This window comes from Heterodontus francisci, chromosome 18 (genome assembly GCF_036365525.1).
Source record: "Heterodontus francisci isolate sHetFra1 chromosome 18, sHetFra1.hap1, whole genome shotgun sequence".
Taxonomy (NCBI): Eukaryota; Metazoa; Chordata; class Chondrichthyes; order Heterodontiformes; family Heterodontidae; genus Heterodontus; species Heterodontus francisci.
Genome location: NC_090388.1, coordinates 9,544,477 through 9,832,834, shown reverse-complemented (window position 1 = coordinate 9,832,834; position 288,358 = coordinate 9,544,477). Strand labels below are relative to the sequence as shown.

Here is a 288,358-nt window from a genome sequence, read left to right as displayed (position 1 = left end):
GCTGTCCTTATGATACAAGAAAGGTCATTGAGGGAGCAGCTGAAGATGGTTGGACCTAGGATACTGCCCTGAAGAACTCTGGTAGCGATGTCTTTGAGGCTGAGATGATTGACCTCCAACAACCACAACCATTTTCCTTTGTGCTAGGTATGACTCTAACCAGTGGAGAAGTTTCTGCCCTGATTCCCATTGACTTCAGTATTACTATGGTTCCTTGATGCCACATTGTCAAATGCTACCTTTATGTCAAAAGTAGTCACTCTCTCCTCATCTCTAGAATTCAGCTAGTCAGTCTGACCTCGATGGTAGGCAAATTATTCGAATCAATTCTGAGAGGATAAACTATCTTAGAAAAAGACTGATTAATCAGGGATGGTCTCAGCATGGATTTGTTGCGGGAAGGTCATGTCTTACTAACTTAATTGAATTTTGTGAGGAAGTAACAAGGAGGATTGATGAGGGTAGTGCAGTGGATGTGGTCTACATGGATTTTAGTAAGGCATTTGACAAGGTCCTACATGGCAGACTGGTCAGAAAAGTAAAAGTTCATGGGATGCAGGGGAATGTGGCAAGTTGGATCCAAAACTGGCTCAGTGACTGGAAACAAAGGGTAATGGTCGACAGATGTATTGGGTCCCTTGCTGTTTGTGTTTTTTATTTATGTTTTGGACTTAAACGTGGGAGGCATGATTGAGAAATTTGCAGATGACACAAAAATTGGCTGTGTAGTTGATAATGAAGAGGATAGCTGTGGACTCCAGAAAGATATCAATGGTTTGGTTGAGTGGGCGGAAAAGTGGCAAATGGAATTCAATCCGGAGAAGTGTGAGGTAATGCATTTGGGGAGGGCAAACAAACAAAGCGAGGGAATACACAATAAATGGGAGAACATTGTGAGGGATAGAGGAAGTGAGAGACCTTTGAGTGCATGTCCACAGGTCCCTGAAAGTGGCAGGACGGGTAGATAGAGTGGTGAAGAAGGCATATGGAATGCTTTCCTTTTATTGGCCGAGGTACAGAATACAAAAGCAGCGATGTAATGCTGGAACTGTATAAAATGTTGGTTAGGCCATAGCTGGAGTTCTGGGTACAGTTCTAGTCACATTACACGAAGAACATAATTACTCTGGAGAGAGTACAAAGGAGATTTACAAGATTGTTGCCAGGGCTTGAAAATTGCAGCTATGAGGAGAGATTGTACAGGCTGGGGGTGACTTAATTGAGGTGTACAAAATTGAGGGGCCTAGATAAAATAGACAGGAAGGACGGGTTTCTCCTAGTGGAGAGGTCAATTACCGGGGGCACCAATTTAAGGTGATTGGTAGGATTGGAGGGGACACGAGGAAAAACTTTTTTTACCCAGAGGATGGTGGGTGTCTGGAATTCACTGCCTGGAAAGGTGCTGGAGGCAGAAACCCTCAACTCATTTAGCAGGTACCTGGACCTGCACCTGAAGTGCTGTAACCTGCAAGGTTACAGATCAGGTGCTGGAAGGTGGGATTAGAATGAGCTGCTAGTTTTTTCAGCTGGCGCAGACATGATGGGTTGAATGGCTTCTTTCTGTGCTGTAACCTTTCTATTGTAGTACAGGAAGGTGGAGTTGAGGTAGAGGTTAAGCCATGACTTTATTGAATGGCAGAGCCAGCTCGAAGGCCTGAATGTCTAACTCTAGCTCCTATTTCTTATGTTCTTATGTGATGTAAATCTGGAATGCTGCATTTTGGTGAACCTTCTTGTCTTGGACAGTTTCAAACTTTTGGAACCATATACTTCTGGACATGTTATGTTCCACCCATGTTCTGTTCATTGTTTGAGAGGAAAGTACATGCACCGTTCAGGTTTTTCTGTAGTTGAAATGGTTTTTGCCTGAGTTTTTCCAGTAATTTGGGCTTCCCTAGGGATTTCCTGCTCAGTTAGTTCACTCATTATTTCATGCTATCCACTCTTGATCTAATATAAATAGAATCAACTACCTTCAGATCAGTAGCTCCAGACCTCCCCACCTCAAAGACTAAATCGGTTTACTCTCCTACATGCTGTTTAGTTAAATTTTTTTGTTATTTCAGTGCAAGAACAGGTTAAGGATGGGGAATCGACTCAATTCCAAAACTGTGATTGATACATTTTTATTAGGTATTAAGGGATACAGACTGAGGTGAGTAGATGAAGTTGAGACACAGCTCAGCTGTGATATAATTGAATGGTGGAACAAGTTTTAGGAGCTGAATGGCCTCCTCCTGGTTCCTATAAGTCTAACCAACTGATACCACCTATTTTATTTGATGTGATCATCACATTCCAGTCCTCCTCACCCAGTGCACATCACATGCCTGTAGTCAACAACTCTCATTGCTGCCAGACCTGGCTCCTGTCAAGAAGTAGGGTACAGTAGACTGACCCCCTCAGCCTTTAACAGAATTGCTATATGCTATTGAAAGCAGTCTCGCTATTAATTGGGCCAACTGAGATAGTTCATATAATTAAAAAACAGCAGTAGCTAAGAAAACTAATTGGGAATTCTTTGAATAAACCTGGATAGAGCCTGGTAGAAATTAATTTTCAGATAATTAACTTGTTTTTTTAATGAGGTAACAGATGAAGGTAATATAGTTGATGTGGATTTCCAAAAGGTGTGTGATAAAGTGCCACATAAACTTCCCAGCAGAGTTGAAGCCCATGGAATAAAATGGAAAGTGGCAGCATTGATATAAAGGTGGCTGAGGGACAGGAAACAGCAGTGGTGAACGGTTGCTTTTCAGACTGGAGAAAGGTATACAGTTTAAAAAAAAATTTATTCATGGGATGTAGGCGTCACTGGCCGGGCCAGCAATTATTGCCCATCCCTAATTGCCCTTGAGAAGGTGGTGGTGAGCTGCCTTCTTGAACTACTGCAGTCCATGTGGGGTAGGTACACCCACAGTGCTGTTAAGAAGGGAGTTCCAGGATTTTGACCCAGCGACAGTGAGGGAACGGCGATATAGTTCCAAGTCAGGATGGTGTGTGACTTGGAGGGGAACTTGCAGGTGGTGGTGTTCCCATGTATTTGCTGCCCTTGACCTTCTAGTTGCTAGAGGTCGCGGGTTTGGAAGGTGCTGTCTAATGAGCCTTGGTGCATTGCTGCAGTTCATCTTGTAGATGGTACACACTGCTGCCACTGTGCGTCGGTGGTGAAGGGAGTGAATGTTTGTAGATGGGGTGCCAATCAAGCGGGCTGCTTTGTCCTGGATGGTCTCGAGCTTCTTGAGTGTTGTTGGAGCTGCACCCATCCAGGCAAGTGGAGAGTATTCCATCACACTCCTGACTTGTGCCTTGTAGATGGTGGACAGGCTTTGGGGAATCAGGAGGTGAGTTACTCACCTCAGGATTCCTAGCCTCTGACCTGCTCTTGTAGCCACGGTATTTATATGGCTACTCCAGCTCAGTTTCTGGTCAATGGTAGCCCCTAGGATGTTGATAGTGGGGAATTCAGCGATCGTAATGCCGTTGAATGTCAAGGGGAGATGGTTAGATTCTCTCTTGTTGGAGATGGTCATTGCCTGGCACTGTGTGGCGCGAATGTTACTTGCCACTTATCAGCCTAAGCCTGGATATTGTCCAGGTCTTGCTGCATTTCTACACGGACTGCTTCAGTATCTGAGGAGTCACGAATGGTGCTGAACATTGTGCAATCATCAGCGAACATCCCCACCTCTGACCTTATGATTGAACGAGGGTCATTGATGAAGCGGCTGAAGATGGTTGGGCCTATGACTCTACCCTGAGGAACTCCTGCAGTGATGTCCTGGAGCTCAGAAGATTGACCTCCAACAACCACAACCATCTTCCTTTGCGCTAGGTATGATTCCAACCAGCAGAGGGTTTTCCCCCCTGATTCCCATTGACCTCAGTTTTGCGAGGGCTCCTTGATGCCATACTCGGTCATATGCTGCCTTGAGGTCAAGGGCAGTCACTCTCACCTCACCTCTTGAGTTCAGCTGTTTTGTCCATGTTTGAACCAAGGCTGTAATGAGGTCAGGAGCTGAGTGGCCCTAGCAGAACCCAAACTGAGCGTCACTGAGCAAGTTATTGCTAAGCAAGTGCTGCTTGATGGCACTGTTGATGACACCTTTCATCACTTTACTGATGATTGAGTAGGCTGATGGGGCAGTAATTGGCTGGGTTGGACTTGTCTTGCTTTTTGTGTACAGGACATACCTGGGCAATTTTCCACATTGCAGGGTGGATGCCAGTTTTGTAGCTGTTCTGGAACGGCTTGGCTAGGGGCGCGGCAAGTTCTGGAGCACAGGTCTTCAGTACTATTGCCGGAATATTGTCAGGACCCATAGCCTTTGCAGTATCCAGTGCCTTCAGTCATTTCTTGATATCTCGTGGAGTGAATCGAATTGGCTGAAATCTGGCATCTGTGATGCTGAGGACTTCAGGAGGAGGCTGAGATGGATCATCAACTCGGCACTTCTGGCTGAAGATTGTTGTAAATGCTTCAGTCTTATCTTTCACTCTGATGTGCTGGGCTCTCCCATCAGTGAGAATGGGGATATTTGTGGAGCCACCTCCTCCAGTTAGTTGTTTAGTTGTCCACCACCATTCACGGCTGGATGTGGCAGGACTGCGGAGCTTAGATCTGATCCATTGGTTATGGGATCGCTTAGCTCTGTCTATCGCATGCTGCTTACGCAGTTTGGAATGTAGATAGTCCTGTGTTGTAGCTTCACCAGGTTGACACCTTATTTTGAGGTATGCTTGGTGCTGCTTCTGGCATTCCCTTCTGCACTCTTCATTGAACTAGGGTTGGTCTCTTGGCTTGATGGTAATGGTAGAGTGGGGGATATGCCGGGCCATGAGGTTACAGATTGTGGTTGAGTACAATTCTGCTGCTGCTGATGGCCCACAGCGCCTCATGGATGCCCAGTTTTGCATTGCTAGATCTGTTCGAAATCTATCCCATTCAGCACAGTGATAGTGCCACACATGATGGACGGTATCCTCAATGTGAAGGCGGGACTTCGTCTCCACAAGGACTGTGCGGTGGTCACTCCTACCAATACTGTCATGGACAGAAGCATCTGCGGCAGGCAGATTGGTGAGGACGAGGTCAAGTATGTTTTTCCCTCATGTTGGTTCCCCCGCCGCCTGCCACAGACCCAGTCTAGCAGCTATATCCTTTTAGGGCTCAGTCAGTAGTGGTGCTATCGAGCCACTCTTGGTGATGGACATTAAAGTCCCCCATCCAGAGTACATTTTGTGTCCTTGCCACCCTCAGTGCTTCCTCCAAGTGGAGGAGTACTGAGTCATCAGCTGAGGGAGGGCGGTAGGTGGTTACCTTGCCCATGTTTGACCTGATGCCGTGAGTCTTCATGGGATCGGGAGTCGGTGCTGAGGACTCCCAGGGCAACTCCCTCCCTACTGTATACCACTGTGCCACCACCTCCGGTGGGTCTGTCCTGCCATACAGGACATACCCGGGGATGGTGATGGCAGCATCTGTGACATTGTCTGTAAGGTATGATTCCATGAGAATGACTGTCAGGCTGTTGCTTGACTAGTCTGTGGGACAGCTTTCCCAACTTTGGCACACGCCCCCAGCTGTTAGTAAGGAGGACTTTGCAGGGTTGACAGGGCTGGGTTTGCTGTTGTCGTTTCTGGTGCCTAGGTCGATGCCAGGTGCTCCATCCGGTTTCATTCCTTTTTATTGACTTCGCAGCGGTGAGGTACAACTGAGTGGCTTGCTGGGCCATTTCAGAGGGCATGTAAGAGTTAACCACATTGCTGTGGGTCTGGAGTCACATGTAGGCCAGACCAGGTAAGGACAGCAGATTTCCTTCCCTAAAAGGACATTAGTGAACCAGATGGGTTTTTACAACAATTGACAACGGTTTCAATGCCATCATTCACGGCTGGATGTGGCAGGACTGCGGAGCTTAGATCTGATCCATTGGTTATGGGATCGCTTAGGTACCACTACACCACCGCCTACCCTAATGGGATTCCCCAAGGGTCAGGACCAAGATCACACTTTTTCTTGATATCCAATAATGACCTAGACTTGGGCGTGCATGGCACAATTTCAAAAGTTGGAAGTATTGTGAATTGTAGCAGGATAATGATAGAGTTCAAGAGGACGTATGCTGGTGGTTGGGCAGATATGTGGCAGATGAAACTTAAAGCAGAGATGTGCAAAGTGGTATATTGTGGTAGGAAGAACGAGGGGAGGCAATGTAAAAGGATACAATTCTAAAGAAGGTGCAGGAACAGAGACCTGGGGGTAGATGTGCACAAATTGTGAAGGGGGGCAGTGCAATTTCAGAAAGCGGTTAAAAAGGCATACAGGATCCTGGGCTTTATAAATAGGGGCATAGAGTACAAAAGCAAGGAAGTTATAAGCCTAAAAGTCTGGTTCAGCCTCAACTGGAGTACTGCATCCAATTGTGGGCAACACACTTTAGGAAGGATGTGAAGGCTTGAGAAAGGGTGCAAAAAAGATTTGAGAGAATACTTCCAGGGAATGAAAGACTTCAGCTACGTGGATAGATTGGAAAGCTGGACTTGTTCTCCTTAGAGAAGAACAAGAGGAGATTTGATAGAAGTGTTCAAAATCATGAGGGGTCTAGACAGCGTCGAAAAAGAGAAACTGTTCCCATTGGCAGAAGAACAAACAGTGGCATGAAGAAAAACTTCTTTTAGACAGAGAGTGGTTAGGATCTGGAATGCACTGCTTGAGATTGTAAATTGCCCCTAGTGTAGGTAGGTGGTAAGAGAATGGTGGGGATGTGGTAGGGAATATGGGATTAATGTAGGATTAGTATAAATGGGTGACTGTTGGTCGGCACAGACTCGGTGGGCCGAAGGGCCTGTTTCAGTGTTGCATCTCTAAATAAATAAATGTGGTGGAGGCAGATTCAATGGGGACTTTCAAAAGAGAATTGGATAACCACCTGAAGAGAGAATTTGCAGGGCTATGAGGAAAGGGTGGGAGAGTGGGACTAACTGAGTTGCTCTTGCAGAGAGCTGGCGCACACACAACAGGCCAAATAGCAGCCTCCTGTGCTGAAACCATTCTATGATGAACAAGAACTTTTTATTTCATATAATGTGTAGATGCAACAGTAGCCAAAGAAACTTAAAAGAAAAAGCCTAAAAAGTTGCCAGTAATAGTAGTAAACCTGAGGATTGGGAGGATTTTAGAATACAGCAAAGGAGGACGAAGAAACTGATAAAGGGAGAATAGACTGCGAATGTAAGCTAGCAAAAAATATAAAAACTGACTGGTAAAAACTTCTACAGGTACGTAAAAAAGAAACATTTGGCTGAGGCAAATGTGGGTCCATTACAGGCAGAGTCAGGAGAATTTATAATGGGGAATAGAGAAATGGCAAAGAAACTAAATGATTAATTTGTGTCTGTCTTCACTGCGGAAGATACAAGAAATCTCCCAGAATTAGAGGGAATGAGGAATTGAAGGAAATTGGTATTAGTAAGAAGGTTGTATTGAAGAAATTAATGGGGCTGAAGGTTGATAAGTCCCCAGGACCTGATAGTTTACATCCCAGTGTTGAAAGTGGTAGCTATGGAGATAGTGGATGCATTGGTGATCATCTTCCAAAATTCTCTAGATTCTGGAGCAGTTCCTACAGATTGGAAAGTCACAAATGTCACCCTACTATTTAAGAAGGGAGGGAGAGAGAAAACAGGAAATTACAGACCTTGTTAGCCTTACATCAGTCGTTAGGAAAATGCTAGAACCTATTCTAAAGGATGTGATAAATGGACACTTGGATAATAATGATCTGATTGGTCATAGTCAACATGAATGGGAAATGCTGTTCGACGAACCTGGTGGAGTTTTTTGAGGATATTACTAACAGAATTGATAAAGGGGCGTTGGTGGATGTGGTATACTTAGATTTTCAGGAGGTTGGTTAGCTGAATTAAAGATTGGTTAACAGGCAGAAAGTAGAGTGTAGAAATAAAAGGGTCATTCCCACGTTGGCAGGCTGTAACTCATGGGGTATCACAGCGATCAGGGCTTGGGTAATAAAAGCAAAATACTGCAGCTGCTGGAAATCAAATAAAAACAAGAAATGCTGGAAATACACAGCAGGTCTGGCAGCATCTGTGGACAGAGAAGGAGAGTTAATGTTTCAGGTCAGTGACCCTTAATCAGAATTGGCAAAGGTTAGAAATGTAATAACTTTTGAGCAAATAAAGTGGGGGTGGGGCAAGGGATAACAAAAGTAAAAGGTGTTGATCGGACAGGGTCACAGAATAACTGACCAGGTGGTCATGGAGCAAAGGCAAACAGTATGTTAATGGTGTGTTGAAAGACAAAGCATTAGTACAGAGAAGGTGTTAATGGACAGAAAACTGAACAGCCCTGGCCCAAAGCACAAACATGAAAATAACAGTGGGTGGGTACATGGTAAGAAAAATGAATGATAAAACAAAATAAAAAAAATAGAAAGGGGGGCCCGTCATGCTATGAAATTACTGAATTCAATGTTCAGTCCAGTCGGCTGTAGCGTGCCTAATCTTTGAGATCTGTTCCTCAAGCTTGCATTGATGTTCACTGGAACACTGCAGCAAGCCCAGGACAGAGATGTGGGCATGACAGCGGGGGTGTTGCAATGACAAGCAATCGGAAGCTCGGGGTCATGCTTTCGGACTGAGCAGAGGTGTACCCTGTCTGCGTTTGGTCTCCCCAGTGTACAGGAGACCACATTGTGAGCAGCGAATACAGTATACTAAATTGAAAGTACAAATAAATCGCTGCTTCACCTGAAAGGAGTGTTTGGGGCCTTGGAGAGGGGAGGTAAATGGGCAGGTATTATACCTACTGCGATTTGCAGGGGAAGGTGCCGTAGGAAGGGGATGAGGTGTTGGGGAAAATGGAGGCAACGATCCCTTCGGAATGCTGACAGGGAAGGAGAAGACGCATTTTGCAGTGGCATCATGCTGGAGGTGGCGGAAATGGCAGAGGATGATCCTTTGGATGTGGAGGCTGTGGGGTAGTAAGTGAGGACAAGGGGAATCCTGTCCTGGTTCTGGGAGGGAGGGGAAGGGGTGAGGGTAAAGGTGCGGGAAATGGGCTGGACACAGTTGAGGGCCCTGTCAACCACAGTGGGGAGGAGGTGGGAATCCTCCATTGAGGAAAAAGGAAGACATATCAGAAGCGCTTTCGTGGAAGGTTGCATCATCAGAGCAGATGTGTCGGAGACAGAGAAACTGGGAGAATGGAATGGAGTCCTTACAGGAGGTAGGGTGTGAAGAAGTGTAATCATGGGAGTTGGTGGGCTTATATTGAATATTAGTAGACAGCCTATCCCCAGAGATGGAGACAGAGAAGTCGAGGAAGGGAAGGGAAGTGTCGGAGATGGACCATGTAAAGGTGAGAGAAGGGTGGAAATTGGAAGCAAAGTTTATAAAGGTTTCCAGTTCAGGGCAGGAGCAGGAAACGGCACCGATACAGTCATCAATGTACCGGAAAAAAGAGTTGGGGGAGGGACCCGAGTAGGACTGGAACAAGGAATGTTTGACAGTGCTTGGGCCCCAGCTGTTCACAATCTATAATCAATGATTTGGATGTGGCGACCAAATGTAGTATTTCCAAGTTTGCGGTTTACACAAAACTAGGTAGGAATGTGTGTTGTGAGGAAGATGCAAAGCGGCTTCAAGGGGATTTGGACAGACTTAGTGAGTGGGCAAGAATGTGACAGATGGAATATAATGTGGAAAAATGTGTAGTTATCCACTTTGGTAGGAGGAACAGATGTGCAGAGCATTTCTTAAATGGTAAGAGATTAGAAAGTGTAGATGTACAAAGGGACCGTGTGTCCTTGTCAATAAGTCACTGAAAGCTAACCTGCAGGTGCATCAAACGATTAGGAAGGCTAATAGTATGTTGGCCTTTATCTCAAGAGGATTTGAGTACAGGAGTAGTGAAGTCTTACTTCAATTGTATAGAACCTTGGTTAGACCACACCTGGAGTACTGTGTGCAGGTTTAGTCCCCTTACCTTAGGATGGACATTATTGCCATAGACGGAGTGCAATGAAGGTTCACCAGATTTGTTCCCGGGGTGGTGGGACTGTCCTATGAAGAGAGATTGGGGAAACTGGGCCTGTATTCTCTAGAGTTTCAAAGAATGAGAGGTGATCTCATTGAAACCTACAGAATACTTAAAGGGATAGACAGGGTAGATGCAGCTAAGATGTTTCCCCTGGTTGGGGAGTCTAGAACCAGGGGACACAATTTCAAAATAAGCCGGAAGCCACTTAGGACAGAGATAAGGAGAAATTTCTTTACTCAGAGGGCTGAGTGTCTTTGGAATTCTCTACCCCAGAGGGCTGTGGAAGCTTAGTCATTGAGTATGTTTAAAGCAGAGATTGACAAATTTCTAAATACAAATGCCATAAGGGAATATGAGGATAGTGTGGGGAAAAGGCATTGAAGTGGATGATCAGACATGATCATATTAAATAGCGGGGCAGGCTTGATGGGCTGAATGGCCTACTCCTGCTTCTATGTTCCTAAACTTGCACCTTTCCTCGGAGGGAGCAAAAGGCATTGGCACGATGGGCTGAATGGCCTCCTGTGCTGTATCATTCTAGGATTCTATAACAAAGCTACACTACCTACATCCAGTGCATCTTTTCCCTTTTTTAGTTTCGTAATTCAGTTGTAAGTAGAACAATTTTGATGTCTTTTAAAGCATACATTGAGAAATTTGAGGATCTCTGTACTTGAAACCAGAGCACGTTTTGTTTAGAGATTCAATGCGGATATGTCCACTGCCACTTAAGTTGCAGATATAAATCGTAGAAATTACAGTACCGATGGCATCCATTCAGCCTATCGTGTCTGAGCCACTTCAGCTGAAACTAACCATTCCACTGGACTAATTTATATTTTAGTAATCACTTTATTGGTTTATATGATACAGGGTGCAAATATATATAAAGTACTGAAGGAAGCCAGATTCCCAAACCTCAATACCAATCATCATAAGCTTTAAAAGTATTGGACGTCTCACAGCTACAAGTTTTCTATCAGCACTCGTTGCAATTTCCACCACAATCAAAGCTGAACATGTGGTATTTATCTGGCAGTAAATTTCTGGTTTTAAAAAAACCTTCCCTGAAAGAGAATCATCCAAACAGAAACTGTAGTTATTATAGAAGCAGGATACTCAAAGGGAACCCATTAATCCTCAAAGAGGCAATATTTTTCACACTACAGCTATAACAAAGAAGCTGTTTTTCCTCCTTTCAATTGCATTTTGCTCTCCTTTTGGCAGAATAGAAGTTATAACAAATTTGATTTAAAACATAAACAAGTTTTTAAAAAAAAAACACTTAATTTCAGAATTTATAAATACCCCAGCTCAAACAATGGGACTAAAACTGCCCATTTCCAATTCAAGCTCTTAAAAGTTATGAAGTTTGAGCATTGTTTAAACCATTGTTTAATAGTTTGCATTAATCATGAACGCAATAAATGCTGCTGGATGCATGCACACAATGATGCATATGATTGAATTTAAGTCTTTACCACTATATACACGAGATATAGAATATATATGTATAAATACACATATTTTCAAACCTACAAGTTCTAAGACACACTATTTAATCCAATTAAATTTAAATTCCATTCTCACTGAAGTCCAGAGATAGGCTTTCCCCAGACTGGTACAATTTAGCTCACAAAGAAGCATGGATTCACACCCTATAATGCCACTGCTCAGCATGGCACTAGATTGCTGTGTGGCTCTTTCTACATTTGGTTTTTATAATTGATATTAAATCAGATCATTCCTCCAGACACCAGTTTTAAACTCTCTAGCCTGTTTTTGAAGAGTAGAACATTTTCCTGGTATCGTGACCAGCATTTATCCCTCAACAGCAGCACCAAAAACAGATTAACTGGTCATTCACGTCAGCTGTGAAACCTTGCTCTGCACAAGATGGCCATCGTGTTTACCTACGTAACGGTGACTACACTTGGGAAATAATGGATTGGTTGTGACGTGATTTGAAATATCCTGAAAGGCACTGTATAAATGCAAATTCTTAAAATTTAGATGCCAAAGATTTTGGGAATAACTTCAATATGCTGGATAATTTAAATGTACAAAATAAAGCATGTTTCTGTAGGTCTCATGTACAGCACTAATTCTGGTACAGTCACCTCGCTCTCTCTTAGTCTGTTATCAGATAGTTCATGTTCAGCTCATACTGCTTCCCGGTGCAAATCGATTCATAACTGCATTCTTTTTATTCCAACTCCAGTGCAGGTCTGGAAAATGTACTTCCTGGGCAGGACTGCTCGTGCTGTCAGTTATGGTACTAGACAATATTGGAAATTGAACGTGCTCTGGCTTTACGAATGACGGTACAAACTTGGTGCTAAGGAAAGAAATAGAAAATGTCCTCTGCAGGTAAGGCCTGCCTTCACTTCATCTTTCTCTGTGCAGCTGTCAGACAGCATTAAAGAGATGATCTAATGCATTATCTGCATTCCACACTGGAAACCTTTTTTTCTGACAAAAACGTCCTGTGAAAATAATTAAAGAAAGAGAGTTTCGTAAAGGGTTTTCAGGTACACTGCTAGACATTCTCATCGGAATCTGACGTGGAATTGTGATCACTGGTGTACTCATTAGCTACTTCCTCCAATGGACCCATCGTGCCGTCCGGTTTAACTCTCATTGGCTTAATTATCTGCTCCCTGAAAAATAAGAGTGTTACTTTCCATTAATGGTTGGGTGACCAGTGGCTTATACTTTACTGCTTATAAAAACTTTAGACTGAAATAAAAGCCAAAATATCCCCAAAACAAATTTCCATTCCAAGAGTCTCATTAGACCCACTAAACCAATTAAGGAATAAAAGCAAAGTCAAATCCTAATGAACAGGATGCAGAGCCATTGTCTCAGATAATGCCCTCCTTGTGCTACTGGCTTTAGACAACCTGCTGCCCCAGTTAACCCACCTCCCAGTATCTGCAAGCAACCTCATTATTAAATGCCTTCTTGTAAGCAAATTCATTTCAGTAAATCGAGAGATCATCCTCCAAAATACACCCTGTGTCAACTCTAGTGGTTTTTAAGTACTCGCTAGTTGATTCTGACTGGCAAGCTCTGACTCTGTCATTGTTTGGGAGAGTTTAATTATAAAATTGTCAGTCAGTTTAATCTCTTCAAAGGAACTTTTTGTACTTCACAGCTAATCCAATTACATCTATCCTGTGTTCTGTTGCCTGACCTAAAGATGATTTTCTAATCAGAAGCGTTAGCTGCACTGTGCACAAATATAACATAAAACATCTCGTAAAACTTTATGCACATTAAGTTTATGGATTAAAATATGAAAAGTTCAGACTTCACAGCCATCCAGTAATGTTCAATTTTCTGACAATTTTGAAGTGTACATGATTAACAGTCTACTGCTTATATATAAAATGCATTCCATGTACACCACATTGACAAAGATGATCCTTACCCATCGCTCCATCCTTGCAACACAAAGATCACACAACCACAGGACAGATGATGGGAAGCTATGACCAGCTCCTTCCCTCCCTTATCACAGTACCACACCGTATATCTATACATTTGGAACTTACCTTGAGATCATAGAAGGACAGTTCCACAATAAACACTGCACCCATTCCTAACACTCACTTCCCAAACCAGTCTAAAAGCTACAACCCAATCATACTTATAAGAGTGAGATCAAAACTGTATATCTGGGGAGACGAAGAGTGGCTATACAGGCAGAGGTTACAACATCAGTTAAAATGAAAATTGGATTGAAAGTGAAGACAATAAAAGGATACGGGGAAATGGGATTACAAAAGGTTTTTCTAGTTGAAGAGCTAGCACCAGTGCAGCTGTGATGGCTGAATGATGACCTTCTGTTCATCTACAATGAAAAATGCATATTGAGAAACACAGACAAGACACAATACAATGACATGTGGAAGGCCACTCAAAAAGCTATCCATCCTAACCCCGCTTTCCAGCTCTTCCTCTGTGGCCCTGTAAGTTATCGCATTTCAAGAACATAAATAGGAGCAGACCATACGGCCCATCGAGTCTACTCTGCTATTCAATATGATCATGGCTGATCTTGGGCTTTAACTCCATTTTCCCACCCATTCCCCACATCCCTTGATTCTAAGACCAAAATTCTGTCAATCCCAGCCTTAAATATATTCAACGATGGAGCATCCACTAGCCTCTGGGGTAGAGAATTCCAAAGATTCACAACCCTTTGAGTGAAGAACTGTTTCCTTATCTCAGTCCTAAATGATTGTCCCCTTAACCAGAGACTGTGCCTCTGTTTTAGATTCCCTTGGCAGTGGAAACAATATCTCAGTGTCTACTCTGTCCAGCCCTTTTCAGAATCTCGTAAGTTTCAATGAGATCGCCTCTCAATCTTCTAAACTCCAGAGAGTATAGGCCCAATTTACTCAGCCTCTCATCATTGGACTACCCTCTCATCCAAGGGACCAATCTGGTGAACCTTCGCTGTACCATCTCCAGTGGAAGTATATAGCTCATTAAATATGGAGACCAAAATTGCACACAATATTCCAGGTGTGATCTCACCAAAGCCCTGTACAATTGTAACAAGACTTTATTCTTGTACTCCAATCCCCTTGTAATAAAGATCAACATGCCATTTGCCTTCCTAATTAGGTACAGCAACAAAATCGGAACTCCGTGATGCCATTGATTCTCTAGCCAGCGGAAAAGCCCCTGGGAAGGACGGCATTACCCCTGAAATAATCAAGAGTGCCAAGCCTGCTATACTTTCAGCACTACATGAACTGATTTGCCTGTGCTGGGACGAGGGAGCAATACCACAGGACATGCACGATGCCAATATCATCACCCTCGATAAGAACAAGGGTGACCACGGTGACTGCAACAGCTACTGTGGAATCTCCCTGCTCAGCATAGTGGGGAAAGCCTTCGCTCGAGTTGCTTTAAACAGATTCCAGAAGCTGGCTGAGCGTGTCTACCCTGAGGCACAGTGTGGCTTTTGAGCAGAGAGATCCACCATTGGCATGCTGTTCTCCCTTCGCCAGCTACAGGAGAAATGCCACAAACAACAGATGCCCCTCTACATTGCTTTCATTGATCTCAGCAAAGCCTCTGACCTCGTCAACAGACGTGGCCTCTTCAGACTACTAGAAAAGATCGGATGCCCACCAAAGCTACTAAGTATCATCACCTCATTCCATGACAATATGAAAGGCACAATTCAGCATAGCGGCGCCTCATCAGACCCCTTTCCTATCCTGAGTGGTGTGAAACAGGGCTGTGTTCTCGCACCTACACTGTTTGGGATCTTCTCCCTGCTGCTCTCATGTGTTCAAGTCTTCAGAAGAAGGAATTTTCTTCTACACAAGATCTGGTGGCAGGTTGTTCAACCTTGCCCGTCTAAGAGCGAAGTCCAAAGTACGGAAAGTCCTCATCAGGGAACTCCTCTTTGCTGACGATGCTGCATTAACATCTCACACAGAAGAGTGTCTGCAAAGACTCATCGACAGGATTGCGGCTGCAACGCATTTGGCCTAACCATCAGCCTCAAGAAAACGAATATCATGGGACAGGACGTCAGAAATGCTCCATCCATCAATATCAGCAACCACGCTCTGGAAGTGGTTCAAGAGTTCACCTACCTAGGCTCAACTATCACCAGTAACCTATCTCTCGATGCAGAAATCAACAAGCACATGGGAAAGGCTTCCACTGCTATGTCCAGACTGGCCAAGAGAGTGTGGGAAAATGGCGCACTGACATGGAACACAAAAGTCCGAATGTATCAAGCCTGTGTCTTCAGTACCTTGCTCTTCAGCAGCGAGGCCTGGACAACGTACGTCAGCCAAGAGCAATGTCCCAATTCATTCCATCTTCGCTGCCTCCGGAGATTCCTTGGCATCAGGTGGCAGGACCGTATCTCCAACACAGAAGTCCTCGAAGCGGCCAACATCCCCAGCATATACACCCTACTGAGCCAGCGGCGCTAGAAATGGCTTGGCCATGTGAGCCGCATGGAAGATGGCAGGATCCCCAAAGACACATTGTACAGCGAGCTTGTCACTGGTATCAGACCCACCGGCCGTCCATGTCTCCGCTTTAAAGATGTCTGCAAACGTGACATGAAGTTCTGTGACATTGATCACAAGTCGTGGGAGTAGTTGCCAGTCATCGCCAGAGCTGGCAGACAGCCATAAAGGCGGGGCTAAAGTGTGGCGAGTCGAAGAGACTTAGCAGTTGGCAGGAAAAAAGACAGAAGTGCAAGGGGAGAGCCAACTGTGTAAGAGCCCCGACAACCAATTTTATCTGTCGCGCCTGTGGAAGAGTCTGTCACTCTAGAATTAGCCTTTATAGCCACTCCAGGCGCTGCTCCACAAACCACTGACCACTTCCAGGTGCTTACCCATTGTCTCTTGAGACAAGGAGGCCAAAGAAGAAAAAGACCTGCATCCTAACTTTGTTTCTTGTACAAGCACACCCAAGTCTCTATAAAAATCAACACTTACAAGTTTCACACCTTTTAAAAAGTATTCTGCTTTTCTATTACTACCGAAGTGAATAACCTCACTTCTCCACACTATACTCCATCTGCCATCTTGTTGCCCACTCAATTAACCTGTCTATCTCTCTTGGCAGTCTCTGTGTCCTCCTCACAGCTTGCATTTCCACCTACCTTTGCATCATCAGCAATACTCTCTGTCTCTTCGTCCAAGTCATTAATACAGATTGTAAATAGCTGATGGACCAACACTGATCTTTGCCGCACTCCACTAGTTACAGCCTGCCAACTTGAAAATGCCCCATTTATTCCCACTCTTTTCTTCCTGTTAGAGGTGTGCAAAGGAAACCCAACACGAGCCCAAATTCCAGACGTGGAAGTCCGAACCCACCCGACCCGAACCAGACATGTCGTTGGGGTCGGGTCGGGTGGCAGGCCTTTAGATCAGTACATGGGTAAAGGCCTGCTACCCGACCTGACCCCGACGGGATCCGATGGCATGTGTCGGGTTCGGTTCGGGCTTCCGGGTCTAGCATTCGGACTTGGGTCGGGTTTCCTTTGCTCACCTCTACTTCCTGTCCATTACGCAATCCTCTATCCATGCTAACATATTACCCCCAACTCCATGAGCCCTTATCTTGCCTATTAACCTTTTGTGTGGCACCTTATCAAATGGCTTTTGGCAATCCAGGTATACAACATCTACTGGTTCTCCTTTATATACCGTACTAGTTACATCCTCAAAAGCTAATAAATTTGTTAAACACAATTTCCCTTTCATAAAACCATCTTGACTTTCCCTGATTATACTATGATTTTCTAAGTGTATTAAGACTTCCTTAATAATAGATTCTAGCATTTTCCCGATGACTGATGTCAGGCTAACTGGCCTGCAGTTCCCAGTTTTTTCTCTCCCTCCTTTCTTGAATAGTGGTGCTACATTTGCTAACTTCCAATCTGCTGTGACCATTCCAGAATCCAGGGAATTTTGAAAAATCATTGCCAGTGCATCCACTATCTCTGCAGCTATCTCCTTTAGAAACCTAGCATGTAGGCCATCAGGTCCAGGGGATTTGTCAGATTTTAGTCCCTTAAGTTTCTCCAATACTTTTTCCTTTACTGATATTAATTTCCTTAATGTCCTCACTTGTTTTTAGCCCCTAGGTTACCCTCTATTTCTGGTAAGCAACTTGGGTCTTCTATTGTGAAGACAGGCACGAAATATTTGTTCAATGTCTCTGCCATTTCCTCATTCCCCATTATAATTTTAAAAAATTCTTTCATGGGATGTGGGCATCGCTGGCAAGGCCAGCATTTGTTGCCCATCCCTAATTGCCCTTGAACTGAGTGGCATCCTAGGCTATTTCAGAGGGCAGTTAAGTGTCTTTCACATTGCTGTGGGTCTGCAGTCACATGTAGGCCAGACCAGATAAGGATGGCAGACTTCCTTCCCTAAAGGACATTAGTGAACCAGATGGGTTTTTACGACAATCCATGATAGTTTCATGGCACCATTAGAGACCAGCTTTCAATTCCATATTTTTTATATTAATTGAACTTTAAATTCCACCAGCTGCCTTTGCTTCTAAGGGATCAATGTTTACTTCAGCTGCATTCTTCCTTTTTATATACTTATAAAAGTCTTACAATCTATTTTAATATTCCTAGCTAGTTTACTCTCATTATTTTTTTCCCTCATCAACTTTTTCGTGGCCCTTTGCTGGTTTCTAAAACACATCCAATCCTTAGACTTGCTATATTCTTTGTAACATTATAAGCCTCTTTTTAATCTATTATCCTTAACTTCCTGAGTAAGCCACAGATGGATCTTTCTTGCTGAGTTTTTATTTTTCCATGGGAAGTATTTTTTAAATGCAATGAGGGTTTCTGCCTCGACCACCCTTTCAGGCAGTGAGTTCCAGACCCCCACCACCTTCGGTGAAAAATTTCTCAACTCCCCTCTAATCCTTCCTCCATTTACTTTAAATTTATGCCCCCTGGTTATTGGCGCCTCTGCCAAGGGAAATAGGTCCTTCCTATCCACTGTATCTCAACCCCTATTAATTCTGTACATCTCAACTAAATCTCCCCTCAGCCTTCTCAGTTCCAAAGAAAATCCCAGCCTATCCAATCTACTCTGCACCCTCTCTCGTGCAATCATATCCTTCCTGTAATGCAGTAATTGAAACTGTACAAAGTACTCTAGCTATGGCCTAACCAGTATTGTATATAGTTGCAGCATAACCTCACTGCTCTTTTATTCTATGCCTTGGCTAATAAAGGACTTACCTACCTGTCCTGTTACTTTCAGGGATCTGTGGACATGCACTCTAAGGTCCCTATGCTCCTCTACAGTTCTCAGTATCCTACCATTTATTGTGTAATTGTTTACCCTCCCCAAATGCATTACCTCACACTTCTCCAGATTGAATTCCATTTTCTATTTTTCTGCCCACCTGACCAATCCACTGATATTTTCTTGCAGCCCACAGCTTTCTTCCTCACCGTCAATCACCCGGCCAATTTTCTGCATCATCTGCAAACTTCTTAATCACGTCCCCTACATTTAAAGTCCAAATCATTGATATATACCATGAAAAGCGAGGGACCTAGTACTGAGCCCTGTGGAAGCTCAATGTAAACACCCTCCCAGTAACAAAAACACCCATCAGTGCTTCCTGCCACTGAGCCAATTTTGGATCCATGTTCACTGTTCTTGGTTAATCCATGCCTTTCCAAGGGACAATTTATACTGTCCCTCAAAATGTTTTCCAATAATTTGCCCACCACCAAGGTTAGATTAGGCTGACTGGCCTTTAATTACTCAGTCTATCCTTTCCTCCCTTTTTAAACAATGGTACGTTAGCAGCAGTCCTCCAGCACCACACCTGTAGCCAGCGCGGATTGGAAAATGATAGTCACAGCCTCTGCTATTTCTACACTTGCTTCTCTTAGCAGCCTGGGATGCATTTCACCTGGGCCTGGTGATATATCCATTTTCAAAGATGCTTAACCCCTTAAAATTTCCTCTCACTGTTTATCCCATCCAACATTGTACATTCCTTAGCTACAATTTCTGCATCATCCCCCTCTTTTGTGAAGGCAGTCACCAAGTATTCATTAAGAATCATGCCCACATCCTCCGTCTCCACACACAAATTACCTTTTTGGTCTCTAATCAGCCCTACACATACCTTAGTTATCCTATTGCTCTTTATGTAATTAGAAAACATCTTTGTTTTCCTTGATTTTACTTGACAATATTTTCTCATGCCCTTTCTTTTCGTTCCTTATTTCCTTTTTAATTTCACCCTGCATTTTCTATATTCCTCTAGGCCTTCTGCAATATTGAGCAATCTATCTGACATTAGCTTCCCTTTTTTGCTTTATCCTACTTTGTATACTCTGACATCTGGTGAGGCGGTCTAGATTTGGGAGTTCCACCCTTTCTTCCTGGGAACATATTTGTTCTGAATCCTCTCTATCTCCTCAAATACCTCCCACTGCTCCAACACTGATTTACATTCAAGTAGCTATTTCCAGTCACTCTTGACAAATCACATCTCAGCTTAGTAAAATTGGCCTTTCCCCAGTGTAAAACTTTTATTCTTGGTTTATCTTTGTCCTTTTCCACAACCATGCTAAATCTAATTGAGTTATCACGACCACTAAAATGCCCTCCCACTGATACCCCTTCCACCTGCCCGGATTCATTCCCTAAAACTAAATCAAAACTGCCCCTTCCCTTGTTGGGCTTGCTATCTACTGGCTAAAAAAAGTTCTCCTGAAAGTATTTTAAGAATTCTGCACCCTCTATACCTTTTTACACTGATTTTATCCCAGTTGATTTGAGAGTAGTTGAAATCCCCTACTGTTACTGCCTTGTTTCTGCACTTTGCAGCAATTTGAAAATGTGACACCCTTATATTCAAGAAAGGGTGTAAGCACAGTCTTAGCAACTACAGGCTGGTTAGTTTATCAGTGGTGGGTAAGGTTTTAGAAACCATAAATCAGGGTGAAAAAACCAACAGATACTTGGAGAAGTCTGAGTTAATTAAGGATAGCCAGCACAGATTTAATTAATCTAATTGAATTTTTTGATGAATAGAGAAGGTTGATGAAGGGAATGCAGTGGATGTTGTCTATATGGATTTTAAGAAAAAGAGTTCAACAAAGTACCACATAAAAGGCTGGTTAATAAAATTGAGGCTCATGGAATAGGAAGGTCAGTGTCCAACTGGATAAAAAAAATTGGCTCAAGAACAGAAAACAGCGCATTGTGGTAAATGGTTGTTTTTCAGTCTGGAGGAACATAGACAGTGGTGTTCCCCAAGGGTCAGTGCTAGGACCACTGCATTTTTTTTGCTACATATAAATGACTTGGATCTTGGAATACAGAGTAAAATTTCAAAATTTGCTGATGATATAAAACTTGGAGGAGTTGCAAACGGTGGGGGGATATGAACCGCCTGCAACAAGACATAGATAAGCTAGCAGAATGGGCAGACAACTGACAGATGGAATTTAATAATTTAAGTGTCATATGATGCTTTCTGACAGAAGGAATAAGGTGAGGCAATATCAACTTAATGGCACACTTCTAAAGAGTGTGCAAAAACAGAGGGACCTAGGGGTGCATGTGCATTGATCTTTGAAGGTGGCAGGACATATAGAGAGTGGTTAGCAAAGCATATGGGACCGTGGGCTTCATAAATAGAGGCAGAGAGTACAAAAGCAGGTAAGTTATGCTGAACCTTTATAAATCTATGGTTGGGTCCCAAATAGAGTATCACATTCAGTTCTGGTCACTGCACTTTAGCAAAAGAGGTGTAGGTCCTTGAGAGGATGCAGAGGAGATTTACCAGAATAGTTCCGGGGATGGGGACTTTAATTACAAGGTTAGGTTGGAGAAGCTGGGGTTGTTCTCCCTGGAACAAAGGAAATTGAGGAGAGATTTGATAGAGGTGTACAAGATTATGAAAGGCTTAGATAAGTTAAGACAAGGAAAAACTGTTCCCATTAACTCATGGTACAAGGACTAGGGTACAAAGATTGAAGATTTTGGTCAAGAGATGCAGGGGGAATGAGAGGAAGAACATTTTTTACGCAGTGAGTGGTAATGGCCTGCAACTCACTGCCTGCTACGATGTTGGAAGTGGAGACAATGATTTCAAAAGGAAATTGGATTGGCACTTGAAGGGAAATGGGGATCGAGCAGTGGCGTGGGACTGACTGGATTGCTCTAAGGAGAGTGGGCATGGACCTGATAGGCCGAATGTCCTCCTATGCGTAAATGACTCTAGATATTCATTCTTCTGTCTCCCTCTGGCTGTGTGGGTTTCTATAGTACACTCCCAGCGGCGTGATTGCCCATTTTCTGTTTCTCAGTTCAACATAGCAAACCTTTCCTTCCTACATTTAGCATTTTACACTTCTCTACATTGAATTTCATCTGCCGTTGCCCTGTCCACTTATTTCATCCAATACAACTTGTATTTTCTGAGCTACCTTCTCAGATTTCACTGCCTCTTCCAGTTTTCCATCTTCGACAAGCTTTGACCATTTTGCATTGAGTCATTTGTACAAATTAGAAACAGATATCACACCTCCCCTCCACCCCCCCCCACCCCTGGTTCTGTACCCTACCCTACCCCGGTACTGTAATCCACCCACCCAACCCCCAGAGTACTCTCCACTCTGCGTTTCACTGGAATTTATTGCCCATCCCTAGCTGCTCTGAGGTGTACAATTGCAGTTAAGACTTCTTTACTCTTATACGCCAATCCCTTTGTAATAAAGATCCACATACCATTTGCTTTCCTAATTACTTGCTGTACATGTGATTTTGTGTACAGGGACTCCCAGATCCCTCCAAATACCAAAATTTCACAGTCTCTTACCATTTAAAAAATATTCTGCTTTTCTATTCTTCCCACCAAAGTGGATAACTTCACATTATATTCCATCTGCTCTGTTCTTGCCCACTCATTTCACCTGTCTAAATACTTTTGCAGCTTTGTGTCCTCTTCACAACTGACATTCCCACCGAACATTGTATTGCCAACAAATCAGGATACATTATACTCGGTCACCTCATCTAAGTCATTAACATAGATTGTAAATAGCTGAGGCCCAAGCATTGATCCTTGCAGTACCCCACTAGTCATAGCCTGCCAATGAGAAAAAGACCCAGTTATTCCTACTGTTTGTTATTTAACCAATACTCAATCCATGCTATTACCCCCAATCCCATAGCCCTCATTTTATGTAATAACTTGTTGTGCAGTACCTTATCGAATGCTTTTTGAAAATCCAAATACACTACATCCATTGGTTCCCCCTTATCCACCCAACTAGTTACATTGTCAAACACTACTTTCCTTTCATAAATCCATGCGACTCTGTCCAATCATATGATTTTCTATGATTACTTTTTGTACCTATACACTAACTTTCAGTGATTGAGCACAGGCCTCAACTGGATTTTGAAGCGTCTCCTGCTTGTACTGCTTTTTCAGGCCTTACAGCAGCCAAACTGGGATCCTTAAAAGAACTACTGGAGACGGCAGAAAAAGTCTGCAACTAAGGAGTTTTTAAACTTTGCCCGCCTCCTGATCACCTCTCCCCCCAGCTCACCTGTGGTCCTCAGCCATCCAATACTGGTCAGGCCCCAATGAGCCAAGTAAGGCGGGTTTGGGAGCCTTATAGTTGTCTGTAGCTCGCAAGGTGATGATGAGGCCCGAGGACCAATACAGGACCATTCCCGGACCTTTCCATTCTGATCGACTCATCAAGCCTGGTTTTAGGAAGCACGTGAATTTAGGCCTCGGAGTCTCAGATGCCGGTCTCAATCAGAACTGCTATTTTTAAACTATTTTCAAGGCCACTGCTTGGTAAGACTTTGAAAATGTATATAATTTTTAAAAATTAAATAGAAAACAGGATATTTAATAACATATGTAAGGAGGGAGTCTTACATGCCTTTGTTACCTCTAGATTTGACTATCCTAATGCACTCCTGGCCAACCTCCCACTTTTCCATCCTCTGTAAACTTGGTCATTTAAAACTCTGCTGCCCGTGCCCTAACGCGCACCACGTCCCATTCACCATCACCCCTGTGCTTGCTGACCTACATTGGCTCCAGGTTAAGCTGATCCCTGATTTTAAAATCGCTCTACTTTCAGCTGCCTAGATCTTAAACTCAAATTCCTTCTCTAAATCTCTCTACCTCTCTCTTACTTTAAGGCACTCTTTAAAGCCTCTTTGACCAAACTTTTGGCCACCTGTCCAAATATCTCCTTATGTGCCCCAGTGTCAAATTTTGTTTGATAACACTCATTAGGAAGTTTTACAACTGTTAAAGGCAGTATATAAATGCAAGTTGGTGCTGTTGGAGATTTGATTAACATTTATTACGTAAAGCTTGATATATCAACAGTCAGAATCATGAATCGTTACATTTTCAAAATCTGTGGGAATGTTTGTAAACTGGGCCAGTATGGGGATAGTTAGCCCATCAAGAAGGGCTTTATGGGATGTGTAATTCTGAATGTAAATGCATCAGTTTCATGTAACATAGTTGTACAAACCATATCTATAAAAAAGGAACGGTTATTCAGGAGAAAAGACACCAATATACTGAGAAGTAAGAATACACACCCTACACCCTGCACCTGACATAGCTGCCAACATCACATTCCAGCTCACTTTGTTAATTATTCACTATAAATAAAACATTGTCTTTTGAGTGGCTTTGTGGAAAGGAGGTCTCAATTAAGAAGTTGGATGCTTGGATTCCTGTCTGCGGCTACAGGTCTCCCCAGAGCCCCCTCTCACTGATGCAGGTTACATCTTCACAATGCCATTTAGCCTGATTATGACTGAGTCAGACCTTTTGTATGGCAATCTTTCTGGCCTGTTGTGTGTCTGTCAGTACCAATACCTGGAATTAATTACAACATGCATATTTTTGCTAATTTAACAAAGCAGAATCCCGCTTTCCCTGGGTCAAACACTTTGGTGAGCGTTGGAAGAGCTTGTTCATCTTTCTCTAATTGAGTGCCACATAACAGTTCTGGCCTTTTCATGAGGCATCAACTGTGAGATGGATTCTGAAGAAAGAGAAACTCAAAAGCTATACTGTCGGCCTCAATGATCTGTTAATTAAACCCGTGCTTTTAATGAGAGCGATCAACAGTAGCACAGGTTCTGCTGTATCCGCTCAGCTCTAATCTTTGTGCGACTTTCCGCCTATGCCTGGCTCAAGTAATTGGTCTGCACTAATTTACACAGATTCCAGGCTTCTGGAATAGGTTGGCAAGGAGTCATTTTATTATGATTCATTAACTTTAAAACTGAGATTGATAGATTTTTATTAGCCAAGGGTATTAAGATTTATGGGGCAAAGAAGGGATATGGAGTTAGGTCACAGATTAGCCATGATTTTATCTAAATGGCTTCCTCCTGTTCCTACCTGTTACATCAATGTGGCAAGAGATTGGAGGTCAATCGTCTCAGCTCTAGGACATCACTGTAGGAGTTTCTCAGGGTAGTGTCCTCGACCCAACCATTTTTAACTGCTAATGATCTTCTCTCCATTATAAGGTTGGAAGTGGGGATGTTCGCTGATGATTGCACAATGTTCAGCACCATTCATGACTCCTCAGACACTGAAACAGTCTGTGCCCATATTCAGCAAGACGTGAACAGCATTCAGGCCTGGGCAGATAAGTGGCAAGTAACATTCGTGCCACACAAGTGCCAGGCAATGACTATCTCCAACAAGAGAGAATCTAATCATCTCCCTTTGATGTTCAATGGCATTACCATCGCTGAATCCCCCACTATCAACATCCTGGGGCTGACCACTGACCAGAAACTTAACTGAACCAGTCACATAAATGCTGTGGCTACAACAGCAGGTCAGAGGCTGGGAATTTTGAGGCAAGTAACTCACTTCATAAAGCCTGTCCACCATCTACAAGGCACAAGTCAGGAGTGTGATGGAATATTCTCTACTTGCCTGGATGGGTGCAACTCCAACAACACTCAAGAAGCTTGACACCATCCAGGACAAAGCAGCCTGCTTGATTGGCACCCCATCCACCACCTTCAATATTCACTCCCTCCATCACCAACGCACAGTGGCAGCAGTGTGTACTATCTAAAAGATGCACTGCAGTAACTCACCAAGGCCCTTCAACAGCACCTTCCAAACCCACGACCTCTACCACTTAGAAGGACCAGGGCAGTAGACGCATAGGAACACCACCACCTGCAAGTTCCCCTCCAGGCCACACACCACCCTGACTTGGAACTATATCGCCGTTCCTTCACTGTTGCTGGATCAAAATTCTGGAACTCCCTCCCTAACAGCATTGTGGCTGTACCCGCACCAGATGGACTGCAGCAATTCAAGAAGGCAGCTCGCTACCACCTTCTCAAGGGCAATTAGGGGATGGGCAACAATTGCTGACCTGCCCACAACCCCCACATCCCGTGAAAGAATATAAGAATTACTACGTTGAAGGCGTTATATAAATGCAAGCTCTATGACTCTAAGTTGTTATGCAACACATCACCCAAGCTCTAGTAGGGGTTTCCTGCAACTGCAGGATTCACAGGCACCTTAAACTGTCCCTGCCCATACAGGAAAAGGCACTTATGACCATCAGTTCACACACGTTCTCAGAAAGCCAAACATTAAGCCAAGCATAAGGCATCACTCCCCGTATAGTACAGCTCAATTCCCGTTCCCCACCTCCACAGTCAACTGCATTGACATTGTGAAAATAAAATGCTAAAGGCAATTGTATGAATTTAAAGGAAACCTGCCACCTTTACTCATAGTATTAGACCTTAGTAAGCAGAGGAAAAACACCAAATACAAGACAGCATACACAGAGTGAAAAGTAAACAGGAGAAGAACATAGAACAGGACAAAATCTTAGTGGGAAGAAAATAAAACCTGACAAAGGTACTATCAATACTGAAAAGCAAGGAGTTATTTACTGACCAAACACTTATCTATTAATGAAAACTGTCGCTGCTTATAACAGAAGGCACTATTGACAGAAATGACCACCTTACCTGGACAGCTTGTCAAACATGTTGACGAGTTTCATTGCTTCATATTCTTTCTGCTCCTCTGTCATTCCATCCATTGGATTAGGCATCGGCTCCTCTACGTGACCAGTGATGGGGTTAATACTGCAAATTAAAAGGTGGACTGAATCGGAGTTAGCAAACTGACATTACAAGCACTTGGTTCCAAGTAACATGGAAGTTAATTTTCTTAAAATAACAGCGAGAATAATCCCAGCTACCTTTCCTCCCTCCTAATAGGTTTGGTGGGGAGTTGATGAAAAAGTCTGTCCTTATTTAGGTCTTCCTAGCTCTAACCATTATGAAAAGAGCAGTCCAGCAACTAGAGGCCACTTAGTTTAACATCAGTAGTGGGTAAGGTTCTAGAAATAAGAACCGGGAAAAAAACAACAGGCACTTGGAGAGGTTTGAGTTAATTAAGGATAGCCAGCGTGAATTTGTAAAAAGGAGATCATCACAGAATCGTTACAGCAGGCAAGCAGGCATTCGGCCATCTTGTCCGCTCCGGCTCTCTGGAAGAGCAACTCCCACAGTTCCATTCCCCTGCCTTCCCCCCATAACCCTGCGCATTCTTCCAAGTTTTCATGCTTGACTAATTGAAGTTTTTGATGAACTAACAGAGAAGGTTGATGAAGGGAACGCAATAGATATTGTCTATATGGATTTTAAGAAATCCTTTGACAAAGTACCACATAAAAGACTGCTTAACAAAAATATTGAGGCTCATGGAAGAGGAGGGTCAGTGTCCAATTGGATAAAAAAAAAATTGGCTCAAGGACAGAAAACACCAAGTCGTGGTAAATGGTTATTTTTCTAACTGGAGGATGGTAGACAGAGGTGTTCCCCAAGGATCAATGCTAGCACCACTATATCACATTTTTGCGATAAATAAATGACTTGGATCTTCCAATACAGAGTAGAATCTCAAAATTTCAATATTTGCCAATGATACCAAACTTGGAGGAGTGGCAAGCAATAAAGAGGATATAAATTGCCTGCATCAGAACATAGATAGGCTAGCATTATGGGCAGACCAGTGACAGATGGAATTTAATACAGGCAAGTGTGAGGTGATGCATTTTGGCAGAAGGGATCGGGAGAGGAAATACAGACTTAATGTCACAGTTCTAAAGAGTGTGCAGGAACAGAGGGACCTGGGGGTGCATGTGCATCAATCTTTGAAGATGGCTGAGCAAATTGAGAGAATGGTTAGTAAAGCAAAGGAGATCTTGTGCTTCATAAAGAGAGGCATTGAGTACAGAAACAGGGAAGTTAATTTGAACCTTTATAAAGCTCTGGTTAGGCCCCAACTAGAGTATTGCGTCCATTTCTGGTCACCACACTTTGGGAAGGTTGTAAGGGTCCTTGAGGGGGTGCAGAGGAGATTTACCAGAATGATTCTGGGAGTGGGGGTTTTTAGTTACTGGGGTTGTTCTCCAATGGCGCAAAGGAGATTGAGGGGAGATTTGATAGAGGTGCACACAATTATGATAGGTTTAGATAAGTTCGACAAGGAAAAACTGTTCCAATTAACTTATGGTACAAGGACTAGGGGACAGAGATTGAAGGTTTTGGGCAAGAGATGCAGCAGGGGGATGTGAGGAAGCACTTTTTTTTTTTTTAAACGTAGTGAGTGGAAATGACCTGGAACTCACTGCACACAAGGGTGGTGGCAGCGAAAACAATCAATAATGTCAGAAGGAAATTGGATGCACGCTTGAAGGAAATAAACTTGCAGGGTTATAGGGATTGAGCAGGGGAATGGGACTGACTGGATTGCTCTGCGGAGAGCCAGCATGGACTCGATGGGCCAAATAGCCTCCTTCTGTGCCATAAATGAGCCTATGACATCTTTGAGTCCTCCCTCTGGTTTTGCAACTAGCAGAGAATTGGCTCGAAGGGCACAAACTGAATTTTCAAACAATCCTGCCAAGAAAATGTGAATATTTTCACAAATAGTATTAGAACTTTTTTTTTTAAAAAGGTAGGTTTCTTCACCAAAGTATCATGAACATAGAACGCAGGAGCTTGGGAATGTACAGGAGCTTGGGAATATACAGGACCAAACATGGCCAGTTCCCGTATCTAGGAATTGTCACATCCCATGCTATCTCTCCCATCAGATCTTTCTCCAGGCACGCACCCTGCTCACAGCCTCTTTTGGCAGCCCATTCCATACAATCAGTAAACTCTGCATAAATCGAAATGATATTTTCACCTCTACTAAGTTCACTAGCCACCATTCCGCTTTATAGTGCGAAAACATACCCTTTGTACTTGCATTCGCAAACCACTAAAATAGTTTTGAGAAGATACTTACAAAGATTTGACACTTTTGTACTCTTCGGTATCTGTGTCCTCATCTTCAGAATACTGCCCGTCACCCCTCCCTCCAGCCAGCAGCCCGTGAGCAGCAAGTAGTCCTGCAGCATTACCGTAGCCAGTGTACTTTAACAAGCAATCAACTGGAAGAAAATAGCATCCATCAGCAAGTTACATACCTCCCTGGAGAAGTATTTTCCAAATAGAAGCTACCTCACTGTTTAGAATTAAGAGGGAAAATATAACATGTTTCTGTGCTGCCACTAACTTTCACAAGGAGACATTAGCAAAACATATGGAAGGGAGAGTTAATGCATATTGGATACCATTAATAACTAAGACTTTATTTGGTCATAGATTCATACAGAACAGGAGGCCATTCTGCCCATCATGCCTGTGCCGGCTCTTTGGAAAAAAAACTATCCAATTAGTCCCAGGATTCTGCTCTTTCCCCGTAGCCTTGCAAATATTTCCCTTTTCAAATATTTATCAAATTCCCTGTTGAAAGTTACTAATGAATCTGCTTCCACCGCCCTTTCAGGCAGTGCATTTTAGATCACAACTCGTTGCATTAAAAATCTCTCCTCAAAATCCCTGTTCTTTTGTCATTTCATGACATCACTAAAGTTGCAATCCCACACTCAAAGTGTCAACTTGGCTCAATTGGTAGAACTTTCACCCAGGTCAGAAAGTTGTGTGCTCAAGCCCCACAATGGACTTGCACTCAGTCTAGGCTGGGGGCGGTCTGCACTGTCAGAGGTGTAACCTTTTCAAATGATTCACTAAACCAAGGCTCCATCTAACATTCTTGGGTGGATGTAAAAGACCCTATGGCACAACTTGAAGAGCAGCAGAGCAGCTGTCAAACAGCAAAGAACAGATTATTTTGTTATCATCACATTGCTGTTTGTGGGATCTTGCTATGTGTAAATTGGCTGTCGTGTTTCCTATATTACATCAACGACTGCCTCAAATGTACTTCACTGGCTGTAAAATACTCAGAGATCTTGAGGGCACGAAAGACACTACAGAAATGCAAGTCTTTCTTTCTTTACATTTTGTGTGTAAGAACCTGTCTAGCCATTTCTAAATAACATACTGCTGTCTTTTCAAATGTTCAATGTTTCTTACAATCCTGCCATTAGTCGTCACCACAGCCAGTGAATTTTGCTTTGGTGACTCTGCAGCACTGGATAGGAGGGAGGTTTTTTTTCTGGCATCGGTGCACAAATTATCAGATTTATTAAATTCAATTAGACAACTTGACTGTGGTTGCTAGTCTAATACCACATAACCACAATACTACTGCACCCATGACTGCCTTACCATACGATCACTATCAGTTTCACCTACTACCAGCTTTTCAAACATTCAGGACATTCTACTCATTATCTCCCTCCATTGTTCAGTATCATTAAAGCACTCACATCTTGCTCCCTGTTCTGATAAAGCGCTACACTCATTATCCTTTTTTAATGTCAGCACTCCCAGAACAAGGGTATTTAAGCCAAAGCATCATCTTCACGTGAATTTTTTTTCATATAAAATAAAAACAGAAAGTGCTGGAAATACTCAGCAGGTCAGATGCAAGGTCACAGACCTGAAACATTAACTCTGTTTCTCTCTCCACAGATGCTGCCAGATCTGATTATTTCCAGGACTTTGTTTTTATTTCAGATTTCCAGCATCAGCAGTATTTTGATTTTATTTTAGAACATTTTTTCTTTATTCACTTTTAAATTCCCCCAGCTGCTGTGGTGGGATTTGAACTCATGTCTCCGGAGCACGAGCCCAGGCCTCTGGATCACTAGTCCATTAAGTAACATTACCACTATGCTACTGTCTCTCATAAACTAACATTAAAGAGCAAGCGATCCAGGGCACACAGATGAGATTGAGTCAGCATCTTAAAAAGTCATGTTAAGCTATTATAAGTTAGATTTTATATCATTTATAATTAAATAGAAAAAAGGAACTGTAAATTGGGAAGTTGATAGGTCGAAATGGTTAGAGAATTGGAATTTCTCTTTAGTACAGGTTGAGAAGCTGGGAGATGCAGGGCTGTGGGGATAGAACGAGGGAGCGGGACTAATTGGATAGCTCTTTCAAAGAGCTGGCACAGGCACAATGGACTGAATGGCCTCCTTCTGCACTATCATTCTATGATTCTGGCTAAAACCAAGGCACTACAGCACCACCTCTGGTGGGAGGGTGTGATTACAGTGTGACAATTTTACATTGTAAGTCTTCATTGAAAGCAGTTGACAGGAAGTGCGCACAGATTTTTAATACATCAATAGATAGTGACCAGATATTGCTCTCCCATTGCGCAGTTTAATAGAATTAGCAACCGACGTGTCACTAAACGACATCAAAAACGAAATGTGTTGGCCTCCTCCATTAACGATAATAAAAAAAGAGTGGGAATATGGGAGGTGGGGTTCCACTGATGCTCACCACTCTCTTTGCACAGGACAAACAGGAACTCTGCTGCAGTGTGCTTCACTCCAGTGTCGATGTGGGTCATGAGACGCACCAGCTTATTTCTAAGAGTGGTGCCGACTTCAGGACGATTCTTTACATCTTTTAAAGGAGGCAGGACCTACCAATGCAAAAATGGCACCAGTTTAGGAAATGATTTGACACAATACTAAACTAACTAAAATATGTATGGGTAATATCTGTTTAACTGCACGTCAAACAGTTTAAATTAAACCAAATGTTGAATACAACTCAAATTAATTTTTAAAAATGTATTTGCATTTATTCCAACACCTCCACATCTTAAATATCTCAAAATACTTCCCATACAAGTAGTGGAGTACCCGACTGGGCTTTGAGTACTGAAAACCTTAAAATATTAACTCACATTTAATATTTTTTGTTCCCTTTAGGTTCTATCACCTTTGCAACATTATTCTCATCTGTCGTTGTGTAAATGGCCATTAGGAGATACCCGGCAGCTGGTGTATAGAGCCTCCCTATTCTCTGCCTTGCCACCAATGTTCATGCCATTACACGATTAATCAGCTTTTTCATTTCATAGTTAGCAGCCTCAATTAACCATTTAATAGCCACACTATTATAATCTGGGCTTTATTTTCATGAGAACAATCTTTCAAAGTTAGATCAGGCACACCATGATATGAAGTTTGGTTACATTTATAGCTATACTCTTCTGACGGACTTCCGATACATGGACAGATTGATCGTTCCCCTTAGAAAAGGTTGAGAGGAGATTGATAGAAGTATTCAAAATCATGAGGGGTCTCGATAGAGTAGATAGAAACTGTTCCCATTAACAGAAGGGTCAAGAACCAGAGGACACTGATTTAAGGTGATTGGCAAAAGAACCAACAGAGACATCAGGAAAAGCTTTTTTTAACGCAGTGAGTGATTTTGATCTGGAAGGCGCTGCACGAGAATGGTGGAGGCAGATTCAATTGGGGCTTTCAAAATAGAATTGGATAAGCACCTGAAGAAAAACAAACTGCGGGGATAAGGGGAAAAAGGTGGAGGAGTGGGACTGAGTTGCTTTTGCAGAGAGCCAGCATGGACATGACAGGCTGAATGGCATCCTTCTGTACTGCAACCATTCTATGATACTCCAGATCTGATTTAAAGGCTGCATAACTATAAAACCCATATCCCTAAAATTCTATGACACGATCAAAATGCAAACACAATCTAACTTCCACCCAGAAGCAAAAGCAATCACAGATTATTGAAACACAGGCATAGCATCAAATATGTTTACATAAAGTTACAGAATGTTATCATGGAATCATACAACACAGAAAGAGGCTATTTGATCCATCATATATGTGCCGGCTCTTTGAAAGAGCCATCCAATTAGGCAATAGTACTAGAAACTGAGCCAAGTTGACACTGCAATTGAAGGACTAGGTGGGGCCCCAAAGTGATCTACAAAGGAGAATGAGGATCTTGAATTTAGTGCAATAGGAGACAAATTGAGGGTGACAGGCAGGTGAACTTGATATGGGACTAGGTGTATGTGCTGGAGTTCTGGATGAACTGGAGTATGTGCAGGGTGGAGCTGAAGAAGCCAGTGAGGAGAATGTTGGAGAACTGAAGCCTGGAGGTGACCAAGATTTCAGTGTAATGGGAGTGAGGTGAAGATGATATTTTTGTTGGTTACATAATGCAACTTTAGCTAAAGTATGACAGGAGATTTTTATACATTGTTATTCTCTACTTTTAAAATCACATTTATATTTTCAAGAAATACGCCAAACACTAGAGTTTTAAAAAAATGTCAAGCAATTTTTCCTGCAGTTAATCAAAATTCATCTAGTTAATGCTTCATAGCCTTGGTACATTACCAGAGTAAACTAATTAACCTAATCATAGACTAAACATAAAATTAAGAACTGTGTTTTTCCTGCACTGACTGTCAATGAAAGGCAGAGCTGGAGAGAAAATCGTAGTTGACCGGTCAAGAATGATGGGCCACAGATACAAAATTAAATGCCAAAGATTTAGAACAGAGTTGCTAAACAATACTAAGGAGTAGTACCCTTGCAGTAATAGCTAAATAAGCTAGTCAGCGTGGATTTAGTGCAGGGCTTGTTCTGTTTGACAAACCTCCTTGACTTTTTGAGGGTTATCACAAATGAAATAGATTGTGAAAGTTTGTAAGATGTAGTTTATTTAGCCTTCCAGAAATCCTTTGACAACGCCGCAGAATGAAAATGACTAATTAAATTGAAATCCAAGGCGATCCAGGATAGAGTACGGGACTGAACGAGAAATAGGGACACTGTGTACTTGCAGTGCTTTGTGTCTTTAATATGAATTTTCACCTCCTACTTTTCTAAAACAATAACCAGAAAATAATTACACTGTCAGTTAGCAACTAGATGGTTTTACAATATTTAATTCAAATTCTGGTATTTTGTAACAGAAAAAAAAAAGAATTAAATAATTTATTTTATGAAATTTTGAAGTCCTTACCCGTGAACGGATATATTTCCTCATATCTCTGTGTATTCTGGAACATTCCGTCAGAACGCTTAAAACTGGAGTCAATCCTTCCTTTAAATTGGACCCCTATCAAATATAAAGGTATAAATAATCAAATTAAAAATCACAACTGTGTGAAATAAAATTGCTTGATGGGAAGTTCATTTTGCTCCTCCTATTGTTTAAGACAATATTCTGGACTTGTTCAGAATGTTTTCCATCTCCCTGGGTCTCAGGACCCCACTGGAATATAAACAACCTGTATAAAACTTTAAGTGAAGGGACAGAATAAAAATATCAATAATTTTAATATCCAAGTGCTGGTCCCTAAACTTCAGTAAGTGCTACTTGAATAATCTCCAAGATAATTAAGAAATCAAGTTGTATATTTTCAGAAATAGAAATAGAAAATGCTGAACATACTCAGCAGGTCTGGCAGCATCTGTGGAGAGAGAAACTGAGTTAACGTTTCAGGTCGATGACCCTTCATCAGAATAGTTTTCAGTAAATGAGCAGCATAACTGGGAAACGTTAGTCAAATTTATGCACAACACAGATTAGATTGTGTGTAGAATTCACTCTATACAGATACTTTGCTTGCTGGAAATAATCTGGAAACAGTATTAAGGCAGCAATAACGATCATAGAATCATACAGCACAGGAGGAGGCCATTCAGCCCACTGTGTCTTTGCCAGCTCTTTGAAAGAGCTATCCAATTAGTCCCACTATCCTACTCTTTCCCTATAGCCCTACAAATGTTTCCTTTTCAAGCATTTATCTAACTCCCTTTTGAAAGTTACTACTGAATATGCTTCCACCACCCTTTCAGACAGCACATTCCAGATCATAACTCACTGCATTAAAAATCTCTAAACCCTCTTTTTTGCCATTTGATGACATCACGAAAATTGGATTAGTGCTAGACTCCCATCGGTCCTCTCACCTGTAGCAGCAGTTTCCATGTGAGCCACCGCAAGGGTTGAGGGAAAGAGAGAGAGTTAAAGTTCACAAGGGCAGGAACTGTGGCCTCAACAACCTCCTGTCTGATTTTTCTCTTTGGTTTCCAGGGACAACACAGGCTAAAAGATCAAGAGCATTTAAATGTCACCGGTTTCTGACCTTCACAGCTCAGGTTTCTCTAGCATTGTAAATGCTGTTTACCAGTTGAGTTTTTAAGAAAGGACCATTTTCTGTTTTTATTTTAGGCCAATGGCTGAATTGGTTCAGTACATTGTGGAGGGCAACAGAAGAACGGCAGAACGTTAGAGGAGGTCAATGTTCCAACAAAACCACAGTCCCATGGACATTTACCTCGATTGTGTTCGGCAGACTGTAAGTCCATTTACTTTAAGTCTGGTGAACTGTGTGACAGCTAAGAGACTGTAAGGAAATAGGATTTTAACTTTTTAAAAAAAAATTCTTTCATACGATGTGGGCGTCACTGGCAAGGCCAACATTTGTTGCCCATCCCTAACTGCCCTTGACAACTGAGAGGCTTGCTTCGCCATTTCAGATGGCAGTTAAGAGTCAACCACATTGCTGTGGGTCTGGAGTCACATGTAGGCCAGACCAGGTAAGGACAGAAGATTTCATTCCCTGAAGGACATTAGTGAACCAGATGGGTTTTTACAAAAATCGATGATAGTGCCATGAAACTATTACTGAGGCGAGCTTTCAATTACAGATTTTTTTTTTTTATTAACAACTGAATTTAAATTCCACCACCTGCTGTGGTGGGATTTGAACCAGAGTATGCAGGACACTGGCCTGGGCCTCTAGATTACTAGTTTTGTGACATTACCACTATGCTGCTGTCTCCCCCAAAACCTTTAACTAGTGGAACCAATTTTATTTAAGAAAGCATATACAACCAAAATTATACATTTGTAACATTACTGACATCCCATCATTAGCAGGACAAGATTGCCAATGCGTTGTAATCGTACAATGAAATACTAGCCGCTCTTCCATGATCTGGACTCTCCGAGGGTGAAATTATTGTTGGGCGGCAGCATTAAAAGGGCATCAGCAAATCGGCAGCGAAATGTTATGGTTCTTGTTCTGTTACTCCCAGATCATGTTATGACATTTGGGATGCACAATTCTTCCCAGCTGACATCCAGCACCAATGGAAAAGAAAATCGAACAGAGTGCAAAACGGGCTGCCGATTCGCTATTTCCTGTTGTGCCTCATTGCACAAGATAAATTTTACTCTCTGACATCCAGTAACAAGCGTAGTCTTTAGGTGAAGTGGTGTTGCAGACTAGGAGATAAATCGAGCAAAGGCACACAAGATGCAATTCTGTCACCACTGGAAAGTATGCATTGTCATTTTCATATCTTTTCCATAAATAAATTCCCACACTCTGGACACTGAGAGGTTACTTCCCTTGGCTGGGGAATCTAGAACATAGGGACTTAGCCTTAGGAGAAGGTGTCGATCATTTAAGACTGAGATAGGCAGAAATCGCTTCATTCAGAGGGCAGCTGTGAATCTTCGGAATTCTCTACCCCAGGGGGTTGTGGATGCTCCATAGTCGAGTACATTCAAGGCTGCGATAGATTTTTGATTTTTCAGGGAATCGAAGGATATGGGGAGTGGGCGGGAAAGTGGATTTGAGGCAGAAAACCAGCCATGATCATATTGAATGGTGAAGCAGGGTCGAGGGGCCGTATGGTCTATTCCTGCTGCTATTTCTTATGTTCTCATTTAGAGCGAAGCCTTCCTATGTAAACTTGTCACACTGTAATTAAATCCTCCTGCCAGTGGCGGCACTGCACTGGCATGATGGGGTTGGTTGATGTGATTACAACATCATGAGTTTATATGGGCAGTTCCTTTTACAAATGTGGATTACAGGCATTTATAATGAAAAATATTTATGGGAGTCGTGCGCAGACACAAGATTTTTATATTGCTTTTAAAAAAAAGCAGACTGCTCTCTATATTCCTAGTGAACCCTAATAAACGACTGCTGCAACTCGTGACACCAGAAAAGGAAAACATTTACAAGCCAAAAACAAGAAATTGACCCCCAGCTGAAGTGAAGACTTTTGCTTGCATTGCATCTTAGCCCAATCTGAGGAATCTCCCCTCCAGCGCCAGTGCAATATTATTCTCAACCCCACTGAACATACTTGCTTTTAAGAAAATAAAAACAAATCAGTGCCTTACCCTGTCTATTCTCTTTTCCATGAAATCCAGCAAAACTTCAACTGCATCCATCTTCTTCCCATTGTAATCAACTGTTGCACATTTGATGCCGGGGCTGAAGAGGAGATCCAGGCCTGACACTGGAATGTTGTTCAAAAGATTGATTGTGTGACTGAAGAAAGAAGATTAGAAATGAGAGTGTCTCCTTGACTTTTCTTCATTAGAAAATCAAAAACACAGCAAAAGGAAACAAACTAAAAACTCAGTTCACATATCCAGCTTATGATCTAGGAAACAATGCGAGATCTGATCCACAACTTACCACTCTCCCAATTTAAATTAGAAATGGGAATTACGAAAGCAGATCTTTTCTGCAGTACACTAACTACCCATGGTGAAAGAGTCCTCCCAAAACTCTGACCTGCACCAGTATCACTGGATATAAAGTGCTCGAGTTCTTTGAGATGTGGTAAGTTTCAATATAAACATAAATATATTGTGCAAGCCAAATGGCGCTTTTGGAGATAAAGGCAAGGCTGGCAAGCAAGGACATGGAGAATTGTTGCCAAAATCTCACCACTATAAAGCATAGACGGACACGAATCATCACTTGAATTCGATATAACTCTATCTGCAAGCTATCAGCAGCACAAAGAGATCTGCTTTCTTTCGCCATTAACTACTGTGAGAAACCAACATTCCAGTGTGCAGCATGATGGAGCCATCTTCTGAATTTCAGGAGAAGCTATTCTTTTGGGAAGATCTGGACAGATTAATGAACCATTTACACTTGTGGGGACTTGACTCTTACCTGTTATTAGTTTAGCATCTGCAACTTACCATGGAGCAAAGGTCTATCATATCTAGGGCACTTAAAGAACGTTGATTGTGAAATTTGAGCAATCAAAATAAAAACACACAAACTCACAAGGCCACACAATCATGATCGTCACCGTCTCAAAAACATTCCCAATCACACAAAAAACTGTTCTCGGGATCCATATTCCATTCTACACCCGACTGCTGTTCTCCTTAGGCCTCTATTCCATTTCCCATCAAAATGCTTTGCTCCCAAACCATGCTCTGGACGGTCCACTAGCAACACTAGTTGTACTAGTTCTGCTAGTATCACACAAGGTTATTGCACAATTATTTCCAGGCAAAATTAGAACAAGTCACATCACTTGGTTTTAGTCCAGTTTAACATGTCAGACATTATAAGCTGATGAATGCAACTGGAACTGAAGATATTACAATGCAGACAGTCTGTCATACAATTCCTTTAAAACACAAAAAGTTCCAACACTAGGTCTACAAGTGCAGACGCACAGTCAGAAACGAGGAAGAGTTATTGATTCTTAGCTAAGACCCAGCTCTCACCAACAGCTATATAATGTGTTCCAAATCCTTCAGTAGCTCTTACCAAGTGCTACCTCCACTAACCCCTGTGGGAAGAATGCATCTGATCTTCTAAATGTTTTGTTCATTTTCTGATCTTTTAAACTAGCAGAGGTTGAGGTGTCTGATCCAGAATCTGCCTCCTTGCAGTTCAAGTGTGCATATTTCACTCTTTTACACTGTGAGGTCCCCTTTCATGCAGCAATATGCAAAGGAGCTTCTCCAACACCTTTAAACTTAATTTTATGGATCACTGTGTTTCAGCTATTCTTTTCAGTAAAAGATGCCTGACTTTCTGATCTCTGTCACTCCACTGACAGTTTTATTTGCAGAAGAGGGAATGAAATTCCTTAGCTTCCACCAAGTCTGCCACCATACACAGGTCTACACAAAGCCATTTAGCATTCTTCCCCTAGGAGGTAGAAATACACACTGGTATTGAGCATATATTAGCTCTTATTGCGCCCTACAGAGCCCATTAATCATCCTTGGATGACACTCACCCCCTCAGCTCTCAGCCCCCTCCTGACCAATACACTGAATAAAGCTGTCGACACTTCCAGACACTTCTCATAACCCGTTCACAATGTGCACAGACTGACACAGATCAGTTAGCTGGGCTACATTCAACTCAGTAACAACTCACAGCTTTCAAGCATTCCAAAAGAGGGAGCTTCTGACTTGCAATTCTCCTTGGCCTTCTGCAGTTTAAACCAAGTCAAATATGGACCAGTAGCCATTTAATCGGTGTTGTGCATGTTGAATTAAGAGAGGACCCAGTTTGCTTTTACTTGTTTATTTATTGTTCCGTTATTTCCAGAATGTCTCACTTTCATAACACAGTCTTGGACACACAATTCTTCACAATAGCAATGAAAATCAAACAACTAGTGAGCAGGGTTAGAAGAGAAAAGTGAGAGCACAAGTTTAAAAATAGATCCACCTTAAATCCCTGATTGATTTCCTCCATCAATCGCACTCCTGTCTCAACTGGACCTGGATTATACAATTCTTGATATTCTCTGTTTAAAACAATCTATCTTGCAATCTGATTAAAATATTTTTAAAAATCAGATGGCAAAATATACTGAAATTAAAAAAAAAAACTTTTATTCAATTCCGCAGCTACTTTAAAATGTAAAAAAACGAGGTTAAAGGGAAAGCGTCCATCATGTAGAATACCAGAGCAGTTGAAAAAATTCATAAATTCAATAAGTGCTAGAAATAGTCAGCAGGTCTGGCAGCATCTGTGGAGAGAGAAGCAAAGTTAACGTTTCAGGTCTGTGACCTTTCATCAGAACAGGCATCTCCACTTTCCGAAATGATAAGATCTCAACCACTTGGATCAAGTCCACATTCAATGTCAAATCATCTCGCCTTATTAACAGTTTGCTGTTACGATGCAACCTGTATCCGACTAGGTCGACCAGTTCTGATGAAAGGTCACAGAACTGAAACGTTAACTTTGCTTCTCGCTCCACAGATGCTGCCAGACCTGCTGAGTATTTCCAGCACTTTTTGTTTTTATTTCAGATTTCCAGCATCTGCAGTATTTTATTTTTATTTATAAAGTCAAGGTACATCAGGAAGTATTGATTATAATTCATTAGGTTTGGCTTTCAATAGTTCTGACACTGAATGAATTAAAGTCAGAGCTTACATGAGGATACCCAGTTTCAAAACAGATACAGTGCATTGGGCAGTACTACTAGAGACTAAAAAAAAAATGAGATGGGAATGTTCAAAGAAGAAAGGGTCACAGCTGGAGAAGAAGAGAAAGGTTACACTAGAGAGGGATCATTCATGTGATGGCCAGCTTTTAGCTGCATCAATTTCAGGAGCAAGAGAAATGCGATGTGAATCTCTCCAAACATAGCAGTATTGAACCTGTGGACAGACTTGGGCATCCAGGATTTTAAAAAAAGCAAAAAAGAGTCGATAACCTGAGGACAAAAAGGTAGGTTTTCCTCTGGCTGCTGCTAATGAGGGGAAAAATGATGCATAAAAAGGCAGAAATCGGTTTTACACTCATGTCAACTAGTGTAATGACATTAGCAGCCAGACAAAATATACACACAAAGGAGAACTGGAGGTATCTGGTAGTTAGAGGTACAGCAAACAAGAGGAACATCCTATTTCTTTCAATTAATTGAAGACATTTTCTTTTCCACAGTTTTCAGACAGACAACAATGTAGTAATTTAGTCATTGACAGAACCGAGCACGGAGATTGTGCAATCTGAAGAAAGCTCATGTGACAGAGTGGATGAGGAGTGAAATTTGAGGGAACAATTTGTGGAAAGAGGACAGAGCTCCAAGAAACACCAAAATTAATGGTATAGAAACAGTCAGAGGATGAGCAACAACTACAATAATGATAAAATAATAAGAGGAAATGAGAAATAGAAGTATGTTCAAGCTTGCTCCATGAGAATGTCATGAACACAGCAATAAAGGAAGTGTTAACTTGTTTACTTTGGTCTTCGTTCTTAGACGGGCAAAGTTGAACAACCTGCCACCAGATCTTGTATGGAGGAAAATTCCTTCTTCTGAAGACTTGAAAGCATGTGAGAGCAGCAGGGAGAAGATCCCAAACAGTGTAGGTGTGAGAACACAGCCCTTTTTCACACCACTCAGGATGGGAAAGGGGTCTGATGAGGCACCGCTATGCTGAATTGTGCCTTTCATATTATCATGGAATGAGGTGATGATACTTAGTAGCTTTGGTGGACATTTGAAGTAATAGTCTGAAGAGACCACGTCTGCTTACGAGATCAAAGACTTTGGTGAGATCAATGAAAGCAACGTAGAGGGGCATCTGTTGTTCGCGGCGTTTCTCCTGTAGCTGGCGAAGGGAGAACAGCATGTCAATGGTGGATCTCTCTGCTCGAAAGCCACACTGTACCTCAGGGTAGACACACTCAGCCAGCTTCTGGAGCCGGTTTAAAGCGACTCGAGCAAAGACTTTCCCCATTATGCTGAGCAGGGAGACTCCATGGTAGTTGTTGCAGCCACCGCGGTCACCCTTGTTCTTATAGAGGGTGATAATATTGGCATCGCGCATGTCCTGTGGTACTGTTCCCTCATCCCAGCACAAGCAAAGCATTTTTGTGGAGTGCTGAAAGTATAGCAGGCTTGGCACTCTTGATTATTTCAGGGGTAATGCCGTCCTTCCCAGGGGCTTTTCCACTGGCTAGAGAATCAATGGCATCGCTGAATTCCGATTTTGTTGGCTGTTCGTCCAGCTCTTCCATGACTGGCAGAGACTGGGCTGCATTGAGGGCGGTCTCAGTGACAACATTTTCCCTGGAGTACAGTTCTAGGTCGTGCTCCACCCAGTGGTCCATTTGCTTGCGTTGGTCAGTGATTGTGTCCCCTGATTTAGATTTGAGAGGGGCGATCTTCCTGATGGTTGGCCCAAAAGCTCTCTTAATGCCACCATACATTCCTCCAAAGACCAAAGTACGGAAAGTCCTCATCAGGGAACTCCTCTCTGCTGATGATGCTGCATTAACATCCCACACTGAAGAGTGTCTGCAGAGACTCAGACTGGATTGTGGCTGCCTGCAATGAATTTGGCCTAACCATCAGCCTCAAGAAAATGATCATGGGACATAACGTCAAATGCTCCATCCATCAATATCGGCGACCACGCTCTGGAAGTGGTTCAAGAGTTCACCTACCTAGGCTCAACTATCACCAATAACCTGTCTTTCGATGCAGAAATCAACAAGCGCATGGGAAAGGCTTCCACTGCTATGTCCAGACTGGTCAAGAGTGTGTGGGAAAATGGCGCACTGACACAGAACACAAAAGTCCGAGTGTATCAAGCCTGTGTCCTCAGTACCTTGCTCGACGGCAGCGAGGCCTGGACAACGTATATCAGCCAAGAGCGACGTCTCAATTCATTCCAACTTCGCTGCTTCCGGAGAATACTTGGCATCAGGTGGCAGGACCGTATCTCCAACGCAGAAGTCTTCGAAGCGGCCAACATCCCCAGCTTATACACCCTACTGAGCCAGCGGCACTTGAAATGGCTTGGCCACGTGAAAGATGGCAGGATCCCCAAGGACACATCGTACAGCAAGCTCATCACTGGTATCAGACCCATCGGCCGTCCATGTCTCCGCTTGAAAGATGTCTGCAAATGCGACATGAAGTCCTGTGACATTGATCACAAGTCGTGGGAGTGAGTTGCCAGTGATCGCTGGAGCTGGCTGATAGCCATAAAGGCAGGGCTAAAGTGTGGCGAGTTGAAGAGACTTAGCAGCTGGCAGGAGAAAAGACAGAAGGGCACGGGGAGAGCCAACTGTGTAACAGTCACGACAACCAATTTTATCTGCAGCACCTGTGGAAGAGTCTGTCACTCTAGAATTGGCCTTTATAGCCACTCCAGGCGCTGCTTCACAAACCACTGACCACCTCCAGGCGCTTACCCATTGTCTCTCGAGACAAGGAGGCCAAAAAAGAACTTGTTTACGTGAAGTACAAGACTCTGTTCAAGGTTGTATTATCAATAACAGATGATTGATCAGCAGAGTTTTAGATTTTTTTTTAGATTTAGAGATACAGCACTGAAACAGGCCCTTCGGCCCACCGAGTCTGTGCTGACCATTAACCACCCATTTATACTAATCCTACACTAATCCCACACTAATCCCAGGCTCCAGAAGCTGGCCGAGCGCGTCTACCCTGAGGCACAGTGTGGCTTTCGTGCAGAGAGATCGACCATTGACATGCTGTTCTCCCTTCGTCAGATACAGGAGAAATGCCGTGAACAATAGATGCCCCTCTACGTTGCTTTCATTGATCTCACCAAAGCCTTTGACCTCGTCAGCAGACGTGGTCTCTTCAGACTACTGGAAAAGATCGGATGTCCACCAAAGCTACTAAGTATCATCACCTCATTCCATGACAATATGAAAGGCACAATTCAACATGGTGGCTCCTCATCAGACCCCTTTCCGATCCTGAGTGGTGTGAAACAGGGCTGTGTTCTCGCACCCACACTTTTTGGGATTTTCTTCTCCCTGCTGCTTTCACATGCGTTCAAATCCTCTGAAGAAGGAATTTTCCTCCACACAAGATCAGGGGGCAGGTTGTTCAACTTTGCCCGTCTAAGAGCGAAGTCCAAAGTACGGAAAGGCCTCATCAGAGAACTCCTCTTTGCTGACGATGCTGCTTTAACATCTCACACTGAAGAGTGCCTGCAGAGTCTCATCGACAGGTTTGCAGCTGCCTGCAATGAATTTGGCCTAACCATCAGCCTCAAGAAGACGAACATCATGGGGCAGGACGTCAGAAATGCTCCATCCATCAATATTGGCGACCACGCTCTGGAAGTGGTTCAAGAGTTCACCTACCTAGGCTCAACTATCACCAGTAACCTGTCTCTAGATGCAGAAATCAACAAGCGCATGGGTAAGGCTTCCACTGCTATGTCCAGACTGACCAAGAGAGTGTGGGAAAATGGTGCACTGACACGTAACACAAAAGTCCGAGTGTATCAGGCCTGTGTCCTCAGTACCTTGCTCTACGGCAGCGAGGCCTGGACAACGTATGCCAGCCAAGAGCGACGTCTCAATTCATTCCATCTTCGCTGCCTTCGGAGAATACTTGGCATCAGGTGGCAGGACTATATCTCCAACACAGAAGTCCTTGAAGCGGCCAACACCCCCAGCTTATACACACTACTGAGTCAGCGGCGCTTGAGATGGCTTGGCCATGTGAGCCGCATGGAAGATGGCAAGATCCCCAAAGACGCATTGTACAGCGAGCTCGCCACTGGTATCAGACCCACCAGCCGTCCATGTCTCCGCTATAAAGACGTCTGCAAACGCGACATGAAATCGTGTGACATTGATCACAAGTCGTGGGAGTCAGTTGCCAGCATTTGCCAGAGCTGGCAGGCAGCCATAAAGACAGGGCTAAATTGTGGCGAGTCGAAGAGACTTAGTAGTTGGCAGGAAAAAAGACAGAGGTGCAAGGGGAGAGCCAACTGTGCAACAGCCCCGACAAACAAATTTCTCTGCAGCACCTGTGGAAGAGCCTGTCACTCCAGAATTGGCCTTTATAGCCACTCCAGGCGCTGCTTCACAAACCACTGACCACCTCCAGGCGCGTATCCATTGTCTCTCGAGATAAGGAGGCCCAAAAGAAAAGAACACTAATCCCATATTCCTACCACATCCTCACCTGTCCCTATATTTCCCTACCACCTACCTATACTAGGGGCAATTTATAATGGCCAATTAACCTATCAACCAGCAAGTCTTTGGCATGTGGGAGGAAACCGGAGCACCCGGAGGAAACCCACACAGACACAGGGAGAACTTGCAAACTCCACACAGGCAGTACCCAGAATTGAACCCGGGTCGCTGGAGCTGTGAGGCTGCGGTGCTAACCACTGCGACACTGTGCCGCCCGAGGTATGTCTAAAAGGTGAAAAAAGAGCACCAGTGCAATACTCATGTCAAAAGCCATACTGGCAATCATGGATCAGGCCAACATCTGATGAATAATGAGGTGCACAGCAGCTTCCAGAACATTAGAAAGCTCAGTGAGAGCTCACACGTGAACATTTCCATGTTGCCGTATGGCAACGTTTGGGAGGATGGGAGCGGATGACCTTTCTCCAGATTAGAATGAACACATCTACATTTCCAAAGAGAAGGAAAGGTAGACAGAATGAGTTGTTGAAAGGATGCCAGGGGGTAAGTTTGGAGGCACACTTCTTGAGGGTTATAAGGATAATAGGACCAGAGGTTTTATTGGACTCCAAAGAGCAGAGGATTAAAGAGAACTGAGTGGAGGGTTGGCAAGGGTCCAGCAGCAGAGTGTTGCACGTGTATAATGCACTTTGCTGCTAGGTTTGCCTCTTGTATTTTGTGAATATACACGTGCTCTAGCACTCCGTGCTTGCCGACTAAAGGAGCCGCACTAGTGGCTGGTGAGCTGTTGGTGTTTGGTGCAAATACCAGTTTAAGCGCTAATGATTGGTGCCAGATTGTGACTGGATTCTCTTCACTCAGCAAAGAGAGTAGATGGCATATTACGGGAAACAGCATTTGTGGCATTCTCATTAGTAAATACCTCAAATTTTGCACTTTATTCCAACCTCCAGTGGCCCAGGGCTGATAATGAGGGACCCTTTATTATCGCATGCAAAGACCAGAAGTCTATTCCACACCTAATGTTTGCAGCACATTGCAATGTGGAGAGAAAAAAAAAAAGATACTAAAATATACATTTTCCCCCTTTGGGTGGGCCCACCTCAGTTTATTCCCCGAATTTCCTTCGCCTGCTAGGTGCCAATCTGACAAAGGGTTGACGGGTTTCTCCTAGTAGGGGGAAAATTGCAGGCAGCAGGCTTTCCATAGCCTCTGGTGCCCAACACTCTGGGCATCCCTCCATTAGTGATGCCACCCAGAGTGGCAGGAGTGGCAGCAGAATATTTTAAACGAACGGAGCTTCAACTATTGTGTTTGAGAGGCTGCTGATACCATCTATTATCCATCTCTAGTGGTGGTGGGCTGCCTTCTGATGCTGCTTTTTTATTAACAGAGCAGCTTGCTAGGCTACTTCAGAGTAAACCACATAGGCTAGATTGGGTAAGGATGATGAGCTCCCTTATTTAGAAAGGGATTAGTGACCTAGTCAAGCTTTTACAACAATGGTCATTTATTTTTCTGGCCCACAAGTTACCAGAGTTGAGTTTAATTTCATAACTTGCCTTGGTAGGATCTGACTTCATAATCTCTGGTCCAATCTCCAAACCGTGTTACCATTATCTTCTACACAAGGTACATTTATTTAATTGCAAGCCATTTTTATTGTAAGTGCATTTTTAGTACATAACTGCTGCTAATTATTTTCAGGAGGAAGAATGTTCTGTGCTGTTACTCTACAGCAGTATTCATGCTATATCTTTGTATTTAAAACCAAAAAAAAAAATCGGCAACATTTCAGATGTCTTGCCAGATTCCAAGTTACTGAAAATATATCAAGTCTGAGAGACAAACTGCCATGTCTGCGTTGTTTGCATACTTGGGTGAAATGCCCTCCCACTCTTCACCTCGGCCACCCCCCTCAGCACATAAATAAAACAAGCTCATATATCTGCACTCCAGCAGTGAGCTCCCAGCTGAGACATGCTGGAAGGGCAGGCTCTTCTAACTTGATACCACACAATCCATAGAGGCATTAACAAGCTTTGACTCAAAGGCTTACTTACTGCTGATGCATCTTGTGACTGCCTCAATTTTGTTAGTAAGATTCAAATTATGAAACTGCAGCCCTACACTTGTAGGTTCAAAAATCTTCAGTGAACAGGTAGCTTACTTACTTTGCACCTCTCAACCTATTAAATATATTACACAGTCAATTAACAACTTCAACAGATGACTGTTCAGGGCTCGGATCAAGAAGCTGCCAGATTGTCAGAAAAACCCAACTGTTTCACTAATATTCCTCAGCAAAGGGAACCTGGAACATGACTCCAATCCCACAGTACATGGTTCACTCTTGTTGAGAGTTCTACAAACAACCGTGACAGAACGTAGGCAATAAATGAGGCATTGTCAGCATCATCCACATCCTGGGAACAATTTTAAAATAAATCTTGGCCATTTAGATTTTTAAAAAATGAATGATTTGCTGATCCTCTCCACCTGGCAACAGCTGTGATTACTAAAGATTGTCAAAAGAGTTTTTTTTTATTATTTGAAAGCTTAGAATTCTGTGTTCTAAAAACTGAGAAAAACTATTTTTCTGTGAACATTGAATGCTGAAACTTGGAATTGTGGATCGAGTGGGACAAACTGCAAGACACCTGCGGCAAGCAGCTCAACAGGGAAATGACATGAAGATTTGATTGTCACATGACTTGTTAGGGTTTTAGTTTCAGCTTTGCAGTGTGAAAAGACCAGGGAGCTGGAAGCAACTAGCAGTGAGCTGAGGATGTAGTGAAGTCTGAACCATTGAACCAGAGAAGAATTATGGTACAGAAGAAAGCCACTCAGCCCATCGTGTCTGCGCCAGCCGAAAAATCTAGCCGCCCAATCCAATCCCACCATCCGTAGACTTGCAGGTTACAGCACTTCAGGTGCATGTCGAGGTACCTTTTAAATGAGTTGGGGGTTTCAGCCTCCACTATCTTTCCTGGCAGGGACTTGCTTGCAGATCAGAAGACCCAGGAAAAGAGGTGCTGCTGCTCTCTGTGGAGAAAGGCTCCTGTGCTGAGAGGAAGCCCTGCATTTTTAAAAGGTAGCAAATTCTTATTGTCACCAGGCTCTGAAAAATCTCTGCCACTGGAGTGATTCCTATTGCCTCTTATGTTTTGGGAGATCCAGAAAGCTCAAGAAAGATTATATTGCTGGATGTCTATTTCAAAACCCAAGTAGACCTGTTGCTACACCCTTTGCTGAAAGGTCTGTGTGACACCTGCTGCAGACGAATGGCCTTGAACACCTATCCATCATAAGACTGTTCATTAACCTCGCCTGGAGAGACTTTGAGTGGCATCTGGCGATTTGACTCTGGGACACGTCACTGACCCAGAAATATCCTACTAGACGTTACAACCCAGTTACTTTATTATTCCAAAGAAACAGTTGTAAAGGAGAAAAGCCTTTTTCTCCGTTTAACCGGTTTTTGAATGTAAGTGTGTATGAGGATTAGGAAGAATAAGAAATTATAAAATCTTTTCATATATAGATTTATCTCATTATTGTTTAAAACTTAGTTTATTAATAAACAGTTAGTTTTGTTGTTTAAAGAAACCTGGTATGGCAGGCTTTTTTCTGGGGGATAAATAAAGTGTTTAGTTTGGCCATTTTCCGGTCGGTGGGAAACTTTACATTTGATATACTGTGACCTGTGGAGTAGTGGGACTGAATTAACAGTGCATTACTCCTGCCTTTGCCATAACAAGAACAGTGAATTGCATATGAGTTTTAAGCCATCTGACATTTTGTATTGACTTGCTCTCAGGCAAATGTCTGAAATAATTCAGTTTCACACATGTTTCATCCCGGTTTTCACTCTATAGATGGTAAATGAGATGGGGGAAGAGGTTGTTCTAAACAGTGTACTCACCTATGAAGTTCTTCAGTTTTGTCTTCGGCCTGGGTCTTCAGTAGCAAAGAGTGGCAGAGAATAGCAGTGAGGTATCTGTATCGATGGGCATGATCCTGCCAGAGAAAATACAGCGTTACTAAAATAAACTTTCTAAACTTGAGAATAAAGCTCTGATACACCACTATTAGGATTAGGGCTATTTATTGCCAACTCATTAAGAGCAAAAACAAATATCTACTCTTTGACCACTCTTTTTTTGTGTATAGAGAGCCCTATTTTCTCTTGGTTCCTGTAGCCAGACAAAAGGCAGTGAGGGTCAACTGCTGTATGTGTGGCCCAGGAGGGCATGCACTGCAGCACTCCAGTGCTGTGTACCACTCCGACCTTCCTGCAACGATATGCTAGGCCTCCTCCTCACAAAACCAGTAAAATCGAAGCATGATGCTGGGCAGGAACAAAATGAATTGAGAGTAAAAGTTGCCTGCTGCCTATTCAGCAAGCACCAATCCACCAGATAGCTTATCTGGAGCCAATTGGGAAGAATCCTATGTCTCTGTGCCCCCAGCTGGTTCCACTCGCCAGTGACTCTGCACCCCCCAGCTGGTTCTGCTCGCCAGTGACTCTGCACCCCCCAGCTGGTTCTGCTCGCCAGTGACTCTGCACCCCCCAGCTGGTTCTGCTCGCCAGTGACTCTGCACCCCCCAGCTGGTTCTGCTCACCAGTGACTCTGCATCCCCCAGCTGGTTCCACTCCCCTGTGACTGTTTACGTGCTTGGTTACATTTCAAATGGAATTCAAGCCAGAGAAGTGTGAAGTGATGCATTTGGGGAGGTCAAACAGAGGTGTAGAGGAAGTGAATGGCCACAAATCCCTGAAGGTAGCAGGACAGGACGATATGGTGGTTAAGAAGGCATATGGAATCCTTTCCTTTATTAGCCAAAGTATAGAATATAAGAGCAGGGAGGTTATGCTCAAAGTGTATAAATCATTGGTTAGGCCACAACTTGAGTACTGTGTCCAGTTCTGGTCACCTTATTACAGAAAGGTTATAATTGCACTATAGAGGGTCCCGACACTGTTAGGGATCTTCTTCTCGCTGCTGCTCTCAGATGCGTTCAAGTCTTAAGAAGGAACTTTCCTCCACACAAGATCAGATGGCAGGTTGTTCAACCTTGCCCACCTAAGAGCGAAGACCAAAGTACGGAAGGCCTTCATCAGGGAACTCCTCTTTGCTGACGATGCTGCATTAACATCTCACACTGAAGAGTGTCTGCAGAGACTCATCGACAGGTTTGCAGCTGCCTGCAACGATTTGGCCTAACCATCAGCCTCAAGAAAACGACCATCATGGGACAGGACGCCAGAAATGCTCCATCCATCAATATCGGCGACTACACTCTGGAAGTGGTTCAAGACTTCACCTACCTAGGCTCAACTATCACCAGCAACCTGTCTCTCGATGCAAAAATCAACCAGCGCATGGGAAAGGCATCTGCTGCTATGTCCAGACTGGCCAAGAGTGTGTGCGGCGCTTGAGATGGCTTGGCCATGTGAGCTGCATGGAAGATGGCAGGATCCCTAAGGACACATTGTGCAGCGAGCTCGTCACTGGTATCAGATCCACCAGCTGTCCATGTCTCCGCTTTAAAGACGTCTGCAAATGCGACATGAAGTCCTGTGACATTGATCATAAGTCGTAGGAGTCAGTTGCCAGTAATCGCCAGAGCTGGCGGATAGCCATAAAGGCAGGGCTAAAGAGTGGTGAGTTGAAGAGACTTAGCTGTGGGCAGGAAAAAAGACAGAAGCGCAAGGGGAGAGCCAACTGTGTAACAGCCCTAACAACCAATTTTATCTGCAGAGCCTGTGGAAGAGTCTGTCACTCTAGAATTGGCCTTTATAGCCACTTCAGGCGCTACTCCACAAACCATTGACCACCTCTCGGCGCTTACCCATTGTGTCTCGAGACAAAGGAGGCCAAAGAAGAGGGTACAGAGGAGATTTTCGAGGATGTTGCTGGGACCGGAAAAATGCAGCTACGAGGAAAGATTGGATAGACTGGGGCTGATCTCCTTAGAACAGAGAATGCTGAGGGGAGATTTGATTGAAATGTATAACATTATGAGGGGCCTTACAATGTTACCTTAGCAGAGAGATCAGTGACTAGGGGACTTAGATTTATGTGATTGGTAGAAAGATTAGAGGGGAGATGAGGAAGGGTTTTTTCACCCAGAGGGTAGTGGGGGTCTGGAACTCACTGCCTGTAAGGGTAATAGAGACAGAAACTCTCAACCAATTTAAAAGGTGTCTGGAAATGCAGCTCAAGTGCTGTAACCTGCAGGACTACAGACCAAATGCTGGAAGGTGGGATAAGGTTGGATGGCTCATTTTTGGCCGGCACAAACATGATGAGCCAAGTGGCCTCTTTCTGTGCTGTAAACTTTCTGATTCCATGATTCTATTCTACATCGCCCAGTGACCTGCACAACCCGTCGTATGCTCTCATAAGTCAGCGGTCTCTTGTTACAGCAGTCTCAAAGTCGATTCCGTTTTGTTCTTTCAGCACCTTCGGTGTCATTTTATCCGTCTTTAGCACTCACTATCAAAGTGTTAGTTTGATTTTTGTTCACTGATTTTAGTGATGTGTAAATGTCCTTTCTTTGCATTTGCAGCTTTGCACTCATGTTTACTCTGTCGCCATTAGTAATTGAAGGAAAATATACCCTTGTATATTACATAACTCATACGGCAGGGTGTATACAAGCCTGACTTAATCCAGGATTCAAATAACATCCATAAGCCACAAGAGGTTTATTTTGTGTCCAATGAGATCACTTGAAGCCAATGACTAAATTGCGGGTTTATCGCTATCATCCAGAATTCTGTGTAAATTGTGGAGTGAATATCTATAAAACTGGGCATGCCTAAGAAACACTTGTCTTTTTCCACAGAATTCTTACAGTTTCACCAGAGCAGAGCGGGTGCACTTTAGGTTTTGCAAAATGTCACGAATGTGGTGTTCAGTAATGTTGAGGAAAGGAGAAATTAACATTCAGCTTAATTGGATGCAGCCCATGATTAAGTAAACTGTTTCTTGTTATATAGCCAGTAGAAATGCCATCAGGACAACACTGCAGGATTTTCAGCTCCATTTTTCTCTCACCCTCACTCACTTGCTCTCTCTCAAGCCTGCACACATCTTTTTCTTTTAAATTAAATTATTAATTCTCAGGATGTGGGCATCACTGGCATGGCTAGCATTTATTGCCCATTACTAGCAGTTTACCATCACCTTCTCACAGGCAATTAGGGATGGGCAATAAATACTGGCCTAGCCAGCGACACCCAAATCCCATGAATGAATAAGAAAAAAGGTGCCCTGATTATAGGATTTTAAATGGCTTGTCAGGTCACTTCAGAGGGTAGTTAACAGTCGATGACATTGGTGTGGGACTGGAGTCACATACAGGTCCAGACCTGGTAAGGTTCACTATATAATAAACTATAAAGGACAGGGTAGGATTGCCCTCATCTCCTGCTTCAGGACCTAATCGAATTCATAGTAAGTTACTGTGACAAATTTTATGGTTTTAAATATGTTGCTATGCCCCAGAAACCATGATTGTAAATTTACTTGTGTTCAGATCTTATTTAACAAAAAAGGAAAACAGTCAATGAAGTGCTTTCTATTCAAAATATTCTCCATTTGATACAAAGCTAGGTGGGAATGAAAGAGTCTGCAAAGAGATATAGACAGGTTAAGTGAGGGGGCATGAACTTGGCAGATGGAATATAGTGTGGGAAAATGAGAGATTATTCACAGAATATTTTTTAAATGGTGAGGAACTATTAAATGCTGGTGTTCAGAGATTTGGGTGTTTTGTACAAACACAAAGTTAACATGCAGGTACAGCAAGAAGCCAAATCTTTATGTTGGTCTTTATCGCAAGGGAGTTGGCGTACAAGAGTAAGGAAGCCTTGCTGCAATTGTGCAGAGCTTTGGCGTATTTTGTACAGTTTTGGCCTCCTTACTAAGAGAGGGTATACTTGCCTTAGAGGGGACGCAACAAAGGTTCACTAGATTGATTCCTGGGATGAGAGGTTTCCCTATGAGGAGAGGTTGAGTAGAATGGGCCTATACTCTCGGGAGTTTAGAAGAACGAGGTGATCTCATTGAAACATAAGATTCTGAGGCCTTGCCAGGGTAGATGCTGAGGGACCATTTCCCCTGGCTGGAGAGTTTAGAACTCGGGGGCATGGTCTCGGGATAAGGGGCTGTCCATTTAGGACTGAGATGAGGAGGAATTTCTTCACTTAATCTTTGGAATTTCCTAACCCAAAGAGTTGTGGATACTCAGTCATTGAGTATGTTCAAGACTGAGATTGATATATTTTTGAACTCTAAGGGAATCAAGGGACATGGGGATCGGACTGGAAAGGAGGAGCTGAGGTTGAAGATCCACAATGATCTTATTAAATGGTGCAGCAGGCTTAAGGGGCCATATGATCTATTCCTGCTCCTATTTATGTTCTCCATAGACAAGAAAATATCAATTTTATCATAAACTTGTTCAACTTTATAAAAAAAAAAATCAAGTTTTCTCGTAGATCTATCAGCCCTTCTGTTACTGGTCTATCCCGGTTTGGCCACTAGTGACAGGTATCAATTACAGAGATCTGTCTAAGGTTACAATAGCTTCAGTCAGCTTGATGCTGCTCAGGAGCTGTCCAACACAGGAAACCTGCATCACCCGAGTGGAGGTGACATGGCATAGTGTTATTTGCATTTATATATTGAAACAGCTCAAAGCATTCCACACAATGAATTACTTTTGAGTATAAGAAAAAGGTCTTGCATTTCAATAGCACTTTGTGATGTCCCAATGTGCTTCACAGCCAGGATTAATAGCATAAAACCGCAGAGTTGTCAGAGAAAGACAGAGAAAAACTACTGTGCACAAGAGCACACAAAGTTAGGCTCCCTCCTCTCAGCATTGAAATGCTCTTTGTGCTGAATCTATAAAATATGTTTCAAGGAGATTCCAGCATGTTTCCTTCTAGCTTAGCATTTAGAGAGAGGGAGCCTGTTGAAGTACGAGGGCCAATCAAGTGTTTCAGTATGCAAGGGCCCATATTCCAAAACAGACCACATTCAATTATACTATTAGCGCCATGACTGTATATCTAACTTTTTAGCAATGGCAGTTCTAAGAATGCAGGCCTTTAACTGTACATCTAATACTTAATCTCCTGACCAACAGAACCCTTGCAATATTACATAGCAATGCACAATACCCTCTCAGCTCCAATACTGAAACACTATTGTTTTTTATACCTCAACTCAAAAAGATATGTTAGAGGGTAACGTGATATAATCTCTCAAACATTTATTCCCTCATCTGAGCCATCTGTGCACAAAGCCATGAAGCATTAGATAAATATGGGCAACTTACTTCATCATTTTCCTGCTGGCTGCAGTAATAGGTGACATTAAAGAGAGCTTTCAGCACCTCCATGGCTAAATCTGCCTGCTCTTTAGGCAGGGGTGGATCCCTGCAATCTGTGGCAACCACATATTTATCTGACCACTTGATGTCCAGCGTGCTCTCTAGGATATCAGTCAACAACAGTAGCCCCTGCTGTTCGTCCTTTAGCTGAGCCCTGATGTCCAGCCGCAAGGCTGACAGCAGGAAAATGAGGCGCAAGTCAAAGAACTTAATCTCATGAGGCAGGTTTTTGTCTCTGTGCATCTTTAAGCGCTCACAGGCTCCAACAGCAAGTTTAAAGTCCATACTAAGTTGCTGTGCCTTCTCACTGTTGAACACGATGTTACACAGGCATTTTAAAGCCTCGATTCGAACACCAACATCAGAAATCTCCTGCATTGAGCTTTGCGTATAATCCAAACCAGCCAATCTGATTAGGGCCAGCATTGCTGGCCTGGTCGTCAAAGGATCCAAAACCTTTTTGTCCCTGGAGAGAATACGGATTGTTTCCAAGCTGGTGGCTTGGCAGGATGGTCCCAGGTCTTTCTGCAGCACTTTCAGTATTTCATCACATACTTTCTGTCAAGCATAAAATGACAGGCAGTTAGAAATTGTCTGCAAGGGTTAAATATTACATTTCAGAACTAACATCTAAAAAACGTCACAACTGCACTGTACAGCAAAGCAGGGAGAAAATCCACTGACATTTGACAAGCAGTTTAAAATAGCTTGCGTGGAGCATAAATACTAGCAGGGACCTGTTGGGCTGAATGGACTGTTTCTATGGTGTCGATTCTTTGCAAAAATATACAAAGAAGTAGCTTTTTTTATTCTTTCATGGAATGTGGGCGGCGCTGGCCAAGCCAGCATTTGTTGCCCATCCCTAATTGCCCTTGAAAACGGAGTGGTTTGCTAGGCCATTTCAGAGGGTAATTAAGAGTCAACCACATTGCTGTGGGTCTGGAGTCACATGTAGGCCAGAGCAGGTAAGGACAGCAGATTTTCTTCCCTAAAGGGAAGAAACCAGATGGGCATTTACTACAATAGTTTCATGGCACCATTACTGAGTGTAGCGTTCAATTCCAGATTTTTATTAATTGAATTTATTAATTGAGTTTAAATTCCACTAGCTGCTGTGGTGGGATTTGAACCAGTGTCCCCGGGGCATTAGCCTGGGCCTCTGGATTACTAGTTCAGTGACATTACCAATAGGCAATCCATTTCCCCTTCCAGCAATTTAAAATAACTTGCTTGCCTTATAACTTATGCATTCCATACTAAAAATAATGGTTTACTTCCATAAAAAGAGTTTATTTAATACTACTGTAAGCCCACTGACTTACAGCTACCATAATGACACTTCCCCCCCCAACCTGCTTCCTTTAAAGATTCTGTACTGCTCTCCAGTTTCTCTGCCTTTGTCGCATCTGCTCTGATGATGCCCTCTTCCACAGCAGTGCTTCGTATATGTCTTTCTTTTTCCTCAAATGAGAATTCCCTTCCAACATGTTTGACAGGGCCTTCGACCAGGTCTGTCCCACTGACCTCGCTTCGACTCTCATCCATACCCCTCCTTCCCAAAATCACGATAGGGTTCCCCCCTTACCGTCACCTTCCACCACACCAGCCTCCACATTCAATGGATCATCCTTCATTTCCACCACTTCCAACATGATGTTACCAAACACATCTTCCCCACCTCTCCCTTTCAGTATTCGAAAGGGACTGCTCCCTCCACGACACCCTGGTCCACTCCTCAATCATCCCCAATACCCCTTCCCACAGCACCTTCTCATGCAAGTGCAGGAGATGCAACACCTGTCCTTTTAACTCCTTTCTTCCCACCATCTAAGGCCCCAAACTCTCCTTTCCAGTGAAACAGAAATTTACTTGTACTTTTCAATTTAGTATACTATATTTGTTGCTCACGACGCGGTTTCCTCTATATTGGGGAGACAAAATACAGATTGGGTAATGCTTTGTGGAACACCTCCATTCAGTCTGCGAGCGTGACACCAAGTTTCTGGTCATCTGTCATCCTCCACTCCACTCAGACCTCTCTGCCCTTGACGTCTACAAGGTTCCAAGAAGCTCAATGGAAGCTTGAGAAACAGCACCTCGGTTATCAATTAGGCACTTTACAATCTGCTGGCATCAACATTGAGTTCAACAATTTCAGGTCATAATCTAACTTCTGCCTCCACTTTTTCAGATGGTATAATTAAGGAAGTTGTAGCAGGACATTTAGAAAATCATAATGCAATCAGGCAGAGTCAACCTTTCATGGTTTTGTGAAAGGGAAATTGAGTTTGACAAATTTATTCGAGTTCTTTGAGGATGTAACAAGCAGGGTGGATAAAGGGGAAAGCAGTAGATGTAGTGTATTTGGATTTCCAAAAGGCATTCGATAAGATGCCATGTAAAAGGTTACTACACAAGATAAGAGCTTACGATGTTGTGGGCAATATATTAGTATGGACAGAGGATTGGCTAACTAACAGGAAACAGAGTTGGGATAAATGGGGCATTTTCAGGTTGGCAAACTGTAACTAATGGAGTGCCACAGGGATTAGTGCTAGGGCTTCAACTATTTATGATCTATATTAATGACTTGGGCAAAGAGACCAAATGTTCTGATGAAGGGTCACTGACCTGAAACATTAACACTCCTTCTCTCTCCACAGATGCTGCCAGACCTGCTGAGTATTTCCAGCATTTCTTGTTTTTAGACCAAATGTATTGTAGCCAGGCAGACAGGAATTTGGAGTTAAGGGTACAATCAGATCAATCATGATATTAAATAGCAGAGCAGGTTCGAGGGGCCGAATGGCCTACTCCTGCTCCTATTTCTTATATGTTGGTAATGATTATGCTATCCCATTTAGAACTCGTCCAGCCTCATCTTTTGTTTCTTTACTTTCCCATTAACATCTCCTTTTGCTTTTTACCATCATCCCTTTTGTCATTTAATCTTTCCTGCTCTCCATCCTATCACAGACCTTCTCTTTTCTTCTTTCCTCCCTCCCCCTTTCCCTGCCTCTGTACTTGCTTAAAAACGGTTACATCTCTAACATTTTCCAGTTCTGATGAAAGGTCATTGACCTGAAATGTTAATTCTGTTTCTTTCTCCACAGATGCTGCCAGACCTGCTGAGTATTTCCACTGTTTTTATCTATTTAATAGTACACGGATGTAAACTGTGGAGCATAGCAGCAAACTGATGGGATCAATGATAGAGACCTATTTACACCAATTCAGACTGAAGATAAACAAAGATATTTGTCCAATTTACTGTTGTCTGGAAATGAAACTTGCTAGTGAGCAGACTGGATAAAGTGCTTTAAGCATTAACTTCGGGAGGAATTTGGAGAACAATCCAGTCAACAGAAATGATTATATTGGACAGCTATACTTGCATCAGGTTTAGACTCAAATTGATTTGAGTTTCGCCTCCAAAAAGGGAGTGACTCAAGTAAGTGATAAATCACTGCTATTTTCTACCAAGTACTTGTATTATCGCAGTGCCATGCTGTGGAATTAAAATATCCATACACACGGATAATCCACCTGTGCTTAATAGTTCATGCAATGACAATGCCCAAATGTGTCAGTCTGCTACGTACTCTTAGCCTCTCATCTGTTCCAGTCACAGTTCAAGGAGAACCAATGTTCTGGCCACCACACACCTGGAACAAGCACCAGCCCAGGTACAGACACCTTGTGGCAAATTTATGGTGAAGTAGTATAACTTGAAACAGTGGTGATGCACAGTAAAGGCCTGCTCAAGTCTGGAAAAAAAAAAAAAACGACAGAACCACATCGGACCCAAGCCCAACCCGTCCCCAAGTCCTTCCAATTTTTCCGGCACCCGACCCGACCCAACCACCGGAATGTTCACTTCACCTACCTTCCGATTCCGAATTGGTTTCTCACTTTTTCAGTTTGTGGAGATAAGCAACAAAAACTGTAAGTGGACTTGAAAGGTTGTTTGAAAAGATGAAGATTGGAGCCACGAGGTCAGTGATTGTTTGGTTACTAGTTAAACAGAAACCCATGGAGCTGTGCCCAGACAGGTTGTCCCACACTGTAACTGTATCTGTATTGCTTAAAATAAACACAGCAATTGCCCGAAGGCTCAGAAAACATTATCTAGACTCCTACTTTACAGGTTGAAGTACATGCTGCAAGTTTATCCAGTGAGCAGCTGAGATGCAGAGATCAAGAATGTCCTGAGTGATTACTTATTATATTTTTTATATAAATACTGTACATTTTATAATAATCGCTCAGGACCTTCCTGGTCTCTGCATCTCAGCTGTTCACTGGGTAAACTTGCAGCAAGTATTTCAACCTGTAAAGGAGGAGTCTAGGTGATGTATAATGATATTTTCTGAGCCTTCGGACAATTGCTGTGTTTATTTTAAGCAATACAGATACTGGTACAGTGTGGCACAACCTGTCTGGGCACAACTCCATGGGTTTCTGTTTAACTCGTGACCAAACAATCACTAATGTCATGGCTCCAATCCTCATCTTTTTAAAACAACCTTTCAAGTCCAATTAATACTGTGTGACCCCAACCCGGACCCTGCCCGAGCCCGAAAGCCGGACTAGGTACAGCGATCCGATCCAAGCCCAACACGTCATCGAGTCCTGTCAGATTTGGGTCGGGTAGCAGGCCTTTAATGCACAGCTAGCTGAATTGAGGCGTGATGAGATATCAGATGTGGACTGGAGGTCCAGCATATTGCTGCTTCCTTCTTTGTTTTCTCAGGATGCTATGGAGTATGCACCAACACATGGACTATGTTGAACAGTTACATGCTTTAAAAATACAGTCAGTAGTGGAAGGTGGCATAGCTAGGTGAAGTCAAACAGATATGGCTGGCATCCTTTGGTGAACACTTATAGAGTGGAGGAGGAATCTGGAGAACTCACAGCTGTGCACTATTTATACACTAGAATCAGTAAGCATGGGGAGCAAACTTCTAGATGTGACACGAGTGTAGAAGCATGGGTACAGTTGGTTCTAACTTGTGCCAGCAGTGGTTTGGTGTTAACAGGCAGCAAACTCTAGTGACTACAGGTTGTTACTGAAAGAGATGAGCCTCCAGAAACCCAAGCAAAGCAGACAAACGCCACTATCTTGGTACATCAATCAAGTCACAAAGACAGGAAGCAAATCCTGATTAATCTCTGGCAGCTTCCTAGTTGGTCCAACATCCACCTAGCAGTTCTCCTCCCCATGGCACATGGATTGAGGGCAGTGGTACCCTTCATTGTGACTGGTGGATGTTTGACTGTGCCTGTAAGTACCACAGCATAGCCATGCCAGGTGGCTGTCTCTGGTGCAACAGCTTCAGTGCTTGGGATAGCTTGTTCTGCAAGTTACGTGCCTCCTATGCCCTCAGCCCGCATCACTAAGACACAGTTGACAATGGCCACTGCATCCCTGCTGCAAAGCTGAAAACCCCTCCATATTATTCATTGCCGTAGGTGCTATGGTGATGTTTTATGACCATGCCCATTGCTCAGTTAACTAATCCCAGACTTGAATTAAGGACTCACTTTAGATTTATACCCCAGCCTCCCTTGGGCCCATTCTGCAAAATTTGTTAACAATGGCACCCAAGCAAATTATTCATTAATTTCCATGAACCAATCTTAGAATGTGAATAATCAGTACTGGTACAAAAGGACGAAACGTCTGCTATGACTTTCTCGCTCACGTCCACTTCCTCTTTAAGATCATCTCTGTGGAGCTGCCGAGGGGTCAGGAGGCGGCTGCAGTTTGCCAAGCCAAAGCAAAAGAACCCAACATGACAATGAGATTGCCGGCCATATGGTTTCCATAGGCCAATTAAATTCCAGAAAATGGACTTACAACTAACGGAGTAATCAGATCCCCAAAAGATAGGATCAGCAACAGGTAGATGGATTCCATTTGTACTTCCACCATTGGAGACCGTGACTTCAGCTGCCTGGCCGTAAGCTCTAGAATTTCCTCCCTAAACCTCTGCCTCGCTACCTCTCTTTCAAGACACTCGTTGAAACCCTACCTCTTCCTGCCCCAATACCTCCTCATAGGACTCGCTGTCAAATTTTGTTTGATAACACTCGCGAAGCACCTTGGGACATTTTACTACGCTAAAGGCACTATATGAATGCAAGTTAATGTTGATATAGATTAACAGAGGAAAGTGGAGCGCTAGAAAGATCACTGACATAGATACTGCAAATTATAAAAGTGATGAAAATCCATGGCTGCTTTCAGGAACTGTCTTTTTTAATTTAAAAGACTACATATTCCAAGACTTTGCTTGGTTGACATTTATTCTCATAGTATTTGTCCAATTTTTGCTAATTTTGCTCATCTAATTCTTAATAACCCGACACCCTCAGAATTTAGACTTGTGTGCTGAAACCCTTACTTTAGGATTATTAAGGAATACAGAGAAAAGGCAAGAGAAAATTGGAATGAACATATAGGTGTCCTGGTTAAATGATGGGCAGGCTCAATGATTTGTAACTGGGATCTGAATTCCCATTGTTGTCTACACTGCTAATCTTTGAAAGCAGCAGCTAAACCTAATGTCCAAGGCTGCATGAGGAATCAGAAATGGTGTGGTCAGTGATCACCTTCTCATTTGACTTATAAAGCAGCACAAATTCAACCAAAATAACAGGGTGCCTGGAGGTCACCGTAAAGCTAGAGCAGGGGACAAAGGGTTCTGCCCTGTCAGCCAGCACAGAGGCCCCAAGGAGATCCACTATACTGTTAGCTTGTCTTTTCGCTGCAGTATAACTTTGCCTAGCTAAACATCCTCTAAGCCACTGGTGTGCAACAAGGAAACAAAAGAAAGTACAAAGAGTTGAAATAAGATAAAGGAGAGTTTAGAATCACATTGAATGAAGTTTACATTTGTACAAGACGTGCATGTTCACAACCATTGGCAGACAATTTTTTAAAAACTCTATAAATAACACAAATGGCTAAAAGTATCTAGTCAAGTCTCCTAGCAACAAGTTCGGGGGCCTTTCTCGAGGCTGCTGCCTACATTGCTCTTACTAACCCACAGCAGTCAGAACCACCTGGAGTGTTTGAGCTAAGCCAGATTAACCCTCATTGTCTGTGCTTCATTGAGAAGATGGGGCTCTTAAATCCAAGGAGGAAAATATACACACACTCAGCCATTTCAAGTACCATATATACATACAGGACTAGAAATCTGTACTTTGGCTTGGTGCTAAAGTAGAAAGCGTCATGTACACAAGTCATGTCCTCTTAATTTCCCTCATAACACAGCAGTGAATTCCTGCTACTTATTGTCTAACAAACACAGATATTTAAGCAGCAGTTTGCCCTCCCAACCTCAGTCGACTTAAAGAAAATCAAAGACAGCTCGGAATAAATACAAAAAGAGAAATCCAAAAATCAGCAGTAGGAATTGCCATCAAAGGCGGGAGAAAAAAATTGCCACTAAAACATCATTGCGCTCAAAGAGCAGAAAAAACAGAAAATGTATTTTATCTCAAGATCCTAAGATAAATATGGACAAGAGGTTCACTTGGCCTACCTTAGTTCATCTTTCATATCTTAGCTCACCTTTCATAAAAGGCCCTACAGAGTTCTCATCATGGCACCCAACTGTTTCTTAAAAGTTTCCAGTATTTTCTACTATACTTTCCATGTGTTGGTCACTCTCTGGGTGAAGAACTGCCTGGCACAAGATCAAAATTTTCTTTTTATTAGTTTGAATCTGTGACCCTGTGGCCATGCTGTCACAGTGAAGCAATGTTTTGAATGTACCTTCTCATACAGTTTCCAACCCTATTATACCTTTCGAAAAACAGCAACTGAAAGGTGAAGGCTGAAAAGCCTAAGTTTCTCCAGTCTCTCTTCATCACCCTGTCCTTGGCTTACATTCAGGACCTCAACGCATCTCGTGCTTCAGTGACCAGGAGTGGACGCAATTATTAAATTGTAGTCTAACTAAAGCACTATAGTGGCGCAGTGGTTAGCACCACAGCCTCACAGCTCCAGTGACCCGGGTTCAATTCTGGGTACTGCCTGTGTGGAGTTTGCAAGTTCTCCCTGTGTCTGCGTGGGTTTCCTCCGGGTGCTCCGGTTTCCTCCCACATGCCAAAGACTTGCAGGTTGATAGGTTAATTGGCCATTATAAATTGCCCCTAGTATAGGTAGGTGGTAGGGAAATATAGGGACAGGTGGGAATATGGGATTAGTGTAGGATTAGTATAAATGGGTGGTTGATGGTCGGCACAGACTCGGTGGGCCGAAGGGCCTGTTTCAGTGCTGTAACTCTAAACTAAACTAAACATGACTTCCTCTGACTTGCACCCTAGTGTTCTGGCTATATGGTTACAATTCCACTTGTTCTGTTGATTGTTGCTCTGTACTAGTTGGATATATTGAGTGACAAGTCCACGAATATGTCTAGTTCTCTTCCAACTTTACCCTTAGCTATCATCATTCATGGAGAATGCACATTACCCAGGTTTTTTTGAACAATATCTATGGTACTTTACACTCATTTTACTATTGATCTAGCCTACTTACATATTTTGGTCAACTCATTCTGTCGTTCCCACATTATCGCCTCGGAATCCACTGCCTCTCCTTGTTTAGTCTTGTGTGCAAATTTGCATTGAATTTCTGAATCCAAGTCATTAACGTAAATTAGAAACTGCAGATCCAATCACATCCTTTCCTGCCTCTTAATATCTACTCAAAACAAGTACCCACTGCTTTCTACCCTTTCTCCAATTTCTTATCTATTACCGAGTTTCATCCTGAATTTCCATTGCTTTGAGCTAAAACTAGTAGCCTTCCACAAGAAACTTCATTAAATGCGTTTTGCAAGTCTAATTACAACATGCTGTACGGCTTTCTGTAGTGCGCTTGGGACATAATTTCTTCAGAAAAGTCAAGGCGGTTGGTCAACTATCCTCATCTCCTTCTCAATCCACATGGCTACCTTCATTAGATTTTCATACAGGTAACTAATTCCATTATTTTCCACTGCTGAAGACGCAAGTATGTATGGGTGCCAGTGTCTGCTTTCATAGAATTATACAGCACAAAAAGGAGGCCATTCAGCCCTGGCTCTTTGCTAGAGCTATGTGATTATTCCCACTCCCCTGCTCTGTCCCCACAGATTTGTAAATTTTTCAAAAAGAAAATTCAATAAATACTTGAATGGGAAAGTTACTATTGAATCTGCTTCCACCACCCTTTCAGACAGCACATTCCAGATCTCAACAAGTCGCTTCACATAAAGGAGTCTCCTGATCTCCTGCTGACTATCTTGCCTATCACTTTACATCTGTGTCCTCTGGTTACCAAGCCTCCTGACAGTGGAAACAGTTTCTCCCCATTTACTCATCAAAACCCTTCATAATTTTGACCACACCTCTCTTAAATCTCCCTTGACCACCTCTCTTAAAAGGAGAACAATGCAGCTTCTTGAGGGGAAAAAAAAACAAAGTGCTGGAAATATACAGCAGGTCTGGCAGCATCCACAAACATATGAATTATGAGCAGAAGTAGGCCATTCAGCCCCTTGGGCCTGCTCCACCATTCAATAAGATCATGGCTAATCTGTTTGTGCCTCGAATTCCACACTCCCATTTACCCCCGATACCCTTGCCTAACAAGAATCTATCTACCTCCGCCTTAAAAATATTCAATATCCCCAGCTCCACCACCTTCTGAGGCAGAGAGTTCCAAAGTCGCACAACCATCTGAGAAAAAGGTTCTCCTCATCGCTGTCCTAAAAGGGCGACCCCCAATTTTAAAACAGTGCCCTCTAGTTCTGGACTTAGCCACGGGAGGAAACATCCTCTCCACATCTAACTTGTCAAGACGGTTCAGGACCTTATAAACTTCAATCAAGTCTCCCCTCACTCTTCTAAACTCCAGTGAAAAGAAGCCCAGTGCGTGCAACCTTTCCTCATAAGACAACCCACTCAAACCAGGCATCAATCTACTAAACCTCCTCTGAACTGCCTCCAACGCATTCACATCCTTCCTTAAGTAAGGAGACCAAAACTGCACACAGTATTCGAGATGTGGTCTCAACAATGCCCTGTATAACTGAAGCATAACATCCTTACCTATATTTTCAATTCCCCTCATAATAGAGGATAACATTCCAATAGCCTTCTTTATTACCTGCTGTACCTGCATACTAACCTTTTGTGACTCCCGCACTAGAACACCTAGATCCCTCTGCAACTGAGTTATGCAATCGTTCTCCATTTAAGTTATACTCTGCTTTTTTATTCTTCCTGCCAAAGTGAACAACTTCACGTTTTCCCACATTATACTCCATCTGCCAGATTTTTGCCCACTCACTTGACCTATCAGTCTGCAAGCTCCTTATGTCCTCTTCACAACATACTTTCCTACCTATCTTCATGTCATCTGCAAATTTAGCTACCATGCCATTGCTCCCCTCATTTAAGTCATTGATATAAATTGTAAAAAGTTGAGGCCCCAGCATAGACCCCTGCAGGACTCCATTTATCACATCCTGCCAATCAGAAAAGGACCCATTTATGCATGACTTTCTGCCAGCCAGCCAATCCTCTATCCATGCTAATATGTTACCCACTACACCATGAACTCCTACTCTGTGGAGAGAGAAACAGAGTTAATGTTTCATGTCTGTGACCTTTCATCAGAACTAGCAACAGTTAAAAATGTATTGGACTTTGAGCAAGTGAAACGGGGGCGGGGGGGGAAGGTGGGAAGAACAAAAGGGAAGGTCTGTGAAAGGGTGGAGGGCAGAAGAGATTAAATGACAAAATGTCATGGAACAAAAGGCAAAGGGAGTAGTAATGGCCGTAGTAAAAGACAAAGCATTTATCCAGAGTGAGTGTTAATGGCAGAATAAATGAACAGCTCTGTCTGAAAGCAAAACATGAAAGACCAGCTTAAGACTGGTACATGGCAAAAAAAAACAATCAAAATGGAGTCATGGACTGAAGTTGTTGAACACAATGTTGAGTCCAGAAAGTTGTAGAGTGTTTAATTGGAAGATGAGGTGCTGCTCCTCAAGTTTGCGTTGAGCTTCACTGGAACACTGCAGCAGGCCGAGGACAGAAATGTGGGCAAGGTGGTGAATGAAAATGGCAAGCAACTAGAAGCCCGAGGTCATGCTTGCAGACTGAGCGGAGGTGTTCCGCAAGGCAGTGTTCCAGCTTCTTCAGCCTCACCGCATAACTGAAGTCCCTCATCCCTGGAACCATTCTGTAAGTCTCTTACTCTCCAAGGCCCTGACATGTCTCCTAAAACATGATGCCTAGAATTTAACTAAATATTGTAGCTGAGGCCGAACCAGTGCTTTACGCTTTCTGAAAATGGATACTATATTAGCTTGTTCCCAATCTACCAAGACTTTCACAGGGTTCATCAACACTCGCATACTGACCGTCAATGCCTCATGAATCTCCTCCTTTGTCTCCCTTATCATATCTTTGAACCTAGTTCCTTTGAAATTATATGTCTGGCTTCTTGCCCTCAGTATTTCTGACTTGATTTTTATTTATTTATTTAATTGATGTGGGTATCGCTGGCAAAGCCTGCATTTGTTGCCAATATCTAAATGCCTTTGAGAAGATTGGGGTGAGCTGCCTTCTTGAACCGCTGCAGTCAATCGGTTAGGGAGGGAGTTCCAGGATTTTGATCCAGCGACACTGAATGGCGATAGAGCTCCAAATCAGGATGGTGTATGACTTGGAGAGGAACTTGCAGATGGTGGTGTTCCGAAGCGTCTGCTGCCTTTGTCCTGCTAGGTGAAAGAAGTTACGGATTTGGAAGGTGCTGTCGAAGGAGGCATGGTGAGTTGCTCCAGTGCATCGTGTGTATGGTACACATGGCTGCCACTGCTCGTCAGTGATGGAAGGAGTGAATGTTGAAGGTAGTGGATGAGGTGTCGATCATGTGGGCTACTTTGTTCTAGATGGTGTTGAGCTTGAGTGTTGGAGCCACATTCATCCAGGCAAGCAGAGAGCATTCTATCAGGTTCCTGGCTGTGCCTAGTAGATGGTGAACAGGCTTTGAGCAGTCAGGAGGTGGGTTACTCGTCACAGAATTCCCAGCCTCTGACCTGCTCTTGTAGCAACAGTATTTACATGTTCTGTTCAGTTTCTGGTCAATGATAACCCCCAGGATGTTGTTAGTGGGGGATCAGCAACAGTAATGCTGTTGAACGTCAAGGGGAGATGGTTATTCTCTCTTACTAACATACGAATTAGGAGCAGGAGTAGGCCACTTGGCCCTTCAAGCCTGCCCCGCCATTCAATAAGTTCATGGCTGAACTGAATATTCCACATTTCCACCTACCCCCGATAAGCAAGGGGCTGGAAGATTATCAAGAATCTATCTACCTCTGCCTTAAAAATATTCAAAGACTCTGCTTTCACCACCTTTTGAGGAAGAAAATTCCAAAGACTCATGACCCTCAGAAAAAATTTCTCCTCATCTCTGTCTTAAATAGGTGACCCCTTATTTTAAACAGTGACCCTCTAGTTCTAGATTCTCCAACAAGGGGAAACATCCTTTCCACATCCACCCTGTCAAGACCCCTCAAGATCTTATATGTTTCAATCAAGTCGCCTCTTACTCTTCTAAACTCCAGCGGATACAAGCCTAGCCTGTCCAATCTTTCCTCGTAAGACAGCCCGCCCACTCCAGGTATTGGAGATGTTGGAGATCGTCATTGCCTAGCGAATGTTACTTGCCACTCATCAGCCCAAGCCTGAATGTTATCCAGGTCTTGCTGCATATGGACATGAGCTGCTTCAGTATCTGAGGAGTTGTGAATGGTGCTGAACATCATACATTCAACGACCATCCCCAGTTCTGACCTTATGATGGAGGAAAGGTCATTGATGAAGCAGCTGAAGATGGTTGGGCCGACGACACTACCCTGAGGAACTCCTGCAGTGATGTCCTGGGGCTGAGATTGATTGGCCTCCAACAACCACCATAGGAATGGCGAGATGAAAAAATACAGAATCCATCTACTTCATCTTTGACCATTGTAGTAGTTGCACAATACAATGATAATGAAGTTGTTGATGAATCACAGCAATCAATCTCTATCAACTAGTCTACACAGACCCAAGACATGAGGGAAGGAAAAGCACTTTGGAAATCAGGGGTCCAAAGTCACCTGTTCCTCCCAGGTTTTTGCATTCACATGTCTCAAATTACTGTACCATTGAAAGCAATCGATCTAATTTGTTTTAGAATGAATCCAATTCAGTCATCTCCCCAGGGAGCCTGTTCCATAGATTGACTACTCGCTCACTGAAAGAGTGTTGCCCCAAATTAGTTTTGAATTTACACTCTTCAAGCGCAGGCCATGTCCTCTGGTTCTACTGTTCTGGAAGAGGCAAAACAGCTCGTCATGGCCGACTAGTCCCTTTACAATCCTAAAAACAGCAATCATGTCAGCAACAACTACTTCTATTTCTATAGCACCTTTAATGTAATAAAATTCCCCAAAGTGCTTCACTGGAGTGCTATACAGCAACATTTGACACTGAGCCACAGGAGGAGATATTTGGGCTGATGATCATAAGTTCGGTCAAAGAGGTCGGTTATAAGGAGTGTCTTAAAGAAGGAGAGTGAAGTAGAGAGGCAGAGAGATTTAGGGAGGAAATTCTAGGGCGTAGATAGGAAGAAGCTTTTTCCCTTAGCGGAGGTATCAGTAACATAGAATCATAGAAAATCGGAGCAGTAGGCCATTCAGCCCTTCGAGCCTGTTCCTCTATTCATGATCACAGCTGATCATCCAACTCAGTAACTATTGCGTTAATTTCCTCTAACCAGCAATGCAGCTCCACCGCCTTTTGCTTTTTGTCTGGCCTTCCTAAATACTGAATACCCCAGATGTTGATTTCCCATCCCTGGTCACCTTGCAGCCATGTGTCTGTAATCCCGACTATATCATACCCGTTTACATTTATTTGCACGATTAATTCATCCACTTTATTGCGAATGCTCTGTGCGTTAAGGCACAAAGCTTGTCTTTTTAACATTATTTGGTCCCTTCCCACTATTTTTCACTCTGGCCCTTGATTTCTCTGCCTATCACTTTTCTTATTCCCCTTATTGTCTTTTGTTCTCGTCTTTGATCCCCCCCCTCCTCTGACTCCTTGCAAAGGTTCCCATTCCCCTGCGAATTAGTTTAAACCTTCCCCAACCACTCTCGCAAATACTCCCCCTCGGACATTAGTCCTGGTCCTGCCCAGGTGTAACCCGTCCAGTTTGTACTGGTCCCACCTCCCACAGAACTGGTCCCAATGTCCCAGGAATCTAAAACCCTCCCCCTCACACCATCTCTTCAGCCACGTGTTCATCCGATATATCCTGCTATTTCTACTCTGACTAGCATGTGGCACTGGTAGTAATCCTGAGATCACTACCTTTGAGGGCCTACTTTTCAACTTACTTCCTAGCTCCCTATATTCTGCTTTTAGGACTGCATCTTTTTTGTTTTACCTACGTCGTTTGTACCAATGTGTACCACGATCATTGGCTGTTCCTCCCCCTTCAGAATGTCCTGTAACCACTCTGAAACATCCTTGACACTAGCACCAGGGAGGCAACATACCATCCTGGAGTCGCTTTTCCAGCCACAGAAACACCCATCTATTCCCCTTATAACTGAATCCCCTATAATTACTGCATTCCCACACTTTTTACTCCTCCCATGTACAGCAGAGCCAACCATGGTGCAACAAATTGGGCTGTTGCTGCTTTCTCCTGAGAGGCCATTCCCATCAGTATCCAAAGCAGTATATCTGTTTTGCACGGGAATAGACACAGGAGATTCCTGCGCTGCCTGCCTTGTCCTCTTGCTCTGCCTGGGGGTCCACCTGTTCCCTACCTGCCTGTGGGGTCTGAGCCTGCGGTGTGACCACCTCTCTATATGTGCCATCCACGATACTCTCCACCTCGTGGATGCTCCACAGTGACCCCAGCTGCCGCTCCAGCTCTGAAACCCGGGCTTCCAGGGGGGCATAGATTTAAGGTAAGGGGCAGGAGGTTTAGAGGGGATTTGAGGAAAATCTTTTTCACCCAGAGGGCGGCTGGAATCTGGAACACAACTGCTGGAAAATGGGATTACAATAGATAGGCTTGATGGCCGGTGCAGACACAGTGGGCCGAAGGGCCTGTTTCTGTGCTGTATAACTATGATTCTAGAGCATAGGGCCCAAGTAGCTGAAGGCCTGGCTACTAATAGTGGAGCAATTAAAATCAGGAATGCTGGAGAGGTGAGATTTAGAGCAGCTCAGAGATCTCGGAGAGTTGTGAAGCTGGAGGAGAGTGATGTTATGGAGGTGATAATAGGAGGTCAGAGCTCATGTCGTGGTCAAATACAACATCAAGGCTGTGAACAGTCTTGTTCAGTTGCCTGGGAGAGGGATGGAGTCAGTGGCAAGGGAGCAGAGTTTGTGATGGGGATCAAAGACAATGGCTGCAATCTTCCCACTACTTAAGAGGAAATTTCTGCTCATCCACTACTGGATGCTGGACAAGTAATCTGACAATAGAGACAGCGGAGAGATCGAGAGCGATGCTCATGAGGTAGAGCTGGATGTCATCAGCGTACGTGCAGAAACTGCTGCATTTTCGGATGATGTCACTGGGGCAGCACAGCAGGATAAAATATGATGCTTTGTTGACAAGAGGATTATGGACCTTTTTTTAAGTCAGGAAAGGGGAGATTTTGATTAGAGCTGTTAAATACACATCACACAGAATTGTTGCATTTGAACTGAATAGTTTGACCACATCCTCAGATAAATCAATTGCTCTCCTTTATTTAAGGAAGGATGTGAATGCGTTGGAGGCAGTTCAGATGGGGTTCACTAGACTGATACCTGGAATGAGCAGGTTGTCTTATGAGGAATAGTTGGACAGACTGGGCTTGTATTCACTGGAGTTTAGAAGAGTGAGGGGAGACTTGATTGAAGTATAAAAGATCCTGAATGGTATTGACAAGTTGGATGTGGAAAGGATGTTTCCTCTTGTGGGCGAGTCCAGGACTAGGGGGCACAGTTTTAAAATTAGGGGTCGCCCTTTTAGGACAGAGACGAAGAGAAATTTTTTCTCTGAGGTTTGTGCAACTTTGGAACTCTGCCTCAGCAGGTGTTTGAGGCGGAGTCATTGAATAATTTTAAGGCAGAGGTAGATAGATTAGTTAGGCAAGGGAATCAAAGGTTATCAGGGATAGATGGGCGTGTGGAATTTGAGACAAATAGATCAGCCATGAGTGGCAGAGCAAGCTAAAGGGACCGAATGGCCTAATTCTGCTCCTAATTCGTATGCTCGTAAACGTTGCAACAAATGATCAAGTTAAACAGGGATATGATTTCTGTAGAGCTGGATTTTAACTCCTTAGGTACTGTGGAGATTAAGAAGTCTTTACCAAACTAAATCCTGGATATAAATATTATTTTTGTCACAATCAAAAATTTATATCATAAACCAAGGTACTTTGCCAGAGATAAAAACAGAAAATATCAAATACTCAGCAGGTCAAGCATCAATTGTACAGAAAGAGCTAAGATTTCAGGTTGATGATCTTAGATCATTAAATCTGTTTCTCTCTCCACAGACGCGCCTGACCTGCTGAGTACTTTCAGCATTTTCGGTTTTTATTTCAGCTTTTAGCATCCACAGTATCTTACTTGTGTATCCTTCACCAGAGTATTGGCATGCGACTGTAATAAGCAATGAAAACTGAGCAGTTTACTGAATCACCCAAACCCAGACAATATTAGTTTTGAGGTGCAATCTCAATTATTTATAAACATTTCATCTTTTGTTCTCGCGATGCATTTCTGTAGATCTTCAGTTTAATTGGGAATTTATGGGATGGTGCCATCCGGACAGGTTATCATGGTTTTGAGGAAGGGTTACCGACCCGAAACATTAACTCTTTCTCTCTGCACAGATGCTGCTAGACCTGCTGAGTTTTTCCAGCTTTTTCTATTTTTATTTCAGATCATTGGATTCATTTAGCGTTGCTGAAAAGATCCCCGTTTGCATAAAAACCTCCTTTAAATACTTGTCATTATCTTCAGCTCAAAAACACACAAATATTGGAATACCCCTCAACTACAGTGGCTGCAGTAAACTGTGGATTAAGGGGCAGTATCATCATGTAATGACTGGAAAAATCTTCAGTTTATCAAGAAAATATAACTTTAGTTCTAATATAAATGCTAGCACATATGCTAGGGCACAGAATGTACTCTGGGTGGGGGACTTCAATGACCGTCACCAAGAGTGGCTCGGTAGCACCACTACTGACCGAGCTGGCTGAGTCCTAAAGAACATAGTTGCTAGACTGGGTATGCGGCAGGTGGTGAGGCGAACCAAGAGGGAAAAACATACTAGTCCTTGTCCTCACCAATCTGCCTGCTGCAGATGCATCCGTCCATGACAGTATTGGTAGAAGTGACCACCGCACAGTCCTTGTGGAGACGAAGTCCCGCCTTCACATTGAGGATACCCTCCATCATGTTGTGTGGCACTACCACCATGTTAAATTGGATAGATTTCGAACAGATGTAAAACTGGGCATCCATGAGGCACTGTGGGCCATCAGCACGAATTGTACTCCACCATAATCTGTAACCTCATGGCTCGGCTAGCCCCCATTCTACCATTACCATCAAGCCGGGAGATCAACACTGGCTCAAAAAAAAAAAAAAAGAGTGCAGGAGGGCATGCCAGACGCAGCACCAGGCATACCTCAAAATGAGGCGTCAACCTGGTGAAACTACAAGCCGGGACAAACTGCGTAAGCAGCATGTGATAGACAGAGCTAAGGAATCCCACAACCAACGGATCAGATCTAAACTCTGCAGTCCTGCCACATCCAGCCGTGAATGGTGGTGGACAATTAAACAACTAACTGGAGAAGGTGGCTCCACAAATATCCACATCCTCAATGATGAGGGAGCGCAGCACATCAGTGCCAAAGATAAGGCTGAAGCATTTGCAAAAATCTTCAGCCAGAAGTGCTGAGTTGATGATCCACTCGGCCTCCTCCTGAAGTCCCCAGCATCACAGAAGCCAGACTTCAGCCAATTCGATTCACTCTGCGTGATATCAAGAAATGACTGAAGGCACCAGATACTGCAAAGGCTATGGGCCCTGTCAACATTTTTTTTTAATTTTCTGCATTCATGGGATGTGGGCATTGCTGGCAGGGCCAGCATTTATTGCCCACCCCTAATTGCCCTTGAGAAGGTGGTGGTGAGCTGCCTTCTTGAACCGCTGCAGTCCATGTGGGGTAGGTACACTCACAGTGCTGTTAGGAAGGGAGTTCCAGGATTTTGACCCAGCAACAGTGAAGGAACGGCAATATAATTCCAAGTCAGGATGGTGTGTGACTTGGAGGGGAACTTGCAGGTGGTGGTGTTCCCATGCATTTGCTGCCCTTGTGCTTCTAGTTGGTAGAGGTCGCGGATTTGGAAGGTGCTGTCTAAGGAGCCTTGGTGCGCTGCTGCAGTGCATCTTGTAGATGGTACACACTGCTGCCACTGTGCGTCGGTGGAGCAGGGAGTGAATATTTGTAGATTGGGTGCCAATCAAGCGGGCTGCTTCGTCCTGGTTGGTGTCGAGCTTCTTGAGTGTTGTTGGAGCTACACCCATCCAGGCAAGTGGAGAGCATTCCATCACACTCTTGACTTGTGCCTTGTAGATGGCGGACAGGCTTTGGGGAGTCAGGTGGTGAGTTACTCGCTGCAAGACTCTGAGCCTCTGACCTGCTCTTGTAGCCACAGTATTTATATGGCTCCTCCAATTCAATTTCTGGTCAATGGTAACTCCAGGATGTTGAGAGTAGCAATTATAATGCCATTGAATGTCAAGAGGAATTGGTTAGATTCTCTCTTGTTGGAGATGGTCATTGGCTGGCATTTGTGGTGGCGTGAATGTTACATGTCACTTATCAGCCCAAGCCTGGATATTCATAGAGACATAGAGAGATACAGCACTGAAACAGGCCCTTTGGCCCACCGAGTCTGTGCCAACCAACAACCACCCATTTATACTAATCCTACATTAATCCCATATTCCCTACCATATCCCCACCATTCCCCTACCACCTACCTACACTAGGGACAATTTACAATGGCCAACTTACCTATCAACCTGCAAGTCTTTGGCTGTGGGAGGAAACCGGAGCACACGGCGGAAACCCATGCAGTCACAGGGAGAACTTGCAAACTCCACACAGGCAGTACATAGAACTGAAATCGGGTCGCTGGAGCTGTGAGGCCACTACGCCACTGTGCCGCCCCGATATTGTCCAGGTCTTGCTGCATTTCTACATGGACTGCTTCAGTATCTGAGGAGTTGCAAATGGTGCTGAACATTGTGCAATCAGTGAACATCCCCACTTCGGACCTTATGGATTGAAGGAAGGTCATTGATGAAGCAGCTGAAGATGCTGGGACCCAGGACACTACCCTGAGGAACTCCTGCAGTGATGTCCGGGAGCTGAGATGATTGACCTTCCAAAACAACAACCATATTCCTCTGCGCTAGGCACGACTCCTACCAGCGGAGAGTTTTCCCCCGATTCCCATTGACTCCAGTTTTGCTCGGGCTCCTTGATGTCATACTCAGCCAAATGTTGCCTTGATGTCAAGGGCAGTCACTCTCACCTCGCCCCTGGAGTTCAGCTCTTTTGTCCATGTTTGAACCAAGGCTGTAATGAGGTCAGGAGCTGAGCGGCTCTGGCAGAATCCAAACTGAGCAGGTTATTGCTAAGCAAGTGCTGCTTGATAGCACTGTCGACGACACCTTCCATCACTTTACTGATGATTGAGAGCAGGCTGATGGGGCATTAATTAGCCAGGTTGGACTTGTCCTGCTTTATGTGTACAGGACATACATGGGCAATTTTCCACATTGCCGGGTAGATGCCAGTGTTGTAGCTGCACTGGAACAGCTTGGCTAGAGGGTGCGGCAAGTTCTGGAGCACAGGTCTTCAATACTATTGCCGGAATGAGGTCATAGCCTTTGCATTATCCAGTGCCTTCAGTCATTTTTTGATATCACACGGAGTGAATCGAATTGGCTGAAGACTGGCATCTGTAATGCTGGGGACTTCAGGAGGACACTGCGATGAATCATCAACTCAGCACTTCTGGCTGAAGATTGTTGAAAACGCTTCAGCATTATCTTTGGCACTGATGTGCTGGGCTCCCCCATCATTGAGGATGGGGATATTTGTGGAGCCACTTCCTCCAGTTTAGTTGTTTAATTGTCCACCACCATTTACGACTGGGTGTCGTAGGACTGCAGAGCCTATATCTGATCTGTTGGTTATGGGATCGCTTAGCTCTGTCTATCACATGCTGCTTACGCAGCTTGGCATGCCTGTATTCCCGGCTTGTAGCTTCACCAGGTTGACACCTCATTTTGAGGTATGCTTGGTGCTGTGCCTGGCATGCCCTCCTGCACTCTTTTTTTAAACTAGTGTTGGTCTCCCTGCTTAATGGTAATGGTAGAGTGGGAGATATGCCGGGCCATGAGGTTACAGATTGTGGTGGAGTACAATGTGTGCTGATGGCCAACAGTGCCTCACGGATGCCCAGTTTTGCAACTGTTCGAAATCTATCCCATTTAGCACAGTGGGAGTGCCACACAACACGATGGAGGGTATCGTCAATGTGATGGCGGGACCTCGTCTCGACAAGGACTGTGCGGTGGTCATTCCGATCAATGCTGTCATGGACAGATGGGTGTCTTGCAAAGCATTAAGGTAGATAAGTCCCCAGGGCCTGATGGGATCTACCCTAGAATACTGAGGGAGGCAAGGGAAGAAATTGCTGGGGCCTTGACAGAAATCTTTGCATCCTCATTGGCTACAGGTGAGGTCCCAGAGGACTGGAGAATAGCCAATGTTGTTTCTTTGTTTAAGAAGGGTGGTAAGGATACCCCAGGAAACTATAGGCCGGTGAGCCTTACGTCAGTGGCAGGGAAACTATTAGAGAGGATTATTCGGGACAGGATTTACTCCCATTTGGAAACAAACAAACTTATTAGCGACAGACAGCATGGTTTTGTGAAAGGGGAGGTCGTGTCTTACTAATTTGATTGAGTTTTTTGAGGAAGTGACGAAGATGATTGATGAGGGAAGGGCGGTGGATGTTGTCTATATGGACTTTAGTAAAGCCTTTGACAAGGTCCCGCGTGGCAGACTGGTGCAAAAGGTGAAGTCACACGGGATCAGAGGTGAGCTGGCAAGATGGATACAGAACTGGCTTGGTCATAGAAGACAGAGGGTAACAGTGGATGGGTGTTTTTCTGAATGGAGGGATGTGACTAGTGGTGTTCCGCAGGGATCAGTGCTGGGACCTTTGCTGTTTGTAGTATATATAAATGATTTGGAGGAAAATGTAGCTGGTCTGATTAGTTAAGTTTGCGGACGACACAAAGGTTGGTGGAGTTGCGGATAATGATGAGGATTGTCAGAGGATACAGCAGGATATAGATCGGTTGGAGACTTGGGCGGAGAAATGGCAGATGGAGTTTAATCCGGACAAATGTGAGGTAATGCATTTTGGAAGGTCTAATGCAGGTGGGAGGTATACAGTAAATGGCAGAACCCTTGGGAGTATTGACAGGCAGAGAAATCTGGGCGTACAGGTCCACAGGTCACTGAATGTGGCAACGCAGGTGGATAAGGTAGTCAAGAAGGCATACGGCATGCTTGCCTTCATCGGTCGGGGCATAGAGTATAAAAATTGGCAAGTCATGTTGCAACTGTACAGAACCTTAGTTAGGCCACACTTAGAATATTGCGTGCAATTCTGGACGTGGAGGCTTTGGAGAGGGTACAGAGGAGGTTTAGCAGGATGTTGCCTGGTCTGGAGGGCATTAGCTATGAGGAGAGGTCGGAAAAACTCGGATTGTTTTCACTGGAACGACAGAGGTGGAGGGTCGACATGATAGAGGTTTACAAAGTTATGAGCGGCATGGACAGAGTGGATACTCAGAAGCTTTTTCCCAGGGTGGAAGAGTCAGTTACTAGGGGACATAGGTTTAAGGTGCGAGGGGCAAAGTTTAGAGGGGATGTGCGAGGCAAGTTTTTTTTTTTACACAGAGGGTGGTGAGTGCCTGGAACTTGCTGCCAGGGGAGGTGGTGGAAGCAGATACGACAGCGACGTTTAAGAGACATCTTGACAAATATATGAATAGTAAGGGAATAGAGGGATATGGGCCCCTGAAGTGCAGAAGGTGTTAGTTTCGGCAGGCATCAAGATCGGCGCAGGCTTGGAGGGCCGAATGGCCTGTTTCTGTGCTGTACTGTTCTTTGTTCAGCAGGCAGATTGGTGAGGACAAGGTCAAGTATGTTTTTCCCTCTTGGTTCCCTCACCACCTGTCGTAGACCCAGTCTTTTCTTTTATTCATTCATGGGATGTGGGCATCGCTGGCCAGGCCAGCATTTATTGCCCATCCCTAATTGGCCTTGAGAAGGTGGTGGTGAGCTGCTTTCTGGAACCGCTGCAGTCCATTTGGGGTAGGTATCCCCACGGTGATGTTAGGAAGGGAGTTCCAGGATTTTGACCCAGCGACAGTGAAGGAACGGTGATATAGTTCCAAGTCAGGATGGTGTGTGACTTGGAGGGGAACTTGCAGGTGGTGATGTTCCCATGTATTTACTGCCCTTGTCCTTCTAGTTGGTAGAGGTCGCGGGTTTGGAAGGTGCTGTCTAAGGAGCCTTGGTGCATTGCTGCAGTGCATCTTGTAGATGGTACACACTGCTGCCACTGTGCGTCGGTGGAGGAGGGAGTGAATGTTTGTAGATGGGGTGCCAATCAAGCGGGCTGCTTTGTCCTGGATGGTGTCGAGCTTCTTGAGTGTTGTTGGAACTGCACCCATCCAGGCAAGTGGAGAGTATTCCATCACACACCTGACTTGTGCCTTGTAGATGGTGGACAGGCGCTGGGGAGTCAGGAGGTGAGTTATTCGCCTCAGGATTCCTAGCCTCTATCAGCTGTGTCCTGTAGGACTTGGCCAGCTCAGTCAGTCGTGGTGCTACCGAACCACTCTTAGTGATGGACATTGAAGTCCCCCACCCAGCATACATTCTGCGCCCTTGCTACCCTCAGTGCTTCCACCAAGTGGTGTTCAACATGGAGGAGTACTGATTCATCAGCTGAGGGAGGGCAGTAGGTGGTAATCAGCAGGAGGTTTGCTTGCCCATGTTTGACCTGATGCCATGAGACTTCATGGAGTCCGGAGTCAATGTTGAGGACTCCCGACTGTATACCACTGTGCCGCCACCTCTGCTGGGTCTGTCCTGCCGGTGGGACAGGGACATACCCAGGGATTATGATGGCAGTGTCAGGGACATCGTCTGTAAGGTACGATTCCGTGAGTATGTCAGGCTGTTGCTCGACTTGTCCGTGGAACAGCTCTCCCAACTTTCCCCCAGCTGTTAGTAAGGAGGAGTTTGCAGGGTTGACAAGGCTGGATTTGTCGTCGTCGTTTTCAGTGCCTAGGTCAATGCTAGGTGGTCCGTCCAGTTTCATTCTTTATTGATTTCCTAGCAGTTCGATACAATTGCTAGGCCATTTCAGAGGGCATTTAAGAGTCAACCACACTGCTGTGGGTCTGGAATCACAAGTACACCAGACCAGCTAAGGTCAGCAATTTCCTTCCCGAAAGGACATCAGTGAACCAGATGGGTTTTTACAACAATCAACAATGGTTTCATGGCCATTATTAGACTAGGTTTTAATTCCAGGTTTATTAATTGAATTGAACTGAATTCAAATTCCATGTCCTGCTGTGGGATTCGAACCCATCGTCCCAGAGCAATACCCTACGTCTCTGGGTTACTAGTCCAGTGACAATACCACTACGCCACCACCTCCCGAGATCTGCTCTCAATCATCGGTAAAGTGATGGAAGGTGGCATCGACAGTGCTATCAAGCGGCACTTGCTTAGCAATAACCTGCTTAGTGACGCTCAGTTTGGGTACCGACAGGGACACTCAGCTCCTGAACTCATTACAGCCTTGGTTCAAGCATGGACAAAAGAGCTGAACTCAAGAGGTGAGGTGAGGTGAGAGCGACTGCCCTTGACATCAAAGCAGCATTTGACCGAGTATAGCATCAATGAGCCCTAGCAAAACTGGAGGCAATGGGAATCAGGGGGAAAACTCTCCACTGGTTGGAGTTATACACCTAGCATAAAAGATGATAATTGTGGTTGTTGGAGGTCAATCATCTCAGCTCCAGGACATCACTGCAGGAGTTCCTCAGGGTAGTGCCCTAGGCCCAACCAACTTCAGCTGCTTCATCAATGACCTTCCTTCAATCATAAGGTCAGAAGTTCTCTGATGATTGCACAATGTTCAGCACCATTCATGACTCCTCAGATACTGAAGCAGTCCATGGGGAAATGCAGCAAGACCTTGACAATATCCAGGCTTGGCTGATAAGTGGCAAGTAACATTCGCACCACACAAGTGCCAGGCAATGACCACCGCCAACAAGAGAGAATCTAACCATCTCCCCTTGACATTCAATGGCATTATCATTGCTGAATTCCCCACTATCATTCTGGGGGTTACCATTGACCAGAAACTGGACTGGAGTAGCCATATAAATACCGTGGCTACAAGGGCAGGTCAGAGGCTAGGAATCCTGCTGTAATTAACTCACCTCCTGACTCCCCTAGGCCTGTCCACCATCTACAAGTCAGGAGTGTGACGGAATACTCTCCACTTGCTTGGATGGGTGCAGCTCCAACAACCCACAAGAAGCTTGACACCATCCAGGACAAAGCAGCCTGCTTGATTGGCACCCCATCTACAAACATTCACTCCCTCCACCACCAACGCACAGTGGCAGCAGTGTGTACCATTTATAAGATGCACTGCAGCAATGCACCAAGGCTCCTTCAACAGCACCTTCCAAACCCACGAGCTCTACCACTTCGAAGGACAAGGCAGCAAATGCATGGGAACACCACCACCTGCAAGTTCCCCTCCAGGTCACACACCATCCTGACCTGGAACTATATCACCGTTCCTTCACTGTCGCTGGGTCAAAATCCTGGAACGCCCTTCCTAACAGTACTGTGGGCGTGGGTTCAAGAAAGCAGCTCACCACCACCTTCTCAAGAGCAATTAGGAATGGGCAATAAATGCTGGCCTAACCAGCAATGCCCACATCCCATGAATGAATAAAGAAAAAGCAAAAAAAGCAATTACCGCTACTAAAATACTTATTTTGCAACGTCAGAAATAAACACTTGCCTCAAGTGCAAGCTTTTGCCTTTACTATTACTAGTTCATTCTAACTTAATTAAATTTTTTATTTGCTATAAAGACAGAATGTAAATATCAAAATAAAGCCAACCTGTTGCCATTGTGGATCATTAAATACCACTTCCTCAACTAAATGTCCAGACAATCTAAAAATCTGTTTCTTTGCTTTCTGCTTGACAGTGTAATAGTCTGGGTCCAACAATTAATCCTGAGTTACTTTACCTATTGGAACTTATGTAGAATTCCCACTACATCTTCTGCCTACAAAATAGCAGGAACTATCACAGGCTAAAATACAAAATGTATTTACAATTAATTTGCAGAAGGATATTGACGTGAATATGCTATACAGCACAAGTATCATTCTGCAATACACAGAATGTGCATTTAAAAAAACATTTGCGATCTCAGCTCCTTCTGGCACCCTCTTGGGTGTCAGCCTTGGTTCAGTGGGTATCGCTGTCACCCGAGTCAGAAGGTAATGAGTTGAAGCCCTACGAGACTTAAACACAAATAATCCAAGCTGACTCTCCCAGTGCAGTACTGAGGGACTGCTGTACCGTTGGAGGTGCCGTCTTTTGGATGCAATGTTAAACTGAGGCCGTCTGCCCTCTCAGGTAAAAGATCCCATGGCCCTATTCGAAGAGAAGCAGGGGAGTTACCTACAGGGTTTTGGTCAACATTTATACCTCAACCAAGATCACAATTTAACAAATTATCTGGTTATTATCACCATGCTGTTTGTGGGAGCTAGCAGTGCACAAACTGGCTGCTACGTTTCCTACATTACAACGTTGACTACACTTCAAATATACTTTACTAGCTGTGAAACCCTTTGGGGCATTCTGAGTTCATGAAAAGCACAAGTGCAGACTTGTTTGTTCTTTCTGTTGTGATAAAAAGTTTCTGGCCTCAAGTGGAATGTTTTGCTTGAAGCCAGTCGGCCAAGCTCTTCAGTTTGTAGACCCTCAAGAATCTAGGAGGAACTTCAGAGCACAGGAGGATCCACTGCTTTTTTCCTTTTGAAGACAGGATTATCAATCACAATCAAAACAATTATACTATTTTGGCATGTGACAATAGTGCAGACCCTCAAGATATTTGAGACTATAATCTCATGAAGAAACCTTGCTAGCATCCCATGGAGTTAACACACATTGCCTGAAAATCTGGCTGGCTGAACACTTCAACGTGTGCAGCCAGAGGATTGCAGGATAGGCTCACAAACCTATATCACAAAGTCCGCAGCCCAATTCACCCCTATATCAAAGGGTTAACGGCTGTAAGGAAAACAGTGCATCTATTTAGTTGTTTTGCCATTAAGACATTAATTAGGTACCGACTTCTAGTCCTGGAAAACTTAATTAACTCTTGGAAGACCAGGCTTCTTGCTTTTATACAGAAAACAGTACAAACTGCAATTTGAGCCACACCCCATTTATGAATGTAACCAGCATCTTATAAAAAGTCAATTAACAGATATAACCCATGTAATAAAGATATCTAAAGGAGTACTAAGAGTCCTACATTGCAACAGTGACTACATTTCAAAAGTACTTTATTGGCAGTAAAGCTCTTTGGGGGGTCCCAAGGTCACGAAAGGAGTCAAAGAAATTCAAGTCCGGTCCAATTCACTTAATTTGGATTGGAATATTGTGAATACCCATTTACAACAGTCAAAACTTTGACCTGAAAACCAAATCCAGCTTACAAAAAATATTGCATCATTCGAATTGGAGAGTTATTGCAAGTGATTAGTTTAGTGAGTAGAGGTTTATGATTCATAATCAGATCAATGGGACCTGTAGCAGGATTCAGAATCCATTTAGGGTCAGGGTTATACAGCACAGAAACAGGCCCTTCGGCCCATTGTGTCTGTGCCGGCCATACAGCACCCAACTATTCTAATCCCATATTCCTGCACTTGGCCCATAGTCCTGTATGCTATGGCATTTCAAGTGGTCACCTAACTCCTTCTTAAATGTTGTGACGGTTCCTGCCTCCACCACCTCTTCAGGCAGTGCGTTCCAGATTCCAACCACCCACTGGGTGAAAAAATGTTTCCTCAAATCTCCCCTAATCCTCCTGCTCCTTACCCTAAATCTATGCCCCCTGGTTCTTGACCCCTCCGCTAAGGGAAAAAGTTTCTTCCTATCCTATCAATTCCCCTCATAATTTTGTACACCGCAATCATTTCCCCCCTCAGCCTTCTCTACTCCAAGGAAAACAATCCAGACCTTTTCAGTCTCTCTTCATAGCTGAAATGCTTCAGCCCAGGCAACATCCTGGTGAATCTCCTCTGCACCCTCTCCAGTGCAATCACACCCTTCCTATAGTTTGGTGACCAGAACTCTACACAGTACTCCAGCTGTGGCCTAACTAACATTTTATATAGCTCCATCATAACCTCCCTGCTCTTATATTCTATGCTCGGCTAATAAAGGCAAGTATCCCATATGCCTTCCTAACCACCTTATCTACTCGTGCTGCTGCCTTCAGTGATCTATGGACAAGTACACCAAGGTACCTCTGACTTTCAGTACTTCCTAGGGTCCTACCATCCATTATGTATTCCCTTGCCTTGTTAGTCCTCCCAAAATGCATTACCTTACACTTTTCAGGATTAAATTCCATTTGTCACTGCTCCGCCCATCTTACCAGCCCATCTATATCTCCCTGTAATCTAAGGATTTCCTCCTCGCTATTTACACCACCAATTTTCGTGTCATCGGTGAACTTACTGATCATACCTCCTATATTCACGTCTAAATCATTAATGTATACTACAAACAGCAAGCGTCCCAGCACCCAGCACTGTGGTGCACCACTGGTCACAGGCTTCCACTCACAAAAACAGCCCTCGACCATTACCCTCTGCCTCCTGCCACTAAGCCAATTTTGGATCCAATTTGCCAAATTGCCCTGGATGCCATGGGCTCTTACCTTCTTGACCAATCTCCCATGCAGGACCTTATCGAAAGCCTTACTGAAATCCACATATACTACATCTACTGCTTTACCCTCATCGACACAACTAGTCACCGCCTCAAAAAATTCAATCAAGTTAGTTAGACATGATCGCCCCCTGACAAAGTCATGCTGACTATCCCTGATTAATCCCTGCCTCGCCAAGTGGAGATTAATCCTGTCCCTCAGAATTTTTTCCAATATTTTCCAAACCACTGATGTTAGACTCACTGACCTGTAATTACCTGGTTTATCCCTACTAACCTTCTTGAATAATGGTACCACATTCGCTGTCTTCCAGTCCTCTGGTACCTCTCCTGTGGCCAGAGAGGATTTGAAAATGTGTCAAACCCCTGCTATCTCCTCCCTTGCCTCACATAACAGCCTGGGATACATCTCATCTGGGCCTGAGGATTTATCCACTTTTAAGCCCGCTAAAACAGCTAATATTTCCTCCCTTTCAATGCTAATATGTTCAAGTATATCACAATCCCCCTCCTTGAGCTCTACACCTATATCATTGTTCTCCACAGTGAACACCGATGAAAAGTAATCATTTAAAACCTCACCTATGTCCTCCAGCTCCACACAAAGATTGCCACGTTGGTCCCTACTCTTGGGACCTACTCTTTCCCTGGGCCCTACTCTTTCCCTGGGAATCATCTTACCCTTAATATACTTATAAAGCGCCTTGGGATTTTCCTTTATCCTGCCCACCAGTGTTTTTTTATGTCCCCTCTTTGCTCTCCTAATTACTTTAAGTGCCACCCTACACTTTCTATACTCCTCTAGTACCTCCGCTGTTTGCTGCCACTGCGCTACAGATCCCACAAATCAAAAAAAACAGGTCAACTGATCCCAAACTTATTCAGTGCCGCTATAGATGATGCCAAACCCACTTGGTCTAGCTAGAATCTTAAAACTGAACAGATTGATAGGCCATATTATAATAAAAGCAAAATACTGCAGATGCTGGAAACCTGAAATAAAAACAAGAAATGCTGGAACCACTCAGCAGGTCTGGCAGCACCTGTGAAAAGAGAAGCAGAGTTAACGTTTCAGGTCAGTGACCCTTCTTCGGAACTGATAGACTGATAGGCCAAATGGCCTTTACTCACTCTGGATTTTATCCTTCATTTTTCAGTTGTTAGAATTCTTTCTTCCTCCCCATGGCCAATCGTAATTTTGGTATGATCCCTTTCTATTGAACATTGCTGAATTTCACTGCTGTCAGTTTGGCTCAGTGGGTAGCACTCGCAGCTCTGAGTCAAGAGGCTGTGGGTCCTGCTCAAGCACATGATCCAATCTGACACACACAGTGCAATACTGAGGGAGTGCTGTGCTGTCACAGATGCCGTCTTTCAAATGAGACATTACACCAAGGCCCTGTTTGCATGTTGAGACGGATGTAAAACATCCAATGGCATTATTAAAAAGCAGGAAATTCTCCCACTGTCTTGTTCAATATTCTTCTTTCAACTCACACCAAAAGAAAAAGATTACCTGGTCATTCATTTAATTTTCTGTTTCTAGGGTACTGTCCATCCCTACATTACAACAGGGATTACACATCAAAAACTGATTCATTGGCTGTAAAGCGGTTTGGGATATCCTGAGGACGTGAAACGGGCCACGTCAACATAAATCTTTCAATACTAGTATCAGTGATACTGCAAACTAAAACCAAGTAGCTTTAAAGGGCCTTTTACTGCATTAAAGACATTTGCACGTTGGTTTTATTGCAAAACAGGCACAGTAAAAACTAAGTTGAAAATGACATCAAACTTAAAAGAAAAAACATATAATTGCACAAAGACAGGTGGCAAGTCAGAAGATTGGGCAGAATATAAAAAGCAAAGAATGACTAAAATATTAATAAGGAGAGAAAAATTAGAGTACGAGAGAAAGCTCACTTGAAATATAAAAACAGTAAGTGTTTCTATAGATATTGGCCGTGTAGTTAATAGTGAGCAGGAAAGCTATAGACTCCAGAAAGATATCAATGGTTTGGTTGAGTGGGCGGAAAAGCGGCAAATGGAATTCAATCCAGAGAAGTGTGAGGTATTGCATTTGGAAAGGGCAAATAAAGCAAGGGAATGCATAATAAACGGGAGGATATTGAGAAGAGTAGAAGAAGTGAGACACCTTGGAGTGCATGTTCTGAAGGTGACAGGACAGGTGGATAGAGTGGTGAAGACAAATGGAATGCCTTCCTTTATTGACCAAGGTATGGAATTCAAAAGCAGGGATGTAATTCTGGAACTGTATAAAACGCTGGTTAGGCCACAGCTGGAGTATTGCATGCAGTTCTGGTCACCATATTACAGAAAGGACGTAATTGCTTTGTAGAGAATACAGAGGTGATTTACAAGAATGTTGCAGCTGTGAGGAAAGATTGGATAGGCTCGGGTTGTTTTCCCTGGAACTGCGGAGGCTGAGGGGTGACTTGATTGAGGTGTATAAAATTATGAGGGGCCTAGACAGAGTGGACAGGAAGGACCTGTTTCCCCTGGCAGGAGGTCAGTTACCAGGGGGCACAGAGTTAAGGTGATTAGTAGAAGGATTAGAGAGGACGTGAGGAAAAGCTTTTTCACCCAGAGGGTGGTGGGTTTCTGGAATTCACTGCCAGGAATGGTGGTGGAGACAGAGACCCTCAATTCTTTTAAAAGGTACCAGGACATGTACCTGAAGTGCTGTAACCTGAAGGGCTATGGACCAGGTGCTGGAAGGTGGGATTAGTTTGGGCAGCTAGTTTATTCGGTTGGCATGGGCACGATGGGCTGAATGGCCTCCTCTGTGCTGTACTTTTTCTATGGTTCTATATCTAAAAAAAGAAAAGAGTTAACAAAGTGAGCTTTGGGTCTATAGAAAGCAAGTCTGGGAATTAATAATGGAAAATAAAGAGATGGCAGATGAACTGAACAGGTATTTTGCATCGGTCTTCACTATAGAGGATGCAAGTAACATCCCAGAAATAGCTGTAAATCAGGAAATGGAAGGGAAGGAGGAAGTCAAGAAAACTACAATCACCAGGAAAGTGGTACAGAGTAAATTGTTGGAGCTGCGGGCTGACAAGTCCCGGGTGCTGATGGACTTCATTCTAGGGTCTTAAAAGAAGTGGCTAGAGCAACAGTTGATGCATTGGTTTCAATTTTCCAAAATTCCTAGATTCGCGGGAAGGTTCCATTGGATTCAAAAATAGCGAATGTAACTCCTTTATTCAAAAAGGGAGAGAGAGACAGAAAGCAAGGGGAGGCGGTGGCGTAGTTGTAATGTCATGGACTGGTAGCCCAGAGGCCCAGGCTAATGCTCTGGGGACGTGGGTTTGAATCCCACCATGGCAGTTGGTGAAATTTGAATTCAATTAACAAATTTTGGAATTTTAAAAAAAGCTAGTCTAGTGTGACCATGAAACCATTGCCGATTGTTGTAAACACCCATCTGGTTCACTAATGTCCTTTAGGGAAGGAAATCTGCTGCCCTTACCTCGTCTGGCCTACATGTGACTCCAGATCCACAGCAATGTGCTGGACTCTTAAAATGCCCTCTGCAATGGCCACTTAGTTCAAGGGCAATTAGGGATGGGCAATAAATGCTGGCCTAACCAATGATGCCCACATCCTATAAACAAAAAAAAACTACAGGCCAGTTAGCTTAACATCTGTCATAGGGAAAATGCTAGAAGCTGTTATTAAAGACATTACTGCAATGCACTTAGAAAAATTCAAGGTAATCAGGCAGAGTCAACTTGGTTTTGTCAAAGGGAAATCATGTTTAACCAATTTACTGGAGTTTTTTGAAGAAGTAACGTGCTGTGGGCAAAGGGGAACCAGTTGATGTACCGTACTTAGATTTCCAGAAGGCATTTGATAAGGTGCCACATCAAAGGTTACTGCAGAAAATAAAAGCTCACTGTGCACGGGATAACATATTGGTACGGATAGAAGATTGCCTAGCTAACAGGAAACAGAGAGAAGGCATGAATGTATCATTTTCTGATTGGCAAGATGGAAGAAAAATGGTGTGCAACAAGGATCAGTGCTGGGGCATCAACTTTTTACAATTTATATAAGTGACTTGGATGAAGGGACCGAAGGTATGGTTGCTAAATTTGCTGACAACACAATGTTAGGTCGGAAAGTAAGTTGTGAGGAGGACATAGGAGGCTACAAAGGGATATAGATAAGTAGGCAAAGGTCTGACAAATGAAACATAAAGTGGGGAAAACGTGAAATTGCCCATTTTGGCAGGAACAATAAAAAAGCATATTATCTACATGGTGAAAGATGGTAGAACTCGGAGATGCAGAGAGATCCGGGTGTCCTAGTGCACGAATCGCAAATCATCAGTATGCAGATGCAGCAAGTAATCAGGAAAGCTAATATAATGTTATTGTTTATCGCGAGGGGAATTGAATACAAAACATAGGCAGGTTATGCTTCAGTTATACAGGGCATTGGTGAGACCACATCTGGAGTCCTGTGTGCTGTATTGGTCTCTTTATTTAAGGAAGGACGTAAGTGCGTTGGAAGCAATTCAGAGAAGGTTTACTAGACTTATACCTGGAAAATGCAGGTAGTCTTATGAGGAAAGGTTGGACAGGCTAGGCTTGTATCTGCTGGAGTTTAGAAGAGTAAGAGGCGACTTGATTGAAACATACAAGACCCTGCGGGGTCCTGACAGGGTGGATGTGGAAAGGATGTTTCCCCTTGTGGGAGAATCTAGAACTAGGGGTCACTCATTTAAGACAGAGCTGGGCAGAAACTTTTTCTCTCAGAGGGTTGAGTGTCTTTGGAACTCTCTTCCTCAAAAGGTGGTGGAAGGAGAGTCTTTCAACATTTTTAAGGCAGAAATAGATAGATTCTTTATAAGCAAGAGGGTAGGCGGGAATGTGGAGTTGAGATTACAATCAGATCAGCCATGACCTTGCTGAATGGTGGAGCAGTCTTGAGGAGCTGAGTGGCCTACCCCTGCTTCTAATTCACGTGTTCATATGTTTGTATTTGCTAAGCTCCAAACCAAAAGGCCAGTCCTCCCTCACTTCACCCTGTCAGGGATGCCTTGATGCTCAAGCTGAAACTCAATGTATAGTACTTTGTGAAGTCGTTGCTTCAGAAACCTGGCATCACCAGCACAAGTATCTTGCAATATAAACACATCTATTCTCTCAGTCAAAATTATCTGGCATTTAAACTGCAACAAACAAAATATATAAATGTTGTAAGAACAGAGACTATCACATTTTAGATAGATATCACTAAATCCACAGATTGTACTACAGGATTAATATTCAAGAGCTCCAAGCCAATACAGCTCAGTAGTTTTACTATTAAGTGACTTTACATTTAGACCAAATTTTCTTTTTTTCAATAAAATACCTTTTATCCATTTCTTACCTTTCTCTCTTCTTCCTCATTTCGATCAAATGTAAAAGTTCGACTGTTCTGTTAAATAAGACACATGGTAAATGATTGCAATATCAGGAGCAAAGGAAAGTACACTACAAAAGGCTCCATAATCCATCTAGCCAGTTCTAAAAACATAATAACTCACAGTTAATTATAAATACCTCCCCTCAAATCTCTCTCCAATTCTGTTAAAATTTTCCCACACTGTCTGCCCTCCCCCACTTCACTGGGCAGTCCACTACAAGCTTTCATCTCCCTTGGTGTAAATCAGTTAAATTTAAATTCTCTGTGCACCTTCCCTCATCTTAGATTCAGCCCATGCCCCATAAATACATTAGAGGACAGGACGATTATAGAAAGACTTCTAATTAGAAGAGTATTAAGTTGCTGCTTGTTTTTCATTCCAAGTAGTAACAACTGAGAATAGCAGCAAAGCATCGTTATTGTACAATTACCTGCAGATTCACGTCAGAATTTCTACTCAAATATAACTTTTCTTGGAAGTGAGTGGGCAGAACGATGTACCAAAGTTAGAAATACTCTAAAGTTAACAAATTTGAGAGAAAATGAATGCATGATTACAATGGAATAAATACATTGCAAAGCTGCACCACCCCCCTCCTATCTGTTCACTAACTCCTGTTTAAACCAGAGTTCAGCTTCAAACCCCATATTGTTTCCATCTCAAACTTAACATTGCACACCTCCAGCACACTACTGCTGAAAGCCTCATCCAAACCTGTATCACCTCCACTTTCAACTTAGAAAAACCTCTAGTCTCTGCCCTTCTAAAAGCAGCCCTACACAAGAGACTTGCATCCTATCCTGGATGAAATCCCACTCCCATCATTTCCAGCTCCCAGTGCATCAAATTCAAATCCTCACCGCTGTTTACAGAACTCTTCCTAACTTCACCCACCATCGACAGCTCCTACCACCCTTGCATGTCCACTACACCCTATGACCCTCCACTCCACCTCTCCTTCTACCCTTGGCAGCAGAGTCTTCAGTTGATTTGGCCCTACACTGTGGAACGCTCACTAAATCTCACCACCTCCGTTTCCCCTTCTTCAAAACTCACACTGCACATTGTCCATTCTCACCTCTGTGAGGTACCTTGGGATGATTTAATATGTTAAAAAGGTGCTATATAAACCCAAGTTTCTATTGTTGCACAATACTTGGGAGTTGACAAAAAAGTTATGACAATTATTACTATTTCATGAATTCATCCTGTGACACATACTGCCCCTACCATCCAAATCTGATAGCTTTGCAGTTGGTTTGTACTGTTCACTGCTTTTAGAGAGGAGTAAACTCAGTAACAAACTTTGTGCACACACAAGCAACAATTTTCCATTTGGAAAACAATAATCTTTTCAAACACATTTATAAAATCACAATGGCCCAGATTTTGCTGGAATCAGGCCTGTCACAGCTTACTCAATTAGTCAGACATGTTCCTGTACCCTTCAGCTAAAAAAGATCCCACAAAGTTGAAAGAAGCATGAGCAGATAACGCACAGCGAGGGCAACGGGAAATTTAGGTGCTCGGTGAATGACAGGACCAACAGTCTATCTGTTTAAACGGTGAGATTTAAGGACTGAGACATGAGCAGAGGAGCAATGAAAATGGAAACAAAGTGACTTCGTCAAATCAAGTACAAAAAGAGAAATAAAGATTGAAAGAGAGGAGAGAGACAGAAAGGAAAGGTAAGAAAAATTTTAATCTGAAAATTTTAAAATCTGCAATAATTTACTATGTGAAGGAATGAGATATCACACTTTTAATTATTCACTTTTGGGGCAACAGATTGTTTGGCAGTCATTAACAATAAGCACGTTGTCAAAAGGGTACTGGCACTATTAATTACTAGACTTAACAGTCTCTGCTGAATTTAATGGGCAATTAATGTGCAAATACAGTAACTTTACAGCAAAAATCGCAGCGAGGCTAACAGCGAGATGCTGTTGCCAAGAAGCAAGCTGCGGTGATTTGCAATTCACCGAATATTTCTCCCTCGCAAGTTGCTGGTCGAGTTTCACACTAACAAGAGTGTGCACACATTCTTTGCGGCAAATTCGGGGCCATTAATTTATATGGCTGTAATAAACCGGAGTCATTTCTCTATATCATCTAGCAAGATAAACATACCATTACCGGGTTGTCACATGGTATGAAAGGTTAATAGGGCTGTTAAGAAGGCATATGGTGTGTTAGCTTTTATTAGTAGGGGGATCGAGTTTCGGAGCCACGAGGTCATGCTGCAGCTGTACAAAACTCTGGTGCGGCCGCACCTGGAGTATTGCGTGCAGTTCTGGTCACCGCGTTATAGGAAGGATGTGGAAGCTTTGGAAAGGGTGCAGAGGAGATTTACTAGGATGTTGCCTGGTATGGAGGGAAGGTCTTACGAGGAAAGGCTGAGGGACTTGAGGTTGTTTTCGTTAGAGAGAAGGAGGAGGAGAGGTGACTTAATAGAGACATATAAGATAATCAGAGGGTTAGATAGGGTGGATAGTGAGAGTCTTTTTCCTCGGATGGTGATGGCAAACACGAGGTGACATAGCTTTAAGTTGAGGGGTGATAGATATAGGACAGATGTCAGAGGTAGTTTCTTTACTCAGAGAGTAGTAGGGGCGTGGAACGCCCTGCCTACAGCAGTAGTAGACTCGCCAACTTTAAGGGCATTTAAGTGGTCATTGGATAGACATATGGATGAAAATGGAATAGTGTAGGTCAGATGGTTTCACAGGTCGGCGCAACATCGAGGGCCGAAGGGCCTGTACTGCGCTGTAATGTTTTATGTTCTAATGTTCTATGTAACTGGAAGCAGACTGTCCCTCACTGTGCCAGCAAAAAGAGACATCCAAAAGGAAAAAAGTAACACCCTTCTTTCTTTCTGTGTTAAAGATCATTACTAGTTTGGGGATATCTAAGCTGGGCCCTCTGGAACATTTGCAGCGCTTCAGCCTTGGCAATTCAACAAAAGCCAGGCATCTCAGCTCTTATTTGTGCTTAGTCTTGTCCCCCAGAATTCTGGGGCTCCAGAAGTTTGACAGGGGCGGGGGCCAGGAGGCCCCCCTCAAACAGCTAGAACACCAAAAACACCATCAGAATACCAAGCTGTACTGCATATTACAGGGTAGTTATTGCAGGGAAACTGGTCCATGCCCATGTTTATTCTCCACAACAACTTCCTCCCACCCTTCTTCATCTCACTATCAGCATTGCTCTTGCTCCTTTCCCCATCATGTGTTTATCGAGCTTCCCCTTCAATGCCTTGTGGTAGCGAGTTCCACATTTTAAACATGAACTGGGTTACGTGACGAGGTGGGGACAGGGGAAGCGGCGCCGGGCTTGGCGGGGAGGAAAAGTGGCGCAGCGCCGGTGGGGGGTTGGTCCCGGATTTTTGGGGGCGAGTCCCGGGTTTTGGGGCGGGTGGGGGGGGGGGGGGGAGCAATAGTCGCGGGTTTTGGGGGGGGGGGGGAAGGGCGGGAGAAAGGGAACAGTCCCGGGTTTTGGGGGGGGGCGGGGGAGAGGGAACGGTCCTGGGTTTTTTTGTGGGGGGGGGGGGGGAAGGGGAAAGGAACAGTCCTGGGTTTTGGAGGGGGGTGGGGGAGAGGGAATGGTCCCGGATACTTTTTTTTGGGGGGGGTGGAGGTGGGGGGGGGGGGGGAGAAGAGAGGGGGCAGGGAACGGTCCCGGGTTTTGGGGGGTGGGGCGGAAACGGTGCCAGGTTTTGGGGGTGGGGGGGGCGGGGGAGAAACGGACCCGGGTTTTGGGGGGGGGCGGGGGGGGGAAACAGTCCCGGGTTATGGGGGGCGGGGGGGGGAAACGGTCCCGGGTTATGGGGGGCGGGGGGGGGAAACGGTCCCGGGTTATGGGGGGCGGGGGGGGGGGAGAAACGGTCCCGGGTTATGGGGGGCGGGGGGGGGGAAACGGTCCGGGTTATGGGGGCGGGCGGGGGGGGGGGGGGAGAAAGAGAACGGTCCCGGGTTATGGGGGGCGGGGGGGGGGGTTATGGGGGGCGGGGGGGAATGGGGGGCGGGGGGGGGGGGAATGGGGGCGGGAGGGGGAATGGGGGGCGGGGGGGGAATGGGGGGGGGAATGGGGGGCGGGGGGGGGAATGGGGGGCGGGGGGGGGGGAAAACGGTCCCGGGTCATGGGGGGCGGGGGGGGGGGGGAAACGGTCCCGGGTTATGGGGGGCGCGGGGGGGAAAACGGTCCCGGGTTATGGGGGGCGCGGGGGGGAAAACGGTCCCGGGTTATGGGGGGCGCGGGGGGGAAAACGGTCCCGGGTTATGGGGGGCGCGGGGGGAAAACGGTCCCGGGTTATGGGGGGCGCGGGGGGAAAACGGTCCCGGGTTATGGGGGGCGCGGGGGGGAAAACGGTCCCGGGTTATGGGGGCGGGCGGGGGGGGGGGGGGAGAAAGAGAACGGTCCCGGGTTATGGGGGCGGGGGGGGGTTATGGGGGGCGGGGGGGAATGGGGGGCGGGGGGGGGAATGGGGGGCGGGGGGGGGAATGGGGGGGGGGGATGGGGGGGGGGATGGGGGGCGGGGGGGGGGGGATGGGGGCGGGGGGGGGAATGGGGGGCGGGGGGGGACGGTCCCGGGTTATGGGGGGCGGGGGGGGGAATGGGGGGGGGGGGAATGGGGGGCGGGGGGGGGGGAATGGGGGGGCGGGGGCGGGACGGTCCCGGGCTTTGGAGCTGGCTGGATTTCGCCACTATCCGGGGAGAGGCCGCTCTAAGCGGCTTCAGACACTGGCGCCAAGCAGAGGCCTCTGCTGGGAGGCTGGGCCGAGCCTGTCGCTTACCTGCCGGTTGTATCCCTGCAACACTTGCTCTATCCGCATCTCGGAGCCGCTCTCCAGCGCAGCCAGAGCCGCCGCGTAATGCGGATCCATCCCTGAGGCACGGGGAGAGGCCGTAACGCAGCCTAGACCTGGATTAGAGTCCGACCTGCTGTGGGGGACACTGCCCGCCCTGACCCTTCACCCCGACAATCACCCCGCCCCATCACCCTGGCAACCGGCCCGCCCCCCCGTCAACCGATCCGCCCCCCCGTCAACCGATCCGCCCCGCCACCGTCACCACGGCAACCGACACACCCCCGTCAGAGACGTTCAGGAGTAAGGGTTTGGGGCCTGTCTTTTAGGAGTTCGGGTGGTCGGATGATGGTGAAAAGTGGATGTGAGAAGGGGGCTAGTTTGGGAGACTTGAGGGTGGGGCTTATGGAAATATTGAGGGGGTGGGGGGCAGTTGGAGCTGAAGGGGGGGTTGGGGCTGGGGGTTGAGGGTGAGGGGGAAGTTGGGGGTTTCTTTAGTTTAGAGATACAGCACTGAAACAGGCCCTTCGGCCCATCGAGTCTGTGCCGGCCATCAACCACCCATTTATACTAATCCTACACTAATCCCATATTCCTACCAAACATCCCCACCTGTCCCTATATTTCCCTACCACCTACCTATAACTAGTGACAATTTATAATGGCCAATTTACCTATCAACCTGCAAGTCTTTTGGCTTGTGGGAGGAAACCGGAGCACCCGGAGAAAACCCACGCAGACACAGGGAGAACTTGCAAACTCCACACAGGCAGTACCAGAATCGAACCCGGGTCCCTGGAGCTGTGAGGCTGCGGTGCTAACCACTGCGCCGAGTTGGAGTTGAGGGTGGGGAGGGGGGATTGGGGCTGGGGGTGGGGAGGGGGGATTGGGACTGGGGGTGAGGGGGAAGTTGGGGCTGGGGGTGGGGAGGAGGGATTGGGACTGGGGGTGAGGGGGAAGTTGGGGTTGAGGGTGAGGGGGGAGTTGGGATTGAGGGTGAGGGGGAAGGTGAGGGGGGTGTTGGGGAAGTTGAGGGTGGGGTGGGGTGGGGTGGGGAGGGGGGATTGGGGCTGGGGGTGGGGAGGGGGGATTGGGACTGGGGGTGAGGGGGAAGTTGGGGTTGAGGGTGAGGGGGGAGTTGGGGTTGAGGGTGAGGGGGGAGTTGGGATTGAGGGTGAGGGGGGTGTTGGGGAAGTTGAGGGTGAGGGGGAAGTTGAGGGTGGGTTGAGGGTGAGGGGGAAGTTGGGGTTGAGGGTGAGGGGGAAGTTGGGGTTGAGGGTGAGGGGGGAGTTGGGGTTGAGGGTGAGGGGGGAGTTGGGGCTGAGGGTGAGGGGGGAGTTGGGGCTGAGGGTGAGGGGGGAGTTGGGGTTGAGGGTGAGGGGGGAGTTGGGGCTGAGGGTGAGGGGGGAGTTGGGGCTGGGGGTGAGGGGGGAGTTGGGGTTGAGGGTGAGGGGGGAAGTTGGGGCTGGGGGTGAGGGGGGAAGTTGGGGCTGGGGGTGAGGGGGGAAGTTGGGGCTGGGGGTGAGGGGGGAAGTTGGGGGTGAGGGGGGAAGTTGGGGCTGGGGGTGAGGGGGGAAGTTGGGGCTGGGGGTGAGGGGGGAAGTTGGGGCTGGGGGTGAGGGGGGAGTTGGGGTTGGGGGTGAGGGGGGAGTTGGGGTTGAGGGTGAGGGGGGAAGTTGGGGCTGGGGGTGAGGGGGGAGTTGGGGTTGAGGGTGAGGGGGAAGTTGGTGAGGGGGGAGTTGGGGAAGTTGAGGGTGAGGGGGGAATTGGGGTTGAGGGTGAGGGGGAAGTTGAGGGTAAGTTGGGGTTGAGGGTGAGGGGGGAATTGGGGTTGAGGGTGAGGGGGAAGTTGAGGGTAAGTTGGGGTTGAGGGTGAGGGGGGAGTTGGGGCTGGGGGTGAGGGGGGAGTTGGGGTTGAGGGTGAAGTTGGGGTTGAGGGTGAGGGGGGAGTTGGGGCTGGGGGTGAGGGGGGAGTTGGGGTTGAGGGTGAGGGGGAAGTTGAGGGTGAGGGGGGAGTTGGGATTGAGGGTGAGGGGGGAGTTGGGGAAGTTGAGGGTGAGGGGGGAGTTGGGGAAGTTGAGGGTGAGGGGGGAATTGGGGTCGAGGGTGAGGGGGAAGTTGAGGGTAAGTTGGGGTTGAGGGTGAGGGGGAAGTTGGGGTTGAGGGTGAGGGGGAAGTTGGGGTTGAGGGTGAGTGGGGAGTTGGGGTTGAGGGTGAGGGGGGAGTTGAGGGTGAGGGGGGAGTTGGGGTTGAGGGTGAGGGGGAAGTTGGGGTTGAGCGTGGGGACGTGTTGGGGTTGAGGGGGGAGTTGGGGTTGAGGGTGAGGGGGAAGTTGGGGTTGAGCGTGGGGACGTGTTGGGGTTGAGGGGGGAGTTGGGGCTGAGGGTGGGGAGGAGGAGCCGAGGGTGTGGGGGGAGTTGGGGTTGTGTGTCGGGGGAGTTGGGGTTGAGGGTGGGGGGAGTTGGGGGTGGGGAGGGGGGAGTTGGGGTTGAGGGTGGGGAGGGGGGAGTTGGGGTTGAGGGGGGGTTGGGGGTGAGGGGGGAGTTGGGGTTGAGGGTGAGGGGGGAGGTGAGGGGGGAGGGGGGGGTTGAGTCTGGGAGGGGGGTTGAGGGGGGAGGGGGGGTTGAGTCTGGGAGGGGGGTTGAGGCTGGGAGGGGGGAGTTGGGGTTGAGGGAGGGGGGTTGAGGCTGGGAGGGGGGAGTTGGGGTTGAGGGTGGGGGGGAGTTGGGGTTGAGGGTGGGGGGTGGAGTGGGGTTGAGTGTGGGGGGGCATTGAGGTTGAGGGTGGGGGGGAGTTGGGTTGAGGGGAGAGTTGGGGCTGGGGGTTGAGGGGGGGTTGGGGTAGGAGTTGGGGTTGAGGGGGGTTGGGGCTGTGGTTTGGGGGAGAAATTGCGGTTGAGGGTGAGGGGGCAGTTGGGGTTGAGGGTGAGGGGGCAGTTGTGGTTGAGGGTGAGGGGGAGGGTGAGGGGGAAGTTGGGGTTGAGGGTGAGGGGGAAGTTGGGGTTGAGGGTGAGGGGGGAGTTGGGGTTGAGGGTCAGGGGGGAGTTGGGGTTGAGCGTGGGGACGTGTTGGGGTTGAAGGGGGAGTTGGGGCTGAGGGTGGGGAGGAGGAGCTGAGGGTGTGGGGGGAGTTGGGGTTGTGTGTGGGGGGAGTTGGGGTTGTGTGTGGGGGAGTTGGGGTTGAGGGTGAGGGGTGAGGTGGGAGTTGGGGTTGAGGGTGGAGTTGGGGTTGAGGGTGGAGGGGGGGTTGAGGGTGGGGGGTTAGTTGGGGCTGAGGGGGGAGTTGGGGTTGAGGGTGGGGGGGGTGTTGGGGTTGAGGGGGTTGGGGCTGGGGGTGAGGGGGGAAGTTGAGGGTGAGGGGGGAGGGGGAGTTGGGGTTGAGGGTGGGGGGGAGTTTGGGTTGAGGGTGGGGAGGGGGGAGTTTGGGTTGAGGGTGGGGAGGGGGGAGTTGGGGTTGAGGGTGGGGGGGGAGTTGGGTTGAGGGTGGAGAGGGGGGAGTTGGGGTTGAGGCTGGGGGGGAGTTGGGTTGAGGGTTGGGAGGAGTGAGGGGGTGAAGTTGAGGGTGAGGGGGGAAGTTGAGGGTGAGGGGGGAGTTGGAGTGGAGGGTGAGGGGGGAGTTGGGGTTGGGGTTGAGGGGGGAGGGGGGAGTTGGGTTGAGGGTTGGGAGGGTGAGGGGGGGAGTTGGGTTGAGGGTTGGGAGGGTGAGGGGGGAAGTTGAGGGTGAGGGGGTGAAGTTGAGGGTGAGGGGGGAGTTGGAGTTGAGAGTGAGGGGGGAGTTGGGGTTGAGGTTTGTAATGGGACAGAAGGGGGAGGTTGATGGTTCGCAAAAACAGCGGAAGGTTAATAACAACGTTAACCCAGCTGGAGGAATTGATTCTGTGAGGGATGGGAATGGGGGGAATGGCATAGCAAAAATGGAATGGCATGCGATGGGGATGGCATGGGGTGGGGGGGGGGGGGTGGAGGTGGATGAGTTGGTGGAATTGGTTAAATGTGACAAAATAGCAGGGACAATTATTTGATACAACTTATTATTTGAAACCTTTTCTTTGTGCCAAACATAGTCACTAGTTTTAGCGGCACAGTGGTTTTCCCTGTGACCATGTGGGTTTTCGCCGGGTGCTCCGGTTTCCTCCCACAGCCAAAGACTTGCAGGTGATTGGTAAATTGGCTGTTGTAAATTGCCCCTAGTGTATTTAGGTGGTAGGGAATATGGGATTACTGTCGGGTTGGTCTAAATGGGTGGTTGTTGGTCGGCACAGACTCAGTGGGCCAAAGGACTGTTTCAGTGCTGTATCTCTAAATAAAATAAATAAATAAAAATAGCTGTCAGGTGAATTAAATGAATGCTTGATTCTATAGACAAAGAAGGTGATAATCTATATTACACACTTAGAGGAGCAGTTATAATGTTGCTGTGAAATTTGAATCCAGTCAACGACTTTGTCATGGAACAAGATTGGTATTTAGGAAAGGGCACAGAAACATTAACTCTGCTTCTCTCTTCACAGATGCTGCCAAACTGGCTGTGTATTTCCAGCAATTTCTGTTTTTATTTCAGATTTCCAGCATCTGTGAATATTTTGCTTTTATTTTGGTATTTAGAAAGTTGTTTTCTTTGATAGATGCTGTAATTATAAAGGGCAGAATTAATGGAAATAAAGTGTTTATTCCTCAAATAATATTAAGCCCATTAGATGTAAACCTGCATTTTCAACTCGAGAAAACAGTTCCCAATTAGACTTTAATATTCTGACTATAAACAAGTCACAAGACTCTTGACAAAATTTGTATTGATATTTGTATGCCTGTTTTATACGTGGACAGTTTGATGTAGCTTTTTCCAAATTGAGAAGTTTTAATTCTGTTAAAGTCTTTGCTGAAAGAATAGGTAGAAATCCTGTATTTAAAGAAGTACTGTTGTAATAAAGATACGAATTTGAATGTTTTGCAGGTCTCTGCTAGTTACGTAGAATCTACAGTACACAAACCAGCCATTCAGCCCAGCTGGTCCAGCCCAGTGTTTATACTTCACACTGTATTTACCTCTTCCCATCCTGCCCCCGCATCCCTCCACTCCCTTCTCCCTTATGTATCTGCTGTCCGTGAATGGCTTTGGCAGGTTTACAAGAGGTTGGATAAGGTACTGTATATTTCTTTCTCTGTATGATTCCAGCATTTTGAATTTTTAAAAGATAAAAGTGCATTATTTCAAAATAACTATTAGGCACAATTCTTCAGACATTGCAGAGGCTGGTTTAAATCACAGTATATTTAGTGTGTTGCTGTAGAACATTACAGTATACAAACCCTCGACTTCATCTGGGACTAGTTGATACTGTACCCGGGCATAAAGTGAACAACCTGCTTGCATACAATACTCACCCAAAGGTTAATCTCATTCTGGGGCAACACTTCTATTCCACATCAAAAGATTACAACAGGACCTTCAGACTTGACCCCAATAGGACTGGAACCCTTGTAGTTACAGTCCTGAATTACCAAGTCAAAGACAAGATCGTTTGGGCAACTGGAGTAAAAGGTTCATGACAAACATATCATGTGCAGACTTAGCAGCCAACCTTGGAAATAGCCTGCATGCTCACCTCCGAGTCAGAAGGTCATGGGATCAAGACCCACTCCAGGACTTGAGCACATAGGCTGGCACTTCAGTACTGAAAGTGCGTTACATTGTTGGAAGTGCCCCTCTTCAGTTGAGATGTTAAACTGAGGCCCCATCTGCCTGTTCAGGTGAACACTAAAGATCCCATGGCACTGTTCGAAAGAAAAATGGGAGTCCTCACAATGTTTTGACCACCTCAACTATCACCACCATAAATAGATTTACTGGTCATTTGTTTCTGGGATCTTGCTGCATTCAAAATAGCTTGAGTATTTGCCCACATCACAGTAACTGCAATTCAACATAATTCACTGTCTATGACACCCTTTGGTTTGTTGCAAACATGTGATAAGTCACAATGTATAAGCAAGTCTTTTTCTATTACTGCTTGGTGACTTTGTGGCATTAACTATAGGTTGTATTTTCCTATCAAATTCCATTTACAAAGTGAAAAGGCACCATAGCATGTTCCCCTTTCACCCTTCCATGGTTTGAATAAAATTGTTTTAAATTCATTCATGGGATATGAGCGTCACTGGCAAGGCCAGCATTTATTGCCCATCCCTGATTGCCCTTGAACTGAGTGGCTTGCTAGGCCATTTCAGAGGGCATGTTAAGAGTCAACCACATTGCCGTGGGTCTGGAGTTACATGTAGGCCAGACCAGGTAAGGATGGCAGATTTCCTTCCCTAAAGGACATGAGTGAACCAGATGGGTTTTTACAACAATCAACAATGGTTTCAAGGTCACCATTAGACTAGCTTTTTAATTCAAGATTTATTAATTTAATTCAAATTTCACCTTCTGCCGTGGTGGGATTTGAACCCATGTCCCTCAGAGCATTAGCCTGGGCCTCAAATGCACTAAAAAGCAATTTTTTTGGTTCTAGCTGACTCCAGCTATTCCTCCGAGTGTCTTCAGTTTCTGTCCTGCATACTGAACAGCAATTCAATTTCAAACTCACCTCAGTGTTTACTTAACCGCAATTTGACTTTGTGAAGCCAAATAGACACCACTTCACCTTAGAAGTAGAATAATAGACTGTATAATCCTCTGTCCTTATAAAATAACATAACATCCAACTTAGTGTGGGGAGCACCACGGTAAAAAGCTACCACTGGCAAGAGGGTGTAATTACAGCGTGACAAGTTTACATAGGCAGTTTGCGTTGTAAATGTGGATGTAAGAAATTATAATGCAAATCTGAAAATAAGCACCTGTAATTTGAAAATGGGGACTGAATTACATTTGGACATGCTGATCCAGTTACCTTTCTGTCCTTTGTCCACCACATCATCCACTGCTTTCCCTACAGACCAATCTTAAGCTTGACTCCCCAGGAGCAATGCCATGGGAGGTTGATATATATTATATATTGTATAACTTTTGTGCAGAGAGATCGACCGTTGACATGCTGTTCTCCCTTCGTCAGATACAGGAGAAATGCCGCGAACAACAGATGCCCCTCTACATTGCTTTCATTGATCTCACAAAAGCCTTTGACCTCGTCAGCAGACGTGGTCTCTTCAGACTACTAGAAAAGATTGGATGTCCACCAAAGCTACTAAGTATCATCACCTCATTCCATGACAATATGAAAGGCACAATTCAACATGGCGGCTCCTCATCAGACCCCTTTCCTATCCTGAGTGGCGTGAAACAGGGCTGTGTTCTCGCACCCACACTTTTTGGGATTTTCTTCTCCCTGCTGCTTTCACATGCGTTCAAGTTTTCTGAAGAAGGAATTTTCCTCCACACAAGATCAGGGGGCAGGTTGTTCAAACTTGCCCGTCCAAGAGCGAAGTCCAAAGTACGGAAAGTCCTCATCAGGGAACTCCTCTTTGCTGACGATGCTGCTTTAACATCTCACACTTAAGAGTGCCTGCAGAGTCTCATCGACAGGTTTGCGTCTGCCTGCAATGAATTTGGCCTAACCATCAGCCTCAAGAAAACGAACATCATGGGACAGGACGTCAGAAATGCTCCATCCATCAATATTGGCGACCACGCTCTGGAAGTGGTCCAAGAGTTCACCTACCTAGGCTCAACTATCACCAGTAACCTGTCTCTAGATGCAGAAATCAACAAGCGCATGGGAAAGGCTTCCACTGCTATGTCCAGACTGGCCAAGAGAGTGTGGGAAAATGGCGCACTGACACGGAACACAAAAGTCCGAGTGTATCAAGCCTGTGTCCTCAGTACCTTGCTCTATGGCAGTGAGGCCTGGACAACGTATGTCAGCCAAGAGCGACGTCTCAATTCATTCCATCTTCGTTGCCTCCGGAGAATACTTGGCATCAGGTGGCAGGACCGTATCTCCAACACAGAAGTCCTTGAGGCGGCCAACATCCCCAGCTTATACACACTACTGAGTCAGCGGCGCTTGAGATGGCTTGGCCATGTGAGCTGCATGGAAGATGGCAGGATTCCCAAAGACACATTGTACAGCGAGCTCGCCACTGGTATCAGACCCACCGGCCGTCCATGTCTCCGCTTTAAAGATGTCTGCAAATGCAACATGAAGTCCTGTGACATTGATCACAAGTCCTGGGAGTCAGTTGCCAGCATTCGCCAGAGCTGGCGGGCAGCCATAAAGGCGGGGCTAAAGTGTGGCAAATCGAAGAGACTTAGCAGTTGGCAGGAAAAAAGACAAAAGCGCAAGGAGAGAGCCAATTGTGTAACAGCCCCGACAAACAAATTTTTCTGCAGCACCTGTGGAAGAGCCTGTCACTCTAGAATTGGCCTTTATAGCCACTCCAGGCGCTGCTCCACACACCACTGACTACCTCCAGGCGCTTACCCATTGTCTCTAGAGATAAGGAGGCCAAAGAAGAAGAAGAAATAACTATATATATCTTATGAAGCTAAATAAACATGAGAGAGGAAGGAATAGAAGAGTAACCTGACAGGGTTAGAAGAGAATTGGGAGGAAGCTCGTATGGAGCATAAACACCGCCACAGACCAGTTGGGTGGACTGGCCTGTTTCTGTGCTGCACTTTCGATGTAATTCTATAAGTAATTATACGGATCTGAGTGCTGGGGAATGGAAAAGTTGATGAGAAAATTAGACTAACATGAGAGTTAAGTTGGTTGAGAGGAATACTAGGAGTATCCAGGATGCAGAGAATCAAAAATGACATCATGAGAACATGGCTTGGACAAGAAACAACACTTATACACTTCATACTTAGAGCCCTGTACACAGAATAAGAGGCTGATAGAGAGCAAGGAAGTGACCTGTCACAGAAAGGGCACAGATGACTGAATTGACCAGGTTAATTCAGAACCAATTGATATATCAACTATTTTTAAGGCTATGGATATAATTAAGTAAAGATTGGATTCATACATAGGTTTTTTTAGAGGGCACTTCGGTTAAGTAAACACTGTGTGAATTGACCCGACTTGATCTCATCCACACCTAGCTACTGTCGCAGATGAATCTATTCATGAGGGTATTGGTAAGGAATAACCACCACACAGACCTGGTGGAGATGAAGTCCCATCACACTGACGTCACTCTTCATTATGCTGTATGGTATTGCCATATGCTAAATGGGATAGATTCAGAACAGATCTAGCAACTCAAAACTGGACATCCATGAGACAATGTGGGTTCAAGCTCCACTCCGGGACTTAAGCACGTGATCCAGGTTGACATTTCAGTGCAGCATTAAGGGAGTGCTGGATTGTTGGAGGTGACAATCTCTATCACGAGGGAAAAGGTGCTGGACAAACTGATGGAACTAAAGGTAGACAACTCGCCGATCCTTGTGGCACCTCACTAGTTACGGCTTTCCAACCTGAAAAAGACACATTGATCCCGACTCTCTGCCTTCTGTGTGTTAGCCAATCTTCAATCCATGCCAACATTACCCCCAATACCCTGAGCTCCTATTTTGTGCAATAAACTTTTATGTGGCACCTTATCAAACGCCTTCTAAAAATCCAAATACACTACATCTACTGGTTCCCCTTTATCCACTCTGCTTGTTATATTCTCAAAGAACTCTAACAAATTTGTCAAACATGATTTCCCTTTCATAAAACCATGTTGACTCTGTTTGATTACATTATGTTCTTCTAAATGTCCTATTTCTTTCTTAATAATGGACTCTAGCATTTTCCCAATGACTGATGTTAAGCTAACTGGTCTATAGTTTCCTGCTTTCTGTCTCCCTCCTTTCTTGAATAGGGGCGTCAAATTAGCGGTTTTCCAATCCGCTGGTACCCTACCAGAATCCAGTGAATTTTGCTATATTATGACCAATGCCTCCACTATCTCTGCAGCCACTTCTTTTAAAACCCTTGGATGCAGGCCATCAGGTCCTGGCGAGTTGTCTACCTTTAGTTCCATCAGTTTGTCCAGCACCTTTTCCCTCGTGATAGAGATTGTTACAAGTTCATCCCTCCCATTTACACCTTGCTCATCTGTTATTGTTGGGTCCCAAACTCACTTTAGCACCTCTACCCTCACCCCTTCCCCTCCCTCCCAGAACCGTGACAGGGTTCCCCTTGTCCTCACTTTTCATCCCACCAGCCTCCATATCCAAAGGATCATCCTCCGCCATTTTCGCCACCTCCAGCGTGATGCCACTACCAGTCGCATCTTCCCCTCCCTTCCCCTGTCAGCATTCCGAAGGGATCGTTCCCTCCGCGACACCCTGGTCCACTCCTCCATTACCCCCACCACCTCGTCCCCGTCCCAGGGCACCTTCCCTTGCAATCGCAGGAGGTGTAATACCTGCCCATTTACCTCCTCTCTCCTCACTATCCCAGGCCCCAAACACTCCTTTCAGGTGAAGCAGCGATTTACTTGTACTTCTTTCAATGTAGTATACTGTATTCGCTGCTCAGTGTGGTCTCCTCTACATTGGGGAGACCAAGCGCAGACTGGGTGACCGCTTTGCGGAACATCTCCGCTCAGTCCGCAAGCAGGACCCTGAGCTTCCGGTTGCTTGCCATTTCAACACTCCCCCCTGCTCTCATGCTCACATCTCTGTCCTGGGATTGCTGCAGTGTTCCAGTGAACATCAACGCAAGCTCGAGGAACAGCATCTCATCTACCGATTAGGCACACTACAGCCTGCCGGACTGAACATTGAGTTCAATAATTTCAGAGCATGACAGCCCCCCACTTTACTTTCATTTTTAGTCATTTTTAGTTATTTTTTCTTCCTTTTTTTTTTTTGCATTCCTTTTTACATTTTTTGCATTTATTTCATTTCATCTTAGTTTGTTCAGTTTGCTTACCCACTGTTTTTTTCAGGTTGTTTTTCTTCAGGTTTGCACTTGCTGATGTTCTATATTCAGTATATTCACACCTAATCTGTACTTATGCTTTGTCTTTCAAAACACCATTAACATATTGTTTGCCTTTGCTCTGTGACCTTTTGGTCAGCTATGTGGCCTGGTCCAATCTGCACCTTCTCCTTTGTTATCTCTTGCCCAACCCCCACCTCACTTGTTTATAATCTGTGACTTTTCTAATATTTGTCAGTTCCGAAGAAGGGTCACTGACCCGAAACGTTAACTCTGCTTCTCTTTCCACAGATGCTGCCAGACCTGCTGAGTGAATCCAGCATTTCTTGTTTTTGTTTCAGATTTCCAGCATCCGCAGTATTTTGCTTTTATTTTAGTGTTTAATTCACTGCCACTCCTCTTCCAGGAATGCCTACCTTGAAGAAGTTCTGCTCTTCTCTCCGACGGGATTTTCGTTTGTCTCTTTTACCTTGTTCACCTTCATTGCTTTCTATTTCCCTCCTGGTGTTTGATAAGGTATCTACCAAAACTCGTTTTCACAGCCACATCTCCTTCCTCAGTGACTGTCTCCGGCTCCGACTGATTCCACGTGGATTCCAACTGCAGTTTCACCCATCATGCTTTGAAACCACCCAGGATCACAGGTATCTCCGAGAAATACAACGTTCCTCGGACTGCTACTCTCGCCGCATCCTGAGATCTACACTCAGTGCTATGCGCCGCCATATGCACACACTGGACCTCTCTCTCCAGCAGCACCGTCTCACCTTATCTCAAATCTGTTCTACTCCGCAGTTTCATCTCATCTTACGTCTCATCCGACGCATTAACAAAAAACTTTTTTTCTTCCTTTCAGGTGTTAAGGAACGCAAGCTCCAGTAGCTGATGGGGACTAATGCCCCTCCAGATCCTCCTTCCGCTTCACTTCCCTCTGACCCCACCCCTTCTGATCTGACCCCTTGCCGTGTATTCACTATACCCTCTGACCTCCCCCTCTCTGATGCTGAGCGTTCTGTACTCAGCAAAGGACTCAGTTTTATCCCCTTACGCCCCCACCTCAATGAATTTCGCGCTCGGCATGACGTTGAGCTCTTCTTCCGTCGCCTCCGCCTCCGGGCTCACTTCTTTGACCAGGAGTCCTCCCCCCGACCAGCAGACCCATTCACCCGCCTCCAGCATTCTCCCTCTACCTGGACCCCTCACCCTGGCCTCTTACCCGCTCTTGATCTCTTCATTGAAAACTGTCGGCGAGACATTGGTCGTCTCAATTTCTCTGCCCCCCTCACTCACTCTAACCTGTCCCCCTCTGAACTTGAGGCATTCCGTTCTCTCAGGTCTAACCCCGACATGGTCATCAAACCTGCAGACAAGGGTGGTGCTGTTGTTGTATGGCGTACCGACCTCTACCTTGCAGAAGCTCAACGCCAACTCACAGACACCTCTTCCTACCTCCCTCTGGACCATGACCCCACCACCGAACATCAAGCCACCGTCCAAAGGACTGTCACTGACCTCATCTCCTCTGGAGATCTTCCCTCTACAGCTTCCAACCTCATAGTCCCGCAACCCCGGACAGCCCGCTTCTATCTCCTTCCCAAAATCCACAAACGGGACTGTCCCGGCAGACCCATTGTGTCAGCCTGCTCCTGCCCAACTGAACTTATTTCTTCCTATCTAGACTCTATCTTTTCTCCGCTGGTGCAGTCTCTTCCCACCTACATCCGTGACTCTTCTGACGCCCTACGTCATTTTGACAATTTCCAGTTTCCTGGTCCCAACCGCCTCCTCTTCACTATGGACGTCCAATCGCTCTACACCTCCATCCCCCACCAGGATGGTTTGAGGGCTCTCCGCTTCTTCCTGGAACAGAGGCCCAACCAGTCCCCATCCACCACCACCCTCCTCCGCCTGGCTGAACTTGTTCTCACATTGAACAACTTCTCCTTCAACTCCACGCACTTCCTTCAAGTAAAAGGTGTCGCTATGGGTACCCGCATGGGTCCTAGTTATGCCTGTCTTTTTGTGGGATATGTCGAGCATTCTTTGTTCCAGTCCTACTCAGGCCCCCTCCCCCAACTCTTTTTCCGGTACATTGATGACTGTATCGGTGCCGTTTCCTGCTCCCGCCCCGAACTCGAAAACTTTATCAACTTTGCTTCCAATTTCCACCCTTCTCTCACCTTTACATGGTCCATCTCTGACACTTCCCTTCCCTTCCTCGACTTCTCTGTCTCCATCTCTGGGGATAGGTTGTCTACCAATATCCATTATAAGCCCACTGACTCCCACAGCTACCTCGACTACACTTCTTCACACCCTACCTCCTGTAAGGACTCCATTCCATTCTCCCAGTTTCTCCGTCTCCGACGCATCTGCTCTGATGATGCTACCTTCCATGACGGTGCTTCTGATATGACCTTTTTCCTCAACCGAGGATTTCCCCCCACTGTGGTTGACAGGGCCCTCAACCGTGTCCGACCCATTCCCCGCACCTCTACCCTCACCCCTTCCCCTCCCTCCCAGAACCGTGACAGGGTTCCCCTTGTCCTCACTTTTCATCCCACCAGCCTCCATATCCAAAGGATCATCCTCCGCCATTTTCGCCACCTCCAGCGTGATGCCACTACCAGTCGCATCTTCCCCTCCCTTCCCCTGTCAGCATTCCGAAGGGATCGTTCCCTCCGCGACACCCTGGTCCACTCCTCCATTATCCCCACCACCTCGTCCCCGTCCCAGGGCACCTTCCCTTGCAATCGCAGGAGGTGTAATACCTGCCCATTTACCTCCTCTCTCCTCACTATCCCAGGCCCCAAACACTCCTTTCAGGTGAAGCAGCGATTTACTTGTACTTCTTTCAATGTAGTATACTGTATTCGCTGCTCACAGTGTGGTCTCCTCTACATTGGGGAGACCAAGCGCAGACTGGGTGACCGCTTTGCGGAACATCTCCGCTCAGTCCGCAAGCAGGACCCTGAGCTTCCGGTTGCTTGCCATTTCAACACTCCCCCCTGCTCTCATGCTCACATCTCTGTCCTGGGATTGCTGCAGTGTTCCAGTGAACATCAACGCAAGCTCGAGGAACAGCATCTCATCTACCGATTAGGCACACTACAGCCTGCCGGACTGAACATTGAGTTCAATAATTTCAGAGCATGACAGCCCCCCACTTTACTTTCATTTTTAGTCATTTTTAGTTATTTTTTCTTCCTTTTTTTTTTTGCATTCCTTTTTACATTTTTTGCATTTATTTCATTTCATCTTAGTTTGTTCAGTTTGCTTACCCACTGTTTTTTTCAGGTTGTTTTTCTTCAGGTTTGCACTTGCTGATGTTCTATATTCAGTATATTCACACCTAATCTGTACTAATGCTTTGTCTTTCAAAACACCATTAACATATTGTTTGCCTTTGCTCTGTGACCTTTTGGTCAGCTATGTGGCCTGGTCCAATCTGCACCTTCTCCTTTGTTATCTCTTGCCCAACCCCCACCTCACTTGTTTATAATCTGTGACTTTTCTAATATTTGTCAGTTCCGAAGAAGGGTCACTGACCCGAAACGTTAACTCTGCTTCTCTTTCCACAGATGCTGCCAGACCTGCTGAGTGAATCCAGCATTTCTTGTTTTTGTTTCACTTTAGCTACTCTCTCCTTTTTATATACCCGTAGAAGCTCTTACTGTTTGTTTTTATATTTCTTGCCAATTTACTCTCATAATCAATTTTCTCCCTCTTTATTAGTTTTTTAGTCATCCACTGCTGGTTTCTAAAAAATTCCCAATCCTCTGGCCTACCACTAGCTTTTGCTGATTTGTACGCCTTTGTTTTTGATTTGATACTCTCCTTAACTTCCTTTGTTATCCACGGGTGGTTCATCGTTCTCATTGAGTCCTTCCTTCTGACTGGAATAAATGTTTGCTGAGTGTTATGAATTTTTTTTTTTATTCATTCATGGGATGTGGGCATCACTGGCTATGCCAGCATTTATTGCCATCCCTAATTGCCCTCGAGAAGGTGGTGGTGAGCTGCCTTCTTGAACTGCTGCAGTCCATGTGAGGTCGGTACACCCACAGTGCTGTTAGGAAGGGACTTCCAGGATTTTGACCCAGCGACAGTGAAGGAACGGCGATATAGTTCCAAGTCAGGATGGTGTGTGACTTGGACAGGAACTTGCAGGTCGTGATGTTCCCATGCATCTGCTGCTCTTGTCCTTCAAGGTGGTAGAGGTCGTGGGTTTGGAAGGTGCTGTCTAAGGGGCCTTAGTGCGTTGTTGCAGTGCATCTTGTAGATGGTACACACTGCTGCCACTGTGCATCGGTGGTGGAGTGCGTAAATGTTTGTGGATGGTGTGCCAATCAAGTGGGCTGCTTTGTCCTGGATGGTGTCGAACTTCTTGAGTGTTGTTGGAGCTGCACCCATCCAGACAAGTGGAGAGTATTCCATCACACTCCTGACTTGTGCCTTGTAGATGGTGGACAGGCTTTGGGGAGTCAGGAGGTGAGTTACTCGCCGCAGGATTCCTAGCCTCTGACCTGCTCTTGTAGCCACAGTATTTATATGGCTACTCCCGTTCAGTTTCTGGTCAATGGTAACCCCTAGGATGTTGATAGTGGGGGATTCAGCGATGGTAATGTCATTGAATGTCTTAATGGCTTAAAAGTCTGCCACTGCTCCTCTACTGACTTTCCCTGTAGTTTATTTTCCCAGCCCGCTTTAGACAACTCTTTCTTCATACCTCTGTAATTGCCCTTGTTTAAGTTGAAGACATAAGTTTGAGACCCCAGTTGCTCACCCACAAACTGAATTTGAAATTCTACCATGTTACGATCGCTTCCCCCTAGAGGATCCTGAACTACGAGATCTCTTATTAATCCTACCTCATTACACATTACCAAAATTTAAAATAGCCTGTTCCCGGGTAGGTTCCGCAACATATTGTTCTAAGAAACAATCCCTAATGCACTCTACAAATTCGTCTTCCATGCTACCCTTGCCAAATTGATTTATCCAGTCTATATGCAGATTAAAATCACCCATGATAATTGCAGTGCCTTCTTACACGCCTCCATTATTTCCTGATTAATATTTTGTCCTACAGAGAGGCAACTCCTCGGGGGCCTATAGACCACTCCCACCCGTGATTTCTTTCCCTTGCTATTCCTTATTTCCACCCAAACTGATTCTACATCACGATCTATTACACCTATATCATTACTCACAACTACATTGATCCCTTCCTTTAATAACAAAGCCACCCCACCTCCTTTTCCTTTCTGCCTATTCTTCCGGAATGTCGTATATCCTTGAACATTGAGTTTCCAGTCCTGGTCATCCACGTCTCAGTGATAGCTATCAAATCATATTCATTTATTTCTATCCGTGCCGTCAGCTCATCTATCTTGTTACAAACGCTACGTGCATTCAGATAAAGAGCCTTAAGCTTTGACTTTTTACCATTTTTACCTACTCTTGTTCTAATTTCTGCTATACTCTTATTCTTGTATTCTCTGTCCCTTCCTGTCACACTCTTATTAATGTATGCCCCTTCACGACCCTGCACCTTTGTTCTCTCGTTACTTATCGACTTTCTAAACTTCCTTTCAATTGAACCCTCCCCCCCCACTATTTAGTTTAAAGCCTTATCTGCAACCCTAGTTATATGATTCACCAGGACACTTGTCCCAGCATGGTTCAAGTGAAGCCCATCCCAACGGAACAGCTCTCTCTTTCCCCAGTACTGCTGCCAGTGTCCCATGAACCGGAAGCCATTTCTCCCACACCAATCTTTGAGTCACGCATTTACCTCTCTAATCTTATTTACCCAATGCCAATTAGCACATGGCTCAGGTAGTAATCTGGAGATTATTACCTTCGTGGTTCTGCTTTTTAATTTAGCCCCGAGTTGCTCATAGTCCCTCAGCAGAACCTCTTTCCTAGTCCTACTTGGTACCTACGTGGACCACAACAACTGGATCCTTCCCCTCCCACTCCAAGTTCCTCTCTAGCCCAGAAGAGATGTCCTTAACCTCGGCACCAGGTAGGCAACACAGCCTTCGGGACTCAATATCTTTGCTGCAGAGAACAGTATCTATTCCCCTAACTATGCTGTTCCCAATAACAACTACATTTCTCTTTTCTCCCCCCATTTGAATGGCACTCTGAACCACGGTGCTGTGGTCAATTTGCTCATCCTCCCTGCAGTCTGTGCCCTCGTCTACACTGGGAGCAAGAACCTCGTACCGATTGGATAAGGGCACTGGCTGAGGCTCCTCCAAAGCTAAATTCTGGATCCCCATACCTGCCTCTTTCGCAGTCACACCCTCCTGTCCCTGACCACGGCCCAGATTGGATGTAATTAATCTAAGGGGTGTGACTGTCTCCTGAAACACAGTTTCCAGGTAACTCTCCCCCTCCCTGATGTGTTGCAGTGCCCGCAGCTCGGACTCCAGCTCATCAACTCTGAGCCGAAGGTCCTCCAGCAACCACCATTTGCTGCAGATGTGGTCACCGTGGATCGCACCAGCATCCACCAGCTCCCACGTGAGCTTTCAGCATGAACTGAAAGGTCATTGATATCCTATCCAAGTTCAAACTTTTTAAACAAAGAATGCAGTTATGCTTCACAGACCAAATGTTTGTAGAACCAGAGAAGCAGGCTGTAAAAATAATGATAGCAATTGGAAATGAGGGGTTACACATAATCAATACCTCTGGCTTATCTGAAGAGGACCAGAAAGATCCCACAAAGATATGGAAAGTGCTAGAGGATCAGCTCTGATTGAGAAAATTTTGGAATTCACCGCCTGGAATTGATGTCCTACAGGCAACAGCCACAGGAATCAATAGACCAGTTTGTCAACAGATGCCGTAGTAAGAGCAACAAATGCGATTTCTCAGAAACTGATCTGTCAAAGCATCTAATGGAACTGGTGATTGTCTGAACACCCATTGAAACATTTCAGAAAGACCTCTTGGGGTAAAAGAAAGGTCACAGCATTGATGCGTTGCTAGATGATGGCAGGAAATATGAAACCATTGTAGCTGGACAACAGCATCTGCAAGCACAAGTTGCAGCCAACAGTATTGGCATGATAACCAGATCGAAAAGAGCAGGCAAGCTGTGTGGTAAGTGTGGTTTGTCCCATTCACTGTGAAGTTGTCCTGCATTTCAAGATCTGTGCAAGGCGTGCCATGCAAATGGGCACTGGGCCCATCTATGCAAGAAATCTGGCTCCAAAGATGCAGCCAGAAGTCACAGTGGAGCGCAACCAAACAGAAGACAAGTGCAGCAACAGGGAAACAGCTGCAAGGAGAACCCCAGAGACCTGTGTAAATGCAAGCCGATACACGAAGTCCACAGTGAAACAAACCTGAGCCAAGACTCAGAGAGGAGTAATTCTCAGCCAGAAGATGAGCAGGCGTTCCACATTGGGAACCTGACACATTTTGTTGATTAAGTCAAACAACTGGAAGCTTTTGCTACCATTAACATCATGTGCCCAAAGAAAGTTGGCAAACACACACTGGAGCTGGTGCAAATATCCTACCAGTCCGAATCCTGAAGGATATGTATTGGAGTCATTGGAAATCAATGATACGACTGACAACTGCAAAGTTTTCTGTATACAACGGGTCACCCATCCTTTGCAGTGGCACACTAACAATGCAATGCAGCTATGATAAGTTGGCATGGAAACCACAAATATTTTACCTGGTAGACACAAGCAGACCAGCAGTGACAGGACTGTCAGCGTGTAAGGACCTCAACATCATAACTATCCACGAGGTCACCAAGGTACCAATTACAGCAGAAGAGACCAAGGGTACCCACACTAAGTCACAGATCCTCCAGGATCTCAGTGGTTCTGGTTTGGAAAGTATCAGACCCTTCTCAGAGAAGCCACACCAAGAGAATGAAGATCCAAACTCAGATGGTGAAAGTTCTTTGTCAACAGGCAGTGTTTCCTCGTGCTCCACTGACTCAGAATAAGAGATTGACGTGGTCACTACTGAGAAGCAAAGGCTGGCAGTATGGAGCATTACCAAGGGGAACCTGCTCACACTCTGGTCAGCATCAAATGGTGCAGTCTGGAAATACAGCAACAGCACAACTTCTGCTCTCTAGAGAACCGCCAGCACCCCAATGAGCCAGAATGGACAGGTACCTCCATGAGGCCAAGTACTCTTCCCTCAACAAGTCCTCGACCTTCAGCCCAAGACTTTCAGACAAGGAGAGGCAAAGGACACGCAATGTCCTGAAAAGGCAGAGGAGGAATGAGCTGAAACATTGTCTGTTGGCAATGTGACCACAAGCCAGAGTCACTCTACAACTATAACACCTAGAGGAAGGTTCTGTAAATAGTTTGCTCTGTACTTTATATAACAGTTTAGCTGTTAATAAACCTGTTTGAGACCTTCAGCAAACTGGACTCCACGCATCTCATTTATGTTGCATCAGACAACATAAAGAACTCATTGCACTGATTATAAAACAAAGTATGACACCGAGGCACAAAATGAGATATTAGGTCAGGTGACCAAAAGCTTGGTCAAAGAGGTAGGTTTTAAGGAGTGCCTTAAAAGAGGAAGGTGAGGTAGAGAGGCAGAGAGGTGTAGGGAGGCTATTCCAGAGCTTGGAGCCGAGGCAACTGAAGGTACAATTACTAATGGTGGAGCAATTAAAATCAGGGATGTGCAAGAGGCCTGAATTAGAGGAGTACAGATATCTTGGAAGGCTGTGGGGCTGGTGGAAATTACTGAGATAGGGAGGGGTGAGACCAGGGAGGGATTTGAAAACAAGGATGAGAATTTAAAAATCAAGATGTTACTTGACCAGGAGACAATGTAGATCAGCGAGCACAGGGGTGATAGGGGAACGGGACTTGGTGCGAGTTAAGACACGGGCAGCAGAGTTTTGGATGACTTCAAGTTTATGGAGAGTAGAATGTTGGAGACCAGTCTGGAGTGCAGTGGAATAGTCAAGTCTAGAGGCAATGAAGGCATGAATGAGGGTTTCAGCAGCAGATGAGCTGAGACAGGAGCAAAATCAGGGGGATGTTACAGTGGTGGAAATAGATTGTCTTAGCGATGACAAATATGAGATGCTGCGAAAATACAAATTCTTCTTCCTCTGTTAAATCAGTAAAATATTGAAGTATAAAAAATTAACTTGTAATTAAAAGTGCATTGTCTTTTGCGTTATGGAAAAAAATTAAATGACACACTACGGCAACCATACAGAGCAGCATTTTTAAGAAATTAAACATAATGAAATGTATAACTTTAAAACAAAAATCTGCTTGTGTAATTGAAATGTTCACTTCTCAGGGATTCAATTAATTCAAACTAATTGTACAGTTCAGTGTTTTATTCAGTGGCAACTGAACAATCTGCTCAATCATTCTGTTCTTTTCTGTGAACAAACAAAGCACGCAGTCACACTGCGAAACAGGCAAAGGAATTCCAACAGTTGCTCAGCTGATCATCCCTGTAACATCTTCTAAAGTAATGACGTACTGTGGAGCCCATTAATCCTGTGAGCAAGTACAAACGGCACAGTTGTTATTTCTTTGTACCATCTAATGGGTAAAGAAATGAGGCGTTAATTATTTTAACAAGATTAATTACAGACAGATGGAGTACACCATATATTCAATCAAAGACCCTTTTCTATGAATCATAGTCATAGAGTCATTATGGCACAGTAGGAGGCTATTCGGCCCATCAAGTCAATACCAGCTCTCTGTAGAGCAAGTCAGTCCCATTCCCCCACTCTCCCGCAAATTTATTTCCCTCAAGTGCCCATTCAATTTCCTTTTGAAATCATTGATGTTCTCCGCTTGCACCACCCTCATAGCTGCGAGGGTGCCGTGACTTTTTTTGATTATTATATTACCATAACTTCATTATTCGTCCCAGATTTTGCTCTTCAGTTTCGCGCTACAAAATGTCAAAAAAGACAATTCAAAAATAATGGCGTCAAAATTCCAATCCAGTTCTGAATCTGTCTCTGGTATATGGGCCTGAGATGACTGGAAAATGGGGCAATGTCAGGATTCCACCCCAGTCAGAGGAATTTCCAAGGAGGAAGGGGCATACCACGGGCAGAACTTCCATCTGCCTCCACACCTCCCCACCCCCCACATTAAGAGGAGATCCATACTTACCCAGGAAATTCCACCTACGCTGTCTTCTGATAGATTCAGCACAAGAGCAAGCGTACATTCCATAATTAATCTTCCAAAGGCCCATAAATGCAGAAACAACATTTTATTTTGTATTCATTGGATGTGGACATCACTGGCAAGGCCAGTAAACCAAATTAAGTCTGGAGCCCAGCACATATAGACCAGACCAGATAATCTTCCCTAAAGGGCATTACTGAACCAAATGGGTATTTATGGCAATCTGGTATCACCATTACTGATGCTTTTGTAAAAAATAATGCCAAATTTAGTTAGTAAATTGAATTGAAATTCCCCAGCTGCTGTGGTGGTATTTGAGCTCATATGTTTGGATCAGTGCCCTTCACTTACTAGTCCAGTAACTTAACTACTATGCTACCTTACATTCTCAGAGGAGAGCCATCACCTTTCAGAGTCAGCGCAACAGTTCCTTTGTGGGGGGGTTGCAGAGTCTGGCTTCTCTATGTCTGGGGAGACACAGGTGTCAGCCTTGACTCAATGGTATCATTCAGGTGGTGGGTGCTATATAAATGAAAGTTCTTCCTATTTGGAATGTGATCCATGGGTCTGCAGGGAGTCCTGCTTCCCAGCCCTTGCTCCAGTGTCACAGATCACCCAGAACTTCAAGCCCACTGGTTCCAATGATGTTGATCTATCTCTTAATCTACAGTCATAGGATTATAGAAATCATGGCACACAGAAGGACACCAGTTAGCCCAATGCTGTTCACCAAAGCTCCCTACTCCATTCCACTTCCCTCCCCTTTTCTCAAATCCTTTTATATTCTTCCTTTTTCAAATATTCATCAAATTTCTTTCTGCCTTGATAGTTCCTTGTGGTGAATCATTCCCTATTCTAGTAACCCTCTTTATGGAAACAATTCTTCTACATTCCCCTTTCATTCTTTCTGATAATTCTTATTTTGTGCCCTTGTGTTAAAACTGGTAGAAACCGTCTTTCACGATTTAGCTTCCTAAAGCCTTGCATAAAACTAAATGCCTCTAATACATTTCAGAGCTATAATCTTTTAGTCCTTGCTCAATTCTAGTAACGTTTTACATTACTCTTTCCATGGATCTAATGCCCTTTCTATTATGGAATTTTCAGGACTTCAGCCAATACCCCAATTGGGACTTAACCAATATCTTGGGTAAATTCAATGTCACTTTCCCATGAACTTCCTATACGAAAACTCGCCTGGAAAATGTCCAAAACTAGACAAAGGTGGGACGATCTTACATTCGATTTATTTCCTGTTTACATATAAAATAACTGATGCCAGAGAGATTCACCCCATCTGTCTGCTGTGTTTGAATCCAGGGATGAGGGATTTCAGTTACTTGGAGAGACTGGAGAAATCGATGTTGTTCTGCTTAGAGCAGAGAAGTTTAAGGGTATATTTTAATTGAGTTGTTCAAAATCATAAAGTGTTTGACAAAGTTAAATAAAGAGAAAGTGTTCCCACTGGCAAAGGGTCAGTAACCAGAGGACACAGGTTTAAGGTAATTGTCAAAGGAACCAGAGGGGTCATAAGGGGCTGGATTTTACCAAGCCCACGATGTTGGGCTCCATGGTGGTGGGGCCGGAAGATGGTTACGGCCGAGGCTTTCCATGGAGGCTGACGCCAGGAGGGCCTGGCCCAATTCTCCCGGCCCTGGATTTAAATGTTTAAATTAACGAGATGAATAAATTTAAATCAACTTACCTTGAATGTTCCGGGCCTGCCGCGATCCTCAGCATAGCGGCCGGCACTCCCGGGCCTTCAATTCCCCGCCTGGGGAAAGCAGGCGTGACGCCGGTGGAGAGGGGGGAGGAGCTAAGATTTTTACTGTGGGGGGGATGACGGGGACAAATAAGCAACATCAGTGAAGGGAGTGGTGGAACGGGTGATCTTTCAACTTTGTGCAGTCTTTGGGAGGGAAGGTCAGAATTCAAAGGTAAGTGTGTTGGGGGGGAGGAAGGGCAAAAATCTACTGTAATTTTTATTCGGGGGTTGAAATGGGGCGTTACAATTTTATTTTGTAACTTTTGGAAGGGTTCACTTTAAAAATTCCAATTTGCCGTCAGGGCTGGCTGCGCTTTAAAAATGGCATCAGCCCCTGCACGTGTCGGATAGCCCGCCCTCTCCATGTGATTTGGGGGGGGGAAAGTGGGCCGCCCCGACTATTTAAATAAGCCACCACGCGGGAGATCGCGGCAGCTCTTTGGCGTGCGGCCCACATGTGCAGGCCGCCATTTTTTGAGCTCACCACCGGGAACGACAGCAGGCTCTTAAAATCCAACCCAAGAAGTGAATTGTTATGAACTGTAATGGCGATGGAAACAAATTCAATGATAACTTTCGAAAGGGAATTGGATAAATATTTGAAGAGGAAAACTTTGCAGGGCTATGAGGAAAGAGCAGGGGAGCGGGATTGATTGGATAGCTCTTTCAAAGAGCCAGCACAGGCACAATGGGCTGAATGGCCTGCATCTGCGCTGTATCATTCTATGATTCTATGTCCCTGAGGTGAAAAACTAGTGTTCAACCCATTACATCATTCAGTATCCCAAAAATACTTACTTCAAATAATCCACAACTACATCATTTTTTGGAAGCTCCCATATAGGAACATAGGAATTGCTCAATGAAAAAGGACTCAGGTCCATCTCATTCACTTTCTACCATCGTGGTAGTCGCATGATGCAACAACAATGGAGTTGTTGACTAGTCATAGTAATCAGTCTCCATCAGTTAGCCTATCATAGACCCAGACATGAGGCGAAGTTCAAAGTCACCTGATCCTCCCAAGCATGCCACACTCACCACACTTCGGGGGAATTTTATTCTGGAGGCGGGGGTCTCGACATTCGCAGAACCCATCACCGAGATCCCCGCATCGCCACTTCCACGGAAGGCCCGCTGAATTTAGTGCCAATCAGGCACTTAAGTAGGCAGCGGCAGGCCTTCCACGGGATCAAAGACCCTGTCGCCAGAAGTCCCGCCCTTGAAGAGCTGTCAGCCAATCAGAGGCTGGCAGCTGCAGTGCCACCACAGAGGAGGTGGCTGCTGCTGTAAGTGCACCTATTGCAGGCCGAGGAGAATCGCTGGAACTAGGCCTCAGGCTGGGAGGGGTCTTGCGGGGTGGGGGTTGCGGGGTGGGAGTCGGGGGGAGAGGGGATGGGGTCGACAACAAGGGCGGGGTTGGTGTCCTCAGCAGGCCCCCCCTCTCCCCACTTCCCGATGCTGGGTCCCTGGTTCAGGCACTAAGTGCATTTTAATGAGGGATCCCCCCCAACCCTAACTCCTCCCCATCCTGCCGGAATCAGGAAGCAGTCTGCCTTCCCGCCCCAGACTTAATTTTGGCAGAGGTGGGATGGTGGCGGGAACCTCCGACACCCACAATCCCACCTGATTTTATGCTCTCCCTGTCTCCAAACCTGCCGCAGGGGAGAGCATAAAATTCCCCCCATTATGTCTCAAATGACTCCTCTACTGTGTCCCAGAATATATGTATTTCTGAAGAAATTCTTTCAAAGTGAATGGGAAATGTACTTTCCTGCTTGTTTATGTTATTTTGTTTACAACGTGGAACCCAAAATTGACATTGAATCTTAAACTCTTGACCGACTTATATTTTACAGCTTCTTTTTGTTTCATGGGTCATTGTGAGGTCAAGTTGAATATTTACAGCAAAATGCAGAAACATGATTGGAACTAAATATTCTCAAATAATAACACTTTATGAAACAGGTTTACTGTGTATAAATGCTAATCAGGGTGTCTGGTAGAAATGTAGCGTTGTTGATAAGTTACCACTGTGGGGCATAAGAACATAAGAACTAGGAGCAGGAGTAGATCATACAGCCCCTAGGGTCTGCTCTGTCATTCCATATAATCATGGCTGACCTCTATCTCAATTCCATTTTCCTGCCCACTCACTATATCCCTTGATTTCCTGAGACACCCACCCCCTCCAAAGCCCACAGGAAGGGCAACTCGTGTTTTAGTTTTCTTTATTCATTTGTGGGAATCGTTGGCTAAGCCAGCCTTTATTTCACATTCCTAATTGCCCTTGAACTGAATGGCTTGCTGGGTTTTAAGAGTCACCCACATTGCTGTGGTTCTGCAGTCACATGTAAGCCAGACCAGATAAGGACATTTGTGAACCAGATGGGATGAGTTTTTAACAACAATCAACAATGATTTCATGATCATCATTAGACTAGCTTTTTAATTCCAGATTTATCAATTGATTTCAAATTTCACCAGCTGCTGTGGTGGGATTTGAACCCATGTCCACAGAGCATTAGCCTGGGGTCTGGATTACTAGTCTAGTGACATTACCACAATGTACCACTTCCCTCAATCAGAGGGCTGGCAGCTCAGCAGTGCCACTGAGAATGGTGACCAATGTCAGTACTACAGAAGTTTTGGACCCAGGCCTAGCGCTGGAACCCAGGACCTCTGGTACGTGAGGCGGGGTCACATACAGGTGTTACAACGTGTCAAGGCGGAGTTCCCCCCCTACTGCTGGTAAGATCCCAGCAGCAGCGTGAAGAGACCCTTAATTGGCCGTTAAATGGCCACTTAAAGGCCTCAATTGGCCTCTAGGCGGGAAGGCCGTCCTTGGCCTATCCCGCCTCAGGGATCATCACTTGGTGGCGGGGAGTGAGATTGGCCAGCCACCCCTGCCACCTGTCTGTGCTAAAGGCCTGCTCGGGTCTGCAAAAAAACCCCGAACCGAGCCCGACAGAACCACATCCGACCCAGAGCCCGACCCGACCCGAGTGCTTCCATTTTTTCCCACGCCTGGCCCGACCATCAGTTAACTTACCTTCCGTTTTTCACTTTCTTGCTGATCTGCACAAACTTAAAATAACTGTAACAAAACCACCTTTCTAATCCAAATATTAAATTAACATTGGAGCCACTTACCTGTGATAGAGCGTGTCTGACCCGGCCTGACCCAAGCCCGAATGCCAGACCTGGAAGTGCAATCCGACCCGACACATGTCCTCGGGTCCCGTCAGGTTCAGGTCAGGTAGCAGGCCATTACTCCGTGCTCCCCTGCCTCCGACCCCACCTCAGGGAACCACATAAAATCCTGGCCAACCTCTCAGTGTCTACCCTGTCAAGCCCTTTCAGAATCTGGTATGTTTCAATGAGATCACCTCTCATTCTTCTAAACTCCAGACAGCATCGGCCCAATTTACTCAGCCTCTCATCATAGGACAATCCTCTCATCCCAGGAAACCATCTAGTGAACCTGCGCTGTACTGCCCCCAATACCAGTATATCCTTCCTTAAATATGGAGACCAAAGCTGCACACAGTCCTCCAGGTGTGGGCTCACCAAAGCCCTGTACAAATGTAGCATGACGTCCTTATTCCTGTACTCCAATCCCCTTGCAATAAAGGCCAACATGCCATTTGCCTTTCTAATTGCTTGCTGTACCTGTATGCTGACTTTTTGTGTTTCTTGTATGAGTACACCCAAGTCTCTCTGAACATCAACATTTAGAAGTTCCATACCTTTTAAAAAATATTCTGCTTTTCTGTTCTTATTACCAAAGTAAATAACTTCACACTTCCCCAGATTATACTCCATCTGCCACCTTGTTGCCCACTCACTTAACCAGTCTATATCTCTTTGCAGCTTCTTTGTGTCCTCCTCATAGCTTGCATTCCCACCTTGCTTTATATTGTCAGCAAACCTAGATACATTACTCTCAGCCTCTTTGTCTAAGTCATTAATATAGATTGTAAATAGCCGAGGCCTCAGCACTGATCCTTGTGGCATTCCACAAGCCTGCCAACTTGAAAATGCCTCGTTTATCCCTTCTTTCTGCTTCCCGTCTGTTAACCAATCCTCTATCCATGCTAATATATTATCCCCAACTTCATGCACCCTTATCTTGTGTATTAGACTCTTGTATGGCACCTTATCAAATGCCTTTTGGAAATCCAAGGAAACTACATCTATTAGTTCTCCTTTGTCTACCCTGCTAATTACATCAAAAAGCTCTAATAAAATTTGTCAAACATGATTTTCCTTTTGTAAAACCATGTTGACTTTGTCTGATCATACTATGATTATCTAAATGCATTATTAAGACTTCCTTAATAATAGATTCCAGCATTTTCCCGATGACTGAGGGCAGAACAGCTTTCAAAAAAAAAACTTGGGTCTGGTCACACGGTGGACAATCGGGCATTTCAGAGAACGTTGCAACTGTTTTAGGGGCATTCTGTAGAAATAGTGAGGAGAAGGTTTCCTCTGTCGAGACTTTGCTCTGCTGTGTGTTTCTGGGAGACTCTAAATGGGGAATCTGGCTGATGTGGATCAGGAATCCCACTTCCCTGTGCTGCTGGAAACTTCCTGCTGCTAATCACACAGAAGGGGAATTTCTGCCCGGTCAATGGTGCAGTTGGAGTCTTTGCAGTGATGCCAGGGACGCAGATTATTCATCCTGGCACAGAAAGTATTTGCGTCATTTCCACCAAAGGGAGAATGGAAGATACGTTGTATGGGCTGAATTGGTCAAGTGCAGTTGACTGAAGGGCTGGCACAAGCCACAAAATAGTTTTCACTGTTGCTGCTAATTGATAGAAACTGATTCAATTCATGCATTGAAACAAATTGAAGTCGTTTATTCATCTGGAAACACCACTTTCAGTTTTAGACAAGAACATAAAAATGCACAACTTTTACAGCCGCTGTTTTTGCCTAATGCTTAAAATTGTTGCGTGGGCTAAAGCACAGCAGCATAACCTGGAACCATTGAATTTTGCAGCACACAAAGGCCATTCAGCCCATTTCCCCTGTGCCAGCTATCTAAAAGAGCTCTCCCCTCAGTCCCATTCCCCCTACACTTTCCCCATTCGGCCCATCACCCCTGTGCCAGCTGTCTAAAAGAGCTCTCCCCTCAGTCCCATTCCCCCTACACTTTCCCCATTCGGCCCATCGCCCCTGTGCCAGCTATCTAAAAGAGCTCTCCCCTCAGTCCCATTCCCTTGCTTTTGCCCCATGGACGTTCTTAAGGTTGACATATGGCAGATAAAAACTGAAAAATGTTCCACTTCTCGGCAGTAACATTCTTCTCTTTAAGGAGCACAAACAAACAAAATGCCAGAGAAATATTAGATGTAATTCCACAGGATTTTGTGCAAAATGAATGCAAAAGTACTTACATTTTTGTAGCTCCTTATCACATCTCCCAGGACATTCCAAAACACTTAATTTATAATGAATTATTATGAAGCACAGTCACTGTACAGTGCATGTGAACATGGCTGTCATTCTGTGTAGAGCAGGGTCCCGTATAACGAGATGAATGTCTAGTTAATCTACTTTTGGTGGTGCTGGCTGAGGGATAAATGTCGATCAGGACATCAGGGACAACTTCCTTACTCCTCTTTGAATGGTGCTATGGGATCTTTTACATCCATAGCAGCAGCAGCCTGCATTTCGTCAGAGCTGTTCCCATTCCAACTTTGCCAGCAATTTGCCAGTGGGAGCAGTTTGAGGATATTCCTGGCCAGTGTCTTTATGCATTACCATGTATTGGATGGTATTAAGTGTGGAGGAGGTGGGAGGGGAGGGGAAGGACAATGGGCATGGCATGAAGCCAGGACACCGGGAGCATTCCTGCTCCTCCTGGCACCCCATCAAACTTTAAAGAAATTTAATGATACTTTTGGTGGTGGCCTCTTGCTGTGCCGCATTCATTCCAGGACAACCCGAGGCAACTGGCCCCATTAGCCAAAGGAGTCATAAAGCAAGCATGAGCACAAGGGGCCTAACTCCTGTATTAAGTGGTCTCCCCAAATGCCTGAAAATTGCCCCGACCCAATATAATTGTATTCACAGCTCTCTGTTGTTTAATGTCCTAAAATTCTAAACCTTGGAATGCAAGGAGGATGTTACTACACACTTTTGGCTGCTAGAATGGGACGATGGATGATGGACTTCAATAACACCAACTTGCATTTATATAGCACCTCTATTGTAGTGAAACATCCCAAGGTGCTTTGCAGGAGCATTATCAAATAGAATTTGACACCGCGCCACATAAGGAGAAATTAGGACAGATGATCAAAAGCTTGGTCAATGAAGAAGGTTTTAAGGAGCATCCTCAAGGAAGAGAGAGAGGTGGAGAAGGTTTGGGAGTGTATTCCAGGCCTTACTGTCAAGACAGCTGAAGGAATAGCTGCCAATGGTGAAACTATTAAAATTGGAGATGCGGAAGAGACCAGAATTGGAGACACCCCATCCACCACCTCAAACATTCATTCCTTCCACCACCAGCACACTGTGGCTGCAGTGTGTACCATCTACAAGATGCACAGCAGCAACTCACCTAGGCTTCTTCAACAGCATCTTCCAAACCCGTGACCTCTACTGGCTAGAGGAACAAGGGCAGCAGATGCATAGGAACACCTGCAAGTACCCCTCCAAGTCATGCACCTTCCTGACTAGGAGATATATTACTATTCTTTCATATTCACTGGGTCAAAACCTTGCAACTCCCTACCTAACACCAAATGGACTGCAGCAGACCAAGAAGGCGGCTCACCACCACTTTCCCGAGGGCAGTTAGAGATGGGCAATAAATGCTGCCCTTGCCAGTGATGCTCAAACCCATGAAAGAGTAAAAAATCTCGGAGGGTTGTAGGGTTGGAGGAGGTTGTAAAGATAGGGAGGGGCGAAGATTTGAACATGAGGATGAGAATTTTAAAATTGAAGTGTTGTTGGGTCAGGAGCTAATGCAGATCAGCGAACACAGTGCGAGTTAGGATACAGGCAGCTCTTTCAGATGGGCTCAAGTTTATGGAGGGTTGATGTTGGGAGGCCGACGATGAGAACATTGGAATAGTTATGTGGAGAGACTAGAAAAGCTGAGATTGTTCTCCTTAGTGCAGAGAAGGTGAAGAGGAGATTTAATAGGGGTGTTCAATATTATGAAGGGTTTTGATGAATGAAATAAGAAGAAACTGTTTCTACTGGTTGGAGGACCAGTAACCAGAGGACACAGATTTAAGATAATCAGCAAAAGAACCAGAGGGGAGATAAGAAGAAATTTCTTTATGCAGGGGTTGTTGTGATCTGGAGTGCGCTGTCTGAAAGAGCGGTGAAACCAAATTCAACAGTAACTTTTATATGGGAATTGGATAAATACTTGAAAAGGAAAAATTTTCAGGGATATGGAGGAAGAGCAAGGGAGTGGGACTAATTGGATAGCTCTTTCAGAGAGCCAGCACAGGCACGATGGACCGAATGGCCTTCGTCTGTGCTGTATGATTCCATGATTGTTGCATTCTGCTCAGTGAGGAAAGTGAGGTCAGCTTAGATTAGATTAGATGTGCAGAGCCTCGCTCAACAGCATATCATTTTTAATGTTGAGAGAACACAGGTGCAAATATGAGCTATCTTCCAATACCGAAATAATTCCAAATATGTTTACAAAGAGTGTATCAAGTCGAATAGACCACCTGAATACTAAACCTGAATGGAGTTACACTACCAGTGGCCAGGAGCCAATGTTGGTCAGGGAGCACTGGGGTGATAGGTGAATGGAGGGATGAAGTGGCTTTGGACTATATATTGGCGAGGCTGTTAGCTGTTTCTCACTGGAGTGTGCTGGCTTCAGATCAGAATTTGTGTTGAGTTACACTACTGCTTTCACCCTGATAAGCTGCAGAAAACATTTAGTAAGTGCAGTAATGTAATATCACTGTGAGCCTCCAACCAACTGCAAATTTCATGCAGCGTTACTGGGCTGCTTGAAACGGTGAATTTCAAGCAAATTCATTGTCCGCCAAATGAGAATTTAAGATTGTAAATTTGCAATCAATCTCTCTTTCTGATCACACTGATGGGATTAGCGTACTTCATTCATCGTCGAGCTTTGCTGTTGGACAAATCTAATTTATTGGCCGCTTTACTGGATTAAATCTTTTTACAATTCAGCAGCTGCATCATTTTAAGAGTTAACTTGAAAAGAAAATTTTGTGTTAGTGCTGGATTGAAGGTGTGGGTGGGGGGGGGGGGTGAGGTATAATGAGTTGCACCTCCGATTAGCGACGTAGCAGTGCTTATTTTGTGCAGTACATGCTGTGTGCTTTTCCCATGTGCAGTTGTTTTATCCAAACCCTTCGAGCAGTGTCTGGCTGTGAGTTTCATGGATTTGTGGGTCAGTTATAACAGACGTACTAGGTCCTGTGTCAAAGGTCATAGTATCGGAGGGCACTGACCCCCACCATCCAGAGACAGCTTGCCAAGAGATTGAATACATTCCACCTCATGCACCTTTCATTGCACATTCCCCCTTGCTGGGTCCCTTTCACACTTTGCTAATAAACTCTCTCGCGTTTGAATGATGTTTGAAAATAATGTTGTTCACACCACATTAAGAGCATCCCATCTGCAACTCACCAAACATAAAACTCGACACTCCACATTTGAAATATGAACACTCCTTACGCAGAATACTCATTCACACAAGTACAAGTCTTCTGGCTGCTTTTGTGAAGAGGTTCCTTGTCATTAAGTCCCCAGGGGGCAGGTTCATGTGAAATTGAAATCTAAGCACATGTGACTCACTGTAAACCAACAGGAGCCTGAACACAATCAAGTGAACTTAAGTTCAGGAACTGCACTCTTTATTAGCTATGGAGCTCAGTCCCATTAAATAGTAACATCACATTGCCCAAAATTCCCAACTCCGCTTTTACCAGTAAAAATAAAGTCACATTTATTTACTTTTTAAAAAAATTATACATTAAATGCTTGAAATCATTTCTAGGGACAGGGTCGCTTTTGTCTTTACGAATTGAAAACTGTAGTTTTCAGCTGCATGATGTTGAGATTCACAAAACGACATTCAGTCTGCTTCTAATTTGAATCGGTTTGTGTCGAGGGGACATAGCTTTAAGTTGAGGGGTGATAGATATAGGACAGATGTTAGCGGTAGTTTCTTTACTCAGAGAGTAGTAGGGGTGTGGAATGCCCTGCCTGCAACAGTAGTAGACTCGCCAACTTTAAGGGCATTTAAGTGGTCATTGGATAGACCTATGGATGAAAATGGAATAGTGTAGGTCAGATGGTTTCACAGGTCGGCGCAACATCGAGGGCCGAAGGGCCTGTACTGCACTGTAATGTTCTAATGTGATCAATTATTTCATATCAATAGGGTTCTTTGATTCTACCATCAATAGATTTGAGAATCCCCAGAACAGGGTTAGTCCATTCATTCTTTAAATATTGGGGGGTGGGGGGGGGGGGGTAGATTTATTCTCTCCCCCACATCGGGTTTGGAGGCAGGGAGAGCATATAATCAGGCGGGATGGTGGTGGGGGGGGGACCCAACCACCTTCCTGCCTCCACCCAAATTAAATCCGGGGTGAGTATAAATGACCTTCCCCCACCACCACCCTCCCCCCCCCGCCCCCCGCCACGAATTGAGACTCTTAAGTGGGCAATTAATGCCAAATTAAGGGCCACATCCCACCGCTGCCGGAATTAGCCCAGTGGTGGCAGGGCCTGTCACCACACGGGGACCACGGCAAGAAAACCCATGCAGGTTGCTTGCCAGCTCTGGGGTAGCAGGGGGAAGGGGGTTACTCGTTCAATGGCACTTAGTGCCTGAACGAGGGGACCCGGCATCGCGAAGAGTGGGGGCCTGCTGAGAACCAACCCCCTGCCCTAGCTCGCTGTCGACCCCCACTACACCCCACCCCCTCCCATAACCCCCACCCTGCGAAAACCGTCCCACTGTGACTTACCTGTGGCCTCGTTCCATCAACAATCCTAGGCCTCCAGTGAGTCCAGTACCGGCACCAGCCACTGACTCTGTGGTGGTGCTGCTCAGTTAAAAAGCTGCTGGCCTCTGATTGGCGGACAGCTCTCAGCAGGCTGGATTTCCGTCACTGGGGTCCTTGATCCCTGGGAAGGTCCACCGCTGTCCACCTATTGGCACTTGATTTGGCGGGTCTTCCCCAGAGGAGATCAAGACTCCTGTTGCCAGGACAAAATCCCAGCCTCGGATTTCCAGGTCTTGAGAAAGTAGTCATGAAAATTTGTCAATAATAAAATAGGTTTCAGCTTTTACTTAATGTCAACAAATCATGAATTTGAATTGTTAAACAGATTTTGTTTCTGACTAATATTGGCCATGCATTTTCAGTTATTAATTAGAAATTCACAGAAGATACAACATTGAAAAAGGCCTTTTGCCCAACCATTGTGTTGACCTGTTTCCCTTGCAGGAATAAATAGTTCTGACCCTATATCCCTTCAACCCCTCTTCCTTCAGCCACCTATCCAAGTTATACTCGTGCATTCATAAAAAATCATAGAAATTTACAGCGCTGAAGGCGGCCATTCGGCCCATCGTGCCTGCACTGGCTGATAAGTAACCGTCAGCCAAATCCCATTTTCCAGCTCTTGGTCCGTAGCTTTGTAGGTTATGGCACTTCAAGTGTATATCCCAAGTACTTTTTAAATGGTATGAGGGTATCTGCCTCTACCACCTTTACAGACAGTGAGCTCCAGACTCCACCACTCTCTGGGTGAAAAAACTTTCCCTCGAATCCTCTCAAACATCTTAACCTCTTACCCTAAAGCTATGCCCCTAATTATGGACCCCTCACCCAAGAGGAATAGGGTCTTCCTATCCACTCCATCCAGATCACTCATAATTTTATACACTCCAATTAGGTCTCCCCTCAGCCTCCCCTGTTCTAAAGAAAACATCTCTAGCCTATTCAATCTTTCCTCGTAACTAAAATTCTCCAGTCCAGGCAACATCCTGGTTAATCTCCTCTGTACCCACTCTAGTGCAATCACATCTTTCCTATAGTGTGGTGGCCAGAACTGCACACAGTACTCCAGCTGTGGCCTAACTGGTGTTTTATACAGTTCCAGCATAACCTCCCAACTCTTATATTCCATGCCTCGTCTAGTAAAGGCAAGCATCTCGTATGCCTTTTTGACCACCTTATCTATCTGTCCAGCCATCTTAAGTGATCTGTGGGCATAAACTCCAAGGTCTCTCTGTTCCTCTACACTTCTCAGTATCCTACCATTTACCATGTATTCCCTTGCCTTGTTAGTCTTCCCCAAATGTATTACCTCACACTTCTACAGATTGAACGCCATTTGCCACTGTTCCACACACCTGACTAATCCATTGATATCTTCCTGCAGTCTACAGCTTTCTTATTCATTATCAACCACACGACCAATTTTAGTATCGTCTGCAAACTTCTTAATCATACCCCTAATCATTAATATGTATATACCACAAATCACCTCCAAATCATTGATATATATACACCACAAAATGCAAGGGACCCAGTATCCCGCTGGAAACAGCCTTCCTTTTGCTTTCTGCCTCTGAGCTAATTTTTGGATCCAACTTGTCACTTTGCCTTGGATCCCAGGAACATTTGCCTTCATGACCAGTCTGCCATATGGGACCTTATCAAAAGCCTTGCTAAAATCCATATAGACTACATAAAATGCACTACCCTCATCAACTCTCCTTGTTACCTTCTCAAAAAAATGCCATCATTTTAGTCAGACTCTACCTTCCGTTAACAAATCTGTGCTGACTGTCTTTGATTAATCCGTGTCTTTCTAAATGAAGTTTTATCCTGTCCCTCAGAATTTTCTCCAATAATTTTCCCACCACTGAGGTTAGACTGACTGGCCTGTAATTACTCGGTCTATCCCTTTCTCCCTTTTTAAACAATGGTACAACGTTAGCTGTCCTCCAGTCCTCTGGCACCACACTTGCAGTCAGAGAGGATTGGAAAATGATGGTCCGAGCCTCTGCTATTTTTTCTCTCGTTTCCCTTAACAGCCTAGGATACACTTCATCCGGGCCTGGGGATTTATCCACTTTCAAAAATGTTAAACCCTTAATACTTCCTCTTTCACTATGTTAATTTCATCTAATATTTCACACTCCTCCTTCCTGATTGCAATGTCTGCATCGTCCCTCTCTTTTGTGAAAACAGATGCAAAGTATTCATTAAGAACGACACCAACATCCTTCGCCTCCACAAACAGATTAACCTTATGGTCCCTATAGACACTATTCTTTTCTCAGTTAACCTCTTGCTCTTTATATATTTATAAAAAAAACTTTGGGTTGTACCATCAAATGTGCAACCAGTGCACAATTCCCACCTGTTACACCTTTCTATCAAATTTCAAGGGTCACACTCAGTTTGTTGAGTCACAATTTGGAATAAAAGTGTGAAGAAAAACAAAGGAACTCTCCAGGAACAATAAAATCCCAGAGTCAGCACGTCTCTTAATTGACATCTGTACGAACTAACATAGGGTTTACATAACAGCAGCAGCCTGTTAATTGACCAACCTCCGAAAAAAATCATTATTCAGGAACTTGGAGATAAATTTTGAATCTTTATGTGTTAGAAGCAGGTCGAAAAAAACTAATAAAGCATAAATGTCTGCCAACAGCATAGAAATACATTGTAACAACAACTTGCATTTATATAATGCCTTTATCATAATAAAACGACCCAGGATGATGTTTTACCAATGGTCAAATGAGTTACCAAGCCTTAAACATGGCTCAACAAAATGGGAACTAGCAACAAATCTTACATTTCAATTAGATTCAAACTAGTTGGCTTCAGGTGTACATGTTTTCCTTCAAGAAGAAATTGGATAGCCACATGAAGGAAACAGACTTGCAGGGCTACGGGGATCGAGCTGGGCAGTGGGACTGACTGAGTGAGTAGCTCCATGGAGAGCCAGCATGGACTTGATGGCTGAATGATCTCCTTCTGTGATGCCTTGAATGACTCTACGACTCTATATAATGGGCAAAGTGTACACATCCTACTTTTAATATCAAAAAATGTAAAGCTAGGCCAGAAATTATTGGAAATATATAAAAGATGACATCAGCACCTTCAGAGAGAAAAGACAAGATTATTGTATCAGGTGTAACCCTTTAAGAACTGAGGAAGGATCTTAATCTGAAACTTTTATTTCTTTTCTCTTTACAGACTCTGATTATCCCTGCAGTGCATTTGCAGCAGTTTCAGGTTCTAGGTCACATTCACAATGTTTAATGTTTCTGAGATGGATAGAGATATGAAATGTTTGGTTGTTGTGTGCAGTGATGCACCAACACGTATTGAAAGCTTTAACTTATAAGGTTAGCTGGCATCCAACATTTGCATTTGTCTGCATTCTGCTGCTAATCATTGGTGACTGTGCACTCGCCTTTCAATTGATTCCAAAGACTTCAGTGTTGCTGTCCATCAGATACAACATTAAAAAGGCTCTCATAATTAGAAGATCCAACAGAATTTTTTTTAAATCCTGCCTTTTGTACTTCTTGATTAATTAGATTTAAAGAAGCAGGTTTGTTTCAAAGGCCTGTGAATGAACTGAGGTCCATTAAGTGTTTCTTGAAGTCTCAGATGAATCACGAATCTTTGATCCTGATAATATAAAGATTTGCACATTCATTAGTTAGGGTCCTACATCCCTTTGCTTTATTTTTTTTATTTGCTTATTCCTATTTCTCCAGATGTATTGTGTAAGACAGTCTGAATACCTTATTCTGAGACAGGTTCCCCATGGTCACTCACTTCATAATCAGAATCTGAAGATTCCATCCCTTAAAACTGCAGAAAATAACCTACTTTGATAGTTTTTCAAAATTTCTTAGACAAATAATTTGTGCTTATATGGGTACTATTCTCTGATCGCTCCACTTTCTGTGCCCTTTTATTAACACCATAAGTAAGCCATACTTTTCAAGTTGAAATTAAAAACAGCAGAACATTTTGTTAATGATAATCTCCAAATGCTAAAATGAAACAAACTAAATAATCAGCATCCCGGATCCTTTTAAATGGAGTCAGTGAACCTTGGCATTCAAATACAGGTTTAGGAACATGTAAAGGCCATTAAAGTTTAACAGTTTCTTAGGAGGAACACCATCTTCTCACCATGTCCCTCATTCCCTTATCCCTCCAGAAACACAATCTTTGTATGAGTATGAAGGTCTGATTTCCCCTCGTGATCCTGCTGGCCTAATTTTAACTTGTGTCCCCAATGACCATAGTGAACAACTTACCTGAATAAACAGTTCTATTGAACTTAAACTGCAGCTCTGGATCTGGTTCCAGAGACAGAACCCTGTTCACACTACTTGTTCCTGCTTGACTGTTCTATATAGGAGATACATTTGGATAAAAGAAAAGTTAAACATGTAAACATTTAGAGAACAGGAAAGGAAGTATTCTTACTCTCCGGACACTAAGTTGAGGGGCACTCAAACACTTTGTAAATTAGGTGATGCAGCACGCTGGATTTCCGCACCTAGCAGTGTCTAAGTGAAGCAATGTGAGATTATTGCATCCAGGGAGTCCCACTCTGCTTTACTCCAAACTCAGGTCAGATCCTGACTCTGAATTTAGGCTGCAAGAGGAAATCCCATCACATCGCTGTTGGACTCGCAGTCGAAATAAACCCTTAAACATCTCATTGTTTCTTACTATCTAAAATCATCCTGATTACTCAATTCTATGTTCCCATGGGATTCCCTGTCTATGAATCGGTGACCAAATGGATATACTGCTTTAACTTGTACTGTCTGTCTCCGTCTGCTAATAAAAGTGGTTTCATTGTCTCATCAATTCAAACCTGTCCTGATCAGCATGTTACACTATAGTTAACTTATAACACATACTCCCTCCTTTTGATTCTTTGCTCTTACATTAACTATTTTACACGTAGCCATAATCAATTACATCTGCTCCATGTTAGTTCAGTTACATAAAAGATTTATACCCTTCTCAATCTGATTTCATTGTTCCTCGTTATTTACAAGTACAGTAGTAAAGTGGTTCCTTCTGGGTTATTAATCTGAGAATGTGAATTTAAATCCCATCAAGGATAGGGATTTGAATTCAGTTTTTAAAAAAATCTGGAAATAAAATTCTGGGGCTGAATTTTTACCAGCCCCTCATTGCTGCAGGTCGTGGCAGGAGGGCCGATAAAATTCTGTGGGGAGAGGCCCGCCTCGACCCCCGACGTCGAGAAGGGCCCGCCGCATATTACTGGCGGTGGGGGGACTGCAGTGCAGCCCTGGGGCCTTCATCTATATATGTAAATTAATCTTAAATAGATGTAAATGAACTTACCTGCTGGCGGTGGCCATCCCACGCCGATTTTACGTCCGCCGATCGCACCTTGCGTGCCTTCGGAACTCTGTACGGAGTTCAGAGGCAAGAACCTGGTGGGGAGGGGGGAGGAGTAAAACTTTCAGGGCGGGAGGGGCGTGTGAGCCGGGAAAACAATTTTTTTTGGCTGTGGGAAGGAGTTGAAGGGCAAATTTGAGAAGGTTGGGGGGGGAAAGTTCGGGTCGGGCATAAACTAAGTTCTGTTAATATAGGGTGAGGCAAAGACCAATATGGGGGTTGGGGTAGGGCCTCCATCACATAAGTATTTATTTAATAAAAATTAATTCCAAGACAGCTTTAAAAATTTAAATCTTTGCTAAGGACTTAAAGCCCTTTAAAAATGGCGCCTGCACAGTGGCGCCGGATGCTGTTGCCGGGGCGGCAGCAGCCACCCCTCCTACATCATCGGGAGCAGCCGCGCGGCTCTCTCTATTTAAATGAGCCCCTGTGCGTAATATCGCGGGGGCTGTGTGGCTGCACGTCTATGTCGGAAGGCCGCCGTTCTCACAGCGCACTGTGCTGATGGAATTCAGTCCCCGGTCTCAGTAAAAGTGACCATGAAACTACTGGATTGTGATAAAAACCCAACTGGTTTTACTACTGTCTTTGATGGAAGGAAACCTTCCATTCTTACCTGGTCTGGGCCCATATGTGACTCTAGGCACACATCAACATGATTGACTCGTAACTATCCTCTAGTTGGCCCTCTCAGATGTATCAAATCAACACCAGTGGTTCAAGCAGAAAGTCCACCAACATCTGAAGGCATTTAGAGATGGGCAATAAATACCAGTGTTGCCCACGTCCCAAGAATGAATTTTTAAAAATTGCCCTGCCTTCTATTCATAGATAATCTGAAAATTTGGAAGTGTTGCTTAATAAGTCTTTGACACCAAAAATAGGAAAAATCCCAAAACTAATCCTGAGTACCTTGCTTGTTAATTCAAGGATAATGCCGGTTTGTAGACCAGGGAAAAAAAATTTACACAGCAAGTTGTTGTGATCTGGAATGCTCTGCCTGAAAGGGAGGTGGAAGCAAATTCGATTGTAACTTTCAAAAGAGAATTGGATAAATTCTTGGAAAGAAAAAATGTGCAGGTCTGTGGGGAAAGGGCAGGGGGGTAGGATTAATTGGATAGCTCTTTCAAAGAGCAGGTACAGGCACAGTGGGCCAAATGGCAGACTTCTGTGCTGTATGATTGCATGTGTTACACGGCTGTGGTGAATGGGGTCTGCCTTATATCCAGGAACAAACTAATAAGTTACAAAACTTGAAAATTGTCACCCTGACCTTGGAGGGCTGAGAAATTCATTAATAAAACTCAAGCTCAGCTCCCTTGCTATAAATTTTTTACAAGAAGTCTATAGCTAGATTTGAACAGTATTAACAATGGGAAATCATCACCTTAATGGGAATGTTACAGTCAGATTGAATCCCTGGGACATGCTACCTCTTGCTCTGAAAACCTACTTTTTGGGAAGGATTTCAAGGCTGTGGAGAGGGTGTAGAGGAGTTTTACCAGAATGGCACCAGGGATGAGGGACTTCTGCTAAGTGGAGAGATTGGAGAAGCTGGGATTGTTCTCCTTATAAAAGGCAAGGTCAAGGGAAGATTTTATAGAGGTGTTCAAAATTATGAAGGGTTTTCATGCAGTAAATAAGGAGAAACTGTCCCCAATGGCAGGCAGGCAGGCTGGTAACCTGAGTACACAGATTTGAGATAATCGGTAAAAGAACCCAGAGGGGAGATGAGGAGAATTTATTGTATGCAGGGAGTTGTCGTGATCTGTAACGCATTGCCTGTTAGGAAATAGTTGCAGGGGGCTGTAAATGGGTTGGAGGCAGTACAGAGAAGGTTTGCTAGACTAATACCTGGAATGGGTGGCCTGTCTTACAAGGAAAGATTGGACAGGCTAGGCTTGTATCCGTTGGAATTTAGAAGAGTAAGAGGTGACTTGATTGAAACATATAAGATCCTGAGGGGTCTTAACAGGGTGGATGTGGAAAGGATGCTTCCCCTTGTGGGAGAGTCTAGAACTAGGGATCACTTTTCAAAAATAAGGGGTCGCCCAGTTAAGACAGAGATGAGGAGAATTTTTTCTCTCAGAGGGTTGTGAGTCTTTGGAATTCTCTTCCTCAAAAGGCAGCGGAAGCAGAGTCTTTGAATATTTTTAAGGCAGAGGTAGATAGATTCTTGATAAGCAAGGGGGTGAAAGGTTATTGGGGGTAGGTGGAAACGTGGAGTAATCAGTTCAGCCGTGAACTTATTGAGTGGCGGAGCAGGCTCGAAGGGCCAAATGGCCTACTCCTGCTCCTAATTCGTATGGAGAAGGAGCAGGGAAGTGGGACGAATTGGATATCTCTTTAAAAGGGCCAGCATAGACATGATGGGCCGAATGACTTCATTCTTTACTACTAGATTTTATGCTTGATCTTCCCTTCCATTCAAAGATAAACATGATTGTTGGTGAAATGCTGTAACCGTGTTTGGAATTATCAAATGCATCTTTGTTTGCAAACCATGTCAGCAATTTTGAAAGATACCTTAGCTTGACACCACCTTGTCTATGAGAATGAGGAAATCTCTGTTGTGGTCAGAAGCACAGCTAGCAAACCAAAATCACCTGCCAGCCAACAGAAGGATCATCAAATCCCCAATTATGCAAGTACAAGTCTTACTGGGAGAGTTCAGATGCAGTGTGATCATAATTATATCAACAAGGAGAAAATTGGATTTCATGTGAGCACAAATGTGCAAACTGTATTTAAGAAAGTCTTTGATACAGCCTGGCCTATTCCGAAAATGTAATATCTCTTCAGCCTTCTTACTGCCGGAATACGTTTTTTGGCACAAACGTTTAGAGAACAGTCTTAATATTAAGAACAGTGAAGACTGGATAATTTTTTAAAAATGTATTTGTATTTTGAGAATGTATTGCCTTCATATATCTTGCACATCTGTACAAATAATACTATGTACTTCAGATTTATCCACAGCCATAGTTACCACACTCGGTGCTATCAGTGCTTTTATTTACAAAAAAAAAAGCCTAGAGTTTCTTATGTTATTCTTTCAATTATTCTCCTTACCCATAGGGTAATATGTCCATATAATCTGCTGAGTGCATTTTGTAATTGCAAAACAGTACAGGTAAAAATACTATGTTAATTAACCGTAATGGAAAGAGTATACACACACACACACACACACACACACACATACACTAGTGACAGGCTAGAGACAAATTATTTCTACAAAATAGTCTGTCAAAAATACAATAGAAAATTAGATAAACATTTTCACACATACACAACATAGTTTCTAAGGCGCAGCTTGAAGTATCTTAAGGGTTTCTGTGGCTATACAAAAAACCCAATGACGTTGTCCAGATGTCCACAGTACTGTACCTCTTCTTGCTGTGCAGTGTAGAACAGGATCAAATCCAAGTGTAGAACCTCATGGTAGAATGTAGCTGGTCTTCAATATAGAAAGTCAGGTGCACCAATATGCAATGATCTTTGTATCCAACAAGGGCTGCAAGACATCAGGCAAAACTGAGGTCTCCCAACAGTAGCTATCATCATGTCAGCCCAGAGCAAAGGCAGTACAGGGAGCAATAAGTCTATCCTGATCCCTGGAACTGAGACGCTGAAGTTTATTGGCGGTGGATGGAGAGGCAGGTAATGAAACACACAGCCTGCCTGTGGTAAACATCACCACCTATCATTCGGCAGAGCTTTGACAAGATTATTCCACAGAGCATTCGCTGTAACTTTAGACAAGCTGCAAATGTTAAGTCCTGAAGAGGAGTCAAAAAGAGCATGACACATGTTAAAGAAATAGGCAAAGGTTTACATGTGCAGTTCTCCACATTGCAGGGCACAATTGACAATAGTAATAATTGTTTCTAACCCCCAACCCATTGTTTCTGATCCAACTGATCAACAACTCCATGCTGAGCTTTACAGAGATGCCAGTGTTACCAGGAGTTTGGGGGGAAAATAAAAAGTCTTGTTTTCTTTGCGCTTTGCTTTCAATAGCAATCCATAATCGACCAGGTATGTGCAGGACTGTATTTCCACTGTCTGGGTATGCTCACAATTTGAGTGAAGAATTATTTGGCCCATCCGGTGGTCGCTTCCCCGTTGATGTAGGCAAAACCAGGGAAATGCTGTGCGTGTTCGTACTCGGCACTCCTCCTGGGGACCAAGGGCGTGTACATCTCACTTGAGTTCCCGTACCGTGTCGAATGCATGGTGGGGCTGGTGTAGCAGCTGTTGGCCGAAGGAACGTCAGGCCAGCGTGGAGTCACCGGTGTCGAGTGCAGGCGTGGGGTGCTGCTCATCAAGCACGGCTCCATCCGCGGTGTCTGGCTGTTGAAAGGATACTGTGAAATACAAATAGAGCATTAACTACCAACTGGGAATGCTTTCAGAAAGTGCACAGTCGAATCTCTCCAGGGAATAAATCCGAAAAACTAGTGTTGATTGGAACAAAACCACCAATAAGGAAGACAAGAAAGGTTTGGGTGTACAAAAAATCCAAATGAGTTACAGTAGTATAGTGGTTACGTTACTAGCCTAGTAATCCTAAACTGTGAGTTCAAATCCCACCACAGCAGCACCACAGTTTGAATTCAATTAATTAAATAAATCTGGAATTTAAAAAAAAACAGTAATGGTGTCCATGAAACTACCAACTTGTCATAAAAACCCATCTGGAAAATCTGCTGTCCTTACCTAGTCTGGTCTATAGTTTACTTCAGATTCATAGCAATTCATAGTGGCTGACACTATCTGCCTTCTGAAATGGCCTAGCAAGCCACTCAGTTGTATCCAAGAGGTTGGCTCACCACCACCTTCTCAAGGTCACCGACATCCAATGAACGAATAAAAAAAAGTCCTCATCAGGAATCTGGTTGCTTATTCAGTGAATGTTTCATTGAGTACAGATTTATTGCTGTATGTGGCTGTTCATGTCATAAGCTACTGTCTTAAATAAAGACTTAGAAAACACCTTCAGATTTTTGATCCTCATTTGTGTTGACAGACAAATAAAATCAAAATCTAAATTTCCATTCAATTCAATAGAATTTGCACAATTGGCTAAAATATGTTCCTTTTGGCAAAAAGACATAAATTGCAGCTTTAAAATCTGACTCTTAAATGGCTATTGCCCCTTAATCCCACCTAACATAGATGAAGACGATCTCATCCAGGCCTCAGATGAAAATAAGTTACACAGTATCTCATCAAGTTTCAACAATGCAAGAATAATACGTTATTTTAAAATTTCCCTTTAATTTATGTAAATTAAATCAGTCAAGTGCCAAACACTCTCAGGATTAATGTGGAGCCGGAAAATGGAAAATCTTATCCCTGCAGTGGTCCTTGTAAGGAAGTGGTCGGTAGGCTGCCCTGCACCCAGGAAAAAACTAATCAAACAATGTGCTGTGCTCACACCACCTGGTTTTTAGCAATGGGCTGCTGATACAGGCACTGGGCCCCTGATTAACATAGTCAAGGGTTTAATCCCATATTTAGGTGGGTTCCCCATGGCGCTCAGAAGTGACTTCTGGGGTTAGGGGGAATTTGGACATAAATGAGTCTCCCCGACAAACATTTCACACCCAAACAATTTCTGCACTAATGCTTTGTCTTTCACCACACTCTCTTTGCCCCATGACCTCCTTGTCAATTAATCTCTCCAGCTCTCTGTCCGATCACACACCTTCCCCTTTGTTCTCTTTCCCCATCACCCCCGCTTTTAAAAAAAAATTTGTTGTGTGGGAGTTGCTAGCATTTGTTGCCCATCCCTAATGGCCCCTGAACTGAGTGGCTTGCTAGGCCAATTCAGAGGGCAGTTAAGAGTCAACCACATTGCTGTAGGTCTGGAGTCACATGTAGGCCCAGACCAGGAAAGGACAACAGGAAAGTGAACCACATAGGTTTTTACAACAATCAACAATGGTTGCATGGTCATTACTAAACTAGCTTTTAATTCCAGACTTAATAATTGAATTCAAATTTCACCACCTGCTGTGGTGGGATTTGAACCCAGGTCCCCAGAGCATTAGGTGAGGCTCTGGATTACTGTGCATTACCACTACACCACTACCTTACTTAGTTAAAACCTATTACATTTCTAACCATTGTCAGTTTTTGATGAAAGGTCACTGACCCGAAACGTTAACTCTGCTTCTCTCTCCACAGATGCTGCCAGACCTGCTGAGTATTTCCAGCACTTTCTGTTTTATTTCAGATTTCCAGCACCCTCAGTATTTCGCTTTTCTAATAGATGCAATGGGATCAATTTACCCTTCAAAATATTTGAAAGAAGTATTTCAAACACCAGATTTTTAGAGCCCGCCATCGGAAGGCAGCTCAAAAAATAGCGGCACGCTGTAGAGACAACGCGATCTCATGCGCGGCGGCTCATTTAAATAGCCAGGGCGACCCGCCCCCAATCTCGTGGAGGGGGCGGGCTATCCATCCCCAGCAATGGCGTCAGCTGCCTATGTGCAGGTGCTCGCGCCATTTTTAAAGGGCAGCCAGCCCTGCTGATCAATTTGAATTTTTAAAGACACACCCTCCAAAATTTATTAAATAAATTTCTAATGCCCCTTTCCCACCCCCCCTCAATAACAATTACATTAACTATTTGCCCTTCCCCCCCCCTCCCCCAAAACACAACTTTTAAATGTGACCTTCCCCACCCAGACTGCACAAAGTTTAAAGTTCACCCCTCCCACCATCCTCTATTACCCATTAGGGTAATTTAATCCCCCCTGACCCGCACTGAAAATGATAACTCCTCCTCCCCCCCTGCCCCCACCAGTGTCACGCCGGCTTTCCCCAGAGAGGGAATTGAAGGTTCCGGAATGCCAGCCACAGCACCACAGACCGCAGCAGGCCAGGAAGACTGAAAGTAATTTACGCATTAATTTAAATATTGAAATCCGGGTCCCGTCGCCCAGCTGAGAGGGCGGGGGGCCACCACGGAGCCTCGCTGCCGCCTGGAGGATCGGGCTGGGCCCTCACGGCATTGGCCTCCATGCTGGACCGCTGCCGGCCCCATCTTTCACCGCCCCCCCTCCCCACCACAGATGTCGAAGGCTTGGTAAAAGCCCGCCCCTTATCTTTGTCTTCACTTCCTTCCAGGGCTTTGCTCATCCATGTTTGACCAGCCTCCTCCAACTGTTCGCCCCAGTATTTAAACTTCTGCCCCTTTGACTTATGGCTTACTGTGTGTTGCACACTTCCTCCAGCCAATCACTGATGGTCCATTCTTCAGTCTTGCTACTCCACACAGCTCTCTCCACAAACCATTCCTCCTCACCATTTTCCACACCACCCTCTATCGCCTCTTACAAACCCATGTCTTTTACGTTGTTTCCATGTCCCTTTCTTTAATTCCTCACATCCCCACTCCTTCTCCTCATTGTTCTCATACATGGTGGGCTGTATACAAAAGTGTTGTTGATTGAATAAATTAAATCAGAGTTCTGAACAAGTGCTCAGGGAAAAGTGATCATATCCCAATTCTTGTATGCTTTACCTTGATGAGCATGGATTTTTTTTTAAGTTGCCAATTAAGCAAATTTTACAAGTTGGGTTGAGATTTGAGCCCAACATAAATCTTATAGTTCTAACAAAAGGTCACAGACCTGAAACGTTAACTCTGTTTCTCTCTCTCCACAGATGCTGCCAGACCTGCTGAGTATTTCCAGCACTTTCGGTTTGATTTAATATAAGTCTCAGGATAATTTAATAGAAATGATGGAACAATAAGCAGATTTTAGATAATTAAATGTTACGAACATACGAATTAGGAGCAGAAGTAGGCCATTCGGCCCCTCAAGCCTGCTCCGCCACTCAACAAGATCATGGCTGATGATGTTGTCTCCTCGGATGATTTCTGCAAGCTTATTTGAAAGTCATGGTGTTAAATATAGAACTCCCGAATGAAGGCAGAAACCATCAACTTGAATCTGACCCCCAGTCTTGCTTATTATGCTTGTGTTTTACACTGCTGCCACATCAGGAAGAAAGAAAAGCTGCCCACATTTTATTTTTATCATGAATGGTAAAATTGAAGGCAGGCAGAGAGAGCTGACCCAAAATAAGGTTCCTGTAAACTCAGCCTAACACTGGCAACTGTGTTGTAGAACGACACTGACTGGATGTAGACCTCTACTGTTCCTCAGATCACTGAAAAACATTTCCTAAACACGCCCCACCATCACATCAGCTGGTGAAGCAGCTATTGAGCCCCACTGAAGTGCACAGAGTATGGCCATCTGTGCGGATGTCTGCCCGGGCCACCACAATCGCTCTTCACACTCTGCATCCGCTTTCATGAAGAGTTCTTGAACACATTGGGTGTAAAACAGAGTCCCAGTGATCTCCACCAAACACAAAGGCAATGGTTGTTGGAGGGCCCTTCACAGGAAGTTACCATTAGACGGGTCAACTCATGATGTGGGCACAAAGTTCAGACTCCCTGGCTGTACAGCATTCACTTTGATTGTATTTGAAAGCCCAGTGAGGAACGGGAATGATTTGAGGATGCGTATGGAAACAAAAATACCGAATGGAGATTATTACAGCTACACGCAGTGTAATGTAAATCTGTGGTCTCTCTCCAGCAGCCAGCAATTCCCTGGAACTGAAGTTCAAAAGAATAAAGTCCCTCATTCAAATTTGCTAGGCCACTCATTATGCAAGTGTGAATGAGGGCTCTGTTTAAGCAGCAAAACATTTGCCTTCAGAGTGCGTCGTTGGGTTCACAGACTCTGAGGCCATTCTTTCAGAGAGAAAAAAATTAGCTCAGTTGGCTAAATCCCGATTTAACTATTTCCCATTTAATCCTGTCCGCATCACACAGAACAATCCTCTGATAAGAACAGCAGTGTTTCTGCACCAACCCAGCACCTAAAGTAGGATTTACAATCTGAGCTTTTTCAGCTTGGCTGTTTTAACATAATACCAATCTTCTAATGTACAGTGGTGATGCTAGAATTAAATTTAATAAAGCCAAACAACTCTCATTTTTTCCAAGGATTGGCCTCATCAATCATTTTACTGTTTTTTCTTAGTCTGGTTTCAGGGAACACCAGTTTATTTGATGCATAGTTTTCCTGTGATAGGTTCTGCACCCATCTCTGTTTATTCTGTTACCTTGCATGCCACAAAACTGTGCCATCTGAAATCCCTCTGAGACACTGCAGGCTACAGGAACACACACTAGCACAGACGTGAAATAAATAATTTCCAGTGCTGGACTGTGACAGTTCCCACAATCAAATTGTCTAATGATGTTGACTATCCAGGGTCATGGATGAAGAATTGATAAGGGGGTAAGGAGCATGATGATTACAGAATGATTACAGTGAAACCTGGAGCAGAAAACATGCACAATCACCAATTGTCTGTTTTTACCTTTTATGTTCAATTAGGGATTCATTTACATCTCATTTGAATTCCCAAATTTAATTGATTGGAAAGTATCTTTAATTGTTAACGAGGAAACTACAGAGGATGTTTCAATGTAGTGACAGTTGGAGAAAGCACAAGGATGAAGGAAATTGAAGCAAGTGGACATTGAAAATGAGGTGAATGATTTGATTGCCTTTGAGAAATTCTATGACTAGTTCAGGACCATTAGAGGAAGTGAAGGGACACTTCAATAGATGTGTTCAATACCATGAAGGGTTTTGATAGAATAAATAAGGAGAAACTGTTTCCACTGGCAGGAGGGTCAGTAACCAGAGGACATAAATTTAAGGTCTTTGGCAAATGAACTAGAGGTGACAATGATAAGAATTTTTTTTAATGCAGCGAGTTGTTGTGATCTGGAATACACTGCCTGAAGGTGTGTTGGAAGCAGATTCAATAGTAACTTTCTAAAGGGAATTGGATAAATACTTGAAAAGGAAAAATTTGCAGCACTATGAGGAAAGAGCAGGGGATGGAAATAATTGGATAGTGTTTTCAAAGAGCTGGCAGAGGCACAATAGGCCATATCCTTCCTTTTGTGCTATGTCATTCTATGATGAAAGTAACTATGCTGATCACTGGAGAGATTCACATGTGGTGAACACTGGAGGTGTATGAAACTGGTGGGCAGTCAGGATCTATATGGCTTTGATTGCTTGGTCCCGACAAAGGCTTGTGAGAAGGGGCTAGATGCTGCTGCAGTACATGTGTATCAGCTGGGAGAACAAATTAGTAAGGGCAGAGTATATGTGTGTGTCATGTGACTGAAGATTAGTATCTATGGAACCCAATGGAACACCAAAATTGCAATGGTAAGACTGGGTAGAAGAGTGCCAATGGCTAACAGAGAGGAGGAGGTAAGGTTTTGTAGCATACTAATTACGAGTGAAGGTGAGGAGTTATACACGGGGGAATAATAATTAGGCACTCCTATAATTGGCGAACCATTAAACACAACATTTATAAACATGATTATCACTAATGAGCTTCGTGCGAGTCTTAAAAATAGTTGCAACTCTGCTGATTCAACATTATGTTCCTTCCTTCGGTCAATAAACCTACCATCAAATTGGCAAGACACTGAACACACTTGTTCATTATTGCTTAAATAACACATGCCAAGAATAGTTGAGGAATGAGTGATAGCCATAGTGCCAAGTTGTAATTTAATACACCATTCTTCATTGTTATTGGTCATGGAAAATCAGTTTTAGAAAATAAAAGATCCCATTTTGCCTCTTTTTTTCTAAACCAAAGGACTCCACAGATATAGCCTGCTATGGGATCAGCAATTGTTGGACACATCCTGAAATAGATTTTTTTTGTTCCACATAAATACTCTGATGGCCTCTTCAATCAAAAGACTGATTATTAATTTAACTCATTCCATGTGTTATAAATATAGCACAACATTCAAAGAACTCGTAACCACAGCCCTGTTAAATTGGGTGTCCTGTAGCCTACTGAACTATACCATCAATGAACACCATGCAAGCAAAGCATTTCTCTCCTGCATCTGCCAAATAGGTAGTTACATAGAGGCTGTAATTCATGTCATAACGCTGGCGGAACTCAAGTGGGATATGTGCGGCCTACCTGTGAGGGTCCAGGCTGACAATGTGGTCTGGATCCCCGACTATTCAGGTGACATCTGAAGATTCTTTGGTCACCAGTAAAGGAAACTGATGGATTGCTACACCCAACAGCAGCAACCACCACCCCCCACCCCCCCCAGAGTGACCAGCATCTGATAGGACCCATAACCTCCCCATTCATATGGGCACCAGATGTACAGTCCTGGTGGCATCTGGCATTGACACTTAAATGGAGGGAATTCCCATTGACTCCGTGAACCTTGGTGGAGCCAACAGCAGACATCGCCGGCATTTACCCCAGGATATCAGCTCTGCCGATCTGTAGCCCCATAGAGGCTTAAAGTCTAAACTATGGTGAACAATTTTAGAGACCTGTTTCAAATTAATCCCCTCACATAAGAACATAGGAGCAGGAGCAGGCCTTACAGCCCCTCAAACCTGCTCTACCATTCAATAGTATCAGGGCAGATGTTAGACCTCAACTCCCACTTTCCTGCCCAATCCCTATATCCCTTGATTCTCTAAGTCCAAAAGTCTACAGATCTGTCTCAAATATGCTGAACGACTGAGTATCCACAACCCTCTGAGGCGGAGAATTCCAAAGATTCACAGCCTTCTGAGCGTTGAAAATTCTCATCTCAGTTCTAAATGATCGGTCCCTTATCCTGAGACTAGGAAGCCCCGAGTTCCAGACTCTTCAGCCAGGGGAAACAGCCTCTCAGCATCTACCCTGTTGAGCCCACTAAAACTTTTGCCTGTTTCAATGAGATCCCTCTCATTAAAGGCTTGCTATCCGACCCGAACCCGACGACATGCGTGGGGCTCGGGGTCGGGTCGGGTCGGGTCGGGCACCTCTTCTGGCTCCTGCTTTCGGGCTCGGGTTGGGTCGGGCCGAGTCCGGGTCGGGCCGGAGACACATGGTAAGTGCTCTGCTGGTAAGTATTAAAAATAAAAAAAACTTACCTGAGCCTGGAGTCTGGGACAAACTCAGTCTGCGCAGTGAGCGAGTGACGGCACTATGACATCATCGTGCATGCGCTGCAGCTTCCTGGAGCTTCCCAGTCGGAAGGTAAGTAAAGGGATGGTCAGGCTCAGGTTGGGTCGGCTCCGACACGAGAGAAATTGGAAGGACTCGGACCGGGTCGGGCTCGGGTCCGCTGTGGATCAGTCGGGTTCTTTTTCCCGAACTAAGCAGGCCTTTACCTATCATTCTTTTAAATTCCAGAAAATATAGGCCTATTCTAATCAATCTCTCTTCAAAAATCGGCCCTCATTCCAGAAATCAATCTAGTGAACTTTCTTTGAACAATCTTCAAGGCAAGTATATCCTTCCTTAGGTACAGAGACCTAAACTGTACACCAAAGCCCTATATAATTGCAGCAAGACTTCTTTAAACTCCAACCCCTTTGCAATAAAGGCTAACATGCTATTTGCCTTCCTAATTACTTGGTGTACCTGCATTACCATTTCTGAATCCCCCACTATCAACATCCTGGGGGTTACCATTGACCAGAAACTGAATTGGACCAGCCATTTAGGTACTGTGGCTACAAGAGCAGGTCAGAGGCTGAGAATTCTATAGCGAGGAACTCACCTCCTGACTCCCCTAAGCCTGTCCACCAAGGCACAGGTCAGGAGTGTGATGAAATACTGTCCACTTGCCTGGATGGGTACAGCTCCAACAACATTCAAGAAGCTCAATACCATCCAGGACAAAGCAGCCCACTTGATTGGCACCCCATCTACAAACATTCGCTCCCTTCACCACCGCACACAGTGGCAGCAGTGTGTACCATCTACAAGATGCACTGCAGCATCGCACCAAGGCTCCTTCCAAACCGTGACCTTTACAACCTAGACGGACAAGAGCAGCAGACGCATGGGAACACCACCACCTGCAAGTTCCTGCACAGTGGCGCAGTGGTTAGCATCGCAGCATCACAGCTCCAGCGACCCGGGTTCAGTTCTGAGTATTGCCAGTGCAGAGTTTGTAAGTTCTCCCTGTGACTGCGTGGGTTTTTTTTAATTCATTCATGGGATATGGGTGTCGCAGGCCAGGCTAGCATTTATTGCCCATCCACTAAGTGGCTTGCTAGGCCATTTCGAGGGCATGTAAGAGTCAACCACATTGCTGTGGATCTGGAGTCACATGTAGGCCAGACCAGGTAAGGACAACAGATTTCCTTCCCTAAAGGAAATTAGTGAACCAGTTGGGTTTTTGCAACAATCGTCTATGGTTTCATGGCCATCATTAGACAAGCTTTAAATTCCAGATTTATTAATTAAATTCAAATTACACCTTCTGCTGTGATGGGATTCGAACCCATGTCCCCAGAGCAATATTTGGGTTACTTGTCCAGTGACAATACCAGTACACCACCGCCTCCCCATTTCTGCCGGGTGCTCTGGTTTCCTCCCACATGCCAAAGACTTGCAGGTTGATAGGTAAATTGGCTATTGTAAATTGCCCCTAGTGTAGGTAGGTGGTAGGAGAATTGAGAGAAGGTGGGGATGTGAGAGGGAAATGGGAATAGTGTAGGGTTAGCATAAATGGGTGATTGATGGTCGGCACAGACTCGGTGGGCCAAAGGGCCTGTTTCAGTGCTGTATCTCTCTATGACTCTAAGCCACACACACCATCCTGACTAGCAATGTGATTGACTCTTAAAGGCCTTCTGAGATGGCATAGCAAGCCACTCAATTCAAGGGCAATTAGGGATGGGGAATAAATGCTGGCCTGGCCAGCGATGCCCACAACCCATGAACAAATAAAAAAAAGCTATCTTTCTGTGTTTCATGTACCAGGACACTCAAATCCCTCTGAATACCAACATTTACTGGTCTCTCACCTTTAAAAAAAATTCTGCTTTTCCATTCTTCCTACCAAAGTGGATAATTTCACACCTCCCCAAATTATACTCCACCTGCCGCTTTCTTCCCCACTGACTTAACCTGTCTATATCCCTTTACAGTCTCTTTGTGTCCTCCTCACAACTTATTTTCCCATCTAGCTTTGTATTGTCAACAAACCTGGATACAGGTTCTTTCATCTACGTTGTTCTCTGTGCTACTATTTTCAAACAAGTAAATTGAGGTACAGTTAAAATTACAAGCACCACTTCAGCAGCTCCCAGTCCCAGACAGGGGGGTCAGCTAGCCTCTCCATCTCGTTTTGCTTGACTTGGTGAATACTGCCCAATCTAATCTGAGCCATTAGATGTAGAGAGAAAAACTTAACATTGTGCCCACATATAATCACGTTGCAGCACTGCTGTGAGTGATAGAGCAGGTCTTTACATCTCTTGTAGGAAAAACAGGCAGAATATTGGGCAGAGGGACAAAAACTTGAATAACAAACAGAGAATTAGTCGATCCTACAGCTCACAAGAAAAACACAACTGAGAAGAGCCCTTCAACCCATCTTAGTTCATTTATCTAGAGACAGCCACAGCTTCCTCTTTGCAGCTTACAATTGCTTCATAAGTGATAAGTACTGTACCCAGAACATTCCACTAATAAATCATTCTTGGAGGGAAAAAACACCGGCACAGTGCCCAGTGACTTTCTCATAATGACCACCAGTCCCTCACAAATCTCCTCCTGCGTCTCTCATAGAAACATAGAAAAGATATATGGCACAGAAGGAGGCCATTGGGCCCATCCTGTCCCTGCCGGTTGAGAAGGAAGTATCCAGCCTCTACTCTCCTACTCTGTTAGTACTCTGTGATAAATGCCTGGGATTTATTTGTTTTGGGCCTTTTTAGCTTGTCCGGGGCTTGCCTCACATTTACATCAAAGTTATTAATTCTCCCTAGGTTATTATTGCTTAGGGATGTTTTATTTTAAAGGCATCCAGGGAAGCGGTGAGATACTAATGGGGCTGAAATCGAGGATGAGCATAAGGCAGTTACTATTCTGAAAGAAAAGCTTCCTCCAAATATTCCCATGAAAGTCTTTCCCCCACTAACAACAATAACTTGTATTTCTATAACGCCTTTAAGTAATAAACCATCGCTAAGCAATAATAACCTAGGGACAATTAATAACTTTGATGTAAATGTGAGGCAAGCCCCGGACAAGCTAAAAGGGCCCAATACAAATAAATCCCAGGGATAGATGACATTTATCCTAGAGTACTAAGACAGTAGGAGAGTACAGAATGGATAACTCTCTTTCTCTATCCCTCTCTCTCTCTGCCCCTCTCTGTCTTTGTCTGTCTGTCTCTTCCTCACCTCTCTATGTCTCTCTATCTCCCTTTCTGCCTGTCTGTCTGTCTTTGCTTGTCTCTCTATCTCTCCCTCTCTCTCTTTCTCTGTCTCTCTCTGTCTGTCTGTCTCTCTCCCCTTTCTATCTGTCTTGCACTGTCTGTCTGTCATTCTCTCTCTTCCTTTCTATCTATCACTCTCTCTGTCTCTGTCTCTGTTCTCTCAATAAGTGAAATGAGTTTGGTCAATCTTGATCCAGTTCTAACAGACACCCGACCTTAGCACAAGCCGTCCACAGTTCATAGATTTGGATCTACTTATAAGTGTTTGAATGGCACCTTGTCACCATCGCAAAGCTCTTCACATCTGGAGAACTTTTCTGAACTTCAATGTTCTTGTTTTTACAGCATTGAAATTTCCATTACAAACACATAATTATCAAACAGGTTCGTTATCAACTGTGTGTTTGTGAAATCCAATAATAAAACCCAAGGCGTTCAGAAAGACTAACCTGTGAGCTACTCCTGTGATATGCTGGATATGGCAATGGAGAAGAAAGGCTGTCGTGTGTTAGAGTTGGATACTGACTCTGAATGGGAAGTGGGGGTTGATTGCTGTAACTACCATAGTTGTACCCTCCTGTGTACCTAGAAGAAAACAGGTTGTCACAATGATGTACACCATTGACAGCACTTTCCAAGGAAAGGTTCAGTTAAAGAATTACATCATTTATTGGCCATAAACATAAAACTCAAATCATGTCATGAGGTGCTTAGCTCATCAAGTGAGATGTTAGCACCTCAGTCAAAGGGGAACGCCAACAACCAATTTAAACAATAATAAGTAAATAAAAGTAAATAAAAATAAGTAGTGAGTAATCCTTAAAATTCACATCATGGGGTTGTAATTCTAACCAAATCCCCCTGTTAGGAAATTGACGGTGCAATGTTGGTTTCACATCCGTTCAATTTCACGCTCCATTGACTGCTTCTAATGTAGGGTGGGTGAAAAAAAAATAAGAGTAATATCTCATCCTGTGGGTTAACATTACCCCTCGCCCCATGTCTCAGTGGTGAAGTGAGCTGCCTGGTAACAGCACTGAACATCACACACTCAGAAAGTTACAGGTCTGGGTCCCTTTTCTGTGTTGAGTTACTGAACTCAATCTTGGCCGCAGTGAGGCTACCAAAGTCAGCCTCAGTGTCAATGCACCTAGGCCAGGGAGGATTCCCACTGCCACCTGTTATCCATGGAACCCTATAGGAACACATGCACTGTGGATATCAGACTCAATTTATGTACTGTCCATTGCCAGATGGCCCACCTCTGTTCACTGGTGTTTCACTAATGAACAAGGCCACTTAGGTGATACTAGAGAGCTGGTGACAGATGTGGAAGTATCTTTTGACACAAATCTGTGACCTCAGGAGAGGAAGGAAGATAATCAGAGATAAATCCACTGTTCAAGAATATATCAAAAGCCTGATGATGGAACTGTGCATTCTCCATCAGCAACTGCACCTCCATTTCTTTGTGATCATAGCACAAATTTTAAATCTTACAAACTGCTTACATTTGTAACTAAAGTGTTCAGCTCCTGGCATATTATATAGTGGACAAGAGATTATGTATATGCTTCAAAAGAATTTAACCTATTCAATGAAAATGGACACAGCTGTGCCAGCAGCAGAAGCAGGTACACAGGTGTACCTCTGGAGGGAGGTACACAGGTTTACCAGGTGTAGAAGGGGGTACACAGGTGTTCCAGTAGAGGGAGGTACATAGGTGTACCAGTAGGAGGAGGTATATCAATGTACCAGTAGGAGGATGGTATACATGAGTACCAGTAGAGGGAGATACACAGGTGTTCTGCTAGAGGAAAGTACACATGCGTACCAGTGGTGGGAGGTACACAGGTATTGAATTACAGGGAGGGTACAGAGGTGTATCAGTAGAGGGAGTTACACATGTGTATTCATAGAGGGAGGAGGTACGGATGCGTACCAGTAATGGGAGATACAAGGTGTGACGATAGAGGGAGGCACACATGTGTGCCAGTAGAGGGAGGAGGTACACAGGTGTACCAGTAGAGCAGGGTTGTCCAACATACGGCCTGTGGGCCAGGATCCAGCCCACCAAAGATTTCCATCCAGCCTGTGGATGTAAACCGTATCAGGCTGTTCATCATCCTCGCCAGGGGTCCTTCTCTGGTAATTTCACAGATGAGAAATTTTCCATTGTCTTCTTCTTCCGGAACAGCTTTTTAACAAAAATCTCAAGTCAGTTTCACAGCTGGCAAGTGATGACATCGGGAACAGCGGTTTCCCAATTTCGGACAGATTCGGCATTTCAAAACAAAGTTGGAACCTGCCGGAAAACCCCAAATTTGCCTGAAGTTGGGAAACCGCTTTTCCCGAGGTCAGCACCTGTCAGCTGTGAAACTGACTTGAGATTATTTTTAAAAAACTGACCAACCACAAAGCTGCTGTGCTGAGCGTTCTTACTCTCTGCAACTGTCAGAGAGAGAGAAACAGACAGACAGAGAAAGAGGAACAGGGAGAGAGAGGAGGGGACAGAAAGAGGGGGGACAGAGTGGGGGGGACACAGAGAGCGAGGACAACACAGGGAATGGGGGGGGGGAACAAAACAGAGAGGGGGGACTCATGGAGAGAGAGAGAAAGTGGGAGAGAGTGATCAAGATCACTCCTGACAGATGGACATCTATCCCAAATACTCCACATTGCTACAAGAAGTGTACGGCCAAACATAGACTACTTGTGCAAGCAAAATAATGCCTGATATCTCACTAAATCAGTGTCCAATATAGAGACGAGAAATTAAGACAACAACTTAATCTTCTCACTTAAAACTTCTTCACAAAAATGCACATTTGTTGTTGTTTTGATTAATAGTAAGATCAATTTTAAATGCCTTCATCTTTCCAAAATTCTCTCACAGGCCCCCTTATGTAAGAAAAAAGTTATAATGTGACCCCCACCAATCCCCACCCCCTGCAAAATGGTTGGACAACCCTGCAGTAGAGGGTGGTACACAGGTATTCCTACAGAATGAGGTACACAGGTGTACCAGTCGAGGGAGGAGGTACACAGGTTTTCCAGGAGAGGGAAAAGGTGCACAAGCGTGCTAGTAGATGGAGGTACACAGATACACCAGTAGAGGGAGGAGGTATACAGTTGTCTCAATGGTGGAAGGCACACAGGTGTACCAGTAGAATGAGGTACATAGGTGTTCCAATAGAGGGAGGAAGTATACAGGTATGCCGCTGGTAAGAGGTATACAGGTGTACCAGTTGAGTTGGTACACAGGTGTTCCAGAAGAGGGAGGTACACAAGTTTACCAGTGGTGGGAAAAGGTATACAGGTGTGTCACTGGTGAGAGGTACACAGGTGTACCAGATGAGTTGGTACACAGGTGTTCCAGAAGAGGAAGGTACACAGGCGTGCCAGTTGTGGGAGCTACACAGGTGCTCTAGTAGTGGCAAGTGGTACACAAATGTTCCAGAAGAGCGAGAAGGTACACAAGTGTACCAGTAGGCAGAGGAAGTATACAGATGTTCCAGTAGAGGGAGGTACACAAGTGTTCCAATACAGGGAAGTGCAGTGGTGTTCCAGTTTTGAGAGGGGTTACACAGGTGTACCAGCAGAGGGCAAAGGGGCACAGGTGTACCAGTGGAGGGAGGAAGTACACAAGTGTTCCAATAGAGGGAGGAGATACACTGATGTTCCAGTTTTGTTAGATACACAGGTGTACCAGTAGAGGGAGGAGGCACACAGGTGTACCAGTAGAGGGGCTCCTCTAATTCTGGTCTCTTGTGCATCCCTAATTTTAATCACTCTACCATTGGTGGCCACGCCTTCATTTGCCTAGGTCTCCATCTCAGGAAAACCCTCCCTACACCTCTCCCCCTCACTTTCCTCCTTTCAGACACTCCTTAAAACCTACCTCTTTGACCAAGTTTTTGGTCATCTGACCTAATATCTCATTTTGTGACTTGGTGTCATGCTTTGTTTTATAATGCTCCTATAAAGCACCTTGGGACATTCTATCACATTAAAGGTGCTATATAAATATAAGTTGTTGTTGTTGTAGTAGAGGGAGGTACACAGGTGTACCAGCAAAGGGAGGAGGTACACAGATGTTCCAGTAGAGAGAGGTACACAGGTGTGCGCCTGGAGAGAAGGGGTACACAGGTGTACCAGTAGAAGGAGGTACACAGTTGCGCCAGTGGTGGGAAGTAAACATGTGTACCAGTAGAGAGAGGAGGTATATGGCTGTACCGGTAGAGTGAGGTACACGGCTGTACCATTAGAAGGAGGAGTTAACAGGCTGTACCAGTAGAGAGAGGAGGTATATGGCTGTACCATTAGAGGGAGGAGTTAACAGGCTGTACCAGTAGAGAGGGGAGGTACACGGATGTTCCAGTCGAGGGAGGATTCTGTGATGTCTGAGAGAAAGCCAGCAATATTGCACATCGCTTTAGGTCACCATTTCATGTCAAGTTACAGTTCAGCTGCGCTACGTTTAGGAAACCAACCAATACCAGAAGCTAAATTGAATAAACGATTGACTTACCCATGCTCCTCTCTGTGTGGGTAGACTGGCATTCTATGAGTCGTGCTCGCATTGGGCACATTATTGCTTCTCATGCAGGGTAGCTGTTGTGGGCTGTCAGGAGGAGCGGAGCCTGTTGTAACTGTATACGTCAGAGACCATGTATATGATTGGACTGCTCCTAGCAAAACAAAGATCCATAAACATCTGGCTCCAATATGCTGAAGCATTATACATTTGCTTAAATTGAACATAATCGTAAATAGAGCAGGCCATTTAATTGGGCATCCAACTGTAGCCAAACTGAAAGAATATGCGTAAGAGAACTTTAAAAAATATCTTTGTTAGAAAAAGGTAGAATTTTTATGACAGCAAATTATTGGTTTAGGGAAATAAGTAACCAGCCACAATTTCACTGGAGATTTATTAATACAGGGTAGTAATGCAGGGAATATTATTTTTAAGGCCTAGACTGTATTCTGGTTAACAGGATAACTGTGAGATGAAAAATAAGACTGAATATTAAAATAAAAGGGAAGATTTTTATTTATATAGCATCTTGTCACCTCCCTCTGTCCACTCATTCTCATTGAAATGGCAGTGGGATGTTGATATCCCAAAGTGCTTTACAGCCAACGAAGTACATTTGAAGTGCAGTCATTGTTGTAATAGAGGAAGCACAGTAGCCAATTTGTGCACAGCAAGCTCCCACAAACACCGATGAGATAATGTCCAGATAATTTGACGTTGGTTGAAGGATAAATATTGTCCAGGACACCAGGGAGAACTCCCCTGCTCTTTGAAATTACACCACAGGATTAAATACGTACACCTGAGAGGGCAGACAGGGCCTCGGTTTAAAATCTCATCCAAAAAAAACAGCACCTCCAACACTCCCTCAGTACTACACAGAGAGTGGCAGCTGAGAGTTTTATGTACAAGTCTCCAAAGTGGGACTTGAACACCCAACCTTCTGACTCAAAGTCAAGAATACAGCTCACTGAGCTACATTGTACAGGACAAAATGGAATTCGAGTATCAGAGTAAAGATATACTGATGAATTGCTACAAAGCATTGGTGAGGCCATAGTTAGAGACTGTTCTGGATACTCCATTATAGAAATAACATGAAAGTCATCGAATGCAGATCCAGTGGAATTTCTTTACACAACGGGTTGTTGGATGATGGAATGCTTTGCTACAGGGTTGAGGCAGAGACCATTGCATCTTTTAAGGGAAAATTAGATAAATATTGGAAGGGTTATACTGGGCTATGAGGAGAGAGCAGTGGAGTTAGCTGCCTATTGCTCCAGCAGAGAGTTGGCACAGACACACTGGGCCAACTGTCCTGCTTCTATTCTGTAAGCAGCCGGGGCTCTATGACCAGGCAGCCCACTTGATGATCGCTGCTGCTACTGAACTCAATGTCCATTACCTCCATCACCAGTACACAGTAACTGTAGTATGTCCCATCTACAGGCAATGAAAGACAAAAGCAGCAACATTGCCATCACGTTCAGCTTCCGCCCTCCAAGTCTCACATAATATATCGCTGTTTCTTCATCATCGTTGAGTCTGTATCCTGGAATTCCCTACCCAACAGCACTGTGGGAGCACCTTCACCAACAGACTACAGTAGTTCAAGAAGGCCCACCGCCAGCTTCTCAAGGGAAACTAGGGATCGTAGAATCATTGAATGATACAGAACAGAAGGAGGCCATTCGGCCCATCATACCTGTGCCAGCTCTTTGGTAGAGCTATCCAAATAATTCCACTCCCACCCTCTTTCCCCATCGCCCTGCAATTTTTTTCCCCCTTCAAGTAGTTATCCAATTTTTATGAAAGTTACTACTGAATCTGCTTCCACTGCCCTATAAGGCAGCATGTGTTAGGGGTTAAAGTTCTGTTAATGGATGATAAATACCTGGAAGTTCAAGATAATAGGGTGAACAGGTGTTGGGTGTTAATTTGTTAATTGTATTCAAGTGTGTATATATAAAGAAGACCCAGTACGGGCTATGGGGGTTGTAAGGAGAGCAGAAGTAAACTCTGTGGCAAGCAATAAATAATCTCCACCAAAGCATCCTAGTCTCAGTATCTTCTTCACAAACAGGCTTGGAAGTTCCTCTAACAGTGCATTCCAGATCACAACAACTCACTGCATAAATAAATTTTCCTCATCTCCTCACCTGGTTCTTTTGCCAATCACCTTAATTCTGTGCACTCTGGTTATAGATCTCCATTGATTACTTTGAATCTCTATTAAATCTCCTCTTAACCTTCACTGCTCAAAGGAGAACAACCCCAGCTTCTCCAGTCTCGCCACATAACTGAAGTCCCTCATCCTTGGTACCACTCCAGTAAATCCCCTCTGCACCCTCTCCAGGGTCTGGACGTTCTTCCTAAAGTGCGGTGCCCAGAACTGGGCACAATACTCCAGCTGAGGCCTAACCAGTATTAGGCAATAAATGGCCTTGGAATGTCCGAGAATGAATAAGAAAAGAGAAGCCTACTTGAGCAGGCCCAGTCCCAGATTGCCTGCTGCACTCGTTATATACAGACAAGATGGCACTATTTGGGCAGAGCACCAAGCAAGATGATGAAATTCTACACGGACCCCAATTTCAATAGTGGTACATTACTGAAACGAGGCTAGTGTGTCACAGTTTCATATTGCCCTCGAGATTGCCTCCTTTCACCTGCTGGACAAGGTGAGACAGGCTTCCCTGGTCAACATTATCTAGTCCAACAAGAATATTACAGGCAGCAATCGCACCACCTCACAAGGCAGCATTTGAATCCCTCCGACAGATTGTAACCACCTCCTATGCTCCTCTCTCACTATGGGAGGGAAATAGCGAGGGTGGTAGTTGGTGGGGGGGGGGGGGGGAGTTGGTGGGGGGATTCTCATTTTATGTGCTGTAGAAATCAAGAGAAGAGCGGACATTCTGCTCACGCTGCTGTTCCAAGGTTTCTGCAGCTCTCCTGCTGAATTTACACAAAACAAGCAGCAAAAAACCCACTGAAATTCACCCCCCACTATATACGACAGAAAATAATACCTAGTGGCTCAGTGAGGGCCAGAAGGAGCAATAATGCCACCCCCCACCCCCCACAAAGATTAATTAAAAAAGAGCTCCATTATTGGATGGCTGGCAGTGATCCCTTTAAGGGCTGTTGGTTAGGCTGCTCTTGGGCCAGTGCCATTGGTACTTGAGATGGTATCACCATCCTGTTGCTGTCATAAGACCCCCATTGACATTATCTAGTGAGGCTGCCGCCTGGCTCCCTATCTGAATATTTAAATCAATATGGCAGTGGGCGGAGTGATGGCAGGAAGAGAAGGTGGCGGTCATTTCGGAATTCTGATTTTGAGCGGCGCAGTGGTTAGCACCGCAGCCTCACAGCTCCAGCGACCCGGGTTCAGTTCTGGGCACTGCCTGTGCAGTGTTTGCAAGTTCTCCCTGTGACCGTATGGGTTTCTGCCGGGTTCTCCGGTTTCTTTCTACAGCCAAAGACTTGCAGGTTAATAGGTAAATTGGCCATTATAAATTGCCCCTAGTGTAGGTAGGTGGTAGGAATTGAAGGAAGGTGGAGATGTGGTTGGGAATATGGTGTTAATGTAGGATTAGTATAAATGGGTGGTTGTTGGTCGGCACAGACTCGGTGGGCTGAAGGGCCTGGTTCAGTGCTGTATCTCTCTATGACTGCTCGCTCTTACCCGGGAACAGGGATGAAAGTCAGGATCAATGTCTCTGTTGTGGTGAGGGAGGAAACACTCGACAACCTTGCACACTTTAGTTCAAATAGCCTCAAGTGCAGGTGACTGAATGGTTTAATGATCAGATGGTATACTTTAACACAAATTACAGCATTGACAAACGAATAACACAGTTAAAAAAATAACTTTCAACCCATTAGTCCCACACCCAGAGTCTGAAACTCTTCTCTATAGAGAGAACATAAATTTATACAACACTTATCACAATATCAGTATTGCTAGACCTGTAAACTCACACCCCAAGATTTATACATCTGCACCACAAGACGTTTATATCTGCACTCCCAGATCTATATATCTGCATCCCTAGACCTGTGTATCCCTATTCACTCACTAACAGCCTTCATAATTTTGAACACCTCTATCAAATCTCCCCTTAACCTGCTCTGCTGTAAGGAGAACAATCCCAGCTTCTCTAGTCTCTCCACATAACTGTGTTTGATACAAAGCTCTGCGTGGATAAAGAGATGTCTGTTCTCTGATGATAATCAGGCATCTAATAGTCAATAATAGTAAGAGTCAACAGTCGATTGCACCAGTAAAATCTCAGATAGGAGCTTGCTTTCTGCTTAGTAGTATTATAAATGCTAAATATGTTTAATCATTTACTGAATCATTTACTTCAAATAAGATCATTTCACAGAAGCAATTTAATGGATAGAGAGCTGTTATTATGTGTTGGCTTTTATTCACATTTATAGCTTGAAAGGCGTTATAAATCTAAGCAAAGGGTAAGCTGCTGATGAAGCACGAGGCGGACTTTATCCCATCTTTCCCACTTTCCTGCCGACTAAGCTACTAATCAATCATTGGGTTTGAAAGCCTAACTTCACCATCCAGCCCACTCATCAAAGCGGTTGAACAATTGGCCAGTTCTGAACAGCTCAGAAGTCGATGTCGCACAAAGGGGCTTGTGGCCCCTTCAGCTGTTTCAGATGCAGATCACCAAACTGTGGCTGTTGGTCGTGACCCACAATGAAAGGTATTGGGACTGTTGGCAAAAACATTCACTCCCTCCAACACCGACGCACAGTGGCAGCAGTGTGTACCATCTACAAGATGCACTGCAGCAACGCACCAAGGCTCCTTCGACAGCACCTCCCAAACCCGCGACCTCTACCATCCTAGAAAGGACAACGGCAGCAGATGCATGGAAACATCACCACCTGCAAGCTCCCCTCCAAGCCACACACCATCCTGACTTGGAACTATATCGCTGTTCCTTCACTGTCGCTGGGTCAAAATCCTGGAACTCCCTTCCTAACAGCACTGTGGGTGTAACTACCTCACATGGACTGCCACGGTTCAAGAAGGCAGCTCACCACCACCTTCTCAAGGACAATTAGGGATGGGCAATAAATCCTGGCCTAGCCAACGACGCCCACATCCCATCAATGAACTTTTAAAAAGTGGGTTCACGGAAACACTTCGCTCTGTAACAAGGAGCAATGTAGACACTGAATCACGTTTGCACCAGGTACACAAGAGGGCTCAGGGATGGGACAGATGTTAAGTATTTACTTAAGTAGTATTAAGCACTGAATTGCCTCCTAGCCCTGAACTTGACAATGGGACGTCCATGTACACTTGCTCGTGCCTCTCAATTGCTCCTTGTTTTATATTCTGCAATGCCTGGTCGAAGGAAATATTGGAGCAGATATTCTGTGCATCTCTCCATTTTGTATAACACCGATTGATGGAGACTGAATTAGTCAAATCCCACTTTTATTAACTGGGATTCCTAATGAGCATCACAAATCCCACTTTCCTGTAAGAATCCATGACCTTGAACATATTCTATTCCAGTGACATCAGCAATGGGGTATGCTGCCCACAATGAAGGAGCTACGGGGAGGATTCAGAAAAGGGTAAATTCGAGAGCAATAAGGGAAATGTTGAGGCTGCAGTGCAGAGTAGCGATTCGGGTAAAAATAGCAGAATGAATCAGGAAGGGGCAGAGAGCTTAACAAAGGTAAGAAGTCATAAGCGACTAAACTGACATCAAGAAAAAATAGAAAATAGTTAAAGCTAATGTCACGCACGCAAAGTATTCACAACAAAATAGATGAATTAACAGATAGAAATTACTGGCTCTGTTCTAATAGTCCTTGCAGAGACAGGGTTGCAGACTGACAAGGTTAGGAACTAAAATGGAAAAGGTGCGGGGGTGGTGTGGTGGGGTGCAAAGGGAATGGATGGTAACCGTGGTAATAAAGAATGGGATAAAGACAGTAGAGAGAAAGGATTTTAGCTCAGAAAGTCACAATGTAGAGTCAGTTTGGGTGGTGATAAGAACAGGAAGGGACAGAAAACATCGGAGAGAGTAGCTTATAGACCCCCTAGCAGTAGTTGTAGTGTCAGGCAGAGTATTAATCAGGAAATTAGAGGCACATGTCACAAGGGTAATACAGTAATCATGGAGGATTTTAATTTTCATATAAGCTGGGGGAACCAAAATTGCAGTAATAGTGCGGAGAATGAGTTCATGGAATGTATACAACATGATATTCTAGATCAGTATGTCGAGGAACCAACTGGGGAACAGGCTATTTTAGATCTAGAATTGCGAGAAAAGGTTGATTAATAACCTTGGAGTAAGGATTCTCTGGGGAAGAGTGATCATAATATGATACAATACTGAGTTTGAAAGTGATTTTGTTAAGCCAAAAAGTAGAATCTTAAATCTGAACAAAGCAAACTACATAGGTATTAGGGAGCAAGTTGGCTAAGGTAGATTGAGAAACTAGATTAAAAGAAAAGACAGTAAATAAGCAATGGCAAACATTTAAAGAATAAATTCATATTTTGCAATAAACATTGCCTTAAGGAATAAAACCCCAACGGAAAAAGTGGATCAAATGTGCCAAACAAGAGGAGTTAAAGGTAGTAGTAAATTAAAGGAAGAGGCTTATAATGTTGCCCAAAAAGAGTAGTAAGCCTAGTGATATTAGAATTCGGCAAGGAATGACCAAGAAATTGCTAAAGAAAGATAAAAGAGAATATGAGAGTAAACTAGCAAACGACTTTTAAATAAATTGTAAACATTTCTATAGAGATGCAAAAAGGGAGAGATTGGTGAAAATAAACGAGTCCCTTAGAGGCAGAGGCAGGAGAAATTATAATGGGAATAAGGAAATGTCAGTGACCACAAACAAATACTTTATATCTATCTCCGCAATAGAAGATGCAAAAAACACCTTCTGGAAATAGTGGGGAACCGTGGGTCCAGTGAAAATGAGGACCTTAAAGAAATGGTACTGGAGAAAACAATGGGACTAAAAGCTGACAGATCCCCTGGACCTGATGGCCTGCATCCTAGGGTTTTAACGGAGGTAGCTACAGAGATAGTGAATTCCCTAGATTCTGGAACAGTCCCTAGGGATTGGAAGATAGCCAACATAACCCAGCTATTCAACAAAGAAGGGAGAGAGAAAACAGGAAACCATGGCCGGGTCTTATGTTGTTTAAAAAATAATCATAGGTCGGGTCTATTTCTGGGTGCCGAACCCGCACTTGCTGGTAGCATGCCCTCCAGCACGATCTTACAGGAGGTGGCATATTAATTGGCCGCCTCTGCATTTGCCGTCCAATTAAGGACAGCGGGCCAGTTCCTGAGAGCGCAGGTCCAATCAGAGGGCCTGCAGCCTTGGAAGGATGGCAACCCCACTGGCAGAGGTGGGCACTGCCACTACAGGAGGGGGCCGCAAGGGCACATCAATCTTGATGCGCCCTCTGAAGGGATTTGTACTTTTATAAAAGAAACTGTAGCCACAGCTGCCAGGCCACCCATGTGGAGGGGAAACCCTTCCACTGGATGGCTTGCAGCCGCAGCTGTGACTCCCCCTGATCCCTGCGCCACCGGTGGGTGTGTGGGGGGGGCGGGGGTAAGTGTAAGTGGCCTCGCGGGCCCCCTCAGCCAGCTGCCGATGAGCAACCTCCAGGCACCTGCTGGGCTTTGGCCTCAGTGGGTGCACGTCCGCCACTGGGATCATCCCCAATCTTCCCCCTAAGTGTGCCCTTAAATATTTAGACTGGCTACCTGCCGCTGCCAGGCAGGTAGCCATTGCTGGCTTCACCCCGCCTCCAGCAAGAATGGACGGATGCGGGAATTCACTGGGCCACTGGCCCAGCAGTCCGGTCTTTAAGCCTGCCTTGGCAGGACTGGGAAAACTCCCATTGACTGGTAGCCTGACGTCAGCAGTAGGGAAATTGCTAGAATATATTAGAGACACAGTAACATTTAGAAAATCATGGTATGATTAGGCAGAGTCAACACAGATTTATGAAAGGGAAATTATGTTCAATAAATCTGTTTGAGTCTTTTTGAGGTTGTAACTGGCAGGGTAGATAAAGGGGAACCAATATTTGTTTTTTCAAAAATCGTTTCATATGGTGCTGCCCAAGAGATTATTATGCAAAATTAGTGCTCATGGGATTGGGGGTAATATATTAGCATGGATTAAGGATGGTTAATGAACAGAAAACAGAGAATAGGGATAAAAGGATTATTTTCGGGTTGGCAGGCTGTAACTAGTGGGGTACTGCAAGGATCAGTGCTTGGGCCTCAGCTATTTACAATCTATATTAATGACTTAGATGAGGTGACCGAGTATAATGTATTCAAGTGCTCTGATGATGTAAAGCTAGGTGGGAAAATAAGCAATAAAGAGGCTGCAAAGAGGCTTCAGAGGAATATAGACAGGTTAAGCGAGTGGGCAGATGGAATATAATGTGAAGAAATGTAAAGTTATCCACTTTGGTAGGAAAAATAGAAAAGCAGAATATATTTTAAGTGGTGAGAGATTGGGAAATGTTGGTATTCAGAAAGACCTGGGTGTCCTTGTAAATTAATCACAATGTTATCAAGCAGGTATAGCAGGCAAATAAGAAAGCAAATGGTATGTTAGCCTTTATTACAAAGGGATTGGAGTATAAGAGTAAAGAGGTCTTACTACAATAATATAGGGCCTTGGTGATACCATACCTTGGAGTACTGTGTGCCGTTTTAGTCTCCTTACCTAACGAAGGATATATTTGCCTTAGTGGGAGTGCAAAGAAGATTCGTTCATGAGACTGATTCCTGAGATGAGGGAATTGTCCTATGAGGAGAGATTGAGCAGACTAGGCCTATATTCCATGGAGTTTGGAAGAATAAAGTGTGATCACAAGGAAACATATAAAATGCTTAAGGTTCAAGTGAGGGGGGGGGTGGTGGCATTAAAAAGGGATGTTGTAGTAGTAAGGGACAGTATAGTGAGGGGGATAGATACTGTTCTCTGCAGCGGACAGCATGAGTTCTAAAGGCTGTGTTGCCTGTCCAGTCAGTGCCAGGGTTAAGGACATCTCTTTTCAGCTGGAGAGGAACTTGGAGTGGGAGGGGAAGGATCCAATTGTCATGGTCCATGTGGGTACCAATGACATAGGTAGGACTAAGAAAGAAGTTCTGCTGAGGGAATATGAGCTGCTCGGGGTTAGATTAAAAAGCAGAACCACAAAGGTAATAATCTCTGGATTACTACCTGAGCCATGAGCAAATTGGCATAGCATAAATAAGATCAGAGAGTTGAATGCGTGACTCAAAGATTGGTGTGGGAGAAATGATTTTTGATTCATGGGGCACTGGCACCAGTACTGGGGAAGGAGGGAGCTGTGCTGTCGGGATGCCCTTCACCTGAACCATGCTGGGACCAGTGTCCTAGCGAATCATATAACTAGAGCTGTAGAGAGGGCTTTGGACTAAATAGTTGGGGGTGGGGAGGGTTCAGGTGAGGGGAAATTTAAAACATTAATGAGAAAGGACAAGGGAATAGTGCGGAGTAACTATATGGATAATGATAACCAGAGTGTGACAGGAAGGGATAGAGTGTACAAATATAAGAGTGCACCAGAAAATAAGGTCAGAGTAGGGAAAAATGGTAAAAAGACAGAATTAAAAGCTCTTTATCTGAATGCACATAGCATTCATAACAAGATGGATGAATTGATAGCACAAATAGAAATAAATGAGTATGATCTGAAAGGCATTAGAGAGACATGGTTCCAAGGTGACCAAGGCTGGGAACTAAATATTCAAGGGTATTTAATATTTCGGAAGGATAGGAAGAAAGGGAAAGGAGGTGGGATAGCTCTGTTAATAAAGGATGAGATCAGTGCAGTAGTGAGAAATGATCTTGACTCGGAAGATCACGATGTAGAATCAATTTGGGTGGAGATAAAAAATAGCAAAGGAAGGACGTCACTGGTGGGAGTAGTTTATCGGCCCCCCTAACAGTAGCTACATTGTAGGACAGAGTCTACGTCAAGAAATAATGGTGGCTTGTGGGAAAGGTACTGCAATAATGGTGGGTGATTTTAATCTTCATATAGATTGGACTAATCAAATTGGCAAAGGTAACCTGGAGGATGAATTCATAGAATGTATTAAGGTCAGTTTCTTAGAACAATCCGTTCTGGAACCAACTCGGGAGCAGGCTATTTTAGACCTGGTAACGTGTAATGAGACAGGATTAATAAATGATCTCATAGTAAAGGATCCTCTAGGCAAGAGTGATCATAACATTATAGAATTTCACATTCAGTTTGAAGGTGAGAAATTTGGGCCTGAAACTAGTGTCTTAAACTTTAAAAAAGGCAATTATAAGGGTTTAATGACAGAGTTGGCTAAAGTGGACTGGGAAAATAAGTTAAAAAGTAAGATAGCTGAGAAGCAGTGGCAGACATTTAAGGAGCCATTTCATAACTTTCAACAAGATAAATTCCATTGAAAAAGAAAAACTTTAGGAGAAGGATGCACCATCCATGGCTAACTAAAGAAGTTGTGGATGGTATCAAATTGAATGAAAGGACAGACAACACTGCAAAGATTAGTGGTACCCCAGAAGATTAGGAAGATTTTAGAGGATGACTAAAAAAAGGGAGAAATTAGAGTATGAGAGTAAACTAGCAAGAAATATAACAAGAGAGAGTAAAAGATTCTAAAAATATATAAAAAAGAAGAGAGTAGCTAATGTAAGCATTGGTCCCTTACGGGATGAGACTGGGGAATTAATAATGGGAAACAAGGAAATGGCAGAGACTTTGAAAAAGTATTTGTATCTGTCTTCACAGTAGAAGACACTAAAAGTATCCCAAATATAGGAGAAAATCAAGATGCAAAAGAAAGTTGGCATTTATTGCAAGGGGAATAAAGTATAAAGGTAGGGAAGTTTTACTGCAGCTGTACAGGGCCTTGGTAAGACCACATCTGGAGTAATGTGGACAGTTTTGGTCTCCTTATTTGAAAAAAGATATCACTGCATTAGAAGCAGTTCAGAGAAGGTTCACTTGACTAATTCCAGGGTTAAGGGCTTATCTTATGAAAAAAGGTTGAACAGGTTGGGCCTATACCCATTGGAGTTCAGAAGAATGAGAGATGATCTTATTGAAACATATAAGATTCTGAGGGGTCTTCATAGAGTGGATACCGGGAGGATTACATAGGATGTGGGTGTCGCTGGCAAGGTCTGCATTAATTGCCCTTGACAACTGAGTGTCTTGCTAGGCCATTTCAGAGAGAAGTTAAGAGTCAATCTCATTGCTGTGGAGTCACATGTAGGCCAGACCAGATAAGGATGGCAGATTTCCTTCCCTAAAGGGCGTTAGTGAACCAGATGGGTTTGTATGACAATCGATGATAATTTCACGGCACCATTACTGAGACTAGCTTTCAATACCAGATTTTTAAAAAAATAATTGTACTTAAATTCCACCAGCAGTCGTGGTGGGAATTGAACCCATGTCCCCATGGCATTAGCCTGAGCCTCTGATTGCTGGTCCAGACGTTTCCTTTTGTGGGGGAGACCAGAACGAGGGGACAAAGTTTAAGAATAAAAGGACTCTGTTTTAAGATGGAGATGAGGAATTTGTTTTCCCGCAAAGGTCGTTAGTCTGTGTAATTCTCTTCCCACAGTGCGGAGCGACGCCAGGTACTGAGAGTGAAATCAGCAGCAGAGAGAGTCTCAGCTGCAGAGAGAGAACGCAGCTGCAGAGAGTGAACCCAGCTGCAGAGAGTGAACCCAGCTGCAGAGAGTGAACCCCAGATGCAGAGAGTGAACCCCAGATGCAGAGAGTGAACCCAGCTGCAGAGAGTGAACCCAGCTGCAGAGAGTGTCCCTGCTGCAGAGAGTGAACCCCAGCTGCAGAGAGTGAACCCCAGCTGCAGAGAGTGAACCCCAGATGCAGAGAGTGAACGCAGCTGCAGAGAGTGAACGCAGCTGCAGAGAGTGAACCCCAGATGCAGAGAGTGAACCCCAGATGCAGAGAGTGAACCCAGCTGCAGAGAGTGTCCCAGCTGCAGAGAGTGAACCCAGCTGCAGAGAGTGAACCCAGCTGCAGAGAGTGTCCCAGCTGCAGAGAGTGTCCCAGCTGCAGAGAGTGTCCCAGCTGCAGAGAGTGTCCCAGCTGCAGAGAGTGTCCCAGCTGCAGAGAGTGAACCCAGCTGCAGAGAGTGAACCCAGCTGCAGAGAGTGTCCCAGCTGCAGAGAGTGAACCCAGCTGCAGAGAGTGAACCCAGCTGCAGAGAGTGTCCCAGCTGCAGGGAGTGAACCCAGCTGCAGAGAGTGAACCCAGCTGCAGAGAGTGTCCCAGCTGCAGAGAGTAAACCCAGCTGCAGAGAGTGTCCCAGCTGCAGAGAGTGTCCCAGCTGCAGAGAGTGAACCCCAGCTGCGGAGAGTGAACCCCAGCTGCGGAGAGTGAACGCAGCTGCGGAGAGTGTCCCAGCTGCGGAGAGTGTCCCAGCTGCGGAGAGTGTCCCAGCTGCGGAGAGTGACCCAGCTGCGGAGAGTGACCCAGCTGCGGAGAGTGACCCAGCTGCGGAGAGTGTCTCAGCTGCGGAGAGTGTCTCAGCTGCGGAGAGTGTCTCAGCTGCGGAGAGTGTCTCAGCTGCGGAGAGTGTCTCAGCTGCGGAGAGTGTCCCAGCTGCGGAGAGTGTCCCAGCTGCGGAGAGTGTCCCAGCTGCGGAGAGTGTCCCAGCTGCGGAGAGTGTCCCAGCTGCAGAGAGTGTCCCAGCTGCAGAGAGTGTCCCAGCTGCAGAGAGTGTCCCAGCTGCAGAGAGTGTCCCAGCTGCAGAGAGTGAACGCAGCTGCAGAGAGTGATCCAGCTGCAGAGAGTGATCCAGCTGCAGAGAGTGAACCCAGGTGCAGAGAGTGAACCCAGGTGCAGAGAGTGAACCCAGGTGCAGAGAGTGATCCAGCTGCCGAGAGTGACCCCAGCTGCAGAGAGTGAACCCAGCTGCAGAGAGTGATCCAGCTGCAGAGAGTGACCCCAGCTGCAGAGAGTGACCCCAGCTGCAGAGAGTGACCCAGCTGCAGAGAGTGACCCCAGCTGCAGAGAGTGACCCCAGCTGCAGAGAGTGACCCCAGCTGCAGAGAGTGACCCCAGCTGCAGAAAGTGACCCAGCTGCAGAGAGTGAACCCAGCTGCAGAGAGTGAACCCAGCTGCAGAGAGTGACTACAGCTGCAGAGAGTGTCCCAGCTGCAGAGAGTGTCCCAGCTGCAGAGAGTGTCCCAGCTGCAGAGAGTGAACCCAGCTGCAGAGAGTGAACCCAGCTGCAGAGAGTGAACCCAGCTGCAGAGAGTGAACCCAGCTGCAGAGAGTGTCCCAGCTGCAGAGAGTGTCCCAGCTGCAGAGAGTGAACCCAGCTGCAGAGAGTGAACCCAGCTGCAGAGAGTGAACCCAGCTGCAGAGAGTGAACCCAGCTGCAGAGAGTGACCCAGCTGCAGAGAGTGACTACAGCTGCAGAGAGTGTCCCAGCTGCAGAGAGTGTCCCAGATATAGAGAGAGACTCCAGCTGCAGAGAGTGACCCAGCTGCCGAGAGTGAACGCAGCTGCAGAGAGGGACTCCAGCTGCAGAGAGTGACTCCAGCTGCAGAGATTGTCCCATCTGCAGAGAGTGAAAACAGCTGCGGAGAGTGAACGCAGCTGCGGAGAGTGTCCCAGCTGCGGAGAGTGTCCCAGCTGCGGAGAGTGACCCAGCTGCGGAGAGTGACCCAGCTGCGGAGAGTGACCCAGCTGCGGAGAGTGACCCAGCTGCGGAGAGTGTCTCAGCTGCGGAGAGTGTCTCAGCTGCGGAGAGTGTCTCAGCTGCGGAGAGTGTCTCAGCTGCGGAGAGTGTCTCAGCTGCGGAGAGTGTCTCAGCTGCGGAGAGTGTCTCAGCTGCGGAGAGTGTCTCAGCTGCGGAGAGTGTCTCAGCTGCGGAGAGTGTCCCAGCTGCGGAGAGTGTCCCAGCTGCGGAGAGTGTCCCAGCTGCAGAGAGTGAACGCAGCTGCAGAGAGTGATCCAGCTGCAGAGAGTGATCCAGCTGCAGAGAGTGACCCCAGCTGCAGAGAGTGAACCCAGGTGCAGAGAGTGATCCAGCTGCCAAGAGTGACCCCAGCTGCAGAGAGTGAACCCAGCTGCAGAGAGTGATCCAGATGCAGAGAGTGACCCCAGCTGCAGAGAGTGACCCCAGCTGCAGAGAGTGAACCCAGCTGCAGAGAGTGAACCCAGCTGCAGAGAGTGATCCAGCTGCAGAGAGTGACCCCAGCTGCAGAGAGTGACCCCAGCTGCAGAGAGTGACCCAGCTGCAGAGAGTGACCCCAGCTGCAGAGAGTGACCCCAGCTGCAGAGAGTGAACCCAGCTGCAGAGAGTGAACCCAGCTGCAGAGAGTGAACCCAGCTGCAGAGAGTGAACCCAGCTGCAGAGAGTGAACCCAGCTGCAGAGAGTGTCCCAGCTGCAGAGAGTGTCCCAGCTGCAGAGAGTGTCCCAGCTGCAGAGAGTGTCCCAGCTGCAGAGAGTGAACCCAGCTGCAGAGAGTGAACCCAGCTGCAGAGAGTGACTACAGCTGCAGAGAGTGACTACAGCTGCAGAGAGTGACTACAGCTGCAGAGAGTGTCCCAGCTGCAGAGAGTGTCCCAGCTGCAGAGAGTGTCCCAGCTGCAGAGAGTGTCCCAGCTGCAGAGAGTGTCCCAGCTGCAGAGAGTGAACCCAGCTGCAGAGAGTGAACCCAGCTGCAGAGAGTGAACCCAGCTGCAGAGAGTGACCCAGCTGCAGAGAGTGAATCCAGCTGCAGAGAGTGACTACAGCTGCAGAGAGTGAACCCAGCTGCAGAGAGTGACCCCAGCTGCAGAGAGTGTCCCAGCTGCAGAGAGTGGCCCAGCTGCAGAGAGTGAAAACAGCTGCAGAGAGTGAACCCAGCTGCAGAGAGTGAACCCAGCTGCAGAGAGTGAACCCAGCTGCAGAGAGTGAACCCAGCTGCAGAGAGTGTCCCAGATATAGAGAGAGACTCCAGCTGCCGAGAGTGAACGCAGCTGCAGAGAGGGACTCCAGCTGCAGAGAGTGACTCCAGCTGCAGAGATTGTCCCATCTGCAGAGAGTGAAAACAGCTGCAGAGAGTGAACGCAGCTGCAGAGAGTGACTCCAGCTGCAGAGACTCCAGCTGCAGAGAGTGACCCCAGCTGCAGAGAGTGACCCCAGCTGCAGAGAGTGAACCCAGCTGCAGAAAGTGAACCCAGCTGCAGAAAGTGAACCCAGCTGCAGAAAATGAACCCAGCTACAGAGAGTGTCCCTGCTGCAGAGAGTGAACCCATTGCAGAGAGTGAACCCAGCTGCAGAGAGTGAACCCAGCTGCAGAGAATGTCCCAGCTGCATACAGTGAAAACAGCTGCAGAGAGTGTCCCAGCTGCAGTGAGTGAAAACAGCTGCAGAGACTGCCCCAGCTGCAGAGACTGCCCCAGCTGCAGAGAGTGTCCCAGCTGCAGAGAGTGTCCCAGCTGCAGAGAGTGTCCCAGCTGCAGAGAGTGTCCCAGCTGCAGAGAGTGAACCCAGCTGCAGAGAGTGAACCCAGCTGCAGAGAGTGAAAACAGCTGCAGAGAGTGAAAACAGCTGCAGAGAGTGAACCCAGTTGCAGAGAGTGAACCCAGTTGCAGAGAGTGAACCCAGTTGCAGAGAGTGAACCCAGCTGCAGAGAGTGTCCCAGCTGCAGAGAGTGTCCCAGCTGCAGAGAGTGTCCCAGCTGCAGAGAGTGACCCAGCTGCAGAGAGTGAACGCAGCTGCAGAGAGTGATCCAGCTGCAGAGAGTGATCCAGCTGCAGAGAGTGACCCCAGCTGCAGAGAGTGAACCCAGCTGCAGAGAGTGAACCCAGCTGCAGAGAGTGACCCAGCTGCAGAGAGTGACTACAGCTGCAGAGAGTGTCCCAGCTGCAGAGAGTGTCCCAGATATAGAGAGAGACTCCAGCTGCAGAGAGTGACCCAGCTGCCGAGAGTGAACGCAGCTGCAGAGAGGGACTCCAGCTGCAGAGAGTGACTCCAGCTGCAGAGATTGTCCCATCTGCAGAGAGTGAAAACAGCTGCGGAGAGTGAACGCAGCTGCGGAGAGTGTCCCAGCTGCGGAGAGTGTCCCAGCTGCGGAGAGTGACCCAGCTGCGGAGAGTGACCCAGCTGCGGAGAGTGACCCAGCTGCGGAGAGTGTCTCAGCTGCGGAGAGTGTCTCAGCTGCGGAGAGTGTCTCAGCTGCGGAGAGTGTCTCAGCTGCGGAGAGTGTCTCAGCTGCGGAGAGTGTCTCAGCTGCGGAGAGTGTCTCAGCTGCGGAGAGTGTCTCAGCTGCGGAGAGTGTCCCAGCTGCGGAGAGTGTCCCAGCTGCGGAGAGTGTCCCAGCTGCGGAGAGTGTCCCAGCTGCGGAGAGTGTCCCAGCTGCAGAGAGTGAACGCAGCTGCAGAGAGTGATCCAGCTGCAGAGAGTGATCCAGCTGCAGAGAGTGAACCCAGCTGCAGAGAGTGAACCCAGGTGCAGAGAGTGATCCAGCTGCCAAGAGTGACCCCAGCTGCAGAGAGTGAACCCAGCTGCAGAGAGTGATCCAGATGCAGAGAGTGACCCCAGCTGCAGAGAGTGACCCCAGCTGCAGAGAGTGAACCCAGCTGCAGAGAGTGAACCCAGCTGCAGAGAGTGAACCCAGCTGCAGAGAGTGATCCAGCTGCAGAGAGTGACCCCAGCTGCAGAGAGTGACCCCAGCTGCAGAGAGTGACCCAGCTGCAGAGAGTGACCCCAGCTGCAGAGAGTGACCCCAGCTGCAGAGAGTGACCCCAGCTGCAGAGAGTGAACCCAGCTGCAGAGAGTGAACCCAGCTGCAGAGAGTGAACCCAGCTGCAGAGAGTGAACCCAGCTGCAGAGAGTGAACCCAGCTGCAGAGAGTGAACCCAGCTGCAGAGAGTGTCCCAGCTGCAGAGAGTGTCCCAGCTGCAGAGAGTGTCCCAGCTGCAGAGAGTGTCCCAGCTGCAGAGAGTGAACCCAGCTGCAGAGAGTGAACCCAGCTGCAGAGAGTGACTACAGCTGCAGAGAGTGACTACAGCTGCAGAGAGTGACTACAGCTGCAGAGAGTGTCCCAGCTGCAGAGAGTGTCCCAGCTGCAGAGAGTGTCCCAGCTGCAGAGAGTGAACCCAGCTGCAGAGAGTGAACCCAGCTGCAGAGAGTGAACCCAGCTGCAGAGAGTGACCCAGCTGCAGAGAGTGAATCCAGCTGCAGAGAGTGACTACAGCTGCAGAGAGTGAACCCAGCTGCAGAGAGTGACCCCAGCTGCAGAGAGTGTCCCAGCTGCAGAGAGTGGCCCAGCTGCAGAGAGTGAAAACAGCTGCAGAGAGTGAACCCAGCTGCAGAGAGTGAACCCAGCTGCAGAGAGTGTCCCAGATATAGAGAGAGACTCCAGCTGCCGAGAGTGAACGCAGCTGCAGAGAGGGACTCCAGCTGCAGAGAGTGACTCCAGCTGCAGAGATTGTCCCATCTGCAGAGAGTGAAAACAGCTGCAGAGAGTGAACGCAGCTGCAGAGAGTGACTCCAGCTGCAGAGACTCCAGCTGCAGAGAGTGACCCCAGCTGCAGAGAGTGACCCCAGCTGCAGAGAGTGAACCCAGCTGCAGAAAGTGAACCCAGCTGCAGAAAGTGAACCCAGCTGCAGAAAATGAACCCAGCTACAGAGAGTGTCCCTGCTGCAGAGAGTGAACCCATTGCAGAGAGTGAACCCAGCTGCAGAGAGTGAACCCAGCTGCAGAGAATGTCCCAGCTGCAGAGAGTGAACCCAGCTGCAGAGAGTGTCCCAGCTACAGTGAGTGAAAACAGCTGCAGAGACTGCCCCAGCTGCAGAGAGTGAACCCAGCTGCATACAGTGAAAACAGCTGCAGAGAGTGTCCCAGCTGCAGTGAGTGAAAACAGCTGCAGAGACTGCCCCAGCTGCAGAGACTGCCCCAGCTGCAGAGAGTGTCCCAGCTGCAGAGAGTGTCCCAGCTGCAGAGAGTGTCCCAGCTGCAGAGAGTGTCCCAGCTGCAGAGAGTGAACCCAGCTGCAGAGAGTGAACCCAGCTGCAGAGAGTGAAAACAGCTGCAGAGAGTGAAAACAGCTGCAGAGAGTGAAAACAGCTGCAGAGAGTGAACCCAGTTGCAGAGAGTGAACCCAGTTGCAGAGAGTGAACCCAGTTGCAGAGAGTGAACCCAGCTGCAGAGAGTGTCCCAGCTGCAGAGAGTGTCCCAGCTGCAGAGAGTGTCCCAGCTGCAGAGAGTGACCCAGCTGCAGAGAGTGAACGCAGCTGCAGAGAGTGATCCAGCTGCAGAGAGTGATCCAGCTGCAGAGAGTGACCCCAGCTGCAGAGAGTGAACCCAGGTGCAGAGAGTGATCCAGCTGCCAAGAGTGACCCCAGCTGCAGAGAGTGAACCCAGCTGCAGAGAGTGAACCCAGCTGCAGAGAGTGAACCCAGCTGCAGAGAGTGATCCAGATGCAGAGAGTGACCCCAGCTGCAGAGAGTGACCCCAGCTGCAGAGAGTGAACCCAGCTGCAGAGAGTGAACCCAGCTGCAGAGAGTGATCCAGCTGCAGAGAGTGACCCCAGCTGCAGAGAGTGACCCCAGCTGCAGAGAGTGACCCCAGCTGAAGAGAGTGACCCAGCTGCAGAGAGTGACCCCAGCTGCAGAGAGTGACCCCAGCTGCAGAGAGTGACCCCAGCTGCAGAGAGTGACCCAGCTGCAGAGAGTGAACCCAGCTGCAGAGAGTGAACCCAGCTGCAGAGAGTGAACCCAGCTGCAGAGAGTGAACCCAGCTGCAGAGAGTGTCCCAGCTGCAGAGAGTGTCCCAGCTGCAGAGAGTGAACCCAGCTGCAGAGAGTGAACCCAGCTGCAGAGAGTGACTACAGCTGCAGAGAGTGACTACAGCTGCAGAGAGTGACTACAGCTGCAGAGAGTGTCCCAGCTGCAGAGAGTGTCCCAGCTGCAGAGAGTGTCCCAGCTGCAGAGAGTGAACCCAGCTGCAGAGAGTGAACCCAGCTGCAGAGAGTGAACCCAGCTGCAGAGAGTGACCCAGCTGCAGAGAGTGAATCCAGCTGCAGAGAGTGACTACAGCTGCAGAGAGTGAACCCAGCTGCAGAGAGTGACCCCAGCTGCAGAGAGTGTCCCAGCTGCAGAGAGTGGCCCAGCTGCAGAGAGTGAAAACAGCTGCAGAGAGTGAACCCAGCTGCAGAGAGTGAACCCAGCTGCAGAGAGTGAACCCAGCTGCAGAGAGTGAACCCAGCTGCAGAGAGTGTCCCAGATATAGAGAGAGACTCCAGCTGCCGAGAGTGAACGCAGCTGCAGAGAGGGACTCCAGCTGCAGAGAGTGACTCCAGCTGCAGAGATTGTCCCATCTGCAGAGAGTGAAAACAGCTGCAGAGAGTGAACGCAGCTGCAGAGAGTGACTCCAGCTGCAGAGACTCCAGCTGCAGAGAGTGACCCCAGCTGCAGAGAGTGACCCCAGCTGCAGAGAGTGAACCCAGCTGCAGAGAGTGAACCCAGCTGCAGAAAGTGAACTCAGCTGCAGAAAATGAACCCAGCTACAGAGAGTGTCCCTGCTGCAGAGAGTGAACCCATTGCAGAGAGTGAACCCAGCTGCAGAGAGTGAACCCAGCTGCAGAGAATGTCCCAGCTGCAGAGAGTGAACCCAGCTGCAGAGAGTGTCCCAGCTACAGTGAGTGAAAACAGCTGCAGAGACTGCCCCAGCTGCAGAGAGTGAACCCAGCTGCATACAGTGAAAACAGCTGCAGAGAGTGTCCCAGCTGCAGTGAGTGAAAACAGCTGCAGAGACTGCCCCAGCTGCAGAGACTGCCCCAGCTGCAGAGAGTGTCCCAGCTGCAGAGAGTGTCCCAGCTGCAGAGAGTGTCCCAGCTGCAGAGAGTGTCCCAGCTGCAGAGAGTGAACCCAGCTGCAGAGAGTGAACCCAGCTGCAGAGAGTGAAAACAGCTGCAGAGAGTGAAAACAGCTGCAGAGAGTGAACCCAGTTGCAGAGAGTGAACCCAGTTGCAGAGAGTGAACCCAGTTGCAGAGAGTGAACCCAGCTGCAGAGAGTGAACCCAGCTGCAGAGAGTGTCCCAGCTGCAGAGAGTGTCCCAGCTGCAGAGAGTGACCCAGCTGCAGAGAGTGACCCAGCTGCAGAGAGTGAACCCAGCTGCAGAGAGTGAACCCAGCTGCAGAGAGTGAACCCAGCTGCAGAGAGTGACCCAGCTGCAGAGAGTGACTACAGCTGCAGAGAGTGTCCCAGCTGCAGAGAGTGTCCCAGCTGCAGAGAGTGTCCCAGCTGCAGAGAGTGAACCCAGCTGCAGAGAGTGACTACAGCTGCAGAGAGTGACTACAGCTGCAGAGAGTGACTACAGCTGCAGAGAGTGTCCCAGCTGCAGAGAGTGTCCCAGCTGCAGAGAGTGAACCCAGCTGCAGAGAGTGAACCCAGCTGCAGAGAGTGAACCCAGCTGCAGAGAGTGACCCAGGTGCAGAGAGTGAACCCAGCTGCAGAGAGTGAACCCAGCTGCAGAGAGTGAACCCAGCTGCAGAGAGTGACCCCAGCTGCAGAGAGTGTCCCAGCTGCAGAGAGTGGCCCAGCTGCAGAGAGTGGCCCAGCTGCAGAGAGTGGCCCAGCTGCAGAGAGTGGCCCAGCACAGAGAGTGAAAACAGCTGCAGAGAGTGAACCCAGCTGCAGAGAGTGAACCCAGCTGCAGAGAGTGTCCCAGATATAGAGAGAGACTCCAGCTGCAGAGAGTGACCCAGCTGCCGAGAGTGAACGCAGCTGCAGAGAGGGACTCCAGCTGCAGAGAGTGACTCCAGCTGCAGAGATTGTCCCATCTGCAGAGAGTGAAAGCAGCTGCAGAGAGTGAACGCAGCTGCAGAGAGTGACTCCAGCTGCAGAGACTCCAGCTGCAGAGAGCGACCACAGCTGCAGAGAGTGACCCCAGCTGCAGAGAGTGACCCAGCTGCCGAGAGTGAACCCAGCTGCAGAGAGTGACTCCAGCTGCAGAAAGTGAACCCAGCTGCAGAGAGTGTCCCTGCTGCAGAGAGTGAACCCATTGCAGAGAGTGAACCCAGCTGCAGAGAGTGAACCCAGCTGCAGAGAGTGAACCCAGCTGCAGAGAGTGAACCCAGCTGCAGAGAATGTCCCAGCTGCAGAGAGTGAACCCAGCTGCAGAGAGTGAACCCAGCTGCAGAGAGTGAACCCAGCTGCAGAGAGTGAAAACAGCTGCAGAGAGTGTCCCAGCTGCAGTGAGTGAAAACAGCTGCAGAGACTGCCCCAGCTGCAGAGAGTGAACCCAGCTGCATACAGTGAAAACAGCTGCAGAGAGTGTCCCAGCTGCAGTGAGTGAAAACAGCTGCAGAGACTGCCCCAGCTGCAGAGACTGCCCCAGCTGCAGAGAGTGAACCCAGCTGCAGAGAGTGAACCCAGCTGCAGAGAGTGAACCCAGCTGCAGAGAGTGAAAACAGCTGCAGAGAGTGTCCCAACTGCAGAGAGTGAACCCAGCTGCAGAGAGTGAAAACAGCTGCAGAGAGTGAAAACAGCTGCAGAGAGTGTCCCAGCTGCAGCGAGTGAACCCAGCTGCAGCGAGTGTCCCAACTGCAGAGAGTGAACCCAGCTGCAGAGAGTGAAAACAGCTGCAGAGAGTGAAAACAGCTGCAGAGAGTGTCCCAACTGCAGAGAGTGAACCCAGCTGCAGAGAGTGAAAACAGCTGCAGAGAGTGAAAACAGCTGCAGAGAGTGTCCCAACTGCAGAGAGTGAACCCAGCTGCAGAGAGTGAACCCAACTGCAGAGAGTGGTCCCAACTGCAGAGAGTGAAAACAGCTGCAGAGAGTGTCCCAGCTGCAGAGAGTGAACCCAACTGCAGAGAGTGTCCCAACTGCAGAGAGTGAACCCAGCTGCAGAGAGTGACCCCAGCTGCATACAGTGACCCCAGCTGCATACAGTGAAAACAGCTGCAGAGAGTGTCCCAGCTGCAGAGAGTGAACCCAGCTGCAGAGAGTGAACCCAGCTGCAGAGAGTGAACCCAGCTGCAGAGAGTGAACCCAACTGCAGAGAGTGGTCCCAACTGCAGAGAGTGAAAACAGCTGCAGAGAGTGTCCCAGCTGCAGAGAGTGTCCCAACTGCAGAGAGTGAACCCAGCTGCAGAGAGTGAACCCAGCTGCAGAGAGTGAACCCAGCTGCAGAGAGTGTCCCAGCTGCAGAGAGTGAACCCAACTGCAGAGAGTGTCCCAACTGCAGAGAGTGTCCCAACTGCAGAGAGTGTCCCAACTGCAGAGAGTGAACCCAGCTGCAGAGAGTGAACCCAGCTGCAGAGAGTGAACCCAGCTGCAGAGAGTGAACCCAACTGCAGAGAGTGAACCCAACTGCAGAGAGTGAACCCAGCTGCAGAGAGTGACCCCAGCTGCAGAGAGTGACCCCAGCTGCATACAGTGAAAACAGCTGCAGAGAGTGTCCCAGCTGCAGAGAGTGTCCCAGCTGCAGAGAGTGAACCCAGCTGCAGAGAGTGAACCCAGCTGCAGAGAGTGAACCCAGCTGCAGAGAGTGAACCCAGCTGCAGAGAGTGAACCAGCTGCAGAGAGTGAACCCAGCTGCAGAGAGTGAACCCAGCTGCAGAGAGTGAACCCAGCTGCAGAGAGTGAACCAGCTGCAGAGAGTGAACCCAGCTGCAGAGAGTGAATCCAGCTGCAGAGAGTGAACCCAGCTGCAGAGAGTGGTCCCAGCTGCAGAGAGTGGTCCCAGCTGCAGAGAGTGGTCCCAGCTGCAGAGAGTGGTCCCAGCTGCAGAGAGTGTCCCAGCTGCAGAGAGTGGCCCAGCTGCAGAGAGTGGCCCAGCTGCAGAGAGTGGCCCAGCACAGAGAGTGAAAACAGCTGCAGAGAGTGAAAACAGCTGCAGAGAGTGAACCCAGCTGCAGAGAGTGTCCCAGATATAGAGAGAGACTCCAGCTGCAGAGAGTGACCCAGCTGCAGAGAGTGAACGCAGCTGCAGAGAGGGACTCCAGCTGCAGAGAGTGTCCCAGCTGCAGAGAGTGAACCCCAGCTGCAGAGATTGTCCCATCTGCAGAGAGTGAAAGCAGCTGCAGAGAGTGAACGCAGCTGCAGAGAGTGATCCAGCTGCAGAGAGTGATCCAGCTGCAGAGAGTGACCCCAGCTGCAGAGAGTGAACCCAGGTGCAGAGAGTGATCCAGCTGCCAAGAGTGACCCCAGCTGCAGAGAGTGAACCCAGCTGCAGAGAGTGATCCAGATGCAGAGAGTGACCCCAGCTGCAGAGAGTGACCCCAGCTGCAGAGAGTGAACCCAGCTGCAGAGAGTGAACCCAGCTGCAGAGAGTGATCCAGCTGCAGAGAGTGACCCCAGCTGCAGAGAGTGACCCCAGCTGCAGAGAGTGACCCAGCTGCAGAGAGTGACCCCAGCTGCAGAGAGTGACCCCAGCTGCAGAGAGTGACCCCAGCTGCAGAGAGTGAACCCAGCTGCAGAGAGTGAACCCAGCTGCAGAGAGTGAACCCAGCTGCAGAGAGTGAACCCAGCTGCAGAGAGTGAACCCAGCTGCAGAGAGTGAACCCAGCTGCAGAGAGTGTCCCAGCTGCAGAGAGTGTCCCAGCTGCAGAGAGTGTCCCAGCTGCAGAGAGTGTCCCAGCTGCAGAGAGTGAACCCAGCTGCAGAGAGTGAACCCAGCTGCAGAGAGTGACTACAGCTGCAGAGAGTGACTACAGCTGCAGAGAGTGACTACAGCTGCAGAGAGTGTCCCAGCTGCAGAGAGTGTCCCAGCTGCAGAGAGTGTCCCAGCTGCAGAGAGTGTCCCAGCTGCAGAGAGTGAACCCAGCTGCAGAGAGTGAACCCAGCTGCAGAGAGTGAACCCAGCTGCAGAGAGTGACCCAGCTGCAGAGAGTGAATCCAGCTGCAGAGAGTGACTACAGCTGCAGAGAGTGAACCCAGCTGCAGAGAGTGACCCCAGCTGCAGAGAGTGTCCCAGCTGCAGAGAGTGGCCCAGCTGCAGAGAGTGAAAACAGCTGCAGAGAGTGAACCCAGCTGCAGAGAGTGAACCCAGCTGCAGAGAGTGAACCCAGCTGCAGAGAGTGTCCCAGATATAGAGAGAGACTCCAGCTGCCGAGAGTGAACGCAGCTGCAGAGAGGGACTCCAGCTGCAGAGAGTGACTCCAGCTGCAGAGATTGTCCCATCTGCAGAGAGTGAAAACAGCTGCAGAGAGTGAACGCAGCTGCAGAGAGTGACTCCAGCTGCAGAGACTCCAGCTGCAGAGAGTGACCCCAGCTGCAGAGAGTGACCCCAGCTGCAGAGAGTGAACCCAGCTGCAGAAAGTGAACCCAGCTGCAGAAAGTGAACCCAGCTGCAGAAAATGAACCCAGCTACAGAGAGTGTCCCTGCTGCAGAGAGTGAACCCATTGCAGAGAGTGAACCCAGCTGCAGAGAGTGAACCCAGCTGCAGAGAATGTCCCAGCTGCAGAGAGTGAACCCAGCTGCAGAGAGTGTCCCAGCTGCAGTGAGTGAAAACAGCTGCAGAGACTGCCCCAGCTGCAGAGACTGCCCCAGCTGCAGAGAGTGTCCCAGCTGCAGAGAGTGTCCCAGCTGCAGAGAGTGTCCCAGCTGCAGAGAGTGTCCCAGCTGCAGAGAGTGAACCCAGCTGCAGAGAGTGAACCCAGCTGCAGAGAGTGAAAACAGCTGCAGAGAGTGAAAACAGCTGCAGAGAGTGAACCCAGTTGCAGAGAGTGAACCCAGTTGCAGAGAGTGAACCCAGTTGCAGAGAGTGAACCCAGCTGCAGAGAGTGTCCCAGCTGCAGAGAGTGTCCCAGCTGCAGAGAGTGTCCCAGCTGCAGAGAGTGACCCAGCTGCAGAGAGTGAACGCAGCTGCAGAGAGTGATCCAGCTGCAGAGAGTGATCCAGCTGCAGAGAGTGACCCCAGCTGCAGAGAGTGAACCCAGGTGCAGAGAGTGATCCAGCTGCCAAGAGTGACCCCAGCTGCAGAGAGTGAACCCAGCTGCAGAGAGTGAACCCAGCTGCAGAGAGTGAACCCAGCTGCAGAGAGTGATCCAGATGCAGAGAGTGACCCCAGCTGCAGAGAGTGACCCCAGCTGCAGAGAGTGAACCCAGCTGCAGAGAGTGAACCCAGCTGCAGAGAGTGATCCAGCTGCAGAGAGTGACCCCAGCTGCAGAGAGTGACCCCAGCTGCAGAGAGTGACCCCAGCTGAAGAGAGTGACCCAGCTGCAGAGAGTGACCCCAGCTGCAGAGAGTGACCCCAGCTGCAGAGAGTGACCCAGCTGCAGAGAGTGAACCCAGCTGCAGAGAGTGAACCCAGCTGCAGAGAGTGAACCCAGCTGCAGAGAGTGAACCCAGCTGCAGAGAGTGAACCCAGCTGCAGAGAGTGTCCCAGCTGCAGAGAGTGTCCCAGCTGCAGAGAGTGAACCCAGCTGCAGAGAGTGAACCCAGCTGCAGAGAGTGACTACAGCTGCAGAGAGTGACTACAGCTGCAGAGAGTGACTACAGCTGCAGAGAGTGTCCCAGCTGCAGAGAGTGTCCCAGCTGCAGAGAGTGTCCCAGCTGCAGAGAGTGAACCCAGCTGCAGAGAGTGAACCCAGCTGCAGAGAGTGAACCCAGCTGCAGAGAGTGACCCAGCTGCAGAGAGTGAATCCAGCTGCAGAGAGTGACTACAGCTGCAGAGAGTGAACCCAGCTGCAGAGAGTGACCCCAGCTGCAGAGAGTGTCCCAGCTGCAGAGAGTGGCCCAGCTGCAGAGAGTGAAAACAGCTGCAGAGAGTGAACCCAGCTGCAGAGAGTGAACCCAGCTGCAGAGAGTGAACCCAGCTGCAGAGAGTGAACCCAGCTGCAGAGAGTGTCCCAGATATAGAGAGAGACTCCAGCTGCCGAGAGTGAACGCAGCTGCAGAGAGGGACTCCAGCTGCAGAGAGTGACTCCAGCTGCAGAGATTGTCCCATCTGCAGAGAGTGAAAACAGCTGCAGAGAGTGAACGCAGCTGCAGAGAGTGACTCCAGCTGCAGAGACTCCAGCTGCAGAGAGTGACCCCAGCTGCAGAGAGTGACCCCAGCTGCAGAGAGTGAACCCAGCTGCAGAAAGTGAACCCAGCTGCAGAAAGTGAACCCAGCTGCAGAAAATGAACCCAGCTACAGAGAGTGTCCCTGCTGCAGAGAGTGAACCCATTGCAGAGAGTGAACCCAGCTGCAGAGAGTGAACCCAGCTGCAGAGAATGTCCCAGCTGCAGAGAGTGAACCCAGCTGCAGAGAGTGTCCCAGCTACAGTGAGTGAAAACAGCTGCAGAGACTGCCCCAGCTGCAGAGAGTGAACCCAGCTGCATACAGTGAAAACAGCTGCAGAGAGTGTCCCAGCTGCAGTGAGTGAAAACAGCTGCAGAGACTGCCCCAGCTGCAGAGACTGCCCCAGCTGCAGAGAGTGTCCCAGCTGCAGAGAGTGTCCCAGCTGCAGAGAGTGTCCCAGCTGCAGAGAGTGTCCCAGCTGCAGAGAGTGAACCCAGCTGCAGAGAGTGAACCCAGCTGCAGAGAGTGAAAACAGCTGCAGAGAGTGAAAACAGCTGCAGAGAGTGAACCCAGTTGCAGAGAGTGAACCCAGTTGCAGAGAGTGAACCCAGTTGCAGAGAGTGAACCCAGCTGCAGAGAGTGTCCCAGCTGCAGAGAGTGTCCCAGCTGCAGAGAGTGACCCAGCTGCAGAGAGTGACCCAGCTGCAGAGAGTGAACCCAGCTGCAGAGAGTGAACCCAGCTGCAGAGAGTGAACCCAGCTGCAGAGAGTGACCCAGCTGCAGAGAGTGACTACAGCTGCAGAGAGTGTCCCAGCTGCAGAGAGTGTCCCAGCTGCAGAGAGTGTCCCAGCTGCAGAGAGTGTCCCAGCTGCAGAGAGTGAACCCAGCTGCAGAGAGTGACTACAGCTGCAGAGAGTGACTACAGCTGCAGAGAGTGACTACAGCTGCAGAGAGTGTCCCAGCTGCAGAGAGTGTCCCAGCTGCAGAGAGTGAACCCAGCTGCAGAGAGTGAACCCAGCTGCAGAGAGTGAACCCAGCTGCAGAGAGTGACCCAGGTGCAGAGAGTGAACCCAGCTGCAGAGAGTGAACCCAGCTGCAGAGAGTGAACCCAGCTGCAGAGAGTGACCCCAGCTGCAGAGAGTGTCCCAGCTGCAGAGAGTGGCCCAGCTGCAGAGAGTGGCCCAGCTGCAGAGAGTGGCCCAGCTGCAGAGAGTGGCCCAGCACAGAGAGTGAAAACAGCTGCAGAGAGTGAACCCAGCTGCAGAGAGTGAACCCAGCTGCAGAGAGTGTCCCAGATATAGAGAGAGACTCCAGCTGCAGAGAGTGACCCAGCTGCCGAGAGTGAACGCAGCTGCAGAGAGGGACTCCAGCTGCAGAGAGTGACTCCAGCTGCAGAGATTGTCCCATCTGCAGAGAGTGAAAGCAGCTGCAGAGAGTGAACGCAGCTGCAGAGAGTGACTCCAGCTGCAGAGACTCCAGCTGCAGAGAGCGACCACAGCTGCAGAGAGTGACCCCAGCTGCAGAGAGTGACCCAGCTGCCGAGAGTGAACCCAGCTGCAGAGAGTGACTCCAGCTGCAGAAAGTGAACCCAGCTGCAGAGAGTGTCCCTGCTGCAGAGAGTGAACCCATTGCAGAGAGTGAACCCAGCTGCAGAGAGTGAACCCAGCTGCAGAGAGTGAACCCAGCTGCAGAGAGTGAACCCAGCTGCAGAGAATGTCCCAGCTGCAGAGAGTGAACCCAGCTGCAGAGAGTGAACCCAGCTGCAGAGAGTGAACCCAGCTGCAGAGAGTGAAAACAGCTGCAGAGAGTGTCCCAGCTGCAGTGAGTGAAAACAGCTGCAGAGACTGCCCCAGCTGCAGAGAGTGAACCCAGCTGCATACAGTGAAAACAGCTGCAGAGAGTGTCCCAGCTGCAGTGAGTGAAAACAGCTGCAGAGACTGCCCCAGCTGCAGAGACTGCCCCAGCTGCAGAGAGTGAACCCAGCTGCAGAGAGTGAACCCAGCTGCAGAGAGTGAACCCAGCTGCAGAGAGTGAAAACAGCTGCAGAGAGTGTCCCAACTGCAGAGAGTGAACCCAGCTGCAGAGAGTGAAAACAGCTGCAGAGAGTGAAAACAGCTGCAGAGAGTGTCCCAGCTGCAGCGAGTGAACCCAGCTGCAGCGAGTGTCCCAACTGCAGAGAGTGAACCCAGCTGCAGAGAGTGAAAACAGCTGCAGAGAGTGAAAACAGCTGCAGAGAGTGTCCCAACTGCAGAGAGTGAACCCAGCTGCAGAGAGTGAAAACAGCTGCAGAGAGTGAAAACAGCTGCAGAGAGTGTCCCAACTGCAGAGAGTGAACCCAGCTGCAGAGAGTGAACCCAACTGCAGAGAGTGGTCCCAACTGCAGAGAGTGAAAACAGCTGCAGAGAGTGTCCCAGCTGCAGAGAGTGAACCCAACTGCAGAGAGTGTCCCAACTGCAGAGAGTGAACCCAGCTGCAGAGAGTGACCCCAGCTGCATACAGTGACCCCAGCTGCATACAGTGAAAACAGCTGCAGAGAGTGTCCCAGCTGCAGAGAGTGAACCCAGCTGCAGAGAGTGAACCCAGCTGCAGAGAGTGAACCCAGCTGCAGAGAGTGAACCCAACTGCAGAGAGTGGTCCCAACTGCAGAGAGTGAAAACAGCTGCAGAGAGTGTCCCAGCTGCAGAGAGTGTCCCAACTGCAGAGAGTGAACCCAGCTGCAGAGAGTGAACCCAGCTGCAGAGAGTGAACCCAGCTGCAGAGAGTGTCCCAGCTGCAGAGAGTGAACCCAACTGCAGAGAGTGTCCCAACTGCAGAGAGTGTCCCAACTGCAGAGAGTGTCCCAACTGCAGAGAGTGTCCCAACTGCAGAGAGTGAACCCAGCTGCAGAGAGTGAACCCAGCTGCAGAGAGTGAACCCAGCTGCAGAGAGTGAACCCAACTGCAGAGAGTGAACCCAACTGCAGAGAGTGAACCCAGCTGCAGAGAGTGACCCCAGCTGCAGAGAGTGACCCCAGCTGCATACAGTGAAAACAGCTGCAGAGAGTGTCCCAGCTGCAGAGAGTGTCCCAGCTGCAGAGAGTGAACCCAGCTGCAGAGAGTGAACCCAGCTGCAGAGAGTGAACCCAGCTGCAGAGAGTGAACCCAGCTGCAGAGAGTGAACCAGCTGCAGAGAGTGAACCCAGCTGCAGAGAGTGAACCCAGCTGCAGAGAGTGAACCCAGCTGCAGAGAGTGAACCCAGCTGCAGAGAGTGAACCAGCTGCAGAGAGTGAACCCAGCTGCAGAGAGTGAATCCAGCTGCAGAGAGTGAACCCAGCTGCAGAGAGTGGTCCCAGCTGCAGAGAGTGGTCCCAGCTGCAGAGAGTGGTCCCAGCTGCAGAGAGTGTCCCAGCTGCAGAGAGTGGCCCAGCTGCAGAGAGTGGCCCAGCTGCAGAGAGTGGCCCAGCACAGAGAGTGAAAACAGCTGCAGAGAGTGAAAACAGCTGCAGAGAGTGAACCCAGCTGCAGAGAGTGTCCCAGATATAGAGAGAGACTCCAGCTGCAGAGAGTGACCCAGCTGCAGAGAGTGAACGCAGCTGCAGAGAGGGACTCCAGCTGCAGAGAGTGTCCCAGCTGCAGAGAGTGAACCCCAGCTGCAGAGATTGTCCCATCTGCAGAGAGTGAAAGCAGCTGCAGAGAGTGAACGCAGCTGCAGAGAGTGAACCCAGCTGCAGAGAGTGACCCCAGCTGCAGAGAGTGACCCCAGCTGCAGAGAGTGAACCCAGCTGCAGAGAGTGAACCCAGCTGCAGAGAGTGACTCCAGCTGCAGAGAGTGAACCCAGCTGCAGAGATTGTCCCTGCTGCAGAGAGTGAACCCATTGCAGAGAGTGAACCCATTGCAGAGAGTGAACCCAGCTGCAGAGAGTGAACCCAGCTGCAGAGAGTGAACCCAGCTGCAGAGAGTGAACCCAGCTGCAGAGAATGTCCCAGCTGCAGAGAGTGAACCCAGCTGCAGAGAGTGAACCCAGCTGCAGAGAATGTCCCAGCTGCAGAGAGTGACCCCAGCTGCAGAGAGTGACCCTAGCTGCATACAGTGAAAACAGCTGCAGAGAGTGTCCCAGCTGCAGTGAGTGAAAACAGCTGCAGAGACTGCCCCAGCTGCAGAGAGTGAACCCAGCTGCATACAGTGAAAACAGCTGCAGAGAGTGTCCCAGCTGCAGTGAGTGAAAACAGCTGCAGAGACTGCCCCAGCTGCAGAGACTGCCCCAGCTGCAGAGAGTGTCCCAGCTGCAGAGAGTGTCCCAGCTGCAGAGAGTGTCCCAGCTGCAGAGAGTGAACCCAGCTGCAGAGAGTGAACCCAGCTGCAGAGAGTGAAAACAGCTGCAGAGAGTGAAAACAGCTGCAGAGAGTGAAAACAGCTGCAGAGAGTGAAAACAGCTGCAGAGAGTGTCCCAACTGCAGAGAGTGAACCCAGCTGCAGAGAGTGAAAACAGCTGCAGAGAGTGAAAACAGCTGCAGAGAGTGAAAACAGCTGCAGAGAGTGAACCCAGCTGCAGAGAGTGAATCCAGCTGCAGAGAGTGAACCCAGCTGCAGAGAGTGTCCCAACTGCAGAGAGTGAACCCAGCTGCAGAGAGTGAAAACAGCTGCAGAGAGTGAAAACAGCTGCAGAGAGTGAAAACAGCTGCAGAGAGTGTCTCAACTGCAGAGAGTGTCTCAACTGCAGAGAGTGAACCCAGCTGCAGAGAGTGAACCCAGCTGCAGAGAGTGTCCCAACTGCAGAGAGTGAACCCAGCTGCAGAGAGTGAACCCAGCTGCAGAGAGTGAACCCAGCTGCAGAGAGTGAACCCAACTGCAGAGAGTCAACCCAACTGCAGAGAGTGTCCCAACTGCAGAGAGTGTCCCAACTGCAGAGAGTGTCCCAACTGCAGAGAGTGAAAACAGCTGCAGAGAGTGTCCCAGCTGCAGAGAGTGTCCCAACTGCAGAGAGTGAACCCAGCTGCAGAGAGTGAACCCAGCTGCAGAGAGTGAACCCAACTGCAGAGAGTGAACCCAACTGCAGAGAGTGTCCCAACTGCAGAGAGTGTCCCAACTGCAGAGAGTGTCCCAACTGCAGAGAGTGAACCCAGCTGCAGAGAGTGAACCCAGCTGCAGAGAGTGAACCCAGCTGCAGAGAGTGAACCCAGCTGCAGAGAGTGTCCCAGCTGCAGAGAGTGAACCCAACTGCAGAGAGTGAACCCAACTGCAGAGAGTGTCCCAACTGCAGAGAGTGAACCCAGCTGCAGAGAGTGAACCCAGCTGCAGAGAGTGAACCCAGCTGCAGAGAGTGAACCCAACTGCAGAGAGTGAACCCAACTGCAGAGAGTGAACCCAGCTGCAGAGAGTGACCCCAGCTGCAGAGAGTGACCCCAGCTGCATACAGTGAAAACAGCTGCAGAGAGTGTCCCAGCTGCAGAGAGTGTCCCAGCTGCAGAGAGTGAACCCAGCTGCAGAGAGTGAACCCAGCTGCAGAGAGTGAACCCAGCTGCAGAGAGTGAACCAGCTGCAGAGAGTGAACCCAGCTGCAGAGAGTGAACCCAGCTGCAGAGAGTGAACCCAGCTGCAGAGAGTGAACCCAGCTGCAGAGAGTGAACCAGCTGCAGAGAGTGAACCCAGCTGCAGAGAGTGAATCCAGCTGCAGAGAGTGAACCCAGCTGCAGAGAGTGGTCCCAGCTGCAGAGAGTGGTCCCAGCTGCAGAGAGTGGTCCCAGCTGCAGAGAGTGTCCCAGCTGCAGAGAGTGGCCCAGCTGCAGAGAGTGGCCCAGCTGCAGAGAGTGGCCCAGATATAGAGAGAGACTCCAGCTGCAGAGAGTGACCCAGCTGCAGAGAGTGAACGCAGCTGCAGAGAGGGACTCCAGCTGCAGAGAGTGTCCCAGCTGCAGAGAGTGAACCCCAGCTGCAGAGATTGTCCCATCTGCAGAGAGTGAAAGCAGCTGCAGAGAGTGAACGCAGCTGCAGAGAGTGAACCCAGCTGCAGAGAGTGACCCCAGCTGCAGAGAGTGACCCCAGCTGCAGAGAGTGACCCCAGCTGCAGAGAGTGAACCCAGCTGCAGAGAGTGACTCCAGCTGCAGAGAGTGAACCCAGCTGCAGAGATTGTCCCTGCTGCAGAGAGTGAACCCATTGCAGAGAGTGAACCCATTGCAGAGAGTGAACCCATTGCAGAGAGTGAACCCAGCTGCAGAGAGTGAACCCAGCTGCAGAGAGTGAACCCAGCTGCAGAGAGTGAACCCAGCTGCAGAGAATGTCCCAGCTGCAGAGAGTGAACCCAGCTGCAGAGAGTGAACCCAGCTGCAGAGAATGTCCCAGCTGCAGAGAGTGACCCCAGCTGCAGAGAGTGACCCCAGCTGCATACAGTGAAAACAGCTGCAGAGAGTGTCCCAGCTGCAGTGAGTGAAAACAGCTGCAGAGACTGCCCCAGCTGCAGAGAGTGAACCCAGCTGCATACAGTGAAAACAGCTGCAGAGAGTGTCCCAGCTGCAGTGAGTGAAAACAGCTGCAGAGACTGCCCCAGCTGCAGAGACTGCCCCAGCTGCAGAGAGTGTCCCAGCTGCAGAGAGTGTCCCAGCTGCAGAGAGTGTCCCAGCTGCAGAGAGTGAACCCAGCTGCAGAGAGTGAACCCAGCTGCAGAGAGTGAAAACAGCTGCAGAGAGTGAAAACAGCTGCAGAGAGTGTCCCAACTGCAGAGAGTGAACCCAGCTGCAGAGAGTGAAAACAGCTGCAGAGAGTGAAAACAGCTGCAGAGAGTGAACCCAGCTGCAGAGAGTGAATCCAGCTGCAGAGAGTGAACCCAGCTGCAGAGAGTGTCCCAACTGCAGAGAGTGAACCCAGCTGCAGAGAGTGAAAACAGCTGCAGAGTGAAAACAGCTGCAGAGAGTGTCTCAACTGCAGAGAGTGTCTCAACTGCAGAGAGTGTCTCAACTGCAGAGAGTGAACCCAGCTGCAGAGAGTGAACCCAGCTGCAGAGAGTGAACCCAGCTGCAGAGAGTGTCCCAACTGCAGAGAGTGAACCCAGCTGCAGAGAGTGAACCCAGCTGCAGAGAGTGAACCCAGCTGCAGAGAGTGAACCCAACTGCAGAGAGTGTCCCAACTGCAGAGAGTGTCCCAACTGCAGAGAGTGAAAACAGCTGCAGAGAGTGAAAACAGCTGCAGAGAGTGTCCCAGCTGCAGAGAGTGTCCCAACTGCAGAGAGTGAACCCAGCTGCAGAGAGTGAACCCAGCTGCAGAGAGTGAACCCAGCTGCAGAGAGTGAACCCAACTGCAGAGAGTGAACCCAACTGCAGAGAGTGTCCCAACTGCAGAGAGTGTCCCAACTGCAGAGAGTGTCCCAACTGCAGAGAGTGAACCCAGCTGCAGAGAGTGAACCCAGCTGCAGAGAGTGAACCCAGCTGCAGAGAGTGAACCCAGCTGCAGAGAGTGTCCCAGCTGCAGAGAGTGTCCCAGCTGCAGAGAGTGTCCCAGCTGCAGAGAGTGAACCCAACTGCAGAGAGTGAACCCAACTGCAGAGAGTGAACCCAACTGCAGAGAGTGTCCCAACTGCAGAGAGTGTCCCAACTGCAGAGAGTGAACCCAGCTGCAGAGAGTGACCCCAGCTGCATACAGTGAAAACAGCTGCAGAGAGTGTCCCAGCTGCAGAGAGTGTCCCAGCTGCAGAGAGTGTCCCAGCTGCAGAGAGTGAACCCAGCTGCAGAGAGTGAACCCAGCTGCAGAGAGTGAAACCAGCTGCAGAGTGTCCCAGCTGCAGAGAGTGAACCCAACTGCAGAGATTGAACCCAGCTGCAGAGATTGAACCCAGCTGCAGAGAGTGAAGAGAGTGTCCCAACTGCCGAGAGTGACCCCAGCTGCAGACAGTGAAAACAGCTGCAGAGAGTGAACCCAGCTGCAGAGAGTGTCCCAGCTGCAGAGAGTGAACCCAGCTGCAGAGAGTGAACCCAGCTGCAGAGAGTGTCCCAGCTGCAGAGAGTGTCCCAACTGCAGAGAGTGAACCCAGCTGCAGAGAGTGACCCCAGCTGCAGAGAGTGAACCCAGCTGCTGAGAGTGACCCCCGCTGCAGAGTAACCCCAGCTGCAGAGTAACCCCAGCTGCAGAGAGTGACCCAGCTGCAGAGAGTGACCCAGCTGCAGAGAGTGTCCCAGCTGCAGAGAGTGTCCCAGCTGCAGAGAGTGAACCCAGCTTCAGAAAGTGAACCCAGCTGCAGAGAGTGACCCCAGCTGCAGAGAGTGACCCCAGCTGCAGAGAGTGACCCCAGCTGCAGCGAGTGACCCCAGCTGCAGCGAGTGACCCCAGCTGCAGCGAGTGAACCCAGCTGCTGAGAGTGACCCCCGCTGCAGAGTAACCGCAGCTGCAGAGAGTGAACCCAGCTGCAAAGAGTGTCCCAGCTGCAGAGAGTGTCCCAGCTGCAGAGAGTGTCCCAGCTGCAGAGAAACCCAGCTGCAGAGAAACCCAGCTGCAGAGAGTGACCCCAGCTACAGAGAGTGACCCCAGCTGCAGCGAGTGAACCCAGCTGCTGAGAGTGACCCCCGCTGCAGAGTAACCCCAGCTGCAGAGAGTGACCCAGCTGCAGAGAGTGACCCAGCTGCAGAGAGTGAACCCAGCTTCAGAGAGTGAACCCAGCTTCAGAGAGTGTCCCAGCTGCTCAGAGTAACCCCAGCTGCAGAGAGTGACCCCTCTCAAGCCTCTCTTGGTGCACTGTGACACCACTCTCTTCTATAGTGAGGGACCTACGATCCACTTGGTTTCTTCCGATGTGGCTCTTAGCTGAGAATCACAGTTCAGCAGCTACAGGCTCGAACTCACATCCACCTTGGTGTATTTTGCTAATCCAATATTTATCGGCAGCATAGTGCCCAACTCTTCTCTCCTTACGCTCCAATCTTCCTCACTCAGACATAGCAGAGAGATCACTTTATGTGCTGGAAACTAACTACATATAAATAAAATGCATATAACCTGTAGATATTAGCTGCCCGTTGTTCATTAATTCCTAACTAATGCACTTTCCCTTGCTCTCTGTTGTTCTTGAGTAAGGTTCAGACTCAGTGCTGCTGCATTCCATTGCTCACCTGGTGCTGTTAATCCAGTGTATTCGGGTGACTGACTGCTGATGGGTGATGCCGGTTGTATTTCCGCAGTGACAGATTTAGCAGGAGAGAAAGGAGCCGGGGATTGCGTTGGAGGGCTGTGATCTGATTGTGCCGCATCTTCCCTTCTGTCTGCTGCACATTGATGTAAAGAAGCAAAGTATTCATCAGTGATTGACCCATGATGATGATTAGCCATTCACCTGAACCTCTCACCAAGTTTAACTTCACTGCGACAGGTACATGATAACCAGGCAGTGTGCTATTCTACAACAGGGGAAGCCAAAGGATATTCAAACAGGAACTGTGAATACCAACAACAACATGCATTTATATAGGGCCTTTCACATCATAAAAAATACCAAGGAGCTTCACAGCAGCATTATCAAACATAATTTGTCACTGAGCCACATAAGGAGATAGATGACCAAAAACCTGGTCAAAGAGGTAGGTTTTTAAGCAGCATCTTAGAATCATAGAATTATAGAATGCTGCAGCACAGGAGGAGGCCATTTGGCCCATCCTGCCAATACTGGCTCTTTGAAAGAGCTATCCAATTAGTCCTTCTCTGCTCAGTCCCTTTCCTCATAGCCTGGCAATGTTTTTCCCTTCAAGTATGTATTAATTCCCTTTTGAAAGTTACGATTGAATCTGCTTCCACTGCCCTTTCAGGGAGAGCATTCAACTCACAGTATAAAAAAAAAACATTTCTTCATGTTGTCTCAGGTTCTTTTCCTTTTATCACTTTAAATTCTCAGGTTACCAACCCTTCTGCCACTGGAAACAGTTTCTCCTTATGCAATCTATGAAAACAATTCATGATTTATGGTCACCTCTATCTAACCCCCTCTCAACCTTCTCTGCTCTAAGGAGAACAACTCCAGCTTCTCCAGTCTCTCCACATAACTGAAGTCCCTCATCCCTGGTACCATTCTGGCAAATCTCCTCTGCGCCCTCTGTAAGACCTTATCATTCTTCCTAAAGTGCAGTGCTCAGAATTGAACACCATACTCCAGCTGAGGCCTAACCAGTGTTTTATAAAGGTTTAGTATAACCTCCTTGCTTTTGTACTCTGTGCCTCTCTTAATAAAGCCCAGGATCCAGTATGCTTTCTACTGGTCTTCTCAACTTGTCCTGTCACCTTCAAAGATTTGTGTATGTGCACCCCCAGATCTCTCTGTCCTTGCACCCTGTTTAAAATTGTACCATTTAGTTTATGTTGCCCCTCCTCATTCTTCCTACCAAAATGTTTCACTTCACACTTCTCTGCATTAAATTTCGTCTCCCATGTGTCTTCCCATTTCACCAGCCTGTCTCTGTCCTGCTAAGTTCTGTTACTATAGTCCTTGCTGTTTACAATTTCCAAGTTTTGTGTCATCTGCAATCTTTGAAATTATGCCCTGTATACCTGAGTCCAGATCATTAATAGATATCGTAAAGGAGGCTGAGAGGAAATTCCAGAGCTTCAGGCCCAGCTACAGCCACCAGTGGTCGAGTGATGACCATGAAAGCTAGTAATAATTTTCACTCTTTACCTGAGCTGCCTTCTCCTTTCATTGCTCTCATTAGTTCATTAGCTCTCTCCTGACAGTGCAGAGATTCCAGAAGATAGAGTACGTAGTCATCAAACGTCAGGTGGATCAGGTGGAAGGAACCTGGAGCAGATGAAGGACATTTATTGAATCATTTATGATGCACCATTGTTTAACTCATTAATTATTTGCTGACGATATGTCTTGTTCTTGAAATGCGTAGGCCGAATTTATTACCATCTCTGGATGATTTGAGGTTATTGACGTTGGGTGAGCATTTAAATCGCGTGATGGCGAATAGGTGACCCATTTTACATCTCTCCCCATTTTTATACTCAGTGAGTTCAGTGAAGAGTTGGAGAACGGAAAGTCTGTTCATTATACACGATCGCACAACATCAAGATTCACCCTAAACAGCCAACCTGACAGTGGGACATCCAGTTCTGGACTGGCCACGCCCTGTGGTATTCATCAGTCGGATGTGAGTGAGTATAATGTGCTTTGATTTGTGTGCCAAAATAATGCAGGAATTCCTGCTCAGTGTGAGAATTCGGATTGTACAGGCTGTTATACTCCAGAAAACCAGATGGTGAACTGGGCCCAATCTTTACACACTTTAGAAGCATTTATTTACAGAGATACACATTACAAGCATGCACCTCCTAACCCAACAGCCACAGTTTCAGTCTGTGTCTATTTATAGGGTCACAAGTGAATCCCTAGTTAATGCCCACCACTTGCATACAATTAAATACAATTACTATACAATTAACACAGGCATTCTGATTTAATCTGTAGGAGTCTATCTTACATATTTTCAGAATTTCAACAAATTTGCATCTGAATTCTCGGGAAATGTCTTCTCAACTTTATCTTTACTTTTTTTCAGGGTGAAGGCATCACTGACAAGGCCAGCATTTATTGCCCACCCCATTTGCCCTGTGAGGGTGGTGGTGGGGCATCCCTAGTTTATTTTTCAACAGCGCAGTGGCTTTGTGAAGCCACTTCCAGTGGGCATCGAGGATCAAGTGCATAGTGTGGACTTAAGTCCAGGATAGGATAGATAGGGTAAGAGTGGCTGGTTGCTATTCTTGCAGTGTGGTGGTTATGTTACCAAACTAATAATCCAGAGAATGTGAGTTCACATCCCAGAACGGCAGCTTGAGATTTTGAATTCCTGTTTTTAAGAAGATTTAGAAATAAAATGCTGGCATTAATAAATGTGACCGCGAAGCTGTCGGATTATCTTAGAAACCCAAGTGTCAGCCATGGCTCAGAGGGAAGCATTTACGCTTCCGAGTCAGAAGGCTATGGGTTCAAGTCCATAATCCAAGCTGACACTCCACTGTGGTACTGAGGGAGTGCTGCACTGTCGAAGGTGCTGTCTTTTGGATGAGACGTTCAACTCAGGCCCCATCAGCCCTCTCAGTTGGACATAAAACATCCCAAGGCACTATTCGAAGAAGAGCAGGGGAGTTCTCCCCGGTGTCCCGGCCAATATTTATCCCTCAATCAACATCACAGAAACAGATTATCTGGTCATTACCTCAATTATGTTTGTGGGAGCTTGCTGTGCACAAATTGGCTCCACATTTCTTACATTACAACAGTGACTACACTGCAGAAGTACTTCATTGGTTGTAAGGTGCTTTGGGATGTTCTGAGATTGTGAGAAAGGTGCTATATAATGCAAGTCTTTCTTTCCATACTTATGAACGGGTTCACTAGTGATCTTCAGGGAAATGAAATCTGCAGTCCTAACCCAGTCTGGCCTATATGTGATTCCAGTCCCACACCTATGTGTTTGACTCTTAACTGCCCTCTGACATGGCCCAACAAGCCACTCAGTTGTATCAAACCCACACGGACTCTAGTGGTTGATAGTGCATCACCACCTTTGCAAGGGACAACTAGGGGTGGGTAATAAGTGCCAGCCATGCCAGTGACACCCACGTCCTGAAAATTAATTTTTAAAAACACATTAGTGAGCCAGCTGAGTCTTACAATGCATCCCATGATAACAGTAAAGCATGTGGGGTCTCCGCTAATTTGCTTTAATCATAGTTTCTCCCGAACTGATTGGGGACAATCGTGCCACCAAAACACAACAACAACTTGCATTTATATAGCACCTTTAACGTAGTAAAACATCCCAAGGTGCTTCACAGGAGTGATTGTCAGCAAAATGTAACACCGAGTCACAGAAGGAGATATTAGGACAGGTGACCAAAAGCTTGATCAATGAAGTAGGTTTTAAGGAGTGTCTTAAAGTAGGAGAGAGAGGTGGAAAGGTTTAAGGGGGAAATTCCAGAGGTTAGGAACCTGGCAGCTGAAGGCACAGCCACCAATGGTGGAGCGATGACAATTGGGAATGTGCAAAAGGCCAGAATTGCAGAAGTTCAGAGATCTCAGAGAGTTGTCAGGCTGGAGGAGGTTACAGAAATGGGGGTTGGGGCCATGGAAGAATTTGAACACGAGGATGAGAATTTTCAAATCAAGACGTTGCCAGTATAGGAGCCAATGAAGGTCAGGGAGCACAGGGTGATGGGTCAATGAGACTTGGTGCGAGTTAGGATACGGGCAGCAGAATTTTGGATGAGCTCAAGTTTTCGGAGGGTGAAAGATGGGAGGCCGCCCAGGAGTGTATTGGAACAGTCAAGTCTAGAGGTAACAAAGGCATGGATGGGGGGGTTTCAATAACAAATGAGCTAAGGCAATTGGTGATGCTGCGCAGTACAGCCGAGCCCTTCTGTTGCTGTTCCTGCAAACATTGCAGGGCATTAAAAGGGGCATCACTTACCTGGTTCCATTTAACTCTTATTTACTTGTTTGTTTCTTGCAGATTATACAGAGGCCCATCTTTTCTGGTGGTTTTCCCAGATTCAAAATTATCAGAATAAAGCATCAATATTTATAATCTTTTCTTTGGTGCCATTGGGGTTTTTTTGTAACAAAGGATCTCCATGGATTTTGTTTCAATTAAAATATGAATGTGTTAAGTTGCATTAAACTAGTCATTTTTAATTAAAATGCATGGGCTAATGTATTAAAAATTACGGACTGAGTGAATAGAACAGAAAGAAAGGGATATAGCAACACTAAACAAGAAAGCTACTTATCCAGACAGGACCAGGGAATTGGATTTGAAAGAGACTTCATGCTATTAAGTTGCACTGGATAATACAATCTCCATATTATGATGTACCAACCGTAAACACTAGTGGGAATTCACAAAGAGAGTGACACACAGCCCCATAAAACACTAACATACAGCGGTTCATGGATGGTGGCTATTGTCAATTAGACATTTCTTAGAGAAGAAACTTTATCAAAATACTCCCCCACCCCAACTGTGCCTTTGAAATGCAGAGACAGGGAGGGGGCAGCCCTTCGCTGCTGCAGCTCACTGTAAGAACAAAGTCAGCAAGACTTGACAAGGTTTACCAGCTTGTATGTAAACCAACTTTTTAAAAAAAGGAACGACAATTTTTAAAACTGCACTCAAAATACCAAAGTGTTAAAGAGGGAAGAAAATGCAAAGACATTCAATAACAGCATCAGCCTGAAGGTCAAACAAGTTAGTGGTTTAAAGTATTGCTAGTCACACGTTATAGAACGGTTACAGCACAGAAGGAGACCATTTGGCCCATCAAGCCCGTACCAACTCTCTCCATGTCCAGTCCCACTCCCCCTATCTTTTCCCCATGGTCCTACAAATACTTTCCCTTCGGGTGCTTATCCAACTCCCTCTTGAAAACCATAATTGCATCTGCTCCACCACCCTTTCAGGCAGCGCATTCCACTTGCTGTGTAAAAAAGTTTTTCCTCATGTCGCCGTTGATTCTTTTGCCAATCACCTTAAATATATATCCTCTGGTCCACGACCCTTCTGCCAATGGAAGCAGTTTCTCTCTATCTACTATTTAGACCTCTTATGACTTTGAACACCTCTATCAAATCTCCTCTCTGCCTTCTCTTCTCTAAGAACTAGAAACTCTGCAGCACCTGTGGAAGAGCCTGTCACTCTAGAATTGGTCTTTATAGCCACTCCAGGCGCTGCTTCACAAACCACTGACCACCTCCAGGCGCTTATCCATTGTCTCTCGAGATAAGGAGGCCCAAAAGAAAGAAAAGAAAGAAGAAAGGGAGATGAGAAATTTTTCATGCAGTGAGTTGTGACCTGGAAAGCATTACCTAAAAGAGCAGTGGAAGTAGATTCAATAGTAACTTTCAGAAAGGAATTGGGTTGACACTTGATAACGAGAATTAGCGGAGCTTTGGAGAAAGAGTCGGGAGTGTGGGACTAACTGGATAGCTCTTGCAAAGAGCTGGCACAGGCATGATGGGACAAATAATCACTTTCCGTGCTGTACCATTCTCTGATTGTTGTTATTGGGCCTGAATTTTAAGCCTCTTCTACAAGGAATAAATGAAAATCAGTTTGCTTCAATAGGTGACCTTCTTGCCTCTGAGTTAGAAGTAAGGTTGCCAACCCTCCAGGTTTGTACTGGAGTCTCCAGGAATTAAAGATTCATCTTCCAGGCACTGCTGTGAGCAACTTGGGAGAAAACTCGTAGCGGCTTTAACAGAATTGTCAACTATTTTTTGAACATTTTATCTGGAGCAAAAGAAGCCCATGGATGAAAACTCACACTTCCCCAACATTCTTCCCCCCACCTTCCCAGTCTTTCCCGCCATTTTTGGGGATTTTTTTTGTATTTGTTCTCGGGATGTGGGTGTCACTGGCGAGGCCAACATTTATTGCTCATCTCTAATTGCCCTTGAGAAGGTGGTGGTGAGCCACCTTCTTGAACCGCTGCAGTCCAAATGGTGTAGATGCACCCACAGTGCTGTTAGGAGCAGTAGTAGGCCATTTGGCCCTTCGAGTCTGCTCCATCATTCAGTAAGATCGTGACTAATCTTCTACCTCAACCCCACCTTCCAGCACTTTCCTCATATCCCTAAAATTCCCTCAGTACTCAAAATTGTATCGATCTCGGCCTTGAATATACTCAGTGACTGAGCATCCACAACCCTCTGAGGTAGAGAATTCCAAAGATTCACAATCCTTTGAGTGAAGAAATTTCTCCTCATCTGAATCTGAAATGGGCAACCCTTATACTGAGACTGTGATCCCATGTTCTAAACTGTACAGTCATGGGAAGCATCCTACCAGTATATACCCTGTCAAACCCCTCAAGAATTTTATTATGTTTCCATGAGATCACCTTTCATTCTTCTAAACTCCAAGGATTATAGGCCCAGTCTATTCAATCTCCCCTCATAGGACAGTCCTCTCATTCCAGGAATCAGTCTAGTGAAATTTTGTTGCACTCCCAGTCTAAGGCAAGTACATCCTTCCTTAGGTAAGGTGACCAAATCTGTACACAGTACTCCAGGTGTGGCTTCACGAGGCCCTGTAATATGAATTCTTTATTCTTATATTACATTCCCTTTTTAAATAAAGGCTAACATTCCATTTACTTTCCTAATTGCTCGCTGTATCTGCATGTTAACTTTCTGTGATTTGTGTACAAGGACACCCAGTGAGGTGATGCATTTTGGCAGAAGGGTTAGGAAGAGGCAATATAGACTAAATGGTACAGTTCTAAAGAGTGTGCAGGAACAGAGAGACCTGGGGGTTCATGTGCATCAATGTTTAAAGGCAGCAGGACATATTGAGAGAGTAGTTCGCCAAGCACCTTGGGCTTCATAAATAGAGGTATTGAGTACAAAGTAGGGAAGTTATGCTGAACCTTTATAAAGGTCTGGTTAGACCACAACTAGAGTATTGCATCCAGTTCTGGTCACCAGACTTTAGAAAGGATGTGAGGGTCCTTGAGAGGGTGCAGAGGAGATTTACCAGAATTGTTCCGGGGTGGGGGGGGGGGTGGGGTATAGGGGGTTTTTCGCTACCAGGTTAGGTTGGAGAAGCTGAGGTTGTTCTCCTTGGAACAAAGAGATGTGAAAGATTATGACGGGTTTAGATAAGGTAGACAAGGAAAAGCTGTTCCCATTAGCTGATGGTACAAGGACTAGGGAACACATATTTAAGGTTTCAGGCAAGAGATGCAGGGGGGATGTAAGGAAGAACTTTTTTACACAGTGGGCGGTAATGACCTGAAACTCATTGCTTAAGAGGGTGGCGGAAGCAGAGACAATCAATGATATCAAAAGGAAATTGGATGGGCACTGGAGGAAAATAAACTTGTAGGACTATGGGGATTGAGTGGGGAGTGGGACTGACTGGATCATTCTACAGAGAGCCGTCATGGACCTGATGGGCTGAATGTCCTCCTTCTGTGCCGTCATGACTCTATGATTGCCACCAATCCCATGAGTGATAATTCTGTGTGGTGACCTCTTGTGTTGGCTCTGCCGAATCATATTGTGATTTTTTTAAATACTCTGTTACAACATCGCTAATAGAATCTAGCATTTTCCCTACTCCTCTGAGTGTCAACCATGGATCAGTCACCAACACTGTCGCCTCTGGATTCCAGTGCCACTCCAGGGCTTGAATGTAAAAGATCCCCATGGCAATATTTCAAGCAGGGGAGTTCTCCCTGGTGTCTTGGTCAACATTTATCCCTCAATTGACATCACAAAAGAGCAGATTATCTAGCCGTTATCACATTGCTGTTTGTGGGAGCTTGCTGTACACAAAATTGGCTGCTGTGTTTCCTACAATACAATAGCGACCACACTTCAGAAATACTTCATTGGCTGTAAAGTGCTTTGAGACGTCCAGTGGTTGTGAAAAGTACTATATCAATGTGAGTCTTTTTTCCTTTTACTGATGTCAGGTTAACTGATCTATAGATCCCCATTTCCTCTCTCCTCCTTTCTTGAATAGTGAGGCTATGTGCAATGAATATTCCCTAGATTGTTTCCTGGGATGAGAGGGTTGTCCTGTGCAGAGAGATTGAGTAGAATGGGCCTATACTCTAGAGTTTAGAAGAATGAGAGGTGCTTGAATTGCAATATGTAAGATTCTGAGAAGGCTTAGCAGGGCAGATGCTGAGCGACTGCTTTCCCCTGGCCGAAGAATCTAGAACTAGCGGTCCTGGTTTCACGATTAGGCAAGAGCCATTTAGGACTGAGCTGAGGATAAATTTCTTCACTCAGGGGGGTTGTGAATCTTTGGAATTCTCTACCCCAGGGAGCCGTGGATGTTCAGTGGTTGAGTATATTCAAGGCCGGGATCGAGAGATTTTTGGACTCTAAGGGAATGAAGGGATACAGAGATCGAGTGGGAAAGTGGAGTTGAGATTGAAGGTTAACCATGATATTATTAAATGACGGAACAGTTTTGAGGGGACGAATAGCCTACATCTGCTTCTGCTTCTTGTGGTCTTATGTTTGCTACTTTCTAATTCTTGGGAACTATTCTAGAATCTAGGGAATGCTGGAAGATCAAAACCAATGCATCCATTATTTCTGTAGCCACCTCTTTTAAAACCCTTGGATGTAGGCATCATCCAGGAGATTTGTCGACTTTTAGTGCCATTAATTTCTCCAGTATTATTTCTTTATGAATACTAATTTCTTTAAGTTCCTCATTCTTGCTAGACCCTTGGTTTCCCCCCTATTTCCAGAACGTTCTTTGTGTCTTCTACTGTGAAGGCAGATACAAAGTATTCATTTAATGTCTGCCATTTCCTTATTCCCTATTATAATTTCTCCTGTCTCTTACCTCTAAGGGATCCACATTTATTTCATTATTCTTTCCTGTTTGCATAGCTACAGAAGCTTTTACAATCTGCTTTATGTTTCTTTCTATTTACTCACGTTCAGTTTTCTCTTTTGTCATCAATCTTTTGGTCATGCTTTGCTAAATTTTAAAATCCTCCCAATCCTCAGGATTAATACTCATTTTGGCAACATTATAATCCTATTCCTTTGATCTAATATTATTTTGAACTTCTCTTGTTCATCATGATTGCACCACTTTTCCCATGGGGTTTTTATTCCTTAAGAGAATGTATATTTGCTGCAAATTATGAACTAATTCTTTAATTCCATTCTCATGTCACAATGTTCCATTTTCCCTCACACCATTTATTTCTCATCCCTAATTGTAGGTCTGGAGTCACATATAGTCCAGTCCAGGTAAGGACAGCAGATTTCCTCCCTGGAGGTCATTAATGAACCAGGTGAATTTTAAAACAATTCAACAGTTTCATGGTCACCCCTACTGTTGCTGGCTTTTTATTACAGATTTGTTTAATTAACTGAATTTAAATTCCCCAGCTGCCATGGTGGGATTTGAACTCATGTCTCCGGATCATTAGTCTGGGACTTTAAATCATTACTGGATATTATAACCATGATGCTACTGCACTTCTACAACGGTGAATCTTGATGGGACATTCAGTCATGAAATCACACCTGAGCTTATTCTTGTTTTCATGGCATCCACAAAATGAACATTTAACTTTAATCCGTGCTTGGTCTTTGGGTGAACACTGGCAGGACCGTATTTATTGCCAATCTTTCGTGGCCCTGAGACATTGGTGATGAGTCATCTTCTTGAACCGCTGCAGTCCATGTAACAATGGTGCTCCCTCAATTGTATTCCAGGACTTTGACCCAAAGACACTGAAGGAATGGTGATAAATATCCAAGTCAGGATGTTGTGTGAATTAGAGGGGAATTTGCAAGTGATGGTATTCCTGTGACAATGTAGCTCTTGACTTCTCAGTGGTAGGGTTACCAGGGGAAGTACCCTTGCTGAGTTTCTGCAATGCACCTTGTAGCTTGTATATACTGTAGCAATGGTGTGCCGGTGGTGGAAGGCATGGAGAGCAAGTTCAGTGGTGGGGCACTAACCGAGTGACCCTCTTGCCTGGGCGGTGTCGTGTTTTGAGTGTTGCTGTGGCTGCAGCATTCAGGCAAGTGGAGAGTATCCCGTGGCACTCCTGACTTGAGCCTTGGAGATGGTGGGAGGGAAGTGAGCCATTCGTTGCCGAATGCCCAGCCTCTGGCCTGCTCTTGTAGCCACAGTGTTGATATGTCTGGTGAAGACACCCTCCTGGTCAATGGTAACTCCCAAGCTGTTGATGTTGAAGGACTCAGCAATGGCAGTGCCATTGGAGGTTACGGGAAGGTGACTGGGTTTTTTCTTGTTGGAGATGGTTACTGCCTGGCTTATGTATGACAGGATCACTATGTAGTGGATCCCCTGCCTGTAATGGGGCTGATGGTAGTTGGGAATATATAACAGAATGCAGGGTTACAGAGGAGTGAAATTCATCTTGGATGGAAGTGCAGATTGGGCGATCGTGAAGCAGCAGCTGGTTTTACTGCTCAATGGTACAGAAGCTCAAGCAGAAAGTGAAACAAGCAGCTGGTTTGTTCTGGTTTGTTTTAGCCTGTTCTGCCACTCAGGCTGAATTTCACCATCATTAGCTTATACAAAAAAACCTGCACTTTCAAAAATAGGAGAGTGGGTGGGGAGACTGAGTGGGGGAATGGGTGGGAGAATGGGTGAGGAAATAGGTGGGGAAATGGGTGCGAGGATGGGCGAGGAAATGGGTGGGGGGATGGGTGGGAGATTGGGTGGGAGATTGGGTGGGAGATTGGGTGGGAGATTGGGTGGGAGATTGGGTGGGAGATTGGGTGGGAGATTGGGTGGGAGATTGGGTGGGAGATTGGGTGGGAGATTGGGTGGGAGATTGGGTGGGAGATTGGGTGGGAGAATGGGTGGGAGAATGGGTGGGAGAATGGGTGGGAGAATGGGTGGGAGAATGGGTGAGGAAATAGGTGGGGGAATGGGTGGGAGAATGGGTGGGAGAATGGGTGGGGGAATGGGTGGGGGAATGGGTGGGAGAATGGGTGGGGGAATGGGTGGGGGAATGGGTGGGGGAATGGGTGGGGGAATGGGTGGGGGAATGGGTGGGGGAATGGGTGGGGGAATGGGTGGGGGAATGGGTGGGGGAATGGGTGGGGGAATGGGTGGGAGAATGGGTGAGGAAATAGGTGAGGAAATAGGTGGGTAAATGGGTGCGAGGATGGGTGAGGAAATGGGCGGGGGGATGGGTGGGAGAATGGGTGGGGGAATGGGTGGGGGAATGGGTGGGGGAATGGGTGGGGGAATGGGTGGGGGAATGGGTGGGGGAATGGATGGGGGAATGGATGGGGGAATGGATGGGGGAATGGATGGGGGAATGGATGGGGGAATGGATGGGAGAATGGATGGGAGAATGGATGGGAGAATGGATGGGAGAATGGATGGGAGAATGGATGGGAGAATGGATGGGAGAATGGATGGGAGAATGGATGGGAGAATGGGTGAGGAAATAGGTGGGGAAATAGGTGCGAGGATGGGTGAGGAAATGGGTGGGGGGATGGGTGGGAGAATGGGTGAGGAAATAGGTGGGGAAATGGGTGCGAGGATGGGCGAGGAAATGGGTGGGGGGATGGGTGGGAGATTGGGTGGGAGATTGGGTGGGAGATTGGGTGGGAGATTGGGTGGGAGATTGGGTGGGAGATTGGGTGGGAGATTGGGTGGGAGATTGGGTGGGAGATTGGGTGGGAGATTGGGTGGGAGATTGGGTGGGAGAATGGGTGGGAGAATGGGTGGGAGAATGGGTGGGAGAATGGGTGGGAGAATGGGTGGGAGAATGGGTGGGAGAATGGGTGAGGAAATAGGTGGGGAAATGGGTGGGAGAATGGGTGGGAGAATGGGTGGGGGAATGGGTGGGGGAATGGGTGGGGGAATGGGTGGGGGAATGGGTGGGGGAATGGGTGGGGGAATGGGTGGGGGAATGGGTGGGGGAATGGGTGGGGGAATGGGTGGGGGAATGGGTGGGGGAATGGGTGGGGGAATGGGTGGGGGAATGGGTGGGGGAATGGGTGGGGGAATGGGTGGGGGAATGAGTGGGAGAATGGGTGAGGAAATAGGTGAGGAAATAGGTGGGTAAATGGGTGCGAGGATGGGTGAGGAAATGGGCGGGGGGATGGGTGGGAGAATGGGTGGGGGAATGGGTGGGGGAATGGGTGGGGGAATGGGTGGGGGAATGGGTGGGGGAATGGGTGGGGGAATGGGTGGGGGAATGGGTGGGGGAATGGATGGGGGAATGGATGGGGGAATGGATGGGGGAATGGATGGGGGAATGGATGGGGGAATGGATGGGAGAATGGATGGGAGAATGGATGGGAGAATGGATGGGAGAATGGATGGGAGAATGGATGGGAGAATGGATGGGAGAATGGATGGGAGAATGGGTGAGGAAATAGGTGGGGAAATAGGTGCGAGGATGGGTGAGGAAATGGGTGGGGGGATGGGTGGGAGAATGGGTGAGGAAATAGGTGGGGAAATGGGTGCGAGGATGGTTGAGGAAATGGGTGGGGGGATGGGTGGGAGAATGGGTGAGGAAATAGGTGGGGAAATGGGTGCGAGGATGGGTGAGGAAATGGGTGGGGGGATGGGTGGGAGAATGGGTGGGGGAATGGGTGGGGGAATGGGTGGGGGAATGGGTGGGGGAATGGGTGGGGGAATGGGTGGGGGAATGGGTGGGGGAATGGGTGGGGGAATGGGTGGGGGAATGGGTGGGGGAATGGGTGGGGGAATGAGTGGGAAAATGGGTGGGAAAATGGGTGGGAAAATGGGTGGGAAAATGGGTGGGAGTGTGGCTGAGAGAGTGGCCGGAATTTTACGCCACCCCAGCGAGCCAGGTGGTGGCATACAATTGAGCAGGTAGCTCCGGAAGGACTTCCTGACCTGCTCCCACCTCCGCCCCACTTTACCTGGGCTGGGTGGGGGGGGGCGGTGGGAGAGAAATGGGCCGCCCACCCCAGGCCAATCAAGGCCCTTAAGTGGCCACTTAACAGCCACTTAGGGCCTTTGTCTGTCTCCACAGGGATTATATCCGTGGCAAGCGGCCATCCGGGAGACGTGAAAGGCGGCCCAGTGAAAGCTGGCGGCCTCTCAGTGCACCTCGGGTGGGCCCTGACAAACAGGAACAGGGTGCCGAATTGAGGGACACCCCCGCTTCCCCAACCACCCCCAGGACCTGAGAGGCCACCCCCCTTTCCCCCACATGACCACCCTTGCCTCATTGGGGTGCGACCGATCACACCGGTGAGGCAACCCTAACTTACCTGTAGTCCTGGCTCCATGTCCTCAGCTGGACTGCAGTCCCAGCAGTGGCCACCGCTCCTGGTGGCGCTGCTGGGACTAAGAGCTGCCAGTCCAATGATTGGCCGGCAGCTCAATTAGATTAGATTAGAGATACAGCACTGAAACAGGCCCTTCGGCCCACCGAGTCTGTGCCGACCATCAACCACCCATTTATACTAATCCTACACTAATCCCATATACCTACCAAACATCCCCACCTGTCCCTGTATTTCCCTACCACCTACCACCTACCTATACTAGTGACAATTTATAATGGCCAATTTACCTACCAACCTGCAAGTCTTTTGGCTTGTGGGAGGAAACCGGAGCACCCGGAGAAAACCCACGCAGACACAGGGAGAACTTGCAAACTCCGCACAGGCAGTACCCGGAATCGAACCCAGGTCCCTGGAGCTGTGAGGCTGCGGTGCTAACCACTGCGCCACTGTGCATGTGGAAGTCTCATCTCGGAACAATTAAAGCCCGGGGACCCATAAAATGCGGGACGGATCCACGGGCCAGGTGGAAGCAGGTTCGCCACCAACATTTACGTTAGTGGCCAGCTCCTGTCCGTCCGATGTAAAGTCCAGTCCAGTGGGTGGGGAAATGGGTGGGAGATTGGGTGGGAGAATTCACATGAACCTCCTCCCGCCCCTATCAGCATTTCCTTCTATATTCTTTTCTCCCTGTCTAGCTTCCCCTTAAATGCATCTATACTATTCTCCTCAACCACTCCCTGTGGTAGCGAGTTCCACATTCTCACCACTCTCTGGGTACAGAAGCTTCTCCTGAATTCCCTATTGGATTTATTAGTGATTATGTTATATTTTTGTGATCCCTGATTCTGGTCCTCAACACGAGAGGAAACATCTTCCCTGTTGAATGTTTCCATAATCATTAAGACTCTATTAAGACACCTCCTCAGAATTTCCTTACACATTGACATATTTTTAAATTATAAAACATGTTTTTAAATTACATCATTCAGTCCAGTTCATGTAGAGAAACGCAAGATCGAATGCTTTGGGGTGAATTTTAATTGCCTGAAATTAATTAATTTCAAGATTCCACTGGCAACAATCTGCAGTTATGGTGAAATGAGAAGGCAGTTAGGATTGAATTATAACTGTGTCCCACTCTGCTATGCAGTTTATTCTGAGTGAATGGGTGGTTATAATAAGGCTCTGTTAATCAAGACGCGTACACACTAAACTGAACGAGTAGCAGCTTACCAAAACTTGGTGCGCTGTGCAACGTCATGTCCCGAATAACTCTTGTCCCAAAGCAGGACCACATCAACAGGAACTGCCTTGCCACTTTCTTCAGACTCCCAGGCCTCTGTGCTGCAACCTGCAAAATAAAATATTCTGTTAAGTATTGATCAGTCGGAATGGAGGAGGGCCTATAATCAATATAAGCATATAACAAGTGGATCATGCACCCTGGCCGGGAGGCATGAGGCCTGAAATTAGACCTGGGGCCTCATTTGCTTTATTTGAGCATACTTTCAGCACCATTCGTGACTCCACATTAATTACATCCACTTTGCTTGTATAATGGAAGAAACTAGGTCCAATTTCTACCCGCCAAGGTTTGATAACTAGTCTGTGCTGTGCCAGCCAACCTCAATTAGTAGTTGGTGCCACATTTAACCTGAGCCAGGGTTAAAACTGAGAGGCTCCTTGCTCTTGTTCAGTATCCATTAGACACCGTGGGAAAAGCGCCTCAAATGAGGAATAAAAACAGAACTCGGCTTGCCTGGGATTTTACCCCTGTTGAACAGCACGTGAAATTTGTAGAATTACAGAGAATGCACAGCACAGAAACAGGCCATTCGGCCCAACTGCTCCATGCTGGTGATTGTGTACCACTCGAGCCTCCTCCCACTCCTCTTCCTCTCACTCTATCAGCATATCCTTCTATTCCTTTCTCCCTCATGTGCTTATCCAGCTTCCCCTTAAATGCCTCTATGTTATTTACCTCAACCACTCTATGTGGTAGTGAGTTCCACATTCTCACCACTCTCTGGGTAAAGAAGTTTCTCCTAAAATACTAGCACAGAGAGAAACAAGCACAGGGTTGAGATGTTTAATGAGATATTGTATCTTAGTCAGTGCGTTCATGAGAGGAAGCAAGAAAACTTGGCGAGTGAAGCAGCATTTGAACCATTTCCAAACACAATCCTCTATGAGTCTTTAGAAACTCAGGTTTGGACACATTTAGTCAGGAACTTTTATCCATCTGCTCTTGGATTCGTAAGAGAAATCAACTTCTGCTTACCAACCTTGACAACACATCTGTCCACCATGGAATCCAGCCACTCAATGTAGGATTCAGTGGGCGACTGGTCCTCTAAAAGATGATCAAATTCCTGATACACTATCAAGACAAAAAGGGTACAGAATAGACGAGTGAGCTGAGGTGATGACAAAGGCACAGAAACATCAGGGTCAATTACACGGATGGTCAGATCGGAGGGCGATCCAGTCTCACTGCAGACACAAGGGGCAGAAATTCACCTGGGCCGGTCTTCATGTCTGGACTTGGTTACAATGCACAACCCAACAAGCAAGCCCAAGGCCAGCATGAAATTGGGTGTCTGCCCTTTCCAGTGGACTTAAAAGACTTAAAAGATCCCACAGCACAATTTCAAAGAAGAACAATGGAGTTCTCCCCAATGTCCTGGCCAATATTTATCCCTCAACCAACATCACCAAAACAGATTATCTGGTCATTATCGCATTGCTGTTTGTGGGAGCTTGCTGTGCACAAAATGGGCTGCTTCGCTTCTTACATTACAAAAGTGACTACACTTGAAAAAGGACTTCATTGGCTAACATCTCTGTTAAAACAACAGACAATATAACATCACAGAATTATAGAATCATATAGTACAAAGAGGCCATTCACCCATCATGCCTGTGCCAGATCCAAACAAGTTAGACACTTGCATGAAAATACCTAAGCACAGGAAAACCATTTGGAAAACCTTTGAAATATGGCCCTTTGCTGCAATGTGTTTGGAGAAATGATCACATACAACAGCTCCTTGTTTAAAGTAACACTCAGTGCATGGGGAGGGGAACATGATTTTCCATCTTGTGCTTAATTCTTTCTTACATTTCACAATGAGCTTCCTGTGCTCCTCCCGAGAATTCTCCATGGTGTACAGGGTCTGCTTGGTGATGCTGTTCAGATCCACATTTCTCCAGTCCTCTAACATTTGGAAAGTTATATCTGCGCTGTGGATCACTGCTCGCGATGCCTGCAAGGGTCAAATAGCAGGCTTCTTTAGTCAGTGATGATTATTTCTCAGTCTATGATACTCAGAGACTGGAAGGAGTCTTGCACAAAGTAAAGATGATTAATACACTTATTAAAGAAACTACAGTTCAAGAGGCACGGTCACGACAGGCCGAATGGCCTCTTCTGTGCTGTAAATCTTTCTATGTTCCTATGTAAAAATGCTCTGTTAAACAGTGTATGAGCTGTTAGTATACAACCTGACTTAATGTTGTAAAGTGATCAATCTCACAACGGCTTTAGCTTTCAGGGTGATCCACACCCTCCAACAACACTCGCACGTACTATACATCTGCCTTATAGACATTAAATGTCAGTAGATATCAATATTCCCCCATACCAAATAGCCTCCTAATCATTTGCATAAATCCCGAGATAGGCAGACACAATCTGCTCACAGGTCCTGTGCCATGATCGACAACATAAGATAACGACAGTAGACGAAACGTCTCCTCACTGAGGTGTATAAAGACAGTTACACAAACTGCTAATAATGATAACTTTGAATCTAAATGGCCTATTCTACTGAAAAGCCTGGGAAATATATTTTTCTCAGAGTCAGGAACAGAATTGCCTCTTTATAGCAGCTCATTCTTTTAGTAACATTCTGCCCATTCCTTGCCTTCCTTCCCCTACTGAAGACACATAAGAGATGGCTGCTTTGACTCGGGCAATAGATCACTTGTTGTCCTTGAGAAGATGGTGATGAGCCTTGAACTGCTGCAGTCTGTGTGGTGATGGTGCTTCCACATGGTGTTACATAGGGAATTTGATGATGGAATGGGGAGAAATGGTCATTTATCTAATTGCTGTTTATGGGCTCTTGCTGTGTGCAAACTGGTTGTTGCATTTCTCTACATTGGAACAGTGACTACACTTCTGAAGTACTTCACTGGCTCTGAAAAGACTTTGTGACCTCCGAAGGTCTTGTAAGACATTATATAAATTGAAGTCCTTTTTCCCTTTCTTATTTGTCCAAGTCAGGATAGTGTGCGAGTATTATTCCCTCCCTGTTAGGAGCTTCCCCCTTTTTTATTGAGTCTTATCCATGGCCATCCAAGTGGGATTCGGAACTCAGAGAATCACTGCCAGAACTGGGAACCCTACCACTCACCATCACCATCACCAAACCACACATCACCTTCAGGCACCTCCCTAACCTCCCTCTCCCATTTGGAAAGTTTAATCCCACCTGAGAAGTGTCTGAGGATGTTTTGCTACGTTAAAGTTTCCCTACATTACTACTGTAACTACACTTCGCAAAACACTTCACTGGCTATGAAGTAGTCTCTGAGGCCTCGAAGTGCAAGGTCTTTCACCTTTCTCTCTTTGAAGTCACTAAATAAATATCAGCATTTTGGTCTCTTGGCAGACTGTAGATGGAGTTTGAGGGTCTACGAATCTGTTTCAGTTTAATGGAAGTGAAGTTTGTCAAAGACCAACTCCAGCACAAACATCATCCCCTAGATAGTTTACAGTAGACATTTTTCTGTAAAAGAAACCTGTGACCAGGTCTTCAAAATAATAGCTAGGTATATTCTGGGAGGCTGGGCTGAGGGGTTGTTGTTAGGGGAAACCCACCCTGCTGTCACTGATGCAATGTGACTGCAGTTTCCATTATCTACAGGAGGTGATGCAGCAACTCACGAAAGTTACTTCAACCGCACCTCCCAGACCCACAACCTTCAAGAAGGGCAAGAGCAGCAAGTTCTTGGGAAAAACTATCACCTCCAACTCACACACCATTTTGACTTGGACATTTATCATCATCACAGGAGCACCATCACCCCACAGACTGCAGTGGTTCATGAATGCGGAGCCCCACCACTTTCTCAAGACAGCTAGATGTGGCACCCACATCTGAAGAACAAATAAAATAAATACTGAACATTATAAAACAAATATTATTCAATTCAGAATGAAGCTCAGAAGAAGCTCTGGTTTTGAAAAAGACATGGATACATGACACAGAAACAGGCCATTTGGTCCAACCAGTCCATTCTGGCTTTTATGCTCCATGCAAGCCTCCTCCTGTCTTTTCCCATCTAAATCTATCATTGTAACCCTCTATTCCCTTCTTGCTCATATGTTTGTCTAGCTTCACATTAAATGCACCTATACTATTCACTTCAACCACTCCCTGTGGTAGCGAGTTCCACATTCTCACCTCTCTCTGGGTAAAGAAGTTTCTTCTGAATTCCCTACTGGATTTCTTGGTGACTATCCTATATTTATGGCCTCTAGTTTTGCTCTTTCCCACAAGTGGAAACATTCTCTCTGTATTCACTGTCAAAACCTTTCATAATTTTAAAGACCTCTATTAGGTCACCCCTTCTATTTTCAAGAGAAAAGAGACCCAGCCTGCTATCTTTTCCTGATCTGTATACCTTCGCATTTCTGGTATCACACTTGTAAATCTTCTCTGCACCCTTTCCAGTGCCTCTATACCCTTTTTATAATATGGTGACAAGAACTGCATGCAGTACTCTAAACATGGTTTAACCAAGTTCAATACAGGCTTAGCATAACTTCCCTACTTTGCACTTATAACCCCCTAGAAATAAATCCTTGTGCTTGGTTTGCTTTTTTCATGGCCTTGTTAACCTGTAGCAAAACTTTTAGTAATTGGTGTGTTTGTACTCTGAGATCCCCAGGTTCCTCTACCCCACCTGGACTCGCATCTTCCAAACAATTCCCTATTCTTCCTACCAAAATGTCCTACCTCACATTTATCTGTGTTGAACTTCATTTGCCAATTATTTGCCCATTCTACAAGTTTATTAATATCTTACATTTTTCTTGATGAATTCGAGAACAGATAAAATCTCAAGGTGGGACTTCATGATCCAATATACACCACCTGCCTCTAACATTATAGAGAGTCCAAGAGTGATTCACAGAGCCAAATCCAGACAATGAGCAGTGGTGGGAGAACTGATTGAATAGATTGGCACTCTTTTCTCTGAAAATAGATGAAGCGATGACCTGGTAAAGATCTTTAAAATTAGGAAAGACTACGACAGGGTAGATGTAGAGAAGATGGTTCTACTTGTTCGGGAGTCCAAAACTAAGGGCCACAAATATTAGATTGTCACTAATAAATTCAATAGGGAATTCTGGAGAAACTTCTTTACACAGAGAGTGGTGACGATGTGGAACTCACTACCACAGGGAGTAGTTGAGGAGAACAGCATGGATGTATTTTAGGGGAAGCTAGATAAACACATGAGGGAGAAAGGATAGAAGGTTATGCTGATAGGGTGAGATGAAGTAGGGTAGAGGAGGCTCGTGTGGAGCATAAAGGCAAGCATGGACCAGTTGGGTCGAATGGCCTGTTTCTGTGTTGTACAATCTGTGTAAGGGTTATGGGGAGGTGACCAAAGCGGAAGGTTGTGCAGAGGCTTTTGGAGGAGGCAAGAAAGTTAGTAAAGATGGAGGAGTTCCGGGAGAAGATTCTAAAATCTGGAGCCAAACATGGAGCAAAGAAAGGGATGGACGCAAAGGGGGCCAGAGTGAGAAAAGTGGACGGTGTGCAGTACTTACAGCTGGAGCATGTTGCAGAGGTAGGGTGGGGTATGGCCATGGAGGGTAGTGTAGTGGTTGTGTTACTGGAATAATAATGCAGATGCCTGGACCAATAATCCAGAGAACTGGGTTCAAGTCCCATCATGAGTTTGAATTGAATTTTTTAAAATCTGGAAACAGAAAGCTGATGTCAGTTAAAGTGACCATGAAGTTGTCGGATTATCATATAAACCCAACTAATTCACCATTGTCGTTTCGGGAAAGAAACATGCCCTTCTTGGCAGGTCTGACCTGATACTTGACTCCAACCCCACACCAATATGACTGAATCTGAAATGTCTTCTGAAATAACCTTGCAAGACAGCTGCACCACCACCTTCCCAAGGGCAACTAGGGATGAGCAATAAATGCTGGCCTTGCCAGCAACACCCACATCCTGAAAATGAATAAATAATAAACATTAAATAACTTGTAGATGAGAATTAGGATGTGGTGATAGGGGAGAGAACATGGGAGTGGGGGGACGAGTTACTTTTCATTTGGCCAAAATACCCAGACATTCCGCCATAAAATGATTCATCTGAAAATGTCTTAATTACTTATAACAAAAATCTGAAATTAAAACAGGAAATACTGGAAGTAGACAACAGGTCAGCTGGCTGCTGTCAACGGTAAATGTAGCTTCTTGTTGCAAATGGGTTTCAACCGAACGATTTACCTGACAGAGGTGATTTAACGAGGTTTGGCGTCTGAGAACCTGTGAAAATCTTCTTGCCACTGGAAAGGAAACGCAAAGAGACTTCAGATAAATAAATGACAGATACAAGTGCAAAATTTCAATTGTCATTCTCCGCATTCTAGAGTTGCCGTGCATCACAAAATATCTCCTCAGTGGCCTGAGTTAACAATTGTTCAGATGTGGCTTCATACAAATCGTTAATCTGCTTTATTGCACTGCGGGTGAACATGCAGAGCAATTATTATGATCAGAATCATTGTCGATAATTTTCAACTCCACTGCCTGGTAAATCATGTGGTCAATTATCTGCTGCCCATTATAGAACCCGTCCAGTTTTCATTCTATTCATTTCACAGGGCTGAAAATTGGGCAAGTCTCTAAGAGGTGCACAATCCTTTCAGTCCTATTTGTATTACCCCACTTAGTTCAATCAATGTACCACATCTTTGCATGATGATACAAAAATTACGTACGCGCATACTTCCCCACATTATGGGCCCGATTTTAACTCTGCGGAAGTGAATGGGCTTTGAGTGAGTTAAAATCTCGACCATGATCCTAATGATCCTTCAGTATTTCTAACCTCTCTGCCTCAGTGAAAGCCCATCACGCCTTCCTCTTTAACAAACCTTACTGCCCCAGCAACCTTCTGATTCAAAAAAGACTCACTTTACAGACAAATTAGACTTCAAGAGTTTTTCAACACAGTAGGTGTGAGATATTGCTAACAAAATGCTTGTGGCTTCGTTTTTGGAATATTGACCATCTTTTGTCCAAATACTTTTTTTGTAAACCATGGAAATAAACTTTGTTTCAAAAAGACATTAAAAGTAATTCTTAATTTCAAATCTACAGGTGAAAAAAAATTAAAAAAGTGCAAAAGATCTTGAAATATTTTAAAGACTCTCACGGAGAATCTCCTCCTCCACCATCCTGATAGAAGCTTCACCAAAATGCTCCGTTCCAGATGTACATAACATAAGAACATAAGAAATAGGAGCTGGAGTAGGCCATTCAGCCCTTCGAGTCTGCTGTGCCATTCAATAGGATCATGGCTGATCTTCTACCTCAATTCTACCTCCCTCACTCTCTCATATCCCTTAATTCCCGTAGTACCCAAAAATCTATCGACCTCTGTCTTGAATACACTCAATGACTGAGCAACCACAGCTCTCTGGGGTAGAGAATTCCAAAGATTCACAACACTCTGAGTGAAGAAATGTCTCCTCACCTCCGTCCTAAATGGCCGACACCTTATTCTGAGACTGTGATTCCATGTTCTAGACTCCCCAGCCAGGGGAAACACTGGACTGAATTTTCCTGGCCCATTGGCAAAGGGTTGGGAGGCGGGACAGCTGACAAAATGGCAGGGGACAGCGTTGGGAAGGGAGCCCAATGTTTTCCCACTGTGATGCCATATTGCCAAAGGGAGGAAATTTGGCGTGTCGGCAGCCCGCCAGGTGGCCAATTAAGCTACTTAAATGGCTAATTAAGGGCCACTTCCCACCTCCATGGGGATTTTTCCCATCGGGAGGGCCCACTGCCATGTGGGGAGGCCGCCCAGTGAAACTTCCTTTATGGGCACTCCATGAGGGGCCTCCTGGCCAACCTCGCAGTAACGCCAGCGCTGATGCTCCATGACACCTCCCACCCAGGCCCTGGCTGCTAGGCCCTGACTTCCCCAAACCTACCTCAACTCTCTTCGAGGGTGCCCCGCCATTGAGGCGCCTTCTCCTCGGAGCTGCAGCCTCAGCAGTGGCCACCGCTAGTGATGGCGATGCTGAGGCTGCTGAGCTGCCGGTGCTCTGATTGGGCCAGTTGCTCCTGGGGGCGGGCTGCCAGCCCCAGTAGCAGCCTGTTAATTGGCCACTGCTGGCAATCTGCTCCAGGATCTCAGCAGAGAACAGTTACAGAAGGCAATCCCGGGACCTCACTTAGCAGGCACCGAGAAAACCAAGAAACATCTGAAGAGCTCAGACCACTCGAGGTCCAAGGTATGTCCCAGAGAAGACTGGTAATACTTTGACAGTATATTCCCTGCTGTTCAGTAATGCTATAGACAGAAGTCTAACCATGGGTCTACCTGAGGGGTTGATGCAAGGCGTGGAAGAATAGGAGTGTGCAATGACTCAGAGAACGTGAGCTCAAACCTCACTACGGCCGAATGTGATTTGGAAATAAAAAGCAAGTGCCAGTAAAAGTGACCATGCCGCTGTTGGATTGTCATAGTTACCCAACTTTAGGGAAGGAAATTTGCCGTCTTTACCCAGTCTGGCCGATATCGGACTCCAGTCACACACCAACATGGTTGACTCTTAACTGGTTACTCAGTTGTATCACCACTTTTTAGGATGTTCTAGGGTTGGGCAATAAATGCTGCCTTGCCAGTCATATCCAAATCCCAAGAATGAAAGAGGAGTTTGTGCTTGACGGACCGGCCTAGGAGACCAGTGTCTGTGAGTCTCATTGTCAAGTTCTTGCAGCACGCTCTCAATCGGATTCTATTATTTGCAAAAGCAGAACTTTTATTTGTTTTATCTGGCTTATTTTTCATTGGAGAGCTTTACTTTTAGACAACTGACATTTTTTTCCCAGCAGAATAAGAGCAGGGATAAATATGGTGAAAGCGAGTTCATTTTATTTCGTGTTTCCACGTATGTGCTTCATTTGTTTTTCAGGTGAATGTGACTCTTATATGATATAGCATCGAAAGGAACCATTCAACTCATTCTGCCTCTTTGAACGAGCTATCCAATTAATCTCACGCCTCTGCTCCTTTCCCGTATCTCTGCAAATTTTTCCTTTTCAAGTATTCATCCAGTTCCCTTTTGTATTGAATCTGCTTCCACCGCCCTTTCAGGCAGTGGATTCCAGATCACAACAACTCACTGTGTAAAAAATATAATATATATATTTTTAAAAATCATGCCCTTCCACACGTTGGGTCTCCTGGTTTCCTGTTACAATTGCTTTCCTGGTGAGGGAATGGGGAATAAGCTGATGAGCTGGATGTGATATAAAGGCCCTCGGACCTGTCCCTGTGTCAGTGCTGAGACTTCCTCAGCTGTGGGATCATTGCTTTTCAAGACAGAGCCCACAGCCTTGTTGGATCGATAGGCCTGCCTCTGCCGTGAGTACTGACTGCCTGTGGCTGTCCGACTCTACTGATAGCACTGCTGAAGGCATCTTCTACCGAGTCCAATTAAGTGTCACCATTTCTCCCTGACGCCGATAACAGTCTCCAAGTGGTTCTTGAAGTCTGGCCTGCAAAGTCCCCGTAGAAGCAAAGGGAATGTTCAGGAGAGACGTTTCTTTTGCGTCTGTGGCCTGTGTAACTGTGGTCACTGGTGTTGCCACGTGTTCCATTGTAGACAAACTGTCCTCCAAGATATCACTCGTGTTCCGTGTGAGGAGACTAGTGAGTCATCACTCTCACAAAATCTCTGTCTCTATGCTGCTGACTATTATAAGTGAAAATACGATGTGGTGCTGGGTGCACTAATGAGCTTTGCACTTCATATCCGAGGAAAGGAAACCTCTCTCTTTCTGCTGTGAAGAGATCAGATTGTGAGTTAATTAGCACACTTGTGGCCATTATTACATGCATTATTGTGCACAATCACTGTTTGTGTAGATACATTTGTGCAATTGTAGAATGCCTGATCAATATGGTACATACCACATGTTCTGCCCTCTCCTCCAAGCTCTTCCAAACTTTCACGATTGCCTCCCAAATGGAACTTTGCTTTCTTCTATTGTGTATTAGTTTTGCCTTTAAACATAAGAGCAGTGCAATTGAGACAGGGTGAATTGGCCAATGTAATTTGGGTTCCTTCAGTAGGTTTTCTCTCCCATATCCCTGCTCTTAGCACTTCTAGTATTTTACTTGCCTGCCAGTATAGCTTTACTTGCATGTCTTTTACAGGTGGTGTTTCATGCATGCCCTGTGCTGTAATTTTACTGTCATATTTAGCCATTGCCTCAATGACAGAGAGGACTTGTGTTTATATAGCACCTGATCACATCGCTTAGAAATAGCCCAAGACACGGAGATTGTTAAAGTGTGCAGTCGTGTGGGTGAACACAGCGTTCACACTCCGTACAGCGACATCCCATAATCAGCAAATTAATGAATAGCCAGCTAATCCATGTTTGCTTGCGGAGTGAATGTCGAGCAGGACACCGAGGTCACAGCCTGCTTCCACAGTGCCTCACCAGAGCAAGAGGAGCTGAATTGGGTATGGGTCTGAAGGACAGCACTTCTAACAATGCTGCTCTCCATCAGTACTGCAGCGGAGTATCAGAGCCTGGATTATGTGCTCAAATGGAAGATTGAAGTGAGGGTGCTACCAGGCTCTGCCCTGATACAACACTTCCTTAAGGTGTGTCATTGTTACTCTCACTTCCCACCAGGCTCTTTAAGTTCTTGAGGCAGAATTCCTTGTCTCCCAAAAATATCATCCTGATCATTCCATTATAGCATTGGCTACCATGGTCATTGTAACAAGAAGGCTTTTGTTGTCTTTAAGCCATTCACATCACATAGCTGTACTTCGGGAGAGGCACGTTGGTTAAGTCGCTGATTGGCTGCTTGAAAGGTGATATGCTGATTCCGTCCCAATCTTTGCTTAACCACAGAGTTCATTGACAAACGACTGATGTGTTTACCAAGCCAAAACTGTACAAACTGTACAGTTACAAAAATAAGTTACACATTAAATAGAATCTACCTCACAGCAACAGGCCATTGGCCCAATTGGTCTGCGCTGGGTTTATGCTCCAGAATCTCCTCTCACCCTATCAGCATATCCTTTCTGTTCCATTCTCCCTCCTTCTATACTATTCACCTCAACCACTCCTTGTGATAGCAGGTTCCACATTCGAACCACTTTCTGTGGAAGGAAGTTTTTCCTGAATTCTTTATTGGATTGAGTGTAATGCTGTATGAAATAGTTCCTAGTGGAATGTAATGTGTGTGTTAGGTGCTTGTAACTGATAGGAGATTGGTAAATATTTCTCTGTATCTGGAGTTTTTGAAGCTTCTTCCTGTGAGGATTGTATAGCTTTTTGGGCAAGTATAGCATTTCTTTCCCTGTGTCCAGTGATTGCAGATATCTAATACTCATACTGACAGAATGTAGTGGACAGATCCTCGGTCAAAACCACCCCCCCCCCCCCCCCTCCAAAATGGACTTGCTTAATTTTGCACATTGATTGACACAAGTGATGCAGTCACATCGACGACACCATCTTGCATAAAAAGGGATGACATTGGGACTCAGAGCCCTGGGTCTCCATTGCCAAGGGATCTCAGGCCAGTGTCGATTTATATTTCTTATTCAGTGAGCTTGAAGGTTCGGAAAGACATATAAAAATGAACTATTCCCCCTTGGGCATTCCCTTGAGGCCTATCTTCCATGTGCCTTTGCCTGTCCTAGTGCTCCTACACACAGTGCTGCTGCATGGCTGATGGAAGGCTGCTGACTTTCAGTGGGAGAGACTGGAGATGTCCTTGGAGGGAAACCTCAAGCAGCTCTTGGCCTTGCAGGCCGGACTTTGGATGGTACCATCTCGGCATGAGTGACAGCAGCCTGGGCTGGCTGACTGAGAGACAGCAGCAAGGGGCCTGGTGCAGTGGCAGTGCTGGGATGATGAATGCTGTTTTCCTGACGGAGGACAGCAGGTTCATGCTCCATGGAGCCACTGCTACCCGCCGCCGCCCCCCCCCCACCCCGGGGCAGAGCCTCAGCAATTCCAGTAATCTGTTGGAGGACAGATTGCTGGACTGCTGTGACAGCCTACAAGTCCCTTTGCACAGTGTAATCCACAGCCATGATGACAGCAGTCTGAACTTCCCCTGCAGCACTCAGACATTGGGTAGCTTCTGCTTGTGCAGCACCGGAAGCTGAGACATCGGCCACCAGATGCTGCATCGCGGTTGAGTCCACAAGTGTTCTCATGGAGTTGGCCACCATTTCCATGCTGGAAAGTTGGGATTCAAGCTCTGCGCAAAGCTAAGTTAGTGCCAGACTCCTCCATGCTCCTTGACATTGACTGCAGGCTTTCTGCCGATACACCAAGCACTTCATTGTGCAAACCCATCAGCATTCTTCTGTAGGCTGCCACATCAAAGTCCTCATCTGAGCCCCTGCAGCACAGCTCATGTGCTACCTTGCCCTCTGGTGAGCTGGCACCTGCGCTGTAATTGTCACCTGCCCTGGCTGCAGTGCACTCCCGCCTGGTGTCTCACCACGTGCAGATCCTGCCTTTATGCCATCCTGTAAATTATACGCGGTGTCGGTATCTGAGCTGATGGCTGTGAGTGTGAAAATGAGTGGCGGTGTTTCTTCATCACCACTCTCTCCTCGCTGTTCCTCCTGCACAGGTGACAACTGTTGCGTATCTGAAAGGAGAAAGGCACAAGGGTAAGATCGTGGTGCAGGAAGTGGGGAAAGGTAAGAGGTGCTTGCTTCCACCATCTGCAGCTTGATAAATCAGAAGAGAATGGGGGTTGTGGGGGAAGTGGGATGTGAGGAGGAAGATTAGGTTTGAGGATACTGTCATCTTCAATAGTTTCAGCCTCGCCCCTGACCGCTGCCCAATAACGGTCAGCACCATCTCCTCCATGGAGGCTAGGACATGCAAGCGCACCCCTCCCCCTCAATTTAGTACCTGCTGCCTCCAGTTATGCACCATCTTGTGCTTGAAGAGAAAGGTAAGTGTGTCAGTGAGTGTCATGCATGTGTTCGGGCGATGTGGCTGTCATGGTTGAATAACTGGCAACGTGCGTGCAACCTGTGAGGATGTGGGTGTGAGGTTTCCAGCAGCAGTAGGTGTGTGAGGGTGAGGAATATTAGGTTTGAGTCCTGATTGATAGAGGTTGTTGGTGGGTGAGTTGATGGGGGTGTGGTGAACTGAGCAGTTGCTGAGGCTAGTGGTGCAGTTGGTGGAATGTGGCATTTGAAGATGCATACTCTGACCTTGACCACTCATGTGAGGTCATTTAACTTCTTGTGCCACTGCATCCAGGAACTCGGAGCTTGACTCCTGGCATTGATCGCAACAGCTATCTGCTAACACTGCCTTCCGACCATGTGTATGTAGGGCCTCCTGTCCCCTGCGGATTTAGGGCATCTCTCCTCCTCCACCAAGGCCTCCAGTGCAGCATCCAACAATCTTGGAGCCTCCTCTCTCCCATGTCGTGCCATTCTTTGATGTTTCCCAGGTCAAAGCCCACTTTCTTCATGGCCGCCAGCATCTGCTCCAGCCACAATGTACCTTCCCTTTAAGAGGTGCCAACCACTCACAATTCCATCCCCCCCAACCCACTGATGTGTCCAGCCAATCAACAGGCGTGGTTTGCACCAGCTGGATACTGAAATCATGGAAATGAATAGGCAGCACCAAGTTGCGACCTGCATCACAACCAATGGGCATGAATTAGTAGTGCATCACAATCCCTGCACCTATTTTCAGAGGCTGTTGAAATTAACCACCCCTGAGATTTATCAGAACAAGTGTGAGATATCTGCAATCAAGGAAGACAGGGAAAGGAGTGTTATACTTGCCAATACAATCCACACAGTAAGCAGCTTCCAAATGCCCCCCGACATAGACGATATTAAAATACATTTACCAATCACAAAAGGTTATTTCGAAGCACCTAACACACACATTAAATTCTGCCAGGAACTGTTTTACATAGAATTACACAGAATCTGCAGGACAAAAATGAGCTTTTTGGTCCTACTGGTCTACGTTGGTGTTTTATTCCGCACGGGTTTCCTCCCACTCTAATTACCTCTCCCTGCCCTGCCCCTGCATCCCTCCATTCCCTTCATCCTCACATCTGCATCAATGCCATCTACTTTAACCACTCCGTGTGGCACCTAGTTCCACATTCTCATCACTCTCTGTGTAAAGGTATCCAAGCGAGAGACAGTCGCCAGGGAGAGAGATGGTGAGGGAACGGAGTTTGTGATGGCAACCAAAGACAGTGGCTTTGGTCTTCCCAAGGTTTAATGGAGCAAATTACGTCTCATCCAAGACTGGATATCAGCCAAGCATTACGACAGCACAGAGATAGTGGAGGGATCGAACTGGGTGTTGTCCGTGTCCGTGTGGAGTCAGACCTCCCTCTCTATGGACAAAGTCATCAAGGGCAGAATGTAGATGAGAAACAGGAGAGTTGCTAACGATTAAATCATTGGGGGATTCCAGAGGGAATGGTATGGGGCAGGAAGAGAAACCATTGCTGGAGATGCTCTAGCGATGATTGAATATTGGTGAGAGCAGCCCCACTCACCTGGACAGTGGAGGAGAGGCAGTTCGTAACTTTTTTAATAGTAGTAGCCTCATACATCTGCCTATTCTCCCCCAACTAATTTTCAAGGAAATTAGAGAGGCGCAAGAATTATAGAGTAGTTATAATGGAGGACTTTAATTATTCTAATCTAGACTGGGATAGTAATAGTGTAAAGGGCAGAGAGAGGGGGAGGAATTTATAAAGTGTGATTAGAAGAATTTTCCAGGTCAATATGTTTCTGGCTCATCGAGGAAGGAGGCATTGCTGGATTTGGTTCTGAGGAATGAGGTGGGTCAAGTGGATAAAATGTCATTAGGGGACAGTGATCATAGTATCATAAGGTTTAGGTTAGCTATGGAAAAGGACAAGGAGAAATCCAAAGCAAAAATAATTAATTGTGGGAGGGCAAATTCCAATGGGATGAGAACAGATCCGGTCAAGGTAAATTGGAATCAAAGATGAGCAAGGAAAAGTGTAATGGAGCAATAGGCTGCCTTTCAGGAAGAGATAGTTTGGGTACAGTCGAGGTATATGCCTACGAGGGGGAAAGGTAGGGCAAACAAATCCCAAGCTCCCTAGATAACAAAAGAGATAGAGAGTAAGATGAAGTAGAGAAAGGGTGTATATGGCAGATGTCAGGTTGATAATACAATGGAGAACCAGGCTGAATGTAGAAAGTTCAGAGCAGAAGTGGAAAAAAAAATAACAGAAGCAAAGCGAGAGTACAAGAAAAGACTGGCAACTAACATAAAAGGTAATCCAAAAGTCTTCTATAGGCATATAAATAATAAAAGGAGGAGTGGGGCCAATTAGGGACCAAAAAGAAGATATACGCATGGAGGCAAAGGACATGGCTGAGGTACTAAAAGGGTACTTTGCATCTGTCCTTACCAAGGAGGAAGGTGCTGCCCAAATCATAGCGAAAGAGGAGGTAGCTGAAACAGTGGTTGGGCTAAAAAATGATAAAGAGGAGGTAGTAGAAAGGCTGGCTGTGCTCAAAGTTGATAAGTCACTAGGACCGGATGAGATGCATCCAAGGATACTGAGGGAAGTAAGGGTGGAAATTGGGGAGGCACTGGCCATAATCTTCCAAACCTCCTTAGATGCAGGGGTGGTGCCAGAGAGCTAGAGAATTGCAAATGTTACACCCTCGTTCAAAAAAAGGGTCTAAGGATAAGCATAGCAACTACAGGCCAGTCAGTTTAACCTCAGTGGTGGGAAAACTTTTAGAAACAGTAAGTTGAGACAAAATTAAAAGCCACTTGGACAAATGTGGATTAATTAAGGAAAGCCAGCATGGATTTGTTAAGGGCGAATTGTATTTAACTAACTTAATTGAGGATGAGGTAAGAGAGAGGGTTGATGAGGGGAATGCAGTTTATTTGATGTACATAGACTTCCAAAAGGTATTTGATAAAGTGCCACATAAAAGGCGTATCAGCAAAGTTAAAGCCCATGGAATAAAAAGGGGCAGTGGCAGCATAGGTACGAGGTTGGCGGAGTGACAGGAAGCAGAGAGTAGCGGTGAACAGTTGTTTTTCGGAAGGGGGTTGGTGTCAGGACCGCGGCTTTTCTTGATCTATATTAATGGCCTAGACTAGGGTGTACAGGGCACAATTTCAAAATTTGCAGATGACACAAAACGTGGAAGTACTGTGGGGAGGATGGTGATAAACTTTCAAGAGGCCATAGACAGGCTGGTGGAATGTGTGGACACGTGACAGATGAAATTTAATGCAGAAAAGTGTGAAGTGATCGATTTTGGTACGAAGAACAAGGAGAGGCAATATAAATTAAAGGATACTATTCTAAAGGGGGTGCAGGAGCAGAGGGACCTGGGGGCATATGTGCACAAATCACTGACGGAGGCAGGGCAGGTTGGGAAAGCGATTAATAAAGCATACGGGATCCTGGGCTTTATAAATAGGGGCATAGATGACAAAAGCAAGGAAGTTATGATGAACATTTATAAAACACTTGTTTGGCCTCAACCGGACTATTGTGGCCAATTCTGGGCACCGCACTTTCGGAAGGTTGTGAAGGCTTTAGAGAGGGTGCAGAAACGATTCATGAAAATGGTTCCAGGGATGAGGAATTTCAGTTACATGGATAGATTAGAGAAGCTGGGTCTAATCTCCTTGGAGAAGAGAAGTTTAAAAAGGAGATTTGATAGAGGTGTTCAAAATTGTAAGGGGTCTGGAGAAAAAAGATAGGGAGAAACTGTTCCCATTGGCAGAAGTGCCGAGAACTAGGGGACACAGATTTATAGTGATTGGCAAAAGAACCAGAGGCAACAGGAGGAAAAACTCCTTTACGCAGTGAGTGGTTAGGATCCGGAATGCACAGTTGAGAGTGTGGTGGAGGCAGATTCAATTCAGGCCTTCAAAAGAGAATTGGATAATTATCTAAAGAAAAACAATTTGCAGGACTGTGGGGAAAAGGCAAGGGAGTGGGACTAGGTGAGTTGCTCTTGCAGAGAGTTGGCATAGACACGACAGGCCGAATGGTCTTCTGTGCTATAACCATTCTATGAACATTAAAATTGAATCAGCTGGTGAAAGAGGCTCTGTCCATGGTACTTAAGAAAAGAAAGACTTGCATTTATATAGCGTCTTTCACGCCCAAAGGGCTTTTCAGCCAGTGAACTACTTTTGAAGAGTAGTCACTGTTGCAGTGTAGGAAACACGGCAGCCAATTTGCGCACAGCAAGCTCCCACAGACAGCAATGTGATAATGACCAGGTAATCTGTTTTTGTGATGTTGATTGTGGGATAAATATTGGCCAGGACACTGGGGATAACTCTCCTACTCTCGTTTGAAATAGTGCCATGGGATCATTTACACCCACCTGAGAGGGTAGAGGTGGCCTCGGTTTAACTTCTCATCCGTAAAATAGTACCTCTGACAGTGCAGCACTCCCTCAGTACTGCACCGGGAGTGTCAGCCTTGAATTTTGCGCTTAAGTCCTGGAGTGGGACTTGAAACCAGAACATTCTGACTTAAGTGGTGAGAGTGCCACAGCGGACAACTGTCGAGCTCCTTTGTCAATGGGCAGAGAGGAACATACAGCCAGCAGTATAACTCAAGTCTGCCATTTGCACATGTATCAGAGACTGGACAGTAACAGGGAATTCATGATTTTTCTTATTGGAGATTATTTTGATAATCCTTAAGTTAAAAGATCCTTTGTTTGTTCCCACACAATGAGATGGATAGCTCAAAGTGCAAGAGTGTGTATAACTTTCTGAATGTGTGAATGAATATTGTGTACCTCTTGGCATTCAATATGATATAAAATCACAGGGACTTGGGTTTGTTTGAGACAGATTGCACAGTAACTAAGTACAGTAACAAAGGTGTTACGTAGGTGTGTCACATGGGCGTTATTTTGCAGGCGTGTTGCACACACATGTCCTGGACGATATTTACGCTGATCCACAACTTACATTCGAACTTGATGTTTCTTAAACTTTCAGGAAGTTCATGAAGTGCAACTTTTAGCCACTCGTCCAGCTGTTTGGCGAATTTGCGAATCACCTGTGTCAGACTGAAATGAGAGATAAGGGGAATGAATGAATCAAGTCCTGCAGAATATTCTCACAACAGCATTTATATAGCACCTTTAACATACTGAAACATTTCTCCATATGTCATGCTCCAGATGTCACACTTTGATCTTTTTTGCAAAAGAGGAAGCAAGTCAGTCATTGAAATGAAAGGTCACATACAGAGCCAACTTTCAGGAACTGGTAATCGTGTGTCAATCTAACCACTTCCATCATCCACCAATATTGGAAATTCAGGCATTTAGTGAGTTGTTAACCTCCCTTTTCTCTCTACAGATGCTGACTGACCTACAGTGTATTTCTGGCATTTCCTACTCTCTTCACTGCATCAACACACTGGATCACACCGTGGCACGGGGCAGATTTGCATTTGTGATTTCTCATGTGGTGAGTTCCTAATCTCGGCCGTTTGCCAGTAAATTGGTTTAGTGGTGGTGAGGCGTTTCCAAACAGGAGGGGGAAATCAGATGCTGGTGGCTGGAAGATCATAAATGGTTAAGTAGCTTATCCGAGTGACCTTTTGACTTGGCAATAGTATATACAGATCTAAAATGGGGAAGAAAAATACCACTGTGGGAGTGTCAACTGTGGCTCAGTTCCTGAGTCAGAATATCGTGGATTCAAGCCCCACTCCAGAGACTTGAGCACAAAAGCCAAGCGGACACTCCCAGTGCAGTATCGAGGGAGTGCTGCACTGTCAGAGGGGCAACATCAACAACTTATATTTATATAACACCTTTAATGTAATAAAGCATTTCAAGGCTCTTCACAGGAACATTAGAAAACAAAGTGTGACACCAAACCACATTAAGGAGATATTCGGTCAGATGACCAAAAGCTTGATCAAAGAGGAGTGCCTTAAAGAAGGAAAGTGAGATGGAGAGACAGAGAGGTTTAGGGAGGGAATTCCAGAGCTTAGGGCCCAGGCAACTGGTGCGGCCACTGATGGTGGAGCGATTAAAATCAGGGATGCTCAAGAGACCAGAATTAGAGGAGCGCAGATATCTTGGAGGATTGTGGGGCTGGAGGAGATTTCTGAGATAGGGAGGGGCGAGGCCATGGAGGGATTTGAAAAGAATAAGAACTTTAAAATCAAGACGTTGCTTGACCAGGAGCCAGTGTAGGTCAACGAGCACAGGGGTGTTTAGTGAACAGGACTTAGTGTGAGTTAAGACACAGGCAGCATAGGTTTGGATGACCTCAAAGTTTACAGAGGGTTGAATATGAGAGACCAGCCAGCAATGCTTTGGAATAGTCAAGTCTAGTGGAATTTGATGTCAAGCCTGGGAGGCTGGCAAGAGAGCAGGAAGGTTGAGAAGTACTGAAGAGTTATGGTAGGGAATTGGGAGGGCACAGTACCCGAGAGTGGAGAAGTGAAAGAAGGCATGACAATATAAAAGTGTCTTGGAGGGGTAAAGAGAAAAGAAGTTAGAAAGAAAGAGCAGAAGTGGAAACAGAGCATTGGCCTTGGGTCTGGAGCAGCCAAAATATGCAGGCGAATGGACTCAGGGAAAACACAAGCTCCATAGGTCTGGTTACATAAAAATTAGTATACATAAAAAACTGAAAGTAAACAGGAAATGGGAAACAGATAGGAGATAATAGGAAGGAGTCCATAGTTAATGGCAGAGGTTCCATAGTGAGATAACGATGACTGAGGTAGGGCGGAAATCGGGATGAAGCATCAATGAGCTGTCGTCCAAGTTCAGAGACAGGTGTAGTGAATGAAATCCAGAAGCTATTAGAGGGTAGAGTATCACAGAACACAAGAACACAAGAACACAAGAAATAGGAGCAGGAGTGGACCATGTGGCCCATCGGGCCTGCTCCACCATTCAATATGATCATGGCTGATCTTGGGCTTCAACTCCACTTTCCCACCTGCTCCCCATATCCCTTGATTCCCTGAGAGACCAAAAAAAAAAAAAATCGGTCTATCCCAGCCTTAAAGGTGTTCAATGGTGGAGCATCCACAACTCTCTGGGGTAGAGATTTCCAAAGATTCAGAACCCTGAGTGAAGTAACTTCTCCTCCTCCCAGTCCTAAATTATTGGTGGTTTGAACATTAACAATTTGAAATACACAGATGACAGTGCATTGATTGCAGAGTCAGAGAAGGCCCAAGAGGAAATTGTGAACAAAATGAATGCAAGGTGTTACGACCAGGCGAGAAAGGTGTCTGGGGGTTCCTCTCAGCCTTCACCTGGTCTTATTGTAACAGGATTTAATTTTTAAACACACTGTTATTAGCTCCCCCTTGGTGAATCCTTGTTCACCGCTTTCCAATTATAAGGCAAAGAAACCAGCACAAACAGGCTTTCTTAGGTTTAAAGAAGAAAGATTGAAATTTATTAAACTTAAACTCTAATTCCATTGACGCCTACGGATACCTTTCTGAGTTCAAACTCTCTGTGGCCAGTTCAAAAGAAAACCCTGGAACAACCAGTTAGTCATGTGACCAACTGGTCTAACCAGCCCTAGCTCTTGTGGATTGTATCCGCTGTAGCAGGCCCTGGAATATGCTTCCTCACTTTCGATGTCTGTTAGTATGTAAATGTTTTCTTCTAACTCGCAGCTGATCTGTTGAACAAGTCATTTCATTCCAGCAACAGTTAAAAATCAATGTTCATGACAAAATTGATGTGCTTCATTCTTGGCAGTTGAGGGCCTAGCATGACACCTCCACAACCAGTGGAATGAAATGCGATTTGAGAAAAGCACATTTCATTAAAAGAGTAGAGAGAAAACATAAGATACAGAAAAGAAACATGCATTTCTCTCTTCATTCTCATTCATTCATAAATCCTAAAACTTATTGCAGCTTGTCTTTTTTGTTGCCAGTGCTGCTTTAATTTCCCCTTTTTGGCAACCCAATAAACATGTGGTTCATTGTACAAGTTTTTCTTCAGTTTGCCCATTTCCATGGCTGCCTAGGGTCTTTGAGGTGGTTAGGTTTAATTAGCCGAGTTGAAATTTTTTCTTCAGGAGAGTCAGTAGTGGGCGGGTCTATCCTGAACTCTCTTTCAGTGCTTTGCTGAGGCATGCAAAGGCTTTTAACTTCAGAGGATGGGTGGTTCCCTTTGGTTCTAACTGTGGGAGAAGATTCTTTGCTAATCTCCCCTTTGTCCCAGAAGATACTCCTGTCTGCAGGTATTTGTGCAGACTCTACTGCATTCCCCTGTGGGACTTCGACTAGGTGGGGCATCACTCTGATGGTTTCCCTGCCACCTAGGTGTCTTTCTTTGTCCCTGCAGGTTCCTGTAAATGCTGTTAGCAACTTTGGTGGGGTGCTTCTAGTGTCTGCATTTATGTAGGAGGATGTGGGGTCTAAATTTTCACATTTTTCGGGGTTGGCTGACCGGACAGTAGGGGTTTTCATCCAGGATTCCTCCCGGATTTCCTTTAACCTGCCCTCTTGGTCACTTTTTCCCCTTCTCTGTCTAACCTTTTGCCAGCCTTGTGCCTGCCTGTCCCTTTTTGTTCTCAGCGGGGGTCCCTTACAGTTCATCAGCCCTCTGCTGGAAGGTCCTCCTAACACCGGTACAGGACTTAGGGGTGCAGGTTTCACTGTAGGTTGGGGTTTCTCCTCAACCTGACACATGCAACAACTCCTGCAGTACTCCACCACATCTTTGTGGAGTTTTGGCCAGTCAAACTGTCTTATGCGGGCTTTGGTCTTTTGTATACCGGCATGTACAGCCACTGTTGTCTCGTGGGCCCTTCTTAATATTTCTCTCCGGTACCTCTCTGGCACCACTAACTGGTGAACTACTCCCCACTCCTTGCTCTCAGGTCTGTGAGGAGAACTCCATTTCCTCATCAGTACCTCATTCTTTAAATAGTAGCCATCAGGAACTCCCTCTGCTTCACTTTCAGACTGGGCAGCCTGTGCTAACTCTCAATACTGGTTTGGCTCGCTGAGCCTCAGCTAGGGAAAATCCATTTAATTCATTCCCTGGGTCTCCTAACTTCCCAAAGAAAGTCTCAGACAGACAGACCTGGTCATCTGCCTGCAGTGCCAATGCAGTCTCCTCTGGGGGAGCTGGTTTGATCATGGACTGTTTAAGAGACATCTTGACAAATACATGAATAGGAAGGGAATAGAGGGATATGGGCCCCGGAAGTGCAGAAGGTGTTAGTTTAGGCAGGCATCAAGATCGGCGCAGACTTGGAGGGCCGAATGGCCTGTTCCTGCGCTGTACTGTTCTTTGTTCTTGATCCAGTACACATTCAGGGAAACTGCAGGGGTCCGTCTCCTGCCACTGCCCTGTCTCTCTGACCTCCTGCGGTCTTTCTTTCACTACTGGGGGGGCTACCACCTTCACCCCTGCCAGATCATTACCCAAGAGCAGGTCAACCCTGTCCACAAGCAAACTAGGGGCAATCCCTACGGTCACCGGTCCCGAAACTAGGTTGCATTCCATGTACACCCGGTGTAAAGGTACAGGCAGAAACAGCCCTCCAATACCATTCACCACCATTCTGATGTTCACTGCACTCTATGGGGGAAAGGTTAGGCCTTTTCCCAGTAAAAGGGATCTAGTGGCCCATGTCCCTGAGAATCACTATGGGCTTTCTTGCCCCATTTGTGGGGTATGGGGTTACTTTCCCTTCAGACACAAAACCCTGATAACCTTCAGGAATTCTATTAAATTTTCCTGCACTTGCAGCCATAAGCTTCCTAGGTGTCACTCTTACTGCAGTTAAAGCCACAGCTTGTTCTGCTGTGTTTTCCATCAGGTTCCTATCTTCACTGAGCAGGTGTGCCCTGATTAACCCTACAGGGGTTTTCCCTTTAGTTTCCAGCAGTCAGCTCTTAAAGTTCCTGCTTTATTACAATGGAAGCGCACAGGTCTCTGGGTCTCACTCTTGCTCACAGCACCTTCCTTTTCGGCTGGAGGCGGGCCCCCTGTGTATCCTGCTTTCCTTTCTCTCACAGGACTGTTTGGCTTCCTATCACCTTCCCACCCTTTGTCCCTTTTGGATTTCTGGGGGTGACGAGGAAAGGTTCTCCCCTGGGAAACCCACTTAGAAATGAAAGCAAACTCATCAGCCAGAACGGCTACTCTTTGAACCCGCTGCTCCTCCACATGGGTCTTTATGGAGAGAGGGAGAGAGTGTTCAAATTCCTCCAACAGAATTACTTCTCAGAGATTCTCATAGCTGAGCTGTACTTTAACAGCCCTCAGCCATTGGTCAAAAGCCAGCTGCTTACTTCTTTCAAACTCCAGATAAGTTTGATTAACTTGCTTCTTGAAGGTTCTAAACTTTTGGCGATAGTCTTCGGGTACTAATTCATATGCCCCGAGGATAGCATTTTTGGTCAGTTCATAATTTGATGAACTCTCATCTGGCAGCAGGGAATAAACCTCATGGGCTTTTCCAGTTAGCTTGCTTTGTAGAAAAAGAGACCAGGTCTCAGCTGGCCCCTTTAGCAGCCTTGTCAGTTTCTCAAAAGACATAAAAAATGCTTCTACGTCCTCCTAATTGAATTTTGGGATTAGTTGAGCTAGTTTTAACAATTTTGTACCCAACCCTGAATTATACTCCTCCATATTGGCCATTCTTTCACTGGGGTTACTCTGTCGCCCCCTAGTTAACTCAGGCCACTTCAGCTCTCTTTCATCACATTCCTTCCGGAATATTCTTTCTCTCCTGCCTTTCATATTTTTCACGTTCCTTCTGGAAGGCTCTCTCTTTCTCCCTCTCCTGCCTCTCTCTTTCTTCTAATTCAAGTTTCCTCTGTTCCAATTGTATCTTTGCTAGCAATACCCCGTCGGAGTCTACTTCTAACCCTGTTTCTGCTTCAGATTCAAGGGAAAAATGGTTGGCCATTAGCCTTAGGAGTTCAGACTTCCTAGCCCTACCACACTGCTCAGCCATTTTCCTCAACTCCTCCATAGACAGTGCTTTTAACTTATCCCAAGTTACTTCACCCTGGCTTGGAGAACTGCTAGCTTCAGTTGCAGACATGTTAGTATTCAAGCACACACAACCACAAGAAAACCTGTATTGAAATCTTGCTCTTTTTTTTGATTGGGAACAATTTGGCTTCTCACTTCCAATTTCTCTCATTTGTCTGAGGGTCAATACCGGACACTAGCATCTAAATTTCTGTTATGACCAAGTGAGAAAAGGGGTCCCTCTCAGCCTTCACCTGGTCTTACCATAACAGGGTTTAATTTTAAACACACCATGTTTTTAGCTCCCCCTTGGTGAATCCTTGTTCACCGCTTTCCAATTATAAGGCAAAGAAACCAGCACAAACAGGCTTTCTTAGGTTTAAAGAAGAAAAGTTGAAATTTATTAAACTTAAACTCTAATTCCATTGACGCCTACAGATACACGATGCGCCCACACTAGCCTGCACACGCGATACCCACATGCAAAATAGAGACAGAAAAGAGCAGGAAAAAAAATAAAGTGAAATGTTTGAGGCAATATCTGAAGAGTTTCTGTTACGGCTTTTCAAGTGCATTGTAGAGTCCTTGATTGTAGGTAGATCTTGCTTTTCGTTGGGGCCCAGTATTCTTCTTAACCTTGTTCGCTGTCGGAGACTTTTCTCTCTTGGGGTTCATATTGTCTTCAGTTGATTCAGAGGCTTGTGAGAAAGAGATGGGAGCAGACAGGAGAGAGATCTTCAGTCCAGGAGTTCAGTCTTTGAGTTCAAACTCTCTGTGGCCAGTTCAAAAGAAAATCCTGCAACAGCCAGTTAGTCATGTGACCAGCTGGTCTAACCAGTTCTGCCCTTGTGGATTGTATCCTCCTTAGCAGACCCTAGAATGCGCTTCCTCACTTTCGATGTCTGTTAGCATGTAAATGTTTCTTTCCAGCCACGGCTGATCTGTTTAACAAGTCATTTCCTCACTCCAACAACAGTTAAAAATCAATGTTCATAACAAAATTGATATGCCTCATTCTTGGCAGGGGAGGACCTCGCATGAAAAAGGAGTGTGGAATATGGATTAAGAACGAATGTGAAGGAAACCAAGATAATGGTAATCAACAGGGACCTTACCCCAGAGGTGAAAATTGAAGTAAATGGACAAGTCCTGGAACAAGTGGAAAGGTTTACATACCTTGGGCACATTATCACAGACGATGTGAGATCTGACTGTGAGATCCAAAGGAGAATTGAGATAGCCAAGACGAGCTTTGTCAGAATGAAGGACTTGTTAACATCAAATAAACTGACCCTGAATCTTAGGAAAGGAATACTGAGGTGTTACATTTTGTCATCTCTGTTATCTGATTCCAAATGCATCAGCTGAATGCATTCGAGATGTGAACATATGTGGATGTTCTGCATATCTTACACAGATAGAAAGACTAATGAGGAAGTGTTGGAAATGGCTGGAGAAAAGAGGAAATTAACATCAAAGAGAGAAAGATACAAAATGACAGTCACATCATTAGAGCAGATAGACAGAGACAATTATTGGAAGGAAAGACTGACAGCAAACATAGGACAGAGAAACAGAGGAAAAAATGGATGATGGTTATAATGGACTGGATGCAGTTGACCTATATGGAATGTGTAAAGACAGCACAGGACAGACAGAGGTGGAGATCCCTGACAGTCAACCTTCTGGGAAGATGATGACACCAGCGAACAAACAAAATGATCAGCCCGTTATCCTGAGAACATGCTGATGGCGGTATTATCGTAGGAATGAAGATCTACGAAGTGTACTATCAGAAGGGCAGTACAGAGGGAGCACTGCACTGTTGGAGGTGCCGTCTTTCCAATGAGATGTTAAACTGAGGCCCCATCTTCCCTCTCAGATGGATGTAAAAGATCCCATGGCCATTATTTCAAAGAGCAAAGTGCATAAATTCAAACATTAAAGTTAATACCGAGAAGCTTAATTTGCATTTGTAGCAAAGTGTGACATCTGGAGTGCACTAGAGGCAATTGTATTACATAAAGGAATTTAATTAGTAATTAAGTGTTCCCAGATTGATTTCTACATGAAGCACGTCCACAAACTAATCTTGAGGTATATTATTCACTGGGTTAGATACAGTAGTTATGGAAATAGCTGCTTCTTCTATCACTAGACGGGACCATTACTGTCTGTTTGAAGGAATGGACTCTCCAGGCAGCAACCTCCCAGCATGGTGGCACAGTGGCGCAGTGGTTAGCACCGCAGCCTCACAGCTCCAGCGACCCGGGTTCAGTTCTGGGTACTGCCTGTGCGGAGTTTGCAAGTTCTCCCTGTGACCGTGTGGGTTTCCACCGGGTGCACCGTTTCCTCCCACAGCCCAAAACTTGCAGGTTGGTAGGTAAGTTGGCCATTGTAAATTGCCCCTAGTGTAGGTAGGTGGTAGGAGATCGGTGGGGATGTGGTAGAGAATATGGGATTAATGTAGGATTAGTATAAATGGGTGGTTGATGGTCGGCACAGACTCGGTGGGCCGAAGGGCCTGTTTCAGTGCTGTATCTCTAAATAAATGGAGAATGGATTTCTGATATAAAATCACTAAAGTGTACATACCCTCCTGCCCAGTCATGGCTTAGGAAATAAATAAAGGTTGAAACATCTCAGTATAACTGGAGTCCTGTTGGATTTTACCTACAATTGCTCCCAACTTTGGTGATAAATTCTGGGGTGAAAATAAACTTTGGTGGTATTGGATCAATCACCCATTAGACGCTGGTTCTTATTTTCCTGTCCACTGACTTCAATGAAAGCTAATAACAGGTGGATGTATAAAGGGGGCAGGTGCATAACAGGTGGGACACGTGATTAGTGGAGTGCGTAAGGGGCAGGGTGTGTCATGGGCGACTGATCCACCACCACACATTGTGTACCATGGCTAGAGTTAGACTTTTCCCCCCCCCCCTCTGAGTCTGGAATTGGGAATCCAACAGTGCCATTGATTAGGATGATGGTTTAACCAACCTGTCTGGTAATGCCTGTAGCACGGTGGGCATCAAAACTCCAGAGATAGCTTTGTACAATATGGAGTCACAAACACCAACAATGTTCACGACAGTGGAGGAGCCCAGGACCGGGAGCATGTGGGGCGGCATTCCTTGCCAAAAATGTAGAAGAAAACTTTGAACCTGGTTCAGGTGGGGAAAGAAAGAAAAAAAGCAACTTAAAAATGTCGTTTTAGTCGTGAGTTTCTATACACGAGTTGGGCTTAAAGGGAAGCACTTACCTCATCGAAATTTGCCCTGATCACTGTGTCTAGGATTCTCTGGCAGTGAGTTCTATACATCATAATGAAGGTGGAAACCTAGAAACAAAAGGGCAGAAAAAATCTGGTAATATTCATGAATACTAAACTTTGTCCAATGTTACATTATAAAGTTTGATGATTTTTATTGCAGTTATAAAACATAATTTCACATCAAAGCATTGTGTCAACCATGGTGCAGTGGATACCACTCTCTATCTGGGTGGTCAAGTCCCATTCCAGAAACTTGAACTCATAATCCCAGGCTGACAATCCTCGTGAAGTACTGAGGGAGTATTGTGCTCTCTTTCAAATGAGACATCAAACCATGACACTCTGTCTGTTTAGGTGGATGTAAAAGATCCCATGGCACTATTTAAAATGCAGGAAGTATTTCCTGGTATAATGACCAACTTTCCTGGTTGTGGGACCTTGACTATTGCATTTGCTAATGAAGGTGTATTTTGTGTGTCTCTTATTTCCTTGCTGGCCAATGCCGGGGGGGGCGGTTCCAAATGAGCTCTGCTTATTAGTAATGAAGAATAAAGTCTTCAGCGGGTAAGATCGTCCAATTTCTGACACTCATCAGCAAAGTTACAGGAAAGCAATCTGCATGCTCCAATCTACAAATTAGTCCTGGACATGGATTTACACACACGTGTGGAATGAATATCAATGGGTCTATCTGAAAAAGTATCTCTCTTTGGGCAATGTTTCACAAAGAATTCATTCTTGTATGTCTCAGTTGGCACTAGTGCATGTGACCCAACAACAGCACAGTCCTCCCCAGTCCTCCTGCAGATTGGCTTTGAATTTTCCCCTTTCGAGTGCAGGCTGTTTCCCTCGGATCTACTGTTCTGGACAAGGTGATGCAGCTCGTCATGCTCAACATTATACAGTCCCTTTACAATCCTAAAAACAACAATCAGATCATCCCTCAACCTTCTCTTTTCAGGTGAGAACATGTCCAATTTACATATTTGCTCCTCATAATCCAATCTTCCATCTCCTCGACCATTCTGGTTGCTCCTGTATCCTTCCAGTAACTCCAACATCCTTTTTGTATTGTGATGACCAGAACTGTTTTGGTTTATGAAGTGGCAGGTGTCCCTCATTATTTCAGCTCAATATTGATCTTTTAATACATCCCAACATCTGATTTGCTCGATGGGCTGAATGGCCTCCTGCTGTGCCATAATGACTCTATGATAGTGATTATACATTTTGTTTAAAGTGCAGATACGTTAGAATGAGTAGGTAAAGTGAATTATAGTCATATAAGGGGCATTGTTCTGATACAAGAACATACCTTCAACAAGAAACAATGCTATATATATGGCAATAACTTGTTGCTCTTCTCCACCTTAGCAAAACGAGGGGCTATAAATATAAGATAATCAGAATAAATCCAACAAGAAATTAAGAAACGACTTTACCTAAAGAGTGGTTAGAATGTGGAACTCGCTGCCACGTGGAGTCGTTGAGAAGAGCAGCGTTGATACGTTTCAGGGGAAGCTAGATAAACACATGAGGGAGAAAGCAATAGAAGGATATGCTGGTAGGATGAGATGAAAAATCAGTGGGAGGAGGCTGGTGTAGTTCATAAACACTAGCATGAACCAGTTGGGCCGAATGTGCCTGTGCTGTATATTCTAATTCTACATTAAACATTTCCATTTCTTCCAGTCTTTCATTCCCCTGCCTAGGATGGATGGCCATGAACCGCTCCCGAATTCTCATTAAAAGCTACACTGCTCTGTTTGTAACAAGGCTGGACAGTTTTTGTCCCTTACATTTTATCTGGGAGACAGGATGATCTACATTTAATTTGTGCATTGGCGTGAAGCAGTGCAGATAATGGATCAGTCCGTCATTGTGTGTTTACCTTCTCCTCCGAGAGGCTCGCTGGCAGATTTAGATCTTTGACATTTGGAAACTCTGGCAGCAAGGTGCCCAGCTTGGAACGTGGTGAATACGCCACCGTCTGCTTTGCCACTTCCTTCCTCCCAGTTTCATTTACCCAGGCTGCTCCTTTCTTGGAGTACATCACATCATAATACGGCGAGCTCTCCTTCACTGCTATCCCATAATAATGGTATCTATTAGCAGCAAATACACCATGTTACAATTTCAGCATCAGACAATAAGTTCTATAAATTCAGAACAAACAAAATCAACCGGCTCATTGGATAGCTCTTACAAAGAATTAGCACAGGCATGATGGGCTGAATGGCCTCTGTCTGATTCTATGATTTAGTTTATGTAGTAAGAGCAGAGAGCAGTAGCAGCATTCTGCGAGAGGGAAGGAATCTGTGCAGGATGAGGAAAGCAGAAATCTATCTATTATTATTTTGCAAGTTTATAGATCAGAGCCCTGATGAGATTTCTAATGCACACCCGTCACAATCGTACATTTGGCGCAAAGCAGTTTTTACAGTGTAAATACAGAGTAGATCTCGAGTCAGACTGAACCTAACCCAGACACTCACGAGATGTCCAGTCCACAGGTTTAATGACCCAGCAAAAACACTGCTGATATAAAACACCCAACTCTCTAACTCTGCTTCCCTCCCTTTGCGGAATTCCTGGTTTATGCCCCTCACAGTAAGAGACTGGGATCAGGGACTTGCTGTGTGGAGACATTGCCGGATAAACCCCTGCACAATCTCCCCATGGGATGCTGCATTGGTCTTGAACTCGCTATCTCAGTCAAGAGAACTTCCTTAATGGAACTGAAGTGCAGTCTGTTAACAGTGGGTCTGATATGAATGGAGATACAGAGTGTTGCAGCGTAACTGCACTGGTTAGGCTCCAAATCACATTTAATGCTGTAACTTTCGAATTGGTGTGAAACAGAACCATCATGAGTTGTACAGGATTGTAGTGGAGATGTCACCTTAAATAGCTCAACATTGTTCAGATCTATATCCTGTCCAGGGTCCAACATGACACAAGTTCTGACCGTTCCCATAAATGAAAAATCTCTCTATTGGCAGATAGGAAGATAGCAACATAAAACATCGAAACAGGAGGAGGCCATTCAGCCCCTCGAGCCTGTTCCGCCATTTAATGAGGTCATGGCTGATCAGCAATCTAACTCCATATACCCATCTTTGCCCCATATCCCTTAATATCGCTGGATAACATAAATCTTTCAATTTTAGTTTAAAAATTAACTATTGACCTATTATCACTTGCCATTTGCGGAAGAGATTTCCAGATTTCTACCACCCTTTGTGTGTAGAAGTGTTTCTAATTTCACTCCCGAAAGGTCTGGCTCTAATTTTTAGACTATGCCCCCTTGTCTTAGACTCCCCAACCAGTGGAAATAGGTTAGGTAGAGAGAAACTGTCTATTCCTCTTAATATCTTGAAAACCTTGATCAAATCACCCCTTAACATTCTAAATTCCAGGGAATACAACCCGGGTTTGTATAATCTCTCCTCATAATTTAAGCCTTGGTGTCCAGGTATCATTCTGGTAACTCTACATGGCACTCCTTCCAAACCAATATATCCTTCCCAAGGTGTGATGCCCAGAACAGCTCACAGAACGCTGGGTCTGATCTAACCAGGGCTTTGCACAACTGAAGGTTGACTTCTACTCCCTTGTATCCTCGATGTACAGGCCAGCATTCCATTAGCTGGATAATCCCATTCCCACAATCTTGATCAATTGTCAGATATCCATTCACCAAAATCAGGAAACAGTCTCTGATCTACAATTGTTTTATTCTCAATCCACAGTTCAGTACAAATACCAGTTCCCACTCTTCCCTCCTGGACTGACTCCCTGGCCAGAAGTAACTCGCTGACCGGGGCAAAACCCAGCCCTTAAATACAAACAGCAATGAGCATCACCTGCTCTCTATTAACTCTGAAGTACGTCCTGGTTAATTAAAGGGACCAGCATTTTCAACATTGTCAATCTCACTCTCTTTTGTTCACGTTGAAACATATGTCCAACCTCAAAGAAAACTCTTCACTCCCTACACCTGTGAGCAGCCAGTCCCACACTGGAGAGAAGGACGGCTCTGCCCTTTAGATATTCGGGTTCAGCTAACAGGCTCCATGGATGAAAGAATGATGATGATTGATCTGCTATTCCACGGTCACTAACACGGTGCTCAGATCATGGCGACAGGTAAGCAGACACTGACCACATTTTCGGTCTGTTTACACCGCTTGGCTCGAAATCATTTTCTGCTTCCAGTCCCCTGAGGGTCCTTGTTATCAAGAGGTGCTCGGAAATTTAGACTCTACTGTCCTATTAGGAAAGAGCCTTTCACCTGTTGGAACACAAGCATCTCTCTTCCAAGACAGACATTTAAATGTTATGGGAGTGAGGAGGGAGAAATTCTCATTCATTTAACCTGAGGTAGGGTAGGCCCAGCATACTTTGTAAACCAGGTTTGATACTGCGCTGGATTTAAATTCCAAACTGTTGTGACATGGCTTCCTTGTGAGTGTGTTAATCTGCTTCACTCCAAATGTACACTGGCAGTTTAGCAAAACATTTGCAGTAGAAATGCAAAAGTCATTCTCAAGATTTATGTCAACTTTACACCTCCACCACCTGTGCAACAGTAAGTAAAAACTAACTGACACTGATATCACAGACTGGTTTCCATGGAGACACCAGATTGGTTACACGCCAAGATCATTAGATTGACTACATCATGCTGAGATCACTAGATTAGTTACCCTGCCTCCCAGGCTCTGGACGATCATTTCAATTCTCTGCCAAGCTAGAGACTTGCTCAAAGCAGCATCAGACATTGTGACCATGAACCTTCTTGTATTGTACTTCCAAGTCCTGTTCTGGTTTGTACTCTATCACTTGGCCCAATTCAAGCTGAGACAATGTAAGTTCCACTTGTGCACAATTGTATATTGTTAGCAGCTTAAATATTACTCTAAAATCTGAACCAATTCTCCAACATTCAGGTTCTTTTGTTTAATTTGATGCATACCCTAAAAGGCTGGTCTTTAGACAGAGAAGTCTAAAACACTAGAAGTTTGTAAAGGAGTTCTCACCTGAATGTAAACCTGCTCTAGAAGAAACATCTTGGGTACAATCTGCATTTCACCAAATGTCATCAACCACAGATACATAAATCAACTAAACTGTTTGTACATTTAAATATTCCCCATTTAACGTTCCTCGTTATCATCACATTCACCGAATCCCCCACCATCACCGTCTTGGGGGGTTACTATTGACCAGAAATTTAATTGGAGCAGCCCATCAACATCATGGTTATCCAAGCAGTGTAGCGGCTGGGTACTCTGCAATAAGTGGCTCAATTCCAGACTGTTAAAAACCTCTCCACCTTTCACAAGGCTCGAGTCAGGAGCATGATGGATATTCACCACCAGACTGGACAGGTGCTGCCACAACAACACTCAAGAAGCTCAACACTAGCTAGGACAGAACAGTCTGCTTGATCGGTGCCTCTGCCCTTGGACTTGACATCCACTTGGTTTCTATACCAAGATCACCAGATTGATTACTGTGCAGAGATCATGGGTGCACCATGGCTATAGTGTGTACAATCCACAAAATGCACTGCAGCAACTCACCAAGATTACTCTGACAGCACCTCGTGGTACTGTAACCTTCAGCACACATCATCTCCAAATTCCCTGCCAAGTCACACACCATCCTGACTTGGATATATATATATATACATATCTCACTGTATCTCCAACAACACTAGGTCAAAATCTTGGAATTCCCAACTTAATGGCATTGTGGGAGTAGCTTCACCACATCGACTGCAGCTGTTCAACACCGACATCTCAGGGCAATTTATAATGGGCAATTCATTTGCCTTACCAGTGGTGTCCATATCCTGAGAAAGAATTTAAAAAAGTACCAATTCACCTGTCCTCAGCTGCAGTTCATGGAAATGTCTGCTTCAGCAGCCCAGATAATCTATTAACAGAAATAAACGGGCACAAAATTGGAGGTAACCTAGTGCCATGTTTTGGTATTGGACTGGGAGAGCGAACACAGAGTAGGGATAACAAGAATGTACTCTAATTAGTAGAATGCAACAAATGAAGTTTGTAGATGACACTAAGCTAGGAGGCACAGTAAGTTGTGCGTAGAGTTACAACTCAGTGGGAAAGGGGTTTTGGGTTCCCTCTCAGCCTTCACCTGGCCTTTCCGTAACAGGGTTTTATTTTAAACACACTGTTATTAGCTCCCCCTTAGTGAATCCTTGTTCATTGCTTTCCAATTATAAGGCAAAGAAACCAGCACAAACAGGCTGTCTCAGGTTTAAAGAAGAAAGGTTGAAATTTATTAAACTTAAACTCTAATTATGTTAATGCCTACGGATACACGATGTGCCCACACTAGCATGCATATGCAATACACACAAGCAGATAGAGACAGAAAAGAACAAGAAATAAAGTGGAAAGGTTTGAGGCAATCTTTGAAGACGGTTTTTGTTACGAATCTTTGAGCTCACTGCAGAGTCCTTGATTGTAGGTAGATCTTGCGTTTCATTGGGGCCCAGTATTATTCTTAAACCCTGTTCGCTGTAGGAGGCTTTTCTCTCTTGGGGTTCATGTGTCTTCAATGGATTTGGAATTCCGTGAGAAAGTGATGGGAGCAGACAGGAGAGGCTGTGGCGAGCCTGCCAGGAGAGGTCTTTTCAGTCCAGGAGCAAACAGACACGCTGAGCTCAAACTGTTTGTACAATTCAGAAAATCCCAGGTTGCCAAGCAGGTTAGTCATGTGACTAGCTGGTCTGACCATGTCTGTTTGTGGGTTCTCTGGTCTTAGCCAGCCCTGGAATGTCTCTTCTTACACACAATACCTGGTGCTCAAAGTCCATTGTGGGTTAAATTGGAGCAGGGAATAGCCCCTTTGTCCATCTAAGCACTAGCTGTTAGCATGCAAAAAATGTTTTTCCAGCCAAGGGCCTGGTGATTTTTTAAATGTCCTTTCTTCACTTCAGCAACAGTTTGAAATTCAATGTCCATATGGTGGAATTAATATGCCTCATTCTTGGCAGGTGGGAGTCTAGCGTGACACCTCCACACCCAATGGAATGAAATGCGATTTGAGGAAAGCACATTTCATTGAACAGGTCGACAGAAAATACAAGATACAGAAAAAAACATTCATTCCCATTCATTCATAAATCCCAAACTTATCACAGCCTGTCTTTTCTTAGTAGCAGTGTTATCTTAAACTGCCCTTTTTTGGCATCCCAATAAACATGTGGTTCTTTGGGGATGTTTTTCTTCAGTTTGCCCATTTCCATGACTGCTTAGGGTGTCTTTGAGATGGTTAGGTTTAATTAGCCCTGAAATGGAATTTTTTTTCAGGATAGTCAGTCGTGGGTGGTTCTATCCTGAACTCTCTTTCAGTGCTTTTCTGAGTCATGCAAAGGTTTTGGACTTCAGGGCTCTCTTTTTTTCTGACTGTGGAGGAGGACTTTTTGCTAATCTCCCCTTTGCCCTCTGGAACACTCCTGCCTGCAGGTACTTGTGCAGACTCTACTGCATTCCCTGTGGCACTTCGACTAGGTGAGGCATCACCTCATGGTTTCTCTGCCCTCTAGGGGTCTTTCTTTGTCTCTGCAGGTTTCTGTAAATGCTGTTAGCAACTCTGGTCGGGTGCTTCTCGTGTCTGCATTTACATAGGAGGATGTGCGGTCTAACTTTTCACATTTTTCGGGGTTGGCTGACCGGACAGTAGGGGTTTTTATCTGGGATTCCTCACGGGCTTCCTTTAACCTGCCCTCTTGGTTGCTTTTTCTCCATCCCTTTCTAACCTTTGGCCAGCCTTGTGCCCGCCTTTCCCCTTTTGTTCTCAGCGGGGGTCCCTTACAGTTCACCAGCACTCTGCTGGAGGGTCCTCCTAACACCGGTACAGGACTGAGTGGTGCAGGTATCACTGTAGATTGGAGTTTCCTCTCAACTTGGCACATGTGGCAACTCCTGTCCTACTCCACCACATCTCTGTGGAGTTTTGGCCAGTCAAACTGCTGTCTTATGCGAGCTTTGGTCTTTCGTATGCCGGCATGTACAGCCACTGTAGTCTCGTGGGCCCTTCTTAATATCTCTCTATGGTGCCTCTGCAGCACCACTAACTGGTGAACTACTCCCCACTCCTTGCTCTCAGGTCTGTGAGGAGAACTCCATTTCCTCATCAATACCTCATTCTTTAATTAGTAGAAATCAGGGACTCCGTCTGCTTCACTTTCAGACTGGGCAGTCTGTGCTAACTCACGCAATACTGATTCAGCTCACTGAGCCTCAGCTAGGGAAGATCCATCTAATTCATTCCCTGGGTCTCTTAACTTCCCAAAGAAAACCTTGGCCAGACAGACCTCATGGTCATCTGCCTGCAGTGCAAATTCAGTCTCCTCTGGGGGAGCTGGTTTGATCATGGCCTGATCCAGTACACATTCAGGGAAACTGTAGAGGTCCGTCTCCTGCCACCTCCCGTCTCTCTCACCTCCTGTGGTCTTTCTTACACTACTGGGGGGGCTTCCACCTTCACCCCCACTAAATCATTACCTAGGAGCAGGTCAACCCCGTCCACAGGCAAACTAAAGACAATCCCTACGGTCACCGGTCCCGAAAATAGGTCGCATTCCATGTACACTCGGTATACAGGTACTGGTATACACTGCCCTCCAATACCATTCACCACCATTCTGGTGGTCACTGCACTCTCTGGGGAAAGGTCAGGCCGTTTCCCAATAAAAAGGGATCTTGTGGCCCCAGTGTCACTGAGAATTACTATGGGCTTGCTTGCCCCACTCGAGGGGTATGGGTTACTTTCCCTTCAGACACAAAACTCTGATAACATTCAGGAATCATTAAATTATCCAGCACTTGCAGCCACAGGCTTCCTCCGTCTCACTCTTACTGCAGTTAAAGCCACAGCTTGTTCTGCTGTGCTTTCCATCAGGTCCCTGTCTTCACTGAGTGGGGTTCTTTTATTCATTCATGGGAAGTAGGCGTCGCTGGCCAGGCCAGCATTTATTGCCTATCCCTAATTGCCCTCGAGAAGGTGGTGGTGAGCTGCCTTCTTGAACCGCTCCAGTCCATTTGGGGTAGGTACACCCACAGTGCTGTTAGGAAGGGAGTTCCAGGATTTTGACCAAGCGACAGTGAAGGAATGGCGATATAGTTCCAAATCAGGATGGTGTGTGATTTGGAGGGGAACTTGCAGGTGGTGGTGTTCCCATGCATTTGCTGCCCTTGTCCTTCTAGTTGGTAGAGGTCGCGGGTTTGAAAGGTGCTGTCTAAGGAGCTTTGGTGCATTGCTGCAGTGCATCTTGTAGATGGTACACAATGCTGCCACTGTGCATCGGTGGTGGAGGGTGTGAATGTTTCTAGATGGGGTGCCAATCAAGGAGGCTACTTTGTCCTGGATGGTGTCGAGCTTCTTGAGTGTTGTTGGGGATGCACCCATCCAGGCAAGTGGAAAGTATTCCATCACACTCCTGACTTGTGCCTTGTAGATGGTGGACAGGCTTTGGGGAGTCAGGAGGTGAGTTACTCACCTCAGGATTCCTAGCCTCTGACCTGCTCTTGTAGCCAGAGTATTTATATGGCTACTCCAGTTCAGTTTCTGGTCAATGGTAGCCCCTAGGATGTTGATAGTGGGGGATTCAGCGATGGTAATGCCATTGAATGTCAAGGGGAGATGGTTAGATTCTCTCTTGTTGGAGATAGTCATTGCCTGGCACTTGTGTGGCACGAATGTTACTTGCCACTTATCAGCCCAAGCCTGGATATTGTCCAGGTCTTGCTGCATTTCTACACGGACTGCTTCAGTACCTGAGGAGTCACGAATGGTGCTGAACATTGTGCAAACATCAGTGAACATCCCCACTTCTGGCCTTATGACTGAAGGAAGGTCATTGATGAAGCAGCTGAAGATGGTTGGACCTAGGACACTACCCTGAGGAACTCCTGCAGTGATGTCCTGACTGACCTCCAACAACCACAACCATCTTCCTTTGCGCTAGGTATGACTCCAGCCAGCAAAGGGTTTTCCCCCTGATTCCCATTGACCTCAGTTTTGCTAGGGCTCCTTGATGCCATACTCTGTCAAATGCTGCCTTTGTGTCAAGAGCAGTCACTCTCACCTCACCTCTTGAATTCAGCTCTTTTGTCCATGTTTGAACCAAGGCTGTAATGAGGTCAGGAGCTGAGTGGCCCTGGCGGAACCCAAACTGAGCGTGACTGAGCAGGTTATTGCTAAGCAAGTGCCGCTTGATGGCACTGTTGATGACACCTTCCATCACTTTACTGATGATAGAGAGTAAGCTGATGGGGCGGTAATTGGCCAGGTTGGACTTGTCCTGCTTTTTGTGTACAGGACATACCTGGGCAATTTTCCACATTGCAGGGTAGATGCCAGTGTTGTAGCTGCACTGGAACAGCTTGGCTAGGGGCATGGCAAGTTCTGGAGCACAGGTCTTCAGTACTATTGCCGGAATGTTGTCAGGGCCCATAGCCTTTGCAGTATCCAATGCCTTCAGTCGTTTCTTGATATCATGCGGGGTGAATCGAATTGGCTGAAGTCTGGCATCTGTGATGCTGGGGACTTCAGGAGGGGGCCGAGATGGATCATCAATTCAGCACTTCTGGCTGAAGATTGTTGCAAATGCTTCAGCCTTATCTTTTGCACTGATGTGCTGGGCTCCCCCATCATGAGAATGGGGATATTTGTGGAGCCACCTCCTCCAGTTAGTTGTTTAATTGTCCACCACCATTCACGGCTGGATGTCACAGGACTGCAGAGCTTAGATCTGATCCGTTAGTTATGGGATTGCTTAGCTCTGTCTATCGCATGCTGCTTACGCAGTTTGGCACGCAGATAGTCCTGTGTTGTAGCTTCACCAGGTTGACACCTCATTTTGAGGTATGCCTGGTGCTGCTCCTGGCATGCCATCCTGCACTCTTCATTGAACCAGGGTTGGTCTCCTGGCTTGATGGTAATGGTAGAGTGGGGGATATGCCGGGCCATGAGGTTACAGATTGTGGTTGAGTACAACTCTGCTGCTGATGATGGCCCACAGCGCCTCATGGATGCCCAGTTTTGCATTGCTAGATTTGTTTGAAAGCTATCCCATTTAGCATGGTGATAGTGCCACACAACACGATGGAGGGTATCCTCAATGTGAAGACGGGACTTCGTCTCCAAAAGGACTGTGCGGTGGTCACTCCTATCAATACTGTCATAGACAGATGCATCTGCGGCAGGCAGATTGGTGAGGACGAGGTCAAGTACGTTTTTCCCTCTTGTTGGTTCCCTCACCACCTGCCGCATACCCAGTCTAGCAGCTATGTTCTTTAGGACCCGGCTAGCATGGTCAGGTAGTGGTGCTACCGAGCCACTCTTGGTGATGGACATTGAAGTCCCCCACCCAGAGTGTATTTTGTGCCCTCACCACCCTCAGTGGTGTTCAACATAGAGGAGTACTGACTCATCAGATGAGGGAGGGTGGTAGGTGGTAATCAGCAGGACGTTTCCTTGTCCATGTTTGATCTAATGCCATGAGACTTCATGGGGTCCAGAGTCGATGTTGAGGACTCCCAAAGCAATTCCCTCCCTACTGTGTACCACTGTGCCGCCACCTCTGGTGGGTCTGTCCTGACGGTGGGACAGGACATATTCGGGGATGGTGATGGCAGTGTCTGGGACATTGTTTGTAAGGTGTGATTCCATGAGTATGACTATGTCAGGCTGTTGCTTGACTAGTCTGTGGGACAGCTTAGAGATACAGCACTGAAACAGGCCCTTCGGCCCACCGTGTCTGTGCCGACCATCAACCACCCGTTTATACTAATCCTACATTAATCCCATATTCCTACCACATCTCCACCTGTCCCTATATTTCCCTACCACCTACCTATACTAGGGGCAATTTATAATGGCCAATTTACCTATCAACTTGCAAGTGTTTTGGCTTGTGGGAGGAAACCGGAGCACCCGGAGGAAACCCACGCAGACACAGGGAGAACTTGCAAACTCCACACAGGCAGTACCCAGAATTGAACCCGGGTCGCTGGAGCTGTGAGGCTGCGGTGCTAACCACTGCGCCACTGTGCCGCCCCACCTCTCCCAACTAATCAGGGTGTGCCCTGATTAACCCTAACGGTTTTCCCTTTATAGTTTCCAGCAGTCAGCTTTTAAATGCCCTGCTTTATTACAATGGAAGCACACAGGTCTCCAGATCTCACTCTTGCTCACAGCACCTTCCTTTTTGGCTCGAGGAGGGCCCCCTGTAACTCCTGCTTTTCTTTTTCTCCCAGGACTGCTTGGGCTCCTATCACCCTCCCACCCTTTGTCCCTTTTGGATGGTGGGGGTGATTAGGAAAGGGTTTCCCCTGGGAACCCCACTTATAAATTAAAGCAAACTCATCAGCTAGAACGGCTGCTTGCCGGGCTCTCTGGACCCGCTGCTCCTCTACATGGGTCTTTATGGAGAGAGGGAGAGAGTGTTCAAATTCCTCCAACAGAATTACTTCTCGGAGATTCTCGTAGCTGAGCTGTACTTTAAGAGCCCTCAGCCATTGGTCAAAAGCCAGCTGCTTACTTCTTTCAAACTCCAGCTACGTTTTATTAGCTTGCTTCTTGAGGGTTCTAAATGTTTGGTAATCGGCTTTGGGTACTAACTCATATGCCCCGAGGATAGCATTTTTTGTCAGTTCATAATTTGATGAACGCTCATCTGACAACAGGGAATAAACTTCATAGGGTTTTACGGTTAGCTTGTTTTGTAATACAAGAGACCAAGTCTCAGCTGGCCATTTTAGCAGCCTTGCCAGTTTCTCAAAGGACACAAAAAAACTCTTCCCAAAATTCAATGAGGAAGATGTAGATTAGTTCAGCTAGTTTTAACAATTTTGTACCCAGCCCTGAATTACGGTCCTCCGTATTGGCCATACTTTCACTGGGGTTACTCTGTCGCTCCCTAGTCAACTCAAGCCGCTTCAGCACTCTCTCTTCACATTCCTTCTGGAATATTCTCTCTCTCTCTCCTCTCCTGTCTTTCATTTTCTTCACTTTCCTTCTGGAAGGCTCTCTCTCCATCTCCTCTAATTCAAGTTTCCTCTGTTCCAATTATATCTTTGCTAGCATTACCCTGTCTGGGTCTACTTCTAACCCTGTTTCTGCATCCTCAGATTCAAGGGAGAAATGGTTGGCCACTAGCCTTAGGAGTTCAGGCTTTCTAGCCTGGGCACGGACAGTGATACCACACTGCTCAGCCATTTTTCTCAACTCCTGCATAAACAGTGCTTTTAACTTATCCCAAATTACTTCACCCTGGCTTAGGGAGCTATTAGCTTCAGTTGCAGACATGTTAGTATTCAAGCACACACAACCACAAGAAAACCCGTATTGAAATCTTGCTCTTTTTTGATTGGGAACAATTTGGCTTCTCACTTCCAATTTCTCTCATTGGGAAAAATCCAGGACGGTCGCCCCCAAACTTTTGTTACGACCAGGTGAGAAAAGGATCTAGGGTTCCCTCTCAGCCTTCACCTGGTCTTACCGTAACAGGGTTTTATTTTAAACACACTGTTATTAGCTCCCCCTTGGTGAATCCTTGTTCACTGCTTTCCAATTATAAAGGCAAAGAAACCAGCACAGTTTTCTTAGCTTTAAAGAAGAAAGATTGAAATTTATTCAGCTTAAACTTAAACTGTAATTCAGTTAACGCCTACGGATACACAACATGTCCACGCGAGCATGCATGCGCGATACACACATGCAGATAGAGACAGAACAGAGCAGAAGAAATAAAGTGGAAAATTTTAAGGCAATCTCTGAAGAGGGTTTTTGTTACAGATCATCGAGCTCATTGTAGAGTTCTTGATTGTAGGTAGATCTTGCTTTTCATTGAGGCCCAGTATTCTTCTTAAACCTTGTTCACTGGAGGAGGCTTTTCTCTCTTGGGGTTCATGTGCTTCAGTGGATTTGGAATTCCGTGAGAAAGTGATGGGAGCAGACAGGAGAGGCTGTGGTGAGCCTGCCAGGAGAGGTCTTTTCAGTCCAGGAGCAAACAGACACTCTGAGCTCAAACTGTTTGTACAATTCAGAAAAACCCAGGTTGCCAAGCAGGTTAGTTATGTGGCTAGCTGGTCTGACCATGTCTGTTTGTGGATTCTCTGGTCTTAGCCAACCCTGGAATGTCTCTTCTTACACACAATACCTGGTGCTCAAAGGCCATTGTGGGTTAAATTGGAGCCGGGAATAGCCCCTTTGTCCTTCCAAGCGCTGGCTGTTAGCATGCAAAAAATGTTTTTCCAACCAAGGGCCTGGTGATTTTTTTAAACAAGTCCTTTCTTCACTTCAGCAACAGTTTGAAATTTAATGTTCATATGGCGGAATTAATATGCCTCATTCTTGGCTGGTGGTGTTCTAGCATGACAATAGGAAATTACAATGGGGCATAGACAGACTTAGTAAGTGGCAGATAGAGTTCAATGTGGGGGAAATATGAGCATGTCCACTTTAGATCCGAGCAAGACAAAGTGGTTTATTCGCTAAATGGTGAGAGACTAGGGACTGTGGAGGAGCAAAGGAATTTTAGGGCTCCATGTACACAGATCACTAAGCCAAATAACTGGAATGGGAGAAACGGTGGTGTAACGGTAATAGCACTGGACTATGAATCCAGAGACCCAGTCTAATGCCCTGGGGACACGGGTTCAAATCCCACCATGGAAACTGGTGGAATTTAATTTCAATTAATGTTAAAAAAAAATTGAAATTGAAAATTAGTCTTAGTGATGGTGCCACAAAACTACCATCTATTGTCATAAAAACCCATCTGGTTCACTAATGTCCTTTAGGGAAATCTGTTGTCTTTACCTGGTCTGGCCTACATGTGGCTCCAAGACCCACAGCAATGTGGTTGACTCTTAACTGCCCTCTGAAATGGTCTAGCAAGGCACTCAGTTGTCAAGGGCAATTAGGGATGGGCAACAAATGCTGGCCTTGCCAGTGACACCCACATCCCATGGAAGAATAAAAAAAACTCCGTTCCCAACATAGAACTGATAAATCACAGCTAACAATAATGGAAGTTACCTCCAAAAATGAAGCTCACATAGTCAATATATGAGGGCCAAAGTCATAAATGGAGTTATGATATTACTGAGGGGTAAATTCCCTCAGGACTTCCCCATCTCTGTCCCAACTTTGGCAGAAATCCCATTCCCACCTGGAACTGAGTTACCGCCCCCAAGTTCCACAGGCAAAGCAGTAGCAAATGAAGAAATTTAATCCTTTGGTGGCATCAGAATGGAACGCCCATCTGTGTTGTAGAAAACCTAGCTCTCGCCTTCAGTCCGCTAAATAAAACTGCTGCACAGATCCTCAACGTACACATAATTGCCATTGTATCGGGGTTTGGTTTCCATGCAGTCATTGTATTTGTGTCTGCAAAAAGGTTTTCTGTTTTATGTAGCTTTAATACTTACAGTTTGCTCTTAATTCAAAGTCACTTCACTCAAATTACATGATAATTCAATTTCTTTCTCTTTATATTCTCGTTATTTATTCTGCTTAATACAAGCTTTCTAAATGATTACTTATTGCAAAAAAAGACTGAATTTGCAGGAGCCTCTATAATTAAATGTTTTAGATTATTTCAATTATTAAATCCCTGCTACGAAAAGCAAAGGAATTGTGACCCAGTGAAACATATGATCATCTCTAAAAAAAACCTTTCAGGAATTTCATACTGAGTGCAGCACAAGAAAATTCCTGTTGAAGGTAAATGTGAGGTTGGTTACTTACTTCGATTGGCCTCTTGTTCCTAATCTTCTCGTCGTTAATTGTGGAAACTGCTGTCGAATTATCTAAATGAAGAAAGAAAAGTCAGTCAGAAAGGATTATATTTGGTGTCGCTCTTAAGGCTTACTGGTGGGACCTGAGCTACATCTGTCAGTGTTAGCTATGGCTCAGTTGGTAGAACTCTCACCTCTAAGTTAGAAAGTTGCAAATTCAAGTCCCACTCTAGGAGTTGAGCACAGGTATCCGGACTGACACTCCAGTGCAGTACTGTGGAAGCACTGCAGTGTCAGAGGTGCATCCTTTAAATGAGACTACCCTCTCAGTTGGACATGAGAGATTCAATGGCACTATTTTAAAGAAGAGCAGGGGACTCCCCTCCCCCTTTCCTGGCTAATTTTTATCCCTCAATTAAATTCACTAAAACAGATTATCTGATCATTATCACATTGCTGATTGTGGGAGTTTGCTGTGTGCAAATTGGCTGCTGCATTTTCTACATTACTACACTTCAAAAAGTATTTCATTCGCTGCTTTGGGATGTCCTGTGGTTGTGAAAAGCGCAATATAAATGCAAGCCTTCCTTTAAAGTTTATTTATAAAATATGCATTAATCTTTGGTGATATTTTGAGAAACTAAATTCTTTCAAGAACAGTAACATTTTTTTTTTTTTAAATCCTTCATCTGCATACACTTTCTGTTATAAATTCTCAAGTCCACATTTACAATAGAAACTGCGGGTTGAATTTTATGGAAATGGCGGGGGTCCCGACACCAGCTAGAAAGGCCAGGGGAAACCCTGACTCGGCCACTGTAGGGACCCCTGGCTGTATTTTCTGGCACTCAGGCAGTTAACTGCCCAGCGCCAAGGTCCCTGTCCCTTTAATGATGGGGAGCCCGCCTCCAAAAGCTGCTGGCCAATCAGAGGCGCGGTTGCCACTGCTGGGACTGCACCCAGCTAGAAGAGGCAGCATGGATGCCGGGTTCAGAAGCAGGTAAGTGGGGGCAGGCTCACCAGAGCCAGTCAGGCAGGCCACGGTGAGCAGTAGGTAGGGTGTGGTTGGTGAGGGCATGGGGAGGAGAGTGTTGGCATGAGGGTGGCCTTTGCCACTTAGGGCCCCTCCAAGGGTCACATTGCCCAAGCAGGAGGGCCCCTCCCCCCACCCCACAGGGAGGCTGCCTGGTTCTACTGGGCGGCCTCCCATGTGGCAGAGGACGCCCCCCTCTCACTCTGCCACTGGTAAAATGCCAGCACTGGCAAGAAGAGGCCGTTATGTGGCCACTATACTTACGGGCCTCAATTAGCGTCTGGGCGGGAAGGCCATCCTCGACCTTCCCCACCCATGACAAAATTTAATGGCATTAGGAAGGCAACGGGCACTCCACACCTTCCTTCTGTAATAACCAAGAAGGGAGTAATGCACTGTTAATTCAGTCCCACTACTCCACAGGTCACAGCATATCAAGAAAGTTTCCCACCTACTGAAGAATAGCCAAGTTAGACACTATTTGTCCCCCAGAATAAAGTACACCAAACCAGGTTTCTTTAAACAACAACAGCATTAACTATTTATTAGAAAAGAAATAATAAGTCTTAACTACTAATGAGATAAATCTATATATTGAAAGACTCCTTATTTTCTTAACCCTCATGCACAGACACATACATTAAAAAAAAACGTTAACCGGGGGTGGAAGGATTTTTTGGTTAACAGCTGTTTCCTAGGAATAAAAAAAGGAAAAATAAAATGATTGAGTTTATCATGTTCTGGTAGGATATTTTCGGTGAGGTGTCCCAGAGTTGAATAGTCGGATGCCACTCGAAGTCTTTCCAGGCAAGGTTGTTGAACAGTTTGTGCTGGTTAGGTGTTCAAGGCAATTTGTCTGCAGCAGGCATCATACAGGTCTTTCAGCAAAGGTGCAGCAACAGGTCTGCTTGGGTTTTGAAGCAGCAGTCGAGCAGTAGAAGCTTTCTGAGATTTCAGGATCTCCCAAAACACAGGAGGCAACAGGAACCACTCTTGAGGCTAGGATTCTTCAAAGACTGGAGGCAATAGGAATCTGCTACCTCTGACCTACACAGGTTTCTTCTCTGAAAAGCAGTCTTCCTCTACAGAGAGAAGTAACTTTTTTTCCTATGTCTTTTTTCTCTTTCCAGCCACATTTCAAATGCAAGATTTATTTTCAAGAGATGCAAGCCTTCTTTTACAGAGAGTCGTCTTTTTCTCCAGTCAGGTCACAGCCAGATTTCAACTTGCCTGCTCCTTGTCCAACTCACTGGTCTTTTCACAATCCAAAAGTGAAACTAAATTCAACAATCAAGTCACATGACAATCATAATTCTTGACCTGTCATTCCTCTGCTGAGTTGCTTGGAAACAGGTGTCTTGCAATCTGTGTAATTCACTCAGTTCAAAACCACCAAGTTTCAGCAATGTCCACAGAGAAAAATACTTTCCTCAGTTTTTAAAAACACACAGAATTCTAAGCTTTCAGTCCAAAATAAAACCTTTTAACACTTCCCTCACCATTTTATGCACCCTCCCCCCCCCTCCCCCACCTTCTTGCCCATCCCTAGAAGGCTGATAAAATTCAGCCCTGCCTGCATAAACTAGTCACTTTGTAATTAGTCTCCCACCAGTGATGGCACAGCAACACCTTCACTGATAGGAGGGGATTATTACAGGGTGACATGTTTACATAGTCAGTTTCCATTATAAATATGGACTTGGGAATTTGGAGTGTAAATACAAAAATAAGGCCAGAATTTCTGACTTTAAAATAGAAACTGAGTTACTGTATGTGAACTCCAGCCCTCAAATCCCACTTTCCCATGGATTATATTTGTATTGATTCCCCGTCTTCAATTATTTGCCCCTCCTACTTCTCATCTATATGCTGCCCTTCAGCAACATCATTGGAAAACACAATACAAGTTTTCACATGTATGCTGACGACACCTAGCTCTGCCTCAACACCAGCTGTCTCAACCCCTCTGCTGCCTCTAAATTGTCGCACTGCTCACCAACATTCAGTACTGGATGAGCAGAAAGTTCCTCCAGCTAAACACTGGGAAGACTAAAGCTACTATCTTTGGCCCCCTCCACAAACTCAGTTCCCTAACTACCGATTCCCTCCCTCTCCCTGGAAACTATCTGAGACTGAAACCAGACTATTTGCAACCTCGGTGTCATACTTGACTCTGAGATGATCTTCCGGCCACATGACTGCACCATCACGAAGACTGCCTATTTCTACATCTGTGCCTTTGTTATCTCTAGATTTGACTATTCCAACACACTCCTGGCTGGCCTCCTATGTTTTACCCTCCATAAACACGAGGTCCAAAACTCTGCTGCCCATGTCCTAATTTGCATCAAGTCCCGTGCTCGCTGACCTACGTTGGACCCCAGTTGAACAACGCCTTAATTTTACAATTCTCATCCTTGTTTTCAAATCCCTCCATGGTCTCACCCCTCCCTATCTCTGTAATCTCCTCCAGTGCTACAAGCCTCCAAGGTAGCTGTGCTCCTCCCATTCTGGCCTCCTGTGGAAGCCCGATTTTAATTGCTCCACCATCGGTGGCCCTACCTTCAGTTGCCAAGGCCCTAAGCTGTGGGATTTCCTCCCTAAACCTCTCCGCCTCTCTTTCCTCCTCTAACACACTCCTTAAAACCTGCCTCTTTGATCAATATCTCCTTGTAACTAATATTTCCTATGTGGCTTGGTGACAAATTTGGTTTTTTTAACTCCTGGGAAGCACCTTGGCAAGTTTTACAATGTCAAAGGCACTATACAAATAGAAGTTGTTGTAATTAATAAATGAACCCTGACCTTTGGATGCTTTGAGTGTGCCTACCACAAACAGTGACCCCCTTTGGGCAGTGACAAAGGGTCCATACTGGATACATTAACATGTCCAATCACCCCACAGACACTGTCTGAACTGCAAACTGTTTCCAGCATCTTCTGTTTTGATTTCAGTTTTCTAGCATCTCTGGATTTTTTTTTTTTTTTTAAAGCTTCATCCACCTTTATATTTTTTGTCACTTTCTGCATAATGGAGTGTGAGAAACTTTCCTATTCTAACAGTGGAAAAGCCGGACTGAAGTCTAGAAACCTTCCAGTAAATACATGCTGACAGATTAAAAGGGATATTGCTTATTTGCATATCTTCCACGAGAAAACTTATTCCAGGAATAATTTCACTTATGTAAATTTATGTAAATGTATGGCCATCCTGGTGTAACAAAGGCTGGAAATTATATTGCGTGAGAGAGAGAACCCTCATTTACAGGGTAATGTAATAAAACCCTTGGGAGGCAGCGAAGCAGACTCTCTGGGAAATGGTGTGGGTGAAAAATGTTCCCTTGTGAAAACTGGGTTTGCTCAGAACTGGCAGAGAATCTAGTTTTAATTTCATTGCTGAAAGTTTCGCAAACAGGAGATGGGAGTTTGAAAGTTGCTGGAGTTTGCCCGGCTGTGTGATAAATGAGCAGACACAGAGACAGCCCTTGCTTTTTGTACGAATTCAATGAAGCTTGGCTAAAGGACACCCCTGCTGTTCAAGCTACTGATCTAACATTCCAGAACATCACTGCCTTCTACTGCCTCTTTAATTGCACATTAATCCCTCCCCCTATCCTTTAAGATCCACATGTACGGTCTTAGTGAACTTCCCAAAGCTGTGGGAAAACACAACGTACACTAGCCAACTCCTCAGACAAAGAACTTTCTCTCACGTCCAATATCCCTGGATTCTACTCACTAGTCTTTCTAGAGGGGCTTAAACAGTAAATTGTACTGACACAACTATCTACACTGAGCCAGTATCCCATCAGAATTCTTTCAAAGCCATTTTAAGTCAGAAATGAGCCTATTTCAGATGTTTTAGTCAGTGTGTTAGGACGTTAGAGTTATTTTGAGATGATACTCATCGGGATCTGCACTGGGACAGAGTGAGGCTAGTGGCAGGTGGGTTAGACAGACTCACCATGTTGCTGACTTAAAACAACGCCAAAAACCTTACCCTGCAATATCCACTTCATTTTATGTTCTGGGATTCTACTTTTGTTCGAAGAATATTAATTTGTGTTGCTCCGAAATGAAAGTAATTTAAACCTTTAAACTTTAAAGTGACAGCGTTACTTTTGATGACTTAGTCTGTTCAAAATAACTGTCAAAAGTGAGAATAATAAAATATGCCTTAAAAATATTTCTTACAAAAGTTGTGGTTTCCATAACTGAGATTTAGAGAAACATGCAGAAAATCAGAGAGAGAGACAGAGAGAGAGAGACAGAGAGAGAGAGACAGAGAGAGAGAGACAGAGAGAGAGAGACAGAGAGAGAGAGACAGAGAGAGAGAGACAGAGAGAGAGAGACAGAGACAGACACAGAGAGAGAGAGACAGAGAGAGAGAGAGACACACAGAGAGAGAGAGGGAGACACAGAGAGAGAGAGGGAGACACAGAGAGAGAGAGACACACACAGAGAGAGAGACACACACAGAGAGAGAGACACACACAGAGAGAGAGACACACACAGAGAGAGAGACACACAGAGAGAGAGACACACAGAGAGAGAGACACACAGAGAGAGAGAGAGACACCACACAGGGAAGTGACACACAATCAGAGAATCACAGGCAGAAAGAGAGAGTGAGAGAGAGAAAGAGAGAAAGAGACAGGCAGATACAGGGAAAGGAGAGAAATGACACAGAGATAAAGATAGAAATGCAGAGTGAAAGATAGAGACAGACATAAAGTGAAACAGAAAGAGACACAGAGATTGAGACAGAGTCCAAGATGGAAACTGAGAGGGAGAGAAAACAAGGACTGAAGCAGTGAGACTCCCTTGTGGAGGTGGAAAACAGGCCAAATACCCCCAGGGTGGGGTAGGAGACAGAATTCATTGTTTGGATGAAATGCTTGGCGTTTTATTAACCTTATACCAGATACTTATTTGAAAATACTGCAAGCATATTAACTAAAAATTCCTCTATTTGAAGGAAGGATTTTCTGGTGTAGTTTTAGACATTTTACACGGATTTTATCAATATAACAGAACATTCCAGAGTAACTGATTCCTAAACTTCAGAATGAGACAAGTAGAAGCAAACTTTCAAAAAGCAGCTCAGTCACCATTACCGAGCCAGGTCACTGCCCCCCTCCCCCCATTACCGAGCCAGCTCACTGCCCCCCTCCCCCCCCATTACCGAGCCAGCTCACTGCCCCCCTCCCCCCCATTACCGAGCCAGCTCACTCCCAGTTACTGAGCCAGCTCACTACCCCCCTCCCCCATTACCGAGCCAGCTCACTGCCCTCCTCCCCCCATTACCAAGCCAGCTCACTGCCCCCCTCCCCCCCATTACCGAGCCAGCTCACTCCCAGTTACTGAGCCAGCTCACTACCCCCCCTCCCCCATTACCAAGCCAGCTCACTGCCCCCCTCCCCCCATTACCGAGCCAGCTCACTACCCCCTCCCCCCGTTACTGAGCCAGCTCACTCCCAGTTACTGAGCCAGCTCACTACCCCACTGCCCCTGTTACCAAGCCAGTTCCTCACCTTGCCAAAGCTTGCAGCATTGACTGGCTGTGTGTCATTCTTCTCACAGAAGTCCAGATAGTGCATGTACAGAGCACTACGAGGGATACAGACACCTTCTGCAATCTCATAGTTCTCCTCAAGCCTAAATGGGATGTAAATCAGATTAACAATTCATTCCGAGCAATCTTCCCCCAGAAACAGCAAACAGACATTATCAGTGACTGCCTGTGTGGTCACTCAGAAATCTCATCATTATTCTGTCATGCATTTAAGAAATCCCTTACTAAAGATCATTACTAACAGTTACTAACTGGAACACTCAGCTTAGAGCAAGAGATGACACACAGAATCCCAGACACAGGGATGTCAGTCTTTTATATAAAAACCACAAAGTGTTGATGGTCATCGTGACAGCTCCACAAAAAACACTTCTGCACTTGAAGTTCTGTTAATGATGGAGGGAAGAGAAGGGAGATAGAGGATGAAGGTAGAAAGAGGGGAAGGATAAAAGCTGAAGAAGGAGAGAAGGAAAGATGGTCCTCTTTCATTACTAATTCACTTGAACTCACCACTGCAATGTAGCTGGCGTGGAGTGAGGTTTCGAAGCTCGGTTGTTTTCCTTTTCTTCATCTATTGGTAGAGAAACAAATAGAAGTGGGTATTCTAATCCATGCAGTGACCAGACATGTTGACAGCCCTGGTCTCTCACATGAATAAACACTGCCCTCGCACACCAACACACTATGGTTCCCGTGTTAGTGTTAGATTTCTAGCATCTGCAGTATTACTGATTCCTGTTTTCTCTGATTTGGGGAGTTATCTTTGGATGAATAAATGCTGCCTCTGGACAATTCTTGTTAATACCTCTCTCAAATCAACAACATTCACTGACTATTAAAGCTCAGACATTTTTATATTTATTTATTCATTCAGTCATTCATGGGATGTTAACATTACTGGCAAGGCCAATATTTATTGCCCATCCCTAATTGCCCTTGAGAAGGTGGTGGTGAGCTGCCTTCTTGAACTGCTGTAGTCCTTGGGATGTAGGTACACCAACAGTGCGGTTAGGGAGTTCCAGGATTTCGATCCAGTGACAGTGAAGAAACAGCGATGTAGTTCCTAGTCAGGATGGTTTGTGACCTGGAAAGGAACTTGCAGATGGTGGTGTTCCTATGCGTCTGCAACCCTTGTCCTTCTAGGTGGTAGAGGTTGCGGGTTTGGAAGGTGCTGTCAAAGGAGCCTTAGTGCGTTGCTGCAGTGCATCTTGTAGATGGTACACACTGCTGCAACTGAACATTTATGATATTTCAGTCAAATTGACTGCTGATGCACTTGGACTCTGCCCGATCTGGGGGTCCCTATCAGGGTCCCGTCCCCATTAAAAGCAACCCCCCCCTCCCCCTCCCCACCGCGCCCAGTACTCACGTTCCTCACCGATGGACACGTTTCCCAGGGAAGTGTGGTTTGGAAACCGTTTGCTTTCACTCTCGCTGAGGCATCTCTCAATCCAACTCTCTGCAAAAAAACAATTCCACCGTTCATTCCGGCTTTTCCAGCTGAAAGAGTTGGTTTCAAAGTCAGTTTAATCATTTGCATCAGAAGATCTTGTTAAAAGCAATGTTCTCAGTGAAATCATGGATAGGATTTTGGAGTTCGCAATTCTTAGTTTGTCCTTCTGGTCAAATTTTGAACTCATTATCCATATATTCCCAGGCCATCAGGAGAAGGGTCACTGTGCCCCAGGAGAGGGGGGTGGGGTCTCTATCTCCCCGGGAGAGGCAGCTGTCTTCACATTTCCAGCACATGGCTGCGACTTGGCCTCAGTGAGGGCAGTATAACTGCGGTCATCTCCCAACCTTGTCTCCAAACACTGGGCTTTGAGCTCAATGAAAGTCAGCTCACCATTTAAAAGTTTTCAAGCCTTCATAACTACTTTGGACTAGTGTTAGGTGAGGCAGTCCCCATCCCTTAATTATTCAAAGTGCATGAGGAGGTCTGTGCCAGGCGCCGACGGCAGTATAACTTGCATCTACACGGAGTATCCTGTAGATACGGCTCTGCATTGTAAAGTTAGCTCACTGGATTGAGGTGAGAGAGCTGCTGGTTTCCAGTTCAGCCATTTCTGAAGAGGAGACTCTCTCACTTATCCTGTTCCACTGAGGTTGCTTCCCCCAAACCCCAGGCTTCCTCTGAGCACTCCCTGGGTCATCAACTGCCCTGTCCACTCTCAGCAAAATCAGAAACTAGTGCCCGGGGCTGTCCCACTGGCCAGTGCTGAACAATCACACTAATTAATATTTCATCTCCTCCCTCGACACCCTGTGTTTGGAGTGAAATATCCCGGGATTAGCAGGGAGGGAAATAGTGGCGACTTTGTTGCGAGGGTTTAGGTTCCCGGTTTGGGACAGTGAGGGTCCGAGCTCTCAGCCAAGTGACTGTGGAGGCAGATCCGCTAGCGGGAGTAACCGGGCTCTGTCCCTGCAAACCTGCTACAAATGGTCAACTCACCAAACAGGCACCAACCGGCTGCAGGCAATGGGGGAGACTGGAGTCCTGGGTGTCTGTGTCTGGGAGTGGGGGGGGGTGGGTGGAGACTGGGTGTCTGTGGCTGGGAGGGGGGGTGTGGAGACTGAGTGTCTGTGGCTGGGAGGGGGGGTGTGGAGACTGAGTGTCTGTGGCTGGGAGGGGGGGTGTGGAGACTGAGTGTCTGTGGCTGGGAGGGGGGGTGTGGAGACTGAGTGTCTGTGGCTGGGAGGGGGGGTGTGGAGACTGAGTGTCTGTGGCTGGGAGGGGGGGTGTGGAGACTGAGTGTCTGTGGCTGGGAGGGGGGGTGTGGAGACTGAGTGTCTGTGGCTGGGAGGGGGGGTGTGGAGACTGAGTGTCTGTGGCTGGGAGGGGGGGTGTGGAGACTGAGTGTCTGTGGCTGGGAGGGGGGGTGTGGAGACTGAGTGTCTGTGGCTGGGAGGGGGGGTGTGGAGACTGAGTGTCTGTGGCTGGGAGGGGGGGTGTGGAGACTGAGTGTCTGTGGCTGGGAGGGGGGGTGTGGAGACTGAGTGTCTGTGGCTGGGAGGGGGGGTGTGGAGACTGAGTGTCTGTGGCTGGGAGGGGGGGTGTGGAGACTGAGTGTCTGTGGCTGGGAGGGGGGGTGTGGAGACTGAGTGTCTGTGGCTGGGAGGGGGGGTGTGGAGACTGGGTGTCGGGAGGGGGGCTGGTGGTGGAGACTGGGTGTCTGTGTCGGGGGGGGGGGTGTGGAGACTGAGTGTCTGTGTCTGGGAGGGGGGGGGGGGGTGTGGAGATTGAGTGTCTGTGTCTGAGAGGGGGGGTGTGGAGACTGAGTGTCTGTGGCTGGGAGGGGGGGTGTGGAGACTGGGTGTCTGTGGCTGGGAGGGGGGTGGAGACTGGGTGTCTGTGGCTGGGAGGGGGGTGGAGACTGGGTGTCTGTCGGGGGGCTGGTGGTGGAGACTGGGTGTCTGTGTCGGGGGGGGGGGGGGGCGTGGAGACTGAGTGTCTGTGTCTGGGAGGGGGGGGGCGTGGAGATTGAGTGTCTGTGTCTGAGAGGGGGGGGCGTGGAGACTGAGTGTCTGTGTCTGAGAGGGGGGGCGTGGAGATTGAGTGTCTGTGTCTGAGAGGGGGGGCGTGGAGACTGAGTGTCTGTGTCTGAGAGGGGGGGCGTGGAGACTGAGTGTCTGTGTCTGAGAGGGGGGGTGGAGACTGAGTGTCTGTGTCTGAGAGGGGGGGTGGAGACTGAGTGTCTGTGTCTGAGAGGGGGGGTGGAGACTGAGTGTCTGTGTCTGAGAGGGGGGGTGGAGACTGAGTGTCTGTGTCTGAGAGGGGGGGTGGAGACTGAGTGTCTGTGTCTGAGAGGGGGGGTGGAGACTGAGTGTCTGTGTCTGAGAGGGGGGGTGGAGACTGAGTGTCTGTGTCTGAGAGGGGGGGTGGAGACTGAGTGTCTGTGTCTGAGAGGGGGGGTGGAGACTGAGTGTCTGTGTCTGAGAGGGGGGGTGGAGACTGAGTGTCTGTGTCTGAGAGGGGGGGTGGAGACTGAGTGTCTGTGTCTGAGAGGGGGGTGGAGACTGAGTGTCTGTGTCTGAGAGGGGGGGTGGAGACTGAGTGTCTGTGTCTGAGAGGGGGGGTGGAGACTGAGTGTCTGTGTCTGAGAGGGGGGGTGGAGACTGAGTGTCTGTGTCTGAGAGGGGGGGTGGAGACTGAGTGTCTGTGTCTGAGAGGGGGGGTGGAGACTGAGTGTCTGTGTCTGAGAGGGGGGGTGGAGACTGAGTGTCTGTGTCTGGGAGGGGGGGTGGAGACTGAGTGTCTGTGTCTGGGAGGGGGGGTGGAGACTGAGTGTCTGTGTCTGGGAGGGGGGGTGGAGACTGAGTGTCTGTGTCTGGGAGGGGGGGTGGAGACTGAGTGTCTGTGTCTGGGAGGGGGGGTGGAGACTGAGTGTCTGTGTCTGGGAGGGGGGGTGGAGACTGAGTGTCTGTGTCTGGGAGGGGGGGTGGAGACTGAGTGTCTGTGTCTGGGAGGGGGGGTGGAGACTGAGTGTCTGTGTCTGGGAGGGGGGTGTGGAGACTGGGTGTCTGTGTCGGGGGGGGGTGGAGACTGGGTGTCTGTGTCGGGGGGGGGGGGTGGAGACTGGGTGTCTGTGTCGGGGGGGGGGTGGAGACTGGGTGTCTGTGTCGGGGGGGGGGTGGAGACTGGGTGTCTGTGTCGGGGGGGGGGGTGGAGACTGGGTGTCTGTGTCGGGGGGGGGGGTGGAGACTGGGTGTCTGTGTCGGGGGGGGGGTGGAGACTGGGTGTCTGTGTCGGGGGGGGGTGGAGACTGGGTGTCTGTGTCGGGGGGGGGTGGAGACTGGGTGTCTGTGTCGGGGGGGGGTGGAGACTGGGTGTCTGTGTCGGGGGGGGGTGGAGACTGGGTGTCTGTGTCGGGGGGGGGTGGAGACTGGGTGTCTGTGTCGGGGGGGGTGGAGACTGGGTGTCTGTGTCGGGGGGGGTGGAGACTGGGTGTCTGTGTCGGGGGGGGTGGAGACTGGGTATCTCTGTCTGGGGGAGGGGGGGAACTGGGTGTCTCTGTCTGGGGGAGGGGGGGAACTGGGTGTCTCTGTCTGGGGGAGGGGGGGAACTGGGTGTCTCTGTCTGGGGGAGGGGGGGAACTGGGTGTCTCTGTCTGGGGGAGGGGGGGAACTGGGTGTCTCTGTCTGGGGGAGGGGGGGAACTGGGTGTCTCTGTCTGGGGGAGGGGGGGAACTGGGTGTCTCTGTCTGGGGGAGGGGGGGAACTGGGTGTCTCTGTCTGGGGGAGGGGGGGAACTGGGTGTCTCTGTCTGGGGGAGGGGGGGAACTGGGTGTCTCTGTCTGGGGGAGGGGGGGAACTGGGTGTCTCTGTCTGGGGGAGGGGGGGAACTGGGTGTCTCTGTCTGGGGGAGGGGGGGAACTGGGTGTCTCTGTCTGGGGGAGGGGGGGAACTGGGTGTCTCTGTCTGGGGGAGGGGGGGAACTGGGTGTCTCTGTCTGGGGGAGGGGGGGAACTGGGTGTCTCTGTCTGGGGGAGGGGGGGAACTGGGTGTCTCTGTCTGGGGGAGGGGGGGAACTGGGTGTCTCTGTCTGGGGGAGGGGGGGAACTGGGTGTCTCTGTCTGGGGGAGGGGGGGAACTGGGTGTCTCTGTCTGGGGGAGGGGGGGAACTGGGTGTCTCTGTCTGGGGGAGGGGGGGAACTGGGTGTCTCTGTCTGGGGGAGGGGGGGAACTGGGTGTCTCTGTCTGGGGGAGGGGGGGAACTGGGTGTCTCTGTCTGGGGGAGGGGGGGGAACTGGGTGTCTCTGTCTGGGGGAGGGGGGGGAACTGGGTGTCTCTGTCTGGGGGAGGGGGGGGAACTGGGTGTCTCTGTCTGGGGGAGGGGGGGGAACTGGGTGTCTCTGTCTGGGGGAGGGGGGGGAACTGGGTGTCTCTGTCTGGGGGAGGGGGGGGAACTGGGTGTCTCTGTCTGGGGGAGGGGGGGGAACTGGGTGTCTCTGTCTGGGGGAGGGGGGGAACTGGGTGTCTCTGTCTGGGGGAGGGGGGGAACTGGGTGTCTCTGTCTGGGGGAGGGGGGGAACTGGGTGTCTCTGTCTGGGGGAGGGGGGGGGAACTGGGTGTCTCTGTTTGGGGGAGGGGGGGGGAACTGGGTGTCTCTGTCTGGGGGAGGGGGGGGGAACTGGGTGTCTCTGTCTGGGGGAGGGGGGGGGAACTGGGTGTCTCTGTCTGGGGGAGGGGGGGGGAACTGGGTGTCTCTGTCTGGGGGAGGGGGGGGGAACTGGGTGTCTCTGTCTGGGGGAGGGGGGGGAACTGGGTGTCTCTGTCTGGGGGAGGGGGGGGGAACTGGGTGTCTCTGTCTGGGGGAGGGGGGGGAACTGGGTGTCTCTGTCTGGGGGAGGGGGGGGAACTGGGTGTCTCTGTCTGGGGGAGGGGGGGGAACTGGGTGTCTCTGTCTGGGGGAGGGGGGGGAACTGGGTGTCTCTGTCTGGGGGAGGGGGGGGAACTGGGTGTCTCTGTCTGGGGGAGGGGGGGGAACTGGGTGTCTCTGTCTGGGGGAGGGGGGGGAACTGGGTGTCTCTGTCTGGGGGAGGGGGGGGAACTGGGTGTCTCTGTCTGGGGGAGGGGGGGGAACTGGGTGTCTCTGTCTGGGGGAGGGGGGGGAACTGGGTGTCTCTGTCTGGGGGAGGGGGGGGAACTGGGTGTCTCTGTCTGGGGGAGGGGGGGGGAACTGGGTGTCTCTGTCTGGGGGGGGGGGGGAGAACTGGGTGTCTCTGTCTGGGGGGGGGGGAGAACTGGGTGTCTCTGTCTGGGGGAGGGGGGGGAACTGGGTGTCTCTGTCTGGGGGAGGGGGGGGGGTGGAACTGGGTGTCTCTGTCTGGGGGAGGGGGGGGGGGAACTGGGTGTCTGTGTCTGGGGGAGGGGGGGAACTGGGTGTCTGTGTCTGGGGGAGGGGGGTGGACGGGACTGACTGGGATCGGGTGCTGAGCTGGTGTCTACTGGTATTCTGTTGGATTTCCATTTGTTGGGTCCATTCCCTGTCCCAGTCCCAGCTCTGGGAATTCTCCATTGTCCACATTCTCACGCATGCTCATTTCCCCTGCACTCAGACCCTTTGTCGAGACCAGAATGTAAACTAATAATATTTCCCTTCTTTTTCCAAATCTGTTTCCTACATAGGCCGAACGGTAACCAAGGCAGCGTTACTCTGTCCGGGTAACCCTTGGCAACGTGTCCCTGGATACGGCAGGATACTTTTCTACTTCCTAGTGGCAAATTTTGGAAAGGATTTAATTCACAGATCATAAGTTGCAAGACTTGAAATTCCATTTAATACTCAAACTCTGCCCTCTCTCTGGCCAGAGATTGGGACAATAGTTTGTTGAACTTTGGGAAGGACAAGGGCGAGACTGAAAGAGTTGTAAGGAACTAAAGTAAACTTTACTTTGTAAACGACACTCGACAGCAGAGAAAGTAGAAGATAAATTTACAATTTCAAAAACAACGCCAGGAATTCTTCATTTCTCCTGGTTTTTCTACAATTCAATTATTGTTACATCCATATTGTTACATGGATTTTAGAAGTAATGTTTTGTTATAATTCACAACATTGCGCTACTTCATAAGGACCTAGAATATACTTTGATGTCAATTAAAAATAAAGATTTATAATTGGTATTTTAATGGGGTATATATTTTTAAATACGCCCCGAACAAATTGATAGTTTTGTTTTCAGCGCCCTATTCAGGATTTAATTCCCCAAATTTCGATGGAACTGGTTAATTTTTGTTTAAGGGGGGAAAAAAGAGCGATCCCAGCGAGGGCTGAACTGGGATTATTAACTGGGATTGAATTCTCTGATTCAACCAGATCAGCCCCGTTTATAACTTGTACAAAAATGGGGTTTGTAATGGGTTTACGGGAAAAGGTCAGGAATAATTGTTTCCGCCTGTTTTGTTCCCTCTTTTATCACGGATTCGGCAGAAGTGGATTTGAAGAAAGATGTGGAGTTATTTTCAGAACAATTATCAAAAGTACACCAGGGCCTGGCGAAATAAAATTTCAGACTGAACCCGAAGAGGAAATGTTAAAAAATCTCAGACAGGGAAAGCCCTAAATCCGAATCCTGGACCACATACGCGGAGAAAACATTATATCCTCGAACTTCAGCAAAAGTTTCAGAAACTTCAATCCACTCTAGCCCCGAGTTTGTTTTCCGGGAGCTGCGATTATAAAATAACAGGCGGTGAAGGTGGGCCGTTTAATTCACCAAAAAAACACCCAACTCGAGCGGTTTCCCCGACACATTAAACCCGTTACCCGAGTCCTGGTTCGGAATGAATTTCATCTCTGCTCTTTGTCGAGGCTAAAAATGCACCGATAACCTGAGTTGGGTTTTGTTTTTACAACCGCAAAACTGCAAAGTCCCAGAGCGATCTCCCAGACAGATCAATCATTTGCAGATTTAAAATCCTCTTCAATTAATTGTTCCAATAATTTTCCAGAGTTTTGCAATGTCCGTTTCTCAAAGTCAGTGAATTATCCCGAAACTAAATCATTTGATGTATTACTCTTGCAGCTAAAGCTGCAGAATACTCCTGAAATTAAATTACTGATTTGGTATATTACTCCTGAAACGAGTGCATTTGTCGATTTATTATTACTCCTGAAATTAATGTATTTATCTGGTGAATTACTCCTGAAACGACTATAGCTGTTATTATACTACAGTATTTATTGGTGTTATTACTCCTGAAAGTGATGTTTTTACTGACATTAATTCGGATTCTAATGTATTTATTTGGGGTATTGTTCCTGAAATTAATCGATTTACTTCTGAATCCGTATCAGAAGTGAGCGGAGAGAGTTTTGTGCATTCGAGACTAACAGTGGCGGAGAGCGGCGTCAATCCCCGCCAGGAATCGCCCTGGTTTTATTTCAATTCACATTTTGGAACATTTTACCGCCATTCGTCACAAAACTCACCGACTTGTCCAGAAAACAACTTATAAACTTTTTTTTTTAAAAAAAAGACTTGCAGTGTGAATCCTCAATGATTGTTTAGGCTCCTGGTGTTTGAGAGTCAGATTTGGGCCTCACTCAGTCACTTTCTCTCACTGTCCAGAGAATTGTTGAAAAAGAGAGGAAGAGAGAGAGTGAGAGAGACTTTTACACATTAACTGGAATGGAAAGTGCAGCAAGTCTGAGACACACATTTTGCAGAGATCTTGCTCAATCTCAAAAATGTTCTGGGCAAGAAAAAAAAAAGTCCCATCCTATAATGAGAAGCTGAACTTCCGTCTTAACTTTGGGACAAGTTGGTATGTATAATTTCTAATTCAACACTCCCCACCCCCACCCCCCAGCAACTAAATAACATGGGAGGGGGCAATGGCCGAGTACTGGGGTTTAATGTGAAGCGTTTTTCTTATAGCTGATTGATTTTCATTTTGCAGTTCACTCCTGGGCTTGTTCTCCTTAGAGCAGAGATGGATAAGACAAGACTTGATACAAGTGCTCATAGAGCAAATAAGAAACCGTTTCCAGGAGGTGGGTAACCAGAGGACACAGACTTAAGGTAACTGGAGAAAGAACCAGAGGGGAGATGAGAAAAGAAATTGTTTTAAACACAGTGAGTTGTTGCGATCTGGAACGCGCTGCCTGAAAAGGGCGGTGGGAGCAGATTCAAATAGTAAATTTCAAAAGGGAATTGGATAAATACTTGAAAAAGAACACATTTGCAGGGCTGTGGGGAAGGAGGAGAGTGGGATTAATTAGATAGCTCATTCCAAGAGCCAGCACGGGCGCGATGGACTGAATGGCCTCCTTCTGTGCTGTCTGATAACCAGGCCCCTTGGAATAACATCCGGACCTCATCTGCAACCTGCACCCAATTCAAGAGAGTGGAAGCAGCTCATACCCGCATCACTGGGGTCTGCACCATTCAACCAGAACCCTACTTCCCCAAGACAATGCAAGTCCCAAAGCTGACCTCCCGCTCCCTGATGCAGGAGCCACTGGCAGCCTGAATTAATCAGCACACAAACAGGTGGGGCCTTTATCTGCCACATCAAACACCCAGTCCAACTCAACATCAGCATTAGGTATAGAGAATTCTGGCCAGGATTTGGCACCTTGTGCAAAACAAAAACAGAATCGCAGGACGAGATTTTACAGCAAAAAAAAGTTAAACAAACAAGGATAGGAACCCGCAGAAACAACTGCAATCCGTTTAAAAGAGGAGTGAGGGGGGAATTGCCCTCTTTAACAGCGATGGTAATGCACTGACTTGGCGACACTTTCTTTAGAGTAACTGCGACAGATTCTGTAGGCGGCCCCCGCTTTTATCTTAATTCTTCAAGTTTTTCCACCCCGTGTCCCTAAAGAAACACCAACCTGTAGAATCCATGTCTGAATCTTCCAGTAGCTCACAATGCATTCTCATCCCATGGAGACCCCGGCGAGGTCCAGATAAGTCTCTCTCTTTCAGTGATAACTGTGTGTGTAATCTAGTGCAGACAGACCCATCAGAATGTTTGCTCATGTTGCATGGGAAAAAGCATCATTTTATAGGAGCCCCGATGAGAGCTGTGTCATTGATAGGCCGGCAACGTGATGAATGGCAGCTCGTCAAGATGCCCAATGTGGCCAGGCGCACTGTGGTCCATTGTGATGGTATTTTGAATAAGAAAAGCTTTTTAAAAAAGGGGGGGCTTAGATATACGCAAGCCTCTCATTTCGTCCTCCTCTTGCATTATACCCCGAGAAACTTTCTTTTTTTTTTCTGATTTAAACTCCCGGAGCTGCTCTCGCCTGCTCATTATGGGATCTTAATGAAAATTGGCTAAGCTCTGAATGCAGTTTCATGCCAATGGCATTTATTGGAGCATAGGAGCAGTAACGACCAGTTATCTCTCTCTCTCTACAAGCTGAAACTTTCCCTTTGCGATTTGTTCCGCAGAACTTTGTGCATTTCTTTTGTTTTTGTTTTAAGAAATCTTTTTTTCCGATGCAGTATGTAATTTTTTTTTCAACTCTTGGAGTTGACTGTATTTGTGTGGCAGGAATGACAAACCTTTCATTCGAAATCTTTTAAATAGACGCCGTGTTCAAAATTTGGGTGCTTTGCTGTAAAGTTTTGATGCAAAGCGTGTTCGCCAACGGTTGCCAGTGATTAGAATATGAATTAAGCTCCGCGAGAGAGAGAGTGAGAGAAAAAAAAAAGGATTAGGGCCGAATCTCTCTGAACCTTGGCAGCAAACAGGCTGCACCCGGAGCCCGAGAGACTTTTAACTGGGGCAAAATTCACAGGAATCTTCAAATCTTTTCATATTTGATAAAGTAACAACAAATTTGACCAAGGAGAGAATTCTTAGGACTTGTCTTATGTCGGTATCTAGAGAGCAGAAATAAACAGCAGCTACAGAGCTCAGAGCCTCCAATACAAAGCTATCTGCCTGTATTTGTACCAATATTTTAGACAAATTCTAGAGGCTCGGGATTTAAACTGTGGATGACACACTGTGATCTGTAACATCCCCAAATAGACACGTTCACTGAGGAAAGGCCAACTCTTGATGTGTACATTACACCAGGTTCCTCTTTTAACAGTGTGTGTGTGTGTGTGCACCAGATTTAAATCAAACCTTGGAAGGGTTAATGCATTTTGAGCAAGTGTCGAAGTGCCCTATCGCTGATATATGTGTGTGTATATACATAACAGAAAGACTTACAGGATTCGCTTTTGTATTGAAGTAGCCGCCCTCATTACCGGATTGAGGGCCCAGTACTGGCCAGTCTTGTGGTCTGGGGGGTTTATTGTATCGCTGTGGTTAGGGCCTTATCACTTTCATTCTAATTGGATTGTTAATGGGCTGCTGATTCTACAGCGTGCACACCTCATTAAAATGAGATTAGTATTGACAGGTTTAATCTGTATCCAACACTACACCTTACACAAATGTCCAAATAATAAATCTCTCCGGGAACACAGGAAAAGGAGGAGGCCATTCAGCCCCTCGAATCTGTTCCCGACATTCAATTAGATCATGGCTGATCTGTATCTTAACCCTGTAGAATCATACAGCACAGAGCAAAAAACAAATCCTGCATTTATATAGCGACTTGCACCAGCTCAGGACGTCCAAAAGAGCATTACAGTCATTTTTGAGGTGTCATATGCGCACAACAAGATCCTACAAACAGCAATGGGGTAGTAATGATGATGTGATGTTGGCCAAGATACTGGGGAGAACACACCTCTCTCCTTCCAATAGTGCTGTCACATCTGTTACTTCCACCTGAGAAGGCAGACAGAGTCTTGGTTTAACGTCTCATCCAAACGACAGTACCACCAACAGAGCAGCACTGCCACAGTAATGCACCGGGAATGCCAGCTGAGGTTGCATTCTTAAACCCCTAGAGTAAGGCTCAAACCCATCACATTCACCCACCTACCTAGGCTGAACTATCACCAGTAACCTGTCTCTAGATGCAGAAATCAACAAGCGCATGGGAAAGGCTTCCACTGCTATGTCCAGACTGGCCAAGAGAGTGTGGGAAAATGGCGCACTGACACGGAACACAAATGTCCAAGTGTATCAAGCCTGTGTCCTCAGTACCTTGCTCTATGGCAGCGAGGCCTGGACAACGTATGTCAGCCAAGAGCGACGTCTCAATTCATTCCATCTTCGCTGCCTCCGGAGAATCCTTGGCATCAGGTGGCAGGACCGTATCTCCAACACAGAAGTCCTCGAGGCGGCCAACATCCCCAGCTAATACACACTACTGAGTCAGCGGTGCTTGAGATGGCTTGGCCATGTGAGCCGCATGGAAGATGGCAGGATCCCCAAAGACACATTGTACAGCGAGCTCACCACTGGTATCAGACCCACCGGCCGTCCATGTCTCCGCTTTAAAGACGTCTGCAAACGTCACATGAAGTCCTGTGACATTGATCACAAGTCATGGGAGTCAGTTGCCAGCGATCGTCAGAGCTGGCGGGCAGCCATAAAGGCGGGGCTAAAGTGTGGTGAGTCGAAGAGACTTAGCAGTTGGCAGGAAAAAAGACAGAAGCGCAAGGGGAGAGCCAACTGTGTAACAGCCCCGACAAACAAATTTCTCTGCAGCACCTGTGGAAGAGCCTGTCACTCTAGAATTGGCCTTTATAGCCACTCCAGGCGCTGCTTCACAAACCACTGACCACCTACCTCCAGGCGCTTATCCCTTGTCTCTCGAGACAAGGAGGCCAAAGAAGAAGAAGAAGGCTCAAACCCATCACCTTCTGACTCAGAAGGAAGACCACGACTCACAGAGCAACATCACTGCTCTAGTTCATTTGGCAATAACTTTAGTTCTGTGTTCTCTGGTTGCCAACCCTCCAAACACTGGAAACAGTTTATTGCCAATCCATGCAGCAAGACCTGGACATCATTCAGGCTTGGGCTGATAATTGGCAAGTAACATTCACACCACACAAGTGCCAGACAATGACCATCTCCAACAGGAGAGCATCTAACCACCTCCCTTAACATTCATAAGCATTACCGTCGCTGAATCCCCCACTAGCAACACCATGGGGGCAGGGAGAGGTGGGGGTCACCATTGACCAGAAACTGAACTGGACCAGCATTAACGCTGGGGCTACAAGAGCAGGTCAGAGGCTAGGAATCCTGCAGCGAGTAACTCACCTCCTGACTCCCTAAAGCCTGTCCACCATCTACAAGGCACAAGTCAGGAGTGTGATGGAATACTCTCCACATGCCTGGATGGGTGCAGTTCCAACAACACTCAAGAAGCTCGACACCATCCAGGTGCTTGATTGGCACCCCATCTACAAACATTCACTCCCTCCACCACCGATGCATAGTGGCAGCAGTGTGTACCATCTACAAGATGCACTGCAGCAACGCACCAAGGCTCCTTAGACAGCACCTTCCAAACCCGCGACCTCCACCAACTAGAAGGACAAGGGCAACAGATGCATGGGAACACCACCACCTGAAGGTTCCCCTCCAAGTCACACACCATCCTGACTTGGAACTATATCGCCATTCTTTCACTGTCACTGGGTCAAAATCCTGGAACTCCCTTCCTAACAGCACTGTGGGTGTACCTACACTGTAGAGGTTCAAGAAGGCCTCCAACCCCTATTTAGGTACGGTGGGGGTGTGATTTAGATACGGGGGTGTGATCTAGATATGGTGGGGGTGTGAATTAGAAACAGGGGGGTGTGATTTCGATACGGTGGGGGTGTGATTTAGATACGAGGGTGTGATATAGATACAGTGGGAGTGTGAATTAGATACAGTTGGGTGTGATTTAGATATGGTGGGGGTGTGATTTAGATACGGTAGGGGTGTGATTTAGATAGGGGGTGCAATATAAATCCAGTGGAGGTGTGATTTAGATACGGTAGGGGTGTAATTTAGAAACGGGGGTGTGATTTAGATACAGTGGTGGTGTGATGTAGAAACGGTCGAGGTGTGATTTAGATACGGTAGGGGTGTGATTTAGATACGGAGGTGTGATTTAGATACTGTGGTGGTGTGATATAGATACGGGGGTGTGATTTAGATACGGTGGAGTGTGACTCACATAGAGGGGTGAGTGATTTAGATACAACGGGTGTGATTTAGATACTGTGGGGGTGTGATTTACATAGAGGGGTGAGTGATTTAGTTACAGGGGGTGTGATTTAGATACGGTGGGAGTGTGATTTACATAGAGGGGTGAGTGATGTAGATACAGGGGGTGTGATTTAGATACAGTGGGGGTGTGATTTGCATTCAGGGGAGTGAGATTTAGATACGGGGGGTGTGATTTAGATATGGTGGGGGTGTGAATTACATTCAGGGGAGTGAGATTTAGATATGGGGTGTGTGATTTACATAAAGGGGTGAGTGATTTAGATACAGGGGGTGTGATTTAGATACAGTGGGAGTGTGATTTACATAGAGGGGTGAGTGATTTAGTTACAGGGGGTGTGATTTAGATACGGTGGGAGTGTGATTTACATAGAGGGGTGAGTGATGTAGATACAGAGGGTGTGATTTAGATACAGTGGGGGTGTGATTTGCATTCAGGGGAGTGAGATTTAGATACGGGGGGTGTGATTTAGATATGGTGGGGGTGTGATTTACATTCAGGGGAGTGAGATTTAGATATGGGGTGTGTGATTTACATTCAGGGGTGTGATTTAGATGCAGGGGGTGTGATATAGATACAAGGGATGTGATTTACATACAGGGGATGTGATTTAGATACAGGTGATGTGATTTAGATACAGGGGGTGTGAATTAGATACAGGGGGATGCGATTTAGATATGGGGGATGTGATTGAGATACAGGGGATGTGATTTAGATACAGTGGGTGTGATTTAGATACAGTGGGTGTGATTTTGATACGGGGGTGTGATTTAGATACAGGCGATGTGATTTTGATACAGTGGGTGTGATCTTGATACAGGGTGTGTGATTTAGATGCAGGGGGTTGAGATATAGATACTGGGGGATGTGATTTAGATACAGGGGCTGTGATTTAGACACGGGGAATGGCATGTAGATACAGGGGCAATGATTTTGTTATGGGGGATGTGATTTAGATACAGGGGCTGTGATTTAGATACTGGGGCTATGTTTTAGATACGGGGGATGTGATTTTGATACAGTGGGTGTGATCTTGATACAGGGGGTGTGATTTAGATACAGGGGGTTGAGATATAGATACTGGGGGATGTGATTTTGATACAGGGGTGTGATTTAGAATAGGGGTATGTGATTTAGATACAGGGGATGTGATTTAGATACAGGTGATGTGATTTAGAATAGGGGTATGTGATTTAGATACAGGGGATGTGATTTAGAATAGGGGGATGTGATTTAGATACAGGTGATGTGATTGAGATACAGGGGATGTGATTTAGAATAGGGGTATGTGATTTAGATACAGGGGATGTGATTTAGATACAGGGGATGTGATTTAGAATAGGGGTATGTGATTTAGATACAGGGGATGTGATTTAGATACAGGGGATGTGATTTAGATACAGGGGATGTGATTTAGAATAGGGGTATGTGATTTAGATACAGGGGATGTGATTTAGATACAGGGGATGTGATTTAGAATAGGGGTATGTGATTTAGATACAGGGGATGTGATTTAGATACAGGTGATGTGATTTAGATACAGGGGATGTGATTTAGAATAGGGGTATGTGATTTAGATGCAGGGGATGTGATTTAGATACAGGGGATGTGATTGAGATACAGGTGATGTGATTTTGATACAGGGGATGTGATTTAGAATAGGGGTATGTGATTTAGATGCAGGGGATGTGATTTAGAATAGGGGTATGTGATTTAGATACAGGGGATGTGATTTAGAATAGGGGTATGTGATTTAGATACAGGGGATGTGATTTAGAATAGGGGTATGTGATTTAGATACAGGGGATGTGATTTAGATACAGGTGATGTGATTTAGATACAGGGGATGTGATTTAGAATAGGGGTATGTGATTTAGATGCAGGGGATGTGATTTAGATACAGGGGATGTGATTTAGAATAGGGGTATGTGATTTAGATGCAGGGGATGTGATTTAGATACAGGTGATGTGATTTAGATACAGGGGATGTGATTTAGAATAGGGGTATGTGATTTAGATGCAGGGGATGTGATTTAGATACAGGTGATGTGATTTAGATACAGGGGATGTGATTTAGAATAGGGGTATGTGATTTAGATAGAGGGGATGTGATTTAGATACAGGGGATGTGATTCAGAATAAGGGTATGTGATTTAGATACAGGGGTATGTGATTTAGATACAGGTGATGTGAGTTAGATGCAGGGGATGTGATTTAGAATAGGGGTATGTGATTTAGATACAGGGGATGTGATTTAGATACAGGGGATGTGATTTGGAATAGGGGTATGTGATTTAGAATAGGGGTATGTGATTTAGATAGAGGGGATCTGATTTAGATAGAGGGGATGTGATTTAGATACAGGGGTATGTGATTTAGATACAGGGGATGTGATTTAGAATAGGGGTATGTGACTTAGATACAGGTGATGTGATTTAGATACAGGTGATGTGATTTAGATACAGGGGGTGTGAATTAGATATGGGGGATGTGATTGAGATACAGGGGATATGATTTAGATACAGTGGGTGTGATTTAGACACAGTGGGTGTGATTTTGATACGGGGGTGTGATTTAGATACAGGCGATGTGGTTTTGATACAGTGGGTGTGATCTTGATACAGGGGGTGTGATTTAGATACAGGGGGTTGAGATATAGATACTGGGGATGTGATTTAGTTACGGGGGGATGTGTTTTTGATACAGGGTTGTGATTTAGATACAGGGGCTGTGATTTAGACATGGGGAATGGCATGTAGATACAGGGGCAATGATATTGTAATGGGGGATGTGATTTAGATACAGGGGCTGTGATTTAGATACTGGGGCTATGTTTTAGATACGGGGAATTGCATGTGGATACAGGGGCAATGATTTTGTTATCGGGGATGTGATTTAGATACAGGGTATGTGATTTAGATACGGTTGGGTTGAGATTTAGATAAGGTTGGGTTGTGATTTAGATAAGGGGGGTGTGATTTTGATACAATGGGGGATGTGATTTAGATACGGAGTATGTGATTTAGATACGGTTGGGTTGAGATTTAGATAAGGTTGGGTTGTGATTTAGATATGGGGGTGTGATTTTGATACAGGGGATGTGATTTAGATACAGGGGTTGTGATTTAGATACAGTCAGTGTGATTTTGATACGGGGGATGTGATTTAGAGGCAGGGGATGTGATTTAGATACGGGGTATGTGATTTAGATACGGTTGGGTTGAGATTTAGATAAGGTTGGGTTGTGATTTAGAGATGGGGGGTGTGAGTTTGATACAGGGGATGTGATTTAGAGGCAGGGGATGTGATTTAGATACAGGGGATGTGATTTTGATACAGTGGGTGTGATTTAGATACAGGGGATGTGAAAACAGATACAGGGGATGTGATTCAGATATAGGGGGATGAGATTTAAATACAGGGGGATGAGATTTAGATACTGGAGGATGTGATTTAGATACGGGTGGGGGGAGGTGTTTTGGATACAGGTGATGTGGTTTAGATACAGGGGATGTGATTTCGATACAGGAGATGTGATTTAGAATAGGGGTATGTGATTTAGATACAGGGGATGTGATTTAGAATAGGGGTATGTGTTTTAGATACAGGTGATGTGATTTAGATACAGGGGATGTGATTTAGATACAGGGGATGTGATTTAGAATAGGGGTATGTGTTTTAGATACAGGTGATGTGATTTAGATACAGGGGATGTGATTTAGATACAGGGGATGTGATTTAGATACAGGGGTTGTGATTCAGAATAGGGGTATATGATTTAGATACAGGGGATGTGATTTTGATACAGTGGGTGTGATTTTGATAGAGGGGATGTGATTTAGATACAGGGGCTGTGATTTCGATACAGGGGATGTGATTTAGATACAGGGGATGTGATTTAGAATAGGGGTATGTGATTTAGATACAGGGGATGTGATTTTGATACAGTGGGTGTGATTTTGATACAGGGGATGTGATTCAGATACAGGGGATGAGATTTAGATACTGGGGTATGTGATTTAGATACAGGGGATGTGATTTAGAATAGGGGTATGTGATTTAGATACAGGGGATGTGATTTAGAATAGGGGTATGTGATTTAGATACAGGGGATGTGAATTAGAATAGGGGTATGTGATTTAGATGCAGGGGATGTGATTTAGATACAGGGGATGTGATTTAGATACAGGTGATGTGATTTAGAATAGGGGTATGTGATTTAGATAGAGGGGATGTGATTTAGATACAGGGGTTTTGATTCAGAATAGGGGTATGTGATTTCGATACAGGGGATGTGATTTAAAATAGGGGTATGTGATTTAGATACAGGTGATGTGATTTAGAGACAGGTGATGTGATTTAGATACAGGGGATGTGATTTAGATACAGGTAATGTGATTTAGATACAGGGGATGTGATTTAGAATAGGGGTATGTGATTTAGATAGAGGGGATGTGATTTAGATACAGGGGTTTTGATTCAGAATAGGGGTATGTGATTTAGATACAGGGGATGTGATTTAGAATACGGGTATGTGATTTAGATACAGGGGATGTGATTTAGAATAGGGGTATGTGATTCAGATACAGGTGATGTGATTTAGATACAGGGGATGTGATTTAGAATAGGGGTATGTGATTTAGATACAGGGGATGTGATTTAGAATACGGGTATGGGATTTAGATACAGGTGATGTGATTTAGATACAGGGGATGTGATTTAGAATACGGGTATGGGATTTAGATACAGGTGATGTGATTTAGATACAGGGGATGTGATTTAGAATAGGGGTATGTGATTTAGATAGAGGGGATGTGATTTAGATACAGGGGATGTGATTTAGAATCGTGGTATGTGATTTAGATAGAGGGGATGTGATTTAGATACAGGGGATGTGATTTAGAATAGGGGCATGTGATTTAGATACAGGTGATGTGATTTAGATACAGGTGATGTGATTTAGAATAGGGGTATGTGATTTAGATAGCGGGGATGTGATTTAGATAGAGGGGATGTGATTTAGAACAGGGGTATGTGATTTAGAACAGGGGATGTGATTTAGAATACGGGTATGGGATTTAGATACAGGTGATGTGATTTAGATACAGGGGATGTGATTTAGAATAGGGGTATGTGATTTAGATAGAGGGGATGTGATTTAGATACAGGGGATGTGATTTAGAATCGTGGTATGTGATTTAGATAGAGGGGATGTGATTTAGATACAGGGGATGTGATTTAGAATAGGGGCATGTGATTTAGATACAGGTGATGTGATTTAGATACAGGTGATGTGATTTAGAATAGGGGTATGTGATTTAGATAGCGGGGATGTGATTTAGATACAGGGGATGTGATTTAGAACAGGGGTATGTGATTTAGAACAGGGGATGTGATTTAGATACAGGTGATGTGATTTAGAATAGGGGTATGTGATTTAGATACAGGGGATGTAGTTTAGAATAGGGGGAGGTGATTTAGATACAGGTGATGTGATTGAGATACAGGGGATGTGATTCAGAATAGGGGTATGTGTTTTAGATACAGGTGATGTGATTTAGATACAGGGGTTGTGATTCAGAATAGGGGTATGTGATTTAGAAACGCGGGATGTGATTTTGATAGAGGGGATGTGATTTAGATACAGGGGCTGTGATTTAGATACAGGGGATGTGATTTAGATACAGGGGATGTGATTTAGAATAGGGGTATGTGATTTAGATACAGGGGATGTGATTTTGATACAGTGGGTGTGATTTTGATACAGGGGATGTGATTCAGATACAGGGGATGAGATTTAGATACTGGGGTATGTGATTTAGATACAGGGGATGTGATTTAGAATAGGGGTATGTGATTTAGATACAGGGGATGTGATTTAGAATAGGGGTATGTGATTTAGATACAGGGGATGTGAATTAGAATAGGGGTATGTGATTTAGATGCAGGGGATGTGATTTAGATACAAGGGATGTGATTTAGATACAGGTGATGTGATTTAGAATAGGGGTATGTGATGTCGATACAGGGGATGTGATTTAGAATCGGGGTATGTTATTTAGATACAGGGGATGTGATTTAGATACAGGTGATGTGATTTAGATACAGGGGATGTGATTTATAATAGGGGTATGTGATTTAGATAGAGGGGATGTGATTTAGATACAGGGGATGTGATTTAGAATAGGGGTATGTGATTCAGATACAGGGGTATGGGATTTAGATACAGTTGATGTGATTTAGATACAGGGGATGTGATTTAGAACAGGGGTATGTGATTTAGATACAGGGGTATGTGATTTAGATACAGGGGATGTGATTTAGATACAGGTGATGTGATTTAGAATAGGGGTATGTGATTTAGATACAGGGGATGTGATTTAGAATAGGGGGATGTGATTTAGATACAGGTGATGTGATTGAGATACAGGGGATGTGATTTAGAATAGGGGTATGTGTTTTAGATACAGGTGATGTGATTTAGATACAGGGGTTGTGATTCAGAATAGGGTTATGTGATTTAGAAACGCGGGATGTGATTTTGATGGAGGGGATGTGATTTAGATACAGGGGCTGTGATTTAGATACAGGGGATGTGATTTAGATACAGGGGATGTGATTTAGAATAGGGGTATGTGGTTTAGATACAGGGGATGTGATTTTGATACAGTGGGTGTGATTTAGATACAGGGGATGTGATTTAGAATCGGGGTATGTTATTTAGATACAGGGGATGTGATTTAGATACAGGTGATGTGATTTAGATACAGGGGATGTGATTTATAATAGGGGTATGTGATTTAGATAGAGGGGATGTGATTTAGATACAGGGGATGTGATTTAGAATAGGGGTATGTGATTCAGATACAGGGGTATGGGATTTAGATACAGTTGATGTGATTTAGATACAGGGGATGTGATTTAGAACAGGGGTATGTGATTTAGATACAGGGGATGTGATTTAGATACAGGTGATGTGATTTAGAATAGGGGTATGTGATTTAGATACAGGGGATGTGATTTAGAATAGGGGGATGTGATTTAGATACAGGTGATGTGATTTAGATACAGGGGATGTGATTTATAATAGGGGTATGTGATTTAGATAGAGGGGATGTGATTTAGATACAGGGGATGTGATTTAGAATAGGGGTATGTGATTCAGATACAGGGGTATGGGATTTAGATACAGTTGATGTGATTTAGATACAGGGGATGTGATTTAGAACAGGGGTATGTGATTTAGATACAGGGGATGTGATTTAGATACAGGTGATGTGATTTAGAATAGGGGTATGTGATTTAGATACAGGGGATGTGATTTAGAATAGGGGGATGTGATTTAGATACAGGTGATGTGATTGAGATACAGGGGATGTGATTTAGAATAGGGGTATGTGTTTTAGATACAGGTGATGTGATTTAGATACAGGGGTTGTGATTCAGAATAGGGGTATGTGATTTAGAAACGCGGGATGTGATTTTGATGGAGGGGATGTGATTTAGATACAGGGGCTGTGATTTAGATACAGGGGATGTGATTTAGATACAGGGGATGTGATTTAGAATAGGGGTATGTGATTTAGATACAGGGGATGTGATTTTGATACAGTGGGTGTGATTTTGATACAGGGGATGTGATTCAGATACAGGGGATGAGATTTAGATACTGGGGTATGTGATTTAGATACAGGGGATGTGATTTAGAATAGGGGTATGTGATTTAGATACAGGGGATGTGATTTAGAATAGGGGTATGTGATTTAGATACAGGGGATGTGAATTAGAATAGGGGTATGTGATTTAGATGCAGGGGATGTGATTTAGATACAGGGGATGTGATTTAGATACAGGTGATGTGATTTAGAATAGGGGTATGTGATGTCGATACAGGGGATGTGATTTAGAATCGGGGTATGTGATTTAGATACAGGGGATGTGATTTAGATACAGGTGATGTGATTTAGATACAGGGGATGTGATTTATAATAGGGGTATGTGATTTAGATAGAGGGGATGTGATTTAGATACAGGGGATGTGATTTAGAATAGGGGTATGTGATTCAGATACAGGGGTATGGGATTTAGATACAGTTGATGTGATTTAGATACAGGGGATGTGATTTAGAATAGGGGTATGTGATTTAGATAGAGGGGATGTAATTTAGATACAGGGGATGTGATTTAGAATAGTGGTATGTGATTTAGATAGAGTGGATATGATTTAGAATAGGGGTATGTGATTTAGATAGCGGGGATGTGATTTAGGAACAGGGGATGTGATTTAGAATAGGGGTATGTGATTTAGATACAGGGGCTGTGATTTAGATACAGGGGATGTGATTTAGATACAGGGGATGTGATTTAGAATAGGGGTATGTGATTTAGATACAGGGGATGTGATTTTGATACAGTGGGTGTGATTTTGATACAGGGGATGTGATTCAGATACAGGGGATGAGATTTAGATACTGGGGTATGTGATTTAGATACAGGGGATGTGATTTAGAATAGGGGTATGTGATTTAGATACAGGGGATGTGATTTAGAATAGGGGTATGTGATTTAGATACAGGGGATGTGAATTAGAATAGGGGTATGTGATTTAGATGCAGGGGATGTGATTTAGATACAGGGGATGTGATTTAGATACAGGTGATGTGATTTAGAATAGGGGTATGTGATGTCGATACAGGGGATGTGATTTAGAATCGGGGTATGTGATTTAGATACAGGGGATGTGATTTAGATACAGGTGATGTGATTTAGATACAGGGGATGTGATTTATAATAGGGGTATGTGATTTAGATAGAGGGGATGTGATTTAGATACAGGGGATGTGATTTAGAATAGGGGTATGTGATTCAGATACAGGGGTATGGGATTTAGATACAGTTGATGTGATTTAGATACAGGGGATGTGATTTAGAATAGGGGTATGTGATTTAGATAGAGGGGATGTGATTTAGATACAGGGGATGTGATTTAGAATAGTGGTATGTGATATAGATAGAGTGGATATGATTTAGAATAGGGGTATGTGATTTAGATAGCGGGGATGTGATTTAGGAACAGGGGATGTGATTTAGGAACAGGGGATGTGATTTAGAATAGGGGTATGTGATTTAGATACAGGTGATGTGATTTAGATACAGGTGATGTGATTTAGAATAGGGGTATGTGATTTAGATAGCGGGGATGTGATTTAGATACAGGGGATGTGATTTAGATACAGGGGATGTGATTTAGAATAGGGGTATGTGATTTAGATACAGGTGATGTGATTTAGATACAGGCGTATGTGATTTAGATACAGGTGATGTGATTTAGATACAGGGGATGTGATTGAGAAAAGGGTTATGTGATTTAGATAGAGGGGATGTGATTTAGAATAGGGGTATGTGTTTTAGATACAGGTGATGTGATTTAGATACAGGGGATGTGATTTAGAATAGGGGTATGTGATTTAGATAGAGGGGATGTGATTTAGATACAGGGGATGTGATTTAGAATCGTGGTATGTGATTTAGATAGAGGGGATGTGATTTAGATACAGGGGATGTGATTTAGAATAGGGGCATGTGATTTAGATACAGGTGATGTGATTTAGATACAGGTGATGTGATTTAGAATAGGGGTATGTGATTTAGATAGCGGGGATGTGATTTAGATACAGGGGATGTGATTTAGAACAGGGGTATGTGATTTAGAACAGGGGATGTGATTTAGAATACGGGTATGGGATTTAGATACAGGTGATGTGATTTAGATACAGGGGATGTGATTTAGAATAGGGGTATGTGATTTAGATAGAGGGGATGTGATTTAGATACAGGGGATGTGATTTAGAATCGTGGTATGTGATTTAGATAGAGGGGATGTGATTTAGATACAGGGGATGTGATTTAGAATAGGGGCATGTGATTTAGATACAGGTGATGTGATTTAGATACAGGTGATGTGATTTAGAATAGGGGTATGTGATTTAGATAGCGGGGATGTGATTTAGATACAGGGGATGTGATTTAGAACAGGGGTATGTGATTTAGAACAGGGGATGTGATTTAGATACAGGTGATGTGATTTAGAATAGGGGTATGTGATTTAGATACAGGGGATGTAGTTTAGAATAGGGGGAGGTGATTTAGATACAGGTGATGTGATTGAGATACAGGGGATGTGATTCAGAATAGGGGTATGTGTTTTAGATACAGGTGATGTGATTTAGATACAGGGGTTGTGATTCAGAATAGGGGTATGTGATTTAGAAACGCGGGATGTGATTTTGATAGAGGGGATGTGATTTAGATACAGGGGCTGTGATTTAGATACAGGGGATGTGATTTAGATACAGGGGATGTGATTTAGAATAGGGGTATGTGATTTAGATACAGGGGATGTGATTTTGATACAGTGGGTGTGATTTTGATACAGGGGATGTGATTCAGATACAGGGGATGAGATTTAGATACTGGGGTATGTGATTTAGATACAGGGGATGTGATTTAGAATAGGGGTATGTGATTTAGATACAGGGGATGTGATTTAGAATAGGGGTATGTGATTTAGATACAGGGGATGTGAATTAGAATAGGGGTATGTGATTTAGATGCAGGGGATGTGATTTAGATACAAGTGATGTGATTTAGATACAGGTGATGTGATTTAGAATAGGGGTATGTGATGTCGATACAGGGGATGTGATTTAGAATCGGGGTATGTTATTTAGATACAGGGGATGTGATTTAGATACAGGTGATGTGATTTAGATACAGGGGATGTGATTTATAATAGGGGTATGTGATTTAGATAGAGGGGATGTGATTTAGATACAGGGGATGTGATTTAGAATAGGGGTATGTGATTCAGATACAGGGGTATGGGATTTAGATACAGTTGATGTGATTTAGATACAGGGGATGTGATTTAGAACAGGGGTATGTGATTTAGATACAGGGGATGTGATTTAGATACAGGTGATGTGATTTAGAATAGGGGTATGTGATTTAGATACAGGGGATGTGATTTAGAATAGGGGGATGTGATTTAGATACAGGTGATGTGATTGAGATACAGGGGATGTGATTTAGAATAGGGGTATGTGTTTTAGATACAGGTGATGTGATTTAGATACAGGGGTTGTGATTCAGAATAGGGGTATGTGATTTAGAAACGCGGGATGTGATTTTGATGGAGGGGATGTGACTTAGATACAGGGGCTGTGATTTAGATACAGGGGATGTGATTTAGATACAGGGGATGTGATTTAGAATAGGGGTATGTGATTTAGATACAGGGGATGTGATTTTGATACAGTGGGTGTGATTTTGATACAGGGGATGTGATTCAGATACAGGGGATGAGATTTAGATACTGGGGTATGTGATTTAGATACAGGGGATGTGATTTAGAATAGGGGTATGTGATTTAGATACAGGGGATGTGATTTAGAATAGGGGTATGTGATTTAGATACAGGGGATGTGAATTAGAATAGGGGTATGTGATTTAGATGCAGGGGATGTGATTCAGAATAGGGGTATGTGTTTTAGATACAGGTGATGTGATTTAGATACAGGGGTTGTGATTCAGAATAGGGGTATGTGATTTAGAAACGCGGGATGTGATTTTGATAGAGGGGATGTGATTTAGATACAGGGGCTGTGATTTAGATACAGGGGATGTGATTTAGATACAGGGGATGTGATTTAGAATAGGGGTATGTGATTTAGATACAGGGGATGTGATTTTGATACAGTGGGTGTGATTTTGATACAGGGGATGTGATTCAGATACAGGGGATGAGATTTAGATACTGGGGTATGTGATTTAGATACAGGGGATGTGATTTAGAATAGGGGTATGTGATTTAGATACAGGGGATGTGATTTAGAATAGGGGTATGTGATTTAGATACAGGGGATGTGAATTAGAATAGGGGTATGTGATTTAGATGCAGGGGATGTGATTTAGATACAAGTGATGTGATTTAGATACAGGTGATGTGATTTAGAATAGGGGTATGTGATGTCGATACAGGGGATGTGATTTAGAATCGGGGTATGTTATTTAGATACAGGGGATGTGATTTAGATACAGGTGATGTGATTTAGATACAGGGGATGTGATTTATAATAGGGGTATGTGATTTAGATAGAGGGGATGTGATTTAGATACAGGGGATGTGATTTAGAATAGGGGTATGTGATTCAGATACAGGGGTATGGGATTTAGATACAGTTGATGTGATTTAGATACAGGGGATGTGATTTAGAACAGGGGTATGTGATTTAGATACAGGGGTATGTGATTTAGATACAGGGGATGTGATTTAGATACAGGTGATGTGATTTAGAATAGGGGTATGTGATTTAGATACAGGGGATGTGATTTAGAATAGGGGGATGTGATTTAGATACAGGTGATGTGATTGAGATACAGGGGATGTGATTTAGAATAGGGGTATGTGTTTTAGATACAGGTGATGTGATTTAGATACAGGGGTTGTGATTCAGAATAGGGTTATGTGATTTAGAAACGCGGGATGTGATTTTGATGGAGGGGATGTGATTTAGATACAGGGGCTGTGATTTAGATACAGGGGATGTGATTTAGATACAGGGGATGTGATTTAGAATAGGGGTATGTGGTTTAGATACAGGGGATGTGATTTTGATACAGTGGGTGTGATTTAGATACAGGGGATGTGATTTAGAATCGGGGTATGTTATTTAGATACAGGGGATGTGATTTAGATACAGGTGATGTGATTTAGATACAGGGGATGTGATTTATAATAGGGGTATGTGATTTAGATAGAGGGGATGTGATTTAGATACAGGGGATGTGATTTAGAATAGGGGTATGTGATTCAGATACAGGGGTATGGGATTTAGATACAGTTGATGTGATTTAGATACAGGGGATGTGATTTAGAACAGGGGTATGTGATTTAGATACAGGGGATGTGATTTAGATACAGGTGATGTGATTTAGAATAGGGGTATGTGATTTAGATACAGGGGATGTGATTTAGAATAGGGGGATGTGATTTAGATACAGGTGATGTGATTTAGATACAGGGGATGTGATTTATAATAGGGGTATGTGATTTAGATAGAGGGGATGTGATTTAGATACAGGTGATGTGATTTAGAATAGGGGTATGTGATTCAGATACAGGGGTATGGGATTTAGATACAGTTGATGTGATTTAGATACAGGGGATGTGATTTAGAACAGGGGTATGTGATTTAGATACAGGGGATGTGATTTAGATACAGGTGATGTGATTTAGAATAGGGGTATGTGATTTAGATACAGGGGATGTGATTTAGAATAGGGGGATGTGATTTAGATACAGGTGATGTGATTGAGATACAGGGGATGTGATTTAGAATAGGGGTATGTGTTTTAGATACAGGTGATGTGATTTAGATACAGGGGTTGTGATTCAGAATAGGGGTATGTGATTTAGAAACGCGGGATGTGATTTTGATGGAGGGGATGTGATTTAGATACAGGGGCTGTGATTTAGATACAGGGGATGTGATTTAGATACAGGGGATGTGATTTAGAATAGGGGTATGTGATTTAGATACAGGGGATGTGATTTTGATACAGTGGGTGTGATTTTGATACAGGGGATGTGATTCAGATACAGGGGATGAGATTTAGATACTGGGGTATGTGATTTAGATACAGGGGATGTGATTTAGAATAGGGGTATGTGATTTAGATACAGGGGATGTGATTTAGAATAGGGGTATGTGATTTAGATACAGGGGATGTGAATTAGAATAGGGGTATGTGATTTAGATGCAGGGGATGTGATTTAGATACAGGGGATGTGATTTAGATACAGGTGATGTGATTTAGAATAGGGGTATGTGATGTCGATACAGGGGATGTGATTTAGAATCGGGGTATGTGATTTAGATACAGGGGATGTGATTTAGATACAGGTGATGTGATTTAGATACAGGGGATGTGATTTATAATAGGGGTATGTGATTTAGATAGAGGGGATGTGATTTAGATACAGGGGATGTGATTTAGAATAGGGGTATGTGATTCAGATACAGGGGTATGGGATTTAGATACAGTTGATGTGATTTAGATACAGGGGATGTGATTTAGAATAGGGGTATGTGATTTAGATAGAGGGGATGTAATTTAGATACAGGGGATGTGATTTAGAATAGTGGTATGTGATTTAGATAGAGTGGATATGATTTAGAATAGGGGTATGTGATTTAGATAGCGGGGATGTGATTTAGGAACAGGGGATGTGATTTAGAATAGGGGTATGTGATTTAGATACAGGGGCTGTGATTTAGATACAGGGGATGTGATTTAGATACAGGGGATGTGATTTAGAATAGGGGTATGTGATTTAGATACAGGGGATGTGATTTTGATACAGTGGGTGTGATTTTGATACAGGGGATGTGATTCAGATACAGGGGATGAGATTTAGATACTGGGGTATGTGATTTAGATACAGGGGATGTGATTTAGAATAGGGGTATGTGATTTAGATACAGGGGATGTGATTTAGAATAGGGGTATGTGATTTAGATACAGGGGATGTGAATTAGAATAGGGGTATGTGATTTAGATGCAGGGGATGTGATTTAGATACAGGGGATGTGATTTAGATACAGGTGATGTGATTTAGAATAGGGGTATGTGATGTCGATACAGGGGATGTGATTTAGAATCGGGGTATGTGATTTAGATACAGGGGATGTGATTTAGATACAGGTGATGTGATTTAGATACAGGGGATGTGATTTATAATAGGGGTATGTGATTTAGATAGAGGGGATGTGATTTAGATACAGGGGATGTGATTTAGAATAGTGGTATGTGATATAGATAGAGTGGATATGATTTAGAATAGGGGTATGTGATTTAGATAGCGGGGATGTGATTTAGGAACAGGGGATGTGATTTAGGAACAGGGGATGTGATTTAGAATAGGGGTATGTGATTTAGATACAGGTGATGTGATTTAGATACAGGTGATGTGATTTAGAATAGGGGTATGTGATTTAGATAGCGGGGATGTGATTTAGATACAGGGGATGTGATTTAGATACAGGGGATGTGATTTAGAATAGGGGTATGTGATTTAGATACAGGTGATGTGATTTAGATACAGGCGTATGTGATTTAGATACAGGTGATGTGATTTAGATACAGGGGATGTGATTGAGAAAAGGGTTATGTGATTTAGATAGAGGGGATGTGATTTAGAATAGGGGTATGTGTTTTAGATACAGGTGATGTGATTTAGATACAGGGGATGTGATTTAGAATAGGGGTATGTGATTTAGATAGAGGGGATGTGATTTAGATACAGGGGATGTGATTTAGAATCGTGGTATGTGATTTAGATAGAGGGGATGTGATTTAGATACAGGGGATGTGATTTAGAATAGGGGCATGTGATTTAGATACAGGTGATGTGATTTAGATACAGGTGATGTGATTTAGAATAGGGGTATGTGATTTAGATAGCGGGGATGTGATTTAGATACAGGGGATGTGATTTAGAACAGGGGTATGTGATTTAGAACAGGGGATGTGATTTAGAATACGGGTATGGGATTTAGATACAGGTGATGTGATTTAGATACAGGGGATGTGATTTAGAATAGGGGTATGTGATTTAGATAGAGGGGATGTGATTTAGATACAGGGGATGTGATTTAGAATCGTGGTATGTGATTTAGATAGAGGGGATGTGATTTAGATACAGGGGATGTGATTTAGAATAGGGGCATGTGATTTAGATACAGGTGATGTGATTTAGATACAGGTGATGTGATTTAGAATAGGGGTATGTGATTTAGATAGCGGGGATGTGATTTAGATACAGGGGATGTGATTTAGAACAGGGGTATGTGATTTAGAACAGGGGATGTGATTTAGATACAGGTGATGTGATTTAGAATAGGGGTATGTGATTTAGATACAGGGGATGTAGTTTAGAATAGGGGGAGGTGATTTAGATACAGGTGATGTGATTGAGATACAGGGGATGTGATTCAGAATAGGGGTATGTGTTTTAGATACAGGTGATGTGATTTAGATACAGGGGTTGTGATTCAGAATAGGGGTATGTGATTTAGAAACGCGGGATGTGATTTTGATAGAGGGGATGTGATTTAGATACAGGGGCTGTGATTTAGATACAGGGGATGTGATTTAGATACAGGGGATGTGATTTAGAATAGGGGTATGTGATTTAGATACAGGGGATGTGATTTTGATACAGTGGGTGTGATTTTGATACAGGGGATGTGATTCAGATACAGGGGATGAGATTTAGATACTGGGGTATGTGATTTAGATACAGGGGATGTGATTTAGAATAGGGGTATGTGATTTAGATACAGGGGATGTGATTTAGAATAGGGGTATGTGATTTAGATACAGGGGATGTGAATTAGAATAGGGGTATGTGATTTAGATGCAGGGGATGTGATTTAGATACAAGTGATGTGATTTAGATACAGGTGATGTGATTTAGAATAGGGGTATGTGATGTCGATACAGGGGATGTGATTTAGAATCGGGGTATGTTATTTAGATACAGGGGATGTGATTTAGATACAGGTGATGTGATTTAGATACAGGGGATGTGATTTATAATAGGGGTATGTGATTTAGATAGAGGGGATGTGATTTAGATACAGGGGATGTGATTTAGAATAGGGGTATGTGATTCAGATACAGGGGTATGGGATTTAGATACAGTTGATGTGATTTAGATACAGGGGATGTGATTTAGAACAGGGGTATGTGATTTAGATACAGGGGATGTGATTTAGATACAGGTGATGTGATTTAGAATAGGGGTATGTGATTTAGATACAGGGGATGTGATTTAGAATAGGGGGATGTGATTTAGATACAGGTGATGTGATTGAGATACAGGGGATGTGATTTAGAATAGGGGTATGTGTTTTAGATACAGGTGATGTGATTTAGATACAGGGGTTGTGATTCAGAATAGGGGTATGTGATTTAGAAACGCGGGATGTGATTTTGATGGAGGGGATGTGACTTAGATACAGGGGCTGTGATTTAGATACAGGGGATGTGATTTAGATACAGGGGATGTGATTTAGAATAGGGGTATGTGATTTAGATACAGGGGATGTGATTTTGATACAGTGGGTGTGATTTTGATACAGGGGATGTGATTCAGATACAGGGGATGAGATTTAGATACTGGGGTATGTGATTTAGATACAGGGGATGTGATTTAGAATAGGGGTATGTGATTTAGATACAGGGGATGTGATTTAGAATAGGGGTATGTGATTTAGATACAGGGGATGTGAATTAGAATAGGGGTATGTGATTTAGATGCAGGGGATGTGATTCAGAATAGGGGTATGTGTTTTAGATACAGGTGATGTGATTTAGATACAGGGGTTGTGATTCAGAATAGGGGTATGTGATTTAGAAACGCGGGATGTGATTTTGATAGAGGGGATGTGATTTAGATACAGGGGCTGTGATTTAGATACAGGGGATGTGATTTAGATACAGGGGATGTGATTTAGAATAGGGGTATGTGATTTAGATACAGGGGATGTGATTTTGATACAGTGGGTGTGATTTTGATACAGGGGATGTGATTCAGATACAGGGGATGAGATTTAGATACTGGGGTATGTGATTTAGATACAGGGGATGTGATTTAGAATAGGGGTATGTGATTTAGATACAGGGGATGTGATTTAGAATAGGGGTATGTGATTTAGATACAGGGGATGTGAATTAGAATAGGGGTATGTGATTTAGATGCAGGGGATGTGATTTAGATACAAGTGATGTGATTTAGATACAGGTGATGTGATTTAGAATAGGGGTATGTGATGTCGATACAGGGGATGTGATTTAGAATCGGGGTATGTTATTTAGATACAGGGGATGTGATTTAGATACAGGTGATGTGATTTAGATACAGGGGATGTGATTTATAATAGGGGTATGTGATTTAGATAGAGGGGATGTGATTTAGATACAGGGGATGTGATTTAGAATAGGGGTATGTGATTCAGATACAGGGGTATGGGATTTAGATACAGTTGATGTGATTTAGATACAGGGGATGTGATTTAGAACAGGGGTATGTGATTTAGATACAGGGGTATGTGATTTAGATACAGGGGATGTGATTTAGATACAGGTGATGTGATTTAGAATAGGGGTATGTGATTTAGATACAGGGGATGTGATTTAGAATAGGGGGATGTGATTTAGATACAGGTGATGTGATTGAGATACAGGGGATGTGATTTAGAATAGGGGTATGTGTTTTAGATACAGGTGATGTGATTTAGATACAGGGGTTGTGATTCAGAATAGGGTTATGTGATTTAGAAACGCGGGATGTGATTTTGATGGAGGGGATGTGATTTAGATACAGGGGCTGTGATTTAGATACAGGGGATGTGATTTAGATACAGGGGATGTGATTTAGAATAGGGGTATGTGGTTTAGATACAGGGGATGTGATTTTGATACAGTGGGTGTGATTTAGATACAGGGGATGTGATTTAGAATCGGGGTATGTTATTTAGATACAGGGGATGTGATTTAGATACAGGTGATGTGATTTAGATACAGGGGATGTGATTTATAATAGGGGTATGTGATTTAGATAGAGGGGATGTGATTTAGATACAGGGGATGTGATTTAGAATAGGGGTATGTGATTCAGATACAGGGGTATGGGATTTAGATACAGTTGATGTGATTTAGATACAGGGGATGTGATTTAGAACAGGGGTATGTGATTTAGATACAGGGGATGTGATTTAGATACAGGTGATGTGATTTAGAATAGGGGTATGTGATTTAGATACAGGGGATGTGATTTAGAATAGGGGGATGTGATTTAGATACAGGTGATGTGATTTAGATACAGGGGATGTGATTTATAATAGGGGTATGTGATTTAGATAGAGGGGATGTGATTTAGATACAGGTGATGTGATTTAGAATAGGGGTATGTGATTCAGATACAGGGGTATGGGATTTAGATACAGTTGATGTGATTTAGATACAGGGGATGTGATTTAGAACAGGGGTATGTGATTTAGATACAGGGGATGTGATTTAGATACAGGTGATGTGATTTAGAATAGGGGTATGTGATTTAGATACAGGGGATGTGATTTAGAATAGGGGGATGTGATTTAGATACAGGTGATGTGATTGAGATACAGGGGATGTGATTTAGAATAGGGGTATGTGTTTTAGATACAGGTGATGTGATTTAGATACAGGGGTTGTGATTCAGAATAGGGGTATGTGATTTAGAAACGCGGGATGTGATTTTGATGGAGGGGATGTGATTTAGATACAGGGGCTGTGATTTAGATACAGGGGATGTGATTTAGATACAGGGGATGTGATTTAGAATAGGGGTATGTGATTTAGATACAGGGGATGTGATTCAGATACAGGGGATGAGATTTAGATACTGGGGTATGTGATTTAGATACAGGGGATGTGATTTAGAATAGGGGTATGTGATTTAGATACAGGGGATGTGATTTAGAATAGGGGTATGTGATTTAGATACAGGGGATGTGAATTAGAATAGGGGTATGTGATTTAGATGCAGGGGATGTGATTTAGATACAGGGGATGTGATTTAGATACAGGTGATGTGATTTAGAATAGGGGTATGTGATGTCGATACAGGGGATGTGATTTAGAATCGGGGTATGTGATTTAGATACAGGGGATGTGATTTAGATACAGGTGATGTGATTTAGATACAGGGGATGTGATTTATAATAGGGGTATGTGATTTAGATAGAGGGGATGTGATTTAGATACAGGGGATGTGATTTAGAATAGGGGTATGTGATTCAGATACAGGGGTATGGGATTTAGATACAGTTGATGTGATTTAGATACAGGGGATGTGATTTAGAATAGGGGTATGTGATTTAGATAGAGGGGATGTAATTTAGATACAGGGGATGTGATTTAGAATAGTGGTATGTGATTTAGATAGAGTGGATATGATTTAGAATAGGGGTATGTGATTTAGATAGCGGGGATGTGATTTAGGAACAGGGGATGTGATTTAGAATAGGGGTATGTGATTTAGATACAGGGGCTGTGATTTAGATACAGGGGATGTGATTTAGATACAGGGGATGTGATTTAGAATAGGGGTATGTGATTTAGATACAGGGGATGTGATTTTGATACAGTGGGTGTGATTTTGATACAGGGGATGTGATTCAGATACAGGGGATGAGATTTAGATACTGGGGTATGTGATTTAGATACAGGGGATGTGATTTAGAATAGGGGTATGTGATTTAGATACAGGGGATGTGATTTAGAATAGGGGTATGTGATTTAGATACAGGGGATGTGAATTAGAATAGGGGTATGTGATTTAGATGCAGGGGATGTGATTTAGATACAGGGGATGTGATTTAGATACAGGTGATGTGATTTAGAATAGGGGTATGTGATGTCGATACAGGGGATGTGATTTAGAATCGGGGTATGTGATTTAGATACAGGGGATGTGATTTAGATACAGGTGATGTGATTTAGATACAGGGGATGTGATTTATAATAGGGGTATGTGATTTAGATAGAGGGGATGTGATTTAGATACAGGGGATGTGATTTAGAATAGGGGTATGTGATTCAGATACAGGGGTATGGGATTTAGATACAGTTGATGTGATTTAGATACAGGGGATGTGATTTAGAATAGGGGTATGTGATTTAGATAGAGGGGATGTGATTTAGATACAGGGGATGTGATTTAGAATAGTGGTATGTGATATAGATAGAGTGGATATGATTTAGAATAGGGGTATGTGATTTAGATAGCGGGGATGTGATTTAGGAACAGGGGATGTGATTTAGGAACAGGGGATGTGATTTAGAATAGGGGTATGTGATTTAGATACAGGTGATGTGATTTAGATACAGGTGATGTGATTTAGAATAGGGGTATGTGATTTAGATAGCGGGGATGTCATTTAGATACAGGGGATGTGATTTAGATACAGGGGATGTGATTTAGAATAGGGGTATGTGATTTAGATACAGGTGATGTGATTTAGATACAGGCGTATGTGATTTAGATACAGGTGATGTGATTTAGATACAGGGGATGTGATTGAGAAAAGGGTTATGTGATTTAGATAGAGGGGATGTGATTTAGAATAGGGGTATGTGTTTTAGATACAGGTGATGTGATTTAGATACAGGGGATGTGATTTAGAATAGGGGTATGTGATTTAGATAGAGGGGATGTGATTTAGATACAGGGGATGTGATTTAGAATCGTGGTATGTGATTTAGATAGAGGGGATGTGATTTAGATACAGGGGATGTGATTTAGAATAGGGGCATGTGATTTAGATACAGGTGATGTGATTTAGATACAGGTGATGTGATTTAGAATAGGGGTATGTGATTTAGATAGCGGGGATGTGATTTAGATACAGGGGATGTGATTTAGAACAGGGGTATGTGATTTAGAACAGGGGATGTGATTTAGAATACGGGTATGGGATTTAGATACAGGTGATGTGATTTAGATACAGGGGATGTGATTTAGAATAGGGGTATGTGATTTAGATAGAGGGGATGTGATTTAGATACAGGGGATGTGATTTAGAATCGTGGTATGTGATTTAGATAGAGGGGATGTGATTTAGATACAGGGGATGTGATTTAGAATAGGGGCATGTGATTTAGATACAGGTGATGTGATTTAGATACAGGTGATGTGATTTAGAATAGGGGTATGTGATTTAGATAGCGGGGATGTGATTTAGATACAGGGGATGTGATTTAGAACAGGGGTATGTGATTTAGAACAGGGGATGTGATTTAGATACAGGTGATGTGATTTAGAATAGGGGTATGTGATTTAGATACAGGGGATGTAGTTTAGAATAGGGGGAGGTGATTTAGATACAGGTGATGTGATTGAGATACAGGGGATGTGATTCAGAATAGGGGTATGTGTTTTAGATACAGGTGATGTGATTTAGATACAGGGGTTGTGATTCAGAATAGGGGTATGTGATTTAGAAACGCGGGATGTGATTTTGATAGAGGGGATGTGATTTAGATACAGGGGCTGTGATTTAGATACAGGGGATGTGATTTAGATACAGGGGATGTGATTTAGAATAGGGGTATGTGATTTAGATACAGGGGATGTGATTTTGATACAGTGGGTGTGATTTTGATACAGGGGATGTGATTCAGATACAGGGGATGAGATTTAGATACTGGGGTATGTGATTTAGATACAGGGGATGTGATTTAGAATAGGGGTATGTGATTTAGATACAGGGGATGTGATTTAGAATAGGGGTATGTGATTTAGATACAGGGGATGTGAATTAGAATAGGGGTATGTGATTTAGATGCAGGGGATGTGATTTAGATACAAGTGATGTGATTTAGATACAGGTGATGTGATTTAGAATAGGGGTATGTGATGTCGATACAGGGGATGTGATTTAGAATCGGGGTATGTTATTTAGATACAGGGGATGTGATTTAGATACAGGTGATGTGATTTAGATACAGGGGATGTGATTTATAATAGGGGTATGTGATTTAGATAGAGGGGATGTGATTTAGATACAGGGGATGTGATTTAGAATAGGGGTATGTGATTCAGATACAGGGGTATGGGATTTAGATACAGTTGATGTGATTTAGATACAGGGGATGTGATTTAGAACAGGGGTATGTGATTTAGATACAGGGGATGTGATTTAGATACAGGTGATGTGATTTAGAATAGGGGTATGTGATTTAGATACAGGGGATGTGATTTAGAATAGGGGGATGTGATTTAGATACAGGTGATGTGATTGAGATACAGGGGATGTGATTTAGAATAGGGGTATGTGTTTTAGATACAGGTGATGTGATTTAGATACAGGGGTTGTGATTCAGAATAGGGGTATGTGATTTAGAAACGCGGGATGTGATTTTGATGGAGGGGATGTGACTTAGATACAGGGGCTGTGATTTAGATACAGGGGATGTGATTTAGATACAGGGGATGTGATTTAGAATAGGGGTATGTGATTTAGATACAGGGGATGT

General features: G+C 45.7%; 2 protein-coding genes across 2 annotated transcripts; both read right to left on the bottom strand.

Annotated features, from left to right (window-relative positions):
* Positions 1-11,340: 11,340 nt before the first annotated feature.
* On the bottom strand, positions 11,341-92,793 carry ric8b (RIC8 guanine nucleotide exchange factor B). Its single transcript, XM_068050214.1, has 10 exons — positions 92,605-92,793; positions 87,775-87,822; positions 54,035-54,646; positions 48,603-48,697; positions 37,132-37,282; positions 33,946-34,041; positions 31,429-31,573; positions 28,970-29,114; positions 26,635-26,754; positions 11,341-12,723 (listed from the first exon to the last, which is right to left on the bottom strand). The coding sequence occupies exons 1-10, from the start codon at positions 92,692-92,694 to the stop codon at positions 12,603-12,605; spliced, it is 1,623 nt and encodes a 540-aa protein (XP_067906315.1). The 5' UTR covers positions 92,695-92,793; the 3' UTR covers positions 11,341-12,602.
* Positions 92,794-135,010: 42,217 nt separating this feature from the next.
* On the bottom strand, positions 135,011-261,011 carry rfx4 (regulatory factor X, 4). The gene is made up of 18 exons (XM_068051155.1): positions 260,963-261,011; positions 251,987-252,076; positions 251,128-251,188; positions 250,577-250,700; positions 244,020-244,081; positions 230,113-230,326; positions 228,210-228,287; positions 227,948-228,111; positions 218,922-219,022; positions 207,150-207,208; positions 202,724-202,868; positions 201,888-201,982; positions 200,836-200,953; positions 187,482-187,601; positions 185,929-186,081; positions 150,788-150,947; positions 146,706-146,841; positions 135,011-135,283 (listed from the first exon to the last, which is right to left on the bottom strand). The coding sequence occupies exons 1-18, from the start codon at positions 261,009-261,011 to the stop codon at positions 135,011-135,013; spliced, it is 2,202 nt and encodes a 733-aa protein (XP_067907256.1).
* Between the last annotated feature and the right edge of the window lie 27,347 nt (positions 261,012-288,358).

What these genes read in the sequence shown, in the direction of transcription:
- ric8b (XM_068050214.1), bottom strand. Translation starts at nt 92,694, where the DNA reads ATGGATCCGCATTACGCGGCGGCTCTGGCTGCGCTGGAGAGCGGCTCC. An exon ending in GGAAATATATCCGTTCACGG is followed by an intron (nt 31,574 to 33,945) that starts GTAAGGACTTCA and finishes TTGCATTGGTAG; the next exon opens with GTCCTGCCTCCTTTAAAAGA. An exon ending in TGTCCTGTGCAAAGAGAGTG is followed by an intron (nt 29,115 to 31,428) that starts GTGAGCATCAGT and finishes ATTTTCTTCCAG; the next exon opens with TTGATTGCTTGTTAAAGTAC.
- rfx4 (XM_068051155.1), bottom strand. Translation starts at nt 261,011, where the DNA reads ATGAGAATGCATTGTGAGCTACTGGAAGATTCAGACATGGATTCTACA. An exon ending in CAGGAAGCTCATTGTGAAAT is followed by an intron (nt 201,983 to 202,723) that starts GTAAGAAAGAAT and finishes TTGTCTTGATAG; the next exon opens with TGTATCAGGAATTTGATCAT. An exon ending in GAAAGGAGAAGGCAGCTCAG is followed by an intron (nt 186,082 to 187,481) that starts GTAAAGAGTGAA and finishes ATCAATGTGCAG; the next exon opens with CAGACAGAAGGGAAGATGCG.